Below are 214,236 nucleotides of genomic sequence, written 5' to 3' on the forward strand. Positions count from 1 at the left end.
CTTATTCATGTAATTTGCCATTTTTAACGAAAAGCTAGCAAGAAAAAATGTAATTGATTTCCAGGAAGTTAAAGCAATAAAAAGCCTGTTTAATTTATAGAATTGAATGGAGCGTGGACATGCATAATGAATATAAACTTAAGTTCGGTTTGGATAACGAAGACCACAAAAATGTTTGCATGTGTGAAATTTGAAGAGAGGGCGTTTTGGTTTTTAAAACCTTAAACTCTTTGTGGGGGAGGTACCAGAAGAAATGGTCCGATCTCTACCATCTTTATAACAGATCTTGAGTTGATGGATGCACCAAGTCAGACATTGTGTTGATTGAAATATTGAGATGTGCCAAGTCTAAATGGAATCGGATGGTTAATTCGTGTTTCATGAGCTTCATGAATATTCAAAATACTGACCCTTTGTGGGGGAGGTACCAGAAGGAATGGTCCGATCTCTACCATCATTATAACAGATCTTGTGTTGATGAAAATATTGAAATATGCCAAGTCTGAATGGAATCGGGTGTTAATTTCGTGTTTTATGAGTTTCATGTTATTCAAAATTTTGATCCTTTGTGGGGGAGGTGCAAGAAGGGGTGGACCGATATATCTTATATTCACAGCAGATCTTGTGTTAGTAGAAATATTGTTATGTGTGAAATATGAAAACATCCGGATACTTATTTTGGTTTGATTATTCAAAACTTGACTCTTTATGGAAAAGGTACCGGAAGGAATAGTCCGATCTTTATGACAGATATTGTGTTCATAGAAATATTGAGATCAGAGTCAGAGTGGAGTCTGAAGTCAATTTCGCGTTTTGTGAGCTTCATGGATATTCAACATTTTGACATCTTGTGGGGAGGAACCAGAAAGAGTGGACCGATTTATCCCATTTTCAAGCCAGACATGGGTTAATGAAAATACTGTGATGTATGTAATTTGAACAATCGTGTTGTTACGTCACATTTTATAAGAGATATAATTATTCAAAATGTTGACGCTTTGTGGGGGAGGTACTTGATGGAGTGCACCGACATAGGATTTGCAAAGTTGAAGCAAACTAGTATTATCCTTTCTCTTTCTGTGCAGTAAATTATTATACCCTCAGCCATATGTCTAGAGAGGGTGATGGAAATATATGGCAACCCTCATTAAGCAACATGAATGCTGTTGTAACTTCTTTATTTTCTTTTGCATTCATTCTCTCGTTGAACTTCGTTGTGTAAAGAAGCATAAAATATTACTTTTAATTTCAATAAATCTTTGGATATATTTAAAGAATAAAAACAAAGTTTTATCAGGTTATGGGCCCAGTCCACCCAACACTGCGCAATTTGATTGAAAGTTAAAAGATAAAAGGAAAGGAGAGAAAAATGAGTGCACCCGTTCTTCAAATAGATAAATTGGATGAGAACAATTATGACCTATGGTCAATCCAGATGCGGAGTGTTGTAATCCATGCTGGTTTTTGGAAGATAGTAAATGGAACAATCAGGAAGGAAGGCGATGAAGCGGCAAAGGCCAAATGGGATGCCGAAGACGAAAAGGCCCTAGCATCCATTTTCCTGGGAGTTAAACCAACACAGTTGGCTTATATACGGAATTCTAAAACTTCAAATGAAGCTTGGAAAAAACTGGAAGAGGTCTATATGCCGAAAGGTCCCATACAAAAAGTTTCCTTATACAAAAGATTGTTAAATTTGAAGATGACGCCAAATGGTAATGTAGTGCAACATTTAAATGAGTTCTCGGAAGTATACGAGAAATTGCATGAAACCGGAATTGAGATTAAGGAGCAGCTTCTAACCATAATGCTTATGTCTAGCCTTCCCGAGGAATTCGACAATTTTGTGATCGCAATGGAAACCCGCGATGATCTTCCCACTTTGTCATCCCTAAGACAAAAACTGCTCGAGGAGGGAAAGAGAAGACAAGAGAAAGAGGAAGAGACAACCAATCAAAAGGCATTTGTCGCACAACCTGCAAACTCCAAAACGGGCAAGAAGAAGCAAAGTAGCAAAAAAGGTTTCAAAGGAAAATGTTTCAACTGTGGATTAACGGGACATTATGCGAATAAGTGCGAAAAGGAAAAGAATAAAACGCAGGCGATGACGATGTTAGCGGTGGCAGAGACAGCGGCGTTAGACAGCGAGAATTGGTATGTAGACAGCGGTGCGACGTCACATATGTGTAGAAAAAGAGAAATGTTTGTAAACTTCAAAGTACACAATGAAAGAATTACACTCGCTGGTGACAAATACATCAATGCCATTGGTAAAGGTGACGTGAACATATACACCAACGATAATGAAATTAGACTTGAAAATGTTTTATACTCTCCTGAGTTGCAAGCTAATTTCATATCTGTTAACAAAGCAGTTGACAGAGGTTTGACGGTGAATTTCAATGGGAAGAGAGCATCAGTTAAGAAACCAGATGGTGATATTGTATTGCAAGCAGAAAGAAAAGACAATATGTTTGTATTTAACAGCAACTCGTGTGAGAAATTGTTCGCTATGCATAACAACAATATGGTGTGGCACAATAGATATGGCCATCTAAATTTCAGGAGCCTGAATGACTTGTCAAGAAAATGTATGGTAAATGGCATGAGGATAAATGGAAATGTTATGGCAAATTGTGACACATGTATGGTCTGTAAAGTTCATGTATTACCATTCCCTAACCAGTCTCAGACGATTTCGAAGGAATTGTTGGAACTTGTTCATTCAGACGTGTGCGGTCCATTTAGAACTACTTCGGTAGGAGGATCGAAATATTTTGTAACATTTATCGACGACAAGTCCAGAAGAATATTTGTTTACTTTATGCGGTCGAAATCGGAAGTATTTGAAAAATTTAAGATATTTAAAGCTCAAGTTGAGAAGCAGACTGGCTGTAAGATAAAATCACTACGTTCGGACAATGGGCGGGAGTATATTAACTCAAATTTCGATTTATATCTTGAGAAAGAAGGCATTACACGGCAGTTGACGGTTCCCCACACACCACAACAAAACGGGGTAGCTGAGAGGGCCAACCGCACCCTCGTTGAAATGGCCAGATCGATGATGGTGTATGCTAATGTGAAACCAACTTTGTGGGCAGAGGCACTGAACACGGCTGTATATATTAGGAATAGGTGTCCTACCAAGCAGCTGGAAAACAAAACTCCTTATGAAGAATGGTGTGGAAGAAAGCCCAACGTGCAACATTTCAGGATCTTTGGGGCATGTGCTGTTGCCTTAGATAAGTCTGAGAATAAAGCTAAATTTGATGCTAAAGGCAGACGATACATAATGGTTGGTTACTCTTTAACATCTAAAGCGTACCGTCTGTATGATGTGGATAAAAATAAGGTCATCGAACGTCGGGATGTACTTTTTGACGAAAATTGTTTTGGCAAAAGCAGTGAGTCTACTTATCCTGAAGGATTTTCTCCGACCGATACACTTTTTGATTATCTACTGTCAGACCAAAGTAATTCTGATGGCAATGGACGTATCACAGGTGATAATTTACAACAAATCCAGATTAGACCTGACAGTGAAAATGATGATAATTCCGAGGATGATATGAGTGATTTTGAAGGCTTCACTGATGGGTTTGAAACAGCTGAAAATGATGGCGAGTCCAGTAATGAAGTTATATGCCATGCTGTCGACGAAAACATTCCTAATACGTTTGAACAGGCAATATCTGATGGTAATAAAGATAAATGGCTTAGGGCGATGGAAGATGAATATAATGCGCTTTGCAAGAACAAAACTTGGTCGGTGGTGGATCTTCCAAGGGGACAAAAAGCTATTCCATGTAAGTGGGTCTATGCCATAAAAAGGAATGTAAATGGTGAAATAGAGAGGTATAAAGCCCGCCTAGTAGCCAAAGGCTGTCACCAACGTCTTGGAATTGATTTCCATAAGATGTTTTCCCCTGTTGCTCGCTACTCAACAATCCGTATTTTATTGGTTTTGGCTGCGAAAGAAAAAATGTTTTTACATCAAATCGATGTCAGTAATGCATATTTAAACAGTGAACTCCAAGATGAAGTCTACATGCAACAGCCACAAAATTTTAAGGAAAATATTTCGCCAACCAAGGTTCTACGTCTCCATAAGGCTATTTATGGATTGAAACAAAGTGGAAGGGAATGGAATTCCAAATTAGATAACACATTGCGTAAGATGAATTTTAAACCATGCGATAACGAACCCTGTCTTTATAAAGGCATGAGGAGAAACAAACAAGTGTTGATCGCCGTTTACGTGGACGATATTATTATAGGATGCAAAGAAAAATTGATTGTTTTGGATATCAAAAAGGAATTGGCAAGTGAGTTCGATGTCAGTGATAAAGGTCAATTACGCCACTTTCTGGGTATGGAAATCGAAAGAGAAGGTGAGACGGGTATGATAAAATTAGGGCAAAGCCAATACATACGTGATCTATTACAACAATATGACATGGAAGGTTGTAAATCACTGCAAGTACCCTTGGAACCCGGTTATCAGGTAAATTGTAATGATAATGACGAACGTGTAGATCAAACCGCTTACCAATCCCTTGTCGGAGCTCTGATATATTTAGCCACTTCTACGAGACCTGACATCTTGCATTCAGTGTCAAAACTGGCTCAGAAAAATTCTGACCCTCGAAAAACTGATATGATTGGCCTTAAACATATTCTGAGATACTTGGCAGGATCGGTCGACAAGAAAATAATATATCAACCTAATGGAAGTAACATAGAAGGTTACGTGGATGCAGACTGGGGTGGTAACCGAGTGGACCGTAAATCATATACCGGATTTATATTTTTTATTGGTGGATGTCCCATATCATGGGAATCTAGAAAACAGATGTCAGTCGCACTTAGTAGCACAGAGGCTGAGTACGTGGCGTCATCCGAAGCAGCAAAAGAGGCGATATATTTAAAGCGTCTTATAAAAGAAATAGGCGCATTGAATAACAAATACGTAACTCTACACATAGACAATCAAGGGGCACTAAAATTGGCTGAAAATCCAGTTTACCACAAGCGTTCAAAGCACATAGACATAAGGTTTCATCACATCCGAGACTCAGTCCAGAAAAATGAAATAAAATTAAAATATTGTCCTTCGACTAATATGGTTGCTGATGTATTCACCAAAAATTTGTCTAAACAAAAACATTGTAATTTTATAGATTTAATGAATCTAAAATGATATCTTTGTGTAAATGTAAAGCATCATTCATGTTGAGGAGGAGTGATGGAAATATATGGCAACCCTCATTAAGCAACATGAATGCTGTTGTAACTTCTTTATTTTCTTTTGCATTCATTCTCTCGTTGAACTTCGTTGTGTAAAGAAGCATAAAATATTACTTTTAATTTCAATAAATCTTTGGATATATTTAAAGAATAAAAACAAAGTTTTATCAGAGGGTATAGAGAGGGTCTAAAGCCGTTATTTCGATGAGGCACGTTTTGGCCGTATCAAATGATGTATACCTCCTGTAACCATATGGCTGAGGGTATAAAAATGGTTCATGTCTGTCCAATTTTTGCTTTATTTCATTTCGAGTTATTTTTACGTTGTAGCCATATTTTCCATTTAATTTCACCAAATGTTGGTATTTTATCAATATAGGATCACATTTTGGTATGACCCCTATTAAGAAATAGTACGATTTATGTATGAAAATATAGCATTTATTTTTTTACCTCTGTACAAACCTTCAAGACGATGAAAATATAAAACATTTACTGGTTTACATTTTTATTTATTTTTTATTCCCATTTTTTGTATGATTTTTATTTGAAAATTATTACAAAACTGTTACTTTTGTAAAAGTTCTTAATTTATTTATTTTTTTAATAATTGCATTGCGCATTTATTCTGCATATGTTTTGTAGTTTTATGTTTTGTATAAAAAACACAAAGGAAAACTGAGAAAAAAAGGAACGTAAAAAAATAAAATTGATCTTTTTTTTTATTGATTTTGAACATGTTTTTTTTTTTTTTTTGGTTGGTATTCACATGTACTCGTGTGTTAATGTATAAGTGTTATTTGTTGTATTGTTTGTTCTGTATATATACATTTGCATTTTAAAATCTATATGAGGAGATCCATTCACATCACAGTCATCAATTTATGTAAAATATTTAAATTTGTTCTCATTTCGTTTCGACAAAGAAGAAAATCGACACAATGTCTCCAGAAAAAATATTGGAAAATTTTGCTAAATACTGAATACTAAAATACTTTATTAAGAATTCAGTTAATTTGTGGAACTGAGCCTATTAAATGATTAACTAAGAGGAAATTAGTTGTGAATTTTTACGATTGTGTTATTACAAGCATATGCTATTTTAAGGTAGGGTCACATACGCCATTTTGAAAGAGTTCACTTAAAAAAAGATGAATTTAAAGAATAAATATTGGGGTTTTCAGACTTTGTTTTAGAATCATTCAAATATTTATCCTAATATCGATGTATCCGACTTAAGTCACCGAGATGGACAAGTTTAAATGATAATATTCTTACAGAGATTCGGAACAGTTTTTTCAATTATAAGAATTTTTTAATATATCATCGAGACGGGTTTTTGTCCATTGATTTCAATATATTATTTGTTAACTGTTATTGTTTTTTATTGTTGACCTGTTGTTCAGGGTGAGATGAAATAATTGCAACCAACTTCAGGCTGCTGCAAATTCTAAGTCACTCGTCCGACAGCTGTTAAAATAATTCCAGTGACAGCTTACTATATTGTTTACAAGCGTACAAAAGCATTTTGGTGAGAATTTTCTAGAAAAAAAAAGTTATTTGTGATGGAATTCAATTGATAGTGTGATTTCTTTATATTTGACTGGAAAAATACAAGTGGCTATCGTTACAGCACTTCGGCATTTAAATGGGAATAAATCTTTTCAGTCTCGTACCATCGCTCGTTACCGTAAGCTGAACTCGTGAGCTGAACATATCGCAATATTCCATTTGAGCTCGGGTTAAAGCCATTGAAATTCCAAAAAGTGCAATAACTTACACCGCAACAGAAAGAAAATAGACTCAAAAGAGCTAAAGAATTACTTCGTTTGGCCGAAAGTGGTGAACTGCCGAATTTGGTTTTCTCCGCTCCGATGAGAAAAAATTCGTTGTCCAGCCAGGTCAGCTGAAAATGTGCACTTTCGGTTGGCCATCAGAACTCAAGCGCCGGCTATGGTGAGGGTGTGGGCCGCCATAACAGGCGATGGTGGCTCTCCACTCGTATTTATCGACCGTGGCATCAGAATAAACGTCGAATATTATCGAGAAAATATTCTGGAGGGTGTATTAAAGCCTTGGGCACGCAAACATTTTGGACGCAGACCTTGGACACTCCAACAGGATTTAGCACGCGTCACCCAAAAATTGGTAAAAAATTAGGTTCCTCGCTTCATTTTCAGCGCACAATGGCCACCAAAATCTCCGGATACCAATCCGTTGGGCTATTGTGTCTGGAGTATTCTGGAATGCATGGTTGGCACTAAAAATACCAAAATGTCGATCACCTCAAGCAAATCCTTCGCCGGGAATGGGCGAAAGTACCGCAGAGCAACATTTGGGCAGCGTGTGACGGTTTCATTGGCCGGTTTGAAGACCATAATTCGTGTCAAAGCTGACCAATTAGAACAAATCTGAACTTATTCTAAAATTTGATGCTATTTCCGTATTTTTTTGCTTTCATTCAATAAAACTTAAAAAAATAAATTTTTATAATTTTTTTATCTCACCCTGTATATGAATTCTTAATAACTTCATTTTAGCTTGAGGTCAGTAGAAACATAAGTGTTTTATTTTTCTAACTTTGATTTTTATTTTCCAATATTTCGACTGACTGAAGACTGAAATATTGGAAAATAAAAATCAAAATATAAAAATAAACCCTGGTGTTTCAATTGACCTCAAGTCAAAATAAAGTTATTAAGAATTATTTGTTAACTCTTAAAATTGTCGATTCACAACTGCTGTACACTTTCAAAAATATCGAAATTTATGAGATCTTTTAATACTTTTCATTTTTGGATGTTTTGGGTAAAAGGACATGGACACGGGACGGGAGAATTCTTTGTTTTCTTTCTTTTATTTTTTTTCTAATTTCTTAATATGAGTATGTGTGTATGTCTGTGTTTATTAATTATTACGCGCAACTATGTTAAAAAACGGATGGCATTATCACTTGTTCAACAAATTCGTTACTTCTACATTTCCTAAGTAATGTTGTTTTTGTTGTTTTTGTAAATTTTCTACTTATGATATTTTCCTAATATTTAGTTACTTTAATTGGTTTCGTGTTAGGTGTTAGGGGGAGGGTGGTGCGAAACGCCAATGGAGAAATGTCAGGTTTCACTGCGAAACATGACACCTTTCCTCTGGCCTTCGATTCCCTCCATTGATAGTTTGTTAGTGTTTTCTCTTTTCATTCTTTGAGTTAGTTTAGGTAGGTATGTAGTAGGTATTGTATAACTATACATACTGCACACAACTGTTAAACGTATACGCACAGTATGCTTACAACTATAACTAGCTAAATGTAATAATAATAATAGTCATAATAATAAGAATAATCTCAATACATTTAAGTTTTATAGGTTGCTGTTCGGTTGGTTGGTTGTTTGGTTGATTTGTAGGTGTAGAGTTAAAATATTGACAACTACAGTATTTTGTTTCATTTTCTCTTTTTGTTTCTTTTTTTATAACAAACAATGTCCTAAACATTTTAACTAGTTAGTTTATGCTATAGACTACAATTAGGACTAGAGTGTTTTCAGATTAGAATAGGACAGTGTGGAAAAAAACCTAGATTCAATATTTGATTTGAACAAATGTTAAGTTTAACGGTCAGTAGTTGAATTCGTTGACTTGGAGTTGGTTGTTTTTGAAGAAAACGCTTTTGGCGATTCCATATGGAGTGAAAATACCATGACAAATGTGTCGAGACGTGTTGAAAATGTTGCATTAGGAAATGTTTCGACGACACAAAAAAATAAAATATTGTAGAAGTTACACGACTGTTGGATATTTTCCGAATATTGTATGTATCCCAACGGAAATGTTTCACACTGCAACTGCAAAATATGTATTATCTTGCAATTGATTTTTATTTCAGATAGCCGTATTTTTGTAATCTGAAATATGTCATCAGTATCTAGTTCAACCAACTTATAAAGAGAAAGCTAATGATGCCTCAACAATCCAAGTGTCTTCCTCCAATCACTATACGTCACCACAAACTATTGAACAGAATCCAATTCCACGGCAGTGGCTTCTACGATATCGGATTAACCCGAAACAACAACATTCCAGTTTCGGCCAGCGGTTGCCAACCCAGTTGTACATGTTTGAATTTGTCTATTTTTCTGCATTTGTAGCAGCATATCCCGGAATGCTTTCTCCGGATTTTATTGATCCGTGTCGGGATTGAGGAAAACCTGGGTCTTTGATTCTGCTCGGTTTGTCAGTACGTCATCCACCACAAATCTGTTTCGGTGCGATGTAGTGGATGTAGAGAATGGGTGCATTCTAGGAACTGTTCCGGACTAAGGCGTTTGCGAGATTACAATGAAATGATTATGTTGCGACATGCTGCAGTAGCGTAGTCCCCAGCTAGTCCACGTCTTCGTCGTCCTCATCACAGTCGTCGTCGGAGTATGGAACTCCACTGCAGTCTCCAGAACAGCAACCAACACAGCATCATCATATTATTCCACATGTTGCTGTTCCAACTCCTGATCGTGCACCGTTCTTGCAATTCAATTGCAAGGAACTTCGGGGCAAAATACATGAGATAGTGGAATTTATGAATCGGAGGAATATTAAGAACGCAGCGGTGCCAGAAACCAAACTGAATAAGAATTACAGCCTATAGTGTTGTTGTGGTTAGGCAGAAGTGGAGATGGGGGATTAGCGTTCCCGTTACACCATTCTGTTCAGTACATACCTATTTCGCTTGAGCTAGTCTCTAGTGACCCATGTATGGAATGTATGGAGGTAGTAGTCAAGTGTGGTAGAGGTGCTTAATGAGCCGATTGATAGCTGTGAACCGCGTTATTTGCCAAATATTAGCCCATTGTTGGCAGACAATAACCGCCAAGGTTATTTAATGCCCACCATAATTTGTGGCATTTTGTCCTAGGTAATGACCAAAGGGGATCAGCGCTGGTAGAGCAGATTGACTGCCTCACATTCTGCACGATATACGAGGATGCCCCCACCCGAAAAATGGAGAGTGTCACATTTCGCCAGACTTAACCATAGTGTCACCCGGTCTGATAAATGACGTGAGAAATGACGATAATCTCCATAACCAAGTCGCCCGATTTCAAAGCCTCTGAAAGCCGCACTTTCCTTAACCATGGGAAAACTCGCTGTCTAGAGTTCAGAGAATTCACCAACCATCGCTTCAGAGAACTGCCCAACCCTTCTGATGTTCGGGTAGCAGAAAGGATTTTCCGAAACATCATCAGTGATTTGACAGTGGAAATCAACCGGTTTGTAAAGGAACATAAGCGGAAAAAGTGGCTAGACCATCTGAAGTGTTGCAACATTGAAACTGATATGAATAAGCTGTGGGTAACGGTAAAGTCGCTCTCGAACCCTGAAAAAAAGGATGATAGGACCAAAGTCACTTCTGACGAAGCAACGCTATTGATCCGAAGAGTATTTCAATCGACAATTTGTTGAGTACCCCGAGAGCGACAGGGCGAAGTGAAGAGGACCACGTCGTGTCAGATCTCTTCCCGCCGAGCAGGAACAACCACTGTTTACGATGGGTGATGTTGCAAATGTCGTCCGGAACGCTAAATCATCCAAAGCGTTGGGCCCAGACGGAATCAATTGTAATGCTGAAACTGCTGGATTCGCCGGGAGTCGAGTACCTAACGAAAGTATGCCACTAACACTTCAAAGCGCAATGTGGATAAAATGACTTAGCAAAGAGAAAGAGATAATTGCATTCGACAAAATCTTGTAAAGGTAACAGAATATGTCCTTCAAGATATGGGGTGGTTCTCGGCTTGCAACGAGGAACGTCATGCCAAGGTAAATTTGGCACAGTGGATCCCGATAGGAGCCTTTTAGTGAGATTTGTCACTCAGTTCTTGGAAAAAAAAAATTATTTGAAATCCTTATGAGTGGCAAAAAATAATTACCGGAAAACTGTGCAGATAATTGAAGTAGAGCTGAAAGAGAAGAGTCTCTTTCCCATTTTTGGAAACTTTCGGATAAAGATTTATTGAGTCCTTAGATTATATGTATATATTGTCTTATAATCAATGTTAACCCTTATGCTAGTCGACAAAGGGGCCATTTTGTTTTTAAGTTGTCATCAAACTCTACTATGGGTCTCATCATCGGCTGGCAGATAAATTAAATGGAAACACCTCAGGCCGAATGAAAAATTTGCTATCATTATATAGTCGGACGGATAACCGATCGTTAAACATAACATATTATCAATTCGAAATTATTATTATTATCTTCATAGGATCTTTGTGAATAGAACGTTTTCGGTGTAGTTAGATTATACCGTACTTTCGTTTAACATTTTACTACTAGGCTGTCTTCTGGTCGTACCATTTGTTACTAGAATTTCAGGTAAATTGGATCCTGTAGTTGCGGTGGCGGTGGTGGTGGCAGTATTGTATTGTGGTCGTCTGACACTGACATCACCCCCACCACCAACAATACACGATGGCGTCGTGAGTCCGGAGGGATATATACAATATTTGTTTCGTTTGCGTCCAAGCAATGATGGACTTGATAATATCGACATTTTGCTAGGGCTTTGTACTGTTACAGTCTGTGTTTGTGGTAGTGGTTGTGGTAGCGGTTGCGGTTGCTGATCTTCATCGTTGTTTGCCATGTGGGGAGGAGGAGGAGTATACGTTGTGGTGGTGATGGTCGTGTATGGTTCCGTTGTGGCAATTGTGGCTGTGGATGTAAATGCGTCGTAGTGCAGGGGAAAGTGTGACTCTAAGACACCTGGAGGAATAATCGTTACACTTCGTTGGGTGTGATTCTGCTGATAGTTTTCCGTTGTGTTGGCAGACACTCTGAGGTCTTCTTCGTCCACCTCCACCTCATTGTTGTCGTAGTGGTCGTCGTCGTTGTTGTGATTTGCCGACGACACTCTTTCAATGGATGAGTTCGCACTATAATAGTCTCCGGTGTCCAATGAGGACATAATATTTATTGTATTTTTCTGGCACGATTCTTCATCGTCCTGATCGTAGAGAATGCTATCACCACTGGCTGTTAACTGTTTTATTGAGACATCAGTCATTGTTGTTATGTGCAACTCTTTTTCCCTTTCCGATTCGGATTTACATTGAGGCTGGCAGTTAGGCTCGACTTCTATTCGAATGGTTCCGCCATTTTGCTGAGGTTTATTTTTATAGCTATTGGCCGATTCAAAGCTGTCGTCATCATCGTCGCTGGAGTTCTGACTTGGCTGATGGTGGAATAGCGGATGGCTAATAAATACCCGGCCCATTCGTTTGTATTGGTCCAAATTACGTTTGTCCTCGGCACATGTCGACAGATTTTCGGTGAATTTCGGTGCTCTGCGCATCACCTTGGGAGTGTGTAATTGTGATTCGTAAATATCTTCCTCGGGTGACATGGACATGCCCCCGTTGTTGTCACAACCATTTTTCGACAAGTCGCTCGCAGCCGTTCCCTCGTGCAGCTGACGATCGAGGCTTGTGCCCAGGCTGTTGCGTGACGATATGCTGGATATTTCTGAGAGGGTCTCGGGACTTGCCAAGGGGGCAACACCCCAATTGTCGGCCTTTTGTTTGTTGGCATCATCCGTATCGTTCACTGAGGCTCTGCGCAAAGGAGGTATTACCAAAGATTTTGGTTTGCTGGCGCTGTTTGGACCCTTCTCCGAGGAATGGCGTTGTAAATTGCCGGTAACCGTTGTAATGGCAGCCGTCTCAGGTGGCGACAAATCTTCAAATGCAACCTGCTTTGTTCTAGAGCCATTCTGCTGTTGTTCCAGCCGATGTGAGTGGGCTTCACTACTGTGAATGGATACCATGGGGCTTCGGCGTGACGCCGCCATTGCCACCGTTGCTATGCTATTCTCAGCCACGGAAGATATATCGCATTGGATACTGCTTAACTGGCTACGACTGAGGACACTGCCCGCCAACGAGGAGGCCTTACTGGAGCTTACACTTTCACTAAAATGCGCATGTTTGTGGATCATCACGGGACTATGGAGATTGGTAAATGATGTTTCTAAACATACTCTTTGTTGTTGTTGCAGCTGCAGTTGTTGCTGCTGCTGCAGAAGTTGTAGTTGCTGTACCGTTGTGAGGGTTGCATGCATTTGGGCCTCGGTTTGATTTGTCCTTGTATTCGATCGGGTATCGGCCGTATGATGTGATGTTTGTGACATGCCGTCGGCTTGCTGCTGATGAATATCGGCATTTGAAATGTTGTAACAACTGTAGACATCCTGGTTGCTACGCTGCAGATCATTCGATGCCATTGAGAAGGCATTCGATGCCTGTCGATGAGGTTTTCGTGGACCACTGGTTGTTACCACCTACAATGGAAAGAAATATAATTTAATCCTCATTGTATTCGATATGTTATGGACAAGGGTCAGCCTAAAAAAGTAAGAATTCGGTTCAGTTTGAACAGGTCCAGGTTCAACGAATGAGTTTTTAAATTTTTGCTAAGAAGATATTCTCGTCGATCACCTCAAGCAAGGGAATGGGAATGGTCCAAAATATCGCAGAGCAACATTCGGGCAGCGCGTGGCGGTTTCATTGGCCGTTTGAAGTTCACAATTCGTGCCGAAGGTGACCAATTCGAACAAAACTAAACTTATTCTAAAATTTGATGCTATTTCCGACATTTTTTGCTTTCATTCAATAAAATTGAAAAAAATATATAAAATTATGGCGTTTCACTTTGTCGCATCGTTAATAACAAAATATTTCGAAAATTTTCTTCGATTTTGATATTGAATACTTTGAGAACACGTGCTTAAAGGAACCCTGTGTAGATTATATTTCAAAAATGTGCATAAATAATAAACCAAAAATAAAGCAAAAAACCAAAATTGCTAAAATAATAAATAAATATTTATTTCATGAAAAAAGGAGGTGTAAACTTAATACATATATACAAAATCTAACATCATCTCTCTATGTCTTAATGGACAATCTTAATAGATAAACAATAATGTACAAAAAGTATAAAAAACTACAAAATATTACAAATAATAATAATAATAAAAACAATAATAGCAATAATTATAAATACAACAAAATAAAAACAAAATAATTTAACACAAAAGAGATTTGCTTCATTACAAAAAATAAACCAAGTGTAGGGTATAACAGCAGGGTAATAAGCGTGAGAGGTATTCATGTTCTCAATGTCATTGCATACTTTTAGGCATAGTCTCATCAAACATGTTGTGTAACAAAATGGGGCGGACGGGGGGCAGTCAAATTGACATTACTACTCGCCGACGATGTATCGTCAGTCGCCTCGGCAATTACCTTCTTGAGGGCAGCCAAAATCTTGTCCGGCATGTGATCCTGCAGCATTACGGGCGATATTAGAACTTCATCGAAATCTGTGGTATCTGCCCAGATGGCCTGATAGACGGGCTCGCGACTTTTCAGCACATTTCTGTAAACGAAATTCAGAAGGGGGAAATGAGAAAAAATTGAATGTAAATTAGAGCGAAAGGTTAGGTTTTAACATAAAAACATTGAACATTGACAAAAACACATTGAATTTTGTACAAACACATATATGTCGTGGGGACATTTAAACCAAGAAATCCAGGAAAATTTACAATGCTCCTATTCACAACGATGCCAATATTTATATTGGAGTTTTGGTTTTCATGCAAACAGCAAAAAATTTAAATATTTTCATTTTTCATATTTTCATATTTTTATTATTCTTTAATTAAAATTAGATGAGTTAAAAGTGTTTCTTCAACCATAGACATACATAGACATTTAAATGTTCTATAATATTATTGAGTGTTTAGATTTAAAAGTCAATGAGCAGTTTTCCCTTAGTCTTAAAAGTTGTGAATTAATGAAATCGAGAAGATTTTAATTTTATTAAAAATAATTTTGTCATTTTTCTAAAATATGGTTTTGTATGAGACTTTTGCATAAACTGGGCTTTAATCCCAAATGTATTTTTAGTAATTATAAATTCCAGTCATTTAGGTAGGATTTAGAGTTTTGATATATCCTTAAACGCTTAATTTTGTAGAATATTAGACTTGGTTTTTTAACCAACTTTTAATGAAGGGAACCACTTTCTACGGAAGTAATATAGCACTATATACCTTAAGTACTCGGATTCTATAGAATCTAAGTCCCAACATTTCAAAGAATAGTGAAAGAGGGGGAACTTCCTACAATCTCGTTTAAAGGGATTTTTATAAACTAATTTTTAAGAAAATAACTAACATTTTCCGCTGAAATAATATAACACTATACAGTATGAGATCTACTGAGATCTACATTTCTAAGCCACTCGTTTTATTATTCCAGTGACAGCTTATTATATTGTTTACAAGCGTACAAAAGCATTTTGTCTTGTTCCTTGTTCTCTTGTTCCTACTTTTCAGTTTATCGCAGATAGCTGTGGCTTGCGCGGAAGTCTTGAACATGCTATCGAATGAGACCCCAAGGATTTTGGGGTAGTTAGTGGTCGGAATTATGTGCCCCTCGACCTGCACATTCAGCTGTGTATACATGTATAACATTGGTAGTGGTGTAAAGTGAAACTAAATATGAATCCAAACCGATTTTTACAAAAGTTCTGTCATAAAATATTAATATTCGCAGCAAGTTAAGGCTTTATGGTGCTTCAAACTTAAATAGGTTAACAAACATATATATGCGGGAGCTTTATTTAAACCGTTTTTAAACTCAGATAGTCAATATTTTTACTTTCATGTTTCGTTAACTCAAGCAAATGAACCTGTGAAATCATTGCCCGCGTAGAATCACTTCCATTAAATTTTGCTGGGTACCCATTTGGTTTAAACATTCCAACTCGTAATATTTCTACCAAACTTATATCAGTTTTGAAGATGAACCGTGGCTGCCTATTTCTTCTAGTATTTCATTCGCAAAAGTTACACAAGGGTCATGGGTTGAGGTATGTAGGAGTCAAACAAATCGAACGATATTTACTTACTATTAAAATGTAAATAGAAGGAATATTAGAAAAATAATTACTTATCTCATAATTTGAAGTATTCAACTTTACCTAAAACTAAATTTTCGTTTCATGACGAATCAAATCCCTTCATTCATTTTTAAATTAAAGACTACCAGAATATAAATACTTTCGAAAAATAAATAAAGAGTGAAGTTAGCAATTTCTATTCTACGAATTTTATCATATCTTTCTTGTTGACATCTGTAGAACTCAATAAGTTACAGAGTTTTTATCTAGATTAAATCAACAAAACAGTATATTAGTTTTATAAAATGTAGCGCCGTTATCCAATAACATCATTACAAAAAATTGTCTATATAGTTATATTTCTATTTGTGAAATTATCTTTTCAATTCGGGAAATCACATTTTAATCGATTTTTTTACCGAAACTGTTTTTTTTAAGATGAAGCGCTCTTGGAGTCAATCAGCTATTTAAACTCAAGTATTCTCTATGTAAAAATTATTTTGGGAAAATAACAAAATAAGAAAGAAATTTAAAGATTCCTACAAACAAAATGAACACCCACATATTTAAAATCCCAAATGGTGTAAAACGAATCTATTTCCAAAAACATGCAACCCTATACAAATCCATTTTATGAATAGTACAAAAAATATTCTTATATATACAGTTTGCCCAAAAAATGTTTCCTCACAACGACAGTGAATGGAAATGTTCTTCCATTTGATGTTGATATCATTATTCTATACATGTTAGTTATATAATAAATGTTACATGTGAGACCTTGAATGGATTCATATTTTTTTAAATCTTTGTCTCTTAATACAAACATATAAACACAAAACATTAACATGCAGATTATAAACAACATATTTTTTGTCTTTTTTTTTAAGAAGAAAAAGAAAAGGCATGCACAAAAACACTACTCTGAGATATCCTTTTTATATTTTCTAGAGGGCAAAACCGTCTCTTTCCTACCTCCAACCTCTGTCATATTTTTTCCTGTAATTAAATTATTTGCATATTTATTGGAATTGGCATTGGAAATAAGCAAATAAATAGCAATGAAAAGCATTAAATTAATATTATTTAAAATTGTCACAATTGAATTACAATAAAAAAAGAAAAATTGAAACGAAAGATTAACACCAAATGGACATTTCTATACTTACTCATCGGCCTTCGGGTGGTGCCGGACAACGTGTATAATACGCCCCGGTGGATAGAGGGGTTGGTGTAAAGTTAAAGCTATTGAACTATCTGTCGGATGGGTGCTCGTCGAACGAGCTGTGCCACGCTCCTCCTGATATTTATTTATGTGGGTATCTTTGCCAGACATTTCCAATACCGATTTTGGTTCGGGTCCACAGCCACAGCAAATAATTGAACATGATATTGTTTTCCACTGGGGAGTTAAAAAGAGAGTTTATTTTTTGTTATTATTTATTATTATTTTTGGTTGAATGTAAAGGCTATTCTTACCTTTGGATCTATGCTGCGTTGTATAGCATTTATGAGATCGGCCCTTAGGGCTTCCATTTGATATAAACCTATGCGGGGCACAACATCTTTGCCCAACACCACAGAGGTTATAAACGATTTGGAGTATTCAACGGCTGGCATACTACAAAAAAAGAAACAGAAATTAATATTTAGTACATAAAAACAGAAAATGTATGTGTTTGCATCTAGAAGCACACAACAAAATAATGCCTAGATATATACAGCTTAGTAACATAAATAGAGGGGGCAAACTCCGTCATATTCCTTGAATTAAAATTCCTTAAAATCTTAACATTTTAAGTATATAGTGTCTTTGGAAATATTACCGACAACCATACCAGAACCTTTGTCGTTTTTATAATGTATTTTGCGATTAGGGATTGTGACGTTTTCACACCTAAAAATATGCAACATTTAATAAAACAGTGTTGGCACCTATTGTTGGGATACCTAATTTATTTTTATATTTATTTTTATTGTTGTTTTTATAAAAACAACGTTTGTTTATTAGTGGAGAACGATGGTAATGTTTACCAGGGGGTAAGGCAGGGAATACCTAGGTTTCGGAAAGAGCCACCAATCCTCATCAGTTCCCTTGTTTTTGTCTGGGATATTCTCCCCAGAAGTTATTTTAAAAATAACTTCTATGACAAAAAACACATTTTACCCAAGTGACAAGATCGTAAGCTCAATAGAAGAGGAACCAAAGAATTATATAAAACTAAAATTCTTTTGGAAAGTCTTCTAAATCTTACAACCGCACTTATAAACATTTTCATCATTCTCCACTTGTTATGCTTTCGTTCAACCTGAACGAAGTAGCATAACCATGTAAGTTGGTTTTGTCTGTTACAACAAAAACCCCTTCGTCGACAGTGCCTTGTCTATAAATAGAACAGTGTGGCTTGTTTGTTCGGGATACCGTAGTATTTTGTTGTTGCAAAATGGTCAGGTTGTAAGATTTAGAAGACTTTCCAAAAGAATTTTAGTTTTATATAATTCTTTGGTTCCTCTTCTATTGAGCTTACGATCTTGTCACTTGGGTAAAATGTGTTTTTTGTCATAGAAGTTATTTTTAAAATAACTTCTGGGGAGAATATCCCAGACAAAAACAAGGGAACTGATGAGGATTGGTGGCTCTTTCCGAAACCTAGGTATTCCCTGCCTTACCCCCTGGTAAACATTACCATCGTTCTCCACTAATAAACAAACGTTGTTTTTATAAAAACAACAATATAGGGGTAAGCCTGACCATTTTGCAACAACAAAATACTACGGTATCCCGAACAAACAAGCCACACTGTTCCATTTCTTTTTAACTTTTTTTTATTTCCTACTCCACGATGCTATCACCTATTGACAAAACGGCTCATCAAATAGTTCCTATTAAATACTAGATAAGAAGTAGTTGGATTGTTATAGGATACCACGAATATCCGTAATATTTACCTCAAAAGCCCTCCGGGTGGAGCGTAACCAAAACACTGCACCGATGGATAGTCTGGCTTCATGAGTATCGCCAATATTGAAGCAGCTCCAGCTCCTAGTGAGTGACCCACAATTACTAGACCAAAACTATTGGTATTTCTCTCGGGATTCTTATTCAGGGCCTTCTCAATGATATTCTCTTCCTGAAGTTTATTTTTAATATAAACCGCAGCCTGGACCATACCCTTGTGGCCCAACCAATCATCACGTGGTGGATTGAGTGGCAACACCTCTGCCTCGGCATTCAAATCGGTGAGAATATCTTTCATGCTCAGCGTGCCACGTATGCTAACTACGATTTTCTTTTGTGTATAATCGATGGCCACGAAAAATGGGGTCTCGCCCACGTCCACGTGATATGTGACATAAACAATTTCAATGTCTCCCACTTGTAGAGTCTTTTTGAGGGCAGCATAGTTACAATAACAACAATTGTCCTGAATAACCTCAGGCTCGGTGGCGGCGGCACCAGCACCGCCCGTACAACAGCCAAAGCATCTGAAATAAAGAAGAGGGTGGAATGTCAAGTAAAAGCTTTAATTAAACTCTTATAATAAAAACTTACTTCAGTTCCGGCACCAACTGACAGATTTTTGCTCGATTAATTATAAAATACATGGGCCAGCCATAGGCACCTTGAGCAAAGTACATATAATGTATGACCGTTTGAAAGAAGTCATAGTTTTTGGCATCATTCAAGGCAAGAAATTGTGTGCGCTCAGTTATGGGCACACCGCTTAGAAATTCATAGGTACCATTTTTTCTCTGAAAGGAAATAAGAAGAGTGATTATTATGAATATTAATGTTGTTGGGAAAATTGTTAGTATTTCGACTCACCTGTCGCACTATGGCCTCTCTTTCGAGACGCTGAAATTTACGCAATAATACTAATCCGGCCACCACATCCGATGGCACAACATCCAGTTCCCTGAAGAAATCACTCAATAGCCTAGCTATGTCGGTAAAAGAGTTGCGAGTCTGTTCTGAGGAACCCATACAACAGAATAGCAGGCGACACCGTTGGTCCCAACTGTCTTGATATGCTCGTATCACTTTTCTGCAAAGAGAAACGAAACAAGATTTTAAATGATTTTAAATGCAGTATAAAGTTTTCGATGACGACATATTGTAGAAATGTTCGAAAAGTATTTATTGTGTTGATTTAAGACACTTAGGGGAACGGCACAGATTGCTGTTCGAAATCGACTACGACTTTCGTTGACCTTATACTGTGACAGAAAGAACTGTAAAAATTTGACGTCAATATCATCTGTTGGCTTATTGATTTTTCACAGATTTCCCTAAAGCATTGTTTTGCATGCTAATTGTTTATTTCAAACTGGAAAGTTTTTATAATTTGAATAAAATATAAATATACAAGTAAAAAAGCAGTAAGTTCGAAAAAAAAAATAAAATCCGTAAAAAAATTTATTAAAATCTTAAAAATACTTAATGTAGTCTTTATATTGGTGTCTATACGAAGACGAGGACCCGTATAGACAATTTTTGTCATAAGATATTCAAATACGAAACTTGAAAAAATCAGTTAAATAAAGTAGCTTAAATCAGCAAAATACCGAATATTGGGAGGTACCGTTATATCGGGGTTATACGAAGACCTAGACCTGCATAGACAATTTTCTGTCACAGTCTGTAGTGCCTATAAGGAACTTCAAATACGAAATTTCAAAAAATGTTTGTGAATATTGTACCTTAAATCGATAAAATACCGAATATGGGGAGGTACTGATATATGGGGCCTATACGAAGACCTGGACCTGCATAGATAATTTTCTAGCGTAGACTTTCCCATTACGAACTCTAAATACGAAATTTGAAACAACTCCGGTGAATAATGTCGCTAAAATCATCAAAATACCGAATATTAGAAGGTACCGTTATATGTAGGATATACGAAGTTGTGGGCCTGTATACGCAATTTTGTTGTCATAGGCTGTAATACCCGTTACGAATTCTAAATAAGAAATTTGAAACAACTCCGGTGAATAATGTCTGTAAAATCGTTCAAATGTCGAACATGGGACCTATAAAGACATTTCTCTTTCAAGGGGTGAATTGCTTAGAAAGAACTTTTAGTATGGATTTTTATACAATTCCATTGAAAAATGTAGCAAAAATCATCAAAATACCGAATATAGTGAGGAACCGTTATATAGGGGATATACGATATTGTGGACCTATAAAGACAATATTCTTCCCGGGGGTAAAATGCTCAGAAGAAGCTCCTTTCGTGGATTTTGATACAATTTCATTGAAAAATTGATTGGCTACAACCACCAAAATACCGCATATCGGGGGGTACAGTTATATTGGGACTATACGATATCGTAGACCAATGTAGCCCATCTTACAACAGACAGAGCGACAGACGGACAGGGATAAATCGTCTTAGAATTTTAATCTGATCAAGAATATATATACTTTGTTACGTATAAAATTATTATTTCGATGAGTTACAAACGGAATGACGAACTTAATATACCCTCCATATGTATGGTGGACGGTATAAACAATCGGATTATCAGATGTGACATTGACCGATTATTACGATCGTTAAATGGAACTTAAAGTATTTGAATTCCGAAAATTGTTTCCGCTTTGCATTTTTTAATTTTTTTTTCAGAAAGAATATTGTTTAACACTTTTTGAGTGTTCAATTGATGCGATTTTTGTTTTCCAAAAAAAAAAAACATTCATTGCCTATTTATTTTCTCTGCACTCGTGCTATCGAGGGTATGTAAGCAATATTCAGCGATAAACTGGAATGTAAATACTTAATTATCACTAGCATCATAATTCACAGTATTTCACATGTAAATGGAATTCCAATTTGGGCGGGTCAACTTTCATGGACATTTACCATGGAAAAATATTGTGTGGAAGATGCATGAGAACATTGATCTACATCTGACAGGTTTACACTTAACGCGAATAAGTGAATTCGACTTGCTGCAATCCCACCTGCCGACTTACCTTTGGCGCCAATTGCGATTCATGCTGTTGCTGCGCTTGTAATTAAAACGAGATTCTGTTTCACGCATCGATCGTTGATATTTCTTCATTTTGACCCAAGATCGTCCGGCCGTATCGAAGGTACACCAAACTGTTATTCCAGTTATAAAAACTAAAGCCCAGCTTGAGATCACAATTGCTGTAAAAAGAATGTAGAAATATATTAAATTGTAAAACATTTTAAAATATTAATTTTGTCTTACCAAAGAATATTTGTTTTGGTGTAGTAACCGGAGAATCCAAATAATACTTGGATAGCCATATTGAACCCAGGATTAACCAAGAGATATCAAATAGCATTACAGCTGGGGAAATCAAGGAGATAAAAAAACGATATTAGAAAATAATCTTGTTATAGAAAAAATGTATGTACGAAAAATTGGCGGGAACATATCTACACACAACTATACATACATATTTATAAGGAATGATAAAAAAAACTAAACTTTCGAAGTCGACTTTTTAGCTTTTTATTCCCTCCACCATTCTATGGAGGGTATACAGGGTGAATTGAAAAAAAAAAAACTGCGACCAACTTCAGACTGCTGTCATTTCTAAGTCACTCGTCCGGCAGCTGTTAAAATTATACCAGTGACAGCTCATTATATTGTTTACAAGCGTATAAAAGCATTTTGATGAGCATTTTCCAGAAAAAAGTTATGGAATTCAAGCGTGATAGTGGGATTTCTTTATATTTGGCTGGAAAACCACAAGTGGCTACCGTTAGAACACTCCAGCATTTAAATGTGAATAAATCTTTTGTGTCTCGTACCATCGCTCGTTCCGTGATAGTCGTAGCGTAGCCCGACGTCAAGAAAGTGTATGGAAGAAAACAGCAACATCAGCAGAAATGGTTCGAAATGTAAAGAAGCGACTTGATCGAAACCCGCGTCGTAGTGACCGAAAAATGGCTCGTGAGCTGAACATATAGCAATATTCCATTCGGCAATTATTGAAAAATGAGCTGGGGTAAAGCCATTAAAATTCCAAAAAGTGCAAAAACTTACACCGCAACAGAAAGAAAATAGACTCAAAAGAACTAAGGAGTTGCTTCGCTTAACCGACAGTGGCGAACTGCCGAATTTGGTTTTCTCCGATGAGAAAACATTCGTTGCCCAGCAGTTTGTAAACAAACAAAATGATCGTGTTTACTTGCCAAAGAGGTCAGCTGAAAATGTGCACCTTCGGTTGGCCAACAGAACTCAAGCGCCGGCCATGGTGATGGTGTGGGTCGCCATAACAGACGATGGTCGCTCTCCGCTCGTATTAATCGACCGTGACATCAGAATAAATGCCGAATATTACCGCGAAAATATTCTGGAGGGTGTATAAAAGCCTTGGGGACGCAAACATTTTTGGCCGCAGACCTTGGACATTCCAACAGGACTCAGCACCATCGCACTCAGGACGCGCCACCCAAGAATGGTTACAAAATGCGATTCCTCGCTTCATTTCCAGCACTCAATGGCCACCAAAATCTCCGGATACCAATCCGTTGGACTATTGTGTCTGGAGTATTTTGGAATGCAAGGTTGGCACTAAAAAATACCAAAGTGTCGATTTCCTCAAGCAAGCGCTTCGTCGGGAAGGGACCAAAATACCGCAGAGCAACATTCGGGCAGCTTGTGACGGTTTCATTGGCTGTTTGAAGGCCATAATTTGTGCCAACAAACTTATTCTAAAATTTGATGCTATTTCCGACATTTTTGCTTTCATTCAATAAAATTAAAAAAAAAAATGTAAAAATTATGGCGTTTGATTTCGTTGCAGTTTTTTCAATGCAATTGTTTGAAAATCCAGATAAGGAGCTCCTTCTGAGTACTTTACCGCCCGGAAGATACTTGTCTTTATAGGTCCACGTCATAATGGCCACATATAACGGCACCTCCTTTAATTCGGTGGTTGAATCATTTTAGCGACATTATTCACCGCAATTGTTTCAAATTTCGTATGTAACGTTCGTAATTAGTACTACATCTTATGACAAAATAATACTTATACAGAACCACGTCTTCGTATAGTCCCCATGTAACGTTTTCCCGTTTTCGTTTTTAGACATTTTTCAAGTTTCTTCAAAATGGTGGAGGGTATTACAAACTAGGCCCAGCCGAACTTAGCTTCTTTTTTACTTTTTTTAATATTTTTAATTTGCTATTTTTAAAACTCATAATTTTTTAAATCTCGTTCCATGTTGCTCATGTTATTTTAATATAGCTTTTTTCTCCCAGGGCATTATTAGGTGTGTTTTTTTTTTTAAGAAAATTAAATTATATTCATTTTTTTTCTTTTTTGCATTGGTCAGCGAGCAGTGTGAAAAAAATTGTCATCTGTTTTCACCTCCATTTTCTAATGTGTATAAACATATGTATGTATGTTTGTTATTTGTATGCAAATATGATGTATGTATGTATGTATGAAGATATATTTTGTTGTGTTTTATTTATTTACTATTGTTTACTCTGACTCACCAGTCTTTAAATAAATCCACAAATTTATTGGCGCCCGGACCTCAGAGTCCAATATACTACCGCGCATCGATATAATACATATTCCAATTTCTATGGCCAATGAGGCTGCAAGAAAAATGACGAACGAAAAAAACAATTAGAAACAAAATTGATAAAAGAAAAATAAATCAATGGATATGGAACATTTTCACACACATACATGTGTACGGCTTGTTTATGTACGAAGTAATTATAGGCTTTAATAGCTACGACATATGACAGCCAGATGCAAATTCCAAGGTATTGAATTGAAATTTGAACAACTTTCAGAATGATTTGATAAATTCGTAGCAGATTTAAATTCAATGTTCAATAGATTAAGGTATCTTTTTTTTACAATCGATTGGTTAGTAAGAATAGCCATCATGTTTTTACATTTTTCTTTGAAACTCGTTCAATTGATATGTTGGAAAGTAGGTCATCAAAAATTTCATATTTTCTTTTCTATGGAAACACAGTAGCGATTTCTTCATAATCCGGTTTGTTTTAATTTATTTTCATTCTTAGCGATCAACAAGGAGTGTGTCCCATCAAATATAAGTGTTCCACTTTTTTTGTTTTTGCTTCTTCAGACCCTAACTTTTATTGTTTTTTTCAAGACCCTAACTCAAATCATACAAATTGAGAGCTCCAATTTGATCAATTTTACTCGTGAGACGAAGATTACGAATTATCTAAGAAGTTTACCCTATACTCTTTTGTTATATATAATAGATGGATACTCAAATTGCTCAAAATAGAGTATGAGTTTTCTCCAAGAGTAAAATCGAGTCGAAAAGTAATTATGCCCTACACCACAATGTGGTCAGGGTATTATGTCTTTGTGATTTTTTTTATAACAGAGAAAGAGTCGAGTTAGACCCACAGTTTCCTTTAATGATCTGCATGGAATCACATTCTGAGTCGATTTATGCATGTCCGTCCCTCTGTCCATATATTTTTGGAGGAGGTATCCGAAGGAGAGTGGGGGAGGTATCTGAGCGTTTTGTTTTCCAAAATCTTGAAACCTATGTGGGGGAGGTACCAGAAGGTATAGTGACATCTCTACCATCTTTATAACAGATCTTGTGTTAACGGAAATATTGAGATGGATCAAGTTTGATTGTTATTTTATGATCGTTTTGGATCTTCAAAATTTTAATACTTTGGGGGGGAGGTATCAGAAGGAATAGTCCGATCTCTACCATCTTTATAACAAATCTTGTGTTGATGGAAATATTGAGATGTGCCAAGTCTGAATGAAAGAAGTAGTTAATTTCGTGTTTTATGAGCTTCATGAATATTCAAAATTTTGACCCTTTGTGGGGGAGGTACCAGAAGGAGAGGACCAATATAGTCCATCTTTACGCCACAACTTTGATTAATAAAAAGATTATGAAGTGTGCAATTTGAAGAGAATCGGATGCTTATTCCGGATTTTTTGATCGTTTTGGTTATTCAAAATTTCAACCCTTTGTCAGAAGGAATGGGTCTGATCTCTACCATCTTTATAACAAATATCATATTAATAGAAATATTGGGATGTATTATTGGGACCTAAATGGAATCGGATGTTAATTCGTGTTTTATGAGCTTAATGGATATTTAAAATTTTGACCCTTTGTGGGGGAGGTGCCAGAAGGAGTAGACCGATATATTTCATCTTCATACCAGACCTTGAATTAATAAAAATTTTGTGATGTGTGTAATTTGAAGACAATCGGGCTCTTACATCTTAATTTATAAGGTTTAAAATTATTCCAAATTTTGACCGTTTGTGGGGGAGGTATTTGATGAAGTACCTGACCTAGCACTGATGCAAATATTAGGATATGCAAAGTTGGAGCAAAATCGGACCATCCTTTCTCTTTCTGTGTAGTAAATTATTTTCTTTGAAAATGTCATATTGTGGGGTAGGTACCAGAAGGAGTGGACCGATATTGCCCATCTCCGAACTCGATCTAAGTTTGACAATAATATTACGATGTACCAAATTTGAATCAAATCGGATAGTCTCATCGGGAGTTATCATGCGCACAAGCCAGCCAGACAGAGGGACGGACGGACATCACTAGATCGACTCCAAATGTCTTGAAACTGATTTGGTTCAAAGAGACCCAGGGTATCCTCGCATATCATATGATATAATCCTCTGTAGGCATATGGCTGAGGGTATAATAATATTCGTATTGTTATCAACAATGTTGCCGAGGACACTATATACCTAAAACGTAAGGATTCCAAGAAATGTCAATATGAATATTTCATAAAAAAAATGGAAGAGAGGGTTATCTTCTTAAAGCATTGACTTTCTGCTGATATACGGTTTTTTTTTTCGAAGTGGATCTTTTTCTGAAATTTTTTGAATATTCTCTTAGAGGGCCTCCGAAATGGTTTCGAAATACATTTTTTGGTTACCCCAGAAGGCTTAATGGAGGAAATTAAGATAATTATGTTTGGGGAATCATTGCACTTTCCCCTTATTCGAGTGGAAACATACACAGTCATAACCTGCAATTGCCAAATTCTGCCAGCACTGATTGCATCGGGTCATTGCCTAGAAAGGAATACCAAAAATCGTTGTGAGCACTAAAATTCCCAATTACCAAGCCTTTGTAGTCTTTCAAAAACATTACCCAAACTTTTTTCCAAAAAATCGTTTTCAAAATACTGTGCTTGACAATTAAGTCGGAATCGAAACGTAACGCAACAGAAGCAAATGACTTATTTTTATGATGTCAGATTTTTGACCTCTGCCAACCTTAAAAATAAACGTTTTTTTCGATTTGCCATTCACGGAATCTGTTTTGAGAATTTGACTTAAAGATGACGATGATACTATTTACACTAGCTACTGATAACAGCATCCCAAACAAAGCAAAAAAAAGCTACTCATCCAAAATAAACATGAATGTGTGTGTGTTTTATGGATTATGAATTAACAAGAACGTGCAATCATTAAAGTTTTGAGCACTTAATTTTCGAAAAAGAAAGAAAAAATACCTGCTTTATAATTGCAGAAAAAGCAAACAAAACAATTAACTCACATGAGTGATGTGTTTTATAGTATTATCAAAAAAAAATACAGTATCCATGAGATACGAAACATTAAATTTTACAAAATGAAATAGACCGAAACTACCAGAATTGCCATTAAATACAAACATTTATTCGCTTATCATAAAAATCTCACTTTGTTTTGTTTCTTGGCCATTCTAAATAAAAGTGAAATATTTGGACAACAGAAATCAAAATACAAACACTTTAGAGTGTTAAAAATAAATAGCGGGAATGGGGTAGGTAGGTTGATTTATGAGATACGGGGCGTAGCGTGTTATCACGCCCTGAAAAGCAAAGCGAATGAAGAAAGTTGAAGTAGTGCGTTTTTTTTTTTTTTTTGTTTGTTTGCAAATATGCTTTCTAATCGCAATTATGTTGTTGCGTAGCGTGTTATCACGCCCTGAAAAGCAAAGCGAATGAAGAAAGTTGAAGTAGTGCGTTTTTTTTTTTTTTTTGTTTGTTTGCAAATATGCTTTCTAATCGCAATTATGTTGTTGCCAACTTCAAATCGTGGCTAGTCACATGCATTGTACTTCAGTTAAAGTACAAAAATAATTACAGTCGGTAGTCGTAAAGTAAATTATCTAGTTTTAATTATTTTTACTTTCGCTTGGATTATAAAGCTTGAAAGAAGGTAAATGGTGGAATTATCAAGATAATCCGGTGTAAAATAATATGTTTACAATTTTGTTTTCAAAATTGCACCTTTGACAGAATATCATTGTCGAAATGTATATTCATAAATCCATTGAATATCTCTAAATCAGAGATGTTTTCAATGTTTACTTAATTACTGAAAATTCCAGGATTGAAACCCTTATTTGAAACGAGGCCATATTGAAATAATTTTACAATGAATTTATCCAAACTTAGAATGTGCATATGAATATTTATTTTCTAAATTCTCTCAAATACTTACCACCTAAAATAATTGCATAGCCTATTTGATGATAAAAAAGTAGCTTGACATCGAAAATGCTGGTGTCATATTCAAAAGTGCAGAGCGACGCAATAACAGTAATTAAACTAGAAGAGGGAGAGAGAGAGAGAGAAAAAAAACGTTACTCGTTAACCTTGTTGTTGTCAAGAGAATATTTTAGTCTGGGCTGACTTACCAAATTAGATGAATAGTTAGGAGGAATGCACCAGGCACCACCAAATCATCAGAGCCAACTGACCAACGCCTTCGAAAAACGACAAGACCAGGCATCTGAAAACATAAAATAGAAATATTAAATAAGAAATTATATGAAAATTTAAATAAAAATTAATAAAAGGTTTAATGGGGTTTAAAGCTTTGTAAAAATTGGAATATGACAGATTTCCTAAAACCATTGAAATACTGAACATGTTTGCAATATAGTCTTTTACACTTTATAATCTCAAAATAACCAAATTGGTTGGAAGTGCAAAACTGCAACAAAGTCCAACGCCATAATTTTGACATTTTTCTTAATTTTAGTGAATGAAAGCAAAAATCAAATTTTAGAATAAGTTTAGATTTGTTCGAATTGGTCACCTTTGGCGCGAATTATGGCCTTCAAACGGCCAATGACACATAAAATTCCTGAGACCGATTTTAGGTGTTTTGAAGGTCCTGTTGTATGGCAATTTCACATGTTTTTAAATCTTAATTGGAAGAAAACATTTTCTCGAACAAATGTTCAATGCATGTCCAGCTTTTTGGAATAGTTGTACAGGGTGAGATGAAAAAACTGCAACCATCTTTATCATCTTTGTCATTTCTAAGCCACTTGTCTGACAGCTGTTAAAATTATTCCAGTAACAGTTTTTATATTTTACAAGCGTAGAAAAGCATTTTGGTGAGAATTTTCCAGAAAAAAGTTATTCGTAATGGAACTCAAGCGTGATAGTGTGATTTCTTTATATTTGGCTGGAAAACCACAAGTGTCTATCGTTAGAGCACTCCAGCATATAAATGTGAATAAATCTTTTGTGTCTCGTACTATCGCTCGTTACCGTGATACTGGTCACGGAAGTGGACGGAAGAAAACAGCAACATCAGCAGAAATGGTTCGGAAAGTAAAGAAGCAACATGATCGATCGACCCGCGTCGCAGTGGCCGAAAAATGGCTCGTGAGCTGAACATATCGCAATATTCCATTCGGCATATATTGAAAAATGAGTTCAGGATAAAGCCGTTATTCCAAAAAGTGCAAGAACTTACACCGCAACAGAAATAAAATAGACTCAAAAGAGCTAAAAAGTTGCTTCGCTTGGCCGAAAATGGTGAACTGCCCAATTGGGTTTGCTCCGATGAGAAAACATTTGTTGTTTTCCAATCCGTTGGAATATTGTGTCTGGAGTATTTTGGAAAGCAAGCTTGGCACTAAAAAATACCAAAGTGTCGATCACCACAAGCAAACGCTTCGCCGGGAATGGGCCAAAATACCGCAGAGCAACATTCGGGCAGCGTGTGACGGTTCCATAGGCCGTTTGAAGCCCATAATTCGTGTCAAAGGTGGCCAATTCGAACAAATCTAAACTTATTCTAAAATTTGATGCTAATTCCGACATTTTTAGCTTTCATTCAATAAAATTTAAAAAAAGTAAATATTATGGCCATACTATGGAGGGTATATTAACATTGTCATTCCGTTTGTAACTCCTCGAAATACTCATGTCAGACCCAACAAAGTATATATATTCTTGATCAGCGTAAAATTCTAAGTCGATTTAGCCATGTCCGTCTGTCTGTCCGTGTGTCTGTTGTAATCACGCTATCTTTCGAACGAATTGAGATAGAAGGCTAAAAGTTTGCACACGTGTTTATTTTTCCAGTAGGCAGTTTAAGTTCGTAAATGGCCCATGTAGGTCCACGTATTCATATAGCCCCCATATAACGGTACCTCCCGATATTCGGTATTTTGATGATTATAGCGATATTATTCAACGGAATTGTTTCAAATTTAGTATTTGAAGTTCGAAATGGATACTACAGCCTAAGACAGAAAATTGACAACGTGGGTCCACGCCTTCGTATAGCCCCCACATAGCGGTACCTGCCAATATTCGGTATTTTGATGATTTTAGCGTCATTATTCACCGGAGTAATTTCAAATTACGTATTTAGAGTTCGTAATGGGAACTACAGTCTGTGACAGAAACTTGTCTATGCAGGTCCAGGTCTTCGTATAGGGCCCATATATCAGTACCTCCCTATATTCGGTATTTTGACGATTTTAGGTACAATACTCACCGAAATTGTTTGAGATGTTGTATTTAAAATTCGTAAGGGATGCTACAGCCTGTGACAGAAAATTGTCAATGCTGGTCCAGGTCAACGCACAGCTCCGATATAACGGTACCTCCCTATATACAATTTTTTGATGATTTTAGCTACATTATTGACCGTTTATTTCAAGTTTCGAATTTGAATATAGCAATGGCTTATGACAAACAATGCCTATGTAGGTCCACGTCGTATACAACCCAAAATAATTACTATCTTCGGTATTTTTAAAATTGTAACAGATTTTTTTATGGATTTTATTTTTTGAAAACTTCCAAATTCGTTCCAAATGGTGGAGGGTATTCAAAGTTCGGCCCGGCCGAACTTGTTGCTTTTTAACTTGTTTTTATCTCACCCCGTATTTAGACAAATTAGATTTTTAAATCAATTTAAATTTGACAAGTTAATTTACAGGGATACAGAGCTCGATCTATATATTTAAAAGGGCGTTACCTTGAATTAATAGTACTATGGTTCGGTTTCACTTCTGACTCTTTTATGTCACTTTTCTTTGTAACAAGTTTACGTTTACTATGAGACAGTTATAAAGAGAAAACCACTCCGAAGAAATATATGATCGGTAACTAATTCTTAAACTTGGATTATTTGATTTATATATGTTCCCGACGATTCTATATCTTGTTCAGTAGTAGCTGATAATACCCGCGTGCGTTTTACAAATCTGATGAAAGCGAGGGTTGATGCAAGGTTACGGGTTTTCTATTGGTTAAACATAGTCAATAGACATTAGTTGTTTCACAATTGCGGGTGTGTTTGTTTTTGCTTCTAACAAGCGACATAGATATCATACAGCCATCTAGGCAATGTTATGATCCGTCGCTCTGAAATTAGTACTAATTAAAACATTCATTGAATTGCATTGAAATAAAACGACAATGCAGACCATCTTATACATTTCAATAATTTTATGTTTGGAGGAAAATTTTGTACCCAGTTTCAAACGCTACGAATTCCCTTACTATATATACGGGTGGATTAAAAAGTATCAATGCCAAAAAAAAATTAATAACAGATCTTGTGTTAGAAAAAAATGTTTGTATGTGTGAAATTTGAAAAGAGTTGGATGCGTATTTTGCTTTCTTTGAGCGTTTTGTTTTTCAAAACCTTGAATCCTAGAAACCTAGAAGAAATGTTCCGATCCGACCATTTTTATAACATATCTCGAATTATAACTTATAAAATGTGATGTACATTTTATAAGTTATAATTCTTCACAATTTTGACCCTTTGTGGGAAGGTACTTGATGGACTGGACCGATATTGTCCATTTCGCACCTGACCTAGCACTGATGAAAATATTAGGATTTGCAAAATCGGAGTATCCTTTCTCTTTCTGTGCAGTATAATATTTTTTTGAAAATGTTGACCCTTTTGTGGTGGAGGTACCAGAGGGATTGGACCGATATTGTCCATCTCCGAACTCGATCTAAGTTTGATTATAATATTACGATGTACCAAGTTTGGACCAAAGTGGATACTTCCTTCTTTATCATGCGCACCAGACAGACTTCAAAAGTCCTGAAATGGATTTGTTCCAAAGAGTCCTAGGGTCTAAAACCATTATTTCGATGATTTTGGCCGTATCTCTAGCCATATGGCCCTCTCTAGCGCCAGACAGACTTCAAAAGTCCTGAAACGGATTTGGTCCAAAGAGTCCTAGGGTCTAAAACCATTATTTCGATTATGTTGGTCGTATCTATAGCCATATGTCCCTCTCTATATGACTGAGGGCATAACTAGACACATTTTTAAGTAGAGAAGGAACATTTATTTTGAAGAAAGCTGGCAGACTCCTTACTAGCAGACACGTGTCAAGGGGAAACTGATGGACATACTTCGCTGCCTTTGGGTGTCTTTATAATTATCTGATTGGAACTATTGTAATTCTTAGCTAGTTAGGGAATCCAAACATAAGATTACCATGAACCGATTGTTCCTGAGAAGTCCATAAACTACCCTATAATTTGATGGAAACTACGAAGAGGATCACATATTCTGAACTGTGTTACCCATTTCAATGTAATCAAGTCAAGTACTACGCAAAGGAGACGAAGACAAACACAACGCTTAAGATACTGTCCCATGAGCCCTAGGGAAGGAGACAACACAATCAGCGGGAAAAGGTGAACCCGATCGCGAAATCTTATAAAAAGTCGCGATGTGTAAACAAGCAGACATCTTCTGCTATGGTGGACAGAAAGCTATAAAGATGTACTCCGCTATGCAATGATTGATCGCGGTAGTGGTTCTACCAAACTGCTTAAAGATATTGCATTATCCTCTGCAGAGGAGTGATCAGAGGTTTGGAACAATGTATGTTTAAAACAAGAGAAAGAAAGGACATCGCAAAAACTCATCGGAGTGTAAGAGCAGGCTTTAAAAGAAATTGCTTTCCTGGCTATGATTATATAATGTTTTTAGTAACATTACCAACGCCGAATCCGTATTAATCCTGGGTACGTGTGAGAAACTAACTGGCCCCCTCTGAACTAGTTTTCAAGATATCCATAAGCTATCTTTGCACAAGCTTTTTAAATATGACTGACTACTCCTCCGATCTAAAGAAACAATTAAAAATATCTTCCCTTTGTTGGACGATAACGAAAGTATTGTTTTTTCTATCGATATGTAAATCGCATTTCAGAATTGCAAAATGTTTCATATTTATTTATTCCTACCGATATCGAACGCATGATTCATCTGAGATTACGCTTATGGTGATGACATAGCTGTTTTCAAGGCTAGATTTGATTGTGGATTTTAAATATGAGCCGTGTATTTTTAATTGCTTTCCGAAATTGCGACCACACCTAAATATAGGATTGTATGCAAAGAGAAATTATTTATGCGGATGGACACAAGGAGATGTTTTAATTTTTATTTTTTCAAATTTTTAAGAACACAACACAGTAAGACATTTAAAATTATTTAAAATTCTTCGGATTCATTTAAAAGAAAAAACACTGGGTATCATGTCAAAAAATAACGTCTCAAAAATCATGCTGCCGTGAAAGTAATGAACTTTGTGTGATTTTTATCATGACCTTGGCAGCAGACTATAACCAAACGCAATTGATTGTTACAATAAAGCATTTAACCCAGATGACCATTCAAAAAAATGCTCGGTCATCAATATCAAAACACTGAAATGGTCTCCACTTTTTATGGGTTATCAGAAATTGGACCACGTTGTCCACAATCACGATGAATTTTTTATGCACTCAGGCATATGGCTAGAGAGGGTATAGATCATTTGATACGGCAAAAAGTCCAATTCATAAAGTACCTCCCCCACAAAGAATCAAAATTTTAAATAATTATAATTCTTATAAAATGTGATGTAAATGTCCGACTGTCTTCAAATTACACACATCCCTTTTTTTGATTAACCCACGGTCTGGTGTACTTTTTCTAGTACCTCCCCCACAAAGGGTCAAAATTTGCAAGCTCATGAAGTTCATAAAACACGAAATTAACATCCGATTCCATTCAGACCTGGCACATCTCAATATTTTCATCAACACAAGATCTGTTATAAAAATGGGGTCAAAAGGTCAACATTTTGAATAACCATGAAGTTCAAAAACGCGAAAGTAACATCCGATTCCATTCAGACTTAGTACATATCAATATTTTACATTCACACAAGATCTGTTATATAGATGGTAGAAATCGGAACATTTCTTGTGATACCTCCCCCACATAGGGTTCAAGATTTCGAAAAACAAAACGCTCAAAAAAAGCGAAATAAGCATCCAACTCTCTTCAAATTTCACACATCACACAAATATTTTTGCTAACGCAGGACCTGTTGTGTTGTGATATATATCTGCGAACCCCTTCTGGTACCTCATCCACAAAGGGTCACAATTTTCAATACTTTCAATACTTGTGAAACAATTCAGCTATTCTTTACAACTAAATATGTCTCTCAACCGGAAACCTGAGATGAACTTGGAAATTATGATTTCGCATAAAATTGGATATAAATGTTCGATTTTTTTGTATTTTTGCCCATACCAACATTTTTATCTGTAGGATTGATGTACCAGATATAGTTCTTCGTCGACTTTATCTGGTACTTCACGCAAATTTTAACATTTTCTAAAAAATATCACATATCTCATATGAAGTGAATATCGACTACTTCGATATAGTCCAAACATGGGACGTCGCAATATTTATTCAGGTCCGATACGAAATGAAAATGGACAATATTGGCCCAATCCTTCGGAACCTACTCCATAGAGGGTCAACCGTTTGAATAATCACGACAGAAGTCAAAATATATTTAAATAATCAAACATTGGCTGAGGGTATACGTCTGTCGGCAAAATCGACTAATACTTTTTATACCCTCCACCATAGTATGGAAGGTATATTTAGTTTGTCATAACACCTCGAAATATACATTTTAGACCCCACGAAGTATATATGTTCTTGAACAGCATAAAATTCTATGTCGGTCTCGTCGTCTCTCCGTCTTTGAAAATCACTCTAGCTTCCGAACGAAATGAAGTAAGTTAATAGATATTTACTTGAATGTGTGTAATGTCTGCAGGACTTTTGGTATTGAAAATGGGCCATGTAGGTCCACGTCTTCGTATAGCCCCCATATAACGGTATCTCGTGATATTGGGTATTTTGATGATTTTAGAGACATTATTTACCGGAACTATTTCAAATTTGGTATTTGAAGCTTGTAATGAATACTAAAGCCTATGACAGAAAATTGTCTGTGCAGGTCCACGTGTTCGTATAGTATTTTGATGATGTTAGCGGCATTATTTACCGGAATTATTTGAAATTTTGTATTTGAAATTCGTAATGGATACTAAAGCCTATGGCAAAAAATTGTCTGTGCAGGTCCACGTTTTATAACCGCCATGGTACCTCCCTAAACAAATTTTTTTCAAGTCTCGCATTTGAATATTGTAAAAGCTTATGAAAAAAATGCCTATGCAGGTATACGGCTACTTTCGGTATTTTTAAGATTTTAATAGAATTTTTAACGAATTTTTTCCTCAAAATTGCCAAATTTGTAGCAAATGGTGGAAGAGGTTCGGCCGGGCTGAACTTACAACTTTTTTACTTGTTACCTTGATTAATGTCACTTTAACCTTTAAAATGTGGTAAATATGGAGGTACCTTTATAAGGACCATATGGAGGGCTCACTGCTATACCGAACCAAGTCATGAAAAATAAAAAATGCCGAAATTAGTGCCAATGTCCCGGTATATGGAAACTCTGTTTACTCTATAAAGCACAATGTCAAAAAGTGTTTCGTTCCAAAGATAACGGTAAAAAACCTAAGTCAACGACTGACAATTTCGACTTTTTTCAAAGCAAAAATGAACCAAGTCAGTGTGTTTCACGTTGAATCAGTACTATTAGTGAGAACGTGTTTATTGTCGTTCAGTTTTCAGCAATATTAAAAAAAAAATCAGTGTTTTCTATAAATGGATATAATAATAGCAGCACTAGTGATTTTTCCAGTAATGAAAATGAGGAATATTTGCCAGCCCCAAAAATGATGAAAACGGAAATGACGAATTTTTTATGTGTAAATATTTGTTGAAACCATGGTAAAATAAGGAAGGTAAAGTCATTTCATATAAGCATATCCATCTCTGCATTTTCTGTAATTTACCCTGTCAACTTTCCCTGCAACGTTGAAAAAAAGAAACAAGTAAAAAAGCTGTAAGTTCGGGCCGAACTTTGAATACCCTCCACCATTTGGTACAAATTTTGCAATTTTCAAAAAATTTAAATCTATTAAAAATTCAGTTAAAATCTTAAAAATACCGAATGAAGCCGTATATTAGGGTCTATATGAAAACGTGGAGCTGCACATACAATTTTCTGTCATAGGCTGTAGTATTCATTACGAACTTCAAATACTTAATTTGAAATAGTTCCGGTAAGTAATATCGCTAAATTCATCAAAACACCGAATATCGGGGGACACCGTTATATGGGGGCTATACGGAGACGTGGACCTACATGGCGCATTTTCAATACCAAAAGTCCTACAGTCATAATACGCATTTGAGTAAATTTTTATCAACTTACTTCATTTCGTTCGGAAGCTAGAGTGATTTCCACAGACGGACAGACGGATAGACTGTTATGCTGATCAAGAATATATATACTTTGTGGGGTCTAAAATGTATATTTCGAGGTGTTACAAACGGAATGACAAACTTAATATACCCTCCATACTATGGTGCAGGGTATAAAAATGTAAACATATAATTGCATGACTTTACCATCTTTTTCTACCATAGTTGAAACCTTAAATTTTCCTTTGTCCTTGTTAACATTAATTTATTATTTTTTTTTTTAAATGAATTTATTTTATTTTCCTAAAAATCACAATGGTTGTCAATTACAACAGATGTACACGCAGCTGCCAGCCGCTAAAGCAAAACATGACTCAAAATAAAACTCCGAAACTAGTGGGAAATTAATCGCTGAAGTGAACTATATTTAGTCATATAACGAACACCTTATTTTATTTTTTTGACTTGGTTCTCTTTAGCTGTGAAACCTTCAAATTTTATTCAGAGTAATAATGAACCAAAGTAGGTTTTTTTGTTTTTGAATATTTTTTTAGTAATATATTTAAATTATTTTTATTTTAAATTAATATCATTAGTTAATTTTGAATATAGTCTTTTACATTTTCTTTTGGTAGACTAAAATATTCCTTCCAGAAATTAATGGCAGTGCATTTACTTTACCTCTAAATATCTTCGAATTATGTTTTTATGACTTAGTTCGGTATAGCTGTGAGCCCTTCATATGTCAAACAGTGGGAGTTATTTTGTTTTTCGATAATTATTTGCAAAAAGATATATATTGTACTGGACCCAAAATGACAAATTGCATCAAAATTCCTTTTTTTTAATTTGGAAAATCCGTTAAATTGTGGTGTATGGTTATATGGGTCTATATAAAAAACATGTCCAATATTGAAAATTATTTCCATGTCCATTTGGTCCCAATATCAATTAAAATAATATGGTAAAACACTTAAAACAATTAAAATCGGGGGTATAGTTCTATGAGAGCTATACTATACTATGCTGAAACGTGGACCAAACTTCACAATTTTTTGATATTTTTTTTACTTATTTTGAAGCTATAAAATCAGATCGATTAGTTGAATAGAAACATTTTTTTGCATCTTCCCATACAGGTTGGGCCACTGTGCAGTGGACCCATATTTCGCACCACAATGGTATGTTGCATCGCATATGATATAAAATTGTATGAAGAGGCAGAATTTTTACAATAACATACATGCAGTCATAGGGGTAATATATCACGACTTTTTTCAATAGGGTGACATGATTGGAATTACGTCAAAGAAGTGCAGAGTGACAAACATCACAAGTAAATCGATATTAGCCATTTTGAAACCCCTATCAATTTCTAAACATTTTTCTTTAATGTGCTGTAAGAGCTATACAATACCCCACACCATTACGCATCTTTAGCGTAGCTATCCGTAAAAAATATAGGTTTTGGTTGGGAAATTTAGTATAATGTAGCAAACGTAGCATAATTAGTGCGCACCATTTACATCAACTGTGTGAGGGCCAAACTAAAGAAGTAAAAAAGCAGATAAGTTCGGCCGGACCGAACTTTTAACACCCTCCTCCATTTTACATTTTCCAAAAAATGTCATCGAAAAATACCGCTCAAGGGAAAACCGTTATATGGCGAATATTTTGGGTGTACCGTATGGGGGCTACACGATATTGTGACCTATATACACAATTCTCTTCCAGAGGGTAAAGTACTCAGAAGGAACTCCTTGTGTGGATTTTCAGACAATTCCATTGAAAAATATGGCTAAAATCATTAAAATACCGAATATCATACGCAATTTTTTGTCTTAGGCTGTAGAACCCATTACGAACATTAAATACGAAATTTGAAACAATTCCGGTAAAAATGTCTTTAAAATCATCAAAAATAGCGAATATGGGGATACCGTTATATGGGGCTATTCAATATCGTTGACCTATATGGGCAATTCTCTTCCAGGAAATAAAGTACAAACAAGAAACTCCTTGTGTAGAATTTCAGGCAATTCCATTGACAATTTTGGTTAAATCATCAATATACCGAATATCGGGGGGTACCGTTATATGCGCGCTATACGATATCGTGGAACGTGGACCATCTTTAAACTTGACCTACCTGCAGACAAAAAAGACTGATCCGTGCAAAATTTTAGCTTCATATCTTAATCCGTTTTGACTGTAGCGGGATTAAAACCGACGGACGGATATTATTTACCGAATACCGATGTATGCATGTTACAATAGGAGCTAAAACAGTTTCGTGAAACTACAGAAATGCAGTCCTGAGGCTATGTCCGATTTCTCCAAATTTGCATGCAACAAGTTCATGTATTTAATATTTTTCCTCATTTTTAAAATCTTCGAATAGCTTTAAGATAATAAATAGATACACAAAATTGGCAGTAATCGGGCACACTTAGAAAAAATTGTAAATTTTATTGTACCATGGATGTATGGAGCACATATTACGGCTTTGGGGGGACATAGCAGCTATAGGAACATCTTAACTGATGTTGGGCTTGTTTGGTCCGCATTTCTGCTCTTTGCCCTCTATGACTGCACAAAAGTTATACCGTAATTATTAAAATTAGTCACCGAAACATCGAAGAAGCTCCAATGAGCAAATCAATAAAAAACTCGTTTTGAATCTACGTGGAACTACACAAAACTGTGAATTTCCATATGCAGTCTTGTTCTAGAATATTTACAAATACCAGTTAAACAGCGAAAAAAAAACATTAATAAAAAATAATAAATTAATAAAAAAAAAACGGTGATGGTGCCAATCAAAATAAATGCGGCTGCTGCTGCTGCCGTTGGATGTATCGTATAAGCAGATACTTTGTGTATCTGATTTATGGATCGACTGTCAAAATACTGCTGAGTCGTTGTGACTCTGTTCAACTCGTTCCAGAAGTATTCCATTTTGACGTGTAAATTCAAATGTTACTCCCGGACACACAACAAATCGAACAACATGAAACGATTAACAATGAAATGCTTTTGTTTAGAATGGCGGGGTGTGGTGTGGGTGGTATGAGGTGGGGTATGTGTGTCGCCTGGTCATGCTCTGAATTGTTTATTAATTTCCGATATGTTTGTTATGTTTTCGATAAGACTTCATTATTAAATTATGCGCTGCTGCCAGTGTGTGGGAACAGAAACGTCTGTTTTACACGGCATGTCAGAACTATGACTTCCTAATTAACAAAAATTATGACATGATATGATCGCATAAATTTCCAATCAGGAAGATAGTTACATAGAATATCAATTTATTTTTCCAAATGCTGGATGCCTTGTATGACCTTTTTCACTATCAATGGAGCAGGTGTCGAGTATATTAATCAAACGTTCTCAATGTTTGAGCTTAACGTATTACCTGTCCATATTTTAATATTAATTAATTTCCTTCAAATTTGAAGGAATTACTTTTTCTGCTGTAACAAATATCATTGCTATAGAGAGCATATTATGATCTTGAGAAGGTTTAAGTATCAAATCGGATTTAATATGTATAAATGGGAGCCAGAACTATATCTGAATCAATTTGGTCTAAAATTAATAGATTTTATATCAGACGGAACTTGATCGTATGATCCAATATTCAAGATTATTAGACAAAGGTAACATGATTGGTATCTAATTATGAGCCGATCTCGACAAAATTGGGCAAGGATATTTCTGTACCTGATATCTTACACCGAATATCACTATGGGGGCTATACAAAGACGTAGACCTGCATAGACACTTCAAATGCGAAATCTGAAACAATTCCGGTTAACCTGCCTACTGGCAAAATACACACATGTGGAAAATGTTAGCCACCTATCTCAGTTCGTTCGAAAGATACCATGATTACAACAGACAGACGCACATCGTTATATCGAATTTTACGCAGATCAAGAATATATATACTTTGTTGAGTCTGACATGAGCATTTCGAGAAATTGCAAACGGAATGACTTTTTTATTACCAAAATATCATCGAAATAACGGTTTTAAACCCTAGATTTCTTTGGACCAAAAGCGTTTCAGGACATTTGGAGTCGATCTAGAGATGTCCGTCCGTCTGTCTGTCTGGGGCGCATAATAACTCCCGAAGGGAGTATCCGACTTGGTTCAAACTGTGAATATCGTAATATTATTGCCAAACGTAGATCGAGTTCGCAGATGGGCAATATCGGTCCACTCCTTCTGGTACCTCCCCCACAAAATGTCGACATTTTCAAAGAAAATAATTTACTGCACAGAAAGAAAAAGGACAAACCGATATTTTCTCCATCTTTGGAAATCTTAATATTTGCATCAGTGCTGGGTCAGGTGCGAAAATGGACATTATCGGTCTACTCCACGAAGTATTTCCCCCACAAAGGGTGACAATTTTGAATAGTTATAACACTTATAAAATAAGGTGTAAGGGTCTGATTGTCTTGAAATTACACACATCACAATATTGTTATTGACCCAAGGTCTGGTGTGAAGATGATTGGTCCACTTCTTCTGGTACCTCCCCAACAAAAATATTGAATATCCATGAAGCTCATAAAACTCGAAATGAACATCCGATTCCATTCAGACTTGGTACCTCTCAATATTTCCATCTACACAAGATCTGTTAATCAGAAGGTAGAGATCGGACCATTACTTCTGATACCTCCCCCATATAGGGTTCAAGACTTTGAAAAACAAAACGTTCAAAGAAAGCGTCCAACTCTCTTCAAATGAAATATATACTTTTGATGTCTCACACAAAAAGGGTCACAATTTTCAATACTTTTATCTGTCGTTACTTGCGAAACAAGTCAGCTATTCTTCACAACTTGCTGTATCTAAATATTTCTCTCAAGCAGAAACCTGAGATGATATAAATGTTCGATTTTTTTTTTTGTAATTTTGCCAATGCCATTATATTTATTTGTATTAGATAAAGTATGAAAATGGAATACTTCGGTCGAGTGAAGGAAGTAACCAATATAGTCGAAAACATGTCGCAATATTTATATCATATTTATTTAGGTCCGATACTAAATGGACAATATTGAACCATTCCTTCTGAACCTACTCCATAGAGGGTCAACAATTTGAATAATCTTTACAGAAGTCAGCTGAGGATTTACACCTGTCGGCAAAACCGACTGAAACCTTGTAATTTTTTTTTTTTAAGAGCATCTAAAAATATACCACTAAAAATGCTGCAGAAAAATATGGAAGACACACTTTTACATATGACTCCTACATCATGTGTAATCTTGCCCTAACATAACACGAAATTTAGTGCACCTAAGCCATTTCATACAATTTTAGTTCGTATTTTTACAAATGCAGTTATCTCATCTCTTTACATATGACTCTAGCATGATTTTAAACTGGCCTAATCCTCTTTTACAAATATAGATGCGGTGTTTGGAGCTGTTGGATCAGGGAGACCTGTAGAAATCGCCCTTCGGTAGAGTATCACTTTGAGATACGTTCTTGGATTTTTGCTTGTGGTAAAAATCTTACAGTCGAGTTTTTTAAATCGATTTTGAGATTAAAAATGTTGGTCGACTTATAATTTTGTTTTAATATTCTAGTCTTGTCAAAATATACCCCAACACTTTACTTTGGGTAAGGTATACATTTTTATATAAAAGTACCTGAACTCAAGCGTGTTTCACTTCAATCTTCATATACCAGCAAGAATTTTGGATAATGCAATTAATCTTATCAAAGTTAGTGAGCCCGTTATATGGGGTCATACCAAAACGGGAACAACCTCTATAGACAATTTTATACTTCAAGGATTGCCATCTTCCAAATCTTCTTAAATACCATATTCGAACAATTTTGTAGGTAAATGTGACTAGTATTATCAAAATACCGAGTATAGGTGGGTATCGTTATATGTGCTCTATAGGAAAACGTGGACCTGTGAACCCATTATGACCCACAAATACCAATTTCAGGACACATCCGTAAAAAAAATTTGCAAAAATGATTAAAATACCGAATATCGGCAGGTACTCTTAAATGGGGGCTTTACCAAAACGTCGACCTAACATACAATGTTTCGAAACCGGAGCTAGAACCCAATATGACCCACAAATACCAATTTTAAGACAAATCCGTGAAAAAAATGTGTCAAAAATCATCAAAATACCGAATATCGGGAGGTGACGTTATATGGGGGCTATACCAAAACGTGGACCTATACATACAATGTTGCGCCACACAAACTAGAACCCATTATGGCTTACAAATACCAATTTTTAGAAAAAATGTGGCAAAATTCATCAAAATCCGAATATAGAAAGGTGCCGTTATATGGGGACCATACCAGAGCGTAGAGACTAATCGAAAGATGGAAAAATCCTCTTTTTCGTTAAAGGCAAAATTGGAAAAGTCCACTCTTGTCTTAGACTACGTATCCCTAGTGTCATTTATATGATTCTCCCTCCTTACCGGTTTTTTTTTTTTAAGTTGAAGTCACACCAGGTTGTAAAGCCTCACAGCCATTACATAAATGTAAAGCGTTTATATTAAAACCGACACCAGACGTTCGCACACTCACTGCCAAATGTGTGTCACCGAAAACAAGATAAAGGCGAAATGGAAAATAAACAGGTTGATGGTGGTTATTAACACTTTTATTGTTATTATTTTTGGTTGGAACTTGGACCACACCGGTGAGGAATTTACATTTTGGGGAAGGTGACAAAAAAAACCGGCTATTTCCTTCTTACACACACCACAAAAAATAAAGAATTTTGTAATACGGAAAAATAAAACAAATATCTTCTATTCAAAAAGTCAAACAATATGCGAAGAAGAGGAAGAGATAGAGAAAGAAAAGGTCATTCCATCAATCGTCAGGCAGTCATTCAGTCGGTGTTTATTTTATATTGCATGCATCTGATTGTGCCCGGTTGGATTGTGTAGCACGAAGAAGAAGAAATAGAATGAGAAGATTATGATGATGTGTGTGTGTGCCTGTGGCCCATTGACATTTTCTGGCTTTGGCCATAAAGCATGCCAAGCCATGCAGGGAAGTGGGGGGAGGAGGATGTGGGCCTTAATTTGGGGGTTGTGTTCCATTGAGCGGCCTAACCTTTTTGGGATTGTTGGAGTTCATTGGAGAGCGGGGGTAGGGGGGTTATAGCACGCTAGTTGCGGTGGTTGTTTGCTTGCTCGCTCGCATGGGATGCTGTCTTCTGTGTTGTACACATTTTCTTGCACCAACAAAAACAAAAAAATAGTAGAGGATTTTCTTCCTCTTTACGGAAGCTTGAAATAATTATGCATTAACATTTTCCTGTTTCCTCGGCAATCTAACACCCACCCCTCTGACTCTTTCATCCTCCCCTTAAGTAGTGTCACAAACTGTACCTATGGCCTACGAATTATGGGAAGTTGGGGGGCGGAGGGATTTGTGATCAGAACTTACCTTAGATGCACATTAATTTAAGTACTTAAAGTTGAGTAGGAATAGCAGAAGAGAACTGGAGGAGTAGAGATTTAACGGCTTTTGAAGACAGGCAGGCAGGTGGTGTTGAATTCCGTTTGTATCAGTGCCGATGGTGCTGCTGCACTTCCAATTTGGCGAGGTTTGTTGTGGGTCTGTTACAGCTGAGATGTGGATCGGAGTCCGAAGTTAGTAGAGGGCTGCTGCCGGATAAAATTACCGGCATTGCTTGTGAACAACTTTCGTCGATTGAGCCCCAATTTCGTAGAGCGACAGTGACAGCGACAACGACAGCTTACGCCAGCGTAAGTGTGTTTTGCTTTGTATATCTTGTTGTTTGTTTTTATTGTTGTTGTTGTTGTTCTGTTTAAGTTGTTGTGTATACCAACATCACTTGACGGCAATGCTGAGGATGAGGATAATGATGTTGCAGCAGCAGCATGGGCTGTGGTAGTCTTGTTGCCATCAAACGATGAAACAAGGTTGACAATTTTATTGTTGTAGTCCTTTTTCTCGTTGTTGTTGGTGTTCTTGTTGTTGTTGCTGCCGTTGAGGTTTCTTGGTTTTCTATGGCAAAGACAATGGACTGTTCTTAACATTTCACAGAGTTTTTATTTTTGTTTAGCTTTGCTTTGCAAAATAAAAAAAAGGGGGCCAAGTGTTTGTTGTGGCAGATTAACGTTTCAAGAGGTCCTCCAGTCGGACGACCCAGCTGGCTGGCAGCCCCACGGCAAAGCAGTTTCTTCTGGGTGACGTAGCAAAGCGTAATGTGCCACCACCACACACCGATCGATATAGCGGCGCGTACAACAAAAATTTTATTTGTTTTTCTTATTTTTTTTTTTTTTGTGTTCCCTTTAAAAGGTTCTTTGGGTTTGGTTTGCTTGACGATGAGGAGGAGGACGCGGAGGAGCAAGTGGTCAGGGGAAGGGCGGTGGATTCTTGCACTACATAGCTTGGGAAATGTGGAATAGCTGAACTTTGTTGTGTCGAAGGCGGCGGCGACACTTGATGGCTAAAAGGTACGTTTGGAGGAGACCCGTTTTTCACTAATGACACACAAATCCAATTCAGTGGAAAATTATTGAGGTTTCTCTTGCAAAATTTTCCGCAATTTTGTAATTTGTATTTTTTTCTTCGTGTTGTTGTTGCTTTTTAAACATTTACCAATAATATTATTTTAATACATATGGAGGAGGGTGGTGCTTTTTCAGGCATTGGGCAACATTTTCGTTTTCAACTTCAATTTTAAAGGAAAATTTCAAACTTCTTTTGAATAATTCTCTTTATTTCGGTTCCTTTTTTGGACACAAATTCACAACTATTTTTTGCTTCTTAATTTAATTTTTTTTGCTTGATTTTATTCTCTATTTTGCAATTAATTTTTTTCACGCGCACACACACCGACACTCACGAGGAACCACAGATACACTTCATTCCCACATAGAATTGGTTGGCTGACTGACTGGCTGGCTGGCTGTTTGGTTGATTGGACAGAGCAGCTCAAATTGTAAATTAAATACAACAACAACAGCGGCGGCAGTGGCAGCAAAAACAAAATAACTTCATTCTCTTTCAAAACATTCGCAGATACCGATGTAGGTATGTCGAAAAGTGTGTGTGTTTGAGTGTGTACACAAATTTCAGTCAGCAGCAGCAGCAGCGCGTACTACACCACTAAGGGCATTTTACCCATGTCTGATGCAAAAAGAAGAAGAACGGCCGATACAGACGCTCAAGAGTAAAAACAGCAATGACTTTAGTAAGGCGGAGAGGTAGCTTAGCACAGATATGCAAAAAAATTAAAGGTATTCATCATCACCATCCTTCAGAGCAGCAAAAAAAGGAATTTCACATAAATTTCATTTTCCACTTAACACAATTTACTTTTCTTCTTCATCATCACAATTTGTTTGCAATTTTATTTTTACATAATTTTCGCTTATTTTTCTTGTCAGCGAAGGTATTTTAGTTGGGTTTTCTTCACAAAATGAAAATTTAGCTACAAAATTAAAACCGCATTCGCATTGTTTTGTTGTATACCACCGTCTCGAAAGAAAAACGCACCACTTTCACTCGGATGAGGAGGCTAACAACGCACACTGGGCAACATCGCTCGCCGATGTCTTCTTCGGTCGACAACTGACTGACAGAAATACTATGAAACTGAATTTTTGTGGTATTTTTTCTTGAATGAGCCACACAATAACAACAACACCAACAACAACATTAATAATAATGATGATGATGACGATGAGAGCAAGTATCTTTTTCTCTGTTTTGAAAGCGCGCACGAGAGACAGAAAAAGAGAGAGAGGGAATAGATAAAACCAGTGTTGCCAACATTTTGAGAGCTAAAAGCGTAATTAAAAACCAGAAAAGCGTAAATGGCGTAAAAACTTTCCTTAAAAAAGCGTAAAAAGCGCTATGTATTTTTTTCTAACCAAAATGCCAAATTTGTCAAAAAAAACAGTTTTTTTTTTTAAATAAATACTGTTTTATTCAAAGATTTAGATCGTATCTTATATAAACATTTCATGTAAATAAGCGCATATATATTTTTAAAAAATGTGCTATATGAGAAAAACTATTTTAATCAAAAATGGAAACAGCCTTTATATCATGTAAAAAATTATCGATAAAGTATACTAGCCTTATAGCATGTTTCCATTGGAAACCGAACAACGTTGTTCGCTCTCAGAATAAGGTACACGAATTAACCCGTTCATACGGCACGATTCGTAATTCATAGTAAAATAATTCCTTTTTTCAAAAATTTTGTTTCTTGATTTTAATGGGAATTTATACTAAAATACATTAAATTCTCACTAATATGAATAAAAGAAATGATTGTTTTTCTCCCAAATATGTATTATATCAATAATTTTATAATTTTCATTCACGTTTTCAACTTTTTGTGTAAATCTTGACATTTTGAACATATTTTTGTGTTTTTCCATTTTTAAATTCTACTGGAGAGACACTTGTCAAACATTTTTTCTGCCAATAGAAACATTTTGAAAATATTGCCTCTTTTGTTTGCAGTTTTCTGTGGAAATTTCATCTCGTGGACCAAATGCGTACTTCGAATGAGAGAGAAAACAAAATTTACTTTCGTTTGAATGTACATACGCCATTCAACATTGTAGTTTTCATTTATAATTTTCAGTCTTCCCAAAAATTTTTAAATTTTCATTAAATTTTTCTATTTTTAATTTTAAATGTCATAATTTATTTTTTCGATAAATGCTCTCATTTGTTAGGGATGGGACATATTTTTTCGTTGTTCTGAGAGTGATTTGAATTGAACAACGTACAAATATGAGTGTTCGCTCAGGAAATTTTGTGTGAAGAATTAAGTAGTTTTTTCATAGTTAAGGGTCAAACAACGAATAGAGAGCGAATCAAGTGCAGTGGAAACGCCACATTAGCTTGTTTTAATTATAAATATCGATTTCATTTAAAATATATAATTTGTAAACAAAAACCACACATCCACTGTGCACCGCAAGCAAAAACACCTCAGCCATTAAAAGAAATTGACAACACTGTTAGGCCATGTGTTCGACTCTGTTTTATCCAGCGATGCCAACTTAGTGCTTTTCGCGCTATTTATGGTGCTTTTTAGACCCCCCAAAACGCCAAAATTGTGGGCATAGCGCGAAACGAAAAAAAAAAGCACTGTACGTACGCTTTTCATATTTTCTGTTGGTGCTTTTAGCGGGTTTTAGTTTTTACAATGTGGCTATGTTTTACATTTTTACTGCAAATTCTTTACGTGTCTTTCATTCCTGTCATTGAAGTTCTTTTGTTCTTTTGTTCATGTAACTCTTTTTTAATAAACAAAAATAAAAGGAAGAATTTTGTGAATTATGGACCAATTGAAGGAAAAGTAAAATTAACGAGAAAAATAATTAAGTTCATACATGGCTGCTTTGTTGTAAGAGTTTACAGAATAAACATAAATGTTTATTTTGATTTTTACAAAATATTGAACGGCTTGGGAGAAAGACCCAAGGAGAAAGGTCTCAAGGAAGATATTCACTTTATGTTGCTGTACATTCGTCATTTCGGGCCGTGAATCATTTGGCAGATGTTTGCAAATTGGAGTTCGCTGACAGCAAAGCAGCAAACTTCTCGCTGCATCGCACAAAATGTACGAATATTGTTAATAATATCCTGGCTCCCCATTTTATCGATAATTTTTTACATGATATAAAGGCTGTTTCCATTTTTGATTAAAATAGTTTTTCTCATATAGCACATTTTTTAAAAATATATATGCGCTTATTTACATGAAATGTTTATATAAGATACGATCTAAATCTTTGAATAAAACAGTATTTATTTAAAAAAAAAACTGTAACAATACTATGTAATGCTACATTTTCTAAATTTCTGTTAATCATTTTTATAACATACTTTAAGGCGCTTCAAATAATTTGTTTTCTGAAAGGAAACGCTCTATAGTGTAATATATATATGTGCAATATAAATATAGTCTATATATATATTAAATACCTTTGTACAGTAAATATTTCAAAAAGTTATGGGGTTCGTTTAAGTGGAAACAACTATAGTTTACTAAAAAATCTTCCATTTTTTCGAAAAAAAAAAAAATCCAGAGGTAGGTGTTTTTACCCTGGTTTCGGGAAACTATAGTTTAAGACCCGGGCTAGACTAGGATCCACTTACCCGATATAACCCACTTACCAATATAGGTATAGTTTGAAAGTTTGTGAAAATGCCTATTAACAAGGTGTCTTGAACCCGGTCTTTCGGGTCAAAAATCTGGGGTCCCGGGTCCGACCCCAAAAAAAGTAGTTTGCCGGAATGAAGGTAAAAATATCTACCACTGGAAAAAATTTCAAAAAAACTTAAGACTTAATTTTGACCAATTTCGTCTATTTTTATACCCTCCACCATAGTATGGAGGGTATATTAAGTTTGTCATTCCGTTTGTAACACCTCGAAATATACATTTTAGACACCATATATATTCTTGATCAGCATAAAATTTTGTGTCGATTTAGGGATGTCCGTCCGTCTATCCGTCTGTGGAAATCACTCTAACTTCCGAACGAAAGTTAAAGTTAAAATTTTACTCAATTGTGTATTATGTCTGCAGGACTTTTGGTATTGAAAATGGGTCATATAGGTACACGTTTTGGTATAGCCCCCATATAATGGTACATCCCTTTTATCGGTATTTTGGTGTTTTAAGCGACATTATTCACCGGATTTAAGCGACATTATTCACCGGAAATGTTTCAAATTTGATATTTGAAGTTTGTAATGGAAAGTATATCCTAAGACAGAAAATTGTCAATGCAGGTTCACGGCTTCGTGTAGCCCCCATATAACGGTACCTCCCAATATTCGGTATTTTTATGATTTTAGCGACATATTTCAACCGAATTGTTTAAAATTTGGTGTTTGGAGTTCTTAATGGATACTACAGCCTATGACAGAAAAGTGTTTGCGCAAGTTCACGTCTTCCTGTAGCCCCCATATAACGGTACCTCCCGATATTCGGTACTTTGATGATTTTAACGACATTATTCACCGTAATATTGTAATGGCTTATGACAAATGTTGCATATGCAGGCCAACGTCGTCGTAAAGACCCTAATATAAGGGCTACATTCGGTATTTTTAAGATTTAACAGAAATTCTAACGGATTTTATTTTTTGAAAATTGCTAAATTCGTTCCAAATGCTGGAGGGTATACAAAGATCGGCCCTGCCGAACTTTAATTGTCTATACTGGGCTTTGCTTAAATTAGATAAGTAGTTTTAACTAGGTCCGTCTGTCTGCCTGTCTGTCGTAAACATTGTATGCATAGGACCACGTTTCGGTATAGTCCCCACATAATGGTACCTCTCGATATTCGATATTTGATGGTTTTTCCACATTTTCATTTATTGACGAAATTGTTTCAAATATGATATTTAAGAAGATTTTCCTTTTCCAATCCTTGAAGTATAAAATTGTTTCGGTATGGCCCCCAAACAACGGCCTCACCCACTTTATGGTTTTTTGAAAAGTTTTACAGCATTATTCCAACGGTCTTACTGGTATTTGTAGTTTAAAGCGGAACACGTTTAAATTCAGATATTTTAATATAAACTTTTTCTCTTTACCTAAAGGTGGATGGTATTGAAAGTTCCGCCTGGCAGAACTTAATGTTTTTTTACTTGTTTTCTTTAAAGATTATTTTCTTTTCTGGACAGATTTGCCGATTTGCGAATTTGCTCTAAATTCGATAGAAATGCTACAATGTATCAAATTTGGATAGGTTTGAAACAGATTTTGTTCAAAGAGACCTAGAGTCGAAAAGCGTTACTTTGAAGTATTTTATTGCAGATTCTCAAGATCAAAAGAGTGGTAAGACAACGACAAATGATCAATTATTTCACATAATGTTTTGTTCTTCTACTGAAATCAGTCGACCTTCAAATAAAATGCATTCCAAACTATTGCAGTAGATCTATTTATTGATTTGCGCCAAGGGCGACCATTCCATTTCTACTTCCGTCTTATTTTAAGTTTTTTTTGCAGTGACTCTCCATTTTGTTAACATTAAAATTTAGATAATGTGCTAAATAAAAACGATTCAATATGCCACCTATGCATTCGTTAACAATTGCTTGTGGTTTAGATGGCTGAGATTTGACCATCATATTGTTTTCATCCAAAACCAAAAATTAGCATATTTTCAGATTTTTAAGCATTTGATAGAGTGTGAGGCAAATAATTTTTTTCATCCGACTTTATGTTTATTTTGTTTTTTATCGGATTTTTTTGGTTCTCAAACGTCCATCGATGAAGAACTCTTTAATTTCCGATTGTTTGAAACAAATCTTTAATGACCCAATATACCAATCTGTTGACCGCATGCATTTTAATTATGTGAAGAACAAAGTTAGAACAAAGAAGCCAGTTTGATCAACAAGCGGAAGTTGTCCTACCTAATGCAAGCGGTTTTTAACAGTGTTGACGGTAAATGGTGGCTTCAATATTTTCTTTTTACTAGTCACATATTGTAAAATAATGTTTGCATAAAGTTTTTATCTATCAAATTTCAGCATTTTCAATTATATATATTTATTAAAATTAGAGTTTTCAATACCCGCCTGTTTTATTTTCTGTTGCTTGTGTTTTGCATTATCAATCGATAATTTAATTCAGCGTCAAGATACAAAAATAACAATTTGGACCGTATACATTAGATAGCCCATAGAAATACCACCATCATAGGGGGGTTCTTTGTTTTTTATTTATTTTTTTCACTTTTGTGGGTGAGGTAGCATAGGAGGCTAACCATTTCTCCCATTTCCACGCTATATATTTTATTGACAGAAATAGTAAATTTATTTTTTTATTATTATTCTTTTTCAAAATTATGATCTTTTGTGGCAACCTTCTTTAGAAAAAGGAGACATACCGGCCCCATTCTTCCAATACCTTCCCCACAAAAGGCTAAAAAAATATGAAAAATTATAATTTCCATAAGATGGGAGATTGTTTCCCAGCCTTTGCAAAGTTCGCTTACTGCAATATTTATACAGATATTAGATCTGTGGAGCATATCCAATATATGGCGCTTCCACCAAGATGGAAAAACTACAACCAACTTTAAACTGCTGTCATTTCTAAGCCACTCGTCCGACAGCTGTTAAAATTATTCCAGTGACAGCTCATTATATTGTTTACAAGCATTTTGCAAAGCATTTTGGTATGAATTTTTCAGAAAAAACCCGCGTCGCAGTGGCCGAAAAATGGCTCCTGAGCTGAACACATCGCAATATTCCATTCGTCAAATATTGAAAGATGGTGATGGTGTGGGCCGCCATAACTGACGATGGTCGCTCTCCGCTCGTATTAATCGAGTGTGGCATTAGAATAAATGCCGAATATTGTGGCGAAAATATTCTGGAGGGTGTATAAAAGCCTTGGGCACGCAAACATTTTGGCCGCAGACCTTGGACACTCCATCAGGATCAGCACCATCGCAGACAGCACGCGCCAGCCAAGAATGATTACAAAATGAGGTTCCTCGCTTCAGAGCAACATTCGGGTAGCGTGTGACGGTTTCCAATCCGTCACACGCTCCCCGATTTGTTTCTGAGAATAATAATTGAATTGTATGTACGTCGGCAAGTACTTCGTATTTTCTCTTTTGTTCGCGGACGTGCTCTCCTGTGTTATTACATATTTCACTGGTAATGCAGATCGTATGTAGTTGTCATTATTTTCGGGACACTGGTAATACAGAGGTTATGTAGCTGTTATTTCTAGCAGCGGTGCTCAAAACCGTGTTCTAGAACATGAGTGGAAACAAGAGATGATTTAAGAGAAAATTAAAATTCAGTTTTTCTTTATATTTTACGATTCTTTTTAATTTTTTTAAACATTAATGTTTGCCAAAATAATTTATAAAGCAAATGGATAAAAAATAATTGTATAAATAATGACTTAATAATGTTTTGTTCTTGATTTAAATAAGCAAAGAGAAATTTGACTGGAAAGAGATGTGTTTTCTTGAGCACCGCTGTTTCTAGTAATGTCTCATGAACATTATTCCACACACATACATTTTCGCCTTGTTCGTCCTAGTCAAATTTTCAATAATATTCGATCCTAAATTTTATGGATTTTGATGACATTTTAGTTTTACTAGGATATATACTCTATAGAAAGGGAACACCGATGAATTATTTTTTTATTTTCAAAAGGTGTGGGTCGATTATGCCAATATCCAAAGTCTATCCAAGCTTGATAGAAATCTTAAATTGTACCAAAAAATGAACGAAATCCGACATTTCTCTTTAAATGCAATCGTCAACAACAGCCAGAAAATCGACTTCAAATCTCTTGGATCGGATTTCGTTCCAAGAGACTAAGGATATAATTTTATTCATATCAAATGATAAATACCTTCTGTAGCCACGAAGCTGAGGGTATAAAAATTTAAAGTCAACTATGGGGTATGAAATATAAGTTAATTTTTAGCAGTTTGGCCGAAGTCCATACAACGAGAAGTCAACTTTTGCTCTCGACTCCTATGTGATGGATCACACAGAAGAGCATGGACCAGGACTCTGAAAGAAAAGCAAGGACTCTGAAAGAAAAGCAATAATTTAAAAATTACCTGTCATAATTGGGCAACAATCGCAAAACACCCATTTTAACGTCTACCAAAGAGAACAACAACCAGTAAATTTACAACAAAATGATAACTGGTCATATAAATAAAAGAAACAATGTTTAAGGGATTTAATACTAAGTACACTGAAGTGTCGGAACAATATCAATGATTCAATTGCAACTACTCAATATTTCAATTGTCATATTATCTTTTGTGTTTTGTTTTTTGCCTTATCTAATGTCATTAAAAGCAAATTACTACTGGCAGCGTGTTCTAATTCGATTACTCACCTTATTGGAAACACCGATCAAAGTTCAAACTCCAAATGATGAAAAAACCCAAAACAAATCTCCCAACTATATAATCAATTATAGGATCGATCCTTTTTGAAAAAAAAAAATTATATTTGGACTGACATTTTTTGTTGTTGTTCGGTTTTATTATTTATTATCATTTCTTGTTTTGTTTTTTTTTTTCTTTTTTTTTGTTGTTGTTTTTTTGTATACATATACATATAAATAAATATTTCATTATTAGTAAAGATAATTATTAGTTAATAGAGATACTGTTTGTTTTTTCGGTTTTTCAGTTTTTTGTTTTGTTTTCCGTTTACGCTAATTCATCATTTTTCCCATTCATTATTCACATACACATATTCAAGTCGAATTCGAATAAATAGTTCCGTTTTAATTAGTTTACTTTTCATCTCGCAGATAAAGTAACAAAAAGGAGAAGTAGAAGAAGAATATTTCTACACCAAAACATTGTTGATTTCCATTTTTTTTTTTTTTTTGTTTCGCATTATCCCGAATGTTTTGGATGTCTGTTGTTGTTTTGCTGTTCTCTTCTTTATTTCTGTTTTTCTTTTATTTTTTTAATTTGTAGGTTATAATTTCCAGCTTACAGCTCATTTTCTAAATTCTATCACTTACATGTAAATTAGTTTGTGTTTTACTTTTGGTTGTCCTCAATTCGAGACAAGAGAGATAGACCGAGATTTAGAGAGATCTACATTAACCCGTCTAAGATCAATCGAAGGTTGATTCTTTTTGTTTTTAATTTCAAAAGGATTACACCTTGTGGTATATATGTGTGTGTGTTTGTGTTGTGTGGGTGTCATATTCAGTATCCTTGGGGGAAGAATTGTAGAAAATATGCCAGAGAATGTATACATTTGTGCATGATCTTTGAATATAGCTTTGAGACCTTCAACGAATAGCAATATACATAAGTTCCCATTTCATGTGTCTGTATATTTACTCCTGTTTACAGTAGATAAATCGTCCATCGAAGAGCGACGTAAATACTTCTATCTAAATTCGGGGTCGAACAAGAGGTTTTCATTGGTGACAAAGTTTTTCGGCTATACACATGCACATAACCCGTGTTTCGCATGGTTAGTATTACAGAGAGAAGAAATGTTTTGATTTTTTATTTAATTGGTATCTTCCCTGCAAGCATTTTTTTTTATCAAATCAGAATCCAAAAAGTGATTTGAAGATGGAAAACGATATAACAATCTTATCAGATTAGATAAAGTAGGTCAGATGTACCAAAATTCAGGACATTTTGACAGATATTTGCCATTTGGTGCACAATTAACCCGAAATCGGTTGAAGATATGTATGGGAGCTATATCTAAATTTGAACCGATCTTGATAAAATTTGGTAGAGGTATTTCTGGGCTGTATCTGATATCTGGTACCAAATATCATTGTTGTCGAATGCATATTACGAATGTAAGGGACTTAAACATCAAATCGGACGAAACCTATGTATGGGTGCTATAGCTATATCGGAAGTGTTTCTCTCCTGTATTTTCTAGACTGAATTCGGTCGGTTGTGCCAAAAATTCAGGAGTGAGTGTCGAATGCATATTACGAATGTGAAGGACATAAACACCAAATCGGACGAACCCCATATATGGTAGCTATGGCTATATCGGAACCGATTTTCTCCGAATTCGATGTATTTGCTTCTAGACTGAATTCGGTCGGTTGTGCCAAAATTCAGGAGTTTTTTGCAGATATTGGCCATTTGTTACAAAATTAACCGGAAATCGGTTGAAGATATATATGAGAGCTATATTCAAATCTGATATCTGGTACCAAAGATCATTCTTGTGGAATGTATATTACGCTTGTGAGGGATTTTAGACCCCAAATCGGATGAAACATATATAGGAGCTATAGCTATATCTGTACTGATTTTCTCCAAGTTTGTTGTACTTGCTTCTAGAGCGAATTCGGTCGGATGTACTAAAATCCAGGTCATTTTGACTCATATGGGTAATATGGTGCACAATTAACCCAAAGTCGGTTGAAGATATATGGGAGCTATATCAAAATCTGATCCGATGATCACCAATTTCAATAGGGTTCGTCCTTGGATCAAACAAATATTGTTTGGAAAATGTCATCTCAATGGGATAATAAATGCGACCTGCATTTTGTTCACAAGAATACATAGACAGACGGACGGACATTCGGACTTTTTCATGTTACAAGCAAATGCTCAAAGACATAATACCCTGACCACTTTGAGGTGTAGGGTATAATAACAAAGGACGCATTGAAGAGAGGAAGATTAAACTCACCTAAAAATGCTTGCTGGGCTTAATTCTCTCATACGTTCTCAATTCTCCCATACGTTCTCAAGGACGTCTGTTCTCATGCTGGTCGACCCTGGCTTAACCTATTTCGAATTACTGGGTATGTAATATAATAGATTACTGATACCTATCAGTAGAAAGAGTATCAAAAATCTGGCTGCGGTCTCCTTGTCTAGATTGGAATTAGTACTGAATTGAAATAAAGTGTAAATATGGATAGATATTCTCTCTACTAGGTTGAAGAGTTAAAATAGGAATCTGTATAGGGGGGAAATTAAGATTGAGACACCCTGCTGAGTGTATTTGTGTGTGTGTGTTAATTTGTAAATAGGTGTGCATTCGTGGTTAACCGTACACGCTCCCAGTCGTCAATCATTACAATTATCTAAAATAAGTTTCTTTTTTTCTAAACATATTCTGAAGCTATACTTATAGTTATAGTACTCAGTTCTAAAGTAGAAATTTATTCATCTAATTTTGTTGTTTTTTAATTATCTTTTATGACCGGGAGAGAGTTACATTGTATATTTGTTATGTGTTAACCACTTAGTAAGGATTGTCGTACTCGAGGAATAGACATGCCATCATTTTTCAAAAAATATAATGTCTTAATTTTGTTTTGACTTTTTTTTTATAAAAGGTAAATAATAATTTTTATATATCTATATACGAGCGTTGGTGTTTTTTTTTATAATTTATATCAGTAATCGCAAAAAACCAAGTAAGATCATAGGTGGTTTACTGACAAATGATATCATTCCGACGGGAAAGATCGTAAAATTACATGTTCTACCAACATTTAACGCCGTCTATATTTCAATATTCTTATTGTTTATAACTACGTTAACTCTCCTTTACCATAAGACTTTGAAATTTAAAACATGGTGAATATGCTTTAAGTTCGAACAAGCCAAAATATATTCGGAAATATTCGAATAACTACAAGGATTTAATTGCGTTCTAATAGACCTAAATATCAATACGACTATAAACTGTTTTTAAAACCCTCATAATTCTGATTTTCGGCTCGAAACACAACATGTGGATTAATGCCTGAAATAGGATGGTACTGTAAAATGAGGGCTTCCCCAAAACGGGACCAAATTATAGGCAATTTCGTTTGAAAACACGGGGAAAATAGCTAATATCGGAAGGAACCACATAATGAGGGCTAAACCAAAACGTGGATGATTCCGAACATTTTTATACCCAACACCATACATACTATGGAGGGTATATTAAGATCGTCATTCCGTTTGTAACTCATCGAAATAATAATTGTAGGCAGAACAAAGTGTATACATTCTTGATCACCATAAAATGCTGGGACGATTCCGTCTGTTGTAATCACGCTAGAGTCAAAACGAATATAGATTGGAAGCAAAAATTTTACACAGATCAATCTTTTGTTCTTGTGAGTACATTACCCCCTGGAAGAGAATTGTCTATATAGGTCCACGATATCATATATCCCCTATATAACGGTTCCTCTCAATTTTTGATGATTTTTGCGACGTTATTTACCGGAATTGTTTCAAATTTCGGCTATACGTCTTCGTATAGCCCCCATATAACGGATTTCATTTGAGCGGCATTTTTCGTCGATTTTTTTTTTAATTTAAGTTTCTTCCAAATAGTGGAGGGTATAAAAAGTTCGGACCGGCGATTAGCTGGTTTTTTAATTGTTATACTTAATAAGGTCTTACAGTTTTAAACCCATTCGATCGGAGGAGTCTAGTTCGATCTTTCAATTTCATTTGTGTCTAAAAAGTTTTGTTTAAAATATTTTTGTTAGTGTCTAGTTCTTATTGGACTTACGATTTCTGAGCTAAATTTTATGATAAAAATACACACCAACACTCATGTAGACATAGCAAAACACATTAGCGAAGTTCAGGACTCATTGCTGGACTGGATTAGAGCAATAGAAACCGGGAGTATCACTTAACAATGGGCAATGGAATGACCGAAGGGACAATGAGTCACAAAGGATGATGTTTTTTTATTTTTGACACCTAACGAGCATTGAATCGTGAACTATGCTATTGTTGTTGTTTTTGTTGTTACTGGTGCAATAGAATTAATAAATGTTGGTTGTTCTTGCTTTTTTTGTTTCTTTTTGTTAACGGTAATTGTTGATATCTGTTGTTGCTGTTGAGTTTTTACTTTGAGTGACTTTTCTTCCAATTATTTCATCCAAAACAGTCAGAGAGAGAATAAGATTTAGAGAGAGAACATTTTACATATTGTGTTTACACATTTATTGTTATTAGTTTTTTTTGGAACGGGAATCAACTCAAAGAATGAGTTACAGAGAGAGAGTTACAGAATGAATGATAATTTAATACTGAGAGTAAATATGTATGTCGTCGTCGTATGTTTGCAGCATGTTTGTGATAAGAGGCAGATATTAGCTGATATCGATAAAAATAGAGAGAGAGAGAGCGTTCAATTTGCGATGAAAGCGGTAATGTTATGTAATTTGATGTGATTGATCATGGTAAGTAGCATATGTATTTATTTATGTAGATAGGTACAATTATGGAGTACGATTAGTTTGTTGTTGTACACTCTTACATACACTGTTTGTATGTATGTACTTAGTATATGTATATATGTATTTTGGATACGCACATATCCAAAGATAATAACAGAAACACATGTATGTATGTAGGTATATAGAAATGCTTTTTGAAAGCCAATAATAAATAGTATTATTAATGATAATAATAATAATAATGACCGTATGACAATAATCATGATAAATAGTACTTTTTTAAAAAAATAGTCTAATTTTAGGCGGTAATGGGCGGCTATGATTTTTATGTATACAGTAGTAGTTCTTGTTGTTGCAATCAATCGTTCCGTACTGTATATATAATAGTAGTAGTTATAATTTGTATTTATGCATTAGTATTTATTGTATATATGTAATATGTATGTATATGTTGTATGTATTTTATATATGTATAAATATTATTATGCGCGAATAACACGATGTTACAGCAAATTAAACTAAGTTCCTATGCATAAAGTTGCAATGTGACACGGGTTGTGAGAGAAAGTAAATCTTTAGTGAGAGCAACTCCAAAAGTGAGGTTATGAAAGTTATTGTATTGTTCGTAATTAATAAATAAAACACGTTACGTTGTATGGATATAAAAAAAGGAGAAAGGACGTTTCATTGCAACCTATCAAAGAATGAGAATTTAGACCCTGGTAATGGAAATTTTTATAGTCTTGAATTTTTATAGTCTGGAAAAGTTAACATAAGTTAAGAAGTGTCAGTCATTTTTTGAATCGTTGACCCTCTATGGAGTAAGTTCCGAAAGAATGGGCCAATATTGTCCATTTCGTATCGGACCTAAATAAATATGATATATATATATATTGCGACGTGCCAGATTTGGACTATATCGACTACTTCCTTTGTATGAGATATGTGATAATTTTTAGAAAACGTTGAAATGTGCGTGATTTCCATTTTCATACTTCATCTAATACAGATTAAAAATATTGGTATGGACAAAATTACAACAAAATCGAACATTTATATCCCATTTTAATTTAGAAATATTTAGATATATTAAGTTGTAAAGAATTGCTGGCTTGTTTTGACAGATAAAAGTATTGAAAATTGTGACCCTATGTGTGGAGGTATCAGAACGAGTTCGCAGTACCAGGGTTCTTCACAACATATCTTTGGATGTGTGAAATTTTAAGAGAGTTGGATGCTGATTTCGATTTATTTGAGCGTTTTATTTTTCAAAATCTTAAACCCTATTTGGGAGAAGAAATGGTGCGATCTCTACCATCTTTATAACATATTTAAAATGTTGATGGAAATATTGAGATGGACCAAGTCTGAATGGAATCGGATGTTAATTTCACGTTTTATGAGCTTCATGGCTACTAAAAAGTTTGAACTTTTGTGGGGGAGGTACTTGAAGGAGTGGACCGATATATCCCATCTTCATACCACACCTTGGGTTAATAAAAATATTTTGATCTGCGTAATTTAAAAAGAACCGAATGCTTATTTCGAATTTTATGATCGTTATGGTCATTCAAAACTTTGACCCTTTGTGGGGGAGGTACCAGAAGGCATGGTCCGATCTCTACCATATTTATAACAGATCTTGTGCTTATGGAAATATTGAGATGTACTAAGTCTGTATGTAATCGGAAGTAAATTTCGTGTTTTATGAGCTACATGAATATTCAAAATGTTGATCCTTTGTGGGGGAGGTACTTGAAGGAGTGGACCGATATATCCCATTTTCACACCAGACCTTGGTTTAATAAAAAGATTGTGATATTTATAATTTGAACAGAAACGGGAGCTTATTTTGGATTTTATGATCGTAATGATTATTCAAAATTTTGACCCTTTGTGGGGGAGCTTCAAGAAGGAGTCGACCGATATATTCCATATTCACACCAGACCTTGGATTATCCAAAATATTGTGATGTGTGTAATTTGAAGACAATCGGACTCTTGCATCACATTTTATAAGACTTATAATTATTACAAATTTTGACCCTTTGTGGGGGAGGTACTTGATGGAGTGGACCGATATTGTCAATTTTTGAACCCGACCTAGCAGTGATGCAAATACTAGGGTTTGCAAAGTTGGAACAAAATCGGATTATCCTTTCCCTGTCTGTGCAGTAAATTATTTTCTTTGAAAATAATGACATTTTGTGGCGGAGGTAGCGGAAGAAGAGGACCGATATTAACCACCTCCGAAGTCGATGTAAGTTTGACAATAATATTACGATGTACAATTGACTCCAATACGATGCTAGATCGACCCCAAATGTCCTGAAACGGATTTGATCCATGATACCTAGTGTCTAAAACCGTTATTTCGATGAGACACGTTTTGGCCGTATCAAATGATTTATACCCTCTGTAGCCGTGTGGTTGAGGGTATAACAATAACAAGAATCGCCTCAATAAAAAATTACTCTTTACCACACCGAGCCACTTGAAATTAATTCCAATAATTTGTGTTATTTTAAATTTTGTCTTTTTTGGTAACATCGTGTAAAATATGGTGGGGGTATATGGAGGGAATTGCAGAGATAGTAGATATTTTCTTTTGGTTTTTCCATTTTTCTTTTAACGGCTGATGACAAATGACATGTAATTTTTGTAAAAAAACCGGAGTGGAGCAGGGGGAATGCTTTAGCTTTTTTTTCTTTTTCACTTATCGTCATAGGGATTTGAGGTTAGAGGTCAGAGGACTTGCAGATAAACTCTTTACAATTGTCATCAAAAAGCACAGCCTTGGCACCGAATGTCGGTCGCCAACACGGGTTCGGTGCTTACGGCTCTTACTTACAAATCAAAATAAAACTCAACAAACAAAACCTAAAATTGATTAACTTTTAGTTCGTTACCCTGTAACTGGACCAGACGGAAGGCCTCCCGTATTGTTGGTGTCATCAGCAGACGTAGGTTGCTCTCCGCCTCTGCGGGCAGTGAGCGCAACAGCTCCATTGAGGCCACAACCAGTTGGGCGAGGGCTGCCCTTTTGTAGTTGGAGTCCTTGAGGATACTGGTGGCCCGTTGCTGTTCAATTTCCGGAGAAATCGATTCTGTTTCGGCTTTTTGTGGACGATTCGTGTCGAACGGATTGTTGCGACTCTTCGGCTGGAATTCACTGATTAATGTGGTCATGGTAATGCTCTCCTCCTCGGCTATTTGATTGAATTTGTTCGGCGAATAGTCTGTGGTCTCGGAAAAACTCGAGCCGTTGCCATTCTCAAAGTTGCCATTTATTGTTATGCACATGGACTTGATGGGTCTGCTGCTGGACCCAGATGCCAAATGTTTCAGTTCTGTATCGGAGTTGCGCAGACGTCCATTCTCAATGTCATGCAGTGTCGAATTGCTCAGATACAGCTCACAAACCAAATTCCATGCATCCTGCAGGCAGAATAGGTAGCGCACAAAGTTCTCCTTTTTCTTGACTTTGGTGGTGTTGAGCCTGGAACACGATTCCAGTATGAAGTTCAGATCCTCCGGTCCCAAGTTGTAGATAACAATGTCATTTAGATAGGAATCGACCAGAGCAATGTAGTAAATCATCCAGGAGGAGGTCATTTGTTTGTACAAATTGGCGGCGTACTCAATGTTGGCCACCTTCTGCATTAGGAATTTCAGGCCGGGTCGCGAGTCAAACTCCAAAGCGCTCGTTAGGAACTGCAGACAGCAACGTAGTAATATTTCTTTTGAGCGAAAGTCCAGGTCATAGTCATAGGTCTGTTGGCTGGCCGTGGTGTAGTTGTCGAAAATACACGTGGACACGGCCTGAGGAACACATTTCAGACGGGACAGCAGCAACTTGGCCACCAGTTGCAGTAGCATTTGATTGGCCAACAGGCCCACCACCAGTGTCTTGAAGGGTATCCGTATGACAAAGTTGTCCAAATTCGAATTGAAGCCATTGTTCTGAGGATAGAGTAGGAAGGAGTAGCTGCGGTCATCGGTTAAATGTTTGTCCAGATGGCTACTGGGTTTCGCCGATGCCGGTTCCCTTTGATTGTCCGACAAAAAGACCTGTTGAGCCAATGAGTAGATACGAGTCAATTCTTCCACGGTACTGTCACGTCTGGCGGCCACCTTGACATTGGCACAGTCCCCGTAAAAGCTGTTGGACTTTTCATGGAAAGCAAAGGAGAGCTGTCTCAACGGAGCTATGGTCACGGTGCAGGCTCTGTGTATGGCCGAACAGGCAATCATCCATTGGTATTCATTGAAGAGGGTGCCGGTGGAGAGTATGACGTGTTTGAGGCATGAAACACCTACCCGTGCCACAGTTTCCTGCACCTGGGCAGCACATTCGATGAGCACGAGCAACAATTGCTTCAGGGCCAGCGTGGCCGAATTTGATACCTTTGTCAGCGACTCTTTGGTCTCCGAGTTGGAGGAGGAGCTTTCATCGTTTGTCGTCGAATTGTTATAGTCCGTTTGCGCATGATTCCTATCCTCCAAAGGCTCTGTGACAAATTTGAGTTTCGAATATGAATTGTCACTGGGCTGGACAATTTGTGTCACCCTTGTCCGGGTGTTGGATGCTTGTTTCTGTACCTCGGGCACGGACATTTTTATGAAGTCCACCACCAGATCTGTGGTCATGCAACAGCAATGCTTAAAGTTCTTCTCAACCAGCTGCCAGGAGGTGCCCGTCTTGTTGATGTATCTCAGCCAGTCCTGGATCATGGGTATCAGCAGGTGATTGATGCAGTAGAAACCGAATTCTATGCCAGGATTGCTTAGCAGATTCTTGAAGTGTTTGAAAATGGTCTGCAGAATCGGGGCCTGGTGTGAATAGGGACACACAATGAGCGAGTTGGTTAGACCATCCAGCAGCAGGAACCACACCTTCAGCACACCGGACGGCTTGTCCATTTCATCAATCTTTACAATGTTCTCCTTGTCAATGTGCAGCGATCGATAGGAGATCATGTGCTGCTCATTCTTGGTCTGCAAATAGTCGTTGCCGAAGTAGGTGAAGTTCTCCATGGAATTGGGAATGTTGGCATCGATGATGTGTGTGTAGGAGATGCCCTTAATCTTGTAGGTCGAGTGGAAATTCGGACACTTGGGCATGTTGTACATGAAGCCCAGTATGGAGGAGCAACGCTCCAGGAAGCGTAGGGTTTCGTGCAGAAACTCGGTTGGTCTAAAGTTGGTTTCCTCACTGATGTCGGTGGCATTGCTGCTTCCGTTGCCATTGCTATTGGTGCTGCTGCTGTTGCCATTTCCACTGCCTGGCACTTCCAGGAAGGAGAGCAAACACAAAATACAATCCAAGCCAGCATTGGCAAAGACCAAGGTATTATCCGAGTCCAAAAACACCCGGAAAATATCGATTATGTTACTGGTGCTTAGCATCCGGGAGCGTGCATTGCGTAGCGTGCCGAAAAGTGGACGCCAGCCGGAACGGATTTCGGTGCGATGGGCCTCCACAATTTCATAGAGGCATGCCACAATTTGATCCTGTACATCCGAATCACAATTGTCCATGCTGAGTAGATTCTCAAATGGCTTTAGCAGGGCTTCATTGAAATGAAAATATGGCAACTCTGATTGTTCCACCAACAGGGCCGTCACTATGTCGTGTATGTACTCAATGGCTCGTTTCGATATCACCCTATCGCGATGACAGGCTGTGTCCATTAGATGGGGTCCCGTTATGGCCCACACCTTCAGAATGTGCAACAACGGCCTGGGGCTGCGAAACACTTTCAGGGTAACATCTCCAATACGATGCAATAGCAAGGACATGGGCAGAGAGTCATGTTTGCGCCATCCCTTACTGGGCCACCAAACGCGACTGCCACCTTTACGAGCCGCAGTATTCTTGTACAGCTGTTCCCGGGAAGCTCGACACAAGTTCTTGAGAAATTGACACAGCGAAGGCAGACTCAGACGTTCTGCAGCATCGCTGAACAAATTCTCGGCCTGGTGCGACAGGCCGCACAAAACCTTTGTGGTGTCATTTGGACTCAGCAGCACCGTTTCATTGGTGCCCGAATACACTTTCAGAATGGAGGTGATATTTGTGTTGGGACTCTGCAGAGGGGCTTGCAGGAAGCTGTAGACATCAACGCTGTAAGGGATTGGGGGAGATATTTAGTAACACTCTTTTCGACAATTTTTCTGGCATCCTCACACTTACCACGTCTCATCATCATCAATGGGTATGGAGGCCAAATTGAGTTTGTCATTTGGCCCGCCATTGCACTGCAACTTTTCTCCGGTCTCTATGTCTCGATTGGCATTCGGCGAGGAGGAGGAGGGAACCGAAGGATTTCTCATGCTAAACATTTCATGTTCCAGCTGGCTGACATGTCGGCACACCGCAAATATGGACTGCCAACAATCGGGACTATAGGAACCCAAGTTCAGGCCACCGCTGAGCACCACATCCATTGACATTGCCTGGCTGGCGGAAATACGTGGTCCGGTGGTCTGGCAAACATTTGATGCCAATAAATTTAGGATTTTTCCAGCCAAATGTTGCAAGTTCAAGTTATTGCTTAAAGTAGCTGCCTGCAGAGGGAATGGAAAAGTGGAATCAATTTCTGAAAAAAAAAATTCACCCTCAGTGTTTTCTTACCGAATGCAAACCATCCAGACACATGGCATACAAAGCCTCTCCATTGGACTTGGTACTTTTACTCTTCACACGTAATGTCCTCTTCGAGAGTGCCACAAATTTACTTGAACTGGAGCTGGGCAAGTCGCCCAGACCCGAACTCAAGACCATCACCATGGAATCCCAGCAGCAGGTGAGCAAGCGTCTGCTTAGTTTCTTGGCAGCCTCACGACGGGCACTGGACTGTTCATCATCGGTGTATTTGACATTGGCCGTTTGCAGGCGTTGCCATTCGCACATCATTTGTGTGGGACCCAGACCTCCGGCATCGCATAGCATATCAATCAAGGCACAGCGTGAATCTTGATCGTTCCTATCCAATGACTCCAGCAGATTGGACACCAAAACGCTCTGATAGAGTTCGCAGAGCCAAGCCGACGACAGGTAGACAAGGACTCCAGTATTCTGGACCGAAGTTACAAACTGTTGCTCCGACGTGGGTATCATGATCTCCTTCTGCATATCGGCATAGTAGCCGGCCTTCTTGAGCTGCCAGCTGAGCAGCAGGGCTGAGTAAATTGCCAAGTATATGCCATCGGCATTGATGATGGTGAAGTTGTAGTCAAAGTCGGAAATATTTGCACTGTTCTCCTGACACACTGCCGAGGCAAACTCTTGCATTGCCTCATCGACCTCAATGCACGATCTGAGCCTGGCCAGCTTGGGCACCAAATCGACACACAACGCCTTGGCAAAGTCACGTGCATGTTGCCGGTCGGCATCCACATCGGAACGTATGGGAAACACGGGCACCTCCAAGTTCGTGTACGGCCAACGATTCAATTCACCCCGCGAAGCTTCATCGCTCGAGGTGGAATGTTCCTCCTCTTCGGGCCCTTCGGTATCGCCCGAACCATTTGAGACCACATCATTTTCCACATGTTGGTCGCCATCACTTTCCGACCCCGACGAGGCTTCATAAACACTCTGGCGAAATTCGACCACAGCATCGCGATACGAGGGTGGCAAGCGGGCCATCGATTGATAGGTCAGCGGCCCCGTATAATCGGCATCTTTCAACTGGCCGTAGCGACCGTTGACCACATTGACAATTTGATCGCTAATAATTGTCTCGTTGATTTCGCCGGTGCACAATACCTGCAGACTTTGCAACAACGCCACCATGCACTCAACACTGGCCTGAAGGCTGGCCTCAACAACAAACCCAGTCCCATTGCCGCTGCCAGTGCCATAGGCACACTCTTCCATGGCATCAATCATCCTGCAGAGAGACAGAGATAGAAACAATAATTAGTTCCAGGACCAATAGTCCCACAAGAATACCACTTACAATCTGAACAGAGCCATCTCGTCGCTACATCCCGTGGGAGTTGTTTTGTCGGCATATAGAATAACAGCTAGATCGATTAATCGTTCGGGACTTTTAAAGATTTCCCTAACACACTTCAGAGGTTCGGTGCGATTTTGCGGTGTGGGCAAGAGTAACATGCGATGAAACAAGGCCTCCAACATGGGTCTTAACGAGCCATGGGAACCGGCAATGCGCAGCAGTTGTATACCCGTGAGATAAACACAACGGGCCTGGGCACCATCCAGGCCAGGTCCCGTAAAGAAACCCCTGGCCTCGTTCTCTATAATGTGAAGAGCATCCCTACAGAGGTAAAAAACATTGTTAATCTGAAAAATACCCCTTCTAATTAGCCATTTTTCTTACTTGTAGGTAAATTTCTTATCCAGATTCACTCGACCCGGTGAACCCAAGGCCGCTGCCAGTGTTGGACAAAACTTCTGCCATAAAAACGAAGTAAAATGCGGATTGGCATAGACATTACGCGGCAACGATGATGTCAGCGTCAAAATACATTCAGTCAAATACAAGGTGCAGGTGTTCTCCACTTTCTTGTTGGGCGAATTGTTCACATTTGGCTCGACCAAACGACTGCAGAGCCATTGCATTACGGGTATTACTTCGTTGTACACAGCCGTGGCCTGTGTCTGGGTCATCAGTCCAGCTGGTGCAGTTTTCTTTACATCCTCGGCCTCTTCGATGAGGAATGTGCAAAATGTTCTCAGACATTGGGATGCTGCTGCCAGTGAGGCTGCTTTTATTGCCCTCGAACCCAGTTCCCAACATTCGCCACAGCGCGATAGAATTTCAATTAATAGCCTGCCATTCAGGGTGCATGCGGGGGAACATGCCATTGCCAGGAATAGCCGCAACACATTGACGACAGTGTCCTCGTTATTGTTTGTGGGTAAGATGCCGGATGTTGCTCTTAGCAGTTGTGAGGGTAACCAAACGGAATCATCTTCCGGTTCCAGTCCAATGTAGAATCGTTCATCTTTGATTATTCTCTGTTGAAGGGACAAAAACGATGGATAAGTTTTAGTAGAGGAAATGCAATGGGGGAAGAGATGCTAGAGTGCGCCCTGTCGAACGAAGATATATCCAAAGGGAGATATATCCAAATCTGAACCGATCTCGATAAAATTTAGCAAAAGCATTTCTGAGCAGTATTTTCCCAAATATCCTTGTTACAGAGTGCATATTACGGCTGCGGAGGGCAAAACAAAACATATCGGATGAACAATATATATGAGAGCTATAGCTATATCTGAACCGATTTTCTCAAAATTTTACATACTTGTTTCTAAACTCAATTTGATAGTGAGTACCAAATTCCATCCCATTCGTGCTGATATTACACGTTTGGTGCACAATAAAAAACAAATCGGACGAAGATATACAGGGTGAGATGAAAAAACTCAGACTGCTGTCATTTCTAAGCCGCTCGTCCGACAGCTGTTAAAATTATTCCAGTGACAGCTCATTATATTGTTTTCAAGCGTGCAAAAGAATTTTGGTGAGAATTTTCCAGAAAAAAAGTTATTCGTGGTGGAATTCAAGCGTGATAGTTTGATTTCTTTATATTTAGCTGAAAAGCCACAAGTGGCTATCGTTAGAGCACTCCAGCATTTAAATGTGAATAAATCTTTTGTGTCTCGTACCATCGCTCGTTACCGCGATACTGGTAGCGTAGCCCAATGTCAAAGATGTAGACGGAAGAAAACAGCAACATCAGCAAAAATGTTTCGAAAAGTAAAGAAGTGACTTGATCGAAACCCTCGTCGCAGTGGCCGAAAATGGCTCGTGAGCTGAACATATCGCAATATTCCATTCGGCAAATATTGACAAAATGAGCTCGGGGTAAAGCCATTGAAATTCTAAAAAGTGCAAGAAGGCCGAAAGTGGTGAACTGCCGAATTTGGTTTTCTCCGATGAGAAAACATTCGTTATCCAGCAGTTTGTAAACAAACAAAATGATCGTGTTTACTTGCCAAAGAGGTCAGCTAAAAATGTGCACCTTCGGTTGGCCACCATAACTTAAGTGCCGGCCATGGTGATGGTGTGGGTCGCCATAACAGCCGATGGTGGCTCTCCGCTCGTATTAGTGGAGCGTGGCATCAGAATAAATGCCGAATATTATCGCGAACATATTCTGGAGGGTGTATTAAAGCCTTAGGCACGCAAACATTTTGGCCGCAGACCTTGGACATTCCAACAGGACTCCGCAACATCGCACTCAGCACGCGCCACCCCAGAATGATTACAAAATGAGGTTCCACGCTTCATTTCCAACACACAATGGCCACCAAAATCTCCGGATACCAATCCGTTGTACTATTGTGTCTGGAGTATTTTGGAAAAGCAAGGTTGGCACTAAAAAAGACCAAACTGTCGATCACCTCAAGCAAGCGCTTCGCCGGGAATGGGCCAAAATACCGTAGAGCAACATTCAGGCAGCGTGTTACGGTTTCATTGGCCGTTTGAAGGCCATAATTCGTGCCAAAGGTGACCAATTAGAACAAAGCAAAACTTATTCTAAATTTGATGCTATTTCCGACATTTTTTGCTTCCATTCAATAAGATTAAAAAAAAATATAAAAATTATGACGTTTGACTTTGTTGAAGTTTTTTTATCTCACACTGCTATAGCTATATCTGAATCAATTTCCACCAAATTTGACATACATGTATCTAGGATCAATTTGTCGGAGGTTCCAAATTCCATCCCATTTAGTCTAATATTACACGTTTTGGTGAACAATAAAAGGCAAATCGGATGAAGTTATAGATATGGGAGCTATATCCAAATCTGAACAAATCAAAACTTATTCAAAAATTTGATGCTATTTCCGACATTTTTTGCTTTCATTCAATAAAATGTAAAATTATGGCATTTGACTTTGTTGCAGTTTTTTTTCTCACCCTGTATATCTCAAAATTATATATTTGAAACTTCAAACTTGTAACTATTGGAAACTTTTTTTATACGAACTACCAGAAGCATCAGCATTTTTTCAATTGATTTGGATGAGATCACCACCGAGTATATACCAGATTGTAAGTAGAAATTAACCCTTTTTAATATACGAATCATTTTGATCTTAACCTTCCCGTTTTGTTGCAGGGTTTGAATATATATATATATTGAATATATCTGTATGTATAAACGTTTGCCATCCATCCTAATGTACATGAAGTGAAAAAAGTCAAAATCCAAACCTTTTTGGTAAGGATGTCACGTACTGACAACATCTTGAATCGATATGATGACGATGATGACTCCCTATCGTAATATACATATGTATGACCATGTACTTTAAAAGCCCACAAAAAAACTGGCTGTCGTGCACACATTCACCCACACACACACACGCACACACAAACGCTCGAACAAATGCCCAATGCATGTGACCCTATAAGGATCTTGGGACACGCATAAGTACTTCAACAAACTATGGAGGCTTTTCTTCGTTCGTTCATCAATTGATGATAGGTTCACCCTCACACCCAACCAAGACATCACTTACATGCAATCCATTTAGACCCATTGTCACAAACTTTGGACGTTTGGTATCCAGAGCCATTTGTAGGGCTGTAAAGCACACCGAACGCAGTTCATGTGATGGATCCCTGTGTATGCCATGTTGGCGATATAATTTGTCTGGAATCGAAAATTGATTAAAAAAAATTAAAAAAAGAAAAAAAGGAACATGAAGTTGTTCCATTGTCTTACCATAGGCAATTTGTGCAGTTTGTCGCAGGGCATTGTGCTTTGTTCCCGTCGACTCTTTTATTATCAATAGAAACAGGTCCTCCATACTGCTGCCGATGCTATTGTTCCTGTCTCTTGTTTGTGTTTGTGTGTCTATGTATTACACACACACAAACCACAGTAATTTTCTTTGCGAATTTGTTTATCGGAGTAAAACTTATATTTCGTCGTCGTCTTTAAATTTCAATTCAGCATTTTGTCCAACTTGATTTGAATTTTCTGCATTTTTCAATTGCTTGGATGGTACTGCTGCTGCCACTGGTGTGTGTATATTTATCCTTCTGCTCCGCTGAATGTCACATATGTTTGCTTTGCAGTAAGTATGACTCAACTTGTAGAAAAAATGTACCCACTTTTTGGAAATTCAAGGTTTAACAACTTCCTTTTTCCTTTTCTAATTGAAGTTTTCAATTGTGTCCTTTTCTTAAATCATCGCCAGCACAATTTTCGTTTACTTTGCTTTAATTGTTTTCTTCTTAAATTTATTTAATTTTACATGGGAAAATATTCTAAATTTTCTTTGGTTTTTCTTCTGTGTTTTTTTTTAGGGAAAATTTATTTTCCTTTACTATTGTCTGTGTTGAGAATTTATCTGAAATACTGTTTGGGTTGCCACAACTAACTATGGGTCGTTCGTCATTGTGACTCGATGGTTGGTTGCTTGGTATGCACACTAACAGTGGTAGCGGACCAGATAGGTTTGTACTGCGCAGGTCTGTCCATTGTCGGAGCGAGATTTGTGCGTGTGTGGAGGAAAATCAATACATTTTTGACATTTCTCCCTTACGCGCGCCTTTCTCTTGACTGGTTCATTAGTCCGTCTTCAGCATGAAGCAAAGCTGCACATGTTTATCCTAATTGTAAATTCACATCTGTCTATTTTCCGGGAGGTGTGACATTGGGACGTAACCACATTTTGCCGTTGTAACCAGGAGGACATAATAAAAAAAATATGAAAATTTAAAGGATGCAGGAAGTTGAAAGAGTAAAATACATTCGTATCTTAAAACCCAGCTGTGTCGAACTCCCAAAATGGACAAAAAATGTTTCCCTGTTTCCCCAATGTTTTTCTCCTACAATTCCATTCTGTCCTATGTTACAATGGTCGTGGCGTGGTGTATTATGTTACGTCTACTCATTACAGATATACTTCATCGGTATCATCGTTATCTACAGCCTGTTGGTATCTCGCACCATGTACTCGGTACGGCAGCCAGCAAGCAGAGTGTGTAGTGGAAATATTAATGGCGATTACAGTGAGGTTACGTTTGTTAACAAACAGGTGGTTTATCTGCAATTGTTTGGCTCCATCAAGGATGTATGAGGAAACGGATGGATGTTCTTAAGGATTTTTATTCTCAAAAGCATCTCTTTCAGTCGTAAACGAAAACACACATTTGCAAGCACACACACACACACACACTCAAACAAAGGATATTCTTTGTGAATTGCATCATTTTTATTCCGTCTCTTGTTTCCTCCATGAATAATCATCGGCTGTTTTGTTTTGAATACAAAACATAAGTATGTATTATCAGCGGACAAGTTGTTATGTTATTCGAACTGTTGAAAATGAATTATCACATATTCTTCAATTTGAACTGCAATAAAATATTCGATTGCTGTCATTTTCATATAAAAATGTTTTGTTCAATAAATTTAATTGTCTTTCTAAAAAAATCATAAATCGCATTAAAAACGAACGAACTCAAAGACTGCCAAATTTTAAATGGACACTCCTTCCGTTGATATTTAAAAACAATCAATTCAATTGTTTTTAAATATCAATGGAAGGAGTGATCAATTTTGTGGCTTCATAAAAATCATGATTTTTATACCCTACACCACAAGGTGGTCAGGGTATTGTCTTTGTGCAGGCAAAAGGAAAGGTGATAGGCCCATAGTTCCTTTTCATTATCTGCATAGAATCACATTCTGAGTCGTTTTTTAGATGTCCGTACGTCAGTCTGTCTGTCTCTCTGTCCATGTATTTTTGTAAACAAAGTACGGGTCGCATTTATTGGCCGATCCAGATGAAATTTTGCCCAAGTTATTTGTCTGACCCAAGGACGAACCCTATTAAAATTGGAGATAATCGGCCAAAATTAAGATATAGCTCCCATATATATCTTCGTCCTAATTCCCTTTTATTGTGCACCAAACGTATAATATCACCACAAATAGTATGGAGTTTTGCATATACGACCAAAATAAGCCTGGAAATAAGTATCCCAAATTTGATTGAAATCGGTTCAGATATAGTTATAGCTCACATATATATTATTCATCCAATATAATATGTTTGTCCTACACAGCCGTAATATGCTCTCTGTAACAACAATATTTGGGGAAATGTATCAAATACAGCGCAGAAATGCATTTCCCAAATTTTATCGAAACATGTAATATTAGCCAGAATAGAATGGAATTTGGAACTTTCGACCAAATTGAGCCTAAAAACATGTGAAATGTGGTAAAAATTGATTCAGATATAGCTATAGCTCCCATAAACAGGGTGAAATAAAAAGTACTGCAACAAAGTCGAACGCCATAATTTTTAATTTTTTTTAATTTTATTAAATGAAACCAAAAAATGTCGGAAATAGCATTAAATTTTAGAATAAGCTTAGATTTGTTCAAATTGGTCACCTTTGCCACGAATTATGGCCTTCAAACGGCCAATGAAACCGTCACACGCTGCCCGAATGTTGCTCTTCAGTATTTTGGCTCCATTCCGGCGAAGTGCTTGCTTGAGGTAACCGACACTTTGGTATTTTTTAGTTCCAACCTTGCTTTCCAAAATACTCCAGACACAATAGTCCAACGGATTGGTATCCCGAGACTTTGGTGGCCATTGTGCGCTGGAAATGAAGCAAGGATGCTCATTTTGTAACCATTCATGGGTGGCGCGTGCTGAGTGCGATGATGCTGAGTACTGTTGGAATGTCCAAGGTCTGCGGCCAAAATGTTTGTGTTCCCAAGTCTTTAACACACCCTCCAGAATATTTTCGCGATAATATTTATAATATTTTTTATTACATTTATTCTGATGCCACGGTCGATTAATACGAGCGGAGAGCGACCATCCGCTGTTACGGCGGCCCACACTATCACCATGGCCGGTGCTTGAGTTCTGGTGCGCATTTTCATCTCACCTCTTTGGCAAGTAAACATGATCATTTTGTTTGTTTACAAACTTCTGGATAACGAATGTTTTCTCATCGAAGAAAACCTAATTTGCCAGTTCACCACATTCGGCCAAGCGAAGCAACTTTTTAGCTCTTTTGATACTATTTCCTTTCTGTTGCGATGTAAGTTCTTGCACTTTTTGGAATTTCAATGGCTTTACCCAAGCTCATTTTTTAATATTTGCCTAATGGAATATTGCTATATGTTCAGCTCACGAGCCGTTCGGCTACTGCGACGAGGGTTTGGATCAAGTCGCTTCTTTACATTTCGAACCATTTCTGCTGATGTTGCTGTTTTCTTCCGTCTTCCATCCACTTCCTTGACGTCGGACTACGCTACCAGTATCACGATAACGAGCGATGGTACGAGACACAAAAGATTTATTCACATTTAAATGGTGGAGTGCTCTAACGATTGCCACTTGTGGTTTTCCAGCCAAATATAAAGAAATCACACTATCACACTTGAATTCCATCATGAATAACCTTTTTCTGGAAAATTCTCACCAAAATGCTTTTGTACGCTTGTAAAAATATATAATGAGCTGTCCCAGGAACAATTCTAACAGCTGTCGGACGCAGTTTTTTGCAGTTTTTTTTATCTCACCATGTATATATTTGTTCAACTATTTCATGCATGTAGGTATGTTAATAATAGGGATGTTCTAACTTCCCCACACATTGGTGTAATAAAGAATCTATCAACAATATTGTTAGGTTAATCAACGTTTTTATTAAATTACAATTCATTTGATCATATAAAAGTTATATACGCATGTATATCTATCATATACAATACTACATTTATTTTTTTTTTTAAGAATTCACAAAAATATATATTTAAAAATGAATATTATTCTATAATACTGGATAATTTTTTAAATAATTTGGGAATGAATGTTATTCGAAGTGTAAAGAAGCATGTCGGTGTACTCAATGTTCCGAAACAACATGTTTGTTGTATGAGTTCAGTAAATGGGTATTAATTGTAATTTTGCCCGAATACTCTGATCGATTGAGTTTGTTGAGTACAAAGACATACTAATTATTGGTAATTTTGTAAAAGTATACATACAAAAAGAATGAAATGTGCAAACAATTAATGTCGACCTTTCAATACAAAAAGTTTGTCAAAATCGTCTAGTGACACATTATTAAATTCCCACTTCTGTTCTATGCCACTTGTATTACTGTCCTTTAATCCTGATGACGACACAAAGTCGTGGATATTTTCTTCGATAGAATCTTCCATGATAAATCGGTGTACAGTTGTTTGTCTACAAATAAATTAATGTAAACATTAAAAGCAACAATGTCATCCAAGCTATCTTCTACAAAATATTTTGTTGTTTTGAGAAAGAATACTTTTATGACGACATAGCAGGGTATCACTACATTACCTGGTTTGTCCAATACGATGCACACGTCCAATTGCTTGTAATTCCTCGCCAGGATTAAGAATAGGCTCAACCAGAAAAACATGATTGGCCTCAACTAAATTTAGACCTTTGGATCCCTTAATGAAAGGCATAAGCAAGCAGGTTATATTGAGGCTTGGATTCTAAAATGATATTCTTTAAAATTTTGTTAAAAACGAAATCTTGCAACAAAAATACCTTGAACTCTTCCAAGGTAAGCGGCGTACATTGTAGACGAAATGTTATGTCATTTTCTTTTAAAGCTGCAGCTATAGCCTGTAGAATTGGTAACCATTGGGAAAATATCAAAACTTTTAAATATTTTTCTTCGCCAGCAGCAACTTCTTGATTTTGCAAACTTAAAATTAATCTCACAATGTAGGTTATTTTCGAGGAATAATTGCCTTTTACCATTTTATTTTCCGGTTTAATAGTCTTGGATTTGCTAATGTAGTAAATGCTAGTAGAGGGCAAACAAAACATTTTTAAAAAACAAATCGCTTTGAAATTTAAGACAAAAAAGAACTTACTCTGAGTTGTGCTGGACATTGCGACATATGGAACATTTAAAGTGACCGCTTCTATTGTATTGTTGCATGGACTTCAAACATGGAAAACATATATGATGGCCACATTCCAAAACAGCATACTAATGTGAAATTCAATTTAATAAATATATCAATTCCACTGTATTGCTGTTGTTATTGATGCTACTTACTCTATCTTCCTCGGAGAGACGACAAATTGGACATGCTCCCAATTCCTTGTTACTTTCCAAATGTTTAATGTATTTCAATCTGGCCAATTTAATGGTAAATTGCCTTTGAACTAACTGTAATTCATTTTGTTGGTCGATAATGCGTTGATCGACTTCGTGTTCGAATATCTTGAATATAGATTTATCATCAGGATCATCTGTCAAAGTTATTCTTAATTTACACATGTCCAATTCATCATAAGCCTTTATGGTAAACTCAATTTCAATCCACAATTTGATTAAACGTTTACACAGACTTTGTAAATTTTCCAAGTACAACCAATTGTTTTCCATGGTTTTTGTCAGATGTATATCGATTTGTTTGTTCTTCAAATAACCAAAGGTAACTGTAAATTAAAAAAGATGAGATATCAGTAATTAAGGTTTAAAAACATTTCGGATTCATACTTTTACACAACTGCATTTCAAGTGAATGATTTTGCATGCCTTCCGTAATGTTGGTGTCCTTGTCAATAACTTTATCAAAGAGCAGGCATTCAAAATTATTTATCAAATCCCGAATTTGACACATTTTACATAGGATTTTCTTTCCTTTGGGCCTCTTTTCTTTTGTCTCCTGTTCCTATAAAATAATAAAAAAAATAATATTAACTAAAAATACGATTAAAGTGCAAAACATACCCGTATTTCACTCAGATGACAATCATAGACACTTTGCAACAGCTGCATTATTTGCGTCCATATTGTTGGACACACCAGATGTCTTGGCTTCACGTTTTCCGTGAAATATGTCAATTCATTGACTTCAATTTGAATTGATTTCATAATTCTATTTAACTTTGCAAACCACAAATCGACAATGTAGAGCAAGGAACGAGAACTTTGAATTTCAGCCAATTTAGGATTGGTTACCCCAAAACGCGGCATACAATCTTCATAGATTTTTTGCAACAATTGGGAGGTGTCATTTATGTGCAGCTGACTAAGGCCTGCGGACATGGTAGCGATAAGCTGTTCGTTTACGGCATTATCACATTTATTAATGACAGCATTGTAGCTTGACATAACATTAGACAACGTATTAGAATAAGTGCCTAAATATTTCCATTCTAAGGAGTTGTATTGCGTTTGATAGATTTCCAGGTCGGCCTTTTTAAAATGTTGCATTCTTTTAATTTCCATTAAATTGTGCAAGGCATGCATCTGCAATAGACTATCTACCCTGTTGCAACAGAAAGAAGACAAAGAATTAATAACAATCAAGCAAAGTTTTATTACATACTTACGTTACACTCATATTTACATATTCGTTGGCCAATTTAAGAACGGAATTGTAGTGTTTTGTAGCATGATCGTATTTCTTTTGTATAATATATAATGCCGCCAAGCCTGTGTGTGTGTGTGTTTTTTATAGAAATGTATATCATAAAAATACACAATAGATATATTTTAAAATGTTTCCATGACACCTACCATTGTGGACGGAAGCCATTGCACGTAATTCGGATTTGCAGCTTAATTCATTAGTTGATTTCAAATACGAGTGCAATTCCTCGGGTTGAAGGAATTGCTTTTGTTGTGATGCCTGGTTTTTGTTGTTATTTGAATTGACCACAACTACAGGCATAGTGCAGGATTGGCGAATTTTCAAAAATGGCATTAATATCTAAATGAAAAATGTATTGCACATTAGCTTTATAATATTATATCGACAGTCATCTGCAACTTACAATTTTCATAATTTGCGGAGATATGGTACTCATGCGACTGGTATACTTGTGGACATTTCCCATAAACATTGTCCGACACTCATCATGTTGTTCATTGTAAAAGAATTTCTCCAAATTATCGAATTGAATGCGATGTACTTGTTGATGTTGTGGTGGAATTTGTAATTCATCAGATATTAGAGATTTCCAGGTGCGCCACATACATTTTTGTAAAATCTTTACCAGTTCCAATGTTTTGTCATCCGTGTGTTTTTCATGTTCAAGAACAAAATTATTAACCAAATAATTCCAAGTATTCGGTTCGGTTACACTATCAAATCCCACAAAATCTAACAGTGGTTGCAAATCGTTTAATGACTTTTGTATAGGAGTTCCAGTCACAGCCCAGTGGTTAATAGCTAGGATATACAAGTATTACAAAGAGATTATGTTCAATGAAGTTCCTACATATCTGAAAAATATTCACCTGGTAACATACGCACCAACGACGCCACATGCGATGCATTCGACTCTACCATTTGGGCTTCATCCAAACAGACTCTGTACCACTCCACCATGAGTGTTGAAGTTTTTAAACGTATGGACCGCGGTTTATTGCGCATTGTACGCTCATTGTGATTTTCATTGGTGAAATATATCTCTCGCGTCAATATGTTATAATCTGTCAAGACTACATCATAATTGGCCAACTGTCTGGGACTTATCCATTTCCCATTACATACACCCTCATATAACAGTACACGCAATGTTGGCTGTATGTGACGTCTTATTTCCGAGAGCCACTGTAGTTTTATGGTATTTGGCGAAACAATGAATGTGGCTTTCGTCTTAACTAGACCATCTTGTGATATGACAGTATTCCAACAGCCGGGACATAGATAAGGTTCGTTAATATCGTCATCATGGTCAGAATTATATTTGGCTACACATTTGATATGTTGCCATAAATTGCATTTTGTACATTGTAGAATTTTGTTTTTCGATTTGGAATTGCATGTGCAGAAAACCTCTTTCTCTATGCGTTTTCTCTTAGACTCCGGCGGTTGAATTTTCAAATCCTTACCTGGATTTACATCTACATCATTCCTTGGATTAAGCAAAATCAAGGCCAACATTTCAACAGTTTTACCCAGGCCCATTTCTTCGGCCAGAATTCCACCTGGAGGTAATGTCAATTGTCCCGGTTCATTCTGCAGTATGTATCGTAGAAAACAATGTTTGTAGACAACAGTCTCATTGTCTTTGGACGTTAGCCTCTGAAAATATGGAGAGAATGTGGAAGGACATCTTTCCTTTGCCAAGAGCCATCGCACACTTCTCATTTGATAGTTGCAAAGTTTAGGCAGAAATTTCTGTGGCAGTATTAATTGCTCACTGTGCTGCAGTTCATCAAAGGACGCATGACATTTTTGCAAAGCTTCAAAGAGTTTTGTGGTAACATATGTCTTCAATATTCGTTGTTCTTCATTTGGGTTGCTAGATTCGTCCTCTTCAGAGGTGACAGCAAGATGAGTTTTGTTGTTGACATTTGTGCCAAACAGAATCTCCAATAACTTGTCAATGGCTTCTGTTGTCTTATTCTTTCTATTTGTATACGAATCGTTACGGTATAGAACCATTAGGTGGTATCCATCATTTGATTCCACAAAATCCAAACCTTTCACTATCCCCTTTTCGGCTATGGCCACAAAGAAAGAGGAATGTGAGTTTTATGTCTGCAGCTGTCTGAGCGTTATTTACATTGCACTTACTCTTTCCTATTATTTGCAATAATGATTCGGACTCATTGTTGAATACATCCAATAATTGCCACGACTTTTGTTTATAAACAAAGTAGTTGTTGTCATTTTCGGCATTGTAGTAAATTTTTGCAATTTTTGATAAGACAACAGCGTCTTCTTCCGTCACTTCCATCATTCTAATGTTTACACTTTTAGCAAGGGTTGCCATGTTTGCGAAAAAATAAGGAAAAACGAAGTTTGACGTGACAGAGGATTTTTGGAAACGAAAATTGGTCCGTTCTAGACGCCATTGACTGAATTTAATGTTAAGGAGATGAGGCTTCTCTTAGAACCACATAAGAAATTGCCTCCTTTGACTAAAACCGCATATTTGTAAGAAATTAGTTGTTTAATAAACGGAAGTTACTGAACTGCTGCACGGTTTCATTCATTTTTTTAAACAATCGTTTTCGTTTGCAATGGTTTTGCACCTTTACACGTTACTAAACAGACGACAATCTTTCAATGTAAAGTAAAAAAATGCCACTGGAAGACAGCCATGGGCTGATGACTACCTTATATTCTCCCCACGATGCGTATTCATAAGTTATAAAACACCAAATCAATCGTGTCTAATTTTCATTTTATTTTACAAAGTAAAAAACGTGATTACTATTTTGGATTTAAGTCTTCATTTACTTAATGGGCTTCATTTTCCACAGACCATCATTGAGGTAGTGACAATTTTCCACACCAACACCTTTGTTGACTTTGGCTCTGTAAGTATTGAAAGATAAATTTTAATTTCAATACAGAACTTGTTTCAGCAATAAATCCAAAACACTTACATATCGTCGGTAGACAAAGTTGTTATACCAATTGCCAAAGCATGTTCCTTGCCCTCAGCCATTATGGCAACGACAGTGTTCTTTTCTGCTGGCGTCATCATTGCACCGGGTGATGTTAGTCCCGGACACATTATATTTGCACCACTGAGGACAAAACGGATGGCACCTTTATCAACTTGTTGCATATTAACAAAATAGGGAAATTTGTGCAATAACTTGAGGGTCGGCATCCATTGACCTTCACGATGCCTGAAGAAGATTTGTTCACCTGCACCATTTAATAGAATTTCGATATGATCATGGCTGTAAGAAATCACACATATTTATTGGGTTAGAGGTGTGGAAATTAATATTAAGACAATTCAAAATATAATATATATAAATATATCCGGAATGACTCGATAAGATTATCTGTCATTAAGAACACCAAATTGCGTTAGTGTTTTTAAAGAATGGACAAATAGTTTTACATTATCCTTTATCACCCGGATAAAGTAGATAGCACAAAATATATTGGAAACACCCTGATGTCATTTTTAATTGGAATAGTAGATGGCAATATAAATGAATTAAATATTTGCCAATTCATTTCTACGATGAGTTCTTCCTCCCTCCAATTGGAAAGGGAGAAACTTTACTGACCCGAATACACCAATTGAAGTATTTGTAAAATGTTCAGCTCTTTTTCCCTAATTTAGGAAAGTGTTTTATGTATATTTACCATTTCGCGATGCGGTAGCTGTCTTTTTTGGGCAAGATCAGATCAATATGTGTCTCCAAATGTGGATAAGTTTCCAGTAACTTGGCTCGTATACCCTTTTGAACAGATGACTTCAGTTGCTGCACCGACGACAGACTTTCTTTTTCTTCAAACCTACAATTAGATCATTTATTAGTTATGGTAATAATTAGATACTTGTTTACAGTACTTTTTGAACATTTCAGAGAAATTTTATTTTTTTGCAAACTTTTTTTGTGTTAAGCGTGTGTCTTGCATATAGAAAACAACAACACACTCCTGTCACAATGCCGGGAGCCAAACGTAATTGCGGCGTCTAATATATATACACCGGCTTCGTGGCAAAGTAAAAACAGCTGATTGATTGCCAACTTCACGTTAAAACTGCACTGGTAATTATAGGGGTTAGTTATTCTTTTCCAAAGAATAATTTATAGCATGCAACATTTTAAACAGAACATAAAAATTTAAAAAATAAAAATAAAAAATAAAGTTAAAAATTCCAACATTTTTAAACGACAAATTTCTATTGAAATAATTAGATTAAAATAAATCAACAAAAATCACCGCGGTAGATGGGTGTAAACTCAATTTGCTCGGAAATATATTTTTGACAGCTTGATCATGATCAGCTGGACATAAACATCGCTTTCATTTCATTTATATTGGCATCCAAACAGTGGTACCAAAAAGGTTGGCTTGTAAAAGTTTTAAATTTGGTTGTCGGAGTGGCTTTATTACGTTTTTAATTATTTTTAGAACATTAAAGTCATTTTAATCAATGCAAATAACCAATAACAAGTTTATGCCAAACCACCGCCTCATTTGTCAATGCCCAAAGTGCAAAATGATTTTGTGTTGTTGTAGAAATCCATCTGATTATTCGCACAGCTAGTTTGCTTCTACGCACTGTAGAGTAGTAGAACATAAAATATTGTTTTATTTTTATTTTATAATAAAAAATGCTATTACGAAACATAGCTGGTACATTACTGAGGCCCAATTACAAATGGCCAACCTCTAGGCATTTTCATAGTTTATTAGATATTCATCCGAATATTAGAAATGCCCTTAACCAAAAAAAGCCGGTAGTAGCATTGGAATCAACAATAATCACCCACGGCATGCCGTATCCTCATAATATGGAAACTGCTTTGGAGGTAGAAGATGTGGTTAAAACGGTGGGTGCTACTCCCGCCACTATTGCCTGTTTAGATGGACGACTTAAGGTTGGCCTAACAATGGAGGAGATAGCTAAACTTGCAGAGGTTGAAAAAGCTGACGTGTTAAAATGCTCTCGCCGAGATCTGCCCTACGTAGTGGCCAATGGTAAATGTGCTGGCACCACAGTGGCTGCTACAATGATAATTGCACACATGGCTGGCATTAAAATTTTCGCAACAGGCGGTGTGGGTGGTGTTCATCGCGATGGTCACATATCATTGGATGTATCTGCCGATTTAGTTGAATTGGGCAGAACTCCAGTCGTTGTTGTTAGTAGTGGAGTAAAATCCATTCTGGATATTCCACGAACTTTGGAATATCTTGAAACTCAAGGGGTATCAGTGGCTGCCTACAATAATGAGGGTAAATTTCCAGATTTCTATACCAGGGACAGTGGTTGCAAAGCTCCTTATAACTTGAAGGGACCACAGGATGCAGCTGCTCTCATTAAAGCCTTGCAAGATTTAAATTTACAATCAGGAATGTTGATAGGTGTGCCAATTCCCGAAGACTACGCCCTTGATAAAGACATGGTCAGAAAGGCAATCGATGAAGCTCACAAGGAAGCGTTGGCCAAAGGTGTAGAGGGTAAAAACGTTACCCCATTCATGTTGGCTGCAGTAGCCAATATTACAAAAGGCAATAGCCTGAGAGCAAATATTGCCCTGATTAAAAATAACGCAAAGGTGGCTGCCGAGATCGCATGCGAACTGAGTGGCGGAGATGGGAATAAACCATGTTTGAATAGTCCAAGGAAACAACCACCGCCCATGATTATCGGTGCATCAATGCTGGACCTGTGTTCAACGATGATCGATGATAGCCCACTTGCTTTGGATGGAGCTACATATCAAACCAAAGTAAAGGAGTCGGCAGGTGGCGTTGGGCGCAACTTAGCCGAAAGTATACATAAATTACATGGCGACGCCAGTTTTATATCTGTCGTTGGCAATGACCACACAGGCAAAAGTCTGTTGCAGCTGATGCCTGACTCCTTGTGCAGCAAGATACACGTTGATAGTAAAAACACTACATCAATCTGTTCCATTTTATTTGATAAAAATGGAAATTGTAAATTATGTTTGGCCAACATGGATATCCATAAGACTATTTCGGGAAAATTAGTAGAACAACATGAACAAGATTTTCAAAAGTCTCCTCTGATAATTATAGACGGTAATCTCTCCGTGGAAGCAATAGATTCAATATTAACGTTAGCTAAACGCCACAATAAACCTGTGTTTTTCGAACCAACCGACATGCTTATTGCCGGCAAACCTTTCCAACTGAGCCAACAACAATTCCGACAAATCAAATGTATTTCTCCCAATGTATACGAATTGAAAACAATTGTGGAAACTTTGTGTTCCAAAAAAATAGAATGGGACCCAAATAGTTCATTAGCAGCTGGTCAGGAGCAATTAATACGTGATTGTACGAATTTGTTAAAGCAGATTGAGGATCACTTTGATTGTATTGTCGTAACACTCGGCTCCCATGGCGTATTGGTTAATATTCGGGGTGAATCTTTTCAACATAGATTTTTCAATAGTGACTCGGAGCACTATACCCCGCCCCAGGAAAAAACACATATGCGTCGGTTTTACAAGGCCCCCGTTGTTGCTGATATCGTAAATGTTTCTGGTGCTGGCGACAGTTTCTCTGGCGGTTTCATTACGGGACTTTTGCGTGGTTACACTGTGGATGAATGTATAGCATTTGGTTTTGTTGCCGCAACATGCGCACTGAAATCTGAATCCGCCGTTCCAACACAATATTTCAAGAGTACAGAGGATGAAAATCAAAGGCAAAAACAACAGCTTTGTGATTTAGTATTTTTGGATGTTTAATATTATAAAAATATTAATTGTTATGCATTTTTTTAAAAACTAAAGCATTCTATAAACAGTGTGTTCGCAGATAGCATTTCTATATATAGTTAATAAGCCCACCTGTAAATAGAAAAGTTAAAAAAATAAATTTAAATTTTTATATGGAAATAGATTTCTTGTTATATGAATTACTTACAATTTTACAACTTTATCTTTTCCACCAGATGCCACTTTAGAACCGTCTGGTGCCCAGTCTACAGCAAAGACTTCATCTGCGTGACCGGGAAGTTCTTGTGCCAGTTTCTTGGTTTGCACACTCCAAACTGAAATTCACATACACATGTAAAAAATTTAAATCTTATATGCAAATGTCTACACTTGCCTTTTAATGTCGAGTCCTTACTTCCACTAAGAAGTAATCTAGAATCTGCAGACCACGCTAGAGTATAGACCGCTTGAACATGGCCACGAAAAGTGTTTAAGAATTGTCCATCTTTGGCTCGCCACAAACGTACAGATTTGTCAAAGGAAGCTGACGCTATCAGTTTCACGTCTGGTGAATACTTAACATCATTCACAACATTTTGATGACCAGTCATACGTTGTACACATTTATTCTGATTTGCTACCCACAGGTACAAAGTAAAGTCATCGGAACAAGAAACTAAGGATTCAATATCGTCAGGGCAAACTTTTTTGTAACGTTGCAAAGCCATTTCTTGTAACTCTTCCTCTGTAAAATGAAAAGAGTACGAGTGAAAATTGGAAACAATTTTATATTTCTTGTCGGTACAAACTTTTTATATCGCAATATCTCTTGTTACGATCCTGAACTGGATGGAAGGGTCCTGTTCGCAGAACATAGTCCGTATTGAGGGCAATGTTATTAACCCAGTGGGCATGGCCAGTAAATGTACGACAAATAACACCGTCGGCGGCTCGCCAAATTTTTACTGTTCTATCTTTGGATGATGTATAAATTAAACCAGCTCCACCCCAGCGCACAGCAGTAACTGCTGATGTGTGACCTACGAGAGTTTGAATAAATTAGTGGTACCAAATTTGTTGTCTGTTATGAAGATTTGAGCTTACCCGATATTACCATACAACATTGTCCCAAAACGGTATCCCAAATTCGACAATCACCATCACTGCTGGCACTCGCAATTTTACGGCAGTCGGGATTTTTGTGATATGGCTCCCAGCTTAAACAATTAACCCATTTCTTGTGGCCCGTTAGTGTGCGACCCAGTTGTTTTCCTGTCTCAGGGTCCCATAACATTATATTGCCAGATTTGCAGGCACTTGCCAATTTCTTGCCATCGGGAGACCATGCCAAACACATAACCCATTGTTTGTGACCACTGCATGTAAAATGTGGAGTTTCTGTGTTAAGATCCCATAGTCGCACAGTAGTATCACCTGAGCCACTGGCCAAGTGTGTGCCATCAGGGCTGAAGCTTATAGAAATAACAGCCTCAGCATGTCCAGGCATAGAACTTGTACATCTTGTCACCGGGCGAACTTTAAATACCGACTGTGGTTGATAAACAATGCTTATAACATTTTCCGTGTCGATGGTCTTAAGGTCCAGTGTTGAATCCAATGTCTTTTTAATTTCATCATCTCCAACAAAGAATATGTACGGTGTGGTTTCTTCATTTTTCAGCAATGCATTGCAAATCAAGCCCAATTGTTCAACAGTTACGCCAGCTGGTAGATCTATAGGAGGTCCCGCCTCTTCTCCCGTATCCGAAACAAATCTGGCCTGCACAGTTTCTGTAACATGATCGCCTTCCACATCATTGGAATCTTCTTCGTTTAATTTAATTCTTTTCGACATTGTAACAAACTCTTCTAACACAACAAACGTAAACACACGTGCCGTGCAGTAGGGGTACCTAGGTTGACTTTGGACTGAGTGATGAGAACATAACGTAAACAAACGGAGAGTTGCCAACTACTCTATTGTCAAAAGGGATGTTCGCATTATAAGATTAAGGTAAAATAGATAAAATTTAAAAAATTAACATGAATAACCTATCTGACAGACCTAAAAGCCCAATAAGACAAAGACTTAAATCATTCATGAATGAAAATTGTTAAATGAAAGATAAAATAAATCTTTGGAGATAAAACAACAATTTATTTTATTATTATTAATGCTAATTTTATGTACTTTTGTACAACTTCCTATAAAAATCAACAAAAAATTATGTTTAACATGTAACATATATTATTATGTTACTATGAATTACGCATCGTGTCGGTTGAACGGGTTAATTCATGTATGTAATTTTGAGAGCGAACAATGTGATTGAAATTGCAATGAGAATATAGCATAAGTCGAACAATCGACCATGAATAGTCGAGTACTCGGTTTTCACCCAAATCCGTAGTCGAGTTCGAGTTCCAGAATTTTGAGTACTCAAAGTCGATTATTCTATTAATCGAAATTCGACTTACCTATCCCTAGTTTTTTGTTTGTAATTTCCAAAGAGAGCGAACGACGCGATGGAAGAGTGCGTAGCTGAAAGTTTAAGCAGAGAAGAAATTCTTAAAATCCTGGAACAGGTAAGTGTTATATATCCGTATTAATTAACAGAAGATAAGACAAATTTTTGCATAATAGCGTCGCATTCAATTGGACGGCATGTATATTATGCCGCATGCAGAGCTGGTGCGTGTTTACAGCGCCTTTGCTATGCCCCTGGCACAGAGGCAACCGAGACATCATTCTCACAGGCACCGATGCAATGGAAATAATTCGAGGCAGGATGATGAACCAATGCCGGTAGATAGCAATGGTTACGCAAAAATGGATATAGACATTATCTGTACCGAAAAAATTGAAAAAGTGCCTAAGGCTGAGAAACGGAGAACACACCAAGAAGCTTTGATAGACGATTACCAATATCTTAGCAGAGCAACAAAGCGCATCAAAATATGTGTTAGTCCAGAACTTCATATTCCGTAAGTACAGTAATTTTGGATGTGGTACAATCATTAAAGCCTTTATAAGCATAAAGAAAAACAGGATGCAAATCTGAATAGTACATAGGTCACTTCATAAATTATAATTGGTTGCCTTGAAAATAGGGGCACATGCTTAAGGATTATTGAGTGCCCTAAACATAATTCTTAGACCTATGTAATTTGAACTGATATGTTTAAAATCCGTCATGTGGTGTCATTTTGTATCATATCATATCAAGCCAAGTTAGTTGTCAATAAAATATATTTTTAATGCCCTCAAACGCATTAAGGGATTTGCCCCTTTTAATGTCATATCCCTAATAATTTCTGTAAAATGTTGACAGTAGTTGGCTTTGAATTAGAATTAGGCTAGTTCATCTACTGTTGTATGGTTCAAATGTTTGAACAAATAAGGAAAGATATTGGATTCCGCTTCTTCGATAAGGTCCCCTAATTTTGTTCTCTCTACCCGCTTAGAACCATCCGTATAACTAAAATTTACAGAAGTCATCAGTCACCATTAAAAATTATGGCTTTTGACTTTAATGCAGTATTTTTTATCTCACCCTGTGTTTATGAGTTTTTCAACAATTACAAATAAAACTAAAATATTCTCCTATTTCAGATGACATTGGCTGAAACACCTGATGTGAATGGAATTGGAAAAAGAACCAACTGGGTCTTGAAACATTTAACATGGTTCCATTGTTTAGCATGCATGACATATTATTGATGATTGTGAGACTTCGCACAGGTTTGTGCTCACATCAGAGAGAGAATAAGGTCTGATGCAAGACCTCGACAAATTCAACTTACCGTCTTTAATAAAGAATATACATTAAATAAAAAACGGATGATTTATTTTAAATATTTGAAATGATTTTATTCGCATATATTGTTAAATTTTAGAGTTATTTCTCAGTTTTTTTTTTTTTTTTTTTTTTGGTTTTTATTTCACTTATTAAATACGTACATAAATACATTAAAAAAATATAACAAAAAGGTACACACCTTTGGTCGCACATCAATTTGTTTGCTTTTTGTGTGAGACCATTTAATAATAATCAATATATATTATTGTATATTTACGACAAAACAAAATGTGACTTGAACTTTACATAAACCCTTTGTATTTCACTTTGCTTTCGTTTGTTTTCAAATAAAGAAAATATTTTGGTATCTCTAAACAAATTCTTAGTTTGTTTGTTAGTTCAATACTTCTCTTATATATTCGTACAATTGTTAAATTTCAACAATATTTCGATTTATCTAAGATTTCTTCGCTATTGTATGTATATATTTGTTTTTTGCTTTTGATGTTTTCATTGTGTTCTTCTCTCCACATTCACACACATACGTACATTATATACTAGATTTGCTTAAATTTGTAAATATGAAAAAAATATTCATTTATAATATATATAACAAATTTCTCTAAATATTAGTTGTACTACTTTAATAAGTTTTGTTTTATTTTCGTACCATTCGTTTTCGGTTTCTGCGAAACTCGTTTCATGCGAATTGCAATCGAAACTTAATTTGGTCAAAAGCCCGGTTCAATTTAAATTAATGAGACCCAGCAGACTTTTGAAGAAAAATAAAAATATTTTTTTTCCAGTGGTAGGTATTAAAACCGGATTCCGGGATACTTTTTTTTTGACACGATAGTCCGGGTCCAAGATCCGGGCTAAATCCGGACCCACTTACCCAATACATTATGAAGGGGTTGTTTAAAAAGGTTCAGAAGTTATAGTCAAATTATGGATTTTTATAAAATCCCCAAAAAGTCGAAAAAGGCCCCATTATAGGGGTTAACAAAATGTATGCCAAATTATAGCTGTCACTCTTAACTTTCCAAAATGCTACAATTTGTACTAATACCTTTATTTTTTTTCCAGTGGTAGGTATTAAAACCGGATTCCGGGATACTTTTTTTTGACACGATAGTCCGGGTCCAAGATCCGGGCTAAATCCGGACCCACTTACCCAATATATTATGAAGGGGTTGTTTAAAAAGGTTATAGTCAAATTATGGATTTTTATAAAATCCCCAAAAAGTCGAAAAAGGCCCCATTATGGGGGTTAACAAAATGTATGCCAAATAATAGCTGTCACTCTTAACTTTCCAAAATGCTACAATTTGTGCTAAAACCTTTTCTGGGTCCAGAGATATTCTTTTCTGGGTATGTTCAACCGGCTACGCGAACTAAAGTTTTTTAAATTTTACTGTTGTAAGTAGCCGTCATTCGGCCCCATAATGTGGATTGGTATTTTCTTAAGCAATAAAGATATAGCCTACAACGGGTAAGTAGATCCGGGTCAAGCACGGGTCTTGAACCCGTACTCAAAAATCTGTGGAATTATTTAAATAGTTTCCCGGACTCAAAATACCTACCTCTGGAAAAAATGGAAGAGATTTTACTAGTAGACCAGTGTCGGAAATGACTTCAATATTTCAAAATTATTTTGCTGTTGTTATTTTCATGGTCAAATGTCAAATACCAAATGGTTAAAATATCAACGTCGACTAAAAATACAATGTCGTCACAATTTTTTTACGGCGATAGATATTCTCTAGAAACGACTTCAAGTCGACAGTTGTATCGACAATGATAATAGCAATCATTCGTCGCTATCGACAAAAAATGACAACCCTAATATCGTTGTTGTCGCCTCGACTTCATTTTGCGACGACAACCGTAATAGTGCCGAATAACAATGAAATTATTATTTGGTTACCAAAGCCTAATATTTGACTAACATTAGTAAGGTTTGCCGGATTGCCACATTTGAAGTGTAGAAATTTAAAAATGACTCTCAGTATTCATCTTAGGAAATTAACGCATGGTAGTTTTTTTTCAGAATTTCCCCCTCCGCTAGAATGGAATTCCTTTAAACCTTCAATATTGAGAAATATTCTTTCGTATTGTCGTATGTGTGTGTGTGCATGGGCTTATTAAAGTAGTACAACACTATTCGTTGAATAATAAAAAGTAAAGTCCTTAAACACTAATAATACTCAAAATAATCTCAAAGTCTAAACTTACGGGGTCGACGAGCACTATTCTTTAATATCAGTAGTGTTTTTTTCTTGCGTACTCATACGGCCGTTTCAGTATCAGTCTCGTCTATGCGTCCCAAACGCCATGAGTTTGGATCCCCTACTGTAAAAATCAAAAAGAATACAAACACATTTGCATATTTTATGTGAGTCAATCGAAATTTCAAAAAACAAAAAACGAAAATAAATGAATTACACATTTTTAGAACAACAACATCCATGCATATAAAAAATTAATAAGCAAAAGTGAACTGAAAAATAATAAAGACTCAGAAGAAAAATTAACATAAAAAAATGCAAAATTTTCACATACATACACACATTTCACATATATATTTTACATGGATTACATTAAACAATAAAAGTTGGGGTGAAAATGGTTTCAACTTAAGAATACATATATATAACATTCATACTTACCACTTTCATAGTACCTTGATATCCGTGGGAGGGCTATTTCACAATTGATTGTATAAAACGGAAATAAACGAAAATTACAACTCTCCAAAGAAAATTAATTTGTTTTTTTTTTCATGAAATTATAATTTTTTAGGTTTGGAATTTTTGTTTCTGTGAACTCTGGACTTTGGGTGGGAGGGAGTGGCTGTGTGGTGTATATAAATGTTGTATGTATGACATGGATATCGATCGTGTTGATGAAATAAATTATAACGTTGAATAAAAAATTATTGATTTTTCATCAGTTTATACAAATGTTCTGAAATTTGCTTATTGTTATTAAATATATGTATTGGTATAATTAATTTCTTAGCTCAATTCAAATTGTTCCATTGTGGGAAAATTTTCACTATTACTAACAGGTCAATCCTGCCAAGAAATGCAGAGTTGTTATGTATTTTTGAAACTTAAATTTACAATTTTCCAATATTAGAGTTTAATAAGATCTGAATGTTCTTTATTCCTCATATATTTCCTCCCTACTCATATATTGCAATGTGTGGATAAGCTAGTATGTCTGTCCCAGAAACTGCAACTTAGTGCTAACCATGGTACAGACAAGGTAGGCTAAGTTAGAGAATATTGCACGTTAAGAGACCTACCTGCATGGATTGTTATGTCAGAATTACTATCAAAACATATGCAACAATTGCTTTTTTTCAAATAAACTTCTTGCATGGATTTTGAAGAAATTTGACAAAAAAAGCGAACACTAAATGTAAGGTCAAGATTTTTTTTCAAAATCATGTTCTCTATATCTGTAAAGATTTGTTTCTTTACAAAAAAAGGAACATTTTGATTACAACCGAATTTGAATATTTTTTAACAATTTTCCTTTAGTTGCAAATTTGACACAACTAAAGCCGTCATGTTAAGCCAAGAGAATATAAAAAAATGCCCTACATTGATTTCATTGCACCATGGTACTAACTTGTAATATTTTCTTCGATATTATGGAAAAAATCGGTTGTTGTTGTAAATGTTGTAAAATAAAATAGAAGTGGGAAATAGGGCACAAGTCAACATTTTAAATCGGGTTGCAAAAGTGCAGCCGCATACGATAAGTAATGATTACGATTCCATTATTTAATAAATCCACATCAATAAATCAAAAAGTATTAGCCCATTTGCAATCTTGTATACAGGGTGAGATGAAAAAACTGCAACCAACTTCAGGCTGCTAGCATTTCTAAGCCACTCGTCCGACAGCTGTAAAAATTATTCCAGTGACAGCTCATTATATTGTTTACAAGCATACAAATTTGATGAAATTTTTCCAGAAAGAAAGTTATTCGTGATGGAATTGAAGCGTGGAAGTGTGATTTCTTTATATTTGGCTGGAAAACCACAAGTGGCTATCGTTAGAGCACTCCAGCATTTTAATGTTAATAAAAGAGCTAAAGACTTGCTTCGCTTGGCCGAAAGTGGTGAACTGCCGAATTTGGTTTTCTCCGATGAGAAAACATTCGCGTTTATTTGCCAAAGAGGTCAGCTGAAAATGTGCACCTTCTTACCACTACCAAAACTCAAGCCCCGGCCATGGTGATGGTGTGGGCCGCCATAATAGCCGATGATCGCTCTCCGCTCGTATTTGTGGAGCGTGGCATCAGAATAAATGCCGAATGTTAACGCGAAATTATTCTCAAATAAGAGCTTCGCCGGGAATGGGCCAAAATACCGCAGAGCAACATTCGGGCAACGTGTGACGGTTTCATTGGCCGTTTGAAGATCATAATTCGTGCCAAAGGTTACCAATTCGAACAGATCTAAACTTATTCCAAAATTTAATGCTTTTTCCGACATTTTCATAATGATAAAAAAAATAAAATTAAAAAAAATGTAAAAATTATGGCGTTTTGACTTTGTTGCAGTTTTTTTATCTCACCCTCTAAAACTTTTCGAAATCATGTGTCATCGAATGTCTACAAACATTAATTTTCGCTCTGATAAAAATGTATGGTTTTCCAATGTAGATTCCTATTCTGCATTGTAATCTAGTAATCCCCTGGAAAACATATACATGTTAACCATGTCGTGGACATGGAAATAAATAAAAAAAAAAAAACAAAACATACAATATATTAATAATTTTTTTTGTTAAGTTACGAATTTATTTTTTACTATACAGAGATGTAATATACTAGAAATTGAGAAATATTTATATACATAGAAATACATATACGAATTTTAATATCAAGAATATTAATTGCATCAATACATTGAAATAAGAGTACGTATTACTCTCATTGTTGCCAATTGTTAAGATTTTCTATATTTTTTAAAGCAGTTGTTTTTTATTGGTTCCTGTTTTCATTAACTGGGTATATTCTTACGGTGGATTACGGTCAACAGAAAAAAGTATTGACCCACAAAATTTTGCGATTTAGATTACATATAACTATCTGTTAAATAAATGATGTCTATTCTGGTGAGCGAACATATGGGATGCATCAAAAATTATTGACATGTGATGGCACCAATAAATTTAATTTGAGACCTTATAATAGTATTTTTTTGCACAGTTTATATATTTCCGATAAACCATATTTACAAAAGGCTAAAATCGCAACTTAATAACAAATTTTCCACACGAAAGCGCACATAAAGTCAATTCATTTCACCAGTTTCCGGTGTAGTCACCACCGACCACTCTTCAGTGGTTCATATCACAGGTGCTTCGGAAAGCACTCCTTATGATCTCTAAATGTGACACAGAATTTCGTTTTAATGGAACTCCATTCAAGAAGATCGGTTTAACAACTTAATGCTGCAGCTCATCCTTTGAATACTTGCCGGTGTATAAGGACTAAAAAATGGCTCGCGAGCTGAACATATCGCAATATTCCATTCGGCAAATATTGAAAAATGAGCTCGGAATTAAGCCATTGAAATTCTAAAAAGTGCAAGAACTTACACCGCAACAGAAAGAAAATAGACTCAAAAGAGCTTGGCCAAAAGTGGTGAACTGACGAATTTGGTTTTCTCCGATAAGAAAACATTCGTTGTCTAGAAGTTTATAAACAAACAAAATGATCGTGTTTTCTTGCCAAAGACGTCAGCTGAAAATGTGTTATTTTTGCTTTCATTCAATAACATTTAAAAAAAAGTAAAAGTTATGGCATTTGGCTCTGTTGCAGTTTTTTTTATCTCATCCTGTGTATTCTTTTCCGATTATATCAATCTTGATATTTGGAATTTGAAGAAATTTTCCGAAAACTTTTTCTGCTGTCGTATAAAGGACGATCTAAAACGTTATCCATTGTATTGATGTTGAATCCGCTTTGCATGATTTGTAATATCTCAGTAGCTAGTAAGTGTCGCGATAAGCTTCGAAATGTTTCGTGAATATAGGATATCCATGGATGCCGTACCTTTGTTGTTGTATTAAAGCAAATTCACTTTTGCTTTTTTACAACACGTCTTCTTCACGATATATTCACAATTATATCAAAATGTTTGCACTAGTTTAACTTCATTTCTATTCGGTATATTTACGCTTTAGTGTTTCACTATTCACTGTCACTGGGAATCTTTCGCCTTTTATATCACATCCCCATACCCTTGTAAATAGTTTCTCACTCTGTAAAAAAGTTCCACAATTTTTTTGGATGCAGTTCCTTTGTAAATGATTAGTGATATCTAGGTCTTAACTGTATGAGCTGTTTTCTTACGTTGGCAAGATAATGCCGCTACTATTCCTATTTGAAAAATTTCTAAATGGCCTTTCTCTAATTATGTTCTTTTTAAACTTTTAATAAATTAAACAAAAAAAGTAAAAACTAATGATGGGCAATTAAGATTTGCTATTAGAGACAACGTCCGTGTCTTTATCATGTTATACATTCTTATTTGGTTGGGTTTTCTTCTTCGTCTATTCATGGTTACACAACTAAATGTAATTTATATAATTCGTTAGGTTTTGTTTTTTTTTTATAGTATGTTAATGTACAATTAATATAATTATATAATCTAAATATGTAGAGATACGTCTAGGTTAAATAGCGTTTATTTGCTAATTATTAAATTTGGTATATCTGGTGGAGCAGAGGAATTCTCAGCTGAGCAGGTATTGTCGTCGTTGTCGCTCATTAGGTCTGTAATTGGCTTTAACAACTGAAAGGGGGGTTTGGTTGTGTATGTACGGCCCAAAAGAGGCACATGCTCCTCTAAAATAGAATTTAAACACAAAAGAAATAATTGTACAATCAAAACAAGGTAAACAAAAAATACACGAAAATTACACAAATTATATACTAACTATTTTATATATAAACAAATTATTTTAATTATTTTTGTTACTGTTGCATGCAAACATTTCAAGAAGGAAAAAAAAATAATAATAAAAACAAATAAGTTGAATTTATTGGATAAAATGAAAATGATATTTGACAATTCGTAAAACACACTGCTGCGACAACAAGCACTAAAAGCCAATGATCTTTTTTTTTATTAAATAACAAAATTACAACAAAATGAAAAAATACTGGTAATTGATGAGAGAATGTATGAAATGCTTTCTCTATACAAGTGTTAAACTACTCGAATCGGTTCCAAAAGAATATCTATGTATAACAATTAAGTGAATTGGTCTTTTCTAAATTACCTTGTAATTGTCGATTTATTAAAGCTGTTAAACTGTGTCCTTCGGCACTCTTTTTTAATATCAGCATGGGTTTGTCTTCTGCATCGTCGTAACTACCCGATGGCAGAAATCCATTACTGGCAATTGACTCGCTAACCTGTGGGAGTAAAAGAAGTATTCGTGGAAATAATTTATTAACGAAAAAGAAATTAGGTAAATTCATGTTACTCGTTCTTTTACAGAAAACTTAAAACTTGGGTCTAAACTTAAAACGGAGTCTATAGATAGTAACTGCTTCTCCCCACATGTCAATAATTAACTTGGTAACTTTCACTTAAACTCACCTGTGTTACTTGCATAAGCTTCTTGACCACATCACGTCCCAGTATATGGTCAAAAACTGTTTGCAGAAATGGTTCAGACATTATGGACAATTTTAATTTGTCCCGATGCCATATTAACACCCTTGATTCTTCCATGGCCATTATAGAAACCTGTTGGGGAAAAGTGGGGCAACAAGTAAAATGACTGATGATGCGAGGCTATAAAGTAAAATTATTTACCTGAAAGTAATCATCTGTTGATACACCGAACCATTCTGGAGAATCTAGGAACTGATGCGGAAACACAATGTGCAGTGCTCTTTGATTCTGTGACACTACCAATCTAAAAAGGCAAATAAATAATTATGGTATTAGAAATTTGGGTGTGCGTGTGTGTGGATATATGATAGCTTACTTTCCCGACAGCACTAGCGACAGACTGTCCACTTTTGTGACTTTCTCCTGTGCATAGACTTCTTGATATTTTAAAGCTCTTATAATTTTCATACAGTTTAAAACTTTTTTAAATTGATGCCTAGATACATGTAGTGGTTTAAAGAGAGCCTCATAGACCTGTAAATAGAAGAAAATACAAACAAATAGTTATTAACATGGTTATTTTATGACTTTTATCAAACAAATAGTTATTAACATTGTTCTTTTATGACTTTTATCGTTAAAACATGTTTGTCTGTGGTAACGATTGTCTATCTATCCGTTATCCGAAATGACTCCGGAGATAATACAAGTCAAATTGTATTAAATATGACAACTACTAAATTCGAAGCATACTTTCAGGCGCAATATATTTCAGGCAGCAAGTGCTGCGTGAATCATCTAAGATCGGATTTTAAATCATTGGCGAAACAGCAATTAAGAAACAAGTAAAAAAAAGCAGTAAGTTCGACTGGGCCGAACTTTTAATACCCTCCAACATTTGGAAGGAATTTGCAATTTTTTCAAAAAGAAAAAAATCCGTGGAAAAATACTGCTAAATCATAAAAATATCGAATATAGGGAGTTACAGTCATATTAGAGCCGGTCTACGAACACGGGGACCTGCATAGGCAATAGACAATTTTTTGTCACATATGGTAGCATTTGTTAGGAACTTCAAATAAGAAATTTGATACATTTCCGAAAAATAATTTCGCTAAAATAATCGAAATACCGAATATAGGGGAGCTATACGAAAACCTGGACCTGCATATGAAATTTTCTGTCACAGGAACTTCAAATAGTAAATTTGAAACATTTCGGGTGAAAAGCGTGACACAAATCATCAAAATACCGAATATTTGGAGATACAGTTATATAAGGCCTATATCAAAACTTAGACCTACATTGACAGTTCTATGCAAGGATGTTTCTTACATAATGGAAACATATGCTGCCAATTTACAACAAATTTGGGGTAACACTGTAACAGCTGCCAAAAACATAGCGGCTAGCAAAATAGGTAGCACTCCATACCCTGGCGTCTCCGTAAGAATGTTTGTGGCATAGAAAGGGAGGTCTAATAATATAAGGTCATAACGATATAATCCCAGAGGCCGATTATTTCGATATAGCGCGACACAATTACTTATTCTCATGACCGCGATATATCAAGTAACTCGAAAAAAATATCTTTGTCGTGTCGTTATATATAAAAGTTGGTCGAGCTCGTGGTTCATACGCCGCACTTTCCACTCAGCACATATCAAGTGCTTCCTATTCTGCTCTATAAGTAGTAACTACCCATGCTTCGTATCAGGGTCTTGTGGAGTGTAGTTTCTTTTGGTGAGTGGAGGTTTTACAACTGACGTATAGTTACGACTAGTCTACGGTGAAAGTTTTAGGCAGTACATTGAAAGGGTCCAACTACTTCATTGAGCGAACAATAAGCAAGACAGAACTTTATGTACCGTCTTGCTTCCTTACTTATGCCCGGATGGTGTTCACAGCTGATGCATGTTCTTTATCTACATGTACCCCACGGTCAACATCGAAACACATGCCCTAACGCCGTGGCTATATTAGTTTTTTATTGCAGAATATTTATATAAACCTACCTATACAGTGGGGGAAGAGGGGAAATGATAGGCTGTTTTTTTTAATAAGCACGCCCATGACTGGCAACAACACAAAATACGTATTTGGAAGTTGTTTTCATAAAAACACTTCCATTTAAGAAGAGAATTGTTGTTTATTTTCCCCCTTTCATGATAACAATGTGCAATAAATGTAATGTTTACCCCAAGTCAAGTGTTGTTCACTTCCAGGTACAGTGACTCGAAAAAGTTTTTCAGTTGATAGGTTTTGAGAATGAAAATTATTGGTAAATGTATTTTTTGTTTATAAAAAATGTATGTGATTTAAGGACGTGGTTTTTATTTATTTATTATTCTTGGAGCATGTCTCAAAAATATTCAGTATTTTTTCCAAATCTCCAAAAAACTCCCTCGAATTTGAGTACTCTCTCTCGAAAACGGCAGGAGCACTCCTGAAAGTGGAATAAAAAAGAGCGCTCGAATGAGGGTGAGGGTACTTTGCTCCTTTTAGAGTGGGAGCAAAATTCGTTCGAAAACGAGCAGATTCTACTCTTGCCGAGCACTCTTTTACAAAAAAAAAATGGTTTTCAATTTCGAGCGATTTTGTTTACGCCGTAATTTTTTAAAATGTAGTGGCAAAGGAAAGAGCTAAGAGTAAACTCCATATAAAACTCTTACACTGCAATCCCGCTCACAAACAAGTTTCACTCCCGAGTAAAAACGAGTTCTGATTTTTTCTCTTCATTGAATAGAGGGGGTACTTGTAACGGCCTAAATGTGTCAATTCGAAATAAACATTATAGGAAATATGTAGCCCTTTCGAGCAATGTTTACTATATAGAATTATCTAAAAATCCAAACAAGGAGTTCCTTCTGAGTACATCACCCCCTGGAAGAGTATTGCCTATATGGGTCCACTATATCGTATATCCCCATAGAACGAAACCTCCCGATATTCGTTATTTTAATGATTAAAACGTTAAAGTAAAAAACGCTGGCCGGGCCGAACTTTTATTACGCTCCACCAATTTGAAGGATCTTGACAAGTTTCCAAACATTTGTTAGACAATCCCATTGAATAATGTGGCTAAATTATTCAATTGAATTGTCTAAAAAATTGTTGGAAATTTGTCAAGATCCTTCAAATTGGTGCAGCGTAATAAAAGTTCGGCCGGCCAGCGTTTTTTACTTGTTTTTATTAAATTTAGATCGTGTTCAAAGTTCAATATTTTCAACAACAAAGGAATATTTTTTAAAGCGAATGGAGTACTCGATGTAGTCCAAACTTGGCGCATATTAATATTTGCAAGAGAATTATGTAAAGTGCGAAATTATTTTCCTTACCTACCCGAAAAAAAAATTCTGATATCTCCTCCAATAAATAAAATTTGTTTAAAAAATATAGACTTGAATTTTGGGGATATACTCGGATTTCAACCACGTGTAGATCTTTTTAACCTGATTACGGCAAAGTTTTTTTTTTTTGTTATGGAAATACCCGGTAATTTGATCAAGACTTTTGGATAAAAAATCCGGGTTTTATCCGGTTCTACAAAACTGAAATGTAAAAAATTTGAAAGAATATGAAATACGTATTTTTGTACCGGAACCTTTTAAAAACCCATAAAAAGTCAAAAAAGGACCCATTATGGGGTTGTAATAACTGCATACTGCATTGTACCCTACACTCTGGCCTTTCCAAAATGGTGCCATATGTATTGATATCTCTTGAAGTTGTTGTAGTATATATTAATATTGCAATTCATTACAATGTTTAGAAAAACTATGGATCCCATAGCCGGGGTTGGACATACTCCAGGGGAGAAAATTTCAAGCCCCGGCCGAAGTCCGGCTACTTAAAAAAAGGTTATATACATAGTTCAAGAATTTTTAGGGTTTTTTCAAAATGTACTGGTATAAAATATCAATTTTCTTGCATTACTCCGGAACATATGATATGACCACTTGTTTGATAGGTATTTCCATAATGGTACCCACTTTTTAGAAGCGGGAAAAACCCGAATGTTGTATGGTCAGATAATCGGGTAACCGGGTATTTCCCCTACGAAAAAATTAATTTCCCTTAATCAGCTTAAAAATACCCACCTGCGGTAAAAATTCCAAAAAGATCCGAACATAGCCCCCAACACAACTTTTTCCAAAATATATACATATATTTAACATAATGCGAAGAGAGTATCTGATATAGTCTAAACTTAGTACCTGGTAATATTTATATCAGATTCAGGATAAATGGACGCTATTGCTCCTTCCCTTCTGTTGTCTCTTTCACAATGGAAAAACACAGTTTTTATTTATTTCAGCTCATGAAAGAGAAATCGGTTAACACAATAGCTATAGGATAATCCACACCATTGACGTCACTGATAAGTTTTAAGGCACACAACCAATGGAAAGACGGTGTGGAAAAAATGTACTGACCTATATTTGGTGGTAATTGGCACATTTTCTTAAACACACAAAGATACAAAACAAAAAAATAGATCCAAAACTATTTCACATTATGATGAAATACTTCAAGTATTTTTCCAAATTTTGTCTAAAATATTTCCTCTATTCGATGTGTTTATGTTTTGCAGAATGTGTGTTAACTTTCAATTTCGTTGAACAGTTCGATTTGATTGAATGGCAGAGTTAATAAACCAAACAAAAAAATCGTTCCCACATTAAAAAAACCCAAAAATATATTAAGGTCGAAGAACTCGCCAGCGATTGCTAGCTGATTGTCGACCGAGACAGATGTATTCATCTGTTGTTGTTGTTTTTGTTGCAAACCTGGTGCGTACATGTTTCTATTGTTTCTAGCAGATTTGGCATTTGGAAGGCGTGTTTTCTTGGAAAAAAACGGTAGACGTGAATTTGGGCAGGCGAAAATCCGAAAACAGTATGAACTTTGCAGTACGTACATCAATTGCACCAATACAAAAGTACCAAATTGTGATTCAGATATAATCCAAAAAAACACGGCGGATATAAAAAATTACCAAAATGCATGCTGATATACGAATGAATAAATTATTCAGTTAAACAAATAACTGAGGGTCGATATGAAATATCTAATCTTGGAGAGGAAAAAAAAAGTTGAACACCTGTGTTGATTGTGGCATGTCAAATATGTCCTTGGTAAGTTTCTCTCCCTTTTCGGTGGTTAGAATTAATTGATCACTTGACTAAGTCAAATCGATTATGCATTATTGAAATGAGAAAATACCAATATGTTTTTATACCGGACCCCCACAAGGGGGTCAAGGTATTATGTCTTTGTGCATTTGTTTGTAACAGGCAAAAGGATGAGATAACCTCATGGTTCCTTTTGATTATCTGCATAGAATCACATTCTGAGTCGATTTATGCTTGTCCGTTCGTCTGTCTGTCCATGCCCCATTTTTAGCCCCCATCCAAGGACGAACTCTATTGAAATTGGAGATAATCGGTAAAAATTTAAATATAGCTCCCATATATATCTTCGTCCGATTTGCTATTATTGTGCACCAAACGTGTAATATCCGTCCAAATAGTATAAAGTTTTTCGCATACGACTAAATTAGGCCTGAAAATATGCATACCAAATTTTATCAAAATCGGTTCAGCAGATATAGCTATAGCTCCCATATATATTGTTCATCCGATTTGTTATTTTTGTCGCCGCAGCCGTATTATACACTCTACAACAAAGATATTTAGAGAAATATATCGAATGAAGCTCATAAATACTTTTGCTTAATTTTGTCGAGATCGGTTCTTATTTAGATATAGCTCCCATATATATTTTTATCCGATTTACCGTCTGTTGTGTAATTTTATCCCAAATGGGATGGAATTTGGCACTTACGACCAAATTGAATCTAGAAACAAGCATGCCAAATATGACGAAAATCGGTTCAGATATAGCTATAGGTCCCATATATATTGTTCATGTTCATTTCTTAGATTTGTTTTCTACAGTCGTAATATGCACTTCGTAATAATGATATATAAAATAAAGCTCAGAAATACCATTGTCAAATTTTATCAAGATCGGTTCAGATTTGGATATAGCTCCCATATATAGCTTTATTCGATTTCAAGTTAATTGTGCAACAAAATGGGTAATACAAGCCCGAATTGAAAAGGCACAAATGCCTCGCTATAATTTAGTAGAAATCGATTCAGTTCCTTTAAATTATAACTATAATTATAATTGATATTATTTACACGTGAAAAACATGCAATGTACACATATTCTGCATATGCTATATTTATATATTTGTTGTACATTTTTTGCAGATTCACGTGCATGAAACTGCAAGGTAATATAGTTTTTTATTCTATTTTAAACATGAATTCTTGCATATACAAAAATTGTTATTTTCACATACAAGTGAATAATTGCACATGTTGGAGTGCATAATTTTGAAAAAAAAAAAAAAAAAACAAGTAATATAAAACATTAAGTTCGGCCGGGTCGAACTTTTAATACCTTCCATCATTGGGTAAGAACAAATTTTTATATAAAGGTATCTGAATTCAAGCTTGTTCTACTTTAAACCACAAACACCAATAAGAACGTTTGGATAATGCAACTTTCAAAATAAAGAAAAAAAACATAAATTGAGTGAGTCCGTTATATGGGGGGCCATACCAAAAAGGTTACCTATGTACACAACTTTATACCACAAGGATTTTTATCTATTGCCAGTCTTAAATATCAAATTTAAATTCAATAGGTACCGTTATATGGCGGCTTTAGGAAAACATGGGACTTAGATATTTTGCTAGAACGCATTACGACCTACAAACACCAATATTTTGACAAATCCGTGGAAAAATGTGGCAAAAATCTGCAATATACCGAATATTGTGAGATTCCGTTATATGGGGGCTTTACGTAAACATGGACCTATGCATACAATGATCTACATATACCAATTTTTAGACAAATCCGTAGAAAAACCAGCAAAAATCATAAATATGCCGAATATCGGGAGGTACCGTTATATGGGGGCTATAGGAAAACGTGAACCCATTATGTCCTACATATACCAATTTATAGACAAATCCGTGGAAAAATGTGGCGAAAATGATCAAAATATCGAATATTGGGAGGTACCTTTATATGGCGGATATACCAAAACGTGGTCAGATATACCCCATTTTCAATCTCAACCAACCTAGACACAATACAAATTGTTGTGTACAATTTTTTTGTCAATACTGTTTGGGAACGTGGACCTGCGAGGTTATATGGGAACTATACCAAAATATATACCTTTGTTGAAAATGTTCTGTAAGATGGTTCTCTACAGGTAAAATCAAGAGGAACCTTGATATGGGCGCTACTCCGAAACATTGACATACATTGAAATTTGTCTAGGAATAGGTTTCCTACCCCATTAGAAACTATGATGTCAAATAATGAAATAGCTTAAATCAGGGATACCTTTATATGAGGGTTATACCAAATCGAGGCCTTTGTTCAGAAAGTAGTGGTATAAGTATGGGCCGCTAAGTCCCATATGTACACTGGATCTAGTGTTGCTAAAAGTTTTGCGTTGTGTGAAGTTGAATAAAACATTGGTGAAATATTCTGCATTTTACGAGAATTGGGAGCCAAAAGGAGTGGGCCGACAAAACCCATATTCCCATTGGACCTGTGGTTGGTTGAAATACGGAGTTGAAAAAAAAAAAATCGCTGAATTGTTGCATATTATGAGTCATTTTTTTACAAAAATCAGTTCGACGTGGGGTGGTGTACATGAAGATTGTACCGAATCGTTATAAATTTGATGGAAATATAACGATATACTAAATTTGGACCAAATTGGGCACTCCCTCCTTTTCGTGCGCGGAGGACCAAAGGTCCTAAATTTTCAACAATTGACCAAAACTTCAATAGAGCTAGGGTCTAAGCCCGTTATTCCAATTAGGTACATTTTGGTGTATAAAAATGCGAAAAAAATTGTAACTTTTTTCAGATCAGCTCAGATTTTATCTTTGTTCAGAACTGGAAAAATTTTTAAACTCTTTTGGATTTAAGTATGATTAATGATTTTTTTTTTCATATTTCATATCTTTTTCACATTTCATATTCACCCTCTATAGCCACGAGACTGATGGTCTAATAAAAACCTAATCCAATAAGCTTGTAGTAATGCGTATTCGGATTTTGATAATCATCAACGAAGCATGGCACACTCTTAAGTTTCTCTCATTTCTCTCAGCTTCCTTGCATTTTTAAGTCATCCAAAGAATATCAACATCTTTTGTAAGGGGAAGCCCAGCTCAGCTGTCCATTCTTTGAAGCAAGCACAACGCAATATTACATTACATAGCAAAATCCCCAGAAATATTGAAAATTTGCAAGCGACGGCCAATTCCGGATAATGCCATCGGCATTTGGGAATAACCTAAATCGCAACCACACTCTTTTGGCGGTAAATACGCCAAATCAATAAATTTCCAAATGAATTCTGTGTTTTATTTCTGGCATTAGTGATTCACAACAATTTCAAATCAAGCAAACAATAAATATTTTGATTCATAATCATAGAAGTGGTGGAGCAGCGTCACTGCTTTGTGACGTATGAACGGGACTGGACTGGTTGACTGTGGGTAAATAAACAACTGGGAGATTAGTTTGTTTTATCTCATACCTACATAACACACATATATATGTATGTTAGTATTATTATTATTTAGTATAGGTGACTATAATTTATACTCAATACACGTGACATGTTGTTATGATTTTATTTCGTGACTACAGTTGGCTACGGATAATTGTAATTTGTAACAGTGAATAAATATGACAGAAAAGTAGTGATATATAATAAAAGACCAATAATAAATAATTAATAGTTATTGCAATTAATAAAATATTAATAGTTATAAGAAATATTACTTATATTGATATGGAGTAGGTTTCAATTGTTGTGGAATTACTGTATTGTTTTATTTTTTGCGAAAATATTCCAAAAATGAAATAAGCAAACAATAATAAAGACCATTATTATAAATTACTTATTTTTAATGATGTGACCCTTGGGAGCGAAAGGAGGAGGGTTTGAAGGAATTTAAATGAAAAAATTAGCATTCAGAGGCTACAGTTGGTCCTCGTTTTATTTTTAAAGATCATTTTAAACTTTATTATATTATGAATCTGTTGCAATAAAGGTCGTAAATTTAGGAATTAGGTTTTTCTGTTGAGGTGTTGGAGGGCCACAGCCAACCACATAGTAACACCATAAATGATGATCGGAAATTGTTATCATTTAATGCGGTATTAAGTAATGAAATGTTATAAACAAATATAATTTCGTGAAAATATGTATGATTGTATCTCTGGGTATTTATTTTTATGTCACGTGAGAATTATTATCTAAAGCATGTCCGATGCAAAATAATTAAAAAGAATTTGGAATGGGAGCTTAAATGAATTAGCACAGGTAGTGGTTTTAGAAGAGTTTGAATTTGTTAGACAAACAAACGGGCAATGGGGATTTTTCGAATTTTCTGTATAAAAACCAAGATTCCGAAGCAGTTGGCCAATATTGACCAATTCGTATCTGACCTAAGACTGATAAAAATATTACAAAGTGCCAGATTTAAACTATATCGACTACTTCCTATACTCTATACAGAAGATATGTGCACATTTTTGGAAAATGTGGAAATATGTATGAGGTAACAGATATAGCGGACCGAATTCATTTTCTACTTCATCTAAAACAGAAAAATATTGGTATGTGCAAAATTTGAAGGAAATCGAACATTAATACCCGATTTTATGCGAAATCATACATTTCGATTACATTTTCATATCAGATTTCTGGTTATGACAAATATTTAGATATAGTAAGTTGTGAAGAATCACCGACTTATTTCCAAGATATAAGTATTGGAAATTGTGACCCTTTGTGGATGAGGTACCAGAAGGGGTTGGCAAATATATGTCATCATCACTACAGATCTTGCGTTAGCAAAAATATTTGGATATGTGAAATTTGAAAAGAGTTGGACTTTGCGTTGCGTTTAGTTTTTCAAAAATCTTGAACCCTATGTGGGGCAGGTACCAGAAGAAATGGACCGATCTACCATCTTTAATATAAATCTTGTGTTGATGGAAATATTGAGATATACCAAGTGTGGAATGGAGTCGGTTGTTAATTTCGCGTTTTATGAGCTTCATGGATATTCAAAATTTTGACCCCTTGTAGGGGAGGTACCAGAGGAATGGACCGATGTTTCCCAATTTCACATCAGTCTTTGTCTTAATAAAAATATGTGTTCAATGTGAAGAGATTGGGATGCTTATTTCCGATTTTATGATTGTTTTGTTTTTCAAAACTTTGACCCATTGGGGGGAGGTACCAGAAGCAATTGTCCGATCTCTACCATCTTTATAACAGATCTTGTGTTTATGGAAATATTGAGATGTGCAAAGTCTGAATGGAATCGGATGTTAATTTCGTGTTGTATGAACTTCATGAGTATTCAAAATTTTTATCCTTAATGGGGAGGTACCAGACCGATAGAAGCCATCTCCGAACTCGATCTAAGTTGGCCCCTTTTTTCTGCCACAACAGCGCTCGAGTGAGTTTCACTCTTTGTACAATTTTGAGCGAGGTCCGAGCGATTTGATTTTACCCCCTGACATCCACCGATTTTAAATACTCTACGGGTCCCAGGCAATTGAATCAAAATACATCACAGACAGCATTAGCGACAACTCATTCTACTTTGTCAATCAAAATTGACTTCGCATCCACCACAATTTCCAACTTTCCACCTCTGTCAAGGTTAAATTTTGAACCCAACTCTGCAAAAATTACACTAACTAGGCCCACTAAGGAAAGATTTTCGATCCTCGGGTCTTCTTCTCAATTTTTTTTTTGTGAACGCAACTCTGCTGTCATCTGGCATTTGGGAATCTTCTTAAAAGGGGTTTAAGCTTCTGGGCCCAATCACGAATAACAATTCCATGCAGAAAATTAAAGAGAGTTTGCATAAAAATATTTAGCAATCAGTTAAATAAACAAGATACGAAAAAGACAAATAAGCGATGCCCCATGTTCGCAAATTAACTTTATTGGAGTAATAAAATGAAAAATTCTCTGCGTGGGATAATCGCTCATGGGGCTGATTGTTTTTCAATTGTCACAACAATTTTTTAGTCTTAAAAAGGGCTGGGCAGAGAGTCGCACTTTTATGCTCTCCCAAATGTATTAATCTCGGATTACATTGTTTTTTAATGGGTCTGTTTGTCAGTGTTAAGAGAATTTAGGTGACCCTGGTCTAGAACTATTTCGAATAATTTTAGTTTCAATCGATTTCGCTTTGGAAATTGCTTTGATGTGAATTCGACAACGCGAGCTACTCTAACTTAATTATAGAGCCCGAAAATAAATGAGTGTATTTATTTTTTTAAATCGTTTCCAAAAATGGATATAGACGATTTAGATAAAACTAAGTGCCATTTATTTGAAATTTTTATTCGAAACACTTTTCCAAAAATCTAAATAGTGGGTGTAGGGTACAATATAGCCGACTTTGATCTCCATGTTGTTTTTTGTCTGCTCCTTCTCAGTTTCATTTTTTTGTGATAGCCAGAAATCCCAACGGATATGGTATTTCGGGCATTTGACCCATAAATTCCGAATAAATGAATTTAATGCCAATCATATTAAATACGAAACAGAACATATGTATAGATTAGTTAACATATTTTCCGTGTTGTTTTTTGTTCCTTAATAAAATTTACAACTTTGTGCATGAGCAAGCAAAAGTTAACGGAAATAGAAATTGCACGAGCTACTCTAACTTCATTTGCCCGGCAACCAACCGTCCAAGCAGCCAGCCAAACGACTGATATCGTTGCGAGCAGATCAGGTAACAGACATCACTGAAATCCGTCCAGTCACGTACGCCAAAATTAATAAATAAATTCTGTTCTGTTCTATTCTCCTCTCTTCTCTTGTGGCAAAAATAAAATGTTCTCCCAAGCAAAATATAAAAAATAAAAAACGTGAAAAACAAAAAACCAAACGCAGTTACAGAAATTAATTCAATTTAAATCGCCTGTATTCTCTGCTCCCATTATTGAATGGAAGGACTGGAAATGTTAGAGCACAATAACCCCTCTGGGCTCTTGGCTGAGATTAAGCGAACGTAATCAAAACAGAGAATCGTCGTTCAACTGTCAACAATGTTGTAAATCAAGAGAAGAGATTAGTGGTAAAGAGTGACATCATGAGAGTACATTAAGTTTAATGAGAGCATGGGCAAGCTCTCCCTGATATTCTTCTGACTCGCTTTGAACTCCTTCTTCCCAAAAGGCTGGGAGACAAAGTCACTCTTTATTTCTGGGAAGTTTGATGATAAGATGAGTGGTTACTGGGTTTATTCATGGAGTTGGGTTTTTACCACCACCAAATTGAGTTACAGCAGCAGCCAACCACAATATGCATGCATGCCCACGTTTGTATGTGTGCGTCCGGAGTGCAATTATTTTGTGACAAGAAATTTACTTGTAATAAAACAAATGATGCACATTTATTTAGCCGTTTACTTATATGTACGTCAGCAGACGTTGTTTTTTTTATTAATTTTATCAATACAATGGGAAAGTACATGTTTGTGTTTTCACAAACTGGTTTGAAATATCCTTTCGAATCCTTTTGACACGACATAAGCATGTATGTTCTCATTATAAATACAAGTTCAAAGAAAACGGAATCCATAATAATAGTTGGCCACATAACCTAAATTTATACAAGTCATTCAGCAGAAAGCCCATCATTATGTATTGAGAACATAATCGGAAAAAAATACTGGTGGAATCACGGCAGCAGGCATAAATAATACCGTTGCATTGTCATATTAAAAATTTTTATTTTGTTTCAAAAATAGCAGAAAAAAATTAAATCGCCAAAAGAACTTTTGATTTGGGCTCAATTCTTGTTCAATGAAAATGTGAAGTGAAAGGATTTACAAGAAATTTAAAATGAAAACATTTCTTAAAGAAACTTTTTATACCCTCAGTTATATGGCTAGAGAGGGTATATATCATTTGATACAGACAAATTGTGGCTCATCGAACTAACAGTTTTAGACACTAGTTTTCTTTGGATCAAATCCGTTTCAGGACATTTGGAGTCGATTTAGCGATGTCTGCAACTTTGCAAATCCAAATATCCGATTTGATCCAAACTTGGTACATGGTAATATTATTGTCAAACTTAGGTAGAGTCCGGAGATGGGTAATATCGCAAACCTCCTTCTGGTATCTCTACCACAAAATGTCAAAACTTTCATAGAAAATAATTTACTGCACAGAAAGAAAAAGGATAATCCGATTTTTCTCAACTTTGTATATCCTAATATTTGCATCAGAGCTAGGTCGGGAGCGAAAATCGACAGTATCGGTTCACTCCATCAAGTACCTCCCCCACAAAGGGTCAACATTTTGAATAGCTAGAACTTTTATAAACTGTGATGTAAGAGTGCAATTGTCTTGAAATTACACACATCACAATATTTCTATTAACCCAAGATCTGGCGTGATTCTTTCTTGTACCTCTCCCACAAACATTTTGAATATCCATGAAGCACATAAAACACAAAATTAACATCCGATTCCATACTCAATATTTTCATCAAAACAAGATATGTTATAAAGATGGTAGAGATCGGATCATTCTTGCTGGTACCTGCCCTTATTAAATTTTTGCTGTTGTGGGATTTAGTACGATGTCCTTCTTTGAGAGAGTAAAAGAAACTCTGCATAAAACAAAACTAAGAGTATTTGTGATTCTTCCAAATACAAGGTATTTCCTGCCTTATCACTTGGGAAACATTGCATTTTGTCCTTAATTAATAACTAAACGTTGGCTGTAACAATGGTTTGAGTTGTTGCGTCTCAAAAATAGGAGCTGATTTCATATAATTCGCATATACAATTTCCGAATTACTTCCGTATAAATAATACATGCAGTATTACAAATAACCATTTTAAAATGCAAAATATGGCCGACATCCACACTTAGATCAATCGACAATAACGTAAAGACTACAAGGTAAATAGAACAAAGTTCAGAATTGCACTTGTTAAAACAAAGCCTAACAAGAATTGCCGCAAAAATTAAAAATTGCGTCAATTGAAATACTTAACAATATTTTAAATTTGCTATTAATATTGTGAACAAAGCGTCCAAAACAGATGGTATGCTACCAACATCTAGCTATGTTCACCAACATATGTATTCCCTAAAATTTGAAGATTCCTTAATGTGAGAAAAATGTGGCAATGAGCCACAAGCTGCATATGAACATACCTTGCGCCCTTCTGCAAAGATGCGGATAGGACCACCAAAAATCCTCAAATCAGGCAATAATAAAAATGTTGCGACTTTCCTTTATATGAGATATGTGGAAATATTAAAATGGGCCTGATGTACCAGGTGTAGTCGAAAGAAATATTTCATTTTCGTACTTTATCTAATGCAGATAATAATATTTGTATGGCCAAAATTAAAAGAAAATCGAACATTTATATCCAATTTTATGCGAAATCAAAAATTCCGATGATTTCCATATTCATCTCAGGTTTCTGGTTGAGAGAAATATTTAGATATAGAAAGTTGCAAAGGATCGCTGATTTGTTTCGCAAGTGATGACAGATATAAGCATTGGAAATTGTGACCCTTTGTGGGTGAGGTACCATAAGGGGTTGGTAGATATATATCATCTTCACAACAGATCTTGTGTTAGCAAAAATGAATGAATGAAAAATGAATGTATATTTCGCTTTATTTTAGCCTTTTGTCTTTTGATGGAAACATGGAGATGTCGCAAGTCTAAATGGAATCCCATACTAATTTCGCGTTTTATGAGCTTGATAAATATTCAAAACGTTGACCTTTTGTGGGGAAGGTACCACAAGGAGTGGACTGATATACCTCATATTCACGGCAGAAATAATGGGATGTGTGAAATGTAAAGAGAATCTAATGCTTGCTTCGCGTTTTATGACTTTCATGGATATCCAAAATTTCGAGCCTTTGTAGGGGTGGTACTAGAAGAAATGGTCCAATCGCTACCGTTTTTATAACAGATCGCGCGTTGTTGGAAATATTCAGATGTATCAAGTCTAAATTGAGTCGGATGTTAATTTCGCGTTTTATGAGCCTAATGAATATTTAAAATTTTAACCTTTTGTGGGGAAGGTACCAGAAGGAGTGGACCGATATATTCCATCTTAACACCAGACCTTGGGTTAATATAAACATTGGAATGTGTGAAATTTGAAGACAATCGGACTCTTACATCACATTTTATAGGAGTTGTAATTATTCAAAATTTTTGACTCTTTGAGGGGGAGGTGCTGATGGAATGGACCGATATTGACCGAGTGCTCGACAAGAGTGGAAATCTGCTAAATTTCTTGCAAATTTTTGTGTAAAAAAATTAAAATTTCAAGTTGCTGTCTTGTTTTTACATGAAAGCTGGACTCTACAAGAAATTGCATTGAATAAAACCAATCGAAGGAATTAATTCCCTCCGATAGGCATGGCATTTTACATAAAATATTTACAATTTAAATGAATATTCTCAAGTCGATGATGGCTGGAGGCTAGCAGTAAATCAAGCTCCTTACTCCTTCGTTGTGTTCTTGTACAACGCTTAATTGTTGAAGACATTTTAATTGTTATGTTTGTCGATTTGTTAATGTTTAATTCATTTGATGGATCTATTATCTTCTACATACAACAAACATGCGCACATATGTACATACGTACAAATATGGCAAATAAATCATTTACAGTCCTCAGAGTCAATTTATTGCCAAGACTTGGACGATGAAGGAGAGGAAGAAGAAGGGATACCACTTACTTGGGCCATGAGCAGCGAACTGGGAAGCACACACACAACCCATGACACAAATGACAAATAACAATGCGCCGCAAGTAATGGGAATATCCCACTTCTCTTCCTCCTCCTCCTCCTCCTGGTGGATAAACGATTTTCTCTTGAATCACCAGCAGCATCGACTTTTGGGGCTATCTTTGTTAAGAAGAAAAAAAAAATAATAATAATAAAAACTAGAAAAAATTCCAATGTCATTTAAGAGATTTTGTTGTGTGCGTGCGTGCGAAAGTGATATCCATCCGACCGCAGTCTTCCCAAGAATTCAAATGTTCTCATTAAAACAACAAATCAGCAGTTCAATGAATGAAACCTTGTACCACATTAGGGTGAAGGCGAATTTGATGTATCATTCTGGACAGATAATACCTCTTAATAGTACTCCCATTATGGCAATAGATAATGCCATTAACAAGGAGCTGTTATCACACTTTGAATGCACTCTGAATGGAAACGACAGACTAAAAAAGCCCAGGTATTAAACAACACAACAGCACCTTGTCTGCAGCAGCGCCTGGTATATCTTGCCGCCGCCGGGCCAACTTTACAACCGAATGTTTCCAGTCATTTGTAAATAGTAGTAAAGTACGCGTGATTGTAATAAATCGAAAAAGAAATTTACACAAAGAAAACAAAAACAAGAGGCAAGCCATACAAAACAACTGTGGAGTGGACGATTCAAGTCGCCCAAGCTAAACGCTACCACAAAGAATATAAAACAATAATTGCTTAAACATTGTTTGCAACTGTAACAAACTGAACGACTAGAAATCAATTACGGAAAGACAATATTCCATCGCCGTCTTAAGGTAAACATATTCCAAGTAAAGAATATAAAGAATCAGACATTTCTTGGAATCGGAATGGCTTCGACATGGGCATCGATAGAAGGAATTGCTGTCCGCCCTATGTAAATCAAACAAAACACAGGCTTTCATTGGCCCAGGCAGCTTAGCTTATTGTCATCCGCATCGACAATGTCACGTACATAGTTGTTCACAATGCCACCGTGCAAACACTGACAATGTACACCATTCATAAACTTATCTTCATTACAGGTTATGTGAAAACTACACTACACGAGGAGGTTTTTATTGTTGCAGTACAGACGACTTCGGATAACAGCAATTAGGAACAAATAAAATAGTATCAGTCCGTTTTGCCGACAGATGTATACCCCCAGCCTTGAGTTATAATTATTCAAACTGTTGGCCATTTATGGGGGAGGTTCCGAAGAAGTTGGCCAATATTGACCAATTCGCATCTGACCTAAGACTGATATAAATATTACAACGTGCCAGATTTGGACTATATCAACTACTTCCTATATTTTATATGATATATGTGCAAATTTTTGGAAATTGTGGAAATATGCGTGTGGCACCAGATATTGTCGACTGAAGTATTCCATTTTCATACTTCATCTAATACAGATAAAATATTAGTATATTCAAAATTTGAAAGTAATCGAATATTTATATTCAATTTTATGCGAAATCATACATTTCGATTAAATACATATGGATATCAGATTTCTGGTTAGGAAAAATATAAAGTTGTAATGAATCGCCGACTTGTTTTGCAAGCTGTGACTCTTAGTGGGTTAGGTACCAGAAGGGGTTCGCAGATATATATCATATTCACAACAGATACTGCGTTAGCAAAAGTATTTCAATGTGTGAAATTTGAATTTGAATGCTTATTTCGCTGCTTATATACCTTTGTGGGAGAGGTACCAGAAGGAGTGGACCGTTAAATCCCATCTTCACGCCAGACCTTGGGTTACAAAAAATATTGTGATGTGTGTAATTTGAAGAGAACCTGAAGCTTATTTCGCGTTTTTATGATAGTTTTTGTTATTCAAAACTTTCAGCCTTTGTGGGGAAGGTACCAGAAGGAATGGTCCGATCTCTACCATATTTATAACAGATCTTGTTTTGATGGAATTAATTAATTTCCCGTTTTATGGACTTCATTGATACTGAAAATTTTGACCCTTTGTGGGGGAGGCAGCAGAAGGAGTGGACCAATATATTCCATCTTTACACTAGACGTTGGGTTAATAAAATATTGTGATGTGTGTAATTTGAAGAGAACTGGATGCTCATTTCGGATTTTATGATCGTTTTTGTTATTCCAAACATTGACCCTTTGTGGGGGAGTTACCTGAAGGAATGGTCCGATCTCTACTATCTTAATAACAAACCTTGTTTTGATGGAAATATTGACATGTACCAATTCTGAATGGAATCGGATGTTAATTTCGTGTTTTATGAGTCCCCACTCTTTGTGGGGGAGGTTCAAGAAGAAATGGCCCGATATATCCCATCTTCACTCCAGACCTTGGTTAAATGAAAATATTGTTATGTGTGTAATTTGTAGATTATCGGACTCTTACATCACATTTTATAAGAGTTATAACTATTAAAAATGTTGACCCTTTCTGGGGGAGGTACTTGATGGAATGTACCGATATTGTCCATTTTCGAACCTGGCCTAGCACTGATGCAATTATTAGGTTTTGCAAATTTGAAGCAAAATCGGGTTATCATTTCTTTTTCTGTGCAGTAATTATTTTCTTTGAACTTTTTTACATTTTGTGGGGGAGGTACCAGAAGGAGTTAGCCCATATTGCCCATCTACGAACTCGATCTAGCTTAGACAATAATATTACGATGTACCAAGTTTTGATAATATAGGGTATATATATTATCAAAACTTGGTACATCGTAATATTATTGTCTAAGCTAGATCGAGTTCGTAGATGGGCAATATGGGCTAACTCCTTCTGGTACCTCCCCCACAAAATGTAAAAAAGTTCAAAGAAAATAATTACTGCACAGAAAAAGAAATGATAACCCGATTTTGCTTCAAATTTGCAAAACCTAATATTTGCATCAGTGCTAGGCCAGGTTCGAAAATGGACAATATCGGTACACTCCATCAAGTACCTCCCCCAGAAACGGTCTAGCTATATGACTGATGTATAAAAATATGATAGTACGACAGTGAATGCAAAAGAAACCCACAATTACAAATGTGTTCTCCTTTATAAAATAAAAATTCATTTGGAATTCTTATTCTCAAGCATTCACCTCTTAGCGTCATACAGAAACAGGCGCTGAGACTCAAGCAACTAAAAGCGAAATTGTTTTAGATCCACTTTATTGGAACGGCTAGTCATGTGTCACAATGCTATGCATTTTTTTGGAAGGAGCACCAAAAATGCTCCAAAACCAATTTAGATATTCCACTATATTTCATATATTTGCATATCTGCAATAATTAAAACTTAAAACATCCATGACCATGTTCTGGACAACAGCCACAAAATGAGTTTTTGTGCCCACTGCACTGCAACGGCTAGTAGTACGTCAAATACGACAAAATTCTGGCGGCTTGTCCAAAATAAACATTGTGCAATAGATCAAGTCGATACTGATCACTCACATCAATACCGTTTAATCCAATAAAACATCTTAAAGAGTGAAACTTAATAATAAATTTTGAAACATAAACTCGATAGCAACGTTACGATATCGCCAACAATATCCTGGTGGTGACATAGTATTACAGTAAAGAGCTACGGTTGGTTTGATGGTCTATGAATTTTCTATCCTGTTATAAGTGGCTGGCCTCGAAATCCTCTTCTGGCTATCTCCAAACTGGTACATAATACGCGTTGATGAACTTGTATTGATTTCTATTGAAAATTCCACACGAGAAGGTTACCCTGTGGACAATATCAATGACCTAAAAATCATCCACACTACATAATAAAGCAAACAAAATAGGCATAAAATATTTTCGTCATTATTCACAGGCATCTGCCTCAACACCATCACGTGAATTTGGTTTCATAATTCGCACACACAACTGCCAAACTAAATAGAACTAAGAACATTTATCGTATAAGTGTGTTACAAATTTTTCATTATCAAATATTTTTTCTTACATTATTTCTTTCCAGATGTTACCAATCAAATCTTAAAGCCAGCACACATGCCCTCCATTCAATAGTGACGGGTGAAAGAAAAAAATGGACGAACGGCGTCAATGGAATCAACGTAAACATACTATATGTGGTGTTGGTGGGTGATCGTGATCAACAAATCGTCTTATCTATTATACAGAAAATAATAATTATATCAGTAGCTATAGAAAAATATTTTGAAAATGATGAAATTAGCATCTATGGCATGTGACACAGTATTTTTTGTTGTTTTTTTCTTTTTCATTTTCTTTGTTGGTGTTGGCATTGATCTTTGCCCAAAACGAAGCCAAAAATTTGCCGTTCTGACGTAGATGGCAAAAAGAGGCACGTCTTCGACAAAAACAACGACTACAAGAACAATAACGCAAGAGAGTGTGATGTTCCTTCCACCAACATAACAAAAATTCCATGGCAACAGATGTTGTCTTGTCTGGCTCGGCTGGGGGGGGAGTGGATGGTGGGACACTAAAACACACCAGCAGAGGCAGACAATCTTACTTCTTCGTAGCAACAGACCAGAGCAATGTAAAAAAGAGCAACAGATATCTCCGGAGAACATGCATGCTGCTGAGAAAGTTACAGAGTGTGTGACCAGCCCCAACAGCACCAAACAGTTTAGCCAGAGCCGAACGAAATGAGTATGAGTGATTCTTTTTTGTGTTGTTTTTGCTGTTGTTCATTTTTATTTTTTTGCAAGCGCGTTCGCCAATTGTTTGTGTGGGAAAATATAAGCATGGGTATGGATGGTGAACGCTTCACTATTACTTATCAACTCAAAGTGTGAAAGTCGTTGGCAGTTCTCTGTGGATACCCAGCCGTACAGAGACTTTTTCGGTTTAAGGCCAACTGATCATAAGAAAAACCATACAAAAAAACAAATACAACAAAAAGGAAAACAATGCAACAAACTTAAATAAAAAAACAGAAACACAAGCGAAAATTGAATTGGAACCCGCTTCAAATTTAAAATAAAATCTGGTTTTATATTGGATTGAGTGTCAAATAAATAAAATAAATAAACAAATTATCCTGATCTTGGGTGATATCACCAAAAAAAAAAAAACATAAATAACCATCGAGAAGAAAATCGAACAAGTGATTACCTGTGTGCGTGCGTGTGTGATCTTGAAATAAAAAAAAAAAACAACAACAAAATGTGCCATAATTCCGTGTTGGAAAACGAACAAATCGATAAATGTATCGAAAACGGAATGCCCCAAAAAGTGATCAAAGCTGTCAAATATACCATGAGACGGAGAGCAATTGAAGAAGAGGCTGCAAAAAAACAAATGGATTTTGTAAATAGACAACAACAACAAACGTCAGCAACGCCATCGGGAATATTTCAAATGAAATGTCCTTTCGCCCATGGCCTGTTGTTAAAACCCCAAGGACCGGCAGCAACAAGTGTGACACAACCGCCCACATTTGCCAACAGTCCCGATGCACTCGAATCCCACCCACTGATGCGCCGTCATAGCAATGCCCCAACAAGTAGTACAGAGTCCCTTTCATCTTCCACCGAGGATATCACAAATTTAAATGGTCTTCTAGAACAAATACCTGCAGCAACAGATGGCAACAACGTCTACCAAGATGACATTTTGGCCAAAAGCACTCTCTTAACAAAAAAGCTAGCATTTCACATGCAGCACAAGCTGGCCCGACTACAGAGCAGCAAACTATACACGTGAGTAAACAACATTGTAGCTTTGTTTCCAAACGAAACGAATATTGATACACCTATATAGTTCTTGCACGGCGCGCAAATAGAGCAAGTTCGCTGTCGTATTTCGTAAGCAGCGTGAGGTGTTACTAAGGCGCGAAAATCGCGACATCCAAGACAAAATGACAACAATACTAAAAACCAATTACGTAGATCTGCAGTAAGTAAAGTGACGTCCGAAACTGATAAGCTTTGCACACAAATAGACATACACACCAACTCGGTGCAGTGCAGTGCATTTGGCGTACTTCGTTATTGGGTTCATTTCAATTAACCCATTTGGAAAAGATATGTAGATTATCAATGGCCACAAAGTAGATAAGGGATATGATACATTTAACAAGACCTATTTTTAAAATATTCATTTAAAAATGCCAAGAAATTATTTTACTCATGCCACAGATGGTTTGACTTATGACTGGGAAGTTGTTCTATCTTTAAAAAATCATAAGAAGTGAAATGAATTCAAAGAAGTTCTTTTTTTCAAAATTTATTTATTTTTTGGTTCAGGTTTCTTTTATTGTAATATCTTTTCAAGTTTTCCCTTAACTTATCCTTACTAAACATTCAAAATTTTGCAAGAATCAAGATGGGAGTAGACAAAATACCGAGAAATAGCATGCAATACTGCAGGATTCTAAACTCGTATCCTTCTCAAATAATATTTGTCAATGAATTTTCAATTAAATAAGAAGTAATTGAGTTTAATTAAAAAATCAGAATTGAACTGGACAAAATATTCCGAATTAGGATACAGACTTAGAATATCTAAAAAGTTTCTGCATGTAATGACCAACATGGTCCAACATGGGTTAAATATTTATACGGACTTTGTCATATGCATGTATAGACGTGGTCTGTATTGCAATTAAGTTTTGGCAAAATGGAAATATGTCAATGTTCTTTGAACACTTCTTGGTTGCATTTTTTTCTGTTTAATTTTTCGGTTCGTTGTGCATTGGCTTTTGCATAACCCATTATGCTCTTTAGAAGTAGTCTCCAACCGCAGCATGGATATCTGGTTGCCGACGCCACACAGTTCGCCTTGTCACGCGATTTGTGTTGTATTGAGAGGTGCCGAGTCGAATCGAGCCGAACCGAGCTGCAGCGCCAACACTCAGCCAGATTCTGTTAATGTTCAGAGCTATGCTGTTATGTGTGGCAAGATCGGGGGGCAAGACACAATCATGGCAACACAACACTGTTGCTTTATTGTTGCTTTTATTGTTATTATTATTAGTGGAACCTGGTCGTCGCGTCTGTCGGTGGTTGCTATTGTATAGCGGGCTTTCATTCAATAAAAATTGCATGCGTTTTCGCACGTAGGCCACTCAGTTGTGATTCGGAATTCAGACGAGTCGGACGGTTAGTTACGGTATAGCCGGATGTACTATGTCTGATTGGAATGTATGCAAAATTCTACTAATGCCTCTTACATTTGCATACGCTATTGTTATAGTTCATGCTGTTATTGTTGTTGTCTTTCTTTGGCTTGGCTATAGGGCGGCCTCATCACACGAGCTTTATTTGTAGCGCAGAAACAAAATTACATGCTTACATATATATAACTGTAAATTATTACGTGAAAGTCCCACATTTAATAATAATTATTTGCTTTTATTACATTTCGTTGACAGATTTCTGACAAGAACTACACAACCAGCTCATATTTTGGCCATATGTATTCCATCATTTGTTTTGCTGACAATATGGCCCGATTTAATCTATGGCAGTGGAGGCGTCGGCGGTGGTGGTGTTACATCAAGGCAGTCCACTGATAACTCGGCCACCCATACAAACACTAAATATATGCACGATATATCCGAAGATGATTACAGCCCGACGTCGGGAACAACAACACATTACAAGTTGGCTTTGATTGCATATTTGGGAGCATTTGCAATACATTTTGGTTCACAAATTTGGATGACCTTTGTATCAGGTAAGAGGATAATTGATTTTTAATCTCAGCCTTAGAGATTTTTACTTGGCAAGTTATAGATAGCTAAAGCCTAGACCGAAAAATATTAAATAGACAACTTTTGACTATTTGAAAATACTGATTAGCTAAAATCAAATTCCCCGTAATATCATCTCAAGCCAAGGAGGATATATCAATTCTTGTCAATAATAGAGTTACCACCTCACATCTTTCTTAAAAAAATTCATGAATGTTTTATTTCGTGAAATTTCTCCGGACTTTTTAATAACTCAAAATACCATTTTACTTTTGGAGGACATTTTTGATAGAATAAAAACCATGCATGTATGAAAACTAATGCTCTGCTCAAGAACTGCAAGAATGTAAAAGCTTTTCCAACGATAACAGATTTCTCCTTTATGCAGGTTCTGGAATAGAGGATAAAGCTCGATCTAAAACCTTTGATCCCAAAATCGAATATATATTTAAAAAAATAGACTGATATTTTTATCACTTTCAAGTTTACCTGACTTTTAGACGTTTCAATACCAAAATTCGATTAATCGGAAGTCGACATTTGTATACCCTTTGGAGGGCGATACCAAATAGTGAAAATATCTATAATGAAGATTTTACATCAATGAGAGTTTATATAGAATGATAACCTGAAAAATATCGCAAAATCGATTTTGACAAATACTGCAAGGAGCATGCAAATATAATGCTGTCCTTTATACCATAACCACAATGAAATCTAGGAAAAAATAGAAACATAAAAAATTAGTAATCTCCATAAAAACGTACCTCTGTGATATGAAACAAGTAAAAAAGCTGTAAGTTTGGCCGGGACAAACTTTGAATATCCTCCACCATTTGGAACGAATTCGGCAATTTTCAAAAAAATAAAATCCGTTCAAAATTCTGTTGAAATCTTAAAAATACCAAATGTAGCCGTTATATTAGGGTCAATACAACGACGTGGACTTGCATAGACTATTTTCTGTCTTAGGCTGTAGTATCAATTGCGAACTTCAAATACCAAATTTGAAACAATTCTGTGAAAAATACCGAATAACTTGGACCATTTTCAATACCAAAAGTCCTGCAGACATAATATACATTTGAGTGAAATTTTATCAACTTACTTCATTTCGTTCGGAAGCAAGAGTGATTTCCACAGACGGACAGACGTATAGACGGACGGACGGATCGATATAAAATTTTATGCTGATCAAGAATATATATACTTTGTGGGGTCTAAAATGAATATTTTGAGGTGTTACAAATGGAATGACAAACTTAATATACCCTCCATACTATGGTGAATGAGTATTGATTTTTTTCCCTACATCCAATAATGCAGAATAAAAATCACAAAAAAAAAATAAAAATAGGTCAATTTTTCTATATTTACCATAATCCCTTATTTTCCATTTTATTAATAAATCATTTTTATTCTCCTAACTTCTTTCCAGGTCTTTCATTGTATTTCTCCCTACCTCGTCACATGTTCGGCCAGTGTCAACAAATTTTATTTCCCAAATATTTTGCAATGAACGGAGCATTGAGTATTCTAATGCTTATACTGTTCGCAAAGTTCTTTTTCGTGTCGTGGTCAGTGCCGCAATGTATACAATTGATTGCATTGGCGGTAACGGGAGCCATCGAAGTTATCGTGAGGCTTTACTTGGCACCCCCACTGCTCCAACTAATGCATGAAAAATATAAAATTGAAGGCACCGTTGGCAGTGGCAAGGAAATCGGACAATTGGTCCAGGGCGATTTGATCCAGTGTCCACACTATCAGCGAATACATAAAGCCTTTCGTCGCATCCATATGACGGTTGCCATTGGCAATCTAATCACAATGGTAGCAAGCTGTTTACATTTATATTACATAGCTGGTAAAATACAAATTACAATATAGAAAATGAATTAACAAATTTAGAAAATATAAAATAGTATTTAAATATGAACAGTAGCCCCATACATAGTTTTGCGCAATTGTAAAAAACCTATTTTAATTTCGATCCCATAATCCCTTTCCACAAAACATGCTTGGCTACATTTCGAACATACGAAAGAACAACAAAAAAATTGCGCCATATACCATTTATTTTATACCAAAACAGGAGAAAAGAAAACATTAAACAAATATTTTGCATTTCATATTCTCTCATAAGTATTTATTTTTTTAAGAAATATTTATTCCAGAAGAAGCAGCTGAAGTTTAGGTAGTTATAATTAGCCAAATTTTGTGTAATTGTCATGCACATCAATCAAATCATTGCAAAAAGCAACTTCAATATAAATCATTATAACAAATAATTAGAGTGGAATATTATTTAGATTATTTGAAATAGTATTGAATATCAAAAAGACTATGTGAAGGACCATATGGAAGTAGCATCTGGTGGCGTAATTTTACGTTTTATTGAAATTATTAAATATAAACTATGATATTTTTACCACATCTGAAAATATATTGTAAATTAAGTTCACAAACAACAACTTGAACATAATCTCAAAATCTAAAGCAGAATTGTAAGAAAATTCCACTGTTTTTGAAGCATTTATTCCACAAAAAAAACATTGTAGGTACATTTTAAGTCACAATATGATGTGTGATTATGATTGGATTCATGTTCCTTGATCTTCTCCATAGATTCTTAGTTTATTAGATTCCATAACAATTACACATACCCACTCATATTGTATGTTATTTATTTAATTGCTCATTTATTCATTGAAACGAAAAAAAAAAAAACAAAACAAAACGGTACATATTAGAATATCTGTGATAATACTTTTTCCCCCAAACTCATAATAATCAATGACTGGCAGAACGATCTAAAGTTTACCAACATTTTCCATTGAATGCCGAATTGATTTCGAATTAACATGTTTAAATTTAACTTTTGTAGACCAAAGCGAAAGAAAGAAATTGAAAAGTTAATTTTAAGTATTGAATTGAGTACAAAATCGGAATTCGGCACTTGATGTAAAGTGTTTTGTTATGTATTTTGAATATATGTTTATGTAAATTTTATATAAATCATTACTCTATTAGAAAAAGAGCCTGTTATTCCATCAAAAAACAAATTTTGTAAATAATACATATTATTTTTTAGAAAAAAAAATCAAATAGAATTAACAAATTGTAATAAATATACATAAATATTACATATCGAATTTTTGACTCGTTTTTGATTGAGATCATATTGAGAAAGGGGGAAATTTGTGGGAAAAGCTGGAAAAAGGTAAATTGAGCTCTCGAACCTAAAATTAAACCGAGCAAAGGATGATGTCTAGGAAGGAAACCTTCTGCAATATAAAACTAAATAAAGTACCCGAAATAGTCAGTTTTAAAAAATGTTATCATATCATACCCTACAAAATCTTGGATTTCTGAAAGATATTCTTTTAATCACTAAATAATAATACAAAGAAGGGCATATCAAATAAATAAGGGATAAATACAACACTGTATTGGAGCCTAGTTCTGACATACATACATATGTATATCTTAAAAACCCAATTACACATGATGTTTGAGTCATACGTAAAAGTGGCTTTTAATTTATTCGTAGCATTTTAAAGCATACTTTTAGATGCTCCCAAAAAAATTTTACTCCAAAAATAAACTATTTATAACATAGTATAAATTAATACAATTATAGAATAATATAAAAGTGTTATTTTTAAGTTTAAAATTGTTGGAACATCTGGTGTAATCAAACTTTAAGAGTATAAAAATTGTTTTGTTTATTTCGCTCTCTTGCCAATTTCATTATTATAACCAGTGGTTTGAATTATGGATACGTAATTTTTTAATCAATTTTGATTTGATGTGGCGTTTCCACTGCACCTGATTCGCTCTCTATTCGTTGTTTGACCCTTAACTATGAAAAAACTACCTAATTCTTCACACAAAATTTCCTGAGCGAACACTCATATTTGTACGTTGTTCAATTCAAATCACTCTCAGAACAACGAAAAAATATGTCCCATCCCTATAGCATTTATCGAAAAAATAAATTATGACATTTAAAATTAAAAATAGAAAAATTTAAAGAAAATTTAAAAATTTTTGGGAAGACTGAAAATTATGTATGAAAACTACAATGTTGAATGGCGTATGTACATTCAAACGAAAGTAAATTTTGTTTTCTCTCTCATTCGAAGTACGCATTTGGTCCACGAGATGAAATTTCCACAGAAAACTGCAAACAAAAGAGGCAATATTTTCAAAATGTTTCTATTGGCAGAAAAAATGTTTGACAAGTGTCTCTCCAGTAGAATTTAAAAATGGAAAAACACAAAAATATGTTCAAAATGTCAAGATTTACACAAAAAGTTGAAAACGTGAATGAAAATTATAAAATTATTGATATAATACATATTTGGGAGAAAAACAATCATTTCTTTTATTCATATTAGTGAGAATTTAATGTATTTTAGTATAAATTCCCATTAAAATCAAGAAACAAAATTTTTGAAAAAAGGAATTATTTTACTATGAATTACGAATCGTGCCGTATGAACGGGTTAATTCGTGTACCTAATTCTGAGAGTGAACAACGTTGTTCGGTTTCTAATGGAAACATGCTATGAAACGTCTAAAATCGAATTAAAAAGTAAAAAAAAATCGAAAATAAAAGAACTCAGCCTTTGGTAATCGGTTTTCGATTAAGAGATGATACATTTTTGGCTTGATTTTTATATCATTTTTATACCCTCAGCCATATGGTTATATATTATTTGATACGGGCAAAACGTGCCTCATCGAAATAACGGCTTTAGGCCGTATGTCTCTTTGGACCAAATCCGTTTCAGGACATTTGGAGACGATCTAGCGATCTCCGTCCGTCCGTCTGTCTGGCTGCATGATGCGCACGATAACGCTGAAGGGAGTATCCGATTTGATCAAAACTTGGTACATAGTAAAATTATTTCCAAACAAAGATCGAGTTTGGAGATGGGCAATATCAGTCCAATCATTCTGATACCTCCCCCACAAAATGTCAACATTTTCAAAGAAAATAATTTACTGCACAGAAAGAATATTCCGATTTTGATCTAACTATACAAATCCTAATATTTGCATCAGTGCTAGATCAGGTGCGAAAATGGAGTGGCAAGTAGCAAAGAAATGGTACGATCTGTACCATATTTATAACAGATCTTGTGTTGATGGGAATATTGAGATGTACCAAGTCTAGAATGGAATCGGATGTTGATTTCGCTTTTTATGAGCTTCATGGATATTCATTTTGAGCCTTTGTGGGGGAGGTACCAGAAGAAACGGTCCGATATATCCCACCTTCACAACAGATCTTGTGTTAGCAAAAATGTTTGTATGTGAGCATTATAAAAAGAAAATGATGCTTGTTTCGGATTTTATAAACGTTTTGGTTATTCAAAACTTTGACCCTTTGTGGGGGAGGTACCAAAAGGAATGGTCCGATATCTACCATTTTACAACAGATCCTGTGTTGATAGAAATATTGCGATGTGCCAAGTCTAAATAAAATCGGATGTTAATTTCGCGTTTTATGAGCTTAATGGATATTCAAAATGTTGACCCCTTGTGGGAGATGTACTTGATGGCGTGGACCGCAATTATCCATTTTTGCACCTGACCTAGAACTGACGTAAATATAAGCATTTGCAAAGTAAGAGCAAAATTGGATTATTGCCTTCCGTTCTGTGCAGAAAATAATTTTTTTTTGAAAATTTAGAAAATGTTGACTTTTGTGGGGGAGGTGTCAGAAGGAGTGGACCGATATACTCCATCTTAACCTTGGGCTAATAAAATTGTTGCTATGTGTGACAATTGAAGACAATCTGACTCTTATATCACCTTTTATAGGAGTTGTAATTATTCAAAATTTTGACCCTTTGTGGGGGAGGTACTTGATGGAGTGGACTGATATTGTCCATTTTCGCACTTGACCTAGCACTGACGCAAATATTAGGATTTGCAAAGTTGGAGCAAAATCGGATTATCCTTCCTCTTTCTGTGCAGAAAATATATTTTTTGGAAAATTTCGACCTTTTGGGCAAAATCGGATGCTCTCTTCGAGAGTTATAGTGCGCACCGGCCAGACAGGCAGACGGGCGGACATCGCTAGATCGACTCAAAATTACAAATGAAATTTTACGATTTACAACCAAAAAGTTTCGAATTACATCTGAAAAAGGTATATAGCTTGCTGCGTCCTGTACAAATAGCTGTATTCTTATAATAAATATATTTGAAAAAAAAAAAACTGCATTGACTTACCGCATCTATTTCTCGTTCAAAACGGACAGGCCGCAATCGACACAGCGCTATAATCAGGTATATGATGTTGATGCCAAAGAATAATGACGACCAGAGTACAACATCTTGGGCACAATCTATTAAATAGCCATACATCGCTAGCAGCACAGCTGCAACCACGAGCATTGAACGCAGCCATAGTATTCCGAATGGCCGGTGCGGAGCTAAAAATGCCAACAGCAAAAAGGCATTTCCCAGCTGAAAGTACATGTGGTGGGGTCTCTGCCATATTAGGCACTGTTCAATTGACCAGTCTCCCGGACTAGCTGAGCGTATTGTGGCATTGCTGTCCCATGAAACTGAACTACCGCCAGCGCCGCCGCCATTTGCTACCATTAGGCCACCGCCGTTTATATTCCCATTGCTTCCTATTGCCGCATTCATCGTCGGATGTAGGAATATCGAAACAGCCGAAGGTACACCATCGATCACAGCATTTCCATCACTGGCACCAACACTATTGCTAGACGCTGTACTGGAGGGTAAACTGTTAATGCCCAAATTGGAATTTGTTGATTCAACTAAACCCAAGGCCAGGGCGCCAATTAACAGCATTGCAATTACAAGCCGGAATGCTCTAAACTCTCTGCTGGGTACGTTGTGGGTGTGTGTGGTCTGGCTAAAGCTCGAAACTACTAGAAGACGATTTTAGTAGCCACAGATGAGGTCGTACCAATCGACCGTCTGTCGTTCGTTGGACTAGTTACTATGAGTTTTGAAATTGACGCTTCAACACTACGCCGTTGCACGCGAAATTGACCGTTGTTGCGAGTGTGTCGTTGAGGGCGAAACTGCTACTGTTGCTGTTGAACTGCTCGGCTTGCTCAATATTGTTCCTAAAGACGAGCAATTCTTGCCTTTCAAACATACTTGGTTGTTGCTCTCGTCATTCATCTGACTGCAACGAAGAAAATAATGGACCGTTTATATTCACTCATGATAATTCCTACGATTAGGGTTTATTTCGAAAATGTACCAGACATTTGTTTAGTCATCATTTCTCTCACTTTTCTTGTATTTAAAAATATGCGAATGGTTACAACAGAACAGTTTATATATAAATTCCACGGCAGTCACAATTAAACGATGTGTGTATGCATGTCCCGTCTTGAATACAGATTGTAATATTAGGCACATGTATCACCACAGAATCACTTTACCACATCATGGAGAGTCGAAATGGAAATTTCGTATATTTTTAAGAAGAAGTAGTAAAACCGATAACCAATCGTCCTTATCAGAAGAGAAGAAATAACGCGAATCCCCAAATATTTGAATCGCTACTAGAGTTAAACAAAAATAGTAGTATTTTTGGATTTACTGATATGAGCAGCTGGCGTTGATTGAATGAGTTTTTAAATTAATTTTATTGTTTTGTTTTTATCCAACGATATGAGGCTGTGTGCCCGGACAGCTGTTGATTAGTATAACTGGCTGGCAGTAAACTAAACTAGGAAAAAAAAAACAATGCCAATCAGCCAGCTCAAATTCGATAAACTCGAAGAAGAGAAATCTGTAGGTGTGTGTGAGAAGGCGTCGTCAAGAGGTCGTGATAAAAACATAACCCGAAAATATGTGGGAGTTCTAAGCCGGCAGTTGGCTAATATGAATATTTTGGTGAACCCACAACACACAAGTTAATTGTTGTAAATCGTTTATACTGATTTAAAACTCTGGTTATAAATATCAATAGCAGAGAGTGTAAATGGTTGTAAATACTTTGAGTGGAACAAATATTTACTTGCTTGGAATGTTATATGGATGGAAAATATTCAAAATTATCATAAGATATTTTGGTGCCAGGCATGATTTTTTCTCCGATATTATTGTTTCGATGATCTGGGAGATTATACGAAAACCAAGTAGATATCGCAGGTAAGGGTAAATAACATTGTACAACAAAGTTTTGAAAGTGTTCAAAATTTCTTTTGGGATGATAGACCTTAGTATGTCAAACCCCAATAGGAAATTATGACAATATGTCAAGATTCAGCGTTATGACATTCCACGAACACTCTCAAATCGATTGAACATATTTATGGACTCTTTCAAGGTAGGTCATAGAAATCAATTGATTTTGCATGTGTATATATTGTTTTAATTAAGGAACAACTTAGTTATATTAGGAACTCGATATCGTGAAAAATCACTCAAAGTTCGCGATTTGTGTACCCTCAGCCATATGGCTAGAGAGGGTATATTTTTTCATTTCATTTGATGCTGCCAAAACATGCCTCATGGAAATAACGGTCTCTTTAGACCAAATCCGTTTCAGGACATTTGGAGTTGATCTAACGATGTCCGTCCGTCTGACTGTCTGGCTGATGCTCACGATAACTCTCGAGAGGAGTATCCGATTTAATCCAAACTTGGTACATCGTAATATTATTGTCAAACTTAAATCGAGTTCGGAGATGGGCAATATCGGTCTACTGTTTTTGATACCTCCCACACAAAATGTCAACCTTTTTAAAGAAAAAAATTTACTGCACAGAAAGTGAAAAGATAGTCCGATTTTGCTCCAACTTTGCGAATCTTAATATTTTCATCAGTGCCATGCCAGGCCCAAAAATGGGCAATATCGGTCCACTCCATCAAGTACCTTCCCCACAAAGGGTCAACCTTTTGAATAATCATAACTTTTATAAAATGTGATACAAGTGTTCGATTGTCTCATATTACACACATCACAATATTTTTTTAACCCAAGGTTTGGTGTGAAGATGGAATATATCTGTCCACTCCTTCTGGTACCTCATGAATCATGCATGAAGCTCATTAAACACGAAATTAATATCCGATTCCATTCAGACTTGGCACATCTCAATATTTCAATCAACACAAGATCTGTTATAAAGATGGTAGAGATCGGACCATTCCTTCTGTTACCTTCCCCCAAAGGGTCGAAGTTTTGAATAACAAAAACGATGATAAAATCAGAAATAAGATGGTTTTCTGGTTTTACTAAAATTACACACATCACAATAGTTGTGTTAACCCAAGGTTTGGTGTGAAAATGGGATACATCGGTCCACTCTCCACACTCCATATTGAGTATTCATAAAGCTCATAAAACGCGAAATTAACATCCGATTCCATTCCGATTTGGCACATCTGAATATTTCCATCAACACAAGATCTGTTTTAAAGATGGTACAGATCGGTCCAATTCTTCTGGTACCTCCCCCATTTTTGAATACCAAATCGCTCAAATTTTACACATCCAAATATTTTTGCTAACGCAAGATCTGTTGTGAAAAAAATATATATTTGCCAACACCCCCTGGTACCTCACCCACTAAGGGTCAAAATTTCCAAATCTAATATATGTATTTTTATCAAAATTTATGATTTCGCAAAAAATTGGATTTAAATGTTCGATTTCCTTCAAATTTTGCACATATCAATATTTTTATCTGTATTAGATGAAGTATGAAAATGGAATACTTCGGTCCGCTAAATCTGTTACCTCACACATATTTTCACACTTTTGCAAAATGTGAACATATCTCATATAAAGTATAGGAAGTAGTCGATATAGTCCAAATCTGGCACGTTGTAATATTTTTATCAGTCTTTGGTCAAAAACGAATTGGCCAACTGCTTAGGAGCCTCCCCGTTAAGGGCAACAGTGTAAATAATCATAACTCAAGGCTTGATACTATTTTACTTGTTTCTTAGACAACTTAAACAAAACAAATTGTTGCATTTGTTATTATTAAATTTTAAGTTTTTCATATTTAATCACTCTGCCCTATGCTGCTCCACGCCTCTGTACTTACAAACAAGCAAATGAAAACATTCACACAGACGGACCCATGTTAAGTTAACATGTTACTGCTAATTTAGCAAATTAATAGAAATGTATGCAGACCGACCATTTATTTGCCCGCCAACAACAAAATTTATTGATGTCATAAAAAACCATGTTTGGTCAAACAACAAACAACTCATTTGACAATTCAGACGACGAGACAAACAGAATGCAGAATTGAAGACAGACAGTCAAGACATAGGTACGTTACTCGTTATGAACGAATAGAAGTGACAACTTGTAAAACGTGAAGGAACATAGTATTGTTTACACTGACGGTTATAAGTGTACGCTTTAATTCAACACAAACAATTTATGCAACTTCAGCTCTAATAAGATGGAGACTGTCCCAAAATTCCAAACGAATATTTCCTCAAGTTGTGGTAGTTTAATATAGGTTTTAAATATGTTGACGTTTTAAGTGGAGATACCGAAGGAATGTACCAATATTAAATACATCTGGGTTAACTCCTCTATTAAAATTAGCATCACGTGCCACGTTAATGCCATGTTTACGTTAGAACTTTTTGTAGGGTTAACCTTCTTTGAGAGGATTTATTTGAAGTAAAAGTAATGGATATGACAATTTAAATCCAAATCCAGTGGGTTAACCCTCATATATATAAACGTACTATAAGACTCTATTTACAACTTTTTCAATTTTATATGACATACAGGGTGAGATTATAAATGTTGTGGTGGTCATTCAATATTTTTATCTTTTTCGGTGGGAAAGGTACTAAATGAAATAGATCGAAATGGTCCATTTATGCACCTGACCTGGAACTGATACAAATATTAGGTTCTGTAAAATTTCCCACATAGATAAATGCGCCGGTGCTCGTGCTTTCCACCCTACTCCGCCTATATGAGCTTTTATAAAAGTTTAATGATCATCACAGGGGTTTTTTAGGCAGTTTTTTTTTATTCAAGAAGACAGCCGAAATGGTGAGAGAATTTAACAATAGCATTAGAGTACCTGTGACTACATATGTAGTTAGTCTGGTAACCCTTAAAGCTATCATGTTAGATGACATCGAATTGAGAGATAGCAAGTATACAGGGTGAGATGAAAAAACTGCAACCAACTTCAGACTGCTGTCATTTCTAAGCCACTCGTCCGAAAGCTGTTAAAACTATTCCAGTGACAGCTCGTTAGCTGAATATATCGCAATATTACATTCGGCAAATATTAAAAAATGAGCTCGGGGTAAAGCCATTGAAAATCCAAAAAACGCAACAGAAAAACATAGCTTGCTTTACTTGGCCGATAGTGTTGAACTGTCGAATTTGGTTTTCTCCGATGAGAAAACATTCGTTGTCCAGCAGTTTGTAAACAAACAAAATGATCGTGTTTACTTGACAAAGTGGTCAGCTGAAATTGTGCACCTTCGGTTGGCCACCAGAACTCAAGCGCCGGCCATGGTGATGGTGTGGGATAATACTAGAGAAAAATATCTATTGTTATATTTTCAAAATTAAATTAAATTAAAAATAGACATTCTAGAGACTATCGATAGATAGAGCTTCACATCCTCCTGTAGATAAACATTAAAGAATTGAACAAAACTTAAATGGGGATTTAATCTTCTATCTCTGGTGGCAACATTTTCTAAGGGACCACACTAATAAATTTGGTATGTCTCCCTGTTATTACTCCTTGTGACAATAAGAACATATCCATGCACATATTTACCCCATTGCCACCGTTTCAGGGACAATTCCCAAAATGAATCATACTTTTGGATTATTTGGTAACTTTTTGTTTTTACAGTCGCCATCCCTAGTGCAGACAGTGTACACACGTAGGTGGCATACTGGTTCAACACCATCCATGTCTACAACACAAGTTTTGTTTGCTTTTCATTTTTGGTTAGAGGTGAAGTCATCAGCCATGGTACAAACAATCAACAAACTACCCGCATACTTAGGGGGAGAGGAAACACATTTAAAGAATGTGGCAGTAACGTTGAAGATTGTTCTTTCATTCTTTTCGCACATGTAGGTATTTGGGATCTAGTATGCAAAATTGAAGGTCCTTGATTTTTAGGAAACCCTTACAATTTCCTATTACGAAATGTAGTTGTCAATAGAAATCAGCATGAATGCATCGGCTCGGGGTTAATGGTCGTCTAAGTATCAAAATTACTCATTAGAATTAAATTCTGATCCGATTAAATGCCATAAAGAGTTTCTTGTTAACAAAAAAAAATTAAAAAATGTCATAATTGGTGTTAAGAAAATGCTATGCGTGTGTGTGAGTGTTGGGTGGGAGGGCGAACATATGTTATTACCCCCGTACACTAGCCAAGATGTGATGTGTTCTGTTGTTGTAGTATTACATGCGCCCAACTTACGCTACTACGACGATGGCACTGGAGAAGCCTACTATACAGCCAGGGAGGGAATGAAATGAAATGACTTGACTGTAACAATAAACAACATATTTGTTTGCACTTTGGGGGTATTTTATCTCATTGTCATGGAGATGCGCGACGTCCACCGACCGAGGAGCAATAACAATGCAAATAATTATTATTTATTTTCATTTTTGTTTCACTACTTATTCCATGGACTACTCTCTTTCACATGGAGATTTCAATGATATTGAATCGATGACGCCAGTCGATGAGTGGTGTCTTAAATTGTGCTGAACCGAACTGTGAACTATGAAATGCTTCAAGTGGTGCATGCATCACATCTCTTCGCACATTCGTTCCATGGTATTTGGTTCTAGGAATCGCGTTTTTGGCACTAGTAGACTAGGGTGGGAGGGGAGGTTTTCTTTATCAATGTGAATTTTCACGCATTTTTCTTCCTTGAAATCGGTTTATTTTATTAACAAAAACACTATTAATTGAAGGTGCTGACAAACATGCACACATTGTTAAATTTGAGAGCAGCAGCGTATATATGTGTTTGTTATGTGTGTTATGTTTGAATAATTTAGTTTGAGAGACGTTTTTCGCCTGCTTTTGTACTATTCTTATTCTTGTTTGATTAATGATGCATTCAATTTTACTAACTCAAAAGTGTTGGCACACACAATTCCGTGTCGGCTTCATTTATAAAATCAACGAATTTTCTCCCAAAGTATTGAAAAATTCGAGTTAAATTCACACAACAATTCCCGATACCGATGAAAATGTTTGATTCCGTGAAGTTAAGGAGAAAAATTAATTCTACTCACTAGTACGAATCCGATAACACAAAAAAAACTCCAATGACAAAAAAGTCGATTTATTCGATAATCAAATAAGGGTATAAACAGTGTTATCACCGTGTAATCATTTCATGGTGATTAACAGAGATCCCGGACTATCGTTTGAGTGTGGCGCCGTTGAATTTTACAGGTTCGAGCTAAGTGTAGGTGCCGATAATATATATCGAACAATCAAGATAAAATTTTCTGCAACAATGTTCAGGAGGGAATTTCTATTTTAAAATTCAAAAATTTAAAATAAATCATGGAGTTAGAAAAGCTTTGTAAATTTACTGAAATACAGACCTAAAGCTATGTCCACTTCTTATCAAAACTGTTAGATGCAACAAGTTCTCATTTTTTTACATATTTCCTCATTTTTAAAAGAGCAAAATGCCAGGATTTTCTTCTTGAAAATATATGAAACAATTCTATATGTTTGAATTCCAACCATTTAAAAATAAAACAAGTAAAAAAGCTGTAAGTTCCGTCGGGCCGAACTTAAAATATCCTCCACCATTTAGAACGAATTTGGCATTTCTCAAAAACAATAAAATCTTAAAATCATAAAAATACCGAATGTAACAGTTATATTAGGGTATATACGACGACATGGACCTGCATAGGTAACTTTTGTCATAAGCCATTGCATTATTAAAATGCGAAACTTAAACAAATCGGTGAATAATGTAGCTAAAATCATCAAAATACCGAATGTCGGGAGGTACCGTTATATGGGGGCTACACGAAGACGTGGACCTGCACAGATAATTTTCTGTCTTAAGCTGTAAAATTCATTACGAAATTCAAATACCAAATTTGAAACGATTCCGGTTAATAATGTCGCTAAAATCATCAAAATACCGAATATCGGGAGGTACCGTTTATGGGGGCTATACGAAGATGTGGACCTGTACAGACAATTTTCCGTCATAGGCTGAAATATCCATTACGAATTTCAAATACCAAGTTTGAATCAAATACCAAGTTTAGTCAATTCAAAATACCGAATATCAGGAGGTACCGTTATATGGGGGCTATACGAAGACGTGGATCTGCATAGACAATTCTCTGTCACAGACAATTTTCTGTCAAATTTGAAACAATTTCGGTGAATAATGTCGATAAAATCATCAAAATATCGAATATCGGAAGGTACAGTTACATGGGGGCTATACAAAGACGTGGACCTACATGGCTCATTTTCAATACCAAAAGTCCTGCAGACATAATACACATTTGAGTAAAATTTTATCAACCTACTTAATTTCGTTTGGAAGCTAGAGTGATTGCCACAGACGGACATCGCTAAATCGACATAGAATTTCATGCTGATCAAGAATATATATACTTTGTGGGGTCTAAAATGTATATTTCGAGTTGTTACAAACGGAATGACAAACTTAATATACCCTCCATACTATGGTGGAGGGTATAAAAACAGTATGTATGTTTTAATAAGATTACCTAAAGAGAAAATTGTTTCAGGCGACTGCTATGCCCTAACTTGGAAATTATGGTATAATGGTAACAAGTACTGACCCAAATGATGATATTAAGTTCTTGCTGGGAATCCGTCTTAGAAAAGTTGATGTTGATCTCTTAGGTGTTAATACTCAAATCAAAATCCACTGCCAACCAATACTCCATTATAAGGTGGCTTAATGATCTACGACTTCACCCCCCACACACACAATTATACACACAATCATAAGGACCTCTTGAAATGTACATATCCTGTTGCTATGTAAACAGGTGTATGTATGTATGGCGACCGAACATTGTTTACACCCACACCACACCGACGAGGTGAGTGGACGTTGGTATCCATTTGTCGTTGGTATAGAAATACAAATAACACAAGCTATCCTTAAGGAAAATTACAACAAATCAATTGATTTTGATTTTTAGTTATCACTGCCATTGCAATCAGTCCATACTGTCAGAAATATTTATTTTAAAATTGTTTTTTTTTACAAAACCGTGTTAAGTAGTAACAAAAATAAATAAAAACCAATTCCTAAATCAATAAAAATATAAGGATAACCACACCACCACTTACTCCATCATTCTTGGACTATATGTGAAAGACCATAATTGATATATGTATGTATGTTTATCCGTGTGTGTGTGTGTGTGCATTTTATAAATTATAAGAGGCCTAATTGCTGCATCCTTCAAGCATGATTGATGAACTTGAATCTATGGGTATGCGAACAAGTACGTGATGGTACAATTATTGAATATTTGGTCTTTTAACTAAATTGACAATGCCAATTCACTTTCAGCTAACGTCCTCTGAAGGCAACAATCCTCAAAAACCGGTCATATATGGAGCATTCGAATTCATTCAATTGTATCGATTAAACAAAGATACAACTGAGCTTGTCTCACGTGCAGACAAGTTGCATTATTATCAGGATACGAAATAATTGCATGCATAAAACGTATTCAACACTTTCATTCATCACTCGGTGTCGCGCTGCACAGCTATATCGTTAAAGGAAAATACACACATCATAGTGATTACAAACCCTTGCAGTATCATAGAATCGAGCGCGCCACCATGACAACGAAATCAAAATCTCAGGAAAAACATAAAATGTCCGAAATAGATGAAAATATTTCAAAATTGTTTGATATTAAAAAGGTATGTGGATTTTTGAGGAGTATTCAAGTTGGTTGTTTTTTTTTTTTAAATAAATGCAAAGAATCAGTGCGATTGGGGTGGTATGCTGGAATGATTGATTATTTTAGGGATGAATTTAAAACATTTGTTTAACCAATTTTTTTTTTTAACATATTCCCTGACATCCATCTAAATTGCATTTGCAACCTGTTAGCGTTTGGGCAAAGGGGCATATGGCATCGTTTGGAAGGCTTTGGATAAACGCAACAATGAAACGGTGGCGGTTAAAAAGATTTTTGATGCCTTTCGTGATGAAACAGATGCCCAGCGCACCTTTCGCGAAATTGTGTTCCTAAAAGCCCTTCGTCATCATCCAAACATTGTCAAGTTGCACAACGTTTACAAGTAAGAAAAGCTTCAATGTTCTTAAAAAAATAAACCAAAAATACATTTTATCATCACAACAGGGCTCAAAATAATCTGGACATCTATCTTATATTTGAATATATGGAAAGTGACCTCCACAATATAATTAAGAAGGGAACCATACTCAAGGATATACATAAACGTTATATAATGTATCAATTGATAAATGCCATTAAATACATACATTCGGGAAATGTCATACACCGCGATTTAAAGCCTAGCAACGTTTTGATCGACAGCAAATGCAGGTGAGTGAAACCATCGCCAATTGGAAAGAGGTATTTAATTCGTTTTTATTCATATATATAGATGTAAATTGGCCGATTTTGGACTAGCCCGCTCTGTATCAAATGTACGAATGCGTGTCGATTCCAATGATCTGAACGGTGAATTATCTATGGAGCCAATTTTAACAGACTACGTGGCTACACGTTGGTATAGGGCTCCGGAAATTTTAATTGCAAGCAAAAGGTATGTATGTCATATGAAAATATGAGTACAAATATAAATGGGGCAATTCAAATTGTATCCAACTGAAAACTAAAGCTAAAGCGTTAAATGGGGAGTATATCAAAATACGAAAACTCAGCCCGATCGGCTGGAAAATTAAACTAGCATCTTTAAAACACATCGATTTTTTGGTGGTAGCCTGATAAAGAGTGAGTTATTTTCAGGACTAGGTTCTAATAAGATTCTATATTAAAAGTAGGGCAAAAGTTTAGCGGTCCCAACAGAGCTTCCCATAAGAAATATACGTTCATATTGGGAGAAAATATACGTTAATATACTTACAACATACATTACAGGTACACAAAAGGCATCGATATGTGGAGCTTGGGATGCATACTAGGCGAAATGATACGTGGCAAGCCACTCTTCCAAGGGAGCAGTACCGTAAACCAGGTAGAGTATTATACGAAAATATGACATCAAAATATTAACTTTTTTTTACGAAATTTAGATTGAAAAAATCGTATCCACCCTACCGGATATAACGGAAGATGACATAAAAGCAGTTGGTGCAGGATTTGGCTCGGTATTGCTAAAGAAGCACATATCGAAGGATAAGTAATATGACTTTGAAAACTAACACCCCTAAAGGCAAGTAAATTGAATTTTTTCTCCTTTAAGGAAGACGACTTTTAGTGATTTACTTAATGATGCATCAAAAGATGCTTTAGATTTGGTGAGGTCATTATTGGTTCTGGACCCCCTGGGCAGGTTGACGGCAAAACAGGCCTTATGCCATCCATATGTGGAAAAGTAAGTGGTTATTGTTTCAATAAAAAGAAAAGCTTATGTTCGCCTTCTTTCACAGGTTTCGTAATTCAATACCAGAAATGGAACTCGATGTTGATATTATACCTCCATTTCGTGATGATATACGCTTGAGTGTTCCTGAGTATAGGTCAAAACTATATGAAATTGCACAAATACCTGGTGAAAAGAGGCAAGTGGTGGATAACCAAACGAAGCAATATGCGAATGGGTGCATATAAAAGAAAATTAGTTACTTTTTTTAAATTATCTATTTTTTGTTTGCTCTGGTATTTGCGTTTTATTTGCATACTAATTTAGTTTTTATGCCCACAGATCAGAAAACAAAACAACCCAAAGTAGTGCCCATGACAAGTCAGATATGAAAAAAGTATCAAAGCAAAAACATGTCAATGGTAAAAAGATCACTTCCGATGATAAGCATAGAATAGGAGCAACAGAAAAGGACATGCCAAACCAAGACGAAATCTCTAGACCAACACCTGCATCCTCAACTCCGTCATTGGTGAAACGAAAATTCAATAAAAGTACAAACAATATATCTGCTGCATCCGAAGCAGAGAACCACAAAACCTCATTGGACGACCGACAGCGTAATAAATCCCAGGCAAACTTACTGCATAGGCCCACAACCAATAATGGGGGCATTCCCAGAAACTCAACAAACCTTAAAGTTCCTAACAACAATTCTTACAAGCTCTATCGTAGTTCTTCATCGCTTAATAAAGTAGAGAGCAACAAGTCTGCGGAGTATAAATCCTACAGCACAGTATCGATGACGACTTCCTCACCCCTACTTAATGAGGGCAGATCTGAGACTTGTAATGCAACCAAATCGCCGGCCAGTGCAAAAACCCAAGAAAGAATTTGCTATGAGAGACGTTTGCAAAAACTTGAAGATGAAATACGACGTTACAAGAATGAAGTAAAATCTTTTTGTCGCGACACCTTTAACTATTCTAAACAAAACCGTGGTCCGAAAACCAGTGAAACGCAGCTCATTCCAGTCAAGCAGGAGCCGGAAAAGGATGCACGAAATTACCATAAACATAATCAGACAAGGAAACCTAATTCAAATCTCCAATCATCGGCAAATACACCCATCAAAAGTACCTATTTTCAATTATTAACAAAGGGAAAACACAATGACACCCATCAACTGCTGTCGGGTGGAAGAGGAGACCAATTCATTCCGATCGATAACTTTTCAAAATCGCACTTGGTCGTCGTTCCCAACAAAGATCTGAGAAAATATGAAACCAACAACCACACCATGGGGAATGGTGATCAGATCAGACGTGAACAGCAGGAGTACCATATGTTGCACAAACAAACCAAGCGTTCCATATCGAAATTCATTTAACGTTTCAATGTTCAATATTTTATTTGTCTAGTCAATTGTCATTATCCATGACCCCATATACAACTGCCCACATACTATTTTTGTACAATAAAAATTATACATATTTATACAATTAATGAGAATACTGTAACGGTTATATACAGACAGGCATGCATATATATATTTTGATGTCATAAATATAGAAAATACATACATACATACATGTATATGAAAAGCAATAATAATCAAGAGTGTTTTAAAATTGGAGTGGGCATTTCGATTTATATGTATACAATAGTCAGTCCACATTTTTTAAAATATGTGCTTGTACAAAAACCTAAATTATCTATATATATATATATATAAAAGGAAGTTGTGTTAGTTACTACGCTTATAACTTAAGAACCGCTGGACAGATTTTAACGATTCAAACAAATTCGGAATTGTCTCTTTTCCGAAAAGGATAATATCCAAAAAAATCGCGTAAAAATGTGATATATTAACATTTTCATTTTGACTTTTGAATTGTACAATAGTAATGTTTTATTTTGCATGATTTTTTTCCATTTTGACTTACTTTTTTCTAATGTACATTTGTAGTGTTTTTTATATTTTATTTTTGAATTCGAATATTAATACCAATTTATTTAATTGACTTGATTTCTTGAGAACTGAAATTGATGGCGGGTTACATGGAAGTGTAGTACCGAATTATGCGGTGGCGAAACGGAATAGAGGATATCGAAATAATTAAACGCGGTCACACCAAAGTTAAAAGATAATTACTTTTTCAAAATCGCCAAAAACTCACGAAAAAGAAATCTCATTGCACAAATTCTGAAATCGGGAAAAAATCGAAAAAAAAATTTTTTTTCAATGGAATCGATTTTTAAAATAATAGTACATTCTATTGACAAACTTTGTAAGGACCTTTAAACATTTGCTGTAAAAAATCGGCTAACAAGTTGAATATTTTTACAATTTGTTATTCTTTTTTTGTCAATTTTTTTTTTTTCAATTTGCATTATTGTTATATATCCCGGTCTGCTAGTAAAACAACTGTTGCCTTCAGGTAACTCATAACAACTGAGTCAAGGTAGATCTAACAGGTAACCGCATCGGCGAATTGCTACAACAAAGCAACTTTTGTGGTCCCCTCAAATGTCAAAATTGGCATCTAAGGCGAAAAACATAGATTCGCCATGACATTTAAAAGTTGCGGCAAATTTGTTTCAACCAATCAGAAACGAGGTGTTTGTTTACATTTTATTTTGTGTCCCTCTCGTCGTAAACGAACGTCGCAATAAAAGTTTTTATTGTAAAACAAATAAGAGTAAAATAAGTATTAATTGTAGTATTGCGATTTTTTTAAACAAAGAAACTTATAATGACTATATTTTACTGGTTTAAACCGAAAGTTTTCCGGAACTGCAAATGACAAGAGTCTAATTCTTGCACTACTTCCCGTGATGTGCTTTGGGAATCTTAGATGTTGAGGCTAACTTAATTCTTAAAGCTGCACTCCATTCTAACCTCCTTCCTTCATGTTCTTTTAATTTTTTACTGGTTTCACTCTTAACTTACTCTTAAATTATTTGAAATATTATAAAAAGGTACTTTTAGGGAAGACAACATAAACAAATTTGTTGTTGCATTCATTTAGGGCGAATTCTTCATTACAACAATTCGTTTTGACATTTAATGGTGCCGTCAGCTGGGCTGATGCGATTACCTAGTACATCTACCTTGAACTGAGTGATGGTGTTTATTACATATGCTTACATCGATAGTAGTTTAGTAGTTACTGAATACGTAACGTATACAACACCTCTCCCCTCTCTTATAACAAAAATAATAAAATGAATTCAATAAAATACTATTAGCTAAAAACTCCGAACACTAATACCTTTCAATCCGTATCGATAACATAATCATTTAGTCGATGAGGTCGCCGTATATTCCTCCTAGGATTCGTTCTTATGTTGACTGCCTCGCCATTCCCTGCTGGCTCTTCAAATCCGATGAATGCTGACCCCGGAGAACTTGGGGGCGTTGCGAAGGACTGATCTCGATTGTCTGACATCACGCATTCGTCTGTTGCTTCTCGTTCCGCATTACTCATACTTGTAGGGTTCTCTCTCTTCTCCAAAGTCCAATCTGATGGCTCATAACTAGCACTATGTGTTTCCTCAACTTCGTTATCCAGCATTACTCTGCCATTAATCTTTCTCAATTGATCAATGTGTCTGTTCCAACACCTACCATCTTCCAGCCTCACTTTGTAATGCAAATCACCAATTCTCTCTCTTACTATTCCAGGCTTCCACTTAAGCTTATCCATATAATCCCGAGCCATTACAGCGTCTCCTACTGCTAACTCTCTTGTAGTTTTTTGTCTTACGGGGTCTCGGACTTCATTGTTGGGCAGTAGGAGGTCCAATCTGCTTTGTATTTGTCGCCCAAACATTGTCATAGCTGGTGATTTATTCGTGACCGGGTGAATTGCTCGTCGATATGCCAATAAAATTTGATCAATTTTTCGCTGTAACTCCTCCTTACGAGGCATTGCCTTCAACTTGGTCTTGAAAGTTTGTATAAAACGTTCTGCTTGACCATTCGTTGCAGGGTGGTACGGTGCCCCCAACTTATGCATGATACCATTTTGTTTTAAAAACTCTTGAAATTTCGCGCTTTTGAACTGCGTCCCGTGGTCGCTGACTAGAATGTTTGGTATTCCAAATTGCGCAAATATACTTCTACATACTTCGATTGTTGTCTCCGTGGTAATGTCTCGAACTATCCTTACCTCCGGCCATTTACTAAAAGCATCCACCAGTACAAAAAAATATTTGCCCAAAAAGGGACCAGCGTAATCCACATGCACCCTTTCGAAAACTTTCTTCGGAGGTAACCAGCAATGAACCGGTTCTTTCTTTACATCTGGTCGCCCGATCTGGCATTCATAACAGTCAGCAACCGCTTTTTCAATGTCCTTATCTAAATTTTTCCACCAACAATACGCTCTGGCAAGTGACTTCATTTTTGATACACCAAAATGTCCCGAATGTAATTCTTGTATTATTCTAGTTCTCAGCGGTTTTGGCACATACACTCTTATGCCTCTTAATAAGCATCCTTGTTGCAAGCTAAATTCGGATGGGTCGATTCCAAAACTGTCGGCAGGATCACACTTCCGGCCATATGACAAACTGTCTACTAAACGTCTTACTTCCGCATCTTTTTTTGTGGCTTGTCCTAATTCCTTGACGGTGATTGGCAAATTCTCAATTAATTCCATTTCAATTTGATCAATCTCGCTGATTGTTTTGCTGCATTCATTTACAGGAAGCCTCGATAGCGCATCTGCATTCCCATTCTCCTTAGATTTACGCAAACGAATCTTGTAATCAAAAGATTCCAGGAATACTGCGTAATGTTGCATACGCGTTGCAGACAATACCGGTAATCCCTTGTCAGGCGCAAAAATCTGTGATATTGCTTTATTGTCGGTAATTAAAGTAAATTCCCTTCCATATACATATTGGAAAAACTTTTTTACCCCGAATATTACTGCGTATGCCTCCTTGTCTACTTGGCTATACCGTCTCTGTGTTGCATTTAAAGTTTGCGATGCAAACTGTATAGGTCTTTCCGTTCCATCGCCAAATTCGTGACTCAATACGGCTCCCACACCCGTAGGGCTCGCATCCACTGCCAATGTTAATTTTTTTCTTGGATCATAATGTGTCAGCACCACCTCTGATCCCACTTGTCTCTTTACTTCTTCGAAAGCCCATTTACATTTAGCATCAAAATTAAATGGAACTTCTTTGTGCAGTAATCGATTTAGAGGGTAAACTATAGAGCTCAAATTTTTTATAAAACGACCATAATAATTCACTAGTCCCAAAAATGATCGAACTTCGTCCTTGGTTGCCGGATATCTCATTTCTTGAATAGCCTTAATCTTGGCTGGTATCTTACGAATTCCTTGTCGATCAATCACATAACCACAATACTCAATACTCTCTCGCAGAAATTCCGACTTAGCAAGATTTATTCGCATATTGTATCGGTCTAATCTTTTTAACACCTCTTCTAACCGGTCTAAGTGTGTCCTCTCATCCTTGGCTGTTATTTTAATGTCATCCAGGAACACCTTAACACCCGGTATATCCGCTAATAACTGCTCCATTAATCTTTGCCACTGAGACGGGGCGCCAAACATTAATCTTGTTGGTTGAAATAATCCTTTGTGTGTGCTCAGGGTTAAGAACTTTTGGTCATCTGGATGTACTTCTAACTGCAGATATGCCTTGGACAAGTCAATCTTCGAATATTTTTCACCGCCTGCCATTGTACTAAACAATTCGTCGACTGTAGGCAATGGGTGCTTGTCCACCACTAAGACCGGATTGATCGTTATCTTGTAGTCTCCACAAATTCGTATCTTGTCATCTTTCTTTCTGACCACCACGATTGGTGTAGCCCACTCGCTACGTTCCACTTTTTCCAATAATCCAGCTTTTACTTGGTCATCTAATTCATCTTCCACTCTCTGCAACAGTGGAAAAGGTACTCGTCGCGCCTTCATACATTTCGGGACAGCATCGGTTTTAATATTCAAACGCGCCTGAAACCCCCTAATTTTGCCCACTGACTTCGAAAATAAATTTGGATATTTCTCCAAGATACTCCTTAACTGACCTTCCAAATTCGCCGACTCCTGAATTTTGTTTACGCTTACCGATGACACACTCTTTCCTTTTAACATCTTCAGCCAGTCCAATTTAACTAACCGCAGCCACTCTCTTCCCAGCAATGGTTTCCGATTGGCCCGTACTAAATACATTTTGACTTTTGTTATGTCTTTGGCTCTTACTTTCACCCATATGTATCCCGCGCAATCTATAGGCGTCTTGCAATAACTATAGAGTTCCAAATCTGGTTCATGAATTCGTATTTTCTTCGAAAAATATTTGTACGCATCGGCAAGACTTATGATGGTGACCGGCGCTCCCGTGTCAACTTCAAATGTGATATTACGATCATTTACTTCCAATGTACATAGAATTTTATCCCGTATGCTGGGGCTCTGTCCATTACTTTCCATCTTACACACTTCTTGCTCTGAGTCCTCCTTTCCACTGACTTCGCCGTCAGATATTTGTTTCATTGTAGATCTTGCTTTAAAACACACACGCCTTAAGTGGCCTCTCTTTCTGCAAAAATTGCATACGGAATTTATGTGACGGCAATCGTTTGAATTATGCTTACTGCTGCCACATCTGTCACAGTTTGTATTCAGTTTCGATCTCGCTCTTTGTTCTGTCTCTCTGACTCTTTTCTCCCTCTCTTTTGTCTTTCTCATATTCACCATGTCAACGGCTTCTTGCTGCTTATTCATTTCCTGGAACCCCTTTTCAGCTTGTTCAAACATGTTTGCCAAATGTATTGCATCATCTAATGTTAAATCGTCCTTTTCCAATAACCGGCCTTGAATCTTTCTGTTCCCTATGCCGTACACAAACTGGTTCCACAGTGCTTTGTCCAGGTATTCACCAAATCCACAGCCCGTTGCTAGATGTCTCAAAGCCACTAAATATTCTGCGGCGGATTCTGTAGGTTCTTGCTTACGTGAGTGGAATTTAAAGTTCAAAAATATTTCATTGGGTTTAGGGTTATAATGCTTCTCCAGCAATTCACAAATATTATCATACTGCAATTCCTCTGGTATCAAGGGTAAAGCCTTGTCACATAGCTTATTATAAGCCTCTGTACCCATGAAATGTAATAGATATTTAGCCTTTATCGCCTCGCTCGTACCAAAAATCGCCAACGCCGTCTCAAATCTTTTCACCCAACGATTCCAGGTTGTAGCCTTTTCATCAAATGGCTCCATTTGAAAATTGCCACGCGGTTTTGGTTCACTCGTCGCCATAATTGTTATATATCCCGGTCTGCTAGTAAAACAACTGTTGCCTTCAGGTAACTCATAACAACTGAGTGATGGTGTTTATTACATATGCTTACATCGATAGTAGTTTAGTAGTTACTGAATACGTAACGTATACAACAATTATCATATTGAATTCAATTGATTTTTTGTGAACAAAATGAAGAATAATTTTTCACTATACAATTTTTCACCAAAATAAGTGCGAAATAGAATGTAAACTGACATCTACCTTTCAACTCCAGGGCCTATATCGTGGTTCAGCTGGAAGATGCGAACACATTTAAATAATCAAAAATGACCGAAAAAGCCTAATGGGCCTCATCTCAAAGCGTGAACATGCCTTTTTTATGTGACAATAATCCGTCCAATGAGAGCTCAAAATGCAAAATTCTTTGGGAGTACAATCAGGAAAATACCAAATATAAAAGGTGCAAAATAGTAGAGCGAATGGGACTTTTATTAAGAAAAGGATTTCTATCCTCCCAGAAATTCTTCCCAAACATTCAAGATACCTTAAATCGCTTTTGCAGGTCATGATATAGATCATAACTCACGGATAAGGGTACAACCCGATTTTATATTTATATAACCATCGTATGATTCAAGCTATTTTTGGGGTCTTAGTCCCTTTTTATTTTTTGGCCCTTATTAGGCATCTTTGTGTCTAAAGGGGTACAGAACCTCTTCGCATAAAATTTGAAATTTTCAGAGTAGGGCCCATATTGGTCTTGAACACATTCATCAATTGATTTGGCTAAAAAATTTTGTTATGCTACCCTGGGGAAGGGAACCATCATACAGATAATTGCCACATAGGAATTATTTAAGTAAAGTCTCCACATTGGAGTATCCCCAAGTCCACTTTCACACCTAATGTGTGGTCAGAAAGGAAAATTTTGTATTCTATTGAATTTGTAACTCCCAAGAGAATATTGGTTGGGAACGTAGATTTGGAATGTACATCTATATGAAATAAATTGTGGGAACATGAACAAATTACAAATATAAGAAAGTAGTACGGGACCGAATATTTGTTGAATCGACATTGAATTATACTATGATGAAAAATATGGACTTTATGGGGTCTCCAATTTACAATTTAAATGGAAAATCAAAAAATTCCCATCTTACGGTAATGGGTGTGAAATACCTATAATTTTGAGTTGGCCTCTATTTGCCATATTGGATTATAAGGGGTAGAAGAAAGTTTTCAAAGTAGGTCGATGTTTCGGAGTAGTGCCCATATAAAGGTACCTCCTGATTTTAACATATTTCAAAGGATTTGGCTAAAAATGTGTATTCGGGGGGTGAAAATCTTACACAAAAATGTCAACATATTCACAAATTTTAGAATTTTCTCCATGCAATAGTATACCCTCAAGTCCACCTTTTGGCGGACAAACAGACCGACATGGTTAGGGGGACTTATGAGGACTCTAATGCACAATCTAAGGTGCTAATGGGTTTAAAAAAGTAATTAACTTTGCCTATTCTTAAATCATTCAGCCCTCAATTATGAGGTGTACAAAATACAGTAAATTCCAAATTTCTTCTCATTTGACTGTAAAATTTTGCTACGATTTTTACCATACTAAAAATTAATTTGATCCCTTACATGGGGATAAGATTCATATATACTTTTTAATAGATTTGTATAGCACATCCACACATTTGAAGCACACGGTTTAAATATTGAAGTCCACGGCTTATAAATGGGTACAGATATTTTAAAACACTTTTAATCGACCAGTACGCAACCCCTTACATCAGTCATATCTGTGAATAATTATGCTTTGAAAAATATGCATAATAAACAAAAACTACGGGCCGGCAACGCGGACCGGGCCAGCTAGTTTTAAATAAACCTATATGGTTTTGCAGAAGATCTTCATCATGCGGTAGCTAATCGAAAATAGAGAAGATGATATAACAAGATACCATTCTCAGATACCTCAGTTCTTTCTAAAATCTAGATACTCTTAAGTCATAGAGACGAATACAAACGGCATGAAATTCGTTCGAGTGAGGTTTTATTTCATGTATATATTTATATTAGGACAGTGGTACGCCTTAAAAAATCGTCAGTTTTTTTATACCTTCCACCATAAGTTTATACCCTCAGTCAAAACATACCTCACGAAATAACGGTTTTAGACCCTAGGTCTCTTTGGATCAAATCCGTTTCAGGACATTTGAAGTCGATGTAGCCATATGCGTCCGTCTGTCTGACTGGAAAGTTCACACAATAACTATCGAAGGGAGTATCAGGTTTGATCCAAACTTGGTACATCGTAATATTTCAGTCAAACTTAGATCGAGTTCGGAGATGGGCAATATCGGTCCACTCCCCCACAAAAAGTCAACATTTTCAAAGAAAATAATTTACTGCACACGCAGAGAAAGGATGATCCGATTTTGCTCCAACTTTGCGAATCCTAATATTTGCGTCAGTGCTAATATAATAATCGGTCCACCCCATCAAGTACCTCCCCCACAAAGGGTCAAAATTGTGAATAATTATAACTCTTATAAAATGTGATGTAACTGTTCGATTGTCTTCAAATTACTGACATCGCAATATTTTTATTAACCCAAGGTCTGTTATAAATAAGATGGTAGAAACCAGACCATTCCTTCTGGTACCTCCCCCACAAAGAGTCAACATTTTGAATAATCATGAAGCTCGTAAAACACGAAATTAACCTCCGATTCCATTTACAAGACCTGTTATAAAGTTGGTAGAGACCGGACCATTCCTTCTGGTACCTCCCCCACAAAGAGTCAAAGTTTTGAATAACAAAAACGATCATAAAAACGCGAAATAAGCATCAGGTTCTCTTCAAATTACACACATCACAATATTTTTATTATTCCAATGTCTGATGTGAAGATGGAATATATCGGTCCACTCCTTGTGGTACCTCCCTCACAAAGGGTCAACAATTTCGAATATTTATGAAGCTCATAAAACACGAAATTAACAACCCATTCCATTCAGACTTTCACATCTCAATATTTCCATAAACATAAGATATGTTATAAATATAGTAGAGACCGGACCATTCCTTCTGGAACCTCCCCCACAAAGAGTCAAAGTTTTGAATAACCAAAGCGATCATAAAATCCGAAATAAGCACCCGGTTCGCATCAAGTTACATACATCTGGTGTGAAGATGGAATATATCGGTTCACTCCTTGTTATACCTCCCTCACGAAGGGTCACAATTTTGAATATTCATGAAGCCCCTAAAACACGAAATTAATATCCGATTCCATTCAGACTTGGCAAATCTCAATATTTTCATCAACACAATATCTTTTATAAAGATGGTACAGATCGAACCATTTCTTCTGCTACCTCCCCTTCATGGGGGTTCGAGATGTTCAAAACCAAAACGCTCAAAGAAAGCCAAATATGCTTCCAACTCTTTTCAAATTTCACTCATCTAATTTTTTTCCTAACGCCAGATCTGTTGTGAAGATGATATATATTTGCCAACCCCTTCTGGTACCTCACCAACAAAGGGTCACAATTTCCAATACTTGTATCTGTTATAACTTGCGAAACCAATCGGCGATTCTTTACAACTTGCTACATCTAAATATTTCTCTGATATGAATATGTATTTTATCGAACTTTATGATTTCGCATAAAACTGAATATAAATGTTCGATTTCCTTCAAATTTTCCACGTACCAATATTTTTATCTGTATTAAATGAAGAATGAAAATGGAATACTGCGGTCGATTATATCTGGTACCTCACGAATATTTTCACATTTTCCAAAAATGTGCACATATATCATTAAAGGTATAGGAAGTAGGCGATATAGTCCAAATCTGGCACGTTGTAATATTTTTATCAGTCTTGGGTCAGATAGGAATCGGTCAATATTGGCCAACTGCTTCGGAACCTCCCCCATAATGGATCAACAGTGTGAATAATCATAACTCAAGGCTATGGGTATAATATATATATTTTACTTGTTTAATTTGGTATTGAGATATTTTCTAAGCGATGTGTAATCTGCCTGAAAATAACCATATTGTTGCTCCGTTCAACGATTGAATCATACTTTCCGAAATAAGTTCTTTGTTCAATGTTTAACTCCAATTTGCTGTTAACTTTTTTGTGTTTAAGTGTCTATAAAATTAAACTTTAAGCAGAAGAGTAAGATCCTCTACAGCAGACAAATTAAATCATAACAAAAAAAAAAGAAACCTATTATAACTCCTTGTGGAATGTCAATGTTACACGAACATACACTAGAATCGATACACTTAACATGGATTTAAACTAATGTAATTCTTTTACATATTATTCATTCGCTATCGGCATTATTCGTTTATTTGTTCTCAACACTGAATTGCAAATAAATAATTAAACATTAATAAATAAGCAGCAAATACAAGAAGCAGCATCTTTTTTATTTGCATTTCACATTTACATTACGCCTTTCATTCACATTCATTTACGTTGGACCAACTACTTTCTAGTCACTTTTTGGAGTTTGGAATGAATGGCCTATTTGTTTCTCTCGTTGCAGGGACAAATGCTTGTATGTATGCAACGTTGTGTGACTGTTATATGAATAAGGATTATTGCTGTATTGGATAAACAGTTCCAGATTTGTTCACGTCTCTCGCATGAATTTATTCTTTGGCGTTTTTGTGCAGGTCGTGCTGTTTAGGCAATTCTTCCTGCAGCTCCAAGATATGATCGACCGGTTCGGGCTTGCCCTCGGCATTTATGCGACACGGTTGTATGATACCACCTCGATGTAATTGGTCCACTAGATTCACAAGTTTTTCCGCTTCGTATTCTTTTTGCTCCTCGGTCATATTGTCCAGAGGGTTTGGTGTGGGTGGTACATAGCAACCAACAACTGGATTGATTGCATGTCTCATGTCATTATACTCCGGTGTATCACTGTCCTCTCCTTCCGATGAGAATTCGTTGGTCTCCACTTTACGGCCCGCCATCAAGCCTGCATTCGCAAATAATCCGGCCATGTTGCCGTATCCAAAGTATTTAATAAGCCGGCTTTGGTTCTTTTTGCAACAAACTAGTAGCAGCTCATAGGTTAGATTTCGGACTACCAGGTCAGGACTTCCCTGGAGTCGACATAAATAATTTCTTAGCTCATTGCCCTCTTCGGGTCGTTTGTAGACATTCCTTAGAGGTGGCAGTATTACACTACGTACATATCGCCTCATGATGGAATTACTGGAAATACATTTCACCAAAATGGCCAATACCGGCGTAACCAAGTTTTTGTTGGTCGATGAACTCTTCTCGTTCTCTTCCAAGGTGTAGTGCAAATAACGCAGAACAGTACTCAGGGCACTTACATTACGGCACTCGAATATGGGACGTTTTTCGGATGACTTGGCTGTGCTATCACATTTCACAATTAATTCACTAAGGCAGCTGCTGGATATATTCGTCAGTAGATCTATGGAATGCGCAATTACGGAACGCTCACGATCCGTTTTCATATCGCTAAAGCGGATAAGTATTTCACGAATCACACTGGTCAGGTGTAGACTTTGAATCTCATTTTCACTGGGACTCTTGTCGCTGCTCGACGTTATGTTGAACATAACTTTGAGCAGTTCAATGGCAACGTCGAACTGCTGGGCACTGAATTCCGAAGTGACCCGAAATTTCTCATCTAACAGTTCCGTTAGATAAGTGAGACCGTTTAGCTCTATCAAAACTCGACTACGGACCGTTGTATCTAAAGCTGTTACAAGAAACAACAACTTCATGTCAAAGAGTTCTATCGATGATTCCGTCTGCGTTGATGATGACAAACGCTGGAAAATAACATCGGCCACATTTTGACGAATGCACTCCCTTCGCACTTCGACATTTTGAAATACCAAATTGCAAAGGCATTTCAGTGCTTCCACAACTACATCTGTATTGTAGCTTTGATCAATGGCGTCCGGTGTGGTGGCTGCCATATTTGCGCCACCAGAAGCCACCAAATGGGCCAATTTTAGGAGACAGCTTATATCAGGAACTATGTTATTTTTCAACAGACTACTTTCGTCGCGAGACAATATTCTGATAGTGTTCAAACACACGGTGTGGTACTTCTCCAGACCATCATCGTTTAATATTCCAAAAACAGCCTTCCACAAACTAAACCACAAGTCATTCTTGTGGAATTTCTCAAATTGAAATAGATCTGCATTCTGGAAATATAAATGGTATGATTGTTGTGTATTTTCATCTGACACAATCTTCTTCCATGCATATGTATGTATGTATCGTATGTATGGAACAGAACAAACAAAACCGCCCACCCACTACTCACCTCTTCATTAAATTTCCTCAAAACTCTTGGGAAGTGCTCAGTGTTTTTGTCGAGCAAAGTTTTCAGTTGTTCCTGATCCATATTGGCGAATAATCGAAGTTATTCGAAATATTCACACAAGCCTTGTTTATCCAAATTAGTTAGTCACAGTCCACAGTCGTCCTATCTCTACGGGGAAGGTAATTGAATTAATTTGTTCTAGGCACAAGAACAATGTTGCCACACAGTTCCATAGTGTATTCGATTATTTCAAAAAGGGGTAACCGGCTATCTTCAAATCCTACATCACAATTCCACAGATGCAAATTTATTCTTATTAGAATTTCCAGCGGACAAAAGAATGCTATTTTTTTTAATTTGATTACTAAAAATTATAAAATAATATATATTTATAGGATGCAATCGAAAAAGTTCCATAACGGGATCTTTGAAAGAAATAGAAAAATTTGAGAGGTAAATATGACCCATCTACGAACTACTATTGTATGCAACCTTTTTATTTATCAAACATTCCCTTTGTTATTATTAGTGTCGTTTGGAACGCTTTTAATTTTACTGGAGCATGGCCTAAGTATACGGTCCCCCAAGCCAGCTGACTACCAAACGAAATGTCAAAATGCATTATTGTGATTGAAATCACAAGTGTAAACAAAATTTTGACATTACATCTGGTTTTTAAAATTTACAGGAACACCTTGTTATTGCGCCATGGACTATATTCCGCCAAACTTAATTTTAAAGGTTGTCTTATCCTAATTTATATAATTTAAATATCATTTAAATAAATTACACTATCATGGAAAACGAGCGCGAAATTGAACACTTTGGATTTTCGGCCGAACATATATCAATCGAGAGAAAATACTTCATAAAGAAAATACTAAATCTCGCCCTCGATCATGTTTGCAGTAAAATTGTTTGCTCACCAGAGACTTCTGCAATTTTGGCACAGCAGAAGGATGACATTGTACGAAACATAATGGAGGATAAGTCTATAAGTCGTGCCATAGCAACTGCCGAAAAGATGGACAAGAAATACTTTGCAGTTCCGGATCATGTGTTGTTGCCACCATATTTTGATCATGCCAAGCAGTATGAGGACAAGGATGAAAAGGAAATCGATGATCAAATTGAGAGTCACAGGAAGAAATTTCTTGAGGTATGTTCTTATAATTTAGCATGATTGCGTGTTTTTTTTTCATAAAATATATATTTTTGGCAGAATTCCATGATGTTGGCGTCACTAAAAATTGAAAATGGTCAATACAAAAGCCTGGCGCCGTTCATAGAGGACGAACTAAAGGTGCATCGTCAACTGGAGGATAGTTTTAAATGCTTGAATATGAAAGAAATTTATGAATTAGTTGACAAAACAATGTCATTATCTAATAAAGGTAATTAAAAGTTATTGGTTATAAATCCCAGATCAATTTGACTTTTTATAAAAAAATGTTTACAACCACACTTTAATTCACATAAAGTTAGCTTTTTGCAATATCTTCGTCGAATAAGAAAGTTGTTTTAAATTTTGTTGACAAACATATTACCCAAAAGACTACAACTACAGGACGTATCGTTTACTCGCAATGAAACAATTAAGCAAAGATAATTGAAGGAATATATTTATATTCAATAATGATCAATTTATTTAAAAAAAACTTTAACAATACAGATGACACTATTTGAATTTAAGGGAAATAAGTTTTTCTGAATTTATTTTTACTTTTTGGACCTTCAGGTCGTTCGGCCTTTGGAATATACACCTTGTCGTACTGGTCTAACGTACGTTTCCATGGGTTTATTGACAATTCGAAGAAGCGACGTTTCGCATCCATGGGTCTAGTTTTATTGTCGATTTTGTAAATCTTCTCCCACATATAGATTTCGGGCAACTCTAAATGTCTTGGGCGGTTTGAACACATGTGTTTAAATACTTTGTCCAAAAAGCTTCTTTTTTCTTCATCAGGATAATCGGCAATTCGTTTGTATTGTTTATCCAAAAAAGGTGTGAGTTCGTCGACTGATCTCCGAACGTCGGGCGTTTTACTGTAACATTTGATTAAATGTTTGAGAACTTCTTCATTGAAGCCTACCACTTTTCCGTTTGAATCGATTTCTTGATATAATGTCAATTCGGTGGTGCCCCTGCAATTGTTTACCCTTGGATTTTCATCTACTTGATTGCCATACATTAGCAGAGTATTCAACTGATATTCGTAAAAGGACCACTGTTTGCCGTTCGTGAGAATGGTTTGGGTGTTCATTGGATACGTTAGTTCCGAAAAAGTATTGAAACCATAATAATTGGCTTGTGCTAGGAGCCATGCAAAACTCGATTGTATGGCATGGGCGTGCAATGCATTCAGTTTATCCTCTTCTCCGTACGATTCGGGTCGTCGCAGGAATGGGGCTCTTGTTTGATACGAAATAAAACCGAAGGTATTCACATTACTTGGCCAGTAGCCTGAAAATAAAATATTAATTTTTCATTCACTTTTCAAGGATAAGTATTTTACCAGGAATATTTGTGCCATGTTGATAGCCAGTTATATATCCCAAGGTTCTTGGATCATATTCATAGCGCGGTAAGCCTTTTGCCAGTGTTAAGTTGGTATACTCATTTTCATTTTTCCACGGCTGCAACTGTGACTGATGTCGCAACGCCAGGTATGGTTCACTTTTATACTGCATAAACCGATCAACGGGGTCTTTGGCGCTATCCTTTTGCCACTCTCTGCCTTCCTTAGACTTGATAACATTTTTAGGCGCTTCAATACCGCCGACGGCCCAAAATGCTTCGTGCCGGGGCTTGTAATCGACTTCCAACTCATGAAGATGCGGAAAATCGGCTGCTAAATTATTAGTTAGTTCCCTATGGATTTGCTCTACAATAATTTGGGTGTAAGTTTTCTCCCTTTCAACAGCATCCATTTCCGGATTCAGGTCTAGCTTATAACTAAGAAAACAATAATCAACTTGAGATAATTGCCAATGTAAAGAGATGCATGTTATTTGTTACCGATAAAAATCGTGACTAAACTCCACAACATCCACAATACGCTCCTTCAACGCGGTAACAAAAGCCGACAACTTTTCGTCTTCTTTTACTTCATTTTCCATGGGCTCAAAATGCGTTCGAGTATAGTGCTGTATGGCCGGCAAACAGTTGTAGGGCAAACGTTCCTCATTCATATGCACAACTTTATAACCATAGTATCTGGGCATATTTATTTTGATGAGCTTTTCTTCTACCGTAGGAGTCTTTTGTATCTGTTCATGCCATGTCTTCGCCTCATCTTTCTTGCGACCATCAAACGATGTATCCTTTATTTCGGGATATTGTGGTGTCTCCCAGTATTCGTCGTTGTCGGTGGCCTTCTGTGTTGCTGCCAGTGCATTTTTCGTTGTCGTCGAGTTGTAAAGACGACAAAGTGGCACACTCCGTACCTTCCATAGTTTGGTACCACGAGAAAGCAACATTTTCTGTAACAATTTTACAATTTTAAGAAATTAATCCAATGCTACCACTCGGTTATGAAAGACAACCAACCTCTTCTTCTTATTGGAACTACAAGTCCCGATAGATGGTTAACATCAAATAATGTGCGAGCCCCAATAGAATAACAGCTGTTGTTGTCGCGACCGTCAATGAGTGTCAATTTACTCGATAGTAGGTTTGTCTCTTTACTTTTACAATAAAATCTGCTTTGTCTACCCGTTCACACACCAATAGTTTTATGAAATATATATCACGAATCTGCATCACATGTTTGGAGATGAAATAAATTCTTTCGAAGGAAGATCACAATTTATTCAGATTGGCCCGGATGGAGATTATGTATGTATACCCGCTATAAAAAATTTTTCCGTCCTACGGAAATAAAAAAATAATAAAGAAGTTAAAAAAATAGTTCATGGTATGAAAGGTATAAAGTTTTACTAGGCATTTTTAATGTCAATTTTTATGGGGAACGACGACAGGATTCAAATGCGGCTCTGGCATTCATTAACAATATGTCAGACATTATGCCATGCCAAGACCTCCAGCTTCTTACGTACCCACACCTTTACCTTATATTATTATGCCTGCCTAAGAACATAAAAACATTGACTGGAATAATCTGTTCAGTTATTCCATTACCAAAATGCAGCATGCGTATATGTTATTTACCACAACATTAAAATTTTTGTTTTTCTAGGAAAGGGCTACAAAGATTTGAACATTGCGAACAAAATAACTTCAACTTCTACCAATATATTTAAATATTTCGTACTATTCATAATAAGTAATAAGTCCATCCAAATACGCCAGGCCCCCATTACAAACGTTCACGTTTTATCAATGAGTAAGTATTGTTTTACCCTCTCGAAAGAACTTACTGATCAAAAATTACATGAAAGGCACGTAAATTTATAATTCTTGCAGACCAACAAAAGTGAATACTCTTCAACTGCAAAATAGTTTGGCGTGTCGCCATATCGCTTCAGAGCCTTCAGTTGTGTTACTTGAAGTTATTTACAACAGACGATTTTCAGAACCCTAATTCATTTATTTAAAGAGTGAAGTGTGATATTAACGCGAAATTTGCAGAATAAAAAAATATTAATTGAAATAACAATTGAAAATATCAACAGCGATGGTATATCTTGAAACAATGTTTACAAACTTATAAACATACCGGAAAAAGAACAGACCCCACCCAGAACTTCGCATAGCAAAGCAAATCAAATCTTGGTGTTCATGACTTTGTCTACAGGATAATTTCTGCACTTGTCCATGAAACAACAGAATCGTCTAGAAAAGGGCGCGATAAAACACGACATACAAACACCGGCTAAAATTAAGAAAGAAAGTGACAAGAATTTGTTTTTCCCTGGGGTACTTCACTTTACTGTCCTCTTGATGTGAAGAGGAAACACGAGGTTCGTATATTGTGCCGCTTAACATATAATTGAAGATATTCGATAGACAAACAAACACACACAATAGAAACTGAACATGGCGTTCATCTGGCGAGATGGATGTGCAACTGACTGTGATTTTGTTTTTGGACATTAAAGTGCCGTTACAAATTTGATTTGTTTTTGTTAGTGAAGAAGATCACAACTACAATAGTAAAGAATACATATATTTGAAGAAGAGAATGGGTAAATACACTTGGCAGAAAAAATCTGCGTACAACGTACTAACCAAAACAAGTTATTAAAAAAATGCTTCTATATACTTTTTATAAAATCCAAATTATTTTTTATTTATTAAAGAGTATTTAATTTTTCGATTATAAAATAAAAAATATTTAATTTCTAAAAATAACCTTTAAACTAAACAAAAATTACAGACAACTCAAAATATTCATTAGAAAAAGTCTCCGTACAGGATGCATAAATTGACCAAACATATCTTTTTTCTAATCCATCTTACAATTTAATAGGAAGTTGGATATCCTTTACGTTTTAAATCTTCCGCTAAACGTTTAGGCATTGAATCGACAAGTTTAGAGGTTTCTGTTGGAGTGATTTTAGCCCATTCCTCTTGTAGTACATTCTTGAGCATAGACTTCGAGGTAATAGTGCGTTGGCGGATTTTTCGTTCAACAGAATCCTATAGGTGCTCTATGGGATTCAAATCTGGTGATTGCGGTGGCGTTCGAAGCTGATTGGATACGTTGTAGAGCAACCAAAGCTTAAGTATGTGCGCGGTATGTTTTGGGTCATTATCCTGTTGAAAATAATAGTCACTTGCTAGACCCAATTCTTCCGCGCTTTGCTTCAAATTTCTTTTTAAGATATTAAGATAAGCGTATTTGTCCATAGTTGACTCAATAAATTCCATTCGACCCACACCATTACTAGCCATGCACCCCCATATCATTGCTCCCCCACCTCCATGCTTCACAGTAGGTATCAAGTTTTCCTTATTCAGTGCCGTTCCCTTTTTTCGCCATACAATCTTTCGCTCCTTAATTCCAAATATGCAAAACTTGCTTTCGTCTGAAAAAATGACTCTTTGCCAAAACTCCTGGGGCTTGTTCAAGTGCTCTTTCGCAAATACAATACGCTTTTGCCTATTTACAAGAGATATGGAGGGCTTTTTGCGTGCAACACGGCCATAATACCCATTTTTTTTTAATTTTTCGAACTGTATCAGTGCAGAGGGCCTTTTTAAAACTTTCCTTTATATTTTCAGCATTTTTCGATGCAGTTAGTCGGGGGGTTTGCGTCACACTTTGTAAAACGTATGGAGTTCCACGTTCTGTCAATATTTTTGGCCGCCCTGGACGAGGCCGGGATACCAAAACGCCGGTATCTTTGTAATTTTTAACCACTCTTTGTATGGAAGAATGTGTTCTTCCAACAATCCGACCGATTTCTCGGTAGGTTTTACCTTCCTCAAAGAGTTTAATAATTATTTGCCTTTCAGATGGGTTTATTTCTCTGCCTTTTGCCGGCATTGTATATTATGAATTTACTGATTTATGAATACAACAAATAAACTTTTAAAAGTGCTTCTTTTTCGATCAAAAGAGAAACTATAACATTGCGACACTTTTATACTTTGTTATTAAGCTGGGAATTCCCGTTTCAATTTCTGTACGCAGACTTTTTCTGTGCTGCCAAATGAACATTTTTAGTAAATTTAACGAAAAAACAATTTTACCAGATTTTAATTTCTTTGAATGCTTCGAGATTATGCAATAGACTTTCAATAAAGTGCTTACTGTGATAAAGCTCAAAAATTTAATATATAAAAGTAATTTTTTAAGAAAAGAAAATAGAATATTATCGTGTACGCAGACTTTTTCTGCCATGTGTATGTACATATTTGGTAATAATATTTATGATTTTCTATGTACAGTTTTTTAAATGTTAATATTTAATAATTTTCCTAAAGAGAAAATGTTATTTCTAATCATTTTATTTCTGCTAATCATATTGATTTTGTGATTTTCTTCATGTATTTTTTATAGACACCCACAAACGCCTTGTAATAACTTGAGTAAGGATAAATAAAAAGTATGGCTGTGAAAAGTTCGAGATTAATTTAAACAAGTATTACTCTAATGTTAAGATTTTAGCTATTTCAAACATTATTAAACGAATAAGCGTAACAAGTTGCTTTCGGGTACTCAAGACCAGATAAACTGACACGGCCTTATTGTTGGCCATCTTATTGAAAAGGCTCTTAAATTTCGGGACTGATTTCTTAGAACAACTCTAGCAATCTTGGAAAACTATTACACCCTTAACTAAAAATAGGCAATCAAATCTTCGAAATTTTCGCAAAAATCGTCTTCAAATGATCCTGCGTTTTTTTCTTGTTAGGGTCTTTTAACCGTGATGTGGCCGAGGTTTTGTTCGGCTACTACTTTGTCTATACTTCAACAATAACATTAACCTTGTAGCATTCTTTATTTACAACTAAAACTTAAAACATATTTCATTTTTTCTTTACAGTTATTATTGAATTTGAAATTCAAACATGAAGATTTGTTTCAAAGAATTTTGAAACTAAACGGCCACTTTGAAAAACTTACGTTTTGCTGTCTTTAGCCAAATAAAATTAAAATAATCCTAGAATCAAATGAGTAGACAACGTTCTAAGAATCAATTATAAGAGTAATATATACTACTTCACTACTTCCATTACACATACCGATATATTTAAGACGCTCAAAGCGGTATCTACTGCAAGAACAAAAACTGTGTAACACTATAAAAAATATAAAAAATTAAATAATATAAAAAATCGCACGGAAAAGAAAATAAACTATCATGGATACATTAATTATAAGAGGGCTATCTCGGGCAATTTTATAAACACACCCATGAAGATACGCCAACAAATGAGAAAAGAGAATCACAGTATTTTTAATATTCAGATAATTAAAAAAGCATTCACAAAGTTTTAAAAACTATAAAAGGCCACTAGAAGTTATTATGTTTACTAACATGAAAGTCCTTACAACAAACTCACAACAAAATGCAACAACATCAGTATCATCGCCCACCAGAAATCAGCAGCCGCTTTCGCAAACTGGAAGTTCTGCCTCGGGCGGCGGTGGTGGTGGAGGCAGCGGCGTAATTTCAGCAAAAGATTTTAATGGCAATCAAGGAATGGGAGGAGGAGGTACAAACCAAAAATCAAGTAAAAGAGATCAACACCAAAAGCATAATGGTGGATCGAATAAGGCGAAATATAATCACAGCAATGGCGGGGGTGGTAAAATGCAGCAAATGTCAATGCAACAACAAAAATATCATCACAACTCCAATAATAATAAAAATAAGAAACAACATTACAATAACAACAATAACAGCAACTCTTCATCCTCTTTGAACCGCAAGAAGTTCTATCAACAACAACAAAACGCCTTACCACAGTTGCATTTTCATAATCAGCAACAACACCATCACCACCAACAGCAACAGCAACAGTATTTATCCAATCAACAACAAAAGCTGCAATCATCAGTAACAGCAGCAAGTAGTGGCACCAACAACACAAATAACAATAATTGTCAGTTATCAAGGAATCAAAATTTCAATGCTATGGATCTAATCCAACAGAATACCTTGAACAAAAGCGGCAATGCCAGTAACAACAACATTCCCGCAAGCAGTGATAGCAGTAGCGTATCATCAACAACAGCATCCACTGAGACCTGCCATTGCAGCGCAGCTCTACACGGCCAGGAATGTGATAGAATATCGATTCAATCGCAGTTATCCGACAATCAAAGGTGTAGCGAATCGACGATGTACGGCCGATCAACGACGAAGCCATGTCCGTCACAAAACACGGTTACGATCTGCTCAACTACTTCGCAATCAACGGATGTGGGCTGTAAATGTTGTACCACTTTCACAAAATTTCCAACGCCGTCGATAACTCCTGCAACAATAACAACAACTGCTATTGCCAACATGAAATCATCCAACAAAAGTAAAAAGCTGCCCTCTTCGTCCACCAATGAAAGTAGCAGCTCCAGCCGTCAGTATTATAGCGATTTTGATGGTACAAACTGTAAATGCAATTGTAGCTATCACAATTCGTCGAGCCTTCAAAATGTCAACCTTACAACGACGTCCAAAAAGAAATCGTCATGGAAAAATAATAATTATAATAATACGAATGGTGGCGGAAACTGTGACACATTGTTCTCTGCAATGTCACCAAAATTATCAAAAGAAAAGGTAAGAGTTGAAAAAATCACAACACAAAATTAGGGAAGCACCCCAGTGATGCAGGGAGGAATAGGTGAGAATTATTAATCAAATCAATTCAACTTTGCTTACACATTCAGATAGAATCCAATCTAAATGAATCTCTAACCCACGCCATCATAACGTATAAACAAGTAAAATAGTATCAGTCGTTTTTGCCAACAGATGTATACCCCCAGCCTTGATTTATGATTATTCAAACTGTTGACTCTTTATAGGGGAGGTTCCGAAGCAATTGGCCAATATTGACCAGTTCGTACCTGACCTAAGACTGATATAACTATTACAACGTAACAGATTTGGACTACTTCCTATACTTCATATTAGATATGTGCAAATTTTTGGAAAATGTTGAAATATACGTGAGGTAACAGATATAGCGGACCGAAGTATTTCATTTTCATACTTCATTTAAAACAGATCAAAAATATTGGCATGTGCAAAATTACAAGAAAATCGAACATTTATATCCAGTTTTATGCGAAATCAGGTACCAGAAACAGTGGACAGATGGATTATCAAAAATATTTTGATTTGTGTAATTTGAAGTCAATCGGACTCTTTCATAATATTTTATAAGAGTTGTAATTATTCAATCTTTTGACACTTTGTGGGGGAGGTACTTGTTGTGGACCGATATTGTCCATTTTCGCAACTGACCTAGCACTGATGCAAACATTAGGATTTGCAAAGTTGGAGCAAAATCTGATTATACTTTTTCTTTCTTTGAAAATGTTGACATTTTGTGTGGGAGGTACCAGAAGGAGTGGACCGATACTGCCTATCTCCGAACTCGATCAAAGTTTGACAATAATATTACGATGTACCAAGTTTGTATCAAATCGGATACCCCCTTCGAGAGTTATCGTGCTCACCAGACAGACGGACATCGCTAGATTGACTTCAAATGTCCTGAACCAGATTTGGTCCAAAGAGACCTAGGGTCTAAAACTGTTATTTCGATTAAGCACGTTTTGGCCATATCAAATGATATCTATCCTCTCTAGCCATGTGGCTAAGGGTATAAAAATCTGTAACATTCTTTTTGGAGGCATATATAATGGAGAATGGAGCATCTTTTATATCTATCCATATAAGAAACAACGGTTGCAATGCTTAAAATATTTTTGTGGATATTCTCAAAATACGTAACGACTTAAAACAATTTCTTCGAACGAAGACTGAATTGATTGACATTTTTTTATAAAAACTTTGTTATTGTAAATATGACTTGACACTATCTAGTAAATACTACTTCTTTTCAATTCATCGTCATCAAATTTCATTTTGACTTAATTTTGGATTAATTGCCCACAGCCGTTTTGCTTAGAATGTGTACATCTTAGTTTATGGATTGTAACGATCTTTTTCGGGTTTTTCAATTTTTACGCCACAGCAATTAGAAATCGAACCTTTAACTATCTCAAAGCGTTGAACTGGGCATTTTCTTAAATAGGAATATGGCTTAGTAAAAAACCTATAAAGATAAATGAATAATATTGTATTTAACTCCTTTAATACTCGATATCATTGCAGGAACAGTCGATTGAAAAACTTGGTGCCAAACGATGCGAATGTGCCTGTATTAATTTGGCTTTGAATACTGTTGTTGAAGTTGACAATTTCATGCAGTCGTCACAGCACAAACAACAGTCATCCACCAACACCATGAACGTTGCGACATTTTCAAACAATTGTTCGTCGCGAATAATCAGTTCAGCGTCTTCATCGCCCGCTACCATTACCGATATTTCATGTACATCAAGCAATATTGAAAATTCCCTTGCAACGACGCCGAATTCCAAACAGAAATGTTCCAGTGCATCCTCAACAATAGATGACATTGAAACGGTTGATAAATTGACGGGCAGTGGTAGTGCCGGATGTATTGATACAAATCGGCCAACAATAACGGATTCAATGAAAAGTTCTTCTAATCGTAGTCCTGCCTCTGGACATTCTTCTCCCAGTTCATATTCATTGGATTTTTTGCATGCAGTTGGTGTGCAAATGGCAACAGGGGGAATGAAGGTAATGGATGCTACCGGCGGTGGCTCAGGAAGTTCTATGAGGCCAATAACGGGAGGTAATATGTCACATTTTATGTACCAAATATAAAATAACTTAAAGTTAAGATTTATTCCTTGCATGAATCTCAAGATTGGTTTTAAAACCAACGTAGAAACCATTCATAAGGATATGTAACATGAACTAGGTAGATGAAATGCTTGAACTTGAGAAACACGAGAATATTTAGAGACACATGCATAGACTTAATTCAAATTAACAAAAAAAAAAAAAAAAAAAAATAATAATTTAACCTATTATCAAAGCCTATTGGGTTCCAAGATTCATCTTCCCGTTTCACCCCTTTCTTCCCACCCCAATCAGGTTTAACTGCACCAGCCAATAATCGACAGCAACGTTTTATGTTTGGTGGAAATAGTGGCAACAATCACCATCCATACCAACACCACCATCATCATCAACCCACACAGCTGACTATTGCTTCGTTTCTGCAAAAGGATATGTTGGGAGAGCATCTCCTATCAAGTAGTAGTAGTAATAATAATGCTGGTGTAGCTACATCGGCGTTTTCGGGACAAAGTGGCAATATCGGTACCAACAACTACAACGATCAACAGTCCACCAACAACCAGGCACATTATTTGCGTCCCAATCAAAATAACAGATATTATGGCAATTATTATCATCAAACGTCGCCATATCATCATCAACATTCGTCAGCTCAAGCAACATTATCCAACCAATCGCATTCATGTTCTGGTTATAACAGTGGCAACATAGCATCCGCTATGGCCGACCTAGGTCGTTATGCGGCAAGACCTGTTTATGGCAGCGGCGGCGGCGGCGGTGGTGGTGGTTTTTTAAATTATAATCACAACAACATGGTTTCGAATACGTCTATGTCCTATTCTAACCAAAATATTCAACGAAGCCAAGAGCAGACGTCGATGATGCGGTTATGCCGAGATAATTGCTGTAAAGTTGGAGGATGTGTTGACGCTAGCACTGGCTCAGCAGCTGTATTGACAAAGAAATCATCTCTCGGTTCTTGTTCTTCGTCGGCTTCCTCATGTTCCTCATCGTCGTCGTCCTCGTCGTCATCTTCTTCGTCCTCTTCAAGCACATCATGTGGATCAAATCGCAAATCCCAACAGTCATCCAACGCACAGAACGTTCCACAGAAGACACTATCAAATCAAAGTTTGGCCATAGAGACATTGACGTCATCGAAATTAAATGGGCAGCATGGGGGCAATCAGCGACATCGTGGCCACAATCATCATGGTCATGGAGGCCAACAGCAACACCACTCGCATCAAAATCACTATGTCGGTCATCATCACCACCACCATGCCATGGGCGGCAATACTCCTGCAACTCCCCAACACCAAAATTACTACAATCTGACCTATGTCAGTACTGATGGCAGCAATGTTGGCAGTATGAACAGTGCCATGGGGGGTGCAAATTCTAGAGGCTGTAGTCCTGCACCTGTATTGCCACCAACGCCATCCTCTTCGAATCCAAGCCCGAAGTCTTTGGAAAATTGTGCTGGTCCCGTAGCCATGATGGCTAATCTGCATTTGAACTCCACCAACCCAATGAGTTATGCTCGCTATGCCTCAAACCAGGGTCCTCCAGGAAGTCATCAGTTGCATCACTATCAGCAGCAACAACAGTATCTGAATAAGAAAATGTTGCCACCTTTAACCTTAAATGTACCCTCACCGTCCCCCTCTCCAACTCCTTCACATATGTTGGGACCTATATCTGTAGCTGGCACCCACCCACCAACGATGGGCCCACATAACATTATCTGCTGTTCACAGTTGGATGAAGCTTCAACGGCGGCAGCTGCGGCTGCAGCCAAGACAACGGGAATCATTGCTGGCAATGATTATGACTCGGATGCCTCGTCGACACATTCGTCGGCGGTATCATCGAATACGGCACAGAATAAGAAGTATCAGTCTTATAAAACACTTTCTATGTCATCCTCATCATCGGCAACATCACTCTGCAATGTCGGAGGACAGCAGCAGCAACAAGAATGTAAAAGTCAGCCTGGCACACCGGTAGATATAACAACAACATCTACAACTCCCCTTGGCAGTCCCATAGATTACAACGCGTATGCGATGAATCCAGTCCATGCTGCCTTTCCCAGTATTGAAGCTTCATCGACTGTTGGTGGGGCATCACACAACCACCAACAGCCGCAACACCATCACTATTTAAACCCATCACAGCTTGTATCCAAGGCTGCGGCGGCAGCGGGAGCAACACAATTGCCACATGTTTATCATAACGGAGTTATATCCTTGTTAAATTTACCCGCTCATTCCCCTGTCAATAATTGTGAACGAGTTTGCAGTAACTACCTCGAGGAAGATTATCATCAACAGCGGCAACAGCCGCAATATTTTTTAACCTCATCCTCTAACCAATCATCTGCCGAACAGTTAAATATCGTGTCGGCGTTATCGGCGGGAACAAGTCGGTCAAATAGTAGCAGTGGATATTGGAGTCCTTCGCATCAATGCAATTTTCTTTATCATCAGTTGCCATCGACGTCGTCTGCTACGGGTTCGGCTAACAATCTATTGCTCCCCAATACTCCTTCATGTGGCTCGACTTCATCGTCCTCCATATCGCCCAGCCTGGTCGATCGCGATGACTACAACAAGCAGCAACATTTACAACAGGTACTACCACAGCAGCAGATGTTGCAAAAGCCGTTGCCAACGAGCGGCAGTTCATCACCTTCCACATGTTCGTCTTGTTTAAACGACCAACTTGGCATGGTTGAAGGCGGCTGCTCTTCCACAACAAGTTTATCTTCGAACTCCTCGGTTGGTGGAAGAGGCACTGCCTTTGTTGCCTCTACTGAAAAGGGGTAAGTGTTTTCCTAATTTTAAATTTCCCTTAGGTGTAATTTTACAATCGAATTGTCTAGGTATGGAAGATCAAAACCCACTGTCGTTCTCTGAGCTTTAAATTGTCTTCTATGAAACCGAATCAACTCGATATGAATTCTCGAATAAGAGATTGTGTTTTATTTCATTTTTTAGCTCTTCGCAGCTATTGCCGCAGCAACAACAGCGTTTGACTGCCCAACCCAACCAACAAGCTTGCTCTCCCTCGTTGCCTATATCCAATAATTCCACGTTATCCATATCGAGTGGTCAACAGCGAAATAATGGAAATGGTCGCAATGTTGGAAATGGACGCAATCATCAATATTTACAAAATCACGCATATATGACTGCGACAGCAACGCCGGGCAATATCAGCAACAATGGGCAGCAGACTATGTTCTCTAATATCTTCCCGCACGCACAGCAAATGCAAACATTACCACCGCCACCTCCCACGCCCCATAATTTACTGTACAATAATCCACAGGCTTCCCATCATTTGCGGTCGTTGAGTAGTTCTTCGGTGCATGACTTTTTCACGCACACCCCGCCTGACAGATTTCTAGCTCGGGCCCATTTAATTGAGGCGAAAGAAGCTCCGGCCGCATTGCTCAACAACTCCAAATGGGATAAACTATCGCAGGATATATGGAATAAATTTATTTGCTGCCAACAAACCGAAGAGACGTTCAAACAGAAAATGAGGCTTTGGCGCTACTTGTATTTATTTATAAAGGTGAGCTATTTATTTTCCTGTTCTTTTAGTTATGCTTCGTGGCTTATTGCAAATGTTATTGCATTGTTGTACAGAAAAATTAAATATTTCAATAACGAGTGTGCTCAATTAGCACAAAAAATTAACTATTTAAAATTAACAGATGATCCTTGAATTGGAGATAATCGGTTAATATTTAGCCTAGAAGCAAGTATGTCAAATATGGTGAAAATCCGTTCAGATATAGTTATAGCTATTGTTATTTTTGTCCCTCACACCCGTAATAAGAACTCTATAACAGCGATATTTGCGATGTTAAACACCCTAGATAAATTCTGTCGAGATTGGTTCAGATTTAGATATGCCCCCCACATACATATTTATCCGATTTAAAGTTTATTGTGCAAAATTTATTTAAGTCCCTCCCATATTTGATGCCATCTATAGAGGCAGCACACAAATACCTCTGCTAAATGTTATAGAGATCGGTTCATATTTGGATATAGAATATATATGGAAACAGTTTCATGGGTAAATGTGGCTTGGATTATCAAAATACCGAATATCGGTGGGGATCGTTATATGTGCGCTATAGGAAAAGGTGGACCTAAATATTAAATATTCTGGCACCGGAGTTAGAACCCATTATGGATTACAAAAACCAATTTTTGACAAGTCGGTGTAAAAATGTGGCAATATCAAAATCATGAAAACACGAAATATCGGGAGATACCGTTATATTGGGGCTTTACTAAAACGTGGACCTATACAAACAATGCTTCGCCACCGAAGAACCCATTATGACCTCCAAATACCAATTTTTAAACAAATCCGTGAGCAAAATGGCGCGAAAATCATCAAAATACCGAATATCGGGGGTACTGATATATCTCATTTTCAATACCAATCTTCCTAGACACAATACAAATTGTTGTGCTCAATTTTGAAGCTCTACGTCAAATAATGTGGGCTGTATCGTAATTTAAACAGACAAACGAACATCGAACCAAATGCTGATCATAAATATATTGTTACGAATATAACTTTAGATTTAAGTTAATTTAGATGAATTCCGTTAATTTAAGAATTTGAATTGTAACGTAAATTTCTACTACGCAGTTTATTTGAATAACTTCACAACAACAACTACTGTATAGATTTTTCTACATCCTTCCATTTCCTCTTTCATTTTCTATTTTGTTGCTGACGTACAATTCTTGTTAAACGTCATCATTAATGATCGCTTAATTCCTCTTTCTTTGTTACCCCCTCGCCTGTGTATGTGTTGTTGTTATTGTTCATTCAATGTAAGTTTGTATGTGTTGTTGTTATTGTTCACTCAATGTAAGTTTGTATGTGTTCGTTGCATTGGTAGATTGTTCGTAATCTAGGCGTTACCAGATCGTCTAGAAACTTCTGTAGCGACAGGCGAGGCTCATATAAATAGGGGAAATGGAAAGGCAGTCAGTCAGTTGTGAATCAGATCGCGAATTGAAACCGTCGAGTAAAGTAAAGTGCAAAGTAAAGTTATGTGAATAAAATCATTGTAATAATCGTAATCCGAAAGAACCCGCGTTTTATTTGGTTCGAGCTGTATTGGGAAATAAAACAACGTCTACACGGGATTAAGTAAAATCCAAGAACGTAACAATATATACTTTATGGGGTCTACGACGAATATTTAGGGATGTTACAAACGGAATGACAAAGTTTAAATACCCTCCTTTTCAAGGTGGAGGGTATAAAAAGTAGTAATTTTTACAACGTCATAAGTTGGCATATTTTAATAATTGGACCTGGCGTATTTGGGATATACGAGAGTTCAAAACATTTTACCATAGTTTGGCAGTTGAATTTTAGGTAACGCTGTAAGGTATTGTTTCTGTTTCTTCTTTGCATTCGCTTACAGAAGAAGACCGTAAAAATTTGTTTTGTGTTATTGTTACTAATAATCAACCGTTTCTTTTTAGAATGCATATCCCCGTTACGGTCTTTATTTGGTCGGCTCAACAATATCGGGCTTTGGTTCAGATAGCTCTGACGTTGACATGTGCTTGGTATCACGCAGTGCATCTAATATTGATCCTCGCATGGAAGCTTTGTTTAATCTAACCGTGTTAAGAGATTGTCTAAGTAAATCTGGTAAGTCTGGTTTTTTCGCAAACCCTTATAACAGTTTGTTTTTGTTTGACATAGTGTTATGAAAAGATATAAGAATAGATTGTGTTTCCTTAAAATCTCTGTGTGTGTCTTCTGTGTGTGAGTGAATAATTTTACCTGAGTTTTTTTTAGCAGATGTTCCTTTTAAAATAACTGAATAACTAGTAGTACTCAAAAGCAAGACATATGTATTAGGTTGTCGCATCAACACAAGATATGTCATCCTTGTACGATGCCTAAAGAAATGAGCAGAGTAGATAAATGTGTCTTTTCTGTTTGTGCATGTGTATGTGAATGTTACTTAACAACCACCTTGAATCCGAGTCGTCATTCGTCATCGTCATTCTCATACGCATGGTAATCCGATGGCGGTTCTTGTAGTTTTCTAGTGGCACAAAAATTTCTTTAAAATAAGTGAAACAAATTGTATGAAAATGGCAAAGAGGCGATTTTCCTTGGTATTACAATTTACCATATTACAAGCAATCTGAGTAAACATATTACAAGCAATCCGAGTAAACATATTTTAATTATGAGAGATTACTTCGCAATCATGTGTTTTCATAGCAAAGCTTATCACGTGTAATGGATTGTCAGAAGTGTAAGAGAAGGTTTATTCAAACGATATTAATTTATTAATAAATCACAATTTACAAAACAATATTTTGGACTAAACCTATCCACGGTCAACTTGGGAAACAAAGTGATATTTTGCTATTATGAAAAACAATTGTTGTTCCTTTATTTTTTTATCGCAAAATTAGTAAAAGAAACGACACATAAAACTTCATCTGGGAAAAAACATCCCTCTGATAAGGGTTTTTAAGCATTTTGGTTCTTTATAGCTCCATCTGGTCCATGCCACAAAAATATTTGATAAATTTAGTTAACTCACAATTGTTCTTATATTTTGCATTTTGCTTTTGTTTATTTCAGGTGAATTTGAATATTTCAATTTAATTGAAGCTAAAGTTCCTATATTAAGATTTCGTGATCGTGTACATCAATTGGAGGTCGACTTAAACTTTAACAATTGTGTTGGCATTAAAAATACCCATTTACTGTACTGCTATTCACAACGTAAGCATATTTATTTTAAACTTTCTTACTTTCTTATATTATATCATTGTTTGTTTCTTTCATTACCAATATGAATGCATCCAGTTGATTGGCGTTTACGGCCGTTGGTCTTAGTTACAAAATTATGGGCTCAACATCATAATATTAATAATGCCAAGAATATGACAATATCTAGCTATTCTTTAGTGTTGATGGTTATACATTTTCTACAGTATGCAGTTAAGCCAGCCGTCTTGCCTTGTTTGCACGAATTGTACCCGGAAAAATTTCCATTGGTAAGTTAGAAATGCGTTGTCAGTGCATAATTAGAAATGGATAGATGACATTTTAAAAGAGAGCTGAAAATGTTTTTTCTTCCACCACTTTTGTTATATTTTGTCATACAGACTGAAAATGTAGGAAAAGTCGATCTTACATTGCATTTTCATCGCTCTAAACTAAATGTATTCTTCTCCATTGTTAACTAACAATATGTTTCATTTTGCACATTTCAGTTACGGTCCAATGATTTCGGCTACGTGGATATGAACGAAACAATTGAACCTCATGAAAGTAAAAACACTCAAACCCTGGGAGAATTGTTTTTGAAACTCCTTGAATACTATAGTAGGTTTGAGTAAGTGTTTTTTCCACTGATTTTAGTAAATAAATCCGAACTTAGAATATGTCTCTATTATTTCTCAACTAAGCTATTCTCAACATGCCATATCTGTAAGAACCGGCGGAATTCTGCCCATAAGTACATGTCGCACGGCTAAATCTCTGAAGAATGACATTCATCAGTGGAAAGAACTATGCATTGAAGGTAATGTTTTTGTTTGTTTTTTTTTTTGCAATAACATACCGGCCTTAAATGATTTTTAACTTATTTTGTTTTTTTTTTTTTTTTTTTGAATTGCAGAACCTTTTGATTTGACAAACACAGCTCGTTCTGTTTACGATTACGAAACATTTGAACGAGTCAAGTCTGTATTCGTATCATCATGGCATGTTTTGCGAGACTCTTTGGATTTGACTTCGGTATTTGTGCCTATAATAGACACTTCTTCAACTTCTCTGACATCTTCAACGCTTGGCAATGATAATTCCTTGGAGGTCGATTCAGCTAATGTGACAACCAATGACATCCATGACGACCATACAGCAGCAGTCCCATCGTGGTCGGAAGACAAATATTCAATGGAGCCTTCAGAGAATAACTGCCCGTCAACTTTGAAACATATGGTAAAATATAAAGATTCAAACCAAAAAGATGTTTTATATGAATCCAAAGATGTATCCAAAGACAATTCGAATACCTCATCTCCAACGTTTAAATCGCGTTCTGGACACTCAACAGCTTCTCTGCCGTTTAGTGCCAAGCACAACAATAACGTTGCCTTAATATCATGAGTGGCGCTCTTGTTCTTTATTGTAACATAACAATGTGTCGGAGATCGGTGCCGTTTTCGTCCCTCCACAAACACCACATTCATGTCAATTGTTGCAGATCAACCCTTTCATTATGTGAGTAACTTTTTTACATTTGAATATAAACGCTAGCAATGTTTGTTCTCATGAAATCTACAATGATTTCTAAAATTTGATCGGATCTAGTCTACACCAAACTATTTTAATTTTATTATTGTAGGTCTTAAACTACTATTATTGCAATGAAGACTGATTATGCTATTACTTACAATTATTATATAAAGTTTACTTAGTTTGGGCTGTATGAATGTGTTATTAGAATAAGGGGATGTGTGTGATTTTAATTTTGAGACACAATGAAATCTCGTGGGACCAAAAACATTAACTATAATTTTTAAACTATCTCGTTTTGACGATGTCACAAGGGTAACTCACGAAAGACACATCTTTGTTTAGCATATGTATGTTTCGCAAAAACAAAACTTTATCGGGTGTTTTTGGAAATTAATTTCCATGACACTTAGGTTCTGGTGTTAAGAACTATTTTATTAATTAAAGACTTTTGGTAGATGCAGAAGAACATTTTATGGAGAACTGTATCCGCACTACTTATTTGATTGATCAAATTTTATTATTCCACTACTGAGATTTGATGACAATTTTTTTCTTTTTATTTCATTTTAACTTTAACCACTAATATTGCCAAAGGGTTAGCTATATTATCCTTTAATGTATCCTCCTTTAATACATTATTAATTTGATTATCCCACTTCTGAATTATTGATGACCTGTACATATTGTTACGTTCTTGGATTTTACTTAATCCCGTGTAGACGTTGTTTTATTTCCCAATACAGCTCGTACCAAATAAAACGTTCGGATTACGTACGTTCTTTCGGATTACGATTATTACAATGATTTTATTCACACAACTTTACTTTGCACTTTACTTTACTCGACGGTTTCAATTCGCGATCTGATTCACAACAACTAACTGCCTTTCCATTTCCCCTATTTATATGAGCCTCGCCTGTCGCTACAGAAGTTTCTAGACGATCTGGTAACGCCTAGATTACGAACAATCTACCAATGCAACAAACTTACATTGAGTGAACAATAACAACAACACATACACAGGCGAGGGGGGAACAAAGAAAGAGGAATTAAGCGATCATCAATGATGACGTTTAACAAGAATTGTACGTTAGCAACAAAATAGAAAATGAAAGAGGAAATGGAAGGATGTAGAAAAATCTATACAGTAGTTGTTGTTGTGAAGTTATTCAAATAAACTGCGTAGTAGAAATTTACGTTACAATTCAAATTCTTAAATTAACGGAATTCATCTAAATTAACTTAAATCTAAAGTTATATTCGTAACATTGCCCCCCGCTTAAGCCTGTTCGTCCCGAATAGGCACAGTTCCCGTTCCGTAGGGGGTCAGCCGCTCCAAATGTACAACTTTCATCTTCGACCTGGGACTGTCGCTCCTCTGGATGCGATAAACGACGTCATTTATTTTCGTGACAATCTTGTAGGGTCCTTCCCAGTGCGTTTGTAATTTGGGGCATAGTCCTTTCTTTCGTTGTGGGTTGAACAATAGTACCAGTTGCCCTTCTTGAAACCCATCGGTATTTGCCGCTCGATCGTACCTTGCCTTCATGCGGTTGCTAACCATTTTTATTCGATGTCGGACTGCATCGTGGACTTTACTAAAAAAGTTTTGACTGTCTTCATCTTGGTTCACATCGTCGTTTGGGGTAGCACCGAATATCAAATCGCCAGGTAGCTTTAATTCATTTCCGAACAGAACTTTGGCTGGGGTCCGGGATGTGGAATCATGAATGGCCGATCTATAAGCCAGTAAAAACTTGGGAATATGCTCATCCCAGTCTCGTTGGCCACTGTCCACCACTTTCCGTAGATGTTCTTCCAGGGTGCGATTGAATCTTTCCACCATGCCATCTGATTGTGGATGTAGGGGCGTCGTTCTGGTTTTCTTGATTCCGTAGGAGTCACACATTTCCTTGAAGATCGCTGATTCAAAATTCCTCCCTTGATCGGTATGAACCTCAGATGGAACACCATAGCGACAAATCCAATTTTTGCTGAACACATCCACAATTGTCCTGGCTTCTTGATTTGGGATAGCATAAACCTCTCGCCATTTACTGAAGTAATCCATGACCACTAAGACATACCGGTTCCCAGAGTCGCTTGTTGGGAACGGTCCAGCTACATCCATTGCGATTCTTTCAAAAGGGGCTCCTGAATAATACTGCTGCATGTTGCCTCGACTCTTCCGTGTTGGACCTTTAGCTCGGCAATGGATTTTTGACAGCCGACCCAGTAGAATCTCTGCTTTACCTTTTCAGCGGTTTTTGCTATGCCAAGATGTCCTCCACTTGGCCCATCGTGAAACTCCGACAAGACATCTCTTATTTTGGAGTCTGGGACGACGATCAAGTTCCGGTGAGATTTACCGTCCTCACTTTCCCATTTGCGATATAGGCAACCATCTATTATAAGTAGACTGTCCCACTGGGCCCAATAGGATTTTAAAAGAGGGCTTTCGGAGGTAATTTCTTTGCGACTAGGTCGTTTGCCCGTTTCTATGGCCGAAATTACTTTGCCCAGAATGGGATCTCCTCGTTGTTCCGTCGACCAATCTTCACCCGACTCAAACTGCAATAGTCGGACATCAACGATATTCTCTTTATTCTCAGCCTTTGAGCAGTGCTTGCATTCTACTTTGCATGGTCGACGAGACAGGGCATCAGCATTACCGTGTTTTCCGCCTTTTCTGTGCTCGATTCTGAAGTCATAACTCTGGAGCCTCTCGATCCAAAGGGCTAGTTGACCTTCCGGATTCTTAAACTGCAGCAACCATTGGAGAGCAGCGTGGTCGGTCCTCAGCAGGAAATGCTGGCCATATAGGTATTTGTGGAAGTGTTTAACGCACTCAAGGACAGCAAGCAGCTCTCTCCTCGTCACACAGTAATTCCTCTCAATGTCCGGCTGTAGTACCCGATGACTTTTTCCTGTCCGTCGATTTCCTGGGAAAGGACGCCACCGATGCCGCACGCACTTGCGTCTGTGTCCAGAACAAACTTGCCGCCAGGTATAGGGTAGGGCCAAAATGGGGGCTCTGCATAGCATGTCTTTGAGCTTTCTGAATGCCTCCTCCTGGTCGTTGCCCCACTGAAACCTCTGGCCTTTTTGCGTCAAACGGTGTAGACAGGCGGCGATGTTGGCAAAATTTTGGACAAATCGACGGTAGTATGTGCAGAGACCCAGAAAGCTTCGCAGCTCATGGAGATTTCGGGGCTGCGGCCAATCTCTGACGGCTCGAATTTTCTCCTTATCCGTCGATATGCCCTCCGGCGTCACGTGGTGCCCCAGGAACTTCACCTCTCGTTGGAAGAGACTGCACTTCTTTGGGTTCAGCTTGAGGCCTGAAGACGAAAGCTGTTGTAGAACATCCTTTAAGTTCTTGATGTGTTCGTCGAAGTTGCGTCCCATGACTATGATGTCATCCAGGTATATGAGGCACGACTTCCACTACAGCCCTTTTAACACACGCTCCATCAGCCTTTCAAATGTAGCCGGGGCGTTGCAGAGTCCGAATGGCATGACATTGAACTGCCAGAGACCCCCATTTACGCCAAACGCTGTTTTCTCCTTATCTTTCTCGGCGATCTCTACTTGCCAGTACCCACTCTGCAGGTCGAGGGTGGAGAACCATGACGTCACGGCTAATGTGTCCAATGTGTCGTCGATTCTTGGGAGCGGATAGCTGTCTTTCTTGGTGACATCATTCAACTTTCTGTAGTCCACACAAAATCGGGTGCTTCCGTCTTTCTTCTTGACCAAGACCACTGGGGAGCACCATGGAATTGACGATTATTCTATTACACCACTCTTTTCCATTTCACTTATCAGCTTCTGAACCTCGTCTCTTTTTGCCAGGGGAACACTTCTTGGAGGCTGTTTAATGGGTCTCGCGTCTGCTGTATTGATTTCATGCTTAACCACTGATGTTCTTCCTTGGTGCTCTTTTGTCAACGCAAAGGTAGAGGCATAATTCCATAATAGCTGCTTAGCCTTGTTCCTCTCGGAAGGTGATAATTGGTGTGTCCACTCTTTTATGTAGCCGTCGAGGTGCTTCTTCTCCATGGCAGCTGGCTTTTCGGTGCTAGTTTCCAAATTAACTACAGCTTCAGCTGGTGTGCATTGTCCAACATCGGAAAATTGGCAAATTTGCTCTTGCTTGTTTGACAGGTTCAAAACTCTAACAGGAATTAATCCGTCCTTGTTGCTTTTCACCAGGGCATTCGCTATTAGGATGTTACTGTTTCTGTTTTCTGCTGGTTCCACCACCCACAACTTCTCGGCTCCACAATCTCCATTCATTGGTACCCATATTATTGCTTCGGCACAGGGCGGTATTATCTCTGGATGGTCCGTGGTCAGACGTCTAATGGGTGTACTTTCATCGTAGCCCACGTTTAACGGAATTTCGACGTTAGACCAGGTCATCACACGTTCTTTCATATCCAGATTGATACCAAAGGCAATCATAAAATCTGCGCCTATTATCACTTCGTCTACGATATCGGCAACTATAAACTCGTAATTCTCCGATTTATTGGCAATAGATAGTCTCAGGGTAATCTTGCCGTGTACTGCCGCGGGCTCCCCCGTTGCTGTGCGCAGTCTGACTCCATTAAGTTGCGTTATTTTTCCCTTTACCAGATCTGATCTTACGATGGACTTTGATGCGCCAGTATCTAACGTCAGAACTCGCTTATCACCAGTGATGTACCCAGTTGTTGTTAGGTTGTGACTTTTCTGTTGTACTATTGCTATGGAGATTGTGGGGCCATCGTCGATGGGAGCCAGTTCATGCCCCGCTGGACTGGCTCGATTTAGTTTAACTGTGACTCATTGGTGGACTGTTGGGCCATTCTTCTACCATCTTTCGTTGGAGGTGGTGACGATGACCTGGATCGTTTGCGCTTAGCTCTGCATTCGCGCGCAATATGACCTGCTTTATCGCAGTTGTAGCATCTAACCCTGGGCTTAGTCATCCCAACTAACTTTGTCTCTTCTATTACCCGCCTCATGGCGTCTTCGATCGAGTTAACGAGAGATTTGGGTTCGCAACCTTCGGTCTCCAGTTGGCGAATCTTGTAGGTCTGGGGCTTAACAACTATTCTTGCCGTCTCTTGGGCAAGGGCAAACGACACAGTTTCGGAAAATGATGCTTTTGGTGACGCATATGTTGCATACTTAATCTCAGGGTCACGTATGCCATTCACAAAGGTTTCGATTTTCATACGGTCCAGCAATGGGTGATCCTCTCCTGGATACGTCATTAGCACCAAACGTTCCACCTCAGCTGCAAAGTCTTGTAACGTCTCGTTTGCCCTCTGTACTCTTCCCCTTAATTCCATAAGGTAGATGTTTCGTTTATGTTCGCCACCGTACTTACGTTCCAGTGCAGCAATAACATCTTCATAGTTGTTTCTAGAAGCGACAGGAATACTCTGTATAACATCAGCAGCACTGCCCTTCAATGCCAGAAGTAGTGCAACCGCTTTGTCGCTGTCGTTCCACGAATTTCTAGAAGCGACTGTCTCGAACTGTAACTTGAAAACATTGAATGACGTAGAGCCGGCGAATACAGGAGGTTCGATTTTTAGTGTGTTATCAGGAACTCGCACCGGACCACCTTTGATTTCCAGTTCCGAAATTTTCTTCTCCAGATTTGTAACTCTTTAATTTGGACCTCCACGGTTTCCACTCTCCTTCCAATAACTTCTGTAATGTACTCGAGTTTCTCGTTCGTTATTCTCGAATTTTCTTCGAACATTCGTCTCGAGTTTTCTTCTAACTTCCTGGAATTCTCTTCGACTCTTCTGAAATTTTCCTCAAACATTTTGGCTAGCATTTCTCTGAAATCGTCACCCCTGGCAGCTACTGACGAGACTTCCCCACCGTTGGACTCGCCCATTTCCGATAAATCCACTTCATCCTTACTGTCAAACTCATATGTATCGATGTTCATACCACGGCGCTCGAACTCATCCAACAGACGTTTTTTTAGTTCAGCCTTGTTGCCAGTAGAGGACAATTCCAATTTATTAAGTTCCTTCTTCAAGTCTTCCACTCGTAGATCCTTAAACTTCATCGTAGTATTATCGTAATCTCACTTCCGACACCAATTGTTACGTTCTTGGATTTTACTTAATCCCGTGTAGACGTTGTTTTATTTCCCAATACAGCTCGTACCAAATAAAACGCGAGTTAACTTCCGTACCGCCGAAAAATCAGAAAACAAGAATTATTCTGTTTTAGATGCCAAATACAACTAATGCTTTATTCAAAAAATTCTTATATTTAAGCGATTTTACAATTATTGATTTTTCTTAGAGTTAACAAAGAACAAAGGAACATAAAATCTAGAGCTATCAAGAAAAATACTTAAGCTAAAAATTTGTATTGGGTACAGTAAAAGTAAACATTTCTTTTTGGGTTATTTCCGTCATAGTTTTATTACTAGTGTTGTTATTGTGATGTTGAAGTGGAGAATTATTGCTGACGAAATAATGTCAACAATATTGGTGTTAGCTCTTTGGTGCTTATGACAATGTTGTAACTAATAATGATGTTAATAATAATGATATTAATAATAATGATGTTAATAATAATGATGTTTTTAATAAATGAGGTTGTGGTTGAAAATAATGAACTTAATAATAATGTTGTTTATTGGTGGCTGTAGGTAACTCCTCCCTCTCCAGAATGAAGTGAGGGCCAAAGGGGCTTCGGATCATTTGTGGCCAGAACTTCATTATTGTTGTGGGTTATGGAGTAGATTAATTTTATAGGCTTTCTTATTACTAATATTATTGATAATATTATGATTATAGAACTAATTATACCAAATGCGGAATAAGAAATTGTTTTGTAATTGTCAGAGTCTGTTTGAAGAAATTCGATATTTGCTTTATTTTGGAATCTGTATTGATCTAGTTTGGGTAATGTTAGTTCGTCTCTTATGGAGAGTGTTGTAATATTGTTTGAGAAGCTAGTTTGGAAGGTTATTGTGCTAATGTTTTCTTGGTGAATATTCGGTTTATCTGTATACCAGACATTATTAAATAAGATTTTGCATTCATTAAAATTAATAACAGAGGAAGACTTGATTGGTAGACTCTTAGTTACGTTGTTACATACTGTGGTTATGTTTCCTATTGGAGGGTTTATAAGCACTAGGTAATTTGGTTCTGGATATATTATGTCCGTAGTTAATCCTATGTCTCTAAGGTGACATGCCACCGTTTCTTCTCTAAGCAAAATTGATTTTAGGCAATCTCTATTTCTTTCGTATTGAGTTTCATAGTTGCAGTAAAATTTTTGTTCTATTTGTTTGCATCGGTTGTCGAAAAGATAAAGGTTATCATTGTTTATTAAAGCGTATTCACCGGTTATTATTTCTAAGGTGTTATTTATGGGGGTTTTGATTATGTGTAATAATTTAAATAGTTCATTAGAAATTATAGGAATTTGTATGTCAAATATTATGTTTGTGTCGTTATAATATGCTGTCAGTTGTAGTAATTCATATATATGTTCTGGTGATATAATGTCCGTTGCATTGTTAAGTATGTTGTGTATTTCATTCAGTTCGTCAGTAGTTAATATTAATTTTGGGACGGTGTTAAGCCTTGCTAATACTACTGATTCTGCGATATCATTAAGGTGGTCGGTAAGTATATCTATGTTAAAACTGATTTGAAGTAAATTTTGCATTTGGATTATTGCATTAACCGAGGGGTTTATGGCATTTCTTGTCTGGTTTTGAATCATCATTATAGAACGTTCTATTAGGTTTTGTTCTTCATTTATGTGATTGGTAATGTTTTCGAATCTTGTTATCATTTTGTTATTTAACATCATTTGGTTTTTAAGCGCTGTTTTTATTTGGGTATTTCCTCTAGTTAAATTGTCAATGTTTTTATTTAGTTCTTCTGCATCTTTGTAGTCCATATTTCCCGTTATGAATTTGATTGCTGATCCTAAGGCATTTACAAGTCCCCGTTTTTTCCTATAATTTGGGGTTAATATATCCAATTTGGCTGAGAGATTATTCAGTTTCAGTTTCGTAGTTCTAAGTTGTGATGCTGTCAATCTTGTCTCCTCTATTCGATCCAAAGTTTGCTTTATAGTGTTAATATTGTCGTTATATGTTTTAAGGTTAATAACATGGATTAGATGTTGAAAGTCTGTGATTAATTTAGCATCGCCTAGTTGTAGTGGTATAAGTCCCTGAGTCTGCGTTATGTTTGTTATTGTGACGTCGGATTGTACAGGTACGAACCTAAAAGACAAATAGAAGTCAGTTTATGTAAGACGTTTTCTTTTAATTTTGGCTTTATGTAGTTTTTGGTTATTTGACGTTATCAGCGTCACTTTCTTGTTTTCCTTGACTACCCTCTTTGAGAAGCGAGGGGTCATTTTGTTCCTCCCTGATTCCCTTCTGTATATTGTCTGGTTTTCAGTTAAATCTTCTGGTTCTTCCCTATTTGCGTTTAGTTTTTTTATACGTTTGTCAGTGTCCATGGATAATTTATCTTTAATAATTTTGTGTAAGTCATTTTGAAATTCTTGTAGTCTATTTAAGTAGTCATGTTCAGAGTTATAGCTTAATGTCTTTTCGAAGTTATAAGTCCTACCATAGAAGAGTTCAAATGGGGTTAAATTTGTAGCACTATGGATTGCGTTGTTATAGGTAAAAATGACTTCTAATAGTATTTCGTCGTGATTTAGTGGTATTTCTGATGACTTATACTTTTCGTAAACTATTCTGTAGGTCTCGGTAATGGTTGAATGTAATCTTTCTACGGGAGAGTTTCCTGTACTTTGATGAAATGATGTATAATGTAAGGTTATCTGATGCATTTTACAAAAATCTTTTATAATGGATGCATTAAATTCAGCGCCCTGATCACAAACAATTTTCTTGGGTATGCCGTGTAGGCTTATGAAATGTTTGAAACTTTTCAGAATTGATAGGCTATTCCTAGAGTCTAAAGAGTAAGCGGCTGCAAATTTAGAAAATTTGTCTATGATGGTAAGTATATTACGCTTGTTTATACAATAGATATCTGTGTGGATAATATCCAGTGGTTTTTCGGGAATTTCAGGTTTTTGAAATTTGGGTTTTGGTGGTTTCCTGTCATATTTTAAAGTTTGGCATGTATGACAATGATTAATACAATTTTGTATTTTGTTTTTCATGAAAGGGAAGTAGTACTCTCGTTTTAAGTGTGCATATGTCTCTTGAATACCTCTATGGTTATGGTTCATATGGTATTCATTAATTATTTTGTCTTGCTCATCAATGGTTCTTATGTCTTGTAGAATGTCCATGCATCGTACTAACTTAAATAGTTTGCTGTTTGCAAAGTATTTTGAGTAGGTGCTTTGAATTAATTTAAATGTATCGTCATCTGCCATAAGCGCAGAGACTTTATTTGGTGTTATATAAATTTGGAAAATGTTAGTCAATGTTTGTTCGTCGTACTTTTCTCTACGTATAGTCTTGCGTATTTTATTTTTAAATATTGTTTCTAAGGTTATTGGTGAGCCACCGATTTGAGTTTGAAATATAATTTGAATATTAAATTCGTTAATTGGTCTTTCTGATATCGGTATTCCATCGTCAACATTTTCGTCGGAGGAATGGATTGTTGTTCCTTGTGTACCATGGTTTGAGATGTTATCAACTGAATTAGTGTTTATATCGACATGTTCATTTACAGATAGATTGTCTAATTTAATACGACTTAGTGCGTCTGCGTTAGTATTTAATTTTCCTTTTTTGTAGATAATTTCATAGTCATATTCTTCTAGTTTTAATCTCCAGCGGATTAATTTTGAATTTGGTTCTTTTAGACTCATGATCCATGTAAGGGGCCTATGGTCGGTAATTATTTTAAATTTCCTTCCAAAAAGGTATGGCCTGAAATATTTTGTCGCCCATACGATAGCAAGTAATTCTTTTTCTATCGTCGAGTAATTTATTTCGCTATTCGATAATGTACGACTTGCGTAACATATAGGCTTGTCACTACCTATTGGTCCTTGGGAAAGTATTGCTCCTAAAGCAAAGTCGCTAGCGTCGGTGGTTAAATTAAATGGTTTTGAAAAGTCAGGATATTGGAGCAGTGGGTCGTTCATTAAAAGATTTTTGCAAGTAGCAAATGTGTTCAAATATCTCTCGTTTAATATTATTTTTCTCCCTTTCTTAAGACATTCTGTGAGGGGTTTCGTTAATTTCGAGAAATCTTGAATAAATTTCCTGTAATAACCTAGTAGTCCTAAAAATGATTTTATTTGTTTTTGTGTTTTTGGTACGGGGAAAGCTTTTATGGCATGAATTTTATCGGGGTTGGGTTTAATACCATCAGTGGAAATAACATGTCCGAGAAAAGAACATTCTTTCTTTAGGAATTCTGATTTGTCCAGTTGTATCTTAAGATTGGCTGTACGTAATTTACCGAGTACTTTTTTCAAGTGTTGTATGTGCTCCTCTAAGGAAGTTGAATATATAACTATGTCATCTAAATATACAAGGCAGACTGTCCCGATCAAGTCATTTAATACATTGTCCATTACCCTTTGGAAAGTGGATGGAGCATTTTTTAATCCAAAAGGCATCCTTACGAATTCATAGTGACCTCTATCGACAGAAAATGCTGTTTTACCAATATCTTTTGGGTGCATTTCGATCTGGTGAAAACCGCTAGCTAAATCTAAAGTTGTGAAGTAGAGACTTCTCCCCAATTTATCTAATATGTCAGTTATGTTGGGTATGGGATATTTATCAGAAACAGTTTTCTCGTTTAATTTGCGATAATCTATAACAAGTCTCCATTTTTGTATATTGCTCGAGTCTAATTTTTTTGGTACGATCCATATAGGAGCACTCCATGGTGAAAAACTTCTTCTAATTACACCTTGTTGCAACATTTTATCGATTTGTTTGCGTATTTCCTCTTTGTGTATGTAAGGGTACCTGTATGATTTTGTAAAAATGGGTTTGTCGTCAGTTGTCCTTATTTGGTGTTTGATTTGATTCGAGAATGTCAATTGTTCTCCCTCCTTGAAAAACACATCTTCAAAGCATTTGCAAACCTTCAGCAAAGCTTGTTTTTCCTCTTTATTAAGATGACCGGTCCTTATCGAATCTAAAATGTCATGATTATCATTCATACAGTTGTGTTCTAAACTGAAGTTATTAACTTCGATGTAATTCTGGTCGTTGTATGGTGTCGTCTTTATTGGTTGTTCAATGTATGCAATTTTATCATGTCCAGAAGTATTAACTATTTCCACAAGGCTGTACCACTTTTTAGAATGATACAGTCCCTCTGAAATAAAGAGGTCGGAACCCAAAAAAGTCCTTGGGAGAAAAAAACTACCATTTTGTGTGTCTACCGGTACATTAATAACAACTCTGGAAGAGCTTGGAATAATGAATTTCTCAGAAGTAAAATTGGGTTTGAGATGAATAGGTATGATGGCTTGACTTGTTACTAGAGTTTTGTTACCTAGGTCTATTTTAGCTTTGAGAAAATCTAATATGTCCAATCCTATTAGTCCATCGAAATAGTTGTGAAATTTGAAGACAAAAAATTCTGTATCTCCTTTTTGTTTGAATTCCGTAAATAAGGGTAGTTTAATTTTTTTGTCCAGTGAGTGTTTAGTTAAAATTGTTGTGATTGTAATTGGTTTGCAAGTCATACACTCTTCGTCATTTACAAATTCTGGGTTTATGAATGATGACGATGCTCCAGTATCTATTAAAAATTTCAGGGGTCTACCAAATGGGGAGGATATGTTAATATAGGGTAATGTGTGTCCATGTTTGTTAATATCTAAGTATCCCGTTGGTGTGGGTAGGCATTCATATGAAAATTTTCATTATCAACTATTACATTTTCGTATTCCGTTCTAATACCATTATTTTGTTGGTCTTTTAGATCGTTCATGTCATTATCATCATTTTGATGATAAGTGTAGTTTTGTTCGAAGTCATTGTCATGTGTTTGTCCGTGGTAATATCCGTCTAGATCATTATGGTAAGCTTGAGACACATTGACGTTGTTTAGGTACGATGTCTGTCTCGTTTGTGTAGTCATAGGTTTTCTTAAATGACTATAACCAGAACTAACATCCATTGGTTCTGGTGGTGGTAAGGGTTTGGTCGTAAGCTGTTGCTGCCTGAAGTTGCTGAATTTGCTCTGTCCGGACCCATTGTGAGAAAAGGTATTTCCATTAGGTGCTTGAGGTCCCTTTTGTGAAAATGCATTAGTTATTGGATTATATTGATTTCTTCCCTGAGTATTAACCGTGTTTTGGAATCTATTTATATTGTTTTGTGCGTAATGGTGAATTTGTCCGTGTGTAAATCTATGTGTGTTATTCATATTTGGTTGGTAATTACGAGCAGGGGCATAATTCCGTGTATTCTGTCTATACCTTGGTTGGTAGAATGGTTGGTTGTAAGTAAGTCTTCTTGAATATTGTATATTTTGTTCCTGAATGCAGAATGTTAATGCTTCATCTAATGAATCGGGTCTCATAGACCTAATCATTGAGCCAAGGGGTTCTCGGAGGCCTATTAAGAATGCATCTAAGCACATTTTAGCGTTAAATTCGCGCCTCGAGTTTATGACATGTTTGTTAGTTTCATGAATTGATATATTATTATTTATTGCTGCCTGTAGCTCTATAACTGAACCATAAAATTCTTGCACAGTCTGATTATTTTGTCGTAAATTGTGGAGTTCACGCACAAGGGAGGTTTCACTCCTTTTATCCGAATATTTAAGTATTAGATTCGCTTTAATTACCTCCCAAACTAACGGAGTACCGGATGAATTAAGTACTTCATTAGCTTCTCCCACTATTTTGTTTCTGATGGCTCTAAGCACTACTGTTGCTTGGTTAGAACCATCGATATTCGCTAATATTCTTAAAATCTCTTCAACGTTTTCTAAAAAATCATTTAGTTGCCTTGGATTTCCATTAAATGTTGGTAAATCTTTTACGGCATCTGGAATTTTTAATGTTTCGTATGCTTGAGAGGATTGTGACGGTTGTTGAGATTGTAGCGCCTGAGGGGCACTAATGTCATTAACGGTAGTCATTTCTTGTTGTTCCGGTATTGCAGTTAAGTATCGAATAGAATATGGTCTTGGTCTTAGTCTTCGCATTTAATATAATTACCCTTTTTATTGATTTGAGATATTTTGATTAGCCTTTTTCTTTATAATTGAAATATTTCTTTGCTTATTTCTGTTTTATATTTTATAAAGTAATATAATAGTGATAAATATTATAATTTTCTTAAAATAATTACCCTAGTATTATCATAATAAATAATTTCATTGTTGATTTCCAAGGTTTTTATCTGCTTCTTTCCTCCGATGAGACCTGTATAAGTTGCTTGTAGATATGGACTGCTTCAGGACTATTTCTTGTTCTTCACTTGTAGTTGTTGTTTGTTGTTTTAATTGTTGCTTGTTTTTGTTTTTTTTTTTTTTTTTTTTTTTTTTTTTTTAGTTTTTTTTTTTTCGTTTTTGTTACGGTTGTTGTTATTGTTATATGTTATTAACTTTTTAATTGTTATTTTTAGTTGATTTTCCTTTTTTTTTTGATCTTCACTGTATTGTTATTTGTTTTTGTTAGTTGATTTTTTTCTTGTTTTATCTGATCTGATCCACTATGACCGTATTATTTGTTGATATTCCTTCAACGATTTTCATTAAATATTTATTCCAACCAAAAAGATATTCATTCTCTCCGGATGGTAATATTTGTTGATATTCCTTCAACAAAATATTATTTATGAATTTATATATATTTTTTATTTAAGATATAATTTGTTGATATTCCTTCAACAATTTTTATTAAATATTTATTCCAACCAAAAAGATATTCATTCTCTCCGGATGGTAATATTTGTTGATATTCCTTCAACAAAATATTATTTATGAATTTATATATATTTTTTATTTAAGATATAATTTGTTGATATTCCTTCAACAATTTTTATTAAATATTTATTCCAACCAAAAAGATATTAATTCTCTCTGGATGGTTATATTTGTTGATATTCCGTCAACAAAATATTATTTTTGATTTTAAATATATATTTTTATTTAAGAGATATTCCTTCTCTTCTTATAGTAAATTGTTGATATTCCTTCAACAAAATACTATATTGTATTGGCACTTGATTTTCTCGGTTGTACGGACGTAGGTTCTTTTTTTTTTCCGATTGTTGGCGCACGATTTTTCTCCTTAAGGATTACTTGATATACCGTCAAGCCTAATTAATTTAATATATTTTTTTCTTCACCAAATTTTTCTCAAAAAAAAAATTTTTTATGTCCTTTAAAGGATAGTTCACTGTTTTTTCCACAATTAACTTGTCACTGTTTTTTTTTTTTTTTGGTTTTTTTTTTCTGTTTTAAGGATACATTTATTTAATTATATTTTTTCACTTGAGAAAGACCGCACCAACAATGGCCGTACGACTGCGCCAGTTAACTTCCGTACCGCCGAAAAATCAGAAAACAAGAATTATTCTGTTTTAGATGCCAAATACAACTAATGCTTTATTCAAAAAATTCTTATATTTAAGCGATTTTACAATTATTGATTTTTCTTAGAGTTAACAAAGAACAAAGGAACATAAAATCTAGAGCTATCAAGAAAAATACTTAAGCTAAAAATTTGTATTGGGTACAGTAAAAGTAAACATTTCTTTTTGGGTTATTTCCGTCATAGTTTTATTACTAGTGTTGTTATTGTGATGTTGAAGTGGAGAATTATTGCTGACGAAATAATGTCAACAATATTGGTGTTAGCTCTTTGGTGCTTATGACAATGTTGTAACTAATAATGATGTTAATAATAATGATATTAATAATAATGATGTTAATAATAATGATGTTTTTAATAAATGAGGTTGTGGTTGAAAATAATGAACTTAATAATAATGTTGTTTATTGGTGGCTGTAGGTAACTCGCGGGTTCTTTCGGATTACGATTATTACAATGATTTTATTCACACAACTTTACTTTGCACTTTACTTTACTCTACGGTTTCAATTCGCGATCTGATTCACAACAACTAACTGCCTTTCCATTTCCCCTATTTATATGAGCCTCGCCTGTCAAACAGAAGTTTCTAGACGGTCTGGTAACGCCTAGATTACGAACCATCTACCAATGCAACAAACACATACAAACTTACATTGAACAATAACAGCAACACATACAAACTTACATTGAGTGAACAATAACAACAACACATACAAACTTACATTGAACAATAACAACAACACATATACAGGCGAGGGGGTAACAAAGAAAGAGGAATTAAGCGATCATCAATGATGACGTTTAACAAGAATTGTACGTCAGCAACAAAATAGACAATGAAAGAGGAAATGGAAGGATGTAGAAAAATCTATACAGTAGTTGTTGTTGTGAAGTTATTCAAATAAACTGCGTAGTAGAAATTTACGTTACAATTCAAATTCTTAAATTAACGGAATTTAGATGAATTAACTTAATTCTAAAGTGTTGTCTTTTCGGTCGCTCAATACAGAATGGCGCCCTTTCTTTATTTCATCATCCATTGTTCTTAAATCTAGTATACATAAGCGATTATTTAAATGATCGTAAGTATTTGGTATTCTCTACAAACTAGTTCGGTTATTATTCACAATAGCTGGGTTCCTTATTCTATTCTACTACAATCTTGCGATTCGACTACTAATGTTTCTCTTAGCCAACGTTAGTGCGAGTGAATTACAATCTGTCACAATTTTGAAGCATATTCCTTCCAAATATACTCTAAACCTTCTCAACGAATAAATTATTGCCAATGTTTCCAATTCAAAGCTATGATACCTTGTTTCTGGATCTGTAGTTCGCTTTGAGAAATACGATACTGGGTGAAATAGTCCATCATCCTGCTTTTGCATTAGAATCGACCCAAAGCCTGATGCGTTTGCATCACAATGCAACTCTGTTTCCCTCCTCGGGTTATATATCACTAATATTGGACTAGATGCTAAATGCTTCTTAAGGATCTCAAAAGCTTCAATGCATTCATCTGTGACTATATACTTAGCTCCTTCTTTCGTTAGTTTATATAAAGGTTTTGATATAAGAGAAAATCCCTTCACGAATTTCCTAAAATATGAACATAAACCTAAAAATGCTTGCATCTCTCTCACATTTTTCGGCATTGGATACTGCTTAATTGAATCAACATGTGCATCAGATGGTTCTATACCTTTCCTTGAAACCTTATACCCTAAATACTCTATCTTAGTATACGCGAACTTACATTTCTGAATTTTGAGCTTCAACCCATACGTAACTAATCTGCTCAAACTCTTCTCTAACAATATAATGTGATCTTCTAGTGTTTTCGAGGCTATTACAATATCATCCATATATATTACCATTTCATTTTTCTCCAAAAAGTCCTGAAAAATTCCGGCAATGAACCGCTGAAATATAGCCGGTCCATTTTTAAGCCCAAAAGGCAGCCTCAAAAATTCGTATTGTCCGTTAGGGACCACAAAGGATGTATACTTTGTCGAATCCTCATCCAGCTTGACCTGATAAAAACCTGACTTCAAATCCATAATGGTGAACCATGATTTTCCCTCCAAATGTTCTAAACAATCCTCTATCAGCGGGAGGGGGTAATTATCCCTCACTATAATTTTATTTAAGGCCTATACACATTCTACTTTCTCCACTCTTCTTTTTGGTCAACACAATTGGAGAAGCATACGGCGAGCTACTGGGTCGAATAATTCCCTTATTTAATAGATCCGCTAAGATACTATTAACTTGCTGCTTCTCGGCAAACGACAACCTTCTCGGAGAGCAATATGGGACGTTTCCAGAATTCACCAAAATTGACGCTTTGAACCCTGATGTCTTCGGGTTCACATTAAATTTCTCAAAATAATTCTCTTGAATCAAATTCTGGATTGCCTTCTTATCCTGTAGTTCTAAAGTTAGTTACTTATGTAGTTACTTATCCCCTGTATATGACTAATTTCATCCTCCTTCATTTCGTTAATACCACATATAGCCTGTCGGCGTTTTACCTCCCCATTTTCCTCACCTTCCTTAATTCCCACAAGAACACCACACAAATTTAAATTGGTTTCATTTTCTATTTTAAACGGCTCTTTCTTTTGTGTGTCCGTATACAAAAATAAATTAATTTTATTTCCGGAATTAATAAAAAATTCATTGGGATCCGGTCCCTCACCTCTTATACTTAAAACAATAGAAAACAAATTCAAAAAATCTCTCCCAAGCAATAAGGAACAAGGGGCATTATCATTTAAAACATAAAAATTCATTTTTCTTCTTTTATTTTTTAACTCCACTACTGCTGCTATCTGTCCAAATGTCCTCAGCCATCTACCGTCCACGCCTTTAAACCTCAAATTTCTTTCTTCCTTCAAAATCAAATTGGGGCTCAACGATTGTATTACTGCCTTGTTTATGAATCTACAAGGGCTACCAGTGTCGATTAGGGAAGAAACAAAATAAAAACCGGACGTTTCGCGACCCAAAGCTACTTATACCTTTGTGTTCCAGCTCAGCTCCTCCTCCTGTACTGCTGCTACTGTTCTTAAAGGGCAATGCATTCTTAAATGGCCCATTCTGCCACACTTAAAACACGATCCCAACGGCCGCTTCTCCTTCAGGCAACTGGTTGCATAATGCCCAAACTCTTGGCAATTATAGCACCTCAACTTCGTCTTCATTTCAAAACTGCTTTTTGTCTGCCTCTGGCTTCTTTCCTCCACCAATTTCTCATATTTTGGGATTAATTTCTTAAAGCCGGCTACCGTGTCTACATTGAGGAATATTGTTGCCGCCATCGTTTTCTCTTGGAGTCCTTCTATGATATAATCCACCAGCTCACACTCGCTTATGGGAGCGTCCTCCGCTATTTCTTGCATTACCAGGACGTATCGGTGCAGGCTTTCCTTGCCTCTGCTCCACTTTCTGCTGTCCAATTTTTTTAAAATGGTCTTTGCACCTACAGCTTTTTTTAAATTCGGCAATCATTTCATTTTTCAGCCCTTGCCAGTCGTCCGATTTCGTATTTCTCAGAAATAACGCTGCGCTTCCCGCCATCATGCGGCGTGCATAAAAAAACTTCTCTGCCTCTGCGCAGCCAACCACCTTTGTAACCTTCTCAAATTCCGTTATCCATTTTTCTATGCCATACTCATCATCTCCGTTAAACTTTGGCAACGCCCCTTCAATATCTGCAAAATTGGACATGCTTCTCTTTCCAGCTCTCTGCGCTTCCATTTCATTTATCTCCTTTTCTAGCTTCAGCATTCTTAGCCTTGTTTCGAGAAGCTTTATCTGCCTTTCCTCTGCTTCGCCTTCAACCGTTTTTTTATTATTTATATTTAATCAATTTCTTCACTTCAGTTTTTTCCTTTCAAAAAGTTTAATTTCTTTCTGCACTTTTCCTTTTTTCTGCTTTGTGGATCCGCGCACACCTGATGATGTTGCCTTTTCGGTCGCTCAATACAGAATGGCGTCCTTTCTTTATTTCATCATCCATTGTTCTTAAATCTAGTATACATAAGCGGTTATTTAAATGATCGTAAGTATTTGGTATTCTCTACAAACTAGTTCGGTTATTATTCACAATAGCTGGGTTCCTTATTCTATTCTACTACAAAAGTTATATTCGTAACAATATAATAGAAATAGCAGTAATCAAACGAAAACTAGATTAGAGACAATTACACTTTTATTGATTTTAAAAATGGGTTGTAACGAATGGGTCACTCACGAAAAAAATTCCTTTGTTTTGCATCTGTGTGTTTCACAAAAACAAAACTTCATCAAGTGTTTTTGGGAATTAAGTTCCATGGCACTTAGGTTCTGGTGTTAAGAACTTTATTATTTATTAGGGAGTTATAATAAAAAAAGGGGAGCATTTTATGAGAAACTGTAACTGTACTACTTACTTGAATGATCAAATTTGATTATTCCACTACTGAGATTTGGTGACATATTTTTTCTTTTTATTTCATTTTAACTTTAACCACTCAAATTGCAAAAGAGTGCGCTATATAATCCTGCAAAACATTATATGTACTTATTAATTTTATTATCCCACTTCTGAATTATTGATGACCTGAAAATTTTAAAGGAAATATCAGTAGTCAAACGAAAACTAGATTTGGAAAAATTCCACATTTGTACATGACATCCTTTTGCCGGTCACTTAACAAGTGACGCGATACTTTATTTTATCTATTCATATCGTTTAACATAACATCGATTATTACAAATACATGGTTGCGTTTTATCCTATTAACTATAATCGATGCGTGTTTTCATTTACGATAATGCGCTTGTGTGTTATTCTACTACAGCTCGGCCAACTTGACAGATGTGACCACTCCGGTCACTCGGGGTTAATCATGATTCTTTAGGGTACAGAATGCTTAAACATGTTGACTACATACTTATAATCCTTAAGTTACTACTATGTATAATCTACTATTACTATCATATGCTCTTCTACCTGGTATAACAGTCCTGGGACTCGCTATTAATATCATCCGTTTTCCACAATCGCATATTACAAGATTCTACAACCCCATCGTAGAGTATCTGTGTGATCTGGCAATTTTCAATATCCCCGACCACATATCTATCGTGTGGCAATACTTTACGTACAATATAGGGTCTTTTAATTTCGGTATCATTTGTATCAACATTTTTATCACTACAAAGACACCTAGTTTAAATGAAGTTACCCTTCTTATACACCACGCCGTTTACCATGTCGCTCCCGTTTACCACCCGCTCACGATTCCCTGCTCTAGTTTTTCCTTCAATTCATTTATTTCCTTGTCCCTAGCCTGGGCTGCGCATAACTGAAAGTCTATATCTTCTATTTGTATGGTAGCTGCCACTTTATCCGTGTCTTGGTTTACTCTGAAGAGCGCGTCTACGTGGCCCATTTTCGCCCCTGGCCTGTGTAATTTTGATTGCCTCCACATGGCTTTCTTATGGTAATGCCCCTGCGGAAAACCTTATAGCCCAGATATTTAATTTCTGTGTACCCGAATTTTGCATTTTTGAACTTTGAGTTTCAACCCGTATGTAGCCAATCGATTCATCACCTTTCCAAAAAGTTCTATATGTTCCCTTAGTGTTCTCGAGGCCATCGTCTAAAAAATCTTTAAAAATTTCTGTAATGAACCGCTGAAACACTGCTGGTCCATTTTTAGACCAAATGGTAACCTTAGGAATTCATATTGACCATTGGGTACTACGAAAGACGTATATTTAACAGAGTTTTTTTTTCTAGCCTAACATGGTTAAAAATCCGATTTCAGGTGCATTATTGTGAACCCTGATTTCCCCCTAAATACTCAAGACAGTCTGTTACGAGCGAGTCAATACTGTAAACAGGATCAACCATTTATATACGACAATCTAGAATACAGGGCATGTTCTACTTTTTACTTGGCTAGCTCTGCCGTGGCGAGTTCACTGTATCCCCGGGTTATCGCTTTGTAACATAGGAGTTTTACATGCCTAATAAATCAAAACCACATCAATAAAAAAAGAACAAAAACACATAAAGTTGGCCTGGGAAAACTAACATCATCAACTCATTTGTGACTGCTGTAGTTGTCACATGGAGTGCATGTTTCTCCGTCCTAAAAGTACGCACGTGTTAACGTACACACTCACCATTTTACCGTTACCTCAAAATACCGTTACACCTCGCAGCACATGGTCCAACTACTCTCTCCCCAAAATAATATTAGCTTAGATGTTCATTTTTAATTACACAACAAATTAATTATTACTAATAATATTATATAATACATTCATACTTAATACCTACTTACGAACTAATTCTGCCATTAGGGTTGTTGTTGATGACTGATGATTGTCAACCTGATTGCTGGTATTTGCTGATTTTCATCTTTGTTGGTTTTGCATTTGGTTGATACATTGTAATTGATGTTGTTTTTAGTTATTTTATTCTAGTAACAATTTTATTGAATAGTTTTTCATTTGTCGTTTAGTAAGATTCATTATTATAATTAAATTATTATTAAAGGTTTTTTTTATTTATTTCGGTCATTATTATGTAAGACTTAAATTAATTCATTGTGGTTTCATGTTGTTATTTGAAGTGGGTTGATTATTTGTAATTGCTTGTCTTTTTTATGCCAGGATTGGTTTCAAACTTGTTACCCTTGAATTTTGTATTAAATAAACTTGTAATATATTTATAAAACAGTTAATAGAATTTTTTTCTCACAAACAATGGCTCATTCAAATTGTTTCCTTCATCATTCCTTGATCTATTTTCTTTATTAATGAGTTTGTGATCTTTTTTTTTTATTAATGCATTTGTACATAACAATCTTATAGCCAAACATTTTGATATTGGTTCTTCCATTTCATTATTATAATTTTTTTTACAGGTGGTTTTACTTGCAAAAACTGTACATTTTCCTTTTAATTTTATTTTAGATTTCGTCTTTTAATTTGCCAAAACAGTACACAATTCTTCACATTTTAATTTAGTATTCTATATAGTTTGCCAAAACTGTAAACGATTCCTTTCATTTTAATTTAGTTTTCGTTTTTTAATTTTCCAAAAACGGTACACTATTCTTTTAATTTTAGTTTAGTTTTCAGGTTTTTATTTGCAAACTGTACACTATTCTTTTAAGTCTAAAACCTTCAATACTTTAGTTTTTTTTTTTTAAGTTTTGATCTTCTCACACTTCAACTTTTCCTTAAGACTCGCACTGACCAACTGCACGATCTTGTTTTTACATTCTTTCTAACTATCAAAAGAAAAAAAAAAACACACACACATGTGCAGAAGCAATGGAATGCAAAACTAACGGCAATAAATTCTTTTGGCAATGAAAAAAAAAACATGGATTAGCCAAACAAATCCTTGCATAGTATACAAGGTCAATGCACATGCAGCGTTTTTGTGCCGTTTTAGCGTTTTTTTGCTGTAAGGGAAAATTATGGAGAAAAAATCCCTAACAGAGATTATTCGAGAGAATCCATCTAGGTCATTCTTATGAAAATTCGGAAACTCTATAACTTTCTTATCGATAACTTAAATAATCGATTGAACCTAAATTATTAAACGTGATTATTCCACTACTGAGATTTGATGACGGATTTTTTCTTTTTATTTCATTTTACTTTTAACCACTCTATCTGTTTAGATAAGAAAAGAGTCCAATCTCCCTCTTCGATTGTAAATTCAATTCTGGATCCTGTTCGGAGGATCAATGTTTTTATTAATGAGAATATGTTCCTTAAGTACTACAGAAACTAATCTTACTTAACCTAATCGCAGCCACACAATTATATATATTTCTTTATATATTTTTTTTATATTTATTTCTTTGTATATTTGAAATCAAATTATTCCACTACTGAGATTTATTTTTCAAATTAACTTTAAATGCAAATATGTTAAATTTGCAAATTAAGTTCGACTTAATCAATAATTGTGCATGGCAGATTTTTTGTTCTCTTGCATTTATTTTTTATATTTATTCCTTTGCGTCTCCTGTCACTTGAAATCAAATTATTCAACTACTGGGATTCATTTTTGAAATTAACTTTAAATGCAAATATGTTAAATTTGCAAATTAAGTTCGACTTAATCAATAATTGTGCATGGTAGATTTTTTGTTCTCCTGCATATATCTTTTATACTTATTCCTTTGCGTCTCCTGCCATTTGAAATCAAATTATTCCACTACTGGGATTCATTTTTCAAATTAACTTTAAATGCAAATATGTTAAATTTTATACACGTCCACTCAGTTTGGCAATCAGACTAACGAATGATGCGATTTATTCATGTATAATGTGACCATTTATATTTTTCATCAGAGCGGGACGCCTGCGGAATTTTGTAAAAAAAAATTATGCATTTAAAAACAAATTTTATTCAAAAACGGAGAGAATACGTATAAATCTAATTTATGAAATTTATCTTATGTGTAAGTATTTGTTTTATATTTGTCAGCAGAGCAAATTAGTTTTAAAATATCGGGTCTAGTTTTCAAGTAGGAATGGAGCTGAGTACATTGTTTGTTGATGTTAGTCTTAGTAATTAAAATAGCTTTTAAAACTGTCACACTTAACTGCGTTTTTTCACTTGTCCATATTTTATTCATTAGGGAAAAAACTCTTTCGACAGGTGCGTTACTTCCAGGCAAACATAAAACATACTCAATAATTGTGCGAAAGTTTGTGCAGTTGAGATTATTAGCACGGAAGTGTTTAAACAGCTCCACCCAACGGTCTTCAGTAGCAACATTCTCATCGTTCCAGCTTTTGATTTTTTCAACTGTGACGTAACTGGAAATAAGCGAAAACAAACTCATCAAATTTGACCATTCAAATACTGCTAGTTGTGCATTGAACTGGCACCACTGTTCCAAGTATTCTTTACTTGTCTTATAAAAATCCGCTGCCGCAGTTTTCACATTCGGCTCATCAACAGCAACGTCAGTTTTTTGTAATTTTACCAGTAGATTGCGGACGGAATGAGGAAGGAAAATCGAATTCTCTTTAAGTTCTAAGTTATTTCGGAGACGATTAATTTCATTCGCAGACTCTATTGCGGACACGTTTTGTCCCTCGATTTTCAACACGGCTTGATGAAAAATCCCTGCCTGTGCGTGCAAAAAATATAACCACAATTCAGAGCTGGGATTTTCGAAAAACGTTTTTAAAATAGTAGGGCATTTATCTATGGTCAGAAAATAGGTTTTCAAAGGCTGAAACATTTTTAAAATTCTCTCAAGCGCCGGCATTAAAGCAAGCCCCTTGTTTTACTGTAGCCCAACAGTTTCTGATACTCTGTGTCGGTGGAATCACAGAACTCTTTCAGAACTTCTACCCGAATGCTGTAGATGTAGAAGAATGAATAAATTTTCACAATGATGCATTCGAAGTCAACAGGGAGACAATCTGCGGCTGTTTTGATAGCATTATGAATTATATGGTCTCCACACCCAATCCCAATGAGCTGCCTTCCGACGGATAGGTTCAATTTCGCGTAAACATTATTTATCCCTTTTCTATTCTTTTCTCCGAAATTGTCGTTTGTATTGTCTGCACAAAATGCCACAATTTTCTTATTCAAATCATTGCAAGATAATACTTCTTTCAAATAATCCACAATTATATCAGATGATTCGCCTGGCTGCTTTTGAAACTCTAAAATACTGACTCTCACGCCTTCGTATGGTACAAAATAGCGAACTAAAACAGGGAATAATTTTATTGAGCCATGATTGGAAGCATCGGTTAATAAAGATATGCAGTGGGCTTCGTGAAGGTGTTCTTTCAATTCATCCATCGTCATAGGTGCCAGCACATTTACAACTATAGCTTGTGATTTTGTACGGGCACATCTAAATTTTTGCTCAAAACATGTTTGTATTAGATTTGAAGCACAGTCATTCGAACGAAAACTGTGGTTTTCTTGCACTGTGTGGTACGCCCACGCACCCTCCGCTGCAGCTATATCCAAGTCTTTGGAAGTCGCCAAGTTTGTTCTTTTAAAAAAAGAAAGCATTGACGAGCTTGAAGCGGCAGCTTGATCAGAAAGCTTGTGTTTTTCCTATTTTAAATGCTTCTCAATATCACTGGCACCACCATGTCCAACACTAAAATCAGTACGACATTTTTCACACGTAACGTCTGATTCACCACTTCTTTGTTTTATAAATGGATACTTATTTTGCAAAGAAATGTTAAAAGTACAGTTGCGTTTAGGCATTATTGTAATGTTACAATCACTAACATTGAAAATAAATTGTTTGACTTTGCTCGCCTTCTCCGACTCCGCGATGAAAAGATACCAGAACAATTTAGAGCGTCTATGCTTAGGGTACTTACAGAGTGACAGAAACTTTTTCTGTTTTTATAAGCATTTTTAATTTGGTGATTTCCCTTGTTATGCTGGAGTTAATGTCAACGCCGTCGACGACGCCGAAAAATTTGAAACAGATTGAAATTTTTCGGCGTCGGATTTCTTACGGCGTTAAGATTAACTGCTCTCATAAAATTTCATACGATTCAATTTTTTTGACATTTGACGCCGTCGACGACGTCGACATTAACTCCAGCATTAGCATTACAAAATCTTTCGAGTTAATTTTAATGTTAATGTTGCTTGAAAAAAACTATGCAAATAAATTATATGTTCACGGGGGAAAAAATAACTCATGTATTTTTCATCAATATCAATATCCAGTATTTTCGAAAGCGAGACAGTTTTGCTCTCGCTGGGGACAGCGGGACAGATAACCTCAAAGCGGGACTGTCCCGCCCAAAGCGGGACGTATGGTCACGTTAGGCATAGTGCCCAAAGTTTTGGCAATTGTAACATCTCACCTCACTTAGATTTTATTTAGTCCCTGCGGCCCAACGGCGTTGGCTTCTCTCCCGGACTAATTTCTCATAGCGTGGAATGTTGCGCTTGAATACCTCAAGTGACGTCACGTTGAGGAACATCGCTGTTGCTGGCGTCTTGTCCCGCATGCCTTCCACGATAAACTCTATCAATTCGGCTTCATTGATAGGCGGCTCTTCAGCCAGCTCTTGCATGATCAATACATACCGGTGGAGACTTTCGGCTTGTCTCTCCCATTTTCTTTCCTCCAAAGTTTTTAGGGCCTCTTTTACCCCTGTTGTTCTTTTGAACTCACCAGTCAGCTCTGCCTTAAGTTCGTTCCAAGTGGTAGCTTTCGAAGAGCGCAAAAACAAACTGGCGCTGCCCGTCATCATCCTTCTAGCAAACACAAACTGTTCCGCAGCGGTACATTCCATCACTGCAGTAATCTTTTCAAATTCTCTTGTCCACTTTGAGATATTGTACTCATTATCTCCGCTGAATTTTTCAAGGGCATTCTCGATGTCCACGAAACTTACATAGCTTTTCGGTTTTTCCCTTTTTGTTTCCAACTCGTTTATTTCAAATTGCAATTTTAGCAGGCGTAGTTTGGCTTAGGTACTTAAATAAATGGACTAGATACTTATTCTACTTAACCTAAACTATGTACAATCTACTACTACTATATACACTACGGGTCAGACATTTTTGATTACTACAAAGTCACCTTCCTTAAACGAACTCACAGTAAGACCTTTCTCTTCAAATCTCCGCTCATTATATTCTTGCGACCTCGCAATGGCAGCCGCCGCTTTATCTCTGATCTCTTGGATACAAGCGCTGCATTTACTTCCTTGGTGCTCGTCGTTAAAACCGGATAAAGTCGAACAAATTTTGCGAAAGCATCGATTATGACTAAAATGTGCTTTCTTTTCGACTGCAATGATGGTAATGGGCCCAAATGATCCAAATGAATGGTGTGAAAGGGTCTGGGTTCTTTTGGGATGCTATGTAATGCCCTCGCATTTGGTTTATGAGGTGCTGAATACATGATACACATAAGACAATTTATAACAATTTTGTTGTTGGGCGCCAAATTAAGGGAATCTATTTTCCTTCCGAAATGATAACTCCTTAATTATTTTAAAACGTTACAAATGGTGCTCTTTATTCAATAATAATTCTGGAAAACCAAGAATGTACAATTCTAGAAACTGCAAACCAAGAATGAGAAATTATACAAACAAAATATGTAGATTAATTGGTAATTATTCTTCACAAACAATGATGAGTGTGTAACGGCAACCATCGTCGCCACGTAAACACATTCCATCGTTTTATTATTAACAAGTAAAAAAACATTAAGTTCGGCCGGGCCAAACTTTTAATACCCTCCACCTTAGGGTAAAATAAACATTAGAAGAAATGTGGCAAAAACCATTAAAATGCCGATTATGGGGAGGTACCGTAATATGGGGTCTACACCAAAACGTGGACCTATAATTACAATGTTTCGCCACACGAACTAGGACCCATTATGGCCCACAAATACCAATTTTTAGACAAATCAGTGAAAAAATGTGGCAAAAACCATCAAAATACCGAATATCGGGAGGTATCTTTATATGGGGGCTATATCAAATAATGGACCCGTGCATGCAATGTTTCGCCACCGAAGTTGGAACCAATTATGACCAACAAATACCAAATTTCAGACAAATCCGTGAAAAAAATGTGGCAAAAATCATTAAATTACCGAATATCGGGAGGTCCCGTTATATGGGGGCTATACCAAATCATGGACCCATACATGCAATGTTTCGCCACCGGAGCTGGAAGCCATTATGACCAACAAATACCGATTTTCAGACAAATCCGTGAAAAAATGTTGCAAAAATCATCAAATTACCGAATATCTGGAGGTACCGTTATATGGGGGCTATACCAAATTTTGGACCCATACATGCAATGTTTTGCCACACGCTCAGGGACCTGCTATGACCTACAAATACCAATTTTAAGACAAATCCGTGAAAAAACGTGGCATAAATCATCAAAATACCGAATATCGGGAGGTACCGTTATATGGGGACTATACCAGAACGTGGACCGATGTATCTGATTTTCAATACCAACCATCCTAGACACAATGCAAATAGCTCTGCTAAATTTTGGAGCTCTACGTCAAATAATGTGGGCTGTATCGTGATTTCAACAGACAGACAGACAGACGGACAGACAGACAGACAGACAGACAGACAGACGGACAGACAGACAGACAGACAGACGGACATCGTTAAATCGACTTAGAATTTTATGCTGATTATGAATATATATACTTTATGGGGTCTAAGACGAATATTTAAGGATGTTACAAACGGAATGACAAAGTTAATATACCCTCCTTTCCAAGGTGGAGGGTATAATAACAACAACAACAGCAGCCCAGCGCATAGAAACCGGCGCGAACAGCGTCCACAAATCTATTATGCTTGACTACTCTAGTTTTCAAAAGCCACACATCCCAACAACAAGAAGACGATCGCGTACAGCGACCACATCTTCTTTGATGTTGTGATGTGCTAGCCAGACAACCTTCCAACGAACCTGCAAACCAAGAATGAACAGTCCTCGCTGATGTTGCTTCTTTTATACCTTCAACAGAGAGCTGTTCGAACACAAAACTGAACGAATATTATGAAAGCACAACACAACGAAGAATTGTCGGTTCGTTGAAATCATTATGTAGTTATTCATTTAGGTATCGCAAACATGAAAACATCTAATAATAGTTACGTTACGTTAAAATATACGTTACAATGAATATATTCAAATACAAATTATACTTAAAACTAATGTTCCGCTACAAATTCTTTTTCTGTTCCTCTTTTTTTTTTTGTTTCATTTCTGGGAACCAATAGTGATCTTTTAATTTCAAATAACTTTTGTCAACCCCTAAATGACCTAACTTTTCATGAATTTCCCGTATCACTTCCATTTCCATGCTTTTAGGTACGAAGAACCGCAAAGCATCATTAATTTTTCTATATATAACCCCGTTTACCATATCATATCCGTTCACGGTTCCATTTTCAAGTTTCGACTTTAGCTCACTTATTTCCTTATCCCTAGCCTGGGCCGCACATAATTGGAAGTCTATATCCTCTATTTCGATTGTTGCTACTACTTTGTTACTGTTCTCTGGATCGATTCTAGACAGGGCATCGACGTGGGCCATTTTTCCCCTGGCCTATGCACAATGGTGTAATTATAATTCTCTAGTTCAAGGGCCCATCGTGCAATGCGGCTGTTGATGTTTCGTTTCCCCAAAGTCATAGCCAGAGAGTTATAGTCCGTCATTATTTTGAATTTAATCCCTTCTAAGTACGCTCTAAATCTTCTCAGGGAATAAATTATCGCCAGTGTTTCCAGTTCGAAGCTATGGTACCTTGTCTCCGCGTCTGTCGTTCTCTTTGAGAAGTAGGCTACAGGGTGGAACACGCCATCATCCTGTTTTTGCAACAATATTGATCCGAATCCTATTGCACTTGCATCACAATGCAATTCTGTTTCCCTATTCGGGTTATAAATAGCTAGGATTGGACTCGAAGATAACCTTTGCTTCAGCGTTTCAAACGCTTCCTTACGCTCATCCGTGATTTCATACTTGACCTCTTCTATTGTCAGTTCATACAGTGGTTTGGCTATTAGAGAAAATCCCTGTACGAATTTTCGAAAATAAGAGCATAGCCCAAGAAAAGCCTGCATTTCCTTAATGTTTTTCGGCATCGGGTACTTCCCGATTACTTCCACATGTCCGTCTGATGGTTCGATCCTTTCCGCGATACCTTATACCCAAGGTATTCAATTTCATTATACGCGAACTTGCATTTTTGGATTTTAATTTGAAGCCCATACATAGCTAAACGGTCTAATATTTCTCCTAGTAATTGGATATGCTCCTCCAAAGTCTTTGACGCTATCACTATGTCATCCATATAGACTACCATTTCGCCCCGCTTCAGAAAATCGTGAAAAATTCCGGCTATGAATCGTTGAAATACCGCTGGCCCATTTTTTAAGTCAAATGGCAACCTTAAGAACTCGTATTGGCCACTCGGTACCACAAACGATGTGTATTTCACCGATTCCTCTTCTAATCTAACATGGTAGAAGCCTGACCTGAGGTAAATTATGGTAAACCATGATTTTCCCTCAAGGTACTCCAAGCAGTCTTCTATTAGTGGGAGGGGGTAGTTGTCCCGTACTATGATTTTATTCAAGGCCCTGTAATCTACGCACATCCTTACCTCACCACTTTTCTTCTTGGTTAGTACTATGGGCGAAGCGTAAGGGGAGTTGCTTGGTCGTATTATTCCCTTTTTCCTGCAGGTCCGCTATAATTTTCCCTACCTCCTGTTTTTCCGCAAAAGATAATCTTCGAGGTGAACAGTAGGTCGCGTTTCCCGAGGTTACCAAAATTGACGCTTTGAAATCTGATGTCTTTGGTTTATCCTTTAGTTTCCCAAAATAATTATCTTGGATTAACTTATGTAGTAGACATTTTTCTCTTTTATTTCTTCTATTATGCATGCTTATTCTCCCATATAATCTCTTTTCCTAATGTTTCTATTTCATTGCTGACTATTTCCCCAGCATCCGATTTCCCATTTTCTTTTATATTCTTACCATGTTCTATTGCCCCAACAGGAGTAGACCCTTCCTGTTGTGGGTTGTTTATTTCTGTTACCGTCCCTTTATCATTTTCAAAAAGAACACCATTTTCATTCGGTTTTACTTTTTCATTTATTTTTAGCAGCCCTGGATTTACTTCAGGTTGAGGGTCTGCTTCTAAAAATAAATTGATACATTTTTTTCCCGAATTTGTCATAAAATTCAATTGGGTTCGGGTTCCCATTTTTCAAACATAAAACAATATTAAATATTTTTAGGAAGTCACGCCCGAGCACCAAGGTACACGGGGCACTATCAGGGAAAACAATAAAATTCATTTTTCTTTTAACACCTCCGAACTCTAAAAATGCCGGAAGATGTCCGCATACTTTCAGCTTTCTACCGTCCAGACCCTTATATTTAGAAACTCTCTTTTTCTTCATCTTGAGTTGTGGGGACACCGACCGGATCACTGATTGGTTAACAAAACTACATGGGCTACCCGTGTCAAGTAAGGAAGAAATAAGATGATCATTAGACCCCGTGTTACTGGGACACAAAGCTACTCTTACCCGTATGTTCCAATCTACTTCCTCCTCGTCTGGGATTACCGCTACCGTCCATAGTGATTGATCTTCATGTGACCCTTTCTTCCGCAAATGAAACACGCTATTGGCCGCTGTCCCTCTGTGCAAGTTGTTGAATAATGCCCACACTTCGAGCATCGGAAACACTTGACTGCTGGCGGTGTCTGCTTCGCCACATCACTTTTCGGCTGATATTGTTTTCGGTCCGCCACCATTTTCTCATATTTTGGTATCAGCTCTTTAAATTCGGCTACCGTGACCACCTTGAAGGATATGGAAGCTGCCACTGATTTGTCCAGCATACCATCCACTATGTACTCCACTATTTCTTTCTGCGAGAGTGGAGTGTCTTCCGCTAGTTCTTGCATTTCTAGGACATACCGGTGTAGGCTTTCATTTTGTTTGTCCCACTTTCTAGCGCCCAACTTTCTTAGGGCTTCCTTCGCCCCAACTACTCTGCCAAACTCATTCACTAATTCTTTTTTCAGGCCCTCCCAGGAATTTGACTTTGTGCTGCGTAAAAACAGGGCCGCGCTACCTTTTAACATACGCCGTGCATAAATGAATTGTTCTGTTTTGGAGCACTTCATTACGTTGGTTATGTTGTCAAATTCCTGTATCCACTTTGTTATTATTAATTGGTTGTCCCCTGAAAATTTTGGCAACGCACCTTCCACATCAGAAAATGTGGCAACCTCTTTCTTGTTTCCAACTTTTCTTCCAGCATTATCTTGTCTTGTTCGCCAGCATGCTCTGGATTGCTCGTTATTTCGTTTCGTTTACTTGCATGCCCTTCTTTGTCTGTTACCACCCCAACTACTTGTCCGTTTGCATGCCCTTGTTGATTGATTCCTCCCAGCTTCAGCTGGGCCATTAAATCTTCACGCACCGTTTCTTTTCATTTTTAATTTGCTGTTTTTTTATTTTTTTTTTTTCAGTTTCACAACAATCACTAATTTTTGTTGTTTTATTTCCTCAGTTTTTTTTTATTTTTTAATATTTTTAGTTTAATATTTTAATCTAATTAGAAGATTTCACTGTTCGTTAATTTGCTCGAATTTCACAATGGTTGGCGTTGTTTTTTAATTTACACCCAGAGAAAAAATGACAACATCCGTGTATGAAATGACCACATCCGTGTATGATAGTGTATCAACCACGTTTGGTGTCAAAATGAGCACGCTGTTGTCATTTTGACACCGAGATTTTGGCAACGATTTCAACAACAGATGTGCATGAAATGAGCACATACGTGGTCATTTCGAGCACGCCCCGTTGTCAGATTGTCAACGCTTCGTTGTCAGATCGTCAACGCTTCGTTGTCAGATTGTCAACGCTCCGTTGTCGGATTGTCAACGCCCGTTGTCAGATTGAAATCAATGGTGGTCATTTTTTGATATCCGTTCCTTTTCCATTTTATACCCTTAGTAGAAGAAACGACATTTTTTGAAAAGTATTTTATTGAACGAAACCAATTACATAAATTCAATATAAATACATATTTGATTTAACAAAACAATTCGAATTACATATATTCAATGTATAGAAACAAATTAAATTAACTTAAATCTGAAATAAACTTTTCCATTATTCATAGGATATAAGTGAAATGGGTAAGTAATAAAATCTAAAATTGGTATTAAAAAAATTGTATCCTCATTCAGAGAACCAACTTCATACGATTGTAAATGGTAATCAAAGTTTTTAACTTTTACTTGGTTACATAAAATGTAAACATTTTCATTTTCAATTATTAAATGTTTAATTTTGAAAAGTTCAATTGCGGCATTATTTGTTGCTAAATAATAGTTTTTTTTATACCTAGTTCCCTTAAAAAAAATGTCATCAGACACTTTGCAATTTTGGTAATTTAAAACTGGCTTACTTTTTTTGTAACAATATTCCTCTTTTGCCAAATCTTCGATGGTATGCGTATTAATGATAACATTTGGTTCTAAGTTATCTTCGTGTTTTAATAAAAAATTGGAAAATTTCAATCCAGACTTAATAGATAATGAACGACAGGGATTTACTCTTGATGTAGTATTTCCTAAATAGGCTTTTGCTTCCTTGTGTTTAGCTTCGAATCTCATGCTCCAGAGATATTTAAGGGGACCACATTTTCGGATAGCTGTGGGATAGTGGACAAGAAAGTGGTGTTTCGGTTTTAACGAACCGTATAATGTTATATAAAGTGAATGGTGATCTCTAATTAATTCTTCCAATTTTATTAAATCGTCTTCTATATAACTTGGTCTTAAAAGTAAATCGATTATTTGTAATAATATTATAAAAACTTTCCAGTGATCGTTGGAGAAAGGAATTAAATCGCCTACCATTAAAGGTAAAAAATTAGTAAAACACATAGTTTCACTAGCTGTCATTTTTAAGTTATAGTTTTTCAATCTACATAAATCTAGTGGTCCAGATTTATTTCCCACTTCAATTTCTCCAAATTGGAATAAAGATTTTCTGCTGTTAATACAATCTAACGTAACAATATTTTCTTGAATCAGCCCGAGAATTACATTAGACATATCGTAGACACATATGCCCTCGAAAATGTCATGCATAATATCAAAACAAAAATTTTCAGTGACGTTAAAATTTGGTAAAGATTCGAAGATACACTTGTTTTTAATACCTGTTTCTTGAAAATTATTTTCCAATACATTTGAGTTGTAATTCTCTTGGTTTCTTAAACTATCTAAATGCTGAATTGCGTCGAATTGCATTTGGGACTTTTTTCTTCTACATACCCGGCAAAATCTTTTAGAGTTAAATGATTGCACGTAGCCTAAAATACTATTAACTGCTAAATTATCTCCAATAATTACACCTAAAATAAAATGCACCTTCTGAACACTTTGTTGAACACAAATTTCAACCCCTTCTTCTAGAATTTTTAACTCTTCTACAAGATTGTGAAATGAAACTTCATTTCCACGTTCTTTTAAATCCTTTGATGGTATAAACGCAGCAGTTAATATATAATCAAGTTTTGACAACAAGTGCTGTGGCATTGAAGGAAAGCTAATATAACAACCACATATGGAAAATGTATGGGTTCCAAGAGGATTATTAATTTGAAAATCATCCATGTAAAGGACATAGGGAATAACTAAATTGTACTGATATTTTAATAATTTAGTTTTATATAACTCACCGTTTGTAAAATTTTGTAAAACAGGTGAATTTAGGAATTTTTTGGAGTTTTCTAATGTCAAATCTAAGAGATTTGGAATTTTAAAAAGGGCACTTATCATGAATTTCAGTGGCATTATATAAATATTGGATAACTTTGGACCTAAACTGGGATTTCCGCTGATAACAATTTCCGAGACTTGATTGCTAATTACATAAACCTTTGGATCATCATAAAAGTTTAGTTCTTTTAAAATTTTTAAAAGTCTATATTCCGTTCTAGTTTCTTCGAAAGGATTTTTACAAAAGTTTAGTAAGTACCTTAAGTCTTCATAATTTGGATGATCAGTTATATATTTTTCAATTGTACATGAAATGGATGAAAGCAGAATTGAAACAGAATGTTGTATTTCTATAACATGATTTCTAGGCATATAGCTTTGACCATGTAATTGTAAAGACAGATATAAGGTTTTCTTTTTCAAAACATTTAAATCCTTTTCTATTGTATTGTTGTTAATAACAGTTTCACTGTTTGTATAATCATTTTCTTTTGATGATGACATTTCAACTGGCACATTAATGGCTTTAACCATTGGTGGAGCTTTTGTGTGATTCTTGTGAAGTTTTTCTAAATGAATTCTGAATGACGTAAATTTTGTAAATGTTTGCTTACAGTTGTCCTGAACGCATTGTACTTTTAAAAATTTAGTGGACATTAAATGGTCTGTTTTCAAATGAGCTATTAAAAGATTTGCCTTATCAAAATGCTTACGGCAACGAAAGCAAATATACATTTTGAATTGTACTTTAATTATTGTTGCAGAAATTAATAAGTGAAGTCAAATTAACTGATTTTATATCATATACAGTATTAATTTCATAAAAATATTTTTGGATAAAAATCCATGGAATTTGGCAGGCATTTGGATATTTTAAAGAAAGTGCATGAAAAATTTTAAAACATGTATCTAAACATTCGAGGAACGATTGAAATTTTAACAAATTGTGGTTAAAAAAAACATAAAAACCTTTTATATTGAAATCGGACAAACCCTCCACAATTATAAATGGCTGTATAGTTAATCCAGCATTGTAATACTTTTCAGTGACTGTATCAATTTGCCTTTTATAATCGTTAATTGTCGGTAGTCGCAGTACGAAACTTTCCTGCGAATCAGCTATTGTTACTTTTTTTCGTAATTTACCGTTTCCACATTTAAACCTAGCAGGTGATGGTAAAACTGAATTCAACAGTATTGCGTATATATAATCTTGAGCATCTGCAACCGAAATATAAAATAAATATTACTTTTAATGTTTATGATAAATCAGGAATTAAAATTTACCTATGCTGCTTGCCGTCAAAACATTTGCGAAGAGTTGTTTGCAATGTTCGTTATGAATATTTTTCCCATAATAATTGTAAATTTTTTTCTTAAATTGGTCCCATTTAGAAAGTAGAAGATTGCCTTTCTGTGGATACATAATATCGAAATCAATGTTGACCTAAAACGAAACATTAGTATCCATATACAAATAAATAGCTCATGGCTACTTACCAATTCTGAAGCTCTTGCATCGGACAACTTCGTCCATTCAAGGAGAAATGTATGGCTACTTAAATTTTTTATATCTCTTTGCCGTATGTTAAAAGATCTTTTCCATTTTTCGCAGATCGATCCCCAATCATTACATTCTCTTAGTAAGGAAGCTTTCAATGAATTTTCAACTGATTCATCAATTTCGGGAACATCTTTGTTACAAAAATTAGGAGATGTGTGAGTTGCTGCTTTGCTTGTGCTAGGCTCGGAAATCAAAAGCTTTATTCTTTTGGACTTCTTGTTTCTATACTTGGCATAAAGTTTTCCGCTTGCGTTGTTCTTTCCTTTTCTTGAAATGTAATAATAATCCTAAAAATAAAGACATATTATAAGTTAAGAAACTACATAATCAGATACGTTGTTTATATTGTTAATCTTACCCTCATTTCGTTTTCAAGAGGAAAAACGGAACAAATTTCATCCAATATGCGCATATAGTCTTGAGTGTAAAGAGTAACATTGTTGGTTAAAATATCTTCAATAATTATATTAATTATATCATCTCTTTGCTCGTCACTTAATTTCTTATTAACGCTACTACATTCAAGCGCTAGTTTCCCCTTCGAGGTATGTGTTAACAATTCCGTTAGATCCTATATTAAATAAAAAAACTACATTAACTATGCTTACACAAATATTACTCTTACCTTACCTCTGACAAAATTCCTTTGGCTTTTGAGCAGTTCGAACCTGTAGTGTCGGGAGTACCAGGAGTACTTGCAGGTGTCTCGTTGCGTTTCCACCATTCACCTATTTTAGATGGAACTGACATAGTTTCGTCATCAATCCCGAGCTATTGTTATGACAATATTAATACTGAGTTCAACTCTGTAAAACAAATAATACGTACCTTTCGTTTTTTCCAAGCAAAGAGCTTTTCTCTGAATTCAACACGCAGTCCCAATGGTGGCACTGCTTCCTTTAAATCTTCTTTTTTCAAGTACTGCAAGCTGCGAAATGTTACATGTGATGCTAAAAGAACAAAAAAGAAAATTCTTTGTTAATTACACTGATTAACTGAAAAATTCATTTTTATTTACTTACCTTTTAATTGTTCAAAAAGCGACTCCATATTTATTCCTTTTAAGAACTCCCTTAACATATAATCGTCCTCATTGTTTTCCGCATCTTGACTGCTGCAATGGTTTGTATCGCGAACCACAACAATATTGCCATCGATTTCTAACAACTCACCAATGATATTTTGAGGATCTTGCGAATTATTATTCATTTTCAATAAATTTTTTGCACAATGCGTCCTTTCTCTTTCAATAACACGGAAAAAATGGTAAATATGCAGCCGATTGCACACGAGTAAAAAAAATGACAACGGTGGTGCATGATTCATACACGGTAGTTGCTAAAATGGCAACGATCGTGTACGATTCATGCACGTCGGTGTACAAAGTAACAACGGTGGTGCATCATTATGCAGGTGGTGGTGCATAATTCATACACGACCGGTGTCATATTGACAACGACCGTGTGTGAATCATGCACCACCGTTGTCATTTTTTACTCGTGTGTAATCGGCTGCAATTACCAATATTACAAATGGACAAATTAAGCACGGCTGTTGTTGGTACCGAAAGTTGACCACGTCTCGGTGTCAATTTGAGCACGTTCGTGCACAATTCACCAACAGCCGTTGTTGAAAAATATAACAACGGGTCGTTGCGAAAATGACAACATACGTGCTTGATTTCGCAACGGGATTTTTCCCTCAGTGTACGCGTTTGTTCGGCCACACCTGATCTATACACGTCCACTCAGTTTGGCAATCAGACTAACGAATGATGTGATTTATTCATGTAACTCTTATCCTCTAACAATGTGGTTATCGATTACATATTAAATATACGATTACTTGTTATCTTTCTAATGGTTATCGATATGTGTTTTACATATAATAGGTGTGTTCTAGAAATTTGGGGAAATTGATTTTCATAATTTGGTTCATCTAAAATTTCAAAGTAATTGTTTGAAGCTTTAGGGATACATTCTTTCCTTGAAAGGTTGGTGATTGCCATAGCCTCCAGAATATTTTTTTCATTGCTGTATCTTTTGCATTTTTTGACATCCATGGCATTGTGATCTTCCATGTTGCATAGTATACATCTGGGTAGAGTACAGTATGTTTTGCATTTAATTGTCGACAAACATGTATCACGTTTTGGCTCTGTGCAGTTTATGGGACATTCAATGTTTATCCCGCAAAGAAGGCATTTTTTTTTGGCTCTACATTTTCTAGAAATTTGGGGAAATTGATTTTCATAATTTGGTTCATCTAAAATTTCAAAGTAATTGTTTGAAGCTTTAGGGATACATTCTTTCCTTGAAAGGTTGGTGATTGCCATAGCCTCCAGAATATTTTTTTCATTGCTGTATCTTTTGCATTTTTTGACATCCATGGCATTGTGATCTTCCATGTTGCATAGTATACATCTGGGTAGAGTACAGTATGTTTTGCATTTAATTGTCGACAAACATGTATCACGTTTTGGCTCTGTGCAGTTTATGGGACATTCAATGTTTATCCCGCAAAGAAGGCATTTTTTTTTGGCTCTACATTTTACGGCTATATGACCTAAACGACCGCAATTTTTACATAAGCGTACAAGTGGAATATATAAATCCGTCTCCACTGAACATTTTAAGTTCTTTTACAACGTAGTCCGCTACAGTACCTACTTTAATGGTTTGCGACGGCACATACTGACCATTTTCATTTTTGTATTTGAAACGATGTACTGATACAGCTTTGAAATCATTGTCGCTGCTGTTGATTTGATCATATATCATTTTGCCAGTGAATTCTACTGGTACGGATTTAATAACATAAAATTTTTGTACAAATCTATCTGGGATAAAAGCATTCAAACCAATAGATTTTACATTTGGATCCAAAACAAAATTATTTGCCGAGTTATAATTGTTGAAGCTCAGGCGGAAGGTTTTATATGCAATATTCTTTGATACAAAATGAGCATTTATGTTGGCACTGGCTAATTTGGCATACAAATGTAATTCTGAGTTCTTTCTTCTAGGGCAAATGGGCACATCAGAAGTAAGAAGTACGTAATATGGACCTGGATGGGCTGGGCTGTAAAGAATTGTTTGGTTTTCATAGTTATCATAGCTGTAAATATCTGTTTTGTTTGTGTTTTTGGGTATATTGGATGGATTGGAGGGATTGTTATTGTTGGAGTGACAGTTGTTAGTTGTGTTGGTGGAGATGGACTTTGTATCATTAAAATATTGATTTTCATATGGTGTGAGAGTGGTGTTTTCTTTTGCTGGTGTTGTTTTTGCAGAGCACTGCGGCATTTTATTTTGCATAGAAGGCTGATTATTTTTAAACTTCTTGCTTCCAGGGTTGCTAAAAAGCTCAATTCTTTTCCTCGGGTCTAAACGAGGAGGCGGCTCCTCATCACCCATTTTCGCAGAAAATTGTATATTCTGTTGAAATTAGGAATATTAAATTTCAGCAAAATCACCAAATAAGATAATGTTTGTGTTATTGGTTAGATGGAAGGAATGTGTGTATTTGTGTGTGTATTAGTGTTCAAAGCAAAACAAACAAAACGCATAAAAAAGAAAGCGAAACGGCGCGCACGTAGTCTAAAGTCAACGAGAGTTGAGAGACGACTGACGACGTAGAAGTACAAAAAAAAAAAAAAAATAGGTGTGTTCATTGTGTTATCATGCTACAATTCGCAAATTAAGTTCGACTTAATAATTGTGCATGGTAGATTTCTTGTTCTCCTGCATATATTTTTTATATTTATTATTTGCGTTTCCTGCAATTGAAATCAAATTATTCCACTACTGGGATTCATTTTTCAAATTAACTTTAAATGCAAATATGTTAAATTTGCAAATTATGTTCAACTTAATCAATAATTGTGCATGGTAGATTTTTTATTCTTCTGCATATATTTTTCATATTTATTCTTTTACATTTCCTGCCATTGGAATCAAATTATTCCACTACTGAGATTTATTTTTCAAATTAACTTTAAATGCAAATATGTTAAATTTGCAAAATAAGTTCGAATTAATAATTGTGCATGGTACATTTTTTGTTCTCCTGCATATATTTTTATATTTATTCCTTTGCGTCTCCTGCCAATTGAAATCAAATTATTCCACTACTGAGATTTATTTTTCAAATTAACTTTAAATGCAAATATGTTAAATTTGCAAATTGAGTTCGACTTAATTGTGCATAGCGTATTTTTTGTTCTCCTGCATATATTTTTTACATTTATTTCTTTGCATTTCCTGCCATTTGAAATCAAATTATTCCGCTACTGAGATTTATTTTGCAAATTAACTTTAAATGTGTAGGACGGCGACCGAATGATTTTCAATAAACACTTTGACTTGTGGTTCTTATTATTTATTAATTTCTTTCTTATTAACACTTGAGCGAGTTAACTTCCGTACCACCGAGAATAAGAAAACAAGATTATTCTGTGTGGATGCCAAGTACAAACTGACTATTTATTCAAAAAATTCTTATATTTAATTGATTTTACAATTATTGATTTTTGTTGTAAATTTAAATTTGTTTCCACTAATGTCCACTAACACTTAACACCAGGTAGACAAATAAAACACTCGCGGACACTTTCGTTTTTTTCGGACTTTATTTCACACTTGTTAACTCTTAGGCAGACACTTTACAAACTGAGGTAACTTTCTTTCTCTTCTCCTGCTTATATATACAAAAGCTTTTCTAGATGGTTCTAAACTAGAATATTCTTAATCTAGACTATTCTGTAACGGACATATTATCTTAGTAATCTACACATACTAAATACTAGATAATCGATGTTATTAGTTAACCGATATTTACATGATCATATTTACATCATTACATGTAGGGGGAGCTGCACAAATATATGTGTTGCAAGGTTGTATTTAATTCAAAATAACTGACAATTTTTCATAGAGTTGACAAAGAACAAAGAAACATAAAATCTAGAGCTATCAAGAAAAATACTTAAGCTAAAAATATGTATTGTAAACAGTAAAAGTAAACATATCTTTTCGGGTCGTTTTTTACGGTTGTCGTCAATGTTATTAACTTTTTAGTTGTTATTCTTTAGTTGGTTTTAGATTGTTTGTTCTCCTGCATGTATTTTTTATATTTATGTCTTTGCGTTTCCTGCCATTGGAATCAAATTATTCCACTACTGAGATTTATTTTTCAAATTAACTTTAAATTTACAAATTAAGTTCGACTTGATCAATAATTGTGCATGGTAGATTTTTTGTTCTGCATATATTTTTTATATTTATTCCTTTGCGTTTCCTACCATTGGAATCAAATTATTCCACTACTGAGATTTATTTTTTAAATTAACTTTAAATGCAAATATGTTAAATTTGCAAATTAAGTTCGACTTAATCAATAATTGTGCATGGTAGATTTTTTGTTCTCCTGCATTTATTTTTTATATTTATTCCTTTGCGTCTCCTGCCATTTGAAATCAAATTATTCCACTACTGGGATTCATTTTTCAAATTAACTTTAAATGCAAATATGTTAAATTTGCAAATTATGTTCAACATGGTAGATTTTTTGTTCTTCTGCATATATTTTTCATATTTATTCCTTTGCGTTTCCTGCCATTGGAATCAAATTATTCCACTACTGAGATTTATTTTTCAAATTAACTTTAAATGCAAATATGTTAAATTTGCAAATTAAGTTCGAATTAATCAATAATTGTGCATGGTAGAATTTTTGTTCTCCTGCATATATTTTTTATATTTATTCCTTTACGTCTCCTGCCAATTGAAATTAAATTATTCCACTACTGAGATTTATTTTTCAAATTAACTTTAAATGCAAATATGTTAAATTTGCAAATTATGTTCAACATGGTAGATTTTTTGTTCTTCTGCAAATATTTTTTATATTTTTTCCTTTGCGTCTCCTGCCAATTGAAATCAAATTATTCCACTACTGAGATTTATTTTTCAAATTAACTTTAAATGCAAATATGTTAAATTTGCAAATTAAGTTCGACTTAATTGTGCATAGCGGATTTTTTGTTCTCCTTCACATAAAAAAGTTTCTGCCGCAGTGCAGTCTACTATATTGGTAACCCGCTCAAATCCTTTTATCCATTTTGTCTTCTTGCACTCATCTTCACCCGTAATCTTTGGAATTGCCCCCTCGATATCCGCAAAATTAGCCGAAGATTTTTTTTGGATTCTGAAGTTCAGCTATATCTTTTTGTAACTTTCACATTGCCAACTTTATTTCAAGCTGCTTTATAGTTTGTTGGGCTTTACATTCCTCGGTTTGCGTTTCTGACGGCTTGAGGTACCAGAGTGCTCCCTCCAACTAGGGCTTCAATTCTTTCCCTCACCATCTTTACTCGGAACTTTTGTTATATTTTCTTAAGTAATTTTCTTTCTTCTTGTCTCTTAAGTTATTTTTCCATAATTTTTAAATTTCTTTAAGAAATGCTAAAATGTTCATTTTATCCAAATGGCTACCTTCTTCCACTAAACGCGCGTTTCGTTCTCACCTGAGATGTTAACCCTTTACTGGCTATTCACAGAGTGACGCCATCTTTTTATTTCATCATTTCTTTTCTTTCTCATTTCATCACATCTCATTCTTAAAATATATTTGATAGTCGGTAATTGGATTTATTTAAAGAGTTGTATTTCCGACATTGATGTCAATTCAAACCATTCTAGTACATTTTAAATATTGATTTATTTATTCATAATAGAAATGTTGGAGCACTTGATATGTGTTACCTACATACATACTAGTATGTGTCTCTAGTGAGAGTGACCATCGCAACGTTAGGCTATTGCCTTCAATGTATAAATATTTTGATATATAAATATATATATATTTTTTTTTTTAAATAATACAAATACACACACACAAACCCTTTTATAAGTGCATTATAAATATACTTAAGAAAAATATCATAATATATAAATACATATTTTTTACAGAATGGAATTAATAAAAAATGAAATGAAAGAACTACAAGAAAATGTTAAATTAAACAGAGCCGCAAACACACAATAGTAGTTAATTTGTTCATTAAATTAAAAGAAAAAAACCAAAAAAAAAATTAAAAATATATATAAAAATCCTGCCATAAACCAAAAAAAAAAAGTCCATATAACATATTTCGAATGTGAAAAAGTATTTATTTTGAGTATACTCTATACATTGTAGAATAATTTAAAAAAAATGTTATTATTTTTATAAAATAGTCTTGAAATCTTTGTAAATTCATCTTCAAACAAAAAAAAAACACCATTTGTGGAGAACAAAAAACGATATTAAAAAAATATTTGAAGGTGAATATCAAAAAACAAAAAAAAAAAAAAAAATTGTAAATTCCATGGAAACTAGATATCCCTTTTTTTGTAAGTTCTAATTAAAAAAAAAATATTGTAATATGTGTAATGCTTGCTCAGCAAAAAAAAAACTTATTTGTAGCACCGCCATGTTGTTGTCAATCTCTTCTGTTGTAGAAGAAGCAGCATTACATATATATCCATTTTAAGGCAGTATATATTAAATGTATGTGTGCCTCCCTGCCTACCTTCTGTGAAGGTTCGAATTATTGTTAAAAATTAGAAAGAAAACAAAAAAAAAAAAATTGTAAAAAAGATGTGCACCATTCCATTATTGTGGCGGCAAGTAATTTATCATCCCCGTTTTAAAATTTCTTTTTGTTTCTGGCCAGAAATTTCGTAAGTAATTCTTACTCGGTTGCACATCTTTTATTTTAAAATTTAATAAGATTATATTCACCCTGGTCCCGGAAATGATTATTGTCAAAACTAAATTACTCTAATATTTCCATTTTTTTCCCCACCCCAAAAAAATGTTAAACTGATTTTGTATTTTTTTTAATGGCCCAAAATTATTTGTTTTCTTCCTTATTTTCCACTTTCAACATCATCTCCATTATTAATGTGTAACTTTTCTCCCTCAGTTTTAAAAACATTTGTAATAAATTAAATAAAATGGAAATGTATGTAAATCCCCCTCTCTCATATGTAAAACTTTTTCAAAAAAAAAAAAAAAACTTTAATGTGAACAAATAATAAAGCGCTACAACCCGGGGATAAATTCTGTTGGTTTTTTATTATATAAGGAAAAATATCTATTGGTTTTTAAAATCCAATATAAGATGGTAAGTAGAACAAAAAATTTATAATTATTTCCTGATTGTTGGTAGACTAACTAAAAACAAAAATAAACCCAATATCCCTTTGAACAAGATGCCTATGGTATTGAGACATGTTGATCCCATGTCTGTCTGCCTGTCTGCATATCGTAATATACACTGGTGGCCAAAACTAAAGCAACTGAAATAACAAGAAGAATGAATGCCCTGTAACTTTTTCAAAAATTAAGAAAAAGAGAAAGTTTTTCTTGTTTTAAATTAGGTACTTTATTCACTTTTTAAAATCCTAAAATATAAAACCAAAATTCATTTTTATATAAAAAATAATGTTTGGTAAAGTCAATTAACCCGATTTTGGCTTGGACAAAACAAAAGCAACTCTGTTGTACATTCATATAATCGCTGCAATTTCAGTTGTTTTTACGGTGATATTTATCGCTTTTTGCTTCCTTCGACAATTTCGCTTGTCATAAATCCTTTTTGAGAAGTTTTTTACAACAGTATGTGTTTTTCTTTTCGTTTTTTAAGTACTGCCCAAAAAAATTTTAAAAATGGCTAGAAGCAAATACATTACCTGAATAAAACAGCAAATTATCAGTGATTAT

General features: G+C 36.0%; 16 protein-coding genes across 29 annotated transcripts; 6 read left to right on the forward strand and 10 right to left on the reverse strand.

Annotated features, from left to right (window-relative positions):
• Positions 1-6,046: 6,046 nt before the first annotated feature.
• On the reverse strand, positions 6,047-46,762 carry LOC101889429 (diacylglycerol lipase-alpha). Of its 2 annotated transcripts, XM_059121674.1 has the most exons (14): positions 44,575-46,762; positions 28,893-28,987; positions 28,697-28,803; positions 24,700-24,804; positions 22,435-22,536; positions 22,193-22,370; positions 20,036-20,255; positions 19,763-19,962; positions 19,159-19,695; positions 17,689-17,830; positions 17,379-17,611; positions 17,185-17,208; positions 14,547-14,679; positions 6,047-13,579 (listed from the first exon to the last, which is right to left on the reverse strand). In XM_059121674.1, the coding sequence occupies exons 2-14, from the start codon at positions 28,985-28,987 to the stop codon at positions 11,546-11,548; spliced, it is 4,110 nt and encodes a 1,369-aa protein (XP_058977657.1). In that variant the 5' UTR covers positions 44,575-46,762; the 3' UTR covers positions 6,047-11,545. The 2 variants fall into 2 exon arrangements, with proteins under 2 accessions (XP_058977657.1, XP_058977656.1); XM_059121673.1 differs by lacking the exons at positions 6,047-13,579; positions 17,185-17,208 and having other exon boundaries at positions 14,102-14,679; positions 44,575-46,748.
• A 7,403-nt stretch (positions 46,763-54,165) lies between these two features.
• On the reverse strand, positions 54,166-71,922 carry LOC101888371 (brefeldin A-inhibited guanine nucleotide-exchange protein 3). The gene is made up of 7 exons (XM_005186396.4): positions 70,571-71,922; positions 70,365-70,498; positions 67,204-67,844; positions 66,820-67,140; positions 65,490-66,750; positions 65,049-65,422; positions 54,166-64,979 (listed from the first exon to the last, which is right to left on the reverse strand). Exons 1-7 carry the CDS (start codon positions 70,653-70,655, stop codon positions 61,733-61,735), a joined length of 6,063 nt encoding a protein of 2,020 aa, XP_005186453.2. The 5' UTR covers positions 70,656-71,922; the 3' UTR covers positions 54,166-61,732.
• Positions 71,923-74,506: 2,584 nt separating this feature from the next.
• On the reverse strand, positions 74,507-79,757 carry LOC101889254 (E3 ubiquitin-protein ligase SHPRH). Its single transcript, XM_005186401.4, has 12 exons — positions 79,415-79,757; positions 78,130-79,341; positions 77,664-78,061; positions 77,407-77,599; positions 77,220-77,322; positions 76,615-77,155; positions 76,381-76,555; positions 75,934-76,319; positions 75,746-75,864; positions 75,414-75,675; positions 75,198-75,358; positions 74,507-75,074 (listed from the first exon to the last, which is right to left on the reverse strand). The coding sequence occupies exons 1-12, from the start codon at positions 79,611-79,613 to the stop codon at positions 74,897-74,899; spliced, it is 3,927 nt and encodes a 1,308-aa protein (XP_005186458.2). The 5' UTR covers positions 79,614-79,757; the 3' UTR covers positions 74,507-74,896.
• A 253-nt stretch (positions 79,758-80,010) lies between these two features.
• On the reverse strand, positions 80,011-81,315 carry LOC101888201 (malignant T-cell-amplified sequence 1 homolog). The gene is made up of 4 exons (XM_005186395.4): positions 81,162-81,315; positions 80,954-81,106; positions 80,233-80,535; positions 80,011-80,161 (listed from the first exon to the last, which is right to left on the reverse strand). Exons 1-4 carry the CDS (start codon positions 81,170-81,172, stop codon positions 80,080-80,082), a joined length of 549 nt encoding a protein of 182 aa, XP_005186452.1. The 5' UTR covers positions 81,173-81,315; the 3' UTR covers positions 80,011-80,079.
• A 117-nt stretch (positions 81,316-81,432) lies between these two features.
• On the forward strand, positions 81,433-84,195 carry LOC101889080 (uncharacterized). Its single transcript, XM_005186400.4, has one exon. The coding sequence runs from the start codon at positions 81,934-81,936 to the stop codon at positions 84,043-84,045; it is 2,112 nt and encodes a 703-aa protein (XP_005186457.2). The 5' UTR covers positions 81,433-81,933; the 3' UTR covers positions 84,046-84,195.
• LOC101888020 (protein Notchless) lies at positions 84,017-85,950 on the reverse strand. The gene is made up of 5 exons (XM_005186394.4): positions 85,120-85,950; positions 84,825-85,055; positions 84,410-84,760; positions 84,224-84,350; positions 84,017-84,147 (listed from the first exon to the last, which is right to left on the reverse strand). Exons 1-5 carry the CDS (start codon positions 85,868-85,870, stop codon positions 84,135-84,137), a joined length of 1,473 nt encoding a protein of 490 aa, XP_005186451.1. The 5' UTR covers positions 85,871-85,950; the 3' UTR covers positions 84,017-84,134.
• Positions 85,951-86,441: 491 nt separating this feature from the next.
• Positions 86,442-88,194, forward strand: LOC105262015 (uncharacterized). Its single transcript, XM_011295415.3, has 3 exons — positions 86,442-86,601; positions 86,660-87,000; positions 87,629-88,194. Exons 1-3 carry the CDS (start codon positions 86,542-86,544, stop codon positions 87,630-87,632), a joined length of 405 nt encoding a protein of 134 aa, XP_011293717.2. The 5' UTR covers positions 86,442-86,541; the 3' UTR covers positions 87,633-88,194.
• Positions 88,195-88,302: 108 nt separating this feature from the next.
• LOC101887348 (blood vessel epicardial substance) lies at positions 88,303-132,372 on the reverse strand. Of its 4 annotated transcripts, XM_020037785.2 has the most exons (8): positions 132,191-132,348; positions 125,312-126,248; positions 95,844-96,001; positions 95,669-95,771; positions 95,450-95,599; positions 95,127-95,262; positions 90,485-90,517; positions 88,303-90,167 (listed from the first exon to the last, which is right to left on the reverse strand). In XM_020037785.2, exons 2-8 carry the CDS (start codon positions 125,903-125,905, stop codon positions 90,103-90,105), a joined length of 1,239 nt encoding a protein of 412 aa, XP_019893344.1. In that variant the 5' UTR covers positions 125,906-126,248; positions 132,191-132,348; the 3' UTR covers positions 88,303-90,102. The 4 variants fall into 4 exon arrangements, with proteins under 4 accessions (XP_019893344.1, XP_011293716.1, XP_058977658.1 ...); XM_011295414.3 differs by lacking the exon at positions 90,485-90,517; XM_059121675.1 differs by lacking the exons at positions 88,303-90,167; positions 90,485-90,517; positions 132,191-132,348 and adding exons at positions 94,304-94,689; positions 132,355-132,372.
• Positions 115,695-121,801, forward strand: LOC101901809 (transmembrane protein 205). 3 transcript variants are annotated; one of them, XM_020037786.2, is made up of 4 exons: positions 115,695-116,016; positions 116,076-117,068; positions 118,742-119,046; positions 120,501-121,801. In XM_020037786.2, the coding sequence occupies exons 2-4, from the start codon at positions 116,533-116,535 to the stop codon at positions 120,950-120,952; spliced, it is 1,293 nt and encodes a 430-aa protein (XP_019893345.2). In that variant the 5' UTR covers positions 115,695-116,016; positions 116,076-116,532; the 3' UTR covers positions 120,953-121,801. The 3 variants fall into 3 exon arrangements, with proteins under 3 accessions (XP_019893345.2, XP_019893346.1, XP_058977659.1); XM_020037787.2 differs by lacking the exons at positions 115,695-116,016; positions 116,076-117,068 and adding an exon at positions 118,062-118,511; XM_059121676.1 differs by lacking the exons at positions 115,695-116,016; positions 116,076-117,068 and adding an exon at positions 118,528-118,674.
• A 1,807-nt stretch (positions 132,373-134,179) lies between the features above and the next one.
• On the forward strand, positions 134,180-138,129 carry LOC101888899 (mitogen-activated protein kinase 15). Of its 5 annotated transcripts, XM_059121680.1 has the most exons (11): positions 134,180-134,472; positions 134,549-134,586; positions 134,655-135,016; positions 135,210-135,400; positions 135,463-135,669; positions 135,731-135,892; positions 136,228-136,324; positions 136,383-136,489; positions 136,553-136,684; positions 136,740-136,910; positions 137,015-138,129. In XM_059121680.1, exons 3-11 carry the CDS (start codon positions 134,933-134,935, stop codon positions 138,060-138,062), a joined length of 2,199 nt encoding a protein of 732 aa, XP_058977663.1. In that variant the 5' UTR covers positions 134,180-134,472; positions 134,549-134,586; positions 134,655-134,932; the 3' UTR covers positions 138,063-138,129. The 5 variants fall into 5 exon arrangements, with proteins under 5 accessions (XP_058977663.1, XP_058977662.1, XP_058977660.1 ...); XM_059121679.1 differs by having other exon boundaries at positions 134,180-134,596; XM_059121677.1 differs by having other exon boundaries at positions 134,180-134,586.
• A 979-nt stretch (positions 138,130-139,108) lies between these two features.
• Positions 139,109-144,088, reverse strand: LOC131802155 (uncharacterized protein K02A2.6-like). Of its 2 annotated transcripts, none has more exons than XM_059121682.1 (2): positions 139,948-144,088; positions 139,109-139,880 (listed from the first exon to the last, which is right to left on the reverse strand). In XM_059121682.1, the coding sequence occupies exon 1, from the start codon at positions 143,980-143,982 to the stop codon at positions 139,951-139,953; it is 4,032 nt and encodes a 1,343-aa protein (XP_058977665.1). In that variant the 5' UTR covers positions 143,983-144,088; the 3' UTR covers positions 139,109-139,880; positions 139,948-139,950. The 2 variants fall into 2 exon arrangements, with proteins under 2 accessions (XP_058977665.1, XP_058977666.1); XM_059121683.1 differs by having other exon boundaries at positions 139,109-143,263; positions 143,319-143,462.
• Positions 144,089-148,397: 4,309 nt separating this feature from the next.
• Positions 148,398-150,549, reverse strand: LOC101901480 (synembryn). The gene is made up of 2 exons (XM_020037788.2): positions 150,328-150,549; positions 148,398-150,205 (listed from the first exon to the last, which is right to left on the reverse strand). Exons 1-2 carry the CDS (start codon positions 150,406-150,408, stop codon positions 148,655-148,657), a joined length of 1,632 nt encoding a protein of 543 aa, XP_019893347.2. The 5' UTR covers positions 150,409-150,549; the 3' UTR covers positions 148,398-148,654.
• Positions 150,550-150,999: 450 nt separating this feature from the next.
• On the forward strand, positions 151,000-151,753 carry LOC101888718 (uncharacterized). The gene is made up of 2 exons (XM_005186398.4): positions 151,000-151,486; positions 151,550-151,753. The coding sequence occupies exons 1-2, from the start codon at positions 151,124-151,126 to the stop codon at positions 151,727-151,729; spliced, it is 543 nt and encodes a 180-aa protein (XP_005186455.3). The 5' UTR covers positions 151,000-151,123; the 3' UTR covers positions 151,730-151,753.
• Positions 151,754-151,936: 183 nt separating this feature from the next.
• Positions 151,937-154,020, reverse strand: LOC101901205 (large ribosomal subunit protein mL65). Of its 2 annotated transcripts, XM_005186387.4 has the most exons (4): positions 153,878-154,020; positions 153,347-153,810; positions 152,844-153,283; positions 151,937-152,791 (listed from the first exon to the last, which is right to left on the reverse strand). In XM_005186387.4, the coding sequence occupies exons 2-4, from the start codon at positions 153,805-153,807 to the stop codon at positions 152,016-152,018; spliced, it is 1,677 nt and encodes a 558-aa protein (XP_005186444.2). In that variant the 5' UTR covers positions 153,808-153,810; positions 153,878-154,020; the 3' UTR covers positions 151,937-152,015. The 2 variants fall into 2 exon arrangements, with proteins under 2 accessions (XP_005186444.2, XP_005186443.2); XM_005186386.4 differs by lacking the exon at positions 153,878-154,020 and having other exon boundaries at positions 153,347-153,871.
• Positions 154,021-154,847: 827 nt separating this feature from the next.
• On the forward strand, positions 154,848-213,484 carry LOC101888540 (poly(A) RNA polymerase gld-2 homolog B). Of its 2 annotated transcripts, none has more exons than XM_059121684.1 (12): positions 154,848-155,250; positions 157,783-159,522; positions 161,089-161,638; positions 161,944-164,476; positions 164,652-165,234; positions 167,184-167,355; positions 168,310-168,453; positions 168,538-168,728; positions 168,948-169,069; positions 169,143-169,258; positions 169,355-169,959; positions 212,439-213,484. In XM_059121684.1, the coding sequence occupies exons 2-11, from the start codon at positions 158,266-158,268 to the stop codon at positions 169,843-169,845; spliced, it is 6,159 nt and encodes a 2,052-aa protein (XP_058977667.1). In that variant the 5' UTR covers positions 154,848-155,250; positions 157,783-158,265; the 3' UTR covers positions 169,846-169,959; positions 212,439-213,484. The 2 variants fall into 2 exon arrangements, with proteins under 2 accessions (XP_058977667.1, XP_058977668.1); XM_059121685.1 differs by lacking the exon at positions 212,439-213,484 and adding an exon at positions 170,084-170,627.
• Positions 205,150-207,166, reverse strand: LOC131802156 (uncharacterized). Its single transcript, XM_059121686.1, has 6 exons — positions 206,490-207,166; positions 206,296-206,417; positions 206,098-206,238; positions 205,826-206,038; positions 205,404-205,754; positions 205,150-205,350 (listed from the first exon to the last, which is right to left on the reverse strand). Exons 1-6 carry the CDS (start codon positions 206,791-206,793, stop codon positions 205,180-205,182), a joined length of 1,302 nt encoding a protein of 433 aa, XP_058977669.1. The 5' UTR covers positions 206,794-207,166; the 3' UTR covers positions 205,150-205,179.
• Positions 213,485-214,236: the final 752 nt, after the last annotated feature.

The sequence above is a fragment of the Musca domestica genome, unplaced genomic scaffold, assembly GCF_030504385.1.
Source record: "Musca domestica strain aabys unplaced genomic scaffold, Musca_domestica.polishedcontigs.V.1.1 2, whole genome shotgun sequence".
Taxonomy (NCBI): domain Eukaryota; kingdom Metazoa; phylum Arthropoda; class Insecta; order Diptera; family Muscidae; genus Musca; species Musca domestica.

Bases quoted from the DNA above. Each gene is read 5' to 3' on its own strand.
- LOC101889429 (XM_059121674.1), bottom strand. From the start codon at position 28,987: ATGCCTGGTCTTGTCGTTTTTCGAAGGCGTTGGTCAGTTGGCTCTGAT. The intron at 17,831-19,158 runs GTAAATATTACG...CTTTTTTTGTAG, and splicing joins CCACCCGGAGGGCTTTTGAG to TATGCCAGCCGTTGAATACT. The intron at 14,680-17,184 runs GTAGGAAAGAGA...TTTCGTTTACAG, and splicing joins AAATATGACAGAGGTTGGAG to AAATGTGCTGAAAAGTCGCG.
- LOC101888371 (XM_005186396.4), bottom strand. From the start codon at position 70,655: ATGGAGGACCTGTTTCTATTGATAATAAAAGAGTCGACGGGAACAAAG. The intron at 65,423-65,489 runs GTAAGAAAACAC...TTCCCTCTGCAG, and splicing joins GTCTGGATGGTTTGCATTCG to GCAGCTACTTTAAGCAATAA. The intron at 64,980-65,048 runs GTAAGTGTGAGG...AATCCCTTACAG, and splicing joins ATTGATGATGATGAGACGTG to CGTTGATGTCTACAGCTTCC.
- LOC101889254 (XM_005186401.4), bottom strand. From the start codon at position 79,613: ATGGCAACCCTTGCTAAAAGTGTAAACATTAGAATGATGGAAGTGACG. The intron at 77,600-77,663 runs GTAAGTTGCAGA...TTTTTCATTTAG, and splicing joins CTCCGCAAATTATGAAAATT to ATATTAATGCCATTTTTGAA. The intron at 76,556-76,614 runs GTATGTTTTGCA...ATTATTTTATAG, and splicing joins GTCATCTGAGTGAAATACGG to GAACAGGAGACAAAAGAAAA.
- LOC101888201 (XM_005186395.4), bottom strand. The intron at 80,536-80,953 runs GTAAATATACAT...GATTTCTTACAG, and splicing joins AGCTACCGCATCGCGAAATG to CCATGATCATATCGAAATTC. The intron at 80,162-80,232 runs GTAAGTGTTTTG...CAATACTTACAG, and splicing joins ACTTTGTCTACCGACGATAT to AGCCAAAGTCAACAAAGGTG.
- LOC101889080 (XM_005186400.4), top strand. From the start codon at position 81,934: ATGCTATTACGAAACATAGCTGGTACATTACTGAGGCCCAATTACAAA.
- LOC101888020 (XM_005186394.4), bottom strand. From the start codon at position 85,870: ATGTCGAAAAGAATTAAATTAAACGAAGAAGATTCCAATGATGTGGAA. The intron at 85,056-85,119 runs GTAAGCTCAAAT...AAACTCTCGTAG, and splicing joins ATGTTGTATGGTAATATCGG to GTCACACATCAGCAGTTACT. The intron at 84,351-84,409 runs GCAAGTGTAGAC...TGTGAATTTCAG, and splicing joins TAAGGACTCGACATTAAAAG to TTTGGAGTGTGCAAACCAAG.
- LOC105262015 (XM_011295415.3), top strand. From the start codon at position 86,542: ATGGAAGAGTGCGTAGCTGAAAGTTTAAGCAGAGAAGAAATTCTTAAA. The intron at 86,602-86,659 runs GTAAGTGTTATA...TTTGCATAATAG, and splicing joins TTCTTAAAATCCTGGAACAG to CGTCGCATTCAATTGGACGG.
- LOC101901809 (XM_020037786.2), top strand. From the start codon at position 116,533: ATGTGCCATAATTCCGTGTTGGAAAACGAACAAATCGATAAATGTATC. The intron at 117,069-118,741 runs GTGAGTAAACAA...TTTCGTTGACAG, and splicing joins CAGAGCAGCAAACTATACAC to ATTTCTGACAAGAACTACAC. The intron at 119,047-120,500 runs GTAAGAGGATAA...ACTTCTTTCCAG, and splicing joins TTGGATGACCTTTGTATCAG to GTCTTTCATTGTATTTCTCC.
- LOC101887348 (XM_059121675.1), bottom strand. From the start codon at position 125,905: ATGCTGTTAATTGGCGCCCTGGCCTTGGGTTTAGTTGAATCAACAAAT. The intron at 96,002-125,311 runs GTAAGTCAATGC...TTCTATTTACAG, and splicing joins TTGAACGAGAAATAGATGCG to GTCTATGAGGCTCTCTTTAA. The intron at 95,263-95,449 runs GTGAGTTTAAGT...TTACTCCCACAG, and splicing joins AGCTTATGCAAGTAACACAG to GTTAGCGAGTCAATTGCCAG.
- LOC101888899 (XM_059121679.1), top strand. From the start codon at position 134,933: ATGACAACGAAATCAAAATCTCAGGAAAAACATAAAATGTCCGAAATA. The intron at 135,017-135,209 runs GTATGTGGATTT...GCAACCTGTTAG, and splicing joins AATTGTTTGATATTAAAAAG to CGTTTGGGCAAAGGGGCATA. The intron at 135,401-135,462 runs GTAAGAAAAGCT...TCATCACAACAG, and splicing joins AAGTTGCACAACGTTTACAA to GGCTCAAAATAATCTGGACA.
- LOC131802155 (XM_059121682.1), bottom strand. From the start codon at position 143,982: ATGGCGACGAGTGAACCAAAACCGCGTGGCAATTTTCAAATGGAGCCA.
- LOC101901480 (XM_020037788.2), bottom strand. From the start codon at position 150,408: ATGGATCAGGAACAACTGAAAACTTTGCTCGACAAAAACACTGAGCAC. The intron at 150,206-150,327 runs GTGAGTAGTGGG...TTATATTTCCAG, and splicing joins TGAGGAAATTTAATGAAGAG to AATGCAGATCTATTTCAATT.
- LOC101888718 (XM_005186398.4), top strand. From the start codon at position 151,124: ATGGAAAACGAGCGCGAAATTGAACACTTTGGATTTTCGGCCGAACAT. The intron at 151,487-151,549 runs GTATGTTCTTAT...TATTTTTGGCAG, and splicing joins ACAGGAAGAAATTTCTTGAG to AATTCCATGATGTTGGCGTC.
- LOC101901205 (XM_005186387.4), bottom strand. From the start codon at position 153,807: ATGTTGCTTTCTCGTGGTACCAAACTATGGAAGGTACGGAGTGTGCCA. The intron at 153,284-153,346 runs GTAACAAATAAC...TTGTTTTCTTAG, and splicing joins TTTAGTCACGATTTTTATCG to TTATAAGCTAGACCTGAATC. The intron at 152,792-152,843 runs GTAAAATACTTA...TTTTATTTTCAG, and splicing joins ACATGGCACAAATATTCCTG to GCTACTGGCCAAGTAATGTG.
- LOC101888540 (XM_059121684.1), top strand. From the start codon at position 158,266: ATGTTTACTAACATGAAAGTCCTTACAACAAACTCACAACAAAATGCA. The intron at 161,639-161,943 runs GTAATATGTCAC...CACCCCAATCAG, and splicing joins TATGAGGCCAATAACGGGAG to GTTTAACTGCACCAGCCAAT. The intron at 168,729-168,947 runs GTAAGTTAGAAA...TGCACATTTCAG, and splicing joins ACCCGGAAAAATTTCCATTG to TTACGGTCCAATGATTTCGG.
- LOC131802156 (XM_059121686.1), bottom strand. From the start codon at position 206,793: ATGAATCATGCACCACCGTTGTCATTTTTTTTACTCGTGTGCAATCGG. The intron at 206,039-206,097 runs GTAAGGTAAGAG...TATTTAATATAG, and splicing joins CCAAAGGAATTTTGTCAGAG to GATCTAACGGAATTGTTAAC. The intron at 205,351-205,403 runs GTAAGTAGCCAT...GTTTCGTTTTAG, and splicing joins ATGCAAGAGCTTCAGAATTG to GTCAACATTGATTTCGATAT.